This window comes from Cervus canadensis, chromosome 4 (genome assembly GCF_019320065.1).
Source record: "Cervus canadensis isolate Bull #8, Minnesota chromosome 4, ASM1932006v1, whole genome shotgun sequence".
Taxonomy (NCBI): Eukaryota; Metazoa; Chordata; class Mammalia; order Artiodactyla; family Cervidae; genus Cervus; species Cervus canadensis.
The window spans coordinates 10,923,741-11,212,098 of record NC_057389.1 but is presented as its reverse complement, the minus strand read 5'-3'; the positions used below and the strand labels follow the sequence as shown (position 1 = coordinate 11,212,098).

The window sequence follows — 288,358 nt, the reverse complement described above, 5'->3', positions numbered from 1 at the left end:
TTTTTCATGTGTTTTCTTTTTATAGTCTTGAGAAAAAGTATGTATAATCAAGTTCAATGATAATGCATTATGAAAAGAATATTTTGAGTCCATTTTTGGCTAATTATTTGTATTTAGTAGTTTCCACTATCAATAAGTGTTTTCTTAGTGGTAGTATAATAAATTTTCACTCCTACTAATATAAGGTAAAATATGTGTTTCCATTCCATAGAAGTACATAGCAGTGACAGGTTCTGGATATATACATTACTTTCAGAAGAAGAGTCTCCAGATAATTTACATAGCTTGACCCCACACTGAGATAACCATTATTACTTAAAAGTTCAACTACATGAACAATAATCCCTTTAAAAGAGTTGAAATGACTAGTTCCTGCAAGATGACTAGGCTTTAATCTATCTTTTTTAAAAGTACATTCTCTGAGAGTTTAATTTAACTGAAGAGTTTAATAAAATACCAAAGCATGCTAGCTCAATACCAGAAAAATGCACAACCCAATCAAAAAGTGGACCAAAGAACTAAAAATACATTTATCCAAAGAAGACACACAAATGGCTAACAAACACATGAAAAGATGCTCAACATCACTCATTATCAGAGAAATGCAAATCAAAACCACAATGAGGTATCGTCTCATATTGACCAGATTGGCTGCCATCAAAAGTCTACAAACAATAAATGCTGGAGAGGGTGTGGAGAAAATGGAACCCTCTTACACTGTTGGTGGGAATGCAAACTGGTACAGCCACTATGGAGAACAGTGTGGAGATTCCTTAAAAAACTGGAAATAAAAAAAAAAAAAAAACAACTGGAAATAGAACTGCCATATGACCCAGCAATGCCCCTGCTGGGCACACACACCGAGGAAACCAGAAATGAAAGAGACACGTGCACCCCAGTGTTCATCACAGCACTGTTTACAATAGCCAGGACATGGAAGCAACCTAGATGCCCATCAGCAGATGAATGGATAAGGAAATTGTGGTACATAAACAAAATGGGATACTACTGTTATAAAAAAGGAACACATTTGAGTCAGTTCTAATGAGGTGGATGAAACTGGAGCCCATTATACAGAGTGAAATCAGAAAGAAAATGCCAATACAGTGTACTAATGCATATATATGGAATTTAGAAAGATGGTAATAATGATCCTATATGCAAGACCGAAAAAGAGACACAGATGAAAAGAACAGACTTTCGGACTCTGTGGGAGAAGGCGAGGGTGGAATGGTTTGAGAGAATAGCATTGAAACATGTATATTACCATATGCAAAATAGACGACCAGTGCAAGTTCCATGCATGAAGCAAGGCACTCAAAGCCGGTGCTCTGGGACAACCTAGGGGGATGAGGTAGGGAAGGTGGTGGGAGGGAGGGTTCAGGATGAGGGGACACATGTCGACGTATGGCAAAAACCACCACACTATCGTAATTATCCTCCAATTAAAGTTAATTAATTATTTTTAAAAATAACAAAGCATGCTAACATGGTGAAATAAGAAAGTGACTGTGTCGCCTATTGCCCATTCCATGTTCCTCTTTGTCTCTAGTTTCCAAGCTGTGGATTGGGAATGACAGTATTTTACTGTTTGTATCTTTCTCATTAACTCACGGGATATAAACTGAAGCTTGCCAGCTAGTGGCCCACAGGTATGCCTTGTGAGTTCTACTCAGTATTAAAAAAATCAAGGAAGTTCACAGATAATATGTTTCCAAATTCAATAACAAAACTGACTGGAGTAGAATGATGGTATACCCTTTTAAGCAAAGAATTAGCTCTTCAATTTGCTATGGTCACCCATGCCTATTCCCCCTTCCCCATACTCTCCAATACCTGGCCATTTCCCTTATTTACATTACCATTACCTGCCAGTCTTATGGGACCATGCGAAACTGAGAGTTCTTATATAAGCCAAGGTTAGGCTATTAGGTTATAACTCAAAGTCTATTTACAAAGGGGGTCACAGAGTTTTCTATATTCATGATAGGTATTTTTTAAGAATAAGAGCTGTAATATTATGTTGTTTTAAGAAGGGGCTAACCGTAAAAGTAGGTGTTAGAACTTGGCACTATGCTTTATTTTTACAAAATATAACAGTGACAGCATTGAGCCTGAACAAAACTGAATGTACACTGCTTTGTGAAACCAACAATAGCAGGGAAGAAAAATTTCTGAGGCTTAGCATTTGTCAAGAAGTGGTTGGTATTATAGCATTTCTGTTATGCAATAGTTGGACAGTTTGTACATGTAATTAGGAAGGCATTAAAGTCTAAAATTTATGATATTTTAATATTAAAAGCTACAGAAAGTTTTCGGCAATTCTACCACAGATAGTTTTAATAGACTCTGAATTTTTTTAAGACTAAAAAAATGAATATTTACGGACTCTTCAAATGAGCCACAAGATATCTGAATAGACATGGCTACATATTATGTGTAAACTATGTCCCTGGATTTAAATATTATCTCTACTTTATTATAAAATTTTCAGTAAAAAAATTTCATCTCCCTTTTTCACCCTGTTTGTATGCTAGATATATATTGAATTAAAGAATATAAATCTTTCTGTATTTCTGTTTCCATATATCTTATCAATTGATGAAACTGAATTCTAATTTTAATATCTCTAATTAAATTAAATCAATTTTAAAAATCTTTTAAAATATTTTCAATTGTAGTAAAATGCTACCAAAATAATCCAAAGATACAGTTAGTTTGATTTCATTATATGATAACTGTGATTTCAAAAGAAGTTGTAAATTTACAGCAATGTCATAGAGCATTACAAGAGTGGAATTTATTTACGAATCAAAACCACTGCTAGTATATTTCATAATATATGGTTCTTCATCCAAATTATTTTAACCTCTAGTCATAGAAATCATTATTATTTCTGGAATTGACTAACTTTATGCATTTGTTACTGAACATTTTGGCTACAAAGTGAAATTACCTAGTCCATTTGCATTCTGCATGCAAAGGTATCTTATACCTTCACAACTAAAATGGTATATATTGTGATTAAAATAACAATGTCATCTTTAAAAAAATCTATTCTTTTAGACTCATTATTACATCTATTGTTTCTCATGATGTACTCTGAATATAAGTTAAATAAGCAGGGTGACAACATACAGCCTTGACGGACTCCTTTCCCAATTTGGAACCAGTCTGTTGTTCCATGTCCAGTTCTAATTGTTGCCTCCTGACCTTCATACAGATTTCTCAAGAGGCAGGTCAGGTGGTCTGGTATTCCCATCTCTTTAGAATTTTCCACAGTTTATTGTGATCCACACAGTCAAAGGCTTTGGCATAGTCGATAAAGCAAAAATAGATGCTTTCCTGAAACTCTCTTGCTTTTCTGATGACCCAACAGATATTGGCAATTTGATCTCTGGTTCCTCTGCTTTTTCTAAAACCAGCTTGAACATCTGGAAGTTCATGGTTCACGTACTGTTGAACCTGACTTGGAGAATTTTGAGCATTACTTTACTAGTGTGTGAGATGAGTGCAATTGTGCCATAGTTTGAGCACTCTTTGGCATTGCCTTTCTTTGGGATTGGAATGAAAACCGACCTTTTCCAGTCCTGTGGCCACTGCTGAGTTTTCCAAATTTGCTGGCATATTGATTGCAGCACTTTCACAGCATCATCTTTCAGGATTTGAAATAGCTCAACTGGAATTCCATCACCTCCACTAGCTTTGTTCATAGTGATGCTTCCTAAGGCCCACTCAACTTTGCATTCTAGGCTGTCTGGCTCTAGGTGAGAGATCACCTCATCGTGATTATCTGGGTCATGAAGATCTTTTTTGTATAGTTCTTCTGTATATTCTTGCCACCTCTTCTTAATATCTGCTGCTTCTGTTAGGTCCATACCATTTATGTCCTTTATTGTGCCCATCTTTGCGTGAAATGTTCCCTTAGTATCTCTAATTTTCTTAAAGAGATCTCTAGTCTTTGCCATTCTATTGTTTTCCCCTATTTCTTTGCACTGAGGAAGGCTTTCTTATCTCTCCTGGCTATTCTTTGGAACTCTGCATTCAAATGGGTATACCTTTCCTTTTCTCCTTTGATTTTCACTTCTCTTCATTTCACAGCTATTTGTAAGGCCTCCTCAGACACCCATTTTGCTTTTTTGCATTTCTTTTTCTTGGGGGTGGTCTTGATGCCTGTCTCCTGTACAATGTTACAAACCTCTGTCCGTAGTTCATCAGGCACTCTGTCTATCAGATCTAATCCATTGAATCTGTTTGTTACTTCCACTGTATAATCTCAAGGGATTTGATTTAGGTCATACCTGAATGGTCTAGTGGTTTTCTCTACTTTCTTCAATTTAAGTCTGAATTTGGCAATAAGGAGTTCATGATCTGAGCCACAGTCAGCTCCCAGTCTTGTTTTTGCTGATTGTATAGAGCTTCTCCATCTTTGGCTGCAAAGAATATAATCAATCTGATTCAGTATTGACCATCTGGTAATGTCCAAGTGTAGAGTCTTCTCTTGTGTTGTTGGAAGAGGGTGTTTGCTATGACCAGTGCATTCTCTTGGCAAAGCTCTGCTTTTGCCCTTTGCCCTGCTTCATTCCATACTCCAAGGCCACATTTGCCTGTTACTCCAGGTATTTCTTGAATTCCAAATTTTGCTTTCCAGTCCCCTATAATGAAAAGGACATTTTGGGGGGGTGTTAGTTCTGGAAGCTCTTGTAGGTCTTCATAGAACCGTTCAACTTCAGCTTCTTCAGCATTAACTGGTCGGGGCATAGACTTGGATTACTGTGATATTGAATGATTTGCTTGGAAATGAATAGAGATCATTCTGTCATTTTTGAGATTGCATCCAAGTACTACATTTCAGACTCTTGTTGACTATGACAGCTACTCCATTTCTTCTAAGGGAGTATTGCCCACAATAGTACATATAATGGTCATCTGAGTTAAATTCACCCATTCCAGTCCATTTTAGTTCACTGATCCCTTAAATGTCGACATTCACTTTTGCCATCTCCTGTTTGACCACTTCCAATTTGCCTTGATTAATGGACATAACATTCCAGGTTCCTATGCAATACAGCTTCGAACTTTGCTTCTATCACCAGTTACACACACAACTGGGTGTTATTTTTGCTTTGGCTCCGTCTTCATTCTTTCTGGAGTTATTTCTCCACTGATCTCCATTAGCCTATTGGGCACCTGCCGACCTGGGGAGTTCATCTTTCAGTGTCCTATCTTTTTGCCTTTTCATCCTGTTCATGGGGTTCTCAAGGCAAGAATACTGAAGTGGTCCCTTCTCCAGAGGACCACGTTTTGTCAGAACTCTCCACCATGACCCATCCGTCTTGGGTGGCCATACACAGCATGGCTCACAGTTTCATTGAGTTAGACAAGGCTGTAATCCATGTGATTAGATTGGTTAGTTTTCTGTGATTGTGGTTTTCAGTCTGTCTGCCCTCTGATGGAGAAGGATAAGAGGCTTAAGGAAGCTTCCAGATGGGAAAAAACTGAGTGGGAAACTGGGTCTTGCTCTGATGGACAGGGCCATGCTCAGTAAATCTTTAATTCAATTTTCTGCTAATGGGTGGAGATGTGCTCCCTTCCTGCTATTTACCTGGGGCCAAACTATGGTGGAGGCAGTGAAAATAATGGCGACCTCCTTCAAAAGATCTCATGCATGTACTGCTACACTCAACGACCCTAACCCTGCAGCAGGCCACCACCGACCCACATCTCTGCTAGAGACTCCTGAACACTCCTGGGCAAGTCTGGGTCAGCCTCTTGTGGGGTCACTGCTCCTGTCTCCTGGGTCCTGGTGCACACAAGTTTCCATTTGTGACCTCCAAGAGTCTATTTCCCAGTCCTGTGTAAGTTCTGGTGGCTCTATGGTGGGGATAATGGCTACCTCCTCCAAGAGGACTTATGCCACACCCAGGTCTGCTATACCTAGAGGCCTGCTCCTGCAGCAGTCCACTGCTGACCTGTAGCTCCACAGGAGATGGTCAGACACAGTTCTGTCTCAGTTTCTGTGGGGCCTCTGGTTCCTGCCATGTACAAGGTTTATTTGAGCCCTATGAACGTCTCTGGCAGGAAAGGTTGATTCTAAATGTGAATTCATCTATCCTACCATCTTGCTGGGGATTCTCTGACTTTGGGCATGGGGTATCTCCTCACGGCAGCTCCAGTGACACGCAGCCACCACTCCAGCATGACAAACGCTGGGCTGGAAGAAGCACAAGCTGGAATCAAGATTGCCAGGAGAAATATCAGTAACCTCAGATATGCAGATGACACCACCCTTATGGTAGAAAGCGAAGAACTAAAGAGCCTTGTGATGAAAGTGAAAGAAGAGAGTGAAAAAGTTGGCTTAAAGGCCAATATCCAGAAAACTAAGATCATTGCATCTGGTCCCATCACTTCATGGCAAATAGATGGGGAAACAGTGGAAAGAGTGACTGACTTGATATTTTTGGGCTCCAAAATCACTGAAGATGGTGACTGCAGCCATGAAATTAAAAGACGCTTGCCCCTTGGAAGAAAAGCCATGACCAACCTAGACAGCATATTAAAAAGCAGAGATATTACTTTGCCAACAAAGTTCTGTCTAGTCAAGGTTATGGTTTTACCAGTAGTCATATATGGATGTGAGAGTGGACTATATGTGGACTATAAAGAAAGCTGAGCACTGAAAAATTGATGCTTTCAAATTGTGGTGTTGGAGAAGACTCTTGAGAGTCCCTTGGACTGCAAGGAGATCCAACCAGTCCATGCTAAAGGAGATCAGTCCTGAATATTCATTGAAAGGACTGATGTTGAAGCTGAAACTCCAATACTTCGGCCTCCTGATGCAAAAAAACTGACTCATTTGAAAAGACTCTGTTGCTGGGAAAGGTTGAAGGCGGGAGGAGAAGGGGATGGTAGAGGATGAGATGGTTGGATGGCATCACCGACTCAATGGACATGAATTTGGGTTATATCCAGGAGTTGGTGATGGACAGGGAGGTCTGGCGTGCTGCAGTCCATGGGGTCTCAAAGAGTTGGAGACGACTGAGCGACTGAACTGAACTGAACTGATTATGTCTAACTCAGCATCAATTTAGTCAACAGTTCTTTTGGGAAGATTAAGGGAAATAATACATATTTAAATTTCTAATACGGCGACCAACATAGTTAAATGAAAGGAAAAAAAAGTATTTTCTGTGCTACTTTGTTTTCATCTTCTATATTATGCAAATAATTGTTTTCATTCATTTTGTCTACACAGATGCCATTATCCATCTTTTTTAGAGCTAATCAACTTCTCTTCTTTGAATAAATAATAAATTTTCATGATTAAAACTTTCATAAAGCAAAATGAAATGCTTCAGATTTGTGTCATAATTTTCATGTTTCTTAAAGTTGATAGAATGCAGTTTCTGCATCATATTAAGAGTAAGCATTCTAATGTCTGACTGCTTGCAATTCAAATGCCAGTTCTAAGACACTTTAGTCATGACCTTGAGCTTCATGTCCTATCAAACTCTCAAATTTTCCTCTATGTAAAATCATGAAAATGATGCTACCTTATTTATAGCTATTATCAGAAATAAATGTGATAATATGCATAAAATTTATCAGCACATTGCCTACAAAATGCATCCATTTAAAATACAGATCAGTTTCTATTTTCATTATATTTTGTGCCAGGGTTTGTACTGTTTTATTATCAAAGTAGAGTCTCTGCCCTCAAGGAACTTAGTTTGTAAGGCACACAGATAGCAATAAGCAAGTAGCTTATATTTTTTTTATGTTTTATGATTGGCACAAGTATAGGAACAATAAAAGACATGTAGCCTAGTTTTAACAGTTAAAAAGATAATATGTCTTGTTAAATATACGAAGGATGAAAAATAATTATCCTGGTCAAATGGAAAATCATCTATTTTTCTAATCAAGAGCTCCTTCTTTTCCTCACAACTTAAGTATTCCTCACCAAAATTAGCATTTATGTATAGAGCATTTGTGACTTGCATCACAATCTGTATGACTATGGTCCATGAGCTGTTCTTTTTTTCCTCTGCACTGTGACCTAAATACTACAGGCTGTGGCTATTCTAAAATAACGAAGACATCTTACCATTTGTTAACATATGCCCTTGAATTTTTGAAATTTTCATATTGCTCTTTCTACTGCCTATCCTAGCATTTTAACCTATGAATATACCTAGATTGGAACCCCTGCTTTACTGCATGTTAGCTCTATCATCCTGAGCAAGTTACCTGAACTACCTGCTTCATAATTTCTGTGCCCAGATATTTGAATAATAAAGTATGTGATGAACACCTGTGGTGGCACTCAGAATCTTTTCCTACCTATTTTCCCTCATTCCTTCCTACATGGAAAAAGCTAAAAACAACATTTTCTAGACTTCCTTGCAGCTGAACTTCTGGATGAAAAAATCAGTCACTACCAATTAAATATACTTCTCTGAGATTTGGAAAGCATAAATGGAACAAAGGCTATCTTCCAGCTGCTTTAGATGTTTTCTGCTGGTTAGCAAAATTGTGGAAATGTCTGTAGCTCTGAGGCTGTTGAATGCAGTTGTGGCAAAGTGGTGGCTACTTTTAGTGGTCAGGTTCAGTTATAGGCTTGGAGTCACTCCTGGAAACCATCACATCTTCAACACTTAAATTGTTCTGAAGACCCTGATTCCTTCAATTTTGATATAATCATGTCTGGTTTCTTTCTAAATGAAATCCTGACTGATTCCATTTTTTATTATTGTGAGTGTCAAAGTATACACCATGTAAAACATTCTTACAGCCTTCAGGATATACTTAGCTCAATAAGTATTAGATGCTATTATTTCTATTGACAATCCTCAGCTTTCAAAGATGTTCAAACAAGAAAATGATACTGTCACCGAGCTAATTCTGTGGTTCATTTATTCTTTTCTTCAACAATCCTCTGCTACAGGTTTGACAGTATTCTAGGTGCTTAAACGAAACAAGAAAATCAGAAAAGGCCAGATGGCTGTCTAAACTTTTTCATTAACTTATGGGGAAAAAAAAATTTCTCCAGGATCAACTCTTGATAATTTCATTTGTCTGATCTCCTCATGCTGACTATCCAGTATCTCCTTTTGGGGTTTCATAACTTGAAGTCAGTTGCTCTGCTAACACAAAAAGATATCTATGATCACTGCTAAATCTAGTGAACTTGCTTTGTGTGAAGTTAGTGTATGTTTCTTTAACGATCTTTATCAAATGGGTATTCCCAACTGCAATAAAAGCCAGGGATGGAAAAAGGAATATCTTCAAAGCCAGATGATCTCTCACTAAACTACTAAATCTCTTAAATGTTCAACTTGGCACCATTAAATTTACTCATGATGGTACTTCCCAATTAGAAAATGTGTTTACAGGTTGGTGAGAGACATATTTAGGATTTAATTGGAATTGATGATAGCACAGTAGTTGGTAAATTTAATGATGCCAACTGGTCATTTAGATGACTCTGTCATTAGTTACACAGGCTGATAAAATCCTTATTTAAAAGGAGTATATTGCATCATTAATTACAGAACAGAATTTGTCATTTTATGTGGGTAGATGTGAAACATATTGAAGAAATTCAGGAATTCGTTATACCAAATGGCAACTTTGGGTATACTGGTAGAGATGGCAATTCAAATGTGCCACACATGTATAAAAGCTACTGAAATAATAGTGTAGTTATTCTATATATTTTCAGGATGATTACCTGATCATTTTAGCGAGTGAAAAATAAATACACTGGAAAATAGAAACAGTAGAAATTTCTATTCATATTTGATTATTGCAGGACAAATTATAACTTCCCAATTATCAAGAATGTAACTTTTTATACTATTAATTAAAGTTAATAACTCTAATGGTAAGCATTTACTTAGCGCATGGAATAAATAATTAAATGTGTATAATGATGTACATTTCAGGAAGCACTTTCATGTGCTTCATCACATTTAATTTTTATAAAAGTTCTGAAATTATATTAATAAGGAAAATTTCTTTCAAACAGTTTTAGTGACTTGCCCAAATCCAAGATAATAGAGTACCAACTTTAAATATGAGCAGCATGAACTAATGTCTGATTTGGCGTCCAGAGCTCTGAGCTAATTTTTGTAACAGTGCTGTCACAGATGAATACTACTGTGTTAGTCAAAGTTGTGGCGGTGGATTTGGTGGTGGATTTGGTGGTGGTGATAGTGATTTTAGTAGCAGCAGCAGTAGTAAGCAACAAGAAGTAGCGGCAGTGTTTCAAATGCACAGCTTTCTCCCATATGTACTGTGAGAATAATCTGTAACAGAAGTGAAATTTAAAAACATTTGTGTGCATTAAATCTCCCAGTTGACATAAACACATGGCTATTTATACCTTCTAAATATATCAATATTATCATTTAGTCAATAATTTCTATAGATCCTTAGGTTTAATATTGTAAAATTTTATTTTCTTATAATTGATAGGTTACATGTATGATAGTGTTGAGCTAAAAATGACATAATATTAAAATTATACACCCAAAAGAGGATCCAATTTTGTTTTGAGAGAACAGCATCGAAACATGTATATTATCAAGGGTGAAACAGATCACCAGCCCAGGTTGAATGCATGAGACAAGTGCTCGGGGCTGGTGCACTGGGAAGACCCAGAGGGATGGGGTGGGGAGGGAGGCGGGAGGGGGGATCGGGATGGGGAACACATGTAAATCCATAGCTGATTCATGTCAATGTATGGCAAAAACCACTACAATATTGTAAAGTAATTAGCCTCCAACTAATAAAAATAAATGGTAAAAACTTGAAAAAAATAAAAATAAAGACAATAAAAAAAACAACAAAACAACAAAAAAAAATGGTTTCTTCAGTGTTTATGAATGACTTTATGTAGCAAAATGTGAAAAGGAAACTGGCAATCACAATGAACATGTATCAGAAGAGAGAAAAGTCAGTGGGCACATTAAATAAATTAACTCCTTATTAAAATTTTTAATCATTTGACATAAAAGCAATAGCACACTAATTTGGAAGCTTGATTTGAATACTAGCAAATTACTACCACATAGATGTCAATAATTTTGAACTCAGATCTTAGAACTTTCTCAAAATAAGAAAGTCAGCAATAATCAAATGTAACTTACTTTAACCAAAGGAAATTAAAATACTCTCAAAAGGTAGCTCACCTCTCTTTTTCTTTACAAACTTGATTCTTTCTTCTCCTTACACACAGGCACTTTCTACTTCTCCATACAGATAAAGTGTCAGATCCTGACTTTACTTTAGGTGACTTTAAGTAGTATGGTCAAATGAACTGGACTCACTTAATCCCAATTTCAAATTCCTAAGAGAACAACAATAGTCTAGATGAATTCTGGTGTCTGTTTCTAGTCCAACAAAAGGATCGCAAGTGTAAATCATATCTATTAAAGGTGAGGAAGCATTTCTCATAGAAATAGGCATATACTCCAAGAGGTGATTGGAGAAGGAAATGGCAACCCAGCCAAGTATTCTTGCCTGGAAAATGTTATAGACAGAGGAGCCTAGCAGGCTACAGTCCATGGAGTCACAAAGAGTTGGACATGATTGAGCATACACAAGAGATGATTAATATCAAGTAATTTTGAAAAGACTACTTAACCTATCCGAAACTCAAATTCTTCTAAAAATGTAAAATGATGATTACAATACATTGTCCAAAAGGGATATTTCAAGATACAGTGTCTGATGTATGAAGGGTGCTTTAAAAATGCAGCTGTTGTGGATGGACGTGATGTAATGTATTACTGGGAAGAACCGTAAGCTCATCTCTGTATTCCTCCCTAGGATTTACCACAGTGTCTTGTACATAGTTGGTTCTTAATAATTTTTCAGTAAACTGTTCAAATTATATGCTTTAGCAAGGACAAAAAACCAGGTAGCATCTTCTTGATATATGTATATAACAGTCAGCCTGTGATTCTGACTTCAAGAACCACAACCTTCATTGCAGACTTTTAACTCTGTAGGCAAATAAACCGTACTTGTGAATCAACTAACTTCATAGTTTAAATTCAAAAGCCTTATGATTCTGACAAAGGGCAACTTTCCCTATGTCTGACATATTTTTGATTTCATCAAAAAAGCAAGAGAGTTCCAGAAAAACATCTATTTCTGCTTTATTGACTATGCCAAAGCCTTCGACTGTGTGGATCACAATAAACTGTGGAAAATTCTGAAAGAGATGGGAATACCAGACCACCTGACCTGCCTCTTAAGAAACCTGTATGCAGGTCAGGAAGCAGCAGTTAGAACTGGACATGGAACAACAGACTGGTTCCAAATAGGAAAAGGAGTACATCAAGGCTGTATATTGTCATCCTGCTTATTTAACTTATATGCAGAGTACATCATGAGAAACGCTGGGCTGGAAGAAGCACAAGCTGGAATCAAGATTGCCAGGAGAAATAGCAATAACCTCAGATATGCAGATAACACCACCCTTATGGCAGAGAGTAAAGAGGAATTAAAAAGCCTCTTGATGAAAGTGAAAGAGGAGAGTGAAAAAGTTGGCTTAAAACTCAACATTCAGAAAACTAAGATCATGGCATCTGGTCCCATCACTTCATGGGAAATAGATGGAGAGACAGTGGAAACAGTGTCAGACTTTATTTTTGGGGGCTCCAAAATCACTGCAGATGGTGACTGCAGCCATGAAATTAAAAGACGCTTACTCCTTGGGAGGAAAGTTATGACCAACCTAGACACCATATTCAAAAGCAGAGACATTACTTTGCCAACAAAGGTCCGTCTGGTCAAGGCTATGGTTTTTTCAGTGGTCATGTATGGATGTGAAAGTTGGACTGTGAAGAAAGCTGAGCACCAAAAAATAGATGATTTTGAACTGTGGTGTTGGAGAAGACTCTTGAGAGTCCCTTGGACTGCAAGGAGATCCAACCAGTCCCTCCTAAAGGAGATCAGTTCTGGGTGTTCACTGGACGGACTGATGCTGAAGCTGAAACTCCAATACTTTGGCCACCTCATGCGAAGAGTTGATTCATTGGAAAAGACCCTGATGCTGGGAGGGATTGGGGGCAGGAGGAGAAGGGGACGACAGAGGATGAGATGGCTGGATGGCATCCCCGACTCGATGGGCATGAGTTTGAGTAAACTCCGGGAGTTGGTGATGGACAGGGAGGCCTGGCGTGCTGCGATTCATGGGGTCGCAAAGAGTCGGACACGACTGAGCGACTGAACTGAACTGAACTGAACTGATACATTTGTCCTAAGCAGGATACAAACAGAGCATCATGGAAAAGTGCTTTATTTTCAAAGACTGTAATAGGAATGAAATGCATTTTGAAAAATCAGATATATGTGTACTTGGCAGCAACAGTTATGCCTATAATCATAAATATATCAAATGCCTCATTTGTTCTTGCATGTTTTCAGAGATTACTTTTCAAATGCTCTCACAGAGTACTCTCTCAGCGTTGTCATGTGTTATATAAAAATAAATGTTATTTACATAAACAGCATTCTTCATGAGGTTTGGAAATTTTTGTTTTTGGTATTCTTGTTTCCCTTCTTTAAAAGCAGATAGTGGATTAGACAAAAGTAGTAGGCCATGACTCTCTATGTAATATAAATATATATATATTAGTATGTACATACATGTATTTTGAATGCATTAAGGAATAAAACTTTATATATTCATTCATTTGTTGTTTAGTCACAAAATTATGCCTGACTCTTTTGCAACTCCATGTTCTATAGCACACCAGGTACCTCTGTCCATGGGATTTCCCAGGTTAAAATATTGGAGTGGGTTGCCATTTTTTTCTCAAGGGGATCTTCCTGACCCAGGGACTGAACCTGCATCTCCTGAATTGCAGGCAGATTCTTTACCACTGAGTCAGCAGGGAAGACCATTCATTCATCAAGCATCCCCTTATTATAGGTCAAAGTTTTGGTTCCAGATATTCAGTAGTGAACAAGCAGATAAAAATCTCTACCGTCCTGGAGTTATATTCTTAATGAGAAGCCAGAAAATAAACATGATAAAAAGGCAAAGTATATCTTATTTTGCATGGTTCTAAGGAGGTGATGCATGATTCCAAGGAGAAAAAATTGAATCAAAGAAGGAGGAATATGTAAAGTGGGTGAATTTTAGAGAAGGTATCAGGGAAATCTCACTGAGTTTTACTACTTACATATATATAGACATTACTTTTTTTTAAAAAAAGGCTTTTTTTCTAATTTCAGAGACAATTTATGTTAAACATTTTAAAAAATTAAAAACCATCGACATGCAATATGAAAATTTCCTTTAATCAGCAGTATTTATGCATATAATATGAAAGTTTCCTTTAATTCACATTATATATGCATACACATTTATTGTCTCCCTCCACATAATATCACCCTGCATATATTGCTCAATAACTTTCTTTTACCTTCATCAATACTGTTTGTATAAATTCTCATCAATTTTATTTAACTGGCCAGGTGATTTTTAACAAAAATTGACAGCAGAGTTTGAAAATATTAAGCCATTTTCATAGCACTAAATAAAAAGCATTAGCCCACATATACATCTTTAAAATGTCACTTTGAGTTCATGACATTAACTTTAACTTTAGTATAAACATTTTCATTTATGAAGCATGATTTTAGCTTGTCTGTCTTCACAAACTTCCTAAATAATGTGGTTTATTTTGGATGATAGATTATGGGATGCTAGTTCATCTATCCAAAGCTTGACATTTTAAATCATATGTTTTCATTTTTTAGAAATCAAGTATGTTTGAAATCATTCCATGGTGTATAGTATAATTTCTTGTTTTTTTTTTAATAAGTGGTCTCCTCTTCATTTTTAATATGTTTAAGCCTAGGTTTTAAGAAGCATCATTGTTGATGAATCTTATATCTAAAAGTTTAACTAGGAACTAAAATTTTCAGAAAGAAATAATCAAAACTATGAATAAACATTTTGATTATGATTTTTGTGATCAACTCTAATGATTTGCTTGTTGAAATCAAATAAACATGCCTTCAATAGAATCATTTACATCAGTAAATGGTCACTTGTTTCAGTATATTGGGATTGTGTTCTTTGGCAGAAATTCAGAACATATTCAGATGTCCCCATTAAGGGTGAAGTAAACAAGGGACACTGTCTCATAATAGCTAACAAACTGTGCTTTATAATCAAGATAAGTGCTGTGGGACTATAATAATTACTTCCTTTCTTTGTGCCTTCTTGTTCTTAAAATTACTCTGTTCTTTTTTTCCCAAGTAATTGATTTAGTGATTCTATTTGATACCTTCTTATAATTGGAGAATTGAGGTCCATGAATCACATCCTTGGCTGAGCCCTGTCCTTCTTCAAATAGGTATCTCCTTAACAATAGCTGACAATGGACTCAATGCAAGTTGTTAGTCCATTTAGGACTATTGAAAAAAATTGTGGCAAGCTTTATAAAGATACTTTCCCTTTGTAGAGTAAATAACCCATTGGTAAGTACTGAGGCACTGAAAAATTTTCTTTGATGAAATGTTTCTTCGATGAAACATTAAAAAGCAACTAAAAAAAAAGGCTATTTTTATTCCCTGTTTACCCTTAGACATATTAAACAAAAATAGATTTTGACTCAAATAATATGAATTTAAACAGCTATTTGAGATTTTGGCAATGGATGTTTATTAAATTTTTGTCTAGAAAAATGTTTAATTGAACAAAATATGATTATTCATATTTATATAAATGGCATTTGTTTATATAAATGGCAAGGTTAGAAGAAAGTAATTTAAGTTTAGAGTTGTAAGGCTGTTATATTACTCTTTTTTTTTCCTTTTGGTCCATTTTTCTTCCATTTTGGTCTTACTATCATATCTGTAAACAGTGCAGCATTCTGTTGGTAGTGGACCATTATTTAAATAATGAAGAGGAAATATCTTCAGAAATTAAGTTACCTCAATAATTGTGGAATATTTTTTTACCATTTTGATAATATCTATTTCTTGCCTTTAAAATTTTGCAACTAAAAATAATTTGTGATGGAACAATGGTAAATCTCAATATGATAATTATAATAAAAGCAGCTAACCATTTTATAACTACAATATTGTGGAGTGGTTAGCCTCCAACTAATGGAAATAAATGAAAAAAAAATAAAATAAAAATAAATAAAAAGCAAGTGAATCATTTTGGTTTTAAGTAATTATCATAATCAATATTCAACGACATATCCACAATTTGCAGATCTAAAGGGCTTAAGTGACATTCTGGTTGGCAGTTGAAGGCTAAGGAATTTATCTAAAATCTACCACTGTCTAGTAACAACTATTTTTTACTAAGCTGATATATTTAATGGGGTGATTTTTGAAAGTAATTAACAGTGATAGAGTTGGACAAAGTCCCTCACTCCAGCTGCTTCTAACCATCATTTTTCAGAGCCTGAATGCTGCCGACTACTGAACAGCCTAGTGCCACCAAATACTGGTGGGTAGTTTGCTAGAAGCTGAGTGGACACAAAATAGACACAATGCTGCCCTGCAAATGCCACAACCATGTATGCTGACCGACTGTTGGATGACAGTAGGTATATAAGCAAATAATTCCATTAAGATGTGATAGGTGCTAAAGAAGAGGAGAGCTAAACTCAACCTAGAGATCCAGAGAAGCCCTTCTGAGTAAAAAGACGCTTTGACTGAATCCTAGAGAAGATTTGAAAGATATTCTAAGAAGAAGGAAAAATTCAGGCACGTGTAGAGGTATGATACAGCATGGCCTGTAATAACGTCAGGCTCCTGTGTCCATGGAATTCTCCAGGCAAGAATACTAGAGTGGGTTGCCATTCCCTTCTCCAAGGGATCTTTGCAACCCAGGGATTAAACTCAGGTCCCCCGCATTGCAAGCAGACTCTTTACCAACTGAGCCACTAAGGAAGTCCATATAAAAAAAAACAAGTTAATTCTAAAACCTTCATGTTACTGGATTGCAAAAGAGAGAGGAAAAAGGTCTAGGACTGTTGATGTAAGTAGGTACTGGCTCATATATGGCCTTATCGTGTCCAGCTAAGATAATAAATATACTCTGGGAAGCAGGATATTTTGGAAGCTTTAACCTGAAGTGTGATAGTCTGATTTCCCATTTCCAAGCATGACTATACTGGTGGATGGCATCTTCATATTCCATGCAAGTCTGTTGCATGAGGAGAGTTAAAAGAACTGTCAGGAATAAAGTTCCACTTGCAGAAATTTTCCTGGTAAAGTGATGATAAACATACCAGTATTGGTAGTATTGAGGAAAAGCTTGAGAGTGAAGCACAGCAGAAAACAAGGAACTGAATTATGCAGATTCAGTATGAGGCACCTGTGGGAACCAAGTGAACATGTATAGTGGGGAAGAAGTTTCAGACTCAGAAGTTTCATAATCAGCCTAGTGAGTTAACCTTGGGATTCATCAGTGAATATGTAGTAATAAAGATGTTGTGAGTTTGTGGAATCACACATGCAAATGTGAAGAGAAAGGAAAAGAGCAGACAAGAATAGACATTCATGGAATAAGCTCTCTTGTTTGGATTACAACTCAACACGGGGAAGCCTACAAAAGAGGATGAGAAGAAATGCAACAAAAATCTTGGTTGGCATGTAATTTTATCCTGATTTTTTGCAGGTGAAGACTCTGAGCCTTAGGAAGGGCAACTTGCTCAAAATATTATAGCTAGGAACTGTCTGAGTCAAGATTTCATCCCTAGAATTTTTGTCTCCAAAATGAGCCATTTCCCTGTATTGTGAAGCCATCATGCCAAACTATAATGTTAAGGATCAAACTTATGTCTTACACTTCCAAAATATCTCCATAATGTAAATATAAGATATACAACTTAAAGAAATACTTGATTTCATTCCACGAAAACCATAATGAATTAAGATAATTGTCCCTTCTTGTAATTGTAACCATATGTATCCCTTAGTTATGCTGCTTTAGTGCTAACTTTTTTAGTATTAGCATTTTGATACTGATAATGAAGTTTAAACTTGATGTCCTATACAAACACACATATATTTAATAATTAAATATATACTTTACCAGTGACTTTCATTCTTTTAAAACAAAAAAAATTATTACAAAATTATACAAAATTCTCAATTCCATTCAGGTGCTCAGTCATGTCTAACTCTTTGTGACCCCATGGACTGCAGCATGCCAGGCCTCCCTGTCCATCACCAAATCCTGGAACATGCTGGAACTCATGTCCATTGAGTCAGTGATGCCATCCAACCATCTCATTATCTGTCGTCTCCTTCACCTCCTGCTTTCAATCTTTCCAGGCATCAGAGTCTTTTCTAATGAGTTAGTTCTTCGCATCAGCTGGTGAAAATATTGGAGTTTCAGCTTCAGCATCAGTCCTTCCAATGAAAATTCAGAACTGATTTCCTCTAGGATTGACTGGTTTGATCTCCTTGCTGTCCAAGGGACACTCAAGAGTCTTTTGCAACACCACAGTTCAAAAGCATCAGTTCTTCAGCACTCAGCTTTCTTTATGGTCCAACTCTCACATCCATACACAACTACTGGGAAAACCATAGCTTTGACTAGATGGACCTTTGTCAGTAAATTAGTCTCTGCTTTTTATTATGCTATCTAGTTGGTCATAGCTTTTCTTCCAAGAAGCAAGTTTTTTTTAATTTCAGGGCTGCAGTCATCATCTGGAGTGATTTCGAAGCCTAAGAAAATAAAGTCTGTCACTGTTTCCATTGTTTCCCCATCTATTTGCCATGAAGTGATGGGACTTTAATTTTTTGGGCTCCAAAATCATTGCACATGGTCACTGCACCCATGAAATTAAAAGATGCTTGATACTTGGGAGAAAAGCTATTCCCAATCTAGACAGCATATTAAAAAGCAGAGACACTATTTTGCTGACAAGTTCTGTCTAGTGGAAGCTATGGTTTTTCCAGTAGTCATTATGGATGTGAGAGCTGGATCATAAAGAAAGCTGAGTGCCAAAGAATTGATACTTTTGAACTGTGGTGTTGGAGAAGACTCTTGAGAGTCCCTTGGACTGCAAGAAGATCAAACCAGTCGATCCTAAAGAAAATCAGTCCTGAATATTCATTGGAAGGACCGATGCTGAAGCTGATACTCCAATATTTTGGCCACCTGATGTGAAGAACAGCCTCACTGGAAAAGACCCTGATACTGGAGAAGATTGAAGGCAGAAAGAGAAGAGGAGAACAGAGGATGAGATGGTTGGATGGCATCACTAAATCGATGGACTTGAGTTTGAGCAAACTCCAGGTATGAGTGATGGAAAGGAAAGCCTGGCGTGCAGCAGTCCCTGGGGTCACAAAGAGTCAGAAACAACTGAGAGACTGACCTAAACTGTTGGGACCGGATGCCATGATCTTAGTTTTTTTAATGTTGAGTTTCAAACCAGCTTTTTCACTCTCCTCTTTCACTACCACCAAGAAGCCCTTTAGTTCTTCTTCGTTTTCTGCCATAAGGGTGGTGTCATCTGCATATCTGCAGTTATTGATATTTCTCCCGGCAATCTAGATTACAGCTTGTGCTTTATCCAGCCAGGCATTTCACATGATGTACTCTGCATATAAGCTAAACAAGCAGGGTGATATTATACAGCCTTGACATATTCCTTTTCCAACTTAGAACCAGTCCATTGTTCCATCCAGTTCTAATTATTGCTTCTTGATCTGCATACAGATTTCTCAGGAGGCAGGCAAGGTGGTAAGGTGGTCTGGTATTCCCATCTCTTTCAGAATTTTCCACAGTTTATTGTGATCCACACAGTCAGAGGCTTTAGCACAGTCAATGAAGGAGAAATAGATGTTTTTCTGGAACTCTCTTTTTCTGTGATCCAGGGGATGTTGGCAATTTGATCTCTGGTTTCTCTGCCTTTTCTAAATCCAGCTTGAACATCTGGAAGTTCTCGGTTCACACACTGTTGAAGCCTGGCTTGGAGAATTTTGAGCATTACTTTGCTAGCGTGTGAAATGAGTGCAATGGTGCAGTAGTTGCCATTTAACACATGTGTCCATTGTACTGGCATTGGGAGGTCAGTTTACAGGCAGAAAGTGATGTCATCTGACTGGTCTGTTTTGTCCAGCTGGGTATTTAGAGCCTATTCTGTGCTGAATGCTTTCTGATGAAGAGGAACACATGACACTGAGATCTTCTAACACTGTGCCCAATCTCACATGTCTGTTCATATGCCTCTACTCCAGCCCATCTTATTTTCAGTTTCCTAATATTTTAGCCCCCTCTCCTCAGTGCACAGTTATCTGAATAAATGGCTGGGCCTTTATAGCCGTATCTCAGTCACCAGAAAGGCTGCCCCTGGAAAAGGTGTGACTTCAGGCAAAGTGACTTCCTGCAGCTAAGGTACATCTCGAAGAAGCTCACAAATAGAAGCTGTGTGTTCATTACACACCCTGAAGCCTGACAGTAAGTCCTTCTTTGAAGAAGATGTGGGCAGTATGTCCATCTATCACAAATTTATTCAATAATATGCAACAGCTTACTTAGCAGAAAACATAGAGTAGGTGAGCGCTAAAAGGACAAGTTCCTCATGGATAGGCCATGACCAATTATTTGTCAGGAGTCATAGATTATCTAGATGCAGTAATGATAGATGTTTATATTTTGATTAAAATGCCTGCTTTTTCTTACTCTTTACTTATTCCAGGTTCAAAAGGGGATAATTCTAGTTATTTAGTTTTGTATGTAGAGGAGACAGTGGTCAGAGAGTTCATCAATGAAGGTAAAAAAGATTGAGCAGATATTTGTAAATCAAACAAAACAGCAGAAGCTAGGTGCATGTTTGGGGATGGGAAGAAGACATGGTGGGTGAGTTGCTAAAGCAGTGGGAAAGCATACATGCAAGGGCCTAAGAATGAATTATTTGGAAACTGCAAGCTGTTTGTTGTGGAAAAAACAGCAAATAAGTGGCAGGGAGTGGTAGGATACTTAGTTGGAGAAATAATTTGGAAACACATTTTAAACTTGAAAATTATGCTGTGGAATTTGAAATTTACTTTAGGGGTTGTAGAATCCATGAACATTTTTTAAGTTGAGTAGTGATATGCTCACATTTTATTTGTGCTTCAGAAAGGTCACTGAAACTGCAGTTTGAAAATAGATTCAAGAGCTTCTGTTGTTCTCAAATACTGACAACTTCATAGGCTCCCTCTCTAGTAAAAAGGCCTCCTGTATTTCCAAAAAGTAACTGTTCACTATCCAAAAGTCCAATTACCTGTGTTCTCAAATGTCCTATAATAGAAAATGACCTTGAAAAATTTTTGATGAAGCCTGCAAGCTGAGAAAGACTACCACTACAGCAAAAAGGTTTTATGGTAGATTCAGTTCATCTAGTTTAAAATCAGATTTGATGGCTAAAGTCAATTAAAAATTTTATCACATCTGTGATAAATGAAGAATCTGATGCAGTCTCAAGCAGTAAGTAGGAAGGAACCAGGTCAAATTCCACAGTTCTATACCTGATGATGGATTATGTGTGTGCATACTCCGTCGACTCTTTGCAACCCCACGGACTGTAGCCCACCAGGCTTCTCTGTCCATGGGGTTTTCCCAGGCAAGAATACTAGAGCAGGCTGTCATTTCCCATGCCAACGGGTCTTCCCAACCCAGGGATCAAACCCAAGTCTCCTGCATTGCAGGTGGATTCCATACAGCTGAGTCACCAGTGAAGTCAATAATGGAGAAAATTCCATAAGTAATTGTGCAAGTTGACTAAAAATAATGACCAAATTAGAAATATTATGGTGCTCAGGTAGATTAAAAATTTTAACACATAAAATAAAAATCTTAATATATAATGATTTTGATACAAAGAATAGAAATAAAGTTCTTGTTTTTTATTCCTACTGTGTATATTGTTGTTCTCAAAAGATAAGACTTATACTTTATGTGTGGATAAACTCCAATGCATGTTTCATTTTGCTTTGTTTTTCACTCTGGAAGCTCCTTTTATTATTCCAACACCCAAATACTCACATTAAATCATCTAAGCAAGGAATAAAAAACTTCAGTACAGCTAAAAACTATTTTGTAGCCCAGGAGGGAGGGCCTCAAGTTTACAGAGGTAGATTTGAAAGAGCATCGCATAAGGAGTCAGGCTACAAAATGTGAAATTTTAAAAATAAAGGTTAAGAAGACACAAGGTGAAATAAAGATCTGGATATATGAGTTTCAGGCAAGTGTAAGCAAAAGTAATAAACTCTGCTTGCATAATTATTACAGTTAGAAACAGATACTTTGCATGCATATAAACAGGAGTGCGCTCTACTTAGTCTATTTATAAAATAATAGCAGAGATAAGAAAGCGTGTAACATAGGAACACATACATAGGAAAAATGAAAAATTTACCCTGTCATACGTAGCAATCCATAATGGAAAAATATGACTAGTAATTGCTTGTGTATCTGAGACCACTTTGAGATATGGCCGCATTTTCTATTCCAAAATGAATTAACTTTTCCCATCCAATTAGAAATTTTCTTCTTCAGTCAATATTTAATTTTCTTTCTCTCATATTTTCCAAAGCATAGGGGTTTTCTCTCTCTTCTTCATTTAGGATTAAGAGTCTGCTATGCTTTTCCAGCTGAATAAGCAAAATGCATAAATCTAGACAGTTGCTAAACAAGAGTACAGGTCTCACTAAGGACTAATGAGCACACTCCCTCAGCTGTTTTATCAGTATTATCTTTTTATATGGGTCAGTGAAGAGAACAACATCATTTCTATAATTTTCCAAACAGCTAAAAATAGGGCCTTAGAAAATTACTTCATTTAGTTGTTGATCCCTGTGCTTGTTTAACATGACTCAGACCCCTTCATATCTGAAAAGAAATTTTGGGAACTCTGAGCAGTTTTCATTATATCACCGTCTCTCTGATTGCTTCTTCAAAGTATGTTATACCTTAAGAGTTAGTAGCTCAGTCATGTCCAACTCTTTGCAACCGCCTGGACTGTAGCCTGTCACGTTCCTCTGTCCATGGGATTCTCCAGACAAGAAAACTGGAGTGGGTTGAAATGCCCTCTTTCAGGGAATCTTCCAGACCCAGGGATTAAATCCATATCTCTTATAATTCCTGCATTGGCAGGTGAGTTCTTTATCAGTAGCACCACATGGGAAGCTAATTGCTATCAAAAAATATTAAGGCAATTTTCAGTGGGAATTAAATTAAGGTTTGGAATGATGATTTATACAAATCTACCCTCTTACCCTCTCCATTTTCCTCAGTATGGGTCCTCAAAATGGCCCATAAAAGAGTTTAAGATTAGTTTACCTCAGACATTAACCAAGCCAGACTGTCCAATTAATTTTAAAAACAAATAGAATTTACCTATGTGACCATTAATCATTTCTGTGAATTAAAATGCTTCTATTTAGTATGTCCAAGTTTTAATTTATATTTCATGAAGAGCTATTAATATCATGCCAAGAAAATCCAAGTTTAATATTTGTAAATTGTTTGTGTATGCATGTACAATTTCCCACATGAGGACCAAATAACTATAATAATGTTAAGCCATAGGCATTTTCCCCTTATTCCATAAAAATTATCAAACATCTTGAGCAGCACTCTCTGACAGAACTGCTATGAACATGGGCATGTTCTACATCTAAACCTCCCAATGTGGTTGCCATTAGCCACACATGGCTACTTTGCACCAGAAGTGTAGTGGATGCATCTAAGGGACTGAATTTTAATTTAACGCACATTAAACACTCTATATTTAAATCTATTAGTAAATAATAGCCAGATATGGCCACCATACTGGACAGAGCAGATCTGTGACAGTAAGAAACAGCTACTATATGCACATTGTTATTGGGAAAAAATAATTAAATTATTTAAATAAAAACAATTCTTTAAGTACATAGTGAAAGGTATAATATTAGACACAGAATGATTAATGGAACATAGAAAATCTCTAACTCAGATTAGAAGGTATGGGGGACTTCCCTGATGGTCCAGAGGCTAAGACTCTGCGCTCTGTTTGCAGGGAAACGGGGTTCCACTGTGGTTCATCCTGGCCAGGGAACGGGATCCCACATGCCTCAGCTGAGACCCGGCAGCCAGATAAGTAAACAAATAACTAAAAGAAAAAAAAAAAAGAATGATAAGACATCAAGGAACACTTTCTTAAGAAAATAAAAGTAGTTGTCTTGAAGGATAAGTAGGAGTTAGAACCAACTAAATCCTTTCTGCCCTTGCAAAGAAGACAAATGATAATAATTTTGGTCATACTAATTTTCAAAAATAGATTCTTCTATTGCGTCTGGTTGCCTGTGTTTCTTTCTTTCCAGTCTTACACTTCTGTAGGCAAGAAAACAATCAGAGTTCTCACAAGCAAACTTTAAAGAATATCCTCTAATGTATCAGATCAGTTCCTCTTGTATTCCAAAAAGTATAGGTGAAAAATCTGGACTTTGGTTATCTACTTTTTCCACATATTTGAAGAAATGTGCTACTTCCAGCAATATATAATTATCTACATTTAATGTCCAGAGGAAGAAAATCATTCGTTGTTTCTTTTGGCTCTGACCATGTTACTTTAAAAACAAGTCTAAACGTTCCCAGTGGGATTGGAAGGAAATATTCAGAAGGCGGTACCGCGTTCCTACTTATGACAATAAGCAATAGTTCCTTACTGTCCTCCCCTTGTTCTTACTTCCTGTTGTGTCCCACTTGAAAGTGAAAGTGAAGTCGCTCAGTCGTGCCCGACTCTTTGCGATCCCGTGGACTGTAGCCCACCAGGCTCCTCCATCCATGGGATTTTCCAGGCAAGAGTACTGGAGTGGGTTGTCATATCCTTCTCCAGGGGATCTTCCCCACCCAGGGATTGAACCTGGGTCTCCCGCATTGCAGGCAGACGCTTTACCGTCCGAGCCACCAGGGAAGCCCTGAATCCCACCTCAATGTGACCTCAAACCTATATTTTTAGCCTTACTATCCACCCAATGGATGTTTAAGTTGAATTCCTCTAATTTCAGCTCTCCATTCAGTGCTGAGGTTTTATTTGCTCTATTACCCCTTCTGCTCCTGACTCCTTGGGGTTAATGCCCTTGCCCTTCTCTTTCTGCACTCTAGAAGCAAGACCTCTGTGCCACTAGGATGACTGAATGACACACAGATTAATTAATCAGTCTTAAAGTGATTTTACAGTTTTCAGAGATATCTTTTAGTACCCACTCAAAGATACCATTTACAACACTATCTACATTTTCTGAGTTTTTGAAGGGATTTAATTTTAAATGAGGATCACACAAATGACAGTACGGGATATGGCCCGAGTATTCATCTTTCTGCCCCATGAGAACACCAGATACACAAATTAAAGAGAGTCATGAATCCCCTGATGCTCCTCCCATCAAACTGGGTAGGTTTTGTGACTGCTTTGTATGATGGAATATATTGGAAGTTTTGCTGTGCCAGTTTCTGCTCCAGGCCTGTAGAGACTGGTAGCTTCCACTTCACATTTCTTGGAAGACTCAGTCTTGGAAGTCAGCCACCATGCTGTGGGAAAGCCACAGCCACTTCCTGGAGAGGACTAACCTGGCTAAGCTCCCGGCCAGCAGTCAGAACCAACTTGCTCTTCCATTCGAGAAGGCTCCTCAACCCCTAAACCTGATTTACAATATGAAATCCTGGATCCTGTCTTGAACCTGATACCGTACTGGGATACAAAGCTTGGGTTTGTGGAGGTGAATGTATTTTGCATGTGGGCACAATGTAAACGATTTTTGGACAAAAGGCTAACTGACAGACTAAAGATGGTCATACATTCACTGCATTGCTCCTTCTACAACTAACAGCTATAGTCTGCACCCGCTTTTCTTGAGTCTTTGTGCTCCAGGACTACCTTGAGCACGACGGAAGTGACACGTTAAGAGACAGGACACCAATACTTCCTGTCTCTAGGAACACTCACTCCTAGATGCCGGCTATCATGCCTCGAGGAAGCTGAGCAAGCCCTTGGGGAGATCCGCATGAGGAAGAATTGAGGCCCCAAGCCAACAGCCCCAGCTAAGCTTCTAGGTATCAGCGAATACAAATCTATCAGACATGTGAATAGGTCTTCCAGCCCTACTGAGTCACCACAGGTGATAGCACGTAAAACAGAAGTGTGCACAGAGCCCATCCTGTATTCTTCATCCACAAAGTCATGAGCAAATTAAGCCATACTTCAAGCCACTAAGTTCTGGCATTGTTTATTTCATGAAAGTAGACAATTGTTTGCTGTTCAGTCATTCAGTCACGTCCGACTCTTTTTCTGACCCCCTTGACTGCAGCACACCAGGCTTCCCTGTCCTTCACTATCTGACGGAGTTTGCACAAACTCATGTCCATAGCATCGGTGATGCCATCCAATCATCTCGTCCTCTGTCATCCCCTTCCCCTCCTGCCTTCAATCTTTCCCAGCATCAGGGTCTTTTCCAATAAGCCAGTTGTTTGCATCAGGTGGCCAAAGTATTGGAGCTTCAGCTTCAGCATAAGTCCTTCCAATGAATATTTAGGACTTATTTCCTTTAGGATTGACTGGTTTGATCTCCTTGCAGTCCAAGGGACTCTCAAGAGTCTTCTCCAATACCACAGTTCAAAAGCATCAATTCTTCACTTTTCACCTGAAGAGAGCTCAGCTTTCTTAATGGTCCAACTCTCACAACCATACATGACTACTGGAATTCTTCCCCTTAGTGTCCTGTATGTCTTTACCAAACCCTTATTGAACGAATGTCAAAAGATTTCATCTTCATTCCCTTCTCCTTTTTTCCTACAAAGTCCCCTAAAATGTCAGTTAATAAGAAAGAAATATTGAAGATATAATAAAGCTTTCAGGATTTTAGGTGAGGTGGCAGACCAGAGTGTGGGTGAGCCTCCCAAAGACCCAGTGGAATGTGTGACATAGCACTCGCAGACTACTCAAGTGAATGCCCAGAAATGTTTAATTAGCACAAATTACCCATGGTTCAGTTAATACTAACTTTTTCTCCTAAAACAAGGATTTGTGTCTGTGTTTTTAGTAGCAGTTAACAGTAATAGTAGTTCCTCAAGAAAATGTCCACTAAAATTTGGCTTGCAAAAGGACTACTGTGTCAGGTCTTATATCCCTGATTGCAGAAATATAAAGAGGGAGGTCTCTTGGTAGTTGAACTATTAGAGCAATCATTACAAAACTGCTAAATCGTGAGAAAACATGACCCTGAAAATTAGATCATGAGAGGCAGGATACTCCTGTGAGTGCTTGCCATGCATTTTAAATGTGCCTGAGCACTGCTTTCCAAATGCATTAGTTTTGTGGTATCTGTTAAAACACTTATTTAAGACCATTTACAATTTGCTTGTTTGGATTTTCCTCTATTATCTGTGAGTTCATTTCTTTTCCTTTTAAAATGTCACAGGACCCACATTATTACCTACCAGGGCCCTTGAAAGAACCAAGGTAATCACACGAGTATTCCCCGGCTTCTGCTCTCAGACACTTCGGAATCCGGTCCTCCAAGCCATCATGGTGCTAATGCATTCTCAAGCACTGAAGACTAAGAGAAGCAGGATGCTTCAGTGTGTTTATAGAATACATTTCATGTAGACAAGCACGAAAGGAACAGTTTGCATAATCATCTGCCAAGGAGAATCCATCTGTCAGAAGAGTGAGAGCTGGTACTGAACAAGTTCACATTAAAAAACAAAATCTCAATTTCCATTCTATGCACTTCATTTCCTTGAGCCTAATTATCAGTGTGCATATAAATGTGGAAAATACTTCTTCCTGGTTACAGTTCAAAATTCTGGTCTTGGCAAGAGACAACAATAGCTGCTCACTTCACTGGGGGCTGTACCATGCAGCTGAGATCATCAGGGCTGGAAATGCCAGACCAAATTCTGTTGTTGTTGCCAATGTGAAGCTTTACTTTACTGCTCATGGCAAATATGGTATGTGTGAACAACAGAAATATTGTCTCATTTCCTTAGTGTTAACTAATCCTGGATAGGCTCCAAAGGGGGAAAAAAAAAAAAAAGCCCCATTTCCCTGAATAGCATTCATTTTTGTACATTTTTTTATCTGATAATCTTAAAGTTCTGCCTAGTTTACTATGGCAGAGACACCAGTCTTCAGAGAAAACAAAGGAAAAGTGCAGAGACACATTTTAAAGACTATAATATGATCCAAATATTAGGCAAAAAATATAAAAAGAAAATTCAATTATTTGCTTCATAAAATATTCTTTACTTAAACATTACTTATACATATTCTTTAAAAACTGTCTTCTTTCAACATTTAATGTGATCTTAATCACAAGCAGCTTAAAACAAGTAAGAAAGAGGTAAGTCTGAACTTTCTGATAAACTGAAAAATTATCAAGCTGAAAAATATTTTTAAAATATAGTATTTGAAAAATATTTAAGTGCTGCAACATAGGTTTCAATTAAATTATCAAAAACATCTTAAAATTGCAAGAGAAATTTATCACTTGCAGATTACAAAGTCTTCATTCATTTATTTACAGATATTATTGGGCACCTGTTTTGTGTCAGCCAGTAATCTAGGATTAGGAATTGCAGCAGTAAACAAAACTTAGAATTGGTGGAATGACTTCAATTTTTAATGGCTGTCTATCTATTCTTCTTCTGACTTCTTGTGTCTGGCTCAAACCTCAACCACCTCGGTAAAGGTCATGCCGCTTCTTACCCCTTGCCTCACTGTATTATCTTAAGAGCAGAATGGAGGGTGAGAACTGGAAGACAACAGTCTGTCCTGCCTTTTTCTTCATATTTCACTGAACACCAGACTCTATCTAGCAGCATTTTCACAAAAGTTAAATACGCTCGCTAGGAAGTAGAGTACAGATCACCTCTTCAGGGCACTCAGAGGCCAGCTCTTTTCCTTAGGTCCAGTGGACCGAGTTCACTGATGCTCCTGTGTGTTAGTTGCTCAGTCGTGTCCGACTCTTTGCAACCCCATGGGCTGTAGTCCACCAGGCTCCTCTGTCCATGGGATTCTCCAGGCAAGAATACTGGAGTGGGTTGCCATTTCTTTCTCCAGGAGATCTTCCCAACCCAGGGATTGAACCCAGGTCTCCTGTATGGCAGGCAGATTCTTTACCATCTGAGCTACAAAGAAGCCCTCTCTCCCACAAATGACCTCCTGAACATATACCGATTTACCCAGGGCAGGGCCTCAATGCATTGTCTCTTCAGACTCTCGAAAACAAATCATTGCATTTTTAGGAATATATGATAAAACCTGATGTTTCTCCTCTCTTCCAATACTAGGACTATGGGGATTCTAACAGAAGAGAGCTTTCATACTTTTTAGATAGTTTTAAAAATCCCATCTAAAGAGAACGATCCTAACTAAATTGTTTCACAATACCTCCTGACCACAGTTTAACATTTCTTTTGAACGCTGTATGTCTTTACTACTTTAAAACATGATGGCAGTAGTTCAGTGATGAAAATAAAAAAGATAGTGGTAAACTCTAAGTGCTAGGCATTCTTCTAAGCACTATATGCGTGTGTGCACGCTCAGTCATGTCTGACTCTTTGACATCCCATGGACTGCAACCCACCAGGCTCCTCTGGCTTTGGAATTTCCCAGGCAAGAATACTGGAGTTGGTTGCCATTTTCTACTCTAGGGGATCTTCCTGACCCAAGGATTGAACCTGCATCTCCTGCATTGGCAGGTGGATTCTTAACTACTGACTCGCCTGGAAATTAGTCACAAGCTTAAAAACTAGATAAAGAGCAGCAGCAAGTCATTTAATCATTCATCCTCCTAACTCTTATTTACACAAGAGGGAACTGAGGTTCAAAAAAGCTAAATAAACTTGCTGATGGTCAAATAATTAATAAAAGGAGGAAGTGAAAGTGAAATTTGCTCAGTCATGTCCAGCCCTTTGTAACCCCATGGCCTGTAGCTCACCAGGCTTCTCTGTCCATGGGATTTTCCAGGCCAGAATACTGGAGTGGGTTGCCATTTCCTTCTCCAGCAGATCTTCCTGACCCAGGAACTGAACATGGTTCTCTAGCATTGCAGGCATATTCTTTATTAGCTGAACTACCAGGGAAGCCCCTATAAAAAGGAAGACCTGGATTTAAATACAGATAATTGGGGCTTCCCTTGTGGCTCAGCTGGTAAAGAATCTGCTGGCAATGAGGGAGACCTGGGTTTGATCCATGGGTTGGGAAGGTGCCCTAGAGAAAGGAAAGGCTACCCACTCCAGTATTCTGGCCTGGAGAATTCCACGAACCACAGTCCATTCGGTCACAGTCTGACAAGACTTTCACTTTCACTTGTGTTCCAGAGCTCTTCCTTAGCTCCATTAAATCCGACTTCGGTCAGAAATCTGGGAACTTCAAGATTTGAGTTTTGGACTCCACAGCTCTAACTATATTCCTTTCATTGAGTCATATGGCCCTCACAAAACAGATTTCTTCTCTTTAACACGTTTCGTATATTTTCCTGAAATTGACTCAAATGTGTCTTATTTGTCACATTCTGTAAAACTTGATGTTTGAATCATTATTTTTCTTCATGGATGAATTTTACAGAAAGTCTAAAAAATAAAGAAAAAAATGAAATTTCAATACTACTCCCCAAGATTATTTAAAACAACAACAACAATTCTTTTAAAGGTAGAGGGATCCAAGTTTTCGTGCTGATACTTCACTTAACAAAATAAGGAAATAGGTCCCATAAGCTTTTGTTTACGTATTTTATCTTGGGCTGTGCTGGCTCTTTGCTGCTGCGCAGGTTTCTCTCCAGTTGTGCGCAGAGGCGACTCGCACCGCGGTGACTTCTCCTTACAGAGCACGGGTTCTAGGGCACGTGGGCTTCAGTAGTTGCGGCACGTGTGGCGCATGGGCTCCGAGGCCCTAGAACGGAGGCTCAGTAGTCGTGGTGCGCGGGCTTAGCAGCTCCGCAGCACGTGGGGTCTTCCCAAACCAGGAACTGAACCCGTGTCTCCTGCATCGGCAGGAGGAGTCTTTACCACTGAGCCACCAGGGAAGTCCTCAAGTGCCTTTGAAATAAAAAATGATTTGTACAAGACATGGAGCTAAATTTATGATAAAAAAAAATTCACAGGATCTTCAGTATTATCAAACTCAGTTGTTTCGTGGGTAGAAAATTTAGGGGTTCTTTTGTTTTTTTTTTTCATTTCATGTGCTTAACTAAGCATGCTAAAGTAAATCTATATTTTCCATTTTCTTTTATAACTCCCAAGAAATCCTGAATCGTCCTATCTGTGCATCAGGACTTTGTTGTTGTTGTTTAGTCACTAGGTCGTGTCCCAGCTCTTTTGTGACCCCATGGACTCTAGCCTGCTAGGCTCCTCTGTCCATGGGATTTCTCAGGCAAGAATACTGGGGTGGGGTGCCATTTCCTTCTCCAGGGGATCTTTCTGACCCAGAGAACAAACCCACATCTCCTGCGCTGTCAGGAGGATACTTTAGCACTGAACCGCATAGGAAACCCCCATCAGGACTTAGATAATCTAAAATCCTGTGTTCTTCCCATGGACTAGAATCTATGATACATGGGTCAGAAATTGGGCTCACATGGATCCACAGAAAAATTCATCTGCTGTTGTAGTTTCAGTAAAATAAAAGTGGCATGTATATTATTTCAACTGTATGGAAATGTTCTATACAGAATTGTAGGTAAAGCAAGGTTTTCCATAAAATTTGGTACATCTACTTGAATGTCATTCTATGTCAACAACCCGAGCATCAAATAAGTACCCAAATATCACTGTTCTATCTATCTCACATAGGATTTCCTTCCCTGGAGTATGCACCATGCACGACTCCTTCTGAATTCCATTTCTCTCTGTAAATGTTTGATCCTCTCTTATAAGAATTGACATAACATTAGTGCCCAGATATTATTTACAATTAATGGCTCAATTATCTTTTGAATTATATGGAATACAATTTCATTTTAGCAGTGATATAATGAAATAAGAGCTTTAATCTAAGAAATAAGGCTTGTAAACAAGCATATATAAATCCTTAATCAACAGTAGGTATTATAAACCTCACAGTAGATCTGTGCAGTCTGCAATTGCTTTTTTTAAAGGTATGGAGAAAACTAGACTTTACTAGTTGAGCTGAAAGAGTAAGTAAATACAATAAAGAGGGGAAAAGCGCAGAAAGAGATTTACTTTGCTCAAAAAAGGGTTAGAATCCTTTCAGAATAAGATTGTCACTGCTTTTTAATTTTTCTTTTTTTAAAAACCACTATATTGAGTTATTAGTGACATACAAAAATCTATACATATTTAATTGATCAAAATTATTTGACTATTTAATCCACTCCAGATGGACAGTTGCCAGTTTCATCTCTGATTGGGTTTTGCCATCCTCTAAGGAGCACAACAGCAAGCCAAGATAATTCTTTCCACTGCCATTGTTCTTGAAAAACTGCAGAAAAACAGTGAGAAATAAGAGCCAATTTTAGGTCTTTTCTAGCTCTTTTCTCACTTAAGTAGAATCCAGTAAAAATGAATAAAGTTAGGGCTTGCATTTGATATAATGGTATAACTTTAGATGGATAAATTAAAAGAAATGTGTGTGTCCAAACATGAAGTGTTATCACTTCCTTTTCAATGTGATCAATCTGACTATAAAAAAATGAGGTATCCAGTAAATTGGGAGCTTTATTCTTTTTTCATAACTTATATATTCCCCTCTAGAAGGCAGCAATTTTCATGCTTTAGTGATTTATATATAATCAAAAGATCTATTTTTTAAAGACTAATAAAGTTTACTATATCATGATGGTAGAAGAGCTGAAACTTAGATTATTCAAAAGTTTTTCTAGAATTAAATAAAACACACAAACTGGCTAATATGAGTAACAACTTCTCATATTCACATTGGTAAACCTTTAGGAAAAAAAAATATTCCAATTCCAAATCTGTTCCCTTAAAGCTACTTAGCACTGAGTCTAATTTATAAGAAACAAAATTAGCTATAGGAAAACAAGCAATTGAGGGCCCAGTGCTGATTTTACCACTCTTCTAATATGGTTATAAGCTGCTGCTGCTGCGAAGTCACTTCAGTCCTGTCCGACCCTGTTGCAACCCCATAGACGGCAGCCCACCAGGCTCCCCCATCCCTGGGATTCTCCAGGCAAGAGTACTGGAGTGGGTTGCCATTGCCTTCTCCAATGGTTATAAGAGATAACCTTATTTAGATAGTGGTTTCTTAATATGCTAATTGAGATTTGCATTCTCTCCCCTAATAACTGGAGAAGGAACCTGGAGAATTCCATGGACACAGGAGCCTGGCGGGCTACAGTCCGTGGGGTCGCAAAGGGTCGGATAAGGCTGAGCGACTAACACACTACACTGCCCCTAATAGCACTTGCTAGATTTAGCTCGGAGAAGGCAATGGCAACCCACTCCAGTACTCTCGCCTGGAAAATCCCATGGACAGAGGAGCCTGGTAGGCTGCAGTCCATGGGGTCGCTAAGAGTCGGACACGACTGAACGACTTCACTTTTACTTTTCCTTTCATGCACTGGAGAAGGAAATGGCAGCCCACTCCAGTGTTCTTGCCTGGAGAATCCCAGGGTCAGGGGAGCCTGGTGGGCTGCCGTCTATGGGGTCGCACAGAGTCAGACACGACTGAAGAGACTTAGCAGCAGCAGCAGAAGATTTAGCTCAGAATCTATTCTCTTTTTTCTGTGGTCATAAAGACCTCTAATATTAGATAGACATATGACTATCCAAATAAAACCACATGTGGCCGTCTCTCTTATAGCGTGATGTTACCATGTGATTAAGTTCTAGCCAATGAAATTTATTTGAAAGTGTACAACCTCTATACAGTCTCCTTAAATGGAAACAAGCTTCTTCCCTTTCTCTAACACCCTCCATCCTACTGGATTGAAGGTAAAAATGATGCATTAATCTAGATTGATTTTTGTAATTATAAAGGCAATAAAGCCTTTTTGTTTAGAAAAGTAGACTTAGCACTACCTGTAAGTAGAACCTATTTTTCCATTGCTCATTAAATACCTTTGTGACATATGCTTCATTTAAAACTAGGACTGAATAAAATGCTTTTAGATTTGTGATGTGCATTTCTTTGACACCTTTCTTATTGTGTATAGAAGTTTTTCCCTCATTTTTATTCTGTACTTTCTTATTCCTTCCTTGTACTGTGTCTGATAGTATTCTTAAAACTGTTTGAATTACACTCCCCTGTTCTTTCATTCACCACCTATTTTACTGGTCCAGAAAATACTGAATAGATTCTGTTTCTTCTCTTTTCTTACATGTGACTTTTCAACTCAACTATCTCTTTTGTTAATATGAATATCTTCCTTAATATTCCACTAGGATTTTCATTAACAGCTATTTCAGTGATGGTTCTTGTTGTTTCTTCCTTTCGCTTCTTTCTTGGTCAGCCACATAACTGCCTCTAATATAGCTATTTGTGTGGTAAGTCCATGCTTTTTAAATTGCTAAGAGCAGGCTCACATCGTGGGCCTTTTAAATGACTGCAGCTTTTGATGACTCTTTAACTTAAGATCTGAAATATTTGGTGTCAATTAGGTATGAGATGAGAATACTCATAGGAAAGACAAAGAAAAAAATGTTTACACAACAGACATCTTCACAGTGAGACTAGCATTGTTATTAGCTAACTGATAAGTTTAAAAATCATAAATTATTTCATTACTAAGAAATTTTGTAATGTGATTTTTTTTTAATGCACATGTAAAATCACCTACCACATTATTTCATCTTTCAGGTGTATTATTCCTGTTGAAGTAATCCAGTTTATACTTTATATAATTTACTTAATATTCCATTTATAAATAATAAAGATTATAAAATGTTTTAAAAAGCAGTATAAGGTTAATAGAAATCACAAAAGGTAGGAGACAGTATCTCTGAGTTTTTAAGAATCTGTACCAATGCATTGGTATGTAATATTTTAGGCCTTCAGTTTTCTTGACTGAGTAAAATTCTTTCATGATTCTCTGGGAAATTCCAATGTGAAAAACACTGAAGCACAAAAAGAAGTAAAAAATATATATGTATTTAATTAAAACCCCAAGGAAAATAACAAAGCCTTTATATAATTTTTCCAATATTCAAATTATTTTTGGATGTATTTTTTGTTATACTGAAAGTTGAATGAAACAAGTTCTACTTATCAAGATTCCATCTTGTAACAGCCTCTTCAGCAAGTGATATTGGAAAAGTTGGACAGCCACATGTAAATCAGTGAAGTTAGAACACAGCCTCTCACTGTATACAAAAACTCAAAATGGCTGAAAGAAATAAATATTAGACATGATACCATAAAACTCTTAGAAGAAAACATAAGCAAAACAGTCTCTGACATAAATCATACCAATATTTTCTTAGGTTAGTTACCTAAGGCAATAGAAATAAATGCAAAAATAAACAAATGGGACCTAATCAAGATTTAGAGCCTTTTCACAGCAAAGGAAACCATAAAAAAAAACAAAAAGACAACCTACAGACAAAGGGAAAATATCTGCAAATGAAAGAACCAACAAGGGCTTAATCTCCAAAGTATATAAACAGCTCATACAACTCAGTAACAAAAAGGCAAACAACCCAATCAAAAAATGGTCAGAAGACCTAAAAAGACATTTCTCCAAAGAAGACATACAGGTGGCTAAGAGACACATGAAAAACTGCTCAGTATCACTAATTATCAGAGAAATGAAAATCAAAAATACAATAAGATACCACCTCACATCAGTCTGAATTACTGTCATTAAATAATCTACACATAATGAGTGTTGGCAGAGAAGGCAATGGCACCCCACTCCAGTACTCTTGCCTGGAAAATCCCATGGACAGAGGAGCCTGGTAGCCTGCAGTCCATGGGGTTGATACCAGTCGGACACAACTGAGCGACTTCACTTTCACTTTCCACCTTCACACATTGGAGAAGGAAATGGCAACCCACTCCAGTGTTCTTGCCTGGAAAATCCCAGGGATAGGGGACCTGGTGGGCTGCCATCTATGGGGTCACACAGAGTCAGACATGACTGAAGCGACTTAGCAGCAGGAGCAGCAATGAATGTTGGAGAGAGTGTAAGGAAAAGGGAACCTCCTACACTGTTGGTGGGAATGAAAATTGGTGAAACCACTATAGAAAACAATATGAAGTTTCCTCAGAACACTAACAATGGAGTTGTTATAAAATCCTTCAGTCTCACTCCTGGGCCTATATCCAGAGAAAATTGTAATTTGAAAAGATACACGTGCACCAGCGAAGACATGGAAACAATCTAAATATCCATCAACAGATGAGTGGATAAAGGAAATGTGGACAATGGAATACTATTCAGCCATAAAGAAGAGAGAGATGTCATTTGCATCAACATGGCTGGACCTAGAGAATATCATACTAAGTGAGGTGAGTCAGAAAGAGAAGGACAAATACCGTATGAATTCACTTACATGTGGAATCTAAAATATGACACAAGTGAGGTTATCTATGAATCAGAAACATACTCACAGTTGTAGGAATCGGACTTGTGGTTGACACGAGGGAGAGGGGTGGAAGAGGCATGGAGTGGGTAAAACAGGGTTTACATGAACAGATGTAAACTATCATATGAACAAACTATCATATGAACAGGGTTAGCAGATGTAAACTATCATATGAACAAACAATGAGGTACTAGTGTATAGTACAGGGAACTATATTCAACATCCTGTGATAAACGACGACGGGAGAGAATATGAGAAAGAATGTGTGTGTGTGTGTGTGTGTGTGTGTGTGTGTGTGTAACTGAATCATCATTTTGCTGACAGTGGAAATTAACACAACATGGTAAATCAACTGTACTTCAATAAAATCCATTTAAAAAAATTCCATCTTGTAGTTTAGAGAACTGAGACTAATAGCTTAATGTTGAGTATTAGGCTACACAGTAATTCATTAATTATTGGTATGCTCCCCACCAAAATCTGTCACAGAGTCATTGTTGGGATTATTTACAGTTGTTGTTTTCACCAAAATGTACTTTGCTTATTATGAAGGCTTTTAAAAACAGAGCTTGCCACACTTTTCTACATGTAATTGTACATACTTAAATCAGAAAGATATGCTATGGGTTCTGAATTTAGCGTGCCATTATCCACAAAGGCACTGCCCCTCAAACATTCATGTGCATATGATCTTTGGGGGAGCTTAGTAAAAATGAAGATTCTGATTCAATAATTTTGGACTGTGTCAAGTATCTGCTTCTCTAACAAATTCCCAGGTAATGCTGAGAACGATAAATCCCACTTTAGGATACAAGGCTTTAAAGAACTCCTGATGAGTGTGGTCAAAAGACTAGTTCTGACTGTCATTCAAAATCCCCTTTCATGCACCCCACATGGACTTCTGCTTCCCAGTGTGTGCTGAGAACTCTCATCCATATTCTTTCAAGCTGTTTTAATTATCATTGATATAAAAAATCTCTTAGACTACATTATTAGATTTTGTGTCCAGATCACATCCCCTCACATCATTTTTTTTAAATTCATTCAAGTATTTATTAAAGTCGCTTATGTACTATGCACTGGTAGTGCAATAGTGAACAAGTCATCCGTTTCGTTTTTAAATTAATTTATTTTTATTATTTAAAACTTTTTATTTCGTATTGGAGTATAGCCAATTAACAATGTTGTGGTAGTTTCAGGTGAACAATGAAGTGACTCAGCCATACATATAGATGTATAAATTCTTGCACAACCTCTCCTCCCATCCAGGCTACCACATAACACTGAGCTGAGTTCCCTGTGCTATACAGAAGATTCCCCAATTTAAATACAGCTGAGTGAGAGGGTAACAGGCAGGAAGGCCAGGGCCCAAACGGAGGAAAGAGGCTGCAAGTGCCAGACGTTTTTATCTCTCTTAACCGGCAGGAGGAAACAAACCAGGGATATTTTTAATTCTCTATACAAATTTAAAAGGAGGTTTCTCTTAAAATGCTGTGTTGCCATGACACCTGGTCTCACCTAAAGCTAACTACTCTCAAACTTTGAGTTAACCAATACATTTCTTTTTCTTATGGAAATGTTGTCTTAAGCTATGTTAATGTACCCAGACTCTATCTTCAAGTAGGTTCTGCCAAACGGCCTAACTTACTTACTCAGGTATTGTTCCCTTAATCTATGTAAACGAAATTATTTTTGGTATTCTGCCCTTCTACAAGATTCAAGTCAATCGTTTTATGGCCAGGGATGAATTATCTGGTGCCATTCTAAATTTTATGACATTCCTTTCTTTTCATTAACAGACTGTGAGTGACTATATAACATACAGCTAAAGACTAGGAGAGGGGTACTCTTTTGCCCCCTTCTGATGCCTATGTCAGAAGCTTTCTCTATCTCCTTTATACTTTAATAAAACTTTATTACACAAAAGCTCTGAGCGATCCAGCCTCGTCTCTGGCCCCGGATTGAATTCGTCTCCTCCAGAAGCCAAGAATCCCGCGTCTTATCGTTCAGCAACACCCTTTCATGAGTGTACAGGTCCATCCCAAAGGAGCCTCATTTTAAATAGTAGAAAAGCAATACAAAGCTAAAATTTACCATCTTAACCATCTTACCATCTTAACGAAGCTAAAATCTACCATCTGCATACCATTTTAAGTATACAGTTCAGTCGTGTTAAGTATATTCATGTTATTGTGCACTGAACTTTACAACTTTACCATTTCTCAAAAGGAAACTCTACATCCATTAAGCAGCTACCTATCTGCCCTTGCCCCAGTCTCTGGCAACCTCCGTTCTACATTTTTTCCTATCATTTAACTACTCTAAAGACCTAACTAGAATCCTACAATATTTACCTTTTATGGCAGCTTATTTCACTTAACATAATCTTAAGTTTCATTCAGCTTGTGTCAATGTCCTTCCATTTTTTTTTTTTTTTTTAATTTCTTCAGTACGTCTTTATTTTTTAGACTCATTTTTTGAGAAACGAAGAACAAGAGATGCATGTACCCTAGCGTTCATTGCAGCACTTTTTATAATAGCTAGAACATCGAAACAACCTAGATATCCATCAACAGATGCAGGGATACAGAAATTGTGGTAAGTATGCACAATGGAATATTACTCAACTATAAAAAAAAAAATGCATTCAAGTCAGTACCACGTGTAAAATAGAAAGCAAGTGAGAATTTGCTGGGCAAAACAGGGAGCTCAACCTGGTGTTCTGTGACACCCCTAAAGGGGTGGGATAGGGAGAGAAACGAGAGGGGAGATCAGGGCAGAGGGGACATACGTATGCCCGTGGCTGACTCATGTTGATGCATGGCAGAGGCCAACACAGTATTATAATTTATTTATTTTTAATTGGAGGACAATTGCTTTACAATATTGTGTTGGTTTCTGCCACGCATCGACTTGAATCAACCATAGGTATCCATATGTCTCCTCCTTCTTGAACCTCCCTCCCACCTCCCACACTATCCCACTCCTCTAGGTTGTAACAGAGCATCAGGTTGTGATCCTTGAGTGAAAAACAAATTCCCACTGGGTGTCTATTTTACATGTGGCAATGTGCACATATTCATGCTACTCTCACCTTACCTCATCTTTATTCAAAGAAATTGATGTATATTCATCTCTATTTTTTTCCATGCTAATAAAATCACATAAAGCACTATATTTAGAGGTATAATTTGAAAATTTATATGTTTTACAGAAATGAGACCATAATATACCTACCTCATTGCATTTTACAGTTTTTACTTAGTAGATCAAGATGAAAAACTTTTCTGTATTATTTTGAATATCTTCATATTCTCCAGTTTGGATACGCCATATTTTACTCAACCATCTTCTTACAGATCAGCTTCTATAAATTTCACATTTTGCCACAATACATTTATAGTAAACATCCTTGTAACTGTATGAGTGACACTTTTGTTTCCATACGATACAGTCATAGGAGAAATGTTGTCTATGTATATTTTTATTTTAATGGATTTTTCCATAGAGATCTAAGTATTGTACAATTTATATTTCTGCTAGCAATTGATTATAACACTTTCTTTTGCTGTTAACAATCAGTGTTGCTAATGAGAAAAATATATGTTGCATATATCATATTTTGTAATATCAATAAAACACTTCAGTTCAGTTCAGTTGAGTCGATCAGTCATCTCTGATTCTTTGTGACCCCATGGACTGTAGCATGCCAGGCCTCCCTGTCCATCAACAACACTCAGAGTTTACTCAAACTCATGTCCGTTGAGTCGGTGATGCCATCTAACCATCTCATCCTCTGTCATCCCCTTTTCCTTCTACCTTCAGTCTTTTCCAGCATCAGGGACTTTTCACATGAGTCAGTTCTTCCCATCAGGTGACCAAAGTACTGGAGTTTCAGCTTCAATATCAGTCCTTTCAATGAACATTCAGGACTGATTTCCTTTAGGATGGACTGGTTGGATCTCTTTGCAGTCCAAGGGACTCTCAAGAGTCTTCTCCAACACCACAACTCAAAAAGCACTCAGCTTTCTTTATAGTCCAGCTCTCACATCCATACATGACTACTGGAAAAACCATAGCTTTGACTAGATGGACCTTTGTTGACCAAGTAATGTCTCTGCTTTTTAATATGCTGTCTAGGTTGGTCATAACTTTCCTTCCAAGGAACAAGCGTCTGTTAATTTCATGGCTGCAGTCACCATCTGCGTGATTTTGGAGCCCCCCAAAATAAAGTCTGTTACTGTTACCACTGTTTCCCCATCTATTTACCATGAAGTGATGGGACCAGATGCCATGATCTTAGTTTTCTGAATGTTGAGTTTTAAGCCAACTTTTTCACTCTCCTCTTCCACTTTCATCAAGGGGCTCTTTAGTTCTTCTTCGCTTTCTGCCATAAGCGGGGTGTCATCTGCATGTCTGAGGTTATTGATATTTCTCCCAGCAGTCTTGATTCCAGCTTGTGCTTCCTCCAGCCCAGCATTTCTCATGATGTTCTCTGCATATAAGTTAAATAAGCACAGTGACAATATACAGCCTGGATATACTCCTTTTCCTATTTGGAACTAGTCTGTTGTTCCATGTCCAGTTCTAACTGTTGCTTCCTGACCTGCATACAGATTTCTCAAGAGGCAGGTCAGGCGGTCTGGTATTCTCATCTCTTGAAGAATTTTCCACAGTTTATGGTGATCCACACAGACAAAGGCTTAATCATAGTCAATAAAGCAGAAATAGATGTTTTTTCTGGCTCTCTCTTCTTGCTTTTTCAATCATCCAGTAGAAGTTGGCAATTTGATCTCTGGTTCCTCTGCCTTTTCTAAATCCAGCTTGCACATCTGGAAATTCACAGTTCACCTACTGTTGAAGCCTTGCCTGGAGAATTTTGAGCATTACATTACTAGCATGTGAGTTGAGTGCAATTGTGCAGTAGTTTGAGCATTCTTTGGCATTGTCTTTCTTTGGCATTGGAATGAAAACTGACCACTTACTATGTATATTTTCCTATCTCCAGAATTGTGACCACACTGTACTACAGAGGTTAACTGAGTTGCAAATATTAATCCTAATCAATACTGGGTATATTAACTTTTTTATGGTGATGTAGCATATTTAAAAAAAAATAAATATAGTCAAATACATCTTTTTTCCATAGTGTCTTTTTCTGACATAGCTAAAATTCTTCCTAACCAAAAGGATGTTCTTTTAATCTCTTACATTTTATTATAAAATGTTTAATTTTTACATTTATGTTTTGGTTTATCTAAAATATATTTTTGAGTAGCAAACTGCTGCTTCTGCTAAGTCGCTTCAGTCGTGTCCAACTCTGTGCGACCTCACAGATGGCAGCCCACCAGGCTCCTCTGTCCCTGGGATTCTCCAGGCAAGAATACTGGAGTGGGTTGCCATTTCCTTCTCCAGTGTATGCATGCATGCTGAGTCACTCCAGTTGTGTCCGACTCTGTGTGACCCCATGGCCAGCAGCCCACCAGGCTCCTCTGTGCATGGGATTCTCTAGGCAGAGTACTGGAGTGGGTTGCCATTTCCTTCTCCCTGGAGTAGTAAGAGATAATCTTTATTTGCTCCTATTTAGATGACAGTTGGGTCAACAGGTTATTAAATCAGCCATTGTTTTCCCACAAATTTAAAATATACCACAGCCAAATGTAAAATTTCAATTATGTGTACAGTAGAATCTTTTAGTTTTCCACTTGGTTTCCCTATTGGACTTTCTATTCTTAAATCAAAAATTTTTTTAAAAATTCCAATTTTATATTGTTTCATTCTTTTATAAGGCCAATCTGCCATTTTTCTTTGTTGTAGTTGTCCTGGGTATTCATAAGGTTTTATTTTTCAAACAGAATTCAAGGTCATTTTACACAACTAAAAATTGATTGCTATGATCTCATTGGAAATTACATGAAATTTCTAATACGAATCAGAGAGAATTGACAACTTCATCACGTTACTCTTACTATCAAAAACATGATATTCTTCTGCTACTTCAAATTTATTTTACATTATTGAGATTGTGTATTTTTCTGTATATAGTATAATATTTAATACTTGGCATACTTGATATAAGCTCTACTTCCTTATTCAATGTTTGCTTTATTTGTCATTTCATTGTTACCAGTTTTCCACTTCTATGTTTTGCTGATTTATTCAAAAGCTATAAATGACTTTTTAAAATTTTTCCTTTGGGGACTTCTGCTTCTCACTGTGATGGATTAGATTGTATTAGACCAACTTGTCCCTTCCAGAAAAAGTATAAAACTTGTAATATATACCAAATACAGCTTTTGAAAGGTAATAGAGTACAATTAAGAAAGTCACAATTTTAGACAGCAAAGATCCTAGAGAGAAGACAGAAGTGCTGACAAGAGTTTGATATTTTCTGTCACTTTAATTTTGAGATATTTGTTGATGAATAACAGTAGGAAATGTAGTAAACAATATAAATAAACTCAGAACTTATGGTGGTCTCCTGGAACCAGGGGGATAAATCATTGTTATTCAGGGCTACAAAGTGGCCTAATGTCTGTAGGAGAAAGACCCTGTAGAAAAGAAACTGGTAGAAAAATGAGCTTAACATTCCATTGTGCTTTCCTCTTTGAAGCATTATTCATTTCTTCAAATCATGCGACGAGGCTAAGAGTATGTGGAGAAACACATATTTAGCATCTAAAGTAGGTATCAGTAATTTATGACATCCAGGTTAAATTTAGCCCACCATCCGTCTTTATAAATAACACTTTATTGGAACAAAGACATGCTCATTTGTTTGTTTCTCTGGTGAATGCTTTTGTAGCTCAGTGGTCTAACTGAGTAATCACGCCAGAGACTATATGACCTGGAAAACTCAAAGCACTTATTATCTTGCTCTTCACATAAAAGTCTGCTGATCATAAACAAACAATAAACAGAATGAAATGGGAGAAAACACTTGACAATGGAGCCACTTACGAGAGATTAATCTCCAAAACACACAAACAGCTCATGCAGCTCAATACCAACAAATAAACAGCCCAATTAAAAAAACGGGTAGGATATCTAAGCAGACATTTCTCCAAACAAGACATACAGATAGTCAAGAGGCACCTGAAAGATGCTCAATATCACTAACCACTGAAGAAACGCAAATCAAAACTATAATGAGGCATCACCTCACATCAGTCAGAATGGCCAGCATCAAAAAACCTACAAACAAGAAGTGCTGGAGCAAAGGGAACCCTTCTGCACTGTTGGTGGGAATGTAGACTGTTGTAGTCACTACAGAAAGTAGCATGTATGTGCGTGCATACATGCTGTCTTTCAGTCAGGTCCAACTCCTTGTGACCTCATGGACTGTAGCACTCCAGGCTCCTCTGTCCATGGGATTTTTCAAGCAAGAAAACTGGAGTGGATTGCCATTTCCTTCTCCACAGGCTCTTCTTAACCCAGGACTCGAACCCACATCTCTTACGTCTCCTGCATTGGTGCATGGTTTCCTTGCCACTGAGCCACGTTGGAGGTGATTCCTTAAAAAGTAAAAACAGAGTTGCCATATGACCCAGCAATCCCATTCCTGGTCATTTATCAAGAGAAAACCATAATTTGAAAAAAATACATGCACCCTAATGCTCATTGCAGCACTATCTACAACAGCCAAGACATGGAAGTAACATAAATGTCCATTGATAGAGGAATGGATAATGAAAATGTGATGTGTATATATATATATATATGCATGTATGTGTGTGTTGGGTTGGCCAAAAAGTTCATTCGGGTTTCCTGTAAGATGACCAAACCTTTTGGTCAACCCCATATACATGGGATAGTATGAAGTGTGATATGGAGGCTTCCCAGGTGGCACAATCATAAAGAATCCACTTGCTTTGCAGGAGATGCAGGAGGCACAGGTTCAACCCCTGGGTCAGGAAGATCACCTGGAGCAGGAAAAAGCAACCCACTCCAGGATTCTTGTCTGGAAAATCTTATGGCCAGGGGAGTCCGGCAGGCTGCAGTCCATGGAGTCACAAAGAGTGAGACACGACTTAGCGACTGAGCACATATGCAAATATATAACTGCTTCATTTTGCTGTACAGAAAAAAGGAATACAACATGGCAAATCAACTGCACTTCAACAAAAATGAATTTAAAAACTAAAAATTAAGCACAATTTTTTTAAAGAGGGGAAAATATAAAAATTTGTACCAGAAAATTGGGAATGTATAAAACTTGAAAATCAAGGAGATTCTAAACTTAAGAAATAACTGAAATTAATTTAAATTAATTTAAAATCGGGTGAAGGGCCTTCCCTGGCAGGCCAGTGGTTAAGACTTAGCACTTTCACTGCTGTGGCCCTGGAGGATTCAATCCTTGGTGAGGGAACTAAAATCCTGCAAGCCGTGGTATGGCCGAAAAAAGAAAAGAAAGAAAAATGTGGAGTTAACAGCAGAATAACAAACAGAAGAGAAGACTTGTGAAGTAGAAGACAGCATAAAAATAAATATCTGGGAAAAGACAGAAAAGAATCAAAGAGCTAATGGCCTGTCATTCATATAACTGGGTTTGCATCAGAGGAGGAGAGACATAACAGGACAGAACAATAACTGGAGAAACATGGTCTGTGAACTTTTCAGATCTGATCAAAACCAAAGGTTTAAAATTCTTTTTTAAATTGAAATTGTGTTTAAGTTAAATTGGAACTATTGCTTTTGCTTCAAATATCTTCCTTCTAAGAGCAGTCTTATTGGATTAAATTGCCTCTCTTTTTCTGTTCTATCTCTGGGCCTTCTTAGCAACTACAAACATTTTTCTCTTGTCTGCTGGTTAAGACTTGGTCCAACACTGGAGTAAGGTGATAGTGATATGGGGAGAGGTGCATTCTTGGTCTGAGAGAGGCAACAGTCAACTTTTCAGTTCCCTGCGGCTCTAATTTTCAGGAGTACAGAGAATCAACACACCAGGGTTGCTCCAGTGTAGAGGGACCAGCCCATCTTCTTTGAAGCACACCTGGAAGAAATATGCAGCTTCTTCCCTTGTAGGGACTGGGATTCATGGATATCTTCAGGTCGGCTTCTACCTTGAGGCCATCTGGTCCTTTAGATATTTAACCTAAACTTCCCTACTTTTCCCAAAGTGACAGCAAGTTCAGTGGGGGGAAACAGCGACATTCTCTTCTTTAGAACTCCAGTTAAGCCTGAGTCCCCTTGCTCCCAGCTGCTAAGCCTCAGTTTCACTTGCATGGGGCATGGGAGAGATAAAGTTGTTAGGTGGCAATTAGGATCAGGACCCCAGGGTAGTAAGCATTGAAGCAGCCACCTGTTCCTCTTTTCCAAATCTTTCCTCTTTCAAAATGTATTTAAATAATGCTATTTCTTCAAAAAGGCTTATTATTTCAGAAAATTCTTTTAAACAACTCTATCTTTGAAGGAAATGTCATGCAACTGAAATGAAAGCCCAAAATAGGCTCTTATTCTTAAATGGCAGTAAACCAAACAGATCATTAACGGAAACATTACTATAATAACTTTTCAAACACCAAATAGTCTTGTGCAGAACATAATTTTACTAATAGTATTTCCTTTTATAGGTACCCCATAAAATCTATTGTAAAATCCATTCCAAAATAATTATGTATTTATATACTCTAAATTCAATAGAAAGTTATAAAAATAGAATCATTTCTTCTGTTTAGGCATGCATATGTTGGTAGATTTTTCTTATTTTTTTTTTACAAAAATATGCACATGAGAAAATGAAACGTGATGGCTATGAATTTCTGAGCCAAATGACCAAGTCAGATAGGTATTACATTTAACACTGTATGGCAAATTTTACAGAGATATGCTCAATAGTCTCTAAATTAAAAATGCTGTTTTTACCCCAATGAGTATATCATAAATAGAAATGAATAAGTTGCTAAACCCTCAGAAGTCTAGAATTCTCCAAGTTTTAAACATATTGAATTACAAGGATGCAATTTCTTTTCTTGTTTTCTGGATTTTAAATGACAGTGCACTGGCAGAAAACAAAAGCTGAACCAAATTAACACTGGGAAATGAAGAAAAATGAAGTTGGCATCTTAGCCCAGGGGACCTTGGCGAAGGAAAGTAGTTCCTTTCCCATTCCTAAACTCATTCCATTTTTAGAGGCTGAAATGGATTTCTTATCCCACACACTAGTAAAAAGGAGATTGAATTCAGGAAATTCAAATGCTTGCGAGGAGAAATGCTAATTATAATCATCCATATTTACATAATAAATGTCATAAGTAGACCTCAGAGAGCTGTGATTAAAAACTGCTATTCCTTTAGTTTATCAATACAAAATTTATATGCAACGTGCGGGTAGTAGCAGTGTTAGTCACTCAGTCGTGTCCGACTCTTTGCTACCCCGCAGACTGTAGCTCGCCAGGCTCCTTCGTCCATGGGATTCTCCAGGCAAGAATATTGGAGTGGATTGCCATTTCCTTCTCTAGAGGATCTTCCCGACCCAGGGATCGAATCCCGCATGGCAGATTCTTTACAATTTGAGCTGCCTGGGAAGACCTAGTTACTTCTAGTTTTCAAAATGACCCAGAAGTGAATCACTGAAATTCTTGCCAGTCTGTACTGAAGGGGCTGTTTTTGCTAATAGGTCAGAAGGTATTTGAGAGCACTGCTAATTCTGTCAGTGACTGCACCGAGACTACTAACAAGTAAAGTTTGAAAACTGACCCCAAAGAAGATGGTCCCGGCTCCTGCTGTTTCCGAGGTTGTCTGGCGCTCACACCACCGATTTCTTGTCCTCTCTGGGCACTCTCCAGGAAGAGTAACTTCCTTTTTACTTTTTTTATTTATTTGCTTTCTTATTTTTACTAGTGTATGAACAGTAAATCCATGGATAATGAGACTGGAGAGCAATTTTACAGTTTATCCTTAAAATAACTTTCTAATATGTTGGAAACACAACCTCGAACCATACAGGCGGGCTTTTGCACTGTTTGTTCACATTTTCAGAGGCTAAATTTAAGGGAAAAGCAGACATAATGAAGCACAAATAAGAGGGATCAGAACCGAAGATGTGGATTTCGGAGAGAAGGGGGAAAAAAAAAAAAAAGATGTGGATTTTGAGCAGTGAAAAGCAGATGCCCTTTACAAAGAGTTTCATATGAAATGGGTGGATGATGTCTCAAGAAATGATGCCTGGAGACATTGGTGGCAGCAGCAGCTGCAGTGGGGCCCCTTGGGAAATTACCAGGGGGGATATGACACTGTAAAGGTCAAATGGTACCAAGAAGCCAAATCCCAGAAATAAAGGGGAAAAAACCTGAACAATGTGGAGGAGGAAATCTTCCCCAATTAGAGAAAATCTCTTCTTCCAACCACATAATTTTATCCCCAGCTACTAGTAATATTCTAAATCTCTAGAAAAAGTGGGTTTTGATAACATGAAGGGAATTCGGGTGTAGAATGCACAAACTGAACAGAGTGACAGCCAAGGCATTATGGAGAAAATATTTCGATGGTGAGAGAGACTGATGGAAAAAAGGTTGGTTTTTAAAACAACATGTCCAGGTAATTTTGCTTTACAAGCAATAGTTTTAAACATGACTGAAGAATTAATCATTTTAATGTATTCTGTTGAGAAAATATATATCTCAGTCTTTATTGTCAATACGCTAAGGCACAGTTCCAGAAGAAATGATATTCCGATAGGAATCGTGGTCAATGATAAGCATAAAGAATAAGGTGCGGCTGCTCTTAACTGTTCACAGTCAGCAGCTACCCTGTGTCATTCAGCTAAAAGCAGAAGGAAAAAAAAATCCTGCTTATTACAGCTTTCGGAAAAGTCTCTGATGACTCCTAATCCCATGCCATTATCAATTAAGGTAATACCATTATAAACTCTGGAGAAGGCAATGGCACCCCACACCAGTAATCTTGCCTGGAGAATCCCACAGACGGAGGAGCCTGGTAGCCTGCAGTCCATGGGGTTGCTAGGAGTCGGATACGACTGAAGTGACTTGGCAGCAACTGACTCTGTGCGACCCCATAGAAGGTGGCCCACCAGGCTCCCCCGTCCCTGGGATTCTCCAGGCAAGAACACTGGAGTGGGTTGCCATTTCCTTCTCCAATGAATGAAAGGGAAAAGTGAAAGTGAAGTCGCTCAATCCTGTCCAACTCCTAGCGACCCCATGGACTGCAGCCTATCAGGCTCCTCCACCCATGGGATTCTCCAGGTAAGACTACTGGAGTGGGATGCCATTGCCTTCTCCATTATAAGCTCTAGGAACTCCTAACTGTGAGACTGAGAAAGAGAAAAGCCTAGAAAATAAAGGAAAAGTTTAAATCTATAAGTTCAAATACCTGAATTGATAGAGAGTAAAAATTCTAATTCCAGAAAAGGAATTTCAGATTAATATCAAATTAGAATTATTTAAGAATTGTTATCAAAAATTCAAATCTCATGATTTTTATCAAATATATCTACAGCCTACCTACAAAAAGAACACTTCACTTTGTGGCATTATCTTTTTAAAATTCATACTCATATAAACACTGCTAAATTTTATACTTGCTTATTTACAAGGAGTTTTATGAGTTTGTGTTAGAGGATATGGGGCTTCCCTGGTGTCTCAGGTGGTAAAGAGTCTGCCTGCAATACAGGAGACCCGGGATTGATTCCTGGGTTGGGAAGATCCCCTGGAGAAGGGAATGGCAACCCAAGCCAGTATTCTTGCCTGGAGAATTTCAAAGAAAGGGGAGCCTTGCAGGCTACAGTTCACGGGGTCGCAAAGAGTCAGACACAGCTGAGCAGCTAACACTGCTACTAGGGTATGTAGTATCCAGTTTTCATTTTCTCTCTGTTCTTTCTTCCCATCCCCAAGGCCAGTCTTTCAGAGAAGAGAAAGGTTGATATAAACAGATACAAAGATTTCTCCTATATGTTTCTGAATCTGTCTTTAGTTCCTCAATATCTTTAGAACTCTTAGCACTGTAAACAACAACAACAAAAATAGTATCAGATTCAGAAGGACCTATTTTCATCCACATAGTATATGTGGAATCCCTATTGTGCTAGAGGTAGGCACTGTAACTACATACTATATTTTGCTTTTAATTTTGATGATTTACATTTATCTGTTATTTCCTTCTCTAATCAAGAAAGCTGACAGATTCCCATAATAATAATAATTAAATGTTACCCATGTTACTCAGAGGAAAATTTTCCCTAAATCCAATGAAGAAACTCAGATTTATTTTCTACCTTAAATGCTTAGCACCTTTTCCTTCATGAACCCTTGAGATCCCTATACCCAGATGCAGTAATTTAGCCTGCTGCTCAGCTCAAGAGCTGTGGCAAGGCTAGGATTTTTACCTTTCATTGCACCTTTGGTGTCGGTTCATTTCTCATCTCCCTACATGCCCCATAGAGCTGATCTGAGTGCAGAAAACCCTTTGAAGTCACTTGGAACTTCGTGCTCTGATGAGGCCTGAAGGACATGCAAAGTAAGAAACATGGTTGTGCTTGCAAAGGAGGGTGAAAATTCAATCAACTTTACTAATGTGCTTCTTACGCCTCAAGGCATTTCTATGTGTGTATGTGTGTACACCTGCAATAAAAACTGAGTCAAGTATAAATCTGTAAAAACAGAGCATTTAACATAGATATGCCTACTACACTTAGGCCAATTTATTTCACCTACGAAAAAACAGATTGAGTAAATTAGTGAAGGCTCATACAGAAAATTCATACTTGCACCGTAACATCTGTGCTAATATTTAAAATATGTATTACTTTTAAGATAGATTTTGAAGCAAAAACAGTTCATGGTTCTGATACTCTGATATCCTCAACTACGTAGGCCCAAATTTTAAAAGCACATCAAACATATAACCTCTATTTTTCAACATAAGCATTTTTCAGGGTGCCAGTAAATGATCAGTAAACAAGTTTGTAGTTCTGGGCTTAGGACTGCAAACCCCATTTCTGTTTTGCAAGCCCATACTAGCAGTTAGGCTCTGCCTGTAGGGGATCTAGAGTGAGACTGCAAGGCTGGATGCTGTTTGCTTCCTTTGAGCTTTCTGTCTACTTTCCGTGTCTGCCCAGGCCAGCATTGTTACATCTAGCAGACAGTTTGTCCTAGTGGTTCCAGTAATTGAATACACTTTGTTTTCTTCTCACCACTTGAAGAATCAGCCCAATCACAGGCCCTCAAGGACAATAGCAACTGCTCAATGCTGCCTCCTCAGATATCTGTTTTTTCAACTTCATGGGGACCCTTCCCCAAGCTACTGAATCGTAATAACTTTAATCTCTTCCCTTTGAATACCTAGCTCTAAGGAGTTGCAATTGCTAGCTCTATGACATCCTAATCAAAGCAATTTTATATTCAATTATCTCATGTTTAAATATCTAATTTAGTTTTGTTTTCTGATGACTCAGAATGGAACCCATATTTAGTTTAACCCATGGTTATTTAGGGATTTTCTAAAGGTGACCTTATATTTTGAGTCTTAAGAACACTTTTGAATGCAAAACAGCTGTCCCAGACAAACCAGGCATATGGTCATCCTATATATGTCCCTAAATATAATCCTAACTGAAATTCTGGGTAACAATGTTAACAGAACCAGATTTCTTCCTAGTATTGATCTCACATACCTGGAGGCTAAGAATCACTGCCTTTTTTATTTTCTCCCTATTGCTAGTCAGGCTGCAATCTTAGGAATTAAACTCTTATCAGGGTTATAAACAGAGGTACTAATGTTGCAAAAATTGTTGACACACCACTGACCTTTTTAAAGTGCACATCTGATTATCTCTCTCCTCTTCTTAAAACCATTCAATGGTTATTGTTCATTTGACTCCCCCTGTACCTCATATGCTGTCTTAATCTGTTCTCTACCCATCTTTTCCCTGCTCTATACATTAGGAAGTTAACACCTATGGATTGGTTCATATGGGCTTTCTGACCAGATGATTTATAGTTAGAGTTAGCCAATTACAGTCAATGAAAGAAGAAAGCAGAGAATTTGCAACAGTTCTTTCAAAATCTCTCCCTGTTTCAGACCTGTTTCTTCAGCTGAAGCTAACTTGTGCCATGAGTTTACTTCCCAGTAATTAGACCCTCACCCAAAACTAAGATCACGTCAACTGGTCCCCTCACTCCATGGCAAATAGAAGGGGGAAAAGCAGAAACAGTGACAGATTTTCTTTTCTTGGGCTCCAAAATCACTGAGGACGGTAGCTGCAGTCATGAAATTAAAAGACGCTTACTGCTTAGAAGGAAAGCTATGACAAACCTAGACAGGATATTAAAAAGCAGAAACATCACTTTGCTGACAAAGGTCTGAACATAGGGTTCCACATATCTTTTCAAATTAGTATTTTCCTTTTTTCATATAAATACCCAGGAGTGGAATTTCTGGGTCATATGGTAGTTCTATCTTTAACATTTGAGGAACTTTCATACTGATTTCCATAGTGATCACACCAATTTACATTCCTAGAAATATTGCACAAGGGCTCCCTTTTCTCCACATCCTCAAAAACACTTCCTATTTGTTGTCTTTTTGATAATAGCCTTTCTGATACATGTGAGGCGATGTCTCAGGGTGGTTTTAGTTTGAATTTCCCTAATGATTAATGAAGTTGAGCATTTTTTTTTTAATGTGCCTGTCACTCATCTATACCTCTTCTTTGAAAAAAAAAAAAATCTGTATTCAGATCCTCTGCCCATTTTTTAACTAGGTTGTTTGCTTTTGTTGATGTTGAATTGTATGAGTTCTTTGTATGTTTTGGATACTAACCGCTTATATGATATATAGTTTGCAAATATGGTCTCTCATGCAGTAATTGGCTTTTTGTTTTTTTGATAGTGTCTTTCATCTTGCAAAACCTTTTTAGTTTGATGTAGCCCCATCTGTTTATATTCGCCTTTTGTTTCCATGGCTGAAAAGGCATGTCCAAAAATATATTACTTAGGCTAATGTCAAAGAAACATTTTCTTCTAGTTTTATGGATTTAGGGTTTACATTTATGCTTAGGTTTTTAATCCATTTTGAATTTATTTTTGTGTGTGGTGTAAGAAAGTTGTCCAGTTTGATTCTTTTACATACAGTTATCCAGTTTTTCCACACCATTTATTGAAGAGGCTGTCTTTTCACAACTGTATTTTCTTGCTTCCTCTGTCACAGATTAACTGTGCATGTAAGCATGAGTTCATTTCTGCACTCTCTACTCTGTTTTGCTGATATATGTGTCTGTTTTTGTGCCAGAACCACACTGTTTTGATTCCTGTAAGCTTTGTGATATAGTTTGAAATCAAGGAATGTTATAGATCAAGCTTTGTTCTTCTTTCTCAAGTATTTTTGGCTATTCAGAGTCTTCTGCATTTCCATACAAAGTTTAGAATTGTTTCTTCTGGTTTTATGAAAAATGCATTAGTATTTTGATAGTGGTTGCATTGAAGGTAAAGATTTTCTTGGGTAGTATAGTCATTTTAACAATATTATTTCTTCCAATCCATGAGCACTCTATATTTTCCTATATGTTTGTATCATCTTCAATTTCTCTTATCAATATCTTACAATTGTCCAGCTACAGGTCTTTTACCTCCTTAGTTAGATTGATTCCTACTATTTTATTTTCTTTGATGTGATTATAATTGAAATTTACCCCCTCAATTTCTCTGATAGTTCATTGTTAGTGTATAGAAATGAAACAGACTTATGCATACTAATTTTATATCCTGCAACATTACTTCATTCATTGATGAGTTCTAGTAGTTTGGGGGTGACATCTTCAGGATTTTCTACGTATGAAAGTGAAGTTGCTCAGTCATGTCCAACTCTTTGCGATCCCATGGACCCTCCATCCATGGAATTTTCCAGGAAAGAATACTGGAGTGGGCTTCCATTTCCTTCTCCAGGGGACCTTCCAAACCCAGGGAATGAACCAGGGTCTCCAGCATTGCAAGCAGATGATTTTACCGTCTGAGTCACACTATTATGCTAACTGCAAACAGTGACAGTTTTACTTCTTCCTTTACAATTTGAATGCTTTTTATTGATTTTCTTGTCTTGCTGTAGCTAGGACTTTCAATATTATATTGATTAAAAGTGATGAGATAGGCCATTCTAGTCTTATTCCTAATATTAGAGGAAATGTTTCTAGCTTTTGACTGTTGAGTATGTTAACTGTGAGTCTGTCACATAGTGCCTTTATTTTGTTAAGGTATGATAACTTAATATCCACTTTGTTGAGAGTTTTTACCATAAATGGATGTTGAATTTTGTCAAGAGCTTTTTCTGCATCTATTGAGATGATCATATGATTTTAATTCTTCAACCTGTTAGTGCGATATGTCACATTAATTGATTTGCATATATTGAACCATCCTTAAATTTCTGGGATAAATCCCACTTGATCATGGTGTGTGGTTTTTTCAATATATTGCTAAATTTGGCTTACTAATGTTTTGTTAAGGATTTTTTCATTATGTTTATTGGGAATGTCGATCTGTAATTTTTTGAATGTGTGTGATATATTTGCCCATCAGGAAGCTTTCATAAGCCTCTATGCTTATCTGTCAGAAGGAAGACAGAATGAAAACCACAATCACGGAAGACTAATCAAACTGATCACATGGACCACAGCCTTGTCTAACTCAATGAAACTATGAGCCATGACGTGTAGGGCCACCCAAGATAGATGGGTCATGGTGGGGAGTTCTGACAAAGTGAGGTCCACTGAGGAAGGGCAAACCACTTCAGTATTGCTGACTTGAGAGCCCCATGAACAGTATGAAAAGGCAAAAAGCTAGGACACTGAAAGATGAACTCCCCAGGTCAGTAGGTGCCCAGTATGCTACTGGAGATCAGTGGAGAAATAACTCCAGAAAGAATGAAGAGACGGAGTCAAAGCAAAAACAACACCCATTTGTGGATGTGACTGATGATGGAAGTAAAGTATAAAGCTGTAAAGAGTAATATTGCATAGAAATCTGGAATGTTAGGTCCATGAATCAAGGTAAATTGGAAGTGGTCAAATAGGAGATGGCAAGACTGAACATTGACATTTTAGGAATCAGCAAACTAAGATGGACTGAAATGGGTGAATTTAATTCAGATGACCATTATATCTACTACTGTGGGCAGGAATCCTGTAGAAGAAACGGAGTAGCCCTAATAGTCAACAAAAGAGTCCAAAATGCAGTACTTGATGCAATCTCAAAAATGACAGAATGATCTCTGTTCCTATCCAAGGCAAATCATACAATGTCACGGTAATCCAAGTCTATGCACCAACTAATAGTGAGGGAGCTGAAGTTGAAGGTGATATGGTGATATGAAGACCTGAAAGATGTTCTAGAACTAACATCCCAACACCCCCAAGAATATGTCCTTTTCATTATAGGGGACTGGAATGAAAAATTAAGAAGACAAGAGATACCTGGAGTAACAGGCAAATTTGGCCTTAGAGTACAAAATCAAGCAGGGCAAAGGCTAACAGAGTTTTGCCAAGAGAATGCACTGGTCATATCAAACATCCACTTCCAACAACACGAGAGATGACTCTACACATTAACATCATTGGGTATTGGGTCAATACCCAATCAGGTTGATTATATTCTTTGCAAGCCAAAGATGGAGAAGATCTATACAGTCAGCAAATGCAAGATTGGGAGCTGACTGTGACTCGGATCATGAAATCCTTATTGCCAAATTCAGACTTAAATTGAAGAACCTAGGGAAAACCACTAGACCATTCAGGTAAGACCTAATCAAATCCCTTACAATTATACAGTGGAAGTGAGAAATAGATTCAAGAGATTAGATCTGATAGACAGAGTCCATGAAGATATCGACAGAGGTGTGTGACATTGTACAAAGTCAGTGATCGAGACAACCCCCAAGAAAAAAAATTCAAAAAGGCAAAATGGTTGTCTGAGTTCAGTTCAGTTCAGTTGCTCAGTCGTGTCCGACTCTTTGAGACCCCATGAACCGCAGCATGTCAAGTCTCCCTGTCCATCACCAACTCGCCCAGTTTACCCAAACTCATGTCCATTGAGTTGGTGATGCCATCCAACCATCTCATCCTCTGTCATCCCCTTCTCCTCCTGCCCTTAATCTTTCCCAGCATCAGGGTCTTTTAAAATGAGTCAGTTCTTTGCATCAGGTGACCAAAGCATTGGAGTTTCAGCTTCAACATCAGTCCTTCCAGTGAACACCCAGGACTGATTTCTTTTAGGATGGACTGGTTGGATCTCCTTGCAGGCCAAGAGACTCTCAAGAGTCTTTTTCAACACCATGGTTCAAAAGCATCAGTTCTTCAGTGCTCAGCTTTCTTCACAGTCCAACGCTCACATCCATACATGACCACTGGAAAAACCATAGCCTTGACTAGATGGACCTTTATTGCTTTTTAATATGCTATCTAGGTTGTTCATAACTTTCCTTCCAAGGAGTAAGTATCTTTTCATTTCAGGAGGCCTTACAAATAACTGAGAAAAGAAGAGAACCTAAAAGCAAAGGAGAAAATGAAAGATATTCCCATCTGAATGCAGAGTTCCAAAGAATAGCAAGGAGAGATAAGAAAGCCTTCCTCAGAGATAAATGCAAGGATATAGAGGAAAACAGTAGAACGGGAAAGGCTAAAGATCTCTTTCAAAAAATTTAGAGATACCAAGGGAACATTTCATGCAAAAATGGGCACAATAAAGGACAGAAATGGTATGGACCTAACAGAAGCAGAAGATATTAAGAGGTGGCAAGAATACACGGAAGAACTATACAAAAAATAACTTCATGACCCAGATAACTATGATGGTGTGATCACTCACCTAGAGCCAGACATCCTGGAATGCAAAGTCAACTGGGCCTTAGGAAGCACCACCACGAACAAAGCTAGTGGTGATGGATTCCAGTTGAGCTATTTCAAATCCTAAAAGATGATGCTGTGAAAGTGCTGCACTCAGTATGCCAGCAAATTTGGAAAACTCAGCAGTGGCCACAGGACTGGAAAAGGTCAGTTTTCATTCCAATCCCAAAGAAAGGCAGTGCCAAAGAATTTTCAAACTACCACACAATTGTACCACATGCAAGTAAAGTAATGTTCAAAATTCTCCAAGCTAGGCTTCAACAGCATGTGAACTGAGAACTTCCAGATGTTCAAGCTGGACTTAGAAAAGGCAGAGGAACCAAAGGTCAAATTGCCATCATCCGCTGGATCATTGAAAAAGCAAGAGAGTTCCAGGAAAACATCTACTTCTGCATCATTGACTACACCAAACCCTTTGACTGTGTGGATCACAACAAACTGTGGAAAATTCTGAAAGAGATGGGAATACCAGACCACCTGACCTGCCTCTTGAAATATCCATATGCAGGTCAGGAGGCAATAGTTAGCACTAGACATGGAACAACAGACTGGTTCCAAATAGGGAAAGGAGTACGTCAAATCTGTGTATTTGCACTATGCTTATTTAACTTTTTATGCAGAGTACATCATTTGAAATGCTAAGCTGGATGAAGCACAAGCTGGAGTCAAGATTGCCAGGAGAAATAGCAATAACTTCAGATATGCAGATGACACCACCCTTATAGCAGAAAGCGAAGAGGAACTAAAGAGCCTCTTGATGAAAGTGAAAGAGGGGAGTGAAAAAGCTGGCTTAAAACTCAAGATTTAAAAAACTAAATCATGGTATCTGGTCTCATAATTTCTTTTCAAATAGATGGGAAAACAATGGAAACACTAAGAAACTTCATTTTGGGGGCTCCAAAATAACTGCAGATGGTAACTGCAGCCATGAAATTGAAAAATGCTTACTCCTTGGAAGAAAGCCTATGATAAAATTAGACATCATATTAAAAAGCAGACATCGCTCTGCCAACAAAGGTCCAAATGTCAAAGCTATGGTTTTTCCAGTAGTCATGTATGGATGTGACAGTTGAACTATAAAGAAAGATGAGTGCTAAAGAATTGATGCTTTTGAACTGTGGTGTTGGATAAGACTCTTGTGAGTCCCTTGTACTGCATGGAGATCAAATTAGTCAATCCTAAAGGAAATCTATCCTGGATATTCATTGGCAGGACTGATGCTGAAGCTGAAATTCCATTACTTTTACCCCCTGTTGGGAGAACTGACTCATTGGAAATGACCCTGATACTGGGAAAGATTGAAGGCCGGGAGGAGAAAGGAACAACAGAGGCTAACATGGTTGGATGGCATCACCGACTCAATGGAAATGAGTTTGAACAAACTCTGAGAGTTGGGGATGGACAGGGAAGCCTTTCGAGCTGCAGTCCATGGGGTCACGAAAAATCGGACACAACTGAGCAACTGAACAGAACTGATATCTTTGTCTAGTTTTGGCATCAAGCTAATTCTCACCTTATGAAATAAGTTCAGAAGTGTTCCTTCCTTCATAACCTTTTACAATTTTTTGAAAAGGACGGAGAGTAACTCTTCTATAAATGTTTGGTAGAATTCACCTGTGAATTCATCTGGTTCTTTAATTTATTTTTATGGGGATGTTTTAAATTAGTAATTCTGTTTCATTACTGGTAATTATTCTGTTCATATTCTCTATTACTTACTGATTCAGTCTTGAAAGATTGTACATTCATGGGAACTTGTTCTTTTCTTCCATGATGCCCATTTTATCAGCAAATAATTGTTCATAGTAACGGCTTATGATTCTTTGTGTTTCTGTGGTGCTGGTTGTAACTTCTTTTTCATTTCTCATTTTATTGAATTGAGCCCTCTTTCTCTTTTTTTCCCTGATGAGTCTGATTAATGGCTTATCACTTTTCTTTTTCTTTTCAAAGAACCAGTTCTTACTTTAATTGAGCTTTTTTTTTTTTGGTTTGTTTCATTTATTTCTGCTCTTATTATTTCTTTCCTTCTAACTTTCAGTTTGTTTGTTTGTTTGTTTGTTTTCCTACTTCCTTTAGGTGGAAGGTTAGGTTGTTTATCTGAGATTTTGTTTGTTTGTTTCCTGCTGTAGGCTTGTATCACTATTAACTTTTCTTTTAGAATTATTTTTGCTGTGTCCCATTGATTTGGGATCTTTGTGTCTTCACTTTTTTTGTCTCTGAGTATTTTATTAATATATCCTTTGCTTTTTCTCAGTGGTTCATTGCTTGTTTAGTAGCATACTGTTTAGGTTTAGGTTTCAAGTTCTATGTAGAAGAATTGCAGATTGACATCACAAACTATTACAAATATGGCATGCTTTCTGTATCTATTGTTATTTCATTATATTTTCTTTTGTTCTGTTAAAAGATCAACTGAGGCATATTAAACACTTTAAGACTTTGTTTAAGCAAAAATAAACTCAAATCAGGCAGTGCCAAACCTGAAGCAGTAGGGAACTGATGGACGCTCAGAGGAGAAACTTGTGTAAAAGAGTTAAAAGCAAACCAAGGACGTTATTTTATAGGCTATGGCTTAAGCAAATGCAATATTTGGGAAAGCCTCCTTGACTGTTTGAAATTGGTTTCTTTAAGTTTTCATTTCTTAACCTTGAGGAATTAAAGGCTTGTGTTTTTATTTGCTTATGCACACTGCTAAGATATTAGAACTAGTCTAATGGTCTCTTTAATTAATTTAACAGTCCCAATTAATACTTTTAATTTGAATTCAATTTTACCTATTTTCATTATGATTCTTGCTTCTTCTCAGTTACAATTGCCTGAAATATCTTCTTCAACTCCTTTATTTATACTCTGTTACTAGGATTTAGACATTTCTAATAAAACCTCTGCCACTGAACTTTGTTTAATTAACACAATCATAAAGCCTGAATTGTTTAATAGGAAAATCAATACCTTTAAAAACATTATGTTGTTTTGCATCCTTCTCTATTATTGTGTACTTACCACTTAGGTTACTTTTTTACTGGTACTTCTTAATGCCTGTATCTATATATTTTTTGGATTATGTTTGATTTTTCTTCATTCACTTTCCTTTCTAAGCTCTTAATTTGAAAGTTCCACAATTTATTTGGTGTCAGTAGTGTTTATTTTCAAATTTAATCTGAATACCTTAGAAGAAACCATTTAAGGCAAAAGTTTATATGCTAATACCAATGGTGAGTGCAATCCCAGGAACATAAGACTAAGGGGAAAAAAAGGAATGAGGCAGGAAGGAACTTTCCTTCCTGGAGTGGTACTAAAACAAATTATTATAACTCCCATCTGAAGCCATCCTACTTCACCAGTTTCATATTTAAATTAATAATAACAGTGAATCCAACACAAAAATATTTAACTTACTCAATTCCTTCTCCCATGCTAACAGTCTTTAGAGTATTTATTTTTCCTTTCTTCTCACTATACTCCTCCTTAAACTCAAGAATTTTTAGAGGAGTGATGTCTCCCAATGTTTCTGTTGTTTACGTAATCCTATAGCATAATCCAAGCCACATAATTATACATTTATATGCTATTACACATTCCTAATATTGTGCTGTGTTTAGTCACTCAGTCATGTCCGACTCTTTGTGACCCCGTGGACTGCAGCCTACCAGGCTCCTCTGTCCATGGGGATTCTTCAGGCAAGAATACTGGAGTGGGTTGCCATGCCCTCCTCCAGGGGATCTTTCCGACCCAGGGATCAAACCCAAGTCTCCCATATTGCAGGTGGATTCTTTACCATCTGAGCCACCAGGGACACCCATTCCTAATATTAATGTACATAATCATAATAGTAACCTTAATAGCAATACTAATTTATAATTTTAATTTAATTAATGTCCTAATATTAATTTTAAAATTCTCTTCCTACTTCTGCATTTTCTATATTTTTCTGCTTCAGATTGCATTTGTTTGCAGCACATTCTCCAGTACTTTCCTCGAACCGGGTATATGAAGGCACACTGTTTGTGTTATTTCCTTTATACTCCCTACACCTCAGTGAGATTTTTTCAAATGAACAGTCCACTTGACTTTGATGGAACTGTTTTCCTTTACTATTTCTCTTCTTTCTTACTCTCTTTTTAGAGCTTCAGTTATTCACACATGACTCCTTTGGGTTTAGCTTCTGCATCAGAGCTCCCAAAATCTTTCCTTTCTTTTCTACAGCAAAACTGGCCAATGAAGTACTCTGCACATGGTAGCAACCTGGGCACATTGGCCACTAGAGGCCTTCACAGCTTGTGGGGAATCACCATCTCAGCACACATGTGCCCCATTGACTGCTCGATAATCTTAAAAGACCCAAGAAGTGAAAATTTCTGCTCTAGAGTTCTTGACACATGCTTTTCATATTTCTTTCACATTGGTGACATTTCCTCCTCAACAATGATCATAGTCTTATTTTTGTTCGTTTACAAGTTGTTGTTGTTTCACTCAGCTCAGTTCACTTACTCAGTTGTGTCCGACTCTTTGTGGCCCCGTGGACTGCAGCAGGACAGACCTCCCTGTCAATCACCAACTCCCGGACTTTACTGAAACTCTTGTCCACTGAGTTGGTGATGCCATCCAACCATCTCATCCTCTGTCATCCCCTTCTCCTCCCAACTTCAGTCTTTCCCAGCATCAGGGTCTTTTCCAATGAGTCAGCTCTTTGCATCAGGTGGCCAAAGTATTGGAGTTTCAGCTTCAAAATCAGTCCTTCCAATGAACACCCAGGACTGATCTCCTTTAGGATGGACTGGTTGGATATCCTTGCAGTCCAAGGGACTCTCAAGAGTCTCCTCCAACACCACAGTTCAAAAGCATCAATTCTTTGGCACTCAGCTATCTTTATAGTCCAACTCTCACATCCATACATGACTACTGGAAAAACCATAGCCTTAACTAGATGAACTTTGTTGGCAAAGTAATGTCTCTGCTTTTTAATATGCTGTCTAGGTTGGTCATAACTTTCCTTCCAAGGAGTAAGCATCTTTTAATTTCACGGCTGCAGTCACCATCTGCAGTGATTTTGGAGCCCAGAAAAATAAAATCTGCCACTGTTTCCCCATCTATTTGCCATGAAGTGATGGGACCAGATGCCATGATCTTAGTTTTCTGAATGTTGAGCTTTAAGCCAACTTTTTCACTCTCCTCTTTCACTTTCATCAAGAGGCTCTTTAGTTGCTCTTTACTTTCTGCCATAAGGGTAGTGTCATCTGCATAACTAAGGTTAGTGATATTTCTCCCGGCAATCTTGATTCCAGCTTGTGCTTCATCCAGCCCAGCGTTTCTCATGAAGTACTCTACATATAAGTTAAATAAGCAGGGTGACAATATACAGCCTTGACGTACTCCTTTTCCTATTTGGAACCAGTCTGTTGTTCCATGTCCAGTTATAACTGTTGCTTCCTGACCTGCATACAGATTTCTCGAGAGGCAGATCAGGTGGTCTGGTATTCCCATCTCTTTCAGAATTTTCCACAGTTTATTGTGATCCACACAGTCAAAGGCTTTGGCATAGTCAATAAAGCAAAAATAGATGTTTTTCTGGAACTCTCTTGCTTTTTCCATGATCCAGTAGATGTTGGCAATTTGATCTCTGGTTCTTCTGCCTTTTCTGAAACCAGTTTGAACATCTGAAAGTTCATAGTTCACCTATTGTTGAAGCCTGATTTGGAGAATTTTGAGCATTACTTTACTAACGTGTGAGATGAGTACAATTGTGCGGTAGTTTGAGCATTTTTTGGCATTGCCTTTCTTTGGGATTGGAATGAAAACTGACCTTTTCCAGTCCTGTGGCCACTGCTGAGTCTTCCAAATTTGTTGGCATATTGAGTGCAGACAGCACTTTCACAGCATCATCTTTTAGGATTTGAAATAGCTCAGCTGGAATTCCATCACCTCCACTAGCTTTGTTCATAGTGATGCTTCCTAGGGCCCACTTGACTTCACATTCCAGGATGTCTGGCTCTAGGTGAGTGATCACACCATAGTGATTTTCTGGGTGTGAAGACCTTTTTTGTACAGTTCTTCTGTGTATTCTTGCCACCTCTTCTTAATATCTTCTGCTTCTGTTAGGCCCATACCATTTCTGTCCTTTATCGAACCCATCTTTGCATGAAATTTTCCCTTGGTATCTCTGATTTTCTTGAAGAGATCTCTAGTCTTTCCCATTCTATTGTTTTCCTCTATTTCTTTGCAATGATCACTGAGAAAGGCTTTCTTATCTCTTCTTTTTCTTCTTCAGAACTCTGCATTCAAATGGGTGTATCTTTCTTTTTCTCCTTTGCTTTTTGCTTCTCTTCTTTTCACAGCTATTCGTAAAGCCTCCTCAGACAGCCATTTTGCTTTTTTTCATCTTTTTCTTGGGGATGGTCTTGATCCTTGTCTCTTGTAGAATGTCACTAACCTCTGTCCATAGTTCTTCAGGCACTCTGTCTATCAGATCTAGTCCCTTAAATCTACTTCTCACTTCCACTGTATAATTGTAAGTGATTTGCTTTAGGTCATACCTGAATGGTCTAATGTTGTCTAGTCACCGTCGCCAGAATCTTTGCAACCACATAGACTGTAGCCTTCTAGGCTCCTTTGTGCCATGGGAATATTCCTGGCAAGAATATCGGAGTGGGTTGCCATTTCCTTCTCCAGAGGATCTGCCTAACTTTAGGATCAAACCTGCGTCCCTTGCATCTCCTGCATTGGCAGGTGGATTCTTTAACACTGAGCCACATGGGAAGCCTATTTGTTCATATAGTGACTTCTTTTATTTTAGAAATCATACTTTCTGATTCATGAAGGATTGGGAGGAAGAGTTAATTATAAGCGACTTTCTGGGAACAGTATTAATAATTTTTCTGGAAGTTTTCCTCTTACTCATCATCACTTCTACCTCAGCAGATTCCACTTGTCTAGGTTTTTGGCTAGGTGTTTATCCCTTGAGTTACTTTGAGAACTATTGATACTTTTCTCTTGATTGTTCACAATTTAGCATTCCCACAGTATTCATTCCTGTCCGACTGTTGGATTCCCTCAGGCACTGGCAAACAGAAATGGAGCGATCCACACGCTTTTGTTCCAGTTGATTAGGCACGCTCCTGAGCCCTCTGCTGAAGCACCAGAAGGAAACCCTCGCCCATCTCCCAAGCCTTCCCTTTGCAATTAGCACACAGGCTGCCAGCTTCCAGTGACAAGAGCACTTCACTCTAGACTGTATTCCCACTGCATGGCTCCAAAGACCTGGAAAGTCAGGGAGGCCTTTCTTATGATCTTGTGAGGCAAGGTGCATGCAAACATCTGTAGCCCCTTGAAAAGAGCTTGAAGTACATTAATTTTTCACCTCAACGTTTACCTCTGTTGCCAGTCATCAGTTTAACTTTTTCCAATGAAACTTCTTATCCAGGGCTTTCCCATATTATATTCTTTTATTTCAATAAGTCTTGTCCAAAGTAACTGATAATTTCTCCCCCATATAAAGATGATGGACAGATACTTTCTTTTTTTTTTCCAGTTTATTATTTTTTTTTCATTTATTTTTATTAGTTGGAGGCTAATTACTTTACAATATTGTAGTGGTTTTTGTCATACATTGACATGAATCAGCCATGGATTTACATGTATTCCCCATCCTGATCGGGACAGATACTTTCTATAAGTTCAAGACTTCAAGAGGGGGGTCTACGTGTAAATTAATGATTAAATTAGAAATTAATTTAAATAAAATTAATTAATTTTAATTAGTTAACAACAAATTAATAAATTTAATAACTCAAATTAAATGAGAAATATATAATAGAAACCTGAATAAGAAACAGAAGAATAATTAATCTTTCTGAGGATGGGCCAGAGAAATATCTATTAATAAGATGGAATTTGAACAGGGTTTTGAAAAATATCTAGGATGTTTCAAAATACATTTAAATGATATCTATATTGTCATTAATTACTAATAATAACAATATCAGAAACCATCAAATGTAGTTACCATCTTTGTAACAAATAATGTGCAAACAATAATATCTGTCTTAGTTAAGGAATACTCTGTTTAATAATATACAATATTAGTATTATGTACTAATAATATGGGCTTAGAAAAATTCTTAGGAAAAAACCTACAAACTATCTGAACACCTGTTCTACAATGAGGATAAAAAGAACTGTATTAAGACAAGTAAGAGAGGCAGAGAAACTTTCTCTGTCCACCCCCAGCGTGACAGCATACAGTAGGGAGGAATCTCACCAGACAGGCACTTCTCCAGGAGGAGCAAGGAGCCGGCATCAACACTAGGTGCCTTAGCCTCTGGGGTCTATAGCAGAGATCCAGGTTCCCAAAACATCTGGGCTTCCCTGATAGCTCAGCTGGTAAAGAATCCGCCTGCAATCCAGGAGGCCCTGGTTTGATTCCTGGGTTGGGAAGATCCCCTGGAGAAGGGATAGGCTACCCACTCCAGTATTCTTGGGCTTCCCTTGTGGCTCAGCTGGTAAAGCATCTGCCTGTAATGAGGGGGACCTGGGTTCAATCCCAGGGTTGGGAAGACCCCCTGGAGAAGGGTAAAGGCCTGTAAAATTCCACAGAGTCCACGGGGTCGCAAAGAGTCGGATGTGACTCAACCACTTTTGCTTTCTTCACTAATAATATACTTTAAAAGTTACTGCTTTTCAATTCATTAACTAATACAGTATTCTATAGTAAGTAATAATAATTCTATAGTAATTAATTCTATAGTAAGTAATCAATCATCTTCCCAGGTGGCTCAGTGGTAAAGAATCTGCCTCTTAATGCAAGGGAGGTGGGTTCGATCCCTGGGTCAGAAAGATCCCCTGGAATAGGAAACAGCAAACCACTCCAGTATTCTTGCCTGGGAAATCACCCATGGACAGAGGACCCTGGTGGCCTACAGTCCATGGAGTCACAAAAGAGTCAGACACAACTTAGCAATCAAACAGCAACAATAAGAATGAATCATTATATAGCTGAATCAACTCATAATTATTCTCTCTCTCAGATATTTTATAGTAGGCAGAGATATTGCAAACTTCCTCTTTCATATTTCCTATAACTCCATACAGTGATAATTAAATAAATTATAATAATAAATGTACCACTAGGCATCCTTTCATATTTAAACCCTGACTGACAGTAAAGACTACAGGTTGCCTAATCTAGTATTTTTAGACAATTTTGATAGTTCCTTAAATATTTTAATATATCTTAATTGCTTGGCCTTGAGTTCATTAGCTGGACAAAATTCTTCTTACACTGAATAGATCAATATATATAGATTAAATTTACACAGCATATTTAATTGATATTCTTTCTTCCTATCATTCGATACTTTGCTCACTTAGGAAAGGTGGAAATATTTCTGTAAACTAAACAGCTGATCTTATTCCCTCTTTAGTACAAGTATGGTTCTGAATAAATGGAATAAACATAGCATATACAAATGGCAAATGACAATGGTGGCATAGGGTGACCTGATTTTGTATATGTTTACGGACCTATAAAGTCTGTGATGTAGTTTCTTGGTTATTTTCATTACTCCAGACTAGATAGGGGAGAAATTATCTTTAGTGTGTTGTTTCAGGGCATGAATCACACTTTACAAGTCATTCTTGTCAGACTATAATGTAAACTAATCTTCTAATAAGACACTGTGTCCTTCCATGTAGTTCAGGGAAGTGCAAAGTAGTTTCAGCATTAATAGAAAATGATTATCTTTTCCTGAGGTGACCTTTTAACCTAAATAGAAGTCCAAGTGCATCTGTATGTTTTACTGGTATGTCTCTTAATGTTGTTTTCAAAGAGTAGAGTGTTACACAAGCATTATTTTAAGCCAGATTTCCACTATAAAATAACAGTAAACAATCTTCACAGTCTAAGTTGTTTTTGACGAGGGGTGAGGTGGTATCTATCTCATCCAGAACACCTGTCGACACTGTATAAATACAGCAAATAACACTTTATCCTTCCCCTTTTTTAAAGGTGATCTTTTTCTATTTTCTAAAGGTGATCCTCTTGTGGTTCCTTGAAAATGATAACACTACCCCTTGGTAATGTGACAAGGAAAATAACTTACATATTTTAATTTTGTCCTCCATGTTTCCATATAATCCAATTTGCTATAGATCATAGAGCTTCTCTTATTTGCAGGAAATGTAGTTTGAGTCAATACACAGACACACACTAGCCTGACATTCAAACTCAGCTACATAGTAACAGGAAATTGGATATCTAAACAGCATTTTGGGGAACATAAAATTAATTCCTAAATAACATTGGAAATCAGTGTAAATGAGCTTTCTAAGGTACTTGATGTAGTTAATTCTCTTAAATTTTTCAACATGTTTAAGATTTTATGTGAATTATTACTGTTATTTAAAACCCACTTTATTAAGTATAGGAACTTGTGCCCAGAACCTTTCTGTTTCACTGTAGACTAATAACTAAGACTGCCTAAGTGATCCTCAATGAATACTTTTGGTCTGCTATATCACAATATGAATTAGATAACCTTATCTGCTGAAATTCTGATTTCCACTATCAGGGACAGAGAACAGCATGACAGGAAGAAAATGACAATAGCATGTTGTTAAATAACTACATTAAGCATTCATAAAAATAATGTATAGTGACCAACTAATTGTTTACAGCTCTTTTACTTAGAAGGTTTTCCTCCCATAAGTTCTTTTAAATTAAAAAGAAAAATTCTCTTATTGACCTCTGTCTACACGCCCCACAGTAATATACATCAGAGCTGAAACTGCTCAGTGCCTAGTAATGACAAACCTATTACAGATCCATTTAACTGGTGGAGGCTTTAGTTCAATATAAAAGTTACTTTATTTTACTAAAATAGTACAAACATTTTTATTTCAAAACTGATGTCTCACAGTTATAAAATAGTTTTAGCATGCTTTGATGATTCACTTTGTATACATCTGTTAATTTTAGGTAACATCATAGCCATTATGGCTGCTCATTGCTATAGTAGCTTGAGAAAACAACTATAGCATTATCATGCTTTAGTTATTTGAGTACATGGTAGAGTTGTGCTTATATCTTATCATGCTATAGTTGTTTGAGGAAAAAAAAAAAAAAAAAGATTCTCTCTACACAATCCATGCCAATGAAGCTTTCATAATCAGGCCAATCACCTAATTGCAAGTTTGTATTTCTATTCCCACAGAGATGTGACAATTAAAGGATACAACTTTAATTCCAAACAACATATTAATCATAATTACTGGATCTGTGCACTGCCTGTTTTGAATTTTTTTAACCCTGTGTGCATCTGTGTGTGTGCAGTAAATTACAAAGTATGTCTATAACTTTAACTATAGACCATGATTTCAAAGCTGAAGCTGGTTCCAAGTTTTCAAAACAAGTTTATATTGCTATTCAGGTAACTTGAATTATAAAAATAACAACCAGGAATCATCTGTCTTGAAAGAACCACTTAAATTGTCTCCTTCTCTCGTGTTAAAAAAAAATACATAAAATTCTGCTTCGATTCATGATTGCTATCATTCCCTGAAGTTAGTTAAGTCATTTGAAATACTAATGAGGTGACTCATGTCCATATTATTAACTACATTCATTTCAGCATATTGCAAATCAATTCCATCACTACAGAAACTACATATTTGTGGGTTTCAGTTTCAAGGTAGGAACTGATTGTCAAGTCAAAGTCTAATGGACAAGGAATCTATTATATTTCTGAGGTGGTAGTTAAAGAGGAATTCTGAGTTTTCAATTCTCCATTGATTTCATGGTTTGGTGACTTTCCCCTTTGACTTAGAGATCAGAAAATGACAATGTTGAAGAAGGAGAAAATGGTCAGTGAAAGGAGAGGTTAGCTTCCAAGCAAAGACATTAATGTCTCCTGGAGACCTAGAGTCAAAGTGTAGGAAGAGCTTGAATACGGGGCAGAGGAGAATAAAACCCCTAATCAAATGTAATAATGGCTCTAGGATGTGTGAGTGATGAAAATTGTAGAAATCAGAGCTGATATTCAGAGGCTAGTTTAAAAGAAATATGAAGAAGAAAAAAAAGAAGAAGAAAAACTGCATCTCTTCTTCTTCCAGCTATAAACTCCAAAAAACAGAATTTAAAATTTGAAGTAGTTACTTTCAAATGTGCTTAATATTCAGGAGGTAATTAAAGTTTACTCCTTTAAGACACCTGTTTCATTCTGAAGCATTTAACAATGTAATAGATATATTTGGGTATCATCTTATGAAATGTTTGAATCCAAGTTACAATTTAAAATAGAGCTAAACAAGAAGAAAAGGGAAACTAGAAATTGAATAAATTTAAACACTGATCTTTGAGTTAAACCAGAAAGCATGAATAATGCTTTGATAAGGAATACAACACAGGGAACTAGATTCAGAAAAGAAAAAGAAAAAAAAAATCTGCCTCTTAACACTACATTTTCTCCCTCTAACAAAGACATTTTGAAGAAACTTAAGTCCTTCTGTGTTGTATAGAAAAATATAGCACAGAGATACAATAACTGTTTATATCCCAATGCACAGAGCCTCGAGACCAGGCTTGCTACACTTACTCATGCTTACTTATTATTAAAGACTTGTCTTTAGACATCTCAGTACCAGGGCACTGTAGATAAAAGACTTGTAAAGGAAGTTCAGAGAAGTGTAATCATTCAGAGATGATTAAGGGAATATAGGTTTTGACTTATGAAAGAAGATTAAAGAATCGAAGTCTCTATAACCGTGCAAAAGATACTAAAAGGTAAGATGATAAGTGAAAGTGGCTCAGTCCTGTCGGACTCTTTGCGACCCCATGGACTGTACAGTCCATGGGATTCTCCAGGCCAGAATACTGGAGTGGGTAGCCCTTCCCTTCTCCAGGAGATCTTCCCAACCCAGGGACTGAACCCAGGTCTCCCACACTGCAGGCGGATTCTTTACCAGCTGAGCTATCAGGGAAGCCTACAAATATCAGAAAGCTATAAGAAGAGAAAGGACAGGAATTATTGTGCATTTCACTGAGATTATTAAGGTGTGAGATGAACAAATGGATTAAGTTAAAATGAGAAAACTTGAGCCTGATATCATTAGAAAGTAACTCTTCAAATGTGTAGAAACTTGAGACGCCAGAGAGAACGGTGGGTTTACTCCTGATAAAATGGTAGTCTGCTCACCTCTTCTCGGCTCTGCATACGCACACTGATATCAACACATGAGCTGTGCTCACTCGCTTCTATTGTGTCCGATTCTTTGCGACCCAATGGACCATAGCCCACCAGGCTCCTCTGTCCGTGGGATTCTCCAGGCAAGAATACTGGAGCGGGTTGCCATGCCCTCCTCCAGGGGATCTTCCTGACCCAGGGATGGAACCCACATCTCCTATGTCTCCTGCATTGGCAGGCGTGGTGTTCTTCACCACTAGTGCCACCTGGGAAAAGCCCCAATATCAACACATGCATAGGCCAACAAGAAGCACAGAAGAGAGTCTTACACATAATTTGAATAAAGCAGCACAAGATTACTTTTGAGGTTTCTTTTATCTTAAGGTTCACAGATGGTTATATTTACCTCGTAATATATAAGATTACAATTCAGTGCCAAACAAGTTCTGTGTTAGACTGCGATGAACAGTGGTACCAAGAAACACACAAAATCATAGAATTTCTGAGCTTAAAGGGAAGGAACATCTATTCTTTTTTTTCTTTTTTTATCTTTATTAGGAACATCTATTCTTAAAGAATTAACTTCCTGACAAATGACTTTCAAGCCTCTGCATAAACCATTTCCACGATCAGAAATTTTCAAGCCAGAGATTACTTGTGTCATATACAGATTTTTGTTACACAGGTCCTTCATTTTGTCAGCTGTTTCTGCTTCACTCTACTTTATAATCATGGATCCTAATTCCACTAATTCCACTGTTTAAGTTGTATAAAAATGTGTTCAAGGGCAGTTACCATAACACAGATAGACCCTCAGACAAAACTTATATCCTTCAATTATTTTTCATACTACATTATTTCAACATATCCTTCTATCTCATTGTTATCTCCTGACTGTGTTCTTCTTGTTGAGGTTTCTCCTTAAGTTTAGTACCTAGAATTAACCAAATAATTGTGAACCTACAGACAAAAAAAAAAAAAAAAAAATGAACGTCACTGTCAACTCATATAAATTATTTCTATTTACTTTACTAGGAGAATATGGCACTATAAGGCTCAGGCTGTCCCCTTCCAATGAGACAATTAGTATAAATTACAAATGGATGAAACAAATATGTGAGATGCTCTTTGACTTTAAATATTGTTATGTGACATGAGGATTTTGCATTTTTCGGCTTTATAAAATCTCTATAGATGATAGAGGATGCTCTCCTTACAAATTGAATACAATGCCCTCCCTTACAAGTCAAAGTTGTAATTGGGGATCATCTCTGGTCATTACCTTTGGAAGGCAAACAACTGATAAATGGATTTGTGGAAGACTAAAGAAATTTTCTCTGATCTAGACCTTTTTTCCTACATCACCTAAGATGGTGGGCAGGAGGCGGCAGACTCCTCTACTTGTGAGTGTATATATGAAACAGTTTAAAGAAATTGAGAGCTTAAAGCTGGTGAGATTGTGAATAACGCCTTATTAAGCAATTTATCTTAAATTGAAAAACGTCTTTACTGGTAGTTATCTCTCAATATTCTGCAACTTTAGTTTACTACTCTTTACTTAATTGAGGACTTGGCAAAAAGTCTTGAGCAATAATTCATTTAAATACTCCCATGTGTTAGTTGCTTAGTAGTCTCTGACTCTGCAATCCCATGGACTGTAGCCCGTCAGGCCCCTCTGTCCATGGGATACTCCAGGCAAGATCCTTCTTGCCTTGAGTGGTTTGCCATTTCCTTCTCCAGGGATTCTGCCTGATGCAGGGATTGAACTGGTTTTCCTGCATTGCAGGCAGATTCTTTACCATGAGCTAAATGCCCCATAGTGAAATAATTAATGACTGCCTAAAATATCTATATTTTACATAAATTATGGCACTAGTATGTATTCCTTTTTTGCAGTGCAAAGACAGAGTCTTATACTTACTTCTGTTAAATTTTATTTAATCAAATTCAGTTTATCCTTTAGCTATAAAATATTTCTAGATTCTGTCTCCAATACTAACAAAATATTATCATCTTGAGATATATTCTAGCAAAAGTTGTTACATAAGTTTTAGAAATCCTCATTCAAATTGTTCATAGTAAATAATGAGTAAGAGAGTCATGATGGATCATTACACAATTGGAGACATTTTTCCCAAGATAACATCTGTCAAGAAATTTCATATATCATTACCAATAACCAATTGTCATTAACCAATTACTAATCCACCTAGTTGTCTTGAGATCAGTTTTGTATAGGATCTCACGAGACAACTTATGAAATGAATAAAGGAAGTAGTCAAACAGTATTAGTCATTATTTGTGTAAATATTTTCCATATTAACACTAGTAACCTTATGTTGTGGATCGAAGAGATTTTTATCAGTCTATTTGTTATAAACAGAGATCCACAGTTTATAAAACATCTTTGTATTGGGTTGAAACAAACTTTCTGGCCAATGCAAAACACACGGAGGTCTACAGTTATAGTAAACATATATACAGATCCACAATTATAAACACGTTGTCTTCAACATGCTCACAAAAATGTAAATATCTAACCTGATATGTAAGTATTTCATTTAGAAGTATAAAATATGCAATTTTCTCATGATAAGATGTATTAAATAATTACTGCTGCATAATACATATTAAGAGCATAGAATTCAGATCAAGTGATTAGTATTCTTGTTCTGACTACCAAAATTGGTATTTTAGGCTGAGTCATTGTATATCTTTGGTCTCAGTTTATTCAATGAAACTGAGAAAATTTCATTAGATCATTTCTAAGTTCTCTTTCTTTTCAATATATTCTATAAGAGCTAAACTTAAACTACTTATATGTTGATTTATATTCATCTGAAAAAGACTATTTCAAAAAACATTATTATAGCATCATTGATACTCAGTATTTTAATATAAATACTGCCAGTTTAAAATGTTATTATTTGTTTTGCTCAAATGCATAACCATTTTAGTTTTTTATCATTTTTAAGTGAAATTTTAAGTGGTTTAATTTATTATCACTCCTTGAAACCTGAATAATGTATTTTTATTTTTATATTCACCATGGTTTTCTTATTTGTCTTTTTTTTCTACAATGGACTTTGTAATACTTAAACTTTAAATTTCTTTGGCTTGAGAAAATTATATTTATCAAGTATTGAATTGTGTTATTCCACCAATACTATCTCAATTGCAAAAATGTCATACCAACTTGGCATCCTAAATGAAATAAGATATATTTGCTTTTGCTGAAATCTATCTTCAGTAAATGACCTAGAAAAATGCATGAAAATGTGGAATGGTATATGCAATATAATCATGAATTTTCCTCGTCTAATAAGCTCTATAGGCTTTGGAGAAATGCAAACTGACACTGGCTGATTCTTACTAACCCCCATGAAGACTCTTTCCTGCCACAAGAACAATTTGATGCTATTCATCATTGTGCTTATTTTGTAGACAGCTTAGTTTTCAAGAAATACCATAATGTCTACTTGCTTACATTCTCCCTCTTCTCTACTTTAACAAGACAATCTTTAAACCATGTTATTAAACAGTACCAAGAAAGCGGGCACTACTGCAGCTATCTGTTACATTCTGAGTGACCATCATCTCCAACTAAAAGCTTGTATGTTGAGTTACATCAGAAAGGGGGCAGAATGGAAAGTCTCCCATTGGTATCCTCTCTCAGTAATGAATACCTGACAGCTTATCCACAGACAAAAGTGACTTTGTGGGAGCTTTGGGTTCCAGATAGGAGAAAGTGAAACCCAGTGGATCCTGAGACTGAGGGCCTTTTGAGAAGGCAGGCCCATGCCCGGGTAACAGGATCCCTGACTGTGGTTTCAGATACAGACCCAGAAACAGCTCCATCCTCCTGTAGAATCAGTTATAGCCCTGTTTGGCCTTGGTTATGCCACCAGCAGCAGCTGCTAGGAGCCCTCCGAGAGTCACACTCACCCATGCCACAGGTAACAAGCTCAAGGCCTCCAGCCTTGGTCCCAGTGGTAGACGGAGAAGTGGCCTGAGGTCTGACGCCACCACTCTTGGCCACCAGTCATACCCTCATACTCACCCAAGGCCTATTCAGCAGACATATCTTTCCAGCCGAGGCAGGCTTTCCGACCTTGGTCCACCTGGCAATTCTGAAGCAACCCTGCTTGCACCGACCAAAGACTGAGAATACTCCTGTACACCTAGGGATTTTCCAGGAGACACTGCCATCTGAACCCCAGAGGAAAGCTCCCCCAAAATATGTAGCTTTAAGTAGCCTTTAACCCAGCTCTAGACCCTCATAGCTGCAGTCAGACAGCAATCCTGTTTGCCCAGGGGCCCACTGGGAGTCATGCTGATCGGTACCCTTGGAGATCAGACCACTGAGGTCAGACCCACCGACCTCAGTCTTTATAATGGATGCTGAGGCAACCCTGTGAGAGTTCCAGCCCCTATTGACCATGGTCCAGGGCCAATCTGGTCCATCCAGGGACCCGCCCAGTGACTTCTCAGGAGCCATCCCAGAAATGTGTAAGGAGACATACCCACCCACCCACCCACCTGGTAACAGACCCAATATCTGCAGACCCTGGAGTGGACATTTGCCCTGGTGCCTGCCTTACTGGAAGGCTTGTCCACCAAAGTATCTGTGTCTACCCAACACCTTTGTAACAGGCCTTTCAAATGTAGACACTGATGTGGACCTAGCAGCAACCAAGAGACTGGTTCCAATCCTGCTCAAATGTAATCCTAGAGATAATACTATCAGCCAGGGATCTAACAGGAGATCTTCACCTGCTAAAACCAGTCTGTAAAGACTAGAAGAGGTGTTTGCTCTTTCAAATACACAGACACCAACATAAGGCTACATAGATCACAAAGAATAAAGCAAACATGAAACTAATAAAGGAAATTATAAGGCTTCAGTAAATGACCCCAATGAAATAGATATCTAAAAGTTACCTGACAAAATATTCGAAATAAGTATCTTAAAGAAGCTCAAAAAGATGCTATATAATCCAGACGTGCAAGTAAGCAAAATCAAGAAAACAATGAATGAAAATAAATGAAAACTTTAATAAAGAAATAGATCAATAAAAAAATAAAAAAACTCTGTAGCATAAGCATACAATAACAAGAGCTTAAAAAGCACACTCGGTTCTGTAGAAGGAATAATAGATGAACTCAATGACAAGAAATTAGAAATTAGCTAGTTAGAGGAACAAAACCAAACTAAAAGTGTGAAAAAAGTGAAGAAAGCATATGGGACCTATGAAATACTATCAAACGGTCAAGTTTATATCATGTGAGTCCAAGAACTAGAGGAGAAAGAGAAAATTATAGAAAGCATATTTAAAGAAACGGGCTGAAACTTCCCAAATCTTAGGAAGGATGTGCACATACAGATACATGAAGTTCAAAGACCAAGAAAGAGTGACCCAAAGAAGATCATGCCAAGACACATTATAATCAAATTGTTGAATATTTAAAAAGGAAAAAAAAAAAGAATTTTGAAAGCAATAAGAGAAAAGAGACTCATTACATACAAGGAATGATCCCTACTGACTCCAAGGAAATCAGCATATTTCTCAGAAGAAACCAGGCAAAACAGGAGGGAGTAAGATGATACATTTAAAGTGCTCACAGAAAACAAAAATGCTAACCAAGAAGATTATACCTGGTAAAGGCAAAGAACCCCTTTCAAAATATTCCCAGACAAACAAAGGTTGAGGGAGTTCATCACCACTAGACCAACTTACAAGAAATTCAAAATGAAATTCTACAACTAAAAAAAAGGACACTAAAGTAACAATATGAAAGCATATAAAAAAAAATATGAATTAAAAACTCTAAGTAAATACCTAGTCAAAGCTTGCATATTCTACTACTGTCATGGTGGTATATTAATCACTTTAACTTTATCATAAAAGTTAAAAAAGACAAAATTATTAAAAATAAACATTGCTATTTAATTTGCTAATGGGTATAAAACATAATCAAACTGACCACATGGACCACCACCTTGTCTAACTCAATGAAACTATGAGCCATGCCGTGTGGGGCCACACAAGACAGACAGGTCATGGTGGAGAGTTCTGACAAAACGAGGTCCACTGGAGAAGGGAATGGCAAACCACTGCAGTATTCTTGCCTTGAGAACCCCATGAACAGTATGAGAAGGCAAAAATATATGACCCTGAAAGATGAATTCCCCAGGTCGGTACATGCCCGATATGCTACTTGAGACCAGTGGAGAAATAACTCCAGAAAGAATGAAGAGACAGTCAAAGCAAAAACAACACCCAGTTGTGGATGTGACTGGTGATGGAAGCAAGGTCCGATCCTATCAAGAGCAATATTGCATAGGAACCTGGAATGTTACATCCATGAATCAAGGCAAATTGGAAATGTTCAAACAGGAGATGGCAAGAGTGAGCATTGGCATTTTAGGAATCAGAGAACTAAAATGGACTGGAATGGGCGAATTTAACTCAGATGACCATTATATCTACTAGTGTGGGCAAGAATCCCTTAGAAGAAATGGAGTAGCCTTCAGAGTCAACAAAAGGTCCAAAATGCTGTACTTGGGTATAATCTCATAAATGACCAAATGATCTCTGTTCGTTTCCAAAGCAAACCATTCACTATCACAATAATCCAAGTCTATGCCCCAACCAATAATGCTGAAGAAGCTGAAATTGAATGGTTCTCTGATGACCTACAAGACCTTCTGGAACTAACACCAAAAAAAGACACGCTTTTCATCACAGGGGACTGGAATACAAAAGGAGAAAGTCAGGAGGTACCTAGAGTAACAGACAAGTTTGGCTTTGGAGTACAGAATGAAGCAGAGCAAAGGCTAACACAGTTTTGCCAAGAGAACACAATGGTCATAGCAAACATACTCTTAAGACAAGAGACGACTCTACAAGCGAACATCACTAGATGGTCAATACCGAAAGGAGATCAATTATGTTCTTTGCAGCCAAAGATGGAGAAGCTCTATACAGTCAGCAAAAACAAGACTGAGAGCTAACTGTGGCTCAGATCATGAACTCCTTATGGCCGAATTCAGAATGAAGTTGAAGAAAGTAGGGAAAACCACCAGGCCATTCAGGTATGACCTAAATCTGTCACTTATGATTATACAGTGCAAATGAGAAATAGATTTAAGGGACTAGAATGATAGACAGAGTGCCTGATGAACTATGGATGGAGGTTTGTGACATTATACAGGGACAGGGAGCAAGACCATCCCCAAGAAAAAGAAATGCAAAAAAGAAAAATTTTTTGCTGTCTGAGGAGGCCTTAAATAGCTGTGAAAAGAAGAGAAGCAAAAAGCAAAGGAGAAAATGAAATATATAGCCATTTGAATGCAGAGTTCCAAAGAATAGCAAGGAGAGATAAGACATCAGTGCAAAGAAATAGAGGAAAACAAGAGAATGGGAAAAACTAGAGATCTCTTCAAGGAAATAGAGATACCAAGGGAACATTTCATGCAAAGGTAGGCTCAATAAAGGACAGAAATGGTATGGACCTAACAGAAGCAGAAGATATTAAAAGGTGGCAAGAATACAGATGAACTGTACAAAAAAGATCTTCACAACCCAGATAACCAGGATGGTATGATCACGCACCTAGAGCCAGACATACTGGAATGCAAAGTCAAGTGGACCATCACTATAAACAAAGATAGTGGAGGTGATGGAATTCCAGTTGAGCTATTTCAAATCCTAAAAGATGATGCTGTGAAAGTGCTGCACTCAATATGCCAACAAATTTGGAAAACTCAGTAGTGGCCACAAAACAGGAAAAGGTCAGTTTTCATTCCAATCCCAAAGAAAGGCAATCCCAAAGAATGCTCAAACTACTGCACAACTGCACTCATCTCACACGCTAGTAAAGTAATGCTCAAAATTCTCCAAGCCAGCCTTCAGCAATACGTGAACCGTGAATTCCAGATCTTCAAGGTGGATTTAGAAAAGGCAGAGGAGCCAGAGATCAAATTGCCAACATCCGTTGGATCATGAGAAAAGCAAGAGAGTTCCAGAAAAACATCTATTTCTGCTTTATTGACTATGCCAAAGCCTTTGACTATGTGGATCACCACAAACTGTGGAAAATTCTGAAAGAGATAGGAATACCAGACCACTTGACCTGCCTTTTGAGAAATCTGTATGCAGGTCAGGAAGCAACAGTTAGAACTGGACATGGAATAACAGACTGGTTCCAAATAGGAAAAGGAGTATGTCAAGGCTGTATATTGTTACCCTGCTTATTTAACTTATATGTAGAGTACATCATGAGAAACTCTGGGCTGGAAAAAGCACAAACTGGAATCAAGGTTGCCAGGAGAAATAGCAATAACCTCAGATGTGCAGATGACACCACCCTTATGGCAGAAAGGGAAGAAGAACTAAAGAGCCTCATGATGAAAGTGAAAGAGGAGAGTGAAAAAGTTGGCTTAAAGCTCAACATTCAGAAAACTAAGATCATGGCATCTGGTCCCATCACTTCATGGCAAATAGATGGGGAAACAGTGTTAGACTTTATTTTGGGGGGCTCCGAAATCACTGTAGATGGTGGCTGCAGCCATAAAATTAAAAGACGCTTACTTCTTGGAAGGAAAGTTATGACCAACCTAGACAGCATATTAAAAAGCAGAGACATTACTTTGCCAACAAAGTCCATCTAGTTAAGGCTATGGTTTTTCCAGTAGTCATGTATGCATGTGAGAGTGGGACTGTGAAGAAAGCTGAGCACCAAAGAATTGATGCTTTTGAACTGTGGTGTTGGAGAAGACTCTTGAGAGTCCCTTGGACTGCAAGGAGATCCAACCAGTCCATCCTAAAGGAAATCAGTCCCGAGTGTTCATTGGAAGGACTGATATTGAAGCTGAAACTCCAATACTGGTCACCTGATGCAAAGAGCTGACTCTTTGAAAAGATCCTGATTCTGGGAGAGATTGAAGGAGGGAGGGGAAGGGGACGACAGAGGATGAGATGGTTGGATGGCATATCCAACTCAATGGACATGAGTTTGAATAAACTCAGAGGGTTGGTGATGGACAGGGAGGCCTGGCATGCTGCAGCCCATGGGGTTGCAAAGAGTCAGACACTACTGAGTGACTGAACTGAACTGAACTGATACATATTTTAAGCCACCACACTGCACACATTTAAAAGAAAAATACCTTATTGTACAAACTAACAATAAAATTATACCTGCTGAGTAAAAATAAAAAATGAATCTGACATGTTACTCACATATTTCTAACATAGTCATTTCCTGCACTTTTCCTCTATTCACTCACGCTACCCTTCACCTTAGAATAACTCTGAAAGAGAACAGAAATCTGTTTTGCCTCTGCTACCCTGCTATATGGCATAAAACGACTTGATTTTGAACTTCCATTTCAAATAGGCATGTTAGTGTTGGAGAGAAAGTTTAAAAAAAGTCTTAAAGGAAAATAACTGGAAGTACTTATAATAATAACCCTAATAAAACCGTTGCCTTTTTCTTCCAAATATTTCCCTTGCAATTCCACTGGGCTTCTAACTAATTTACAGTACCATTGTAGCATTAATTTTAGTAGTATAGATACTTCTATGCCGAAATCACATCAAAATGATCTTTTACCATGTGATATTCATTTCACACAATATAAAATAAGCCTATATTTATCAAAAATGAAAATAAATAAAAGTTTTTTAAAAATAATTATGTAATACAAAAGGATAAAACTTGTTACTTATAATTGATATATTTGTATAAGCTAAAATGATCAAATATTCTTCTGTAAGGAACCTTAAAATATGAGCTCTTATTATTAAAATTTTCTTTTCCTATGGCCTACAAGTAGCAAAAACAGGTTCTAGTCCTTTGTTTCACTGGCTTCATCTTTGGACAAAAGAAAAACACATTTTTGATATGAAACATGAAGAACTTTGCATATACTTTAAACAGTTTCAGGTTAAATACATATTTAACTTGATTAGCCATTGTAAATTCACAGTACTTTATACACTAAAAATGAAAGTGATTATTTCCTACTATTTTGGAAAAAATAAGGTTATAACAATATACACCATGTCAGAGCTAAGAGCTGATCATAGGAAGCAATAATTTTCAAATTGTTTTGATTAAGTCTTTTATTCCCAAAGCTAGTTAAATAGGACTTTTACCTTGATCTGAAGTATATTGTATGTAAATATGTTGAGCCTGGAAAATGTGTAAAGCATGAAAATTATACGGCTCCACTTAATTACAAAACATAAAGCAGTTGCTTTATTTGGATAAGCTTAAGAAAAACAAGGACTTTTGAACATTTTGAATATTCTTTTAATGTGGATATGTGGATGTTAACTGATGAAGACATTTGCCGTTGTATTAGTTTCCTATTGATGTCTGATCAATTACCAAAACTCAGTGGTTTAGAACAACTCACTTCTATAATCTTATAATTTCTTTGTCCAGACGCAGCTTGACTGGATCCCCCGAGAGGGTCACTCGCAGCCTACACTCAGGGTGTCCACCTGGGCTTCATTTTCATCTGGAGACTTGACTGGGGCTGAATCAACTTCCAAACTGCTGGCCCAGGATCCTTGCTGGGTGTCAGCTAGAGACTTTTCTTAGCTCCTAGAAAGAGGTCACCCATACTCCCCTTACACCCATACACAGGGCCGTTTTTTTTCTCTTGGGCAATTTACACATCAAGGCCAGTGGTAGAGTGGAAGCAAGACTGCTAGCAAGACAGTCTTAAAAAATGTTGTGTAACCAAAGGGACGACATCCTTTTCCCCATAGTCTACATGCTAAAAGAGAGTCACAGGCAAGGGGGTTACCCAAAGCATGAATTCAAAAGTGGGAATCACTGGAGGCCACCTCAGGATCCATTTGTCCCTGCAGCTAGCAAAAGGACATGTATTTCCAGACTGAAAACAAGTAGATACCTTGGGAATTAGAAGGGAAGAGTTCAGAACATATAAGGTACTAGTTAAAGAGCTCACAGCCTACCATGCTGCTTTGGCCATACCACTTCTTTCAAATCACACACTTAGCTTCAGTGAAATGGCCAATCATGGGTCAGTGGCTGTGCCATTAAATGCAGGAGCTGAGTTTAGTCATTTATTCTACTGATTTGTAGATAAGTAAATAAACAGGTAGAAAGATAGACAGGCACATGCAGCCAGCCATACCCTCAGAGAATCACGCTATGGTAAACTGGTGTGATAATTGCCACTAATTTGTTCTTGTCTCACTGACTCTCTATATCTCTTCCCTTGCAAAATTCCTCTGCACTGACCTTGTACTTGGCCATGTGACTTACTCTGGCCAATGTGAGACAGTGGCACATGAGTCATAAGCAGAAGTTTGAATAGTAATTAAGCACTGGGGCTTGCTTTCTCTTCATTCTTGAAATTTGTCACCACCATGGAAATGAACCTGAACTAGCCACTCTATGATGAGAAACCTATAATCCCACTTGTTGTTGCTATCCCAGCCAATAGTCAATAAACCTTAAAAGCAGAGCCACCCACCAGACCATTCAGTCAGTTCATTCGCTCAGTGGTGTCTGACTCTGCAACCCCATGAATCACAGCACGCCAAGCCTCCCTGTCCATCACCAACTCCCAGAGTTTACTCAAACCCATGTCCATCGAGTCGGTGATGCCATCCAATCATCTCATCCTCTGTCATCCCCTTCTCCTCCTGCCCCCAATCCCTCCCAGCATCAGGGTCTTTTCCAATGAGTCAAATCTCCGCATCAGTTGGCCAAAGTACTGGAGTTTCAGCTTCAGCATCGGTCCTTCCAATGAACACCCAGGACTGATCTTTAGGATGGACTGGTTGGATCTCCTTGCAATCCAAGGGACTCTCAAGAGTCTTCTCCAACACCACAATTCAAAAGCATCAATTTTCTGGCGCTCAGCTTTCTTCACAGTCCAACTCTCACATCCATACATGACCACTGGAAAAACCATAGCCTTGACCAGATGGACCTTTGTTGGCAAAGTAATGTCTCTGCTTTTTAATGTGCTATCTAGGTTGGTATAACTTTCCTTCCAAGGAGTAAGCGTCTTTTAATTTCATGGCTGCAATCACCATCTCAGTGATTTTGGAGCCCAAAAAAATAAAGTCTGACACTGTTTCCACTGTCTCGCCATCTATTTGCCATGAAGTGATGGGACCAGATGCCATGATCTGAGTAGCTGGCTGCAAATGTATGAGAAGACTCAAGTTAAACCATCATGAGAACGTTCTTACTGAGTCCAACCCAAATCATGATACACAGAATTAAAAACTAAAAAAAAAAAAAGTTTAGATCTAATAGGTTTTATGGTCTTTGGTCAAGCAGCAAAATATAGCCTATAAATACAGGTATTGATTATATACAATAATTTTAGACACACATATATATGTATACACACAGAAAAAAAAGTGTGTATGTGTGTATAATCCTGAGCCCATAAATATTGCTTGATATGGTTGTATTTTAGGAGGAAGTTAAATTAGTGAATATCTTCTAATAGGTATTCCTTATACTAAACTATAATTTCTGGTTCTCTTTCTTTCTAGTCACATGACTGTTAGGACGGTGCACAGCAAAGATCATTACTAAACAATAAAACATTTTGAAATAGATCTTATGTCCTCTTTTCCTCAAGAAGGAATTGTTGTTGTCTGTTTGTAGTGAGCATATCTGTAATCAAATGAGTTCGAACAAGAATTACATTACATCTGTCATTTTTAGTAACCAGGACACTACATCTGCATTTATGGTTTGTAAGGAAAAAAAAAATTAATTGCTATATCGTGGAAGGGCACACAGATGGAGATATTTAAAAAGATGGATATATCAAAGAAAGGAAAGTTGCTTCTCTTTTTTTTTATATAAGAAATGCAGTTAAAATATATCTCTACTCTGACAGAAACGAATTATTACTTTATCTTTTTATATTGGTTAGCTAAAAGCAAAGATGCTGGTGGGTTTTTCAGAATTATGTTCTCAAAATAGTGAGGAGGATTTAGAAAGTTTTGCATATCATAAAAATATTGGCCTTTCCCTGGCAGTACAGTGGTTAGGACTCTGTGCTTCCACTTCAGGGGACACAGATTCAATCCCTGGCTTGGGGAGCTAAGATCTCACATGACAGATGGTGCAGCAAAAACAAAAAAAACCTAAAAAATGTTGTTCTGTGCAATTTAACAGACATTAGAATATAAATAAATCCTTGCTGATTAAATAAATTTTCTTTTTTATTGTTATTATTTGTAAAACAGATCACACTGTTATCTTAACTGCTTCCTTCTGTCTACTCATCAACCAATGTCTGGATGAAAGTGAAAGATTTAATTCACTAGGTGTTTAAACACCTAGGTGTTTAAACGGTGAGCATATAAATGTAATGTGTGTGCTAAGTTGCTTCAGTTGAGCCCGACTCTTTGTGATCCCGTGACCTGTAGCCCGCCAGGCTTCTCTGTCTATGGGATTCTCCAGGCAAGAACACTGGAGTGGGTTGCCATGCCCTTCTCCAGGGGATCTTCCCCACCCAGGGATCAAACCCAAGTCTCCTACATCTGCATTGGCAGGTGGTTGCTTTACCACAGGCTTCCCTGGCAGCTCAGCTGGTAAAGAATCTGCCTGCAATGTGGGAGACCTGGGTTCAATCCCTGGGTTGGGAAGATCCTCTGGAGAAGGAAATGGTAGCCCACTCCAGTATTCTTGCCTGGAGAATCCCATGGACAGAGGAGCCTGGTACAGGCTACAGCCCATGGGGTCACAAAAGAGTCAGACATGACTGAGCAACTTCACTTCACTTCATTTCACTAAACATATGCGTGATGTGGAATACAGTTTACATCATTGAATAACTACAACCTCATTGACATTAAGAATTTAAACTATTGATTAAATGAATAAATGTTCTTTGGTATGTCAATTTGAGAAAAGCTTCTGAGATTTCTCACACAGTGAATTATTGTCTAACAAAATTTTCTAAAGTAAGAGAAAATATAGCTCTTGGTCTTTAGAATCAGTGGTTTTCCAATGCTGAAGAAATTCTGATTTGCTTATGCTTGGAATATTACTCAGCCATTAAAAAGAATTCATTTGAATCAGTTCTAATGAGATGGATGAAACTGGAGCCCATTATACAGAGTGAAGTAAGCCAGAAAGATAAAGACCATTACAGTATACTAACACATATATATGGAATTTAGAAAGATGGTAATGATAACCCTATATGCAAAACAGAAAAAGAGACACAGATGTACAGAACAGACTTTTGGACTCTGTGGGAGAAGGCGAGGGTGGGATGTTTCGAGAGAACAGCATTGAAACATGTATATTATCTATGGTGAAACAGATCACCAGCCCAGGCTGGATGCATGAGACAAGTGCTCAGGGCTGGTGCACTGGGAAGACCCAGAGGGATGGGATGGGGAGGGGGGATCGGGATGGGGAATACATGTAAATCCATGGCTGATTCATGTCAATGTATGACAAAAACCACTACAATATTGTAAAGTAATTAGCCTCCAACTAATAAAAATAAATGAAAAAAATAAATAAAATAAAATAAACACAGTACCATTCTCATAGCAGGCAAGAATATTAGATATGCCTTAAAGAAAATCAATGGAGTATAATAAATCTCTTCCATTATTTTTTCTTTGTAGAAATAAACTTGAGAAAGAAACCTGAATGACTACATGAATATTTTAATCTACTCATACTTAGATACAAGTAAATATGGTTATAAAACATATGAATAAGTGACAAATTTTTAGAAATTTGGGCTAAGCAACTTTTATAAACAAAACTGACTTTTATTTCTGCTATGAATATAAATTATTTTTTGACAAAAATTCTTTGCATGTACTTTTCAGAAATTTATTTTCATTCTTCATTCTTTGCCATTGACAACTATAGTTTTGAAACAGCTAGTGTCTTTAAATATATCACATAAGACAACAAAATAGACCTTAAATAGTTAACTTTTCAACAGTGTATAAGCCATTTATAAGCAGTTCAAGGAAACTAATAATAATTGTGTATATCAACTCTACACAATTCCTTTAGTCATTATTCTAATTTCCCTGAACTTTCAAGTGAAAATTCTAATAAAAGTGAAAGTTTTAAATGTACTACATGTATTATACAATGATTCTGTAAATGAAATAAGAGAATGATTTTTGCCACATAAATGAAATCACATACCAAGCACTGCAATAAACACAGGCAGCAAAGTGAAAGTTTCTGATTGGCATATAATTTTTCAAATTGACAACATTAAGCGTTTTGGTGTCCTCTCTTTCTGAGAAAATCTCCCTACACTTGAATAATGTAAGCATTTTGGCAACTACTTTTTCCTTCCTTATTTGACCTGTCACATGTGTCAAAAGATTACTGACTATCATGACAGCAGTGAATGAATAAAATGCCACACCAGAAGTCTGTGGCAAACAATTCTTACCACATGAATATGACATTATTTGATTAATGCAAATAGATGATGCATCTTAGTTATTTACATATGTATACAGTTTTCATCAATTCATTCAGTATTCATGGTTTTAGTTTGTGGCTTTCAGTGTAATCAGTTCACTTCAGTTGTTCAGTCGTGTCCGACTCTTTGTGACCCCATGGACTGCAGCACTGCAGGCCTTCCTGTCCATCGCCAACTCCTGGAGGTTGCTCAAACTCATGTCCATCGAGTCAGTGATGCCATCCAACCATCTCATCCTCGGTCCTCCCCTTCTCCTCCTGCCTTCGATCTTTCCCAGCATCAGGGTCTTTTCCAATGAGTCAGTTCTTCACATCAGGTGGCCATTGGAGCTTTAGCTTCAGCATCAGTCCTTTCAAAGAATATTCAGGACTGATTTCCTTTAAGATTGACGTCTTTGATCTCCATGCAGTCCAAGGGACTCTCAGGAGTCTTCTCCAACACCACAGTTGAAAAGCATCAATTCTTCAGCACTCAGCTTTCTTTGCAGTCCAACTCTCACATTCACACATGACTGCTAGAAAAATCATAGCTTGAGTAGATGGACCTTTGTTGGCAAAGTAATATCTCTGTTTTTTAATATGTTGTCAGGTTGGTCATAGTTTTTCTTCCAAGGAGCAAGCATCTTTTAATTTCACGGTTGCAGTCACCATCTGCAGTGATTTTGGAGCCCAAGAAAATAAAGCCTCTCACTGTTTCCATTGTTTCCCCATGTATTTGCCATGAAGTGATGGACCGGATGCCATGATCTTATTTTTCTGAATGTTGAGTTTTAAGCCAGCTTTTTCAGTCTCCTCTTTCACTTTCATCAAAAGGCTGTTTAGTTCCTCTTCACTTTCTGCCATAAGGGTGGTGTCATCTATATATCTGAGGTTATTGATATTTCTTCTGGTAATCTTGATTCCAGCTTGTGCTTCATCCAGCCCTGCATTTCTCATGATGTACTCCGCATATAAGTTAAATAAGCATGCTGCTGCACCTAGCTGAGAAGTTGGCCCAGGTTGGGTTCATCTTCAACGTTTAGAATGTCTGGGCTTCTCGCAAGGTATCTTTGATCTTCAAGACAACTAGATCAGGCTGAGCTTCCTCACGTGTGATATGTACACTACAAGAGAGTACAAGGCCTGATGACTGGCTCAGAAGATGCACAGAACAGAAAGGTGCCATTTCTGACACATTCATTAATCAAAGCAAGACCCAAGGCCACATTCAAAGGGGTAGAGAAACAGAATCCATCTCCCAATGACAAGAGCATCAGTGGCATTCTGAACTAGGGATTTCAAACTAGGGCATAACTGTAATAATATTTGCCTTATAGCATGAATGTAGATGGACTCTCTGTATTTCAAACTGGATTTTTATGAGATACATTTTTCAATATATGCTACATAATTTCTCCTCTACGTATTTCTCTCAATCTTGAAATGCCTTCAAGACTTAAGCTTAGCTCTTTGTACTCTCCTTCTTTTTTGACTTTTTTGGTGACCTTTTCCATCCTAACTCTCCTTGGAAAACTATAACGATAGCCTACAAATACATTATACAATGTAGGCTAATGTCTCTACATCAAACCCTAAACATCTAAAATTAGATTTTCCTTAGAATTCCTAACCCACTGTCTGTGCTAACTCTCTTTTTCAGGTTCACTTTCTCAATTAATAACTGAGAATAGTAGTCTTAAGTGCTGTTAGCAAATGAACACTTCTCTTAAAATCTTACATATAATCTCAATAAGTAAAAATATAAACAGGGCTATTAATTATTATAGATTTATTCTTAAAATAATATATATAGCATTTATTATCATTTCAATCAGTAAGACAATTGAAGCTGTTTAGACTTAAAAAGTTGAACACAAAGATTATTAAATGATGGTTGCTACTGTACATTAGGGGCTTCCCAATTGGTGCTAGTGGTAAAGAACCCACCTGCCACTGCAGGAGATGTAAGAAATGCGTGTTCGATCCCTGGGTCAAGAAGGTCCCCTGGAGGAGGGCATGGCAACCCACTCCAGTATTCTCGCCTGGAGAATCCCATGGACAGAGGAGCCTGGCAGGCTACAGTCCATGGGGTCACAAAGAGTCAGACACAACTAAAGCAACTTAGCATGTATGCATGCACTGGACATTAGCCTATCATCTCATGTCTTTCTTTTTGCTTGTTTTGATTGCACAAATATAGATTAAAATCTTGATTCAAACAGATAAGCAGTTACAACTGCTAACTTAAAATTTCAAGATATTCTTTATCCTAAAATAATGTTTATACAAAGTCTAAGAAAAAGGCATGCTTCAAACTTGATCACTATCAATAATAAAATTGCTGGCACTCCTTATATAAATTTGAAAGGTAAACAATATCCCAAAGTTATAATAACATAGAAATATCAGGAAGACAATTTCAGATCTTGATTGGTTGAATCTGTGCAGATGTAGAGGACCCACTGCGTTCCATGTGTAACACCATCTTATAACATATAAGAGACAGGAACATCCTTGAATTTTAGTGGTGGGAGGCTCCTGGAAACAATCCCCTCTGGATCCCAACAGACAACTGTGTTTCCAGGGTACAACTTGTATTCATTTAGGGCTGATAATGATTATTCCCTAAATAGATGATCCTGAGTGTTGACTTGAAATCATCCCACTAACTTGCCTAGAGGCAATAATCTGAACAAGTAGCTGAGAAAACAGTCCTTTCTTCTCATATTGTGCTACCATAATATGAGTCAGAGTGTACACATGACCGATGTCTTTAATTGTGCAGTTCTTTCAGTGTAAACATGTGGGCACACACAGGTCTATATGCAGGCAGAGTAAATACCCTTTCTTAACCTGCAGTAATGGCAACAGGTTCCCACCTTCCCGGTATAACATTTTTCAGACTTCTCACACATAAACACTGGATAAATCAAGATACTTCCTGGAACCCTTTTGTAAAAACACAAACAGAAACCTCAACTAAATAGAGTCCAGAGACCAGAGGAGGAGATATCATATTCCAAAATGATAGCGGAGTCCGACAGGAGAAAGAAATACTCGTCTCCTTTCCTGGCAGAATTTAACCAATGAAAAACCTTGAACTCTTTGTTAACTGTAACCCTCCCAACTTCCGTTTCTTCTTCATAAAAGTGCTATCCTTTCCTTGCTGTGGGGAGACTTGCCTGTGGCTCAACACGGTTGCAGATCTCGAATTGTAATTCCCTGCTGATCCTGAATACATCCATGTTTTCTGGAGAAATACTTGGCTGTCTGTTTCAGGTAAACATTTCGACGGGCTGTAGAGGAACCAGAGAAGACCCCGAAAGCTCTGAGCCTAGGGAGCAAACCGGTGCAGTTCCCACAATCGATTCCATTGTCACTCGGCACTTTTCTCACTGACCCTGGAGCTTGAAGGTTTATATTTCTCCTGGATCCAAGCTCACTTCCTCTTTGGTTTCGCAACTCTTCAGGCTTTATTTGAGATCAACTTTAAGGTTTCATCTTTCGGGTTAAGGTCTTACTTTGTATGCAAGTCCCCGTTTGGCACGTCAGTCTGACCTTGGGATCACTGTTTCAACCAAAGCTGGCTGAGAAAGCACTGACCTATTCTATCCAGAACAGGGGCTGCTTTGCTGAAGCAATGAAGCATGTGGCAGTTCAGCTTTGCACCCATTCCTTTGGATTAGGAGCTGTTCTCTGTAAACTGGCTGGAAAAGCCTTTGTCTTGGCTAGTACCTTAGAATTGGTTAGTATTAGCTCGCAAGCTGCCTGAGTTGAACTATTTGAACTGCTTGGAAATTGCTCTTCACTCTAGAGAAAAACCTCTGAGAAGTGGGATCCCACTTATTTAAGTTTGTGAGGATACCCACAATACAACCTATTTTATGTTTAAAAACTGCTGTCCTTCTTCATGTGCATTTGCAACAAAATGGACCAAGCTGACCAAAACAAATTTAGAATATCAATGGCCATTATGGGAAACTTTTGAAATCCCCAAACTTAATTTCCTTAGAACGGAATCATAGTAAACAACTCAAAACTTTCCAGAATTGACTGGTATGCCTAATTTTGATTAGTACTTTGAGGCTGGCAAAAGTTATCAGGAGTCTAAAATCACCTCTTTGAAAACTAAGATTTTAAGATCAACTGAGAAAAACAAACTATTTAAAATTTAGGATAAAGTGGCCCTGGAAGACTCAGGTTCTTCTTCCTTGGCTTTTTAGTCTCAAGCTCCACCTATGGTGCCATCTTATCTCTCTCCTAAGGCTACTTGTGGTTAGACTTCATCTTTGGTGCCATCTTCATCTTTCCCTTTTTTAAAACTCCTATGTCTCCTCTGTACCAGCAGGCCACCGTACAAATTATCTTTTGTATGAAATTCCCCTTTTTGGTTAAAACTCTGCCCAATACCTTTTCCTCTAAATTTGCCAGAACCTGTCCCTTTAAAATAAACCTTCCGGGGATCCAGATGCTAAACCCTTAGTTTCTTATGTGTCCTGGGCCAAAGCTGAACTGTGAACCACAGTCAAAGGTTTTCCCCAAATAATCAAAGATCCTCACAGATTTGCTAAGGAATTTAATATAGTCATTGAAACGTATCAACCTGGTTTCTCTGACTCAAATCAGCTTGTTCATATGCTTATCAGTGAAGACCAGGCCCAGCACTGGGTGAAAAATGCTAATTAGGAAAATCCTGAAAGGTTTTTAGTACTAAAAATGGGAGGCAAGCCTACTAATTTATTATGTAATCAGACTCAGGCAATCCTAAGTGACATCTTTGAGTAATTCCTAGAGCTTTTCCAAAGACCATTGATTGGAACAAAATTTCGACCTGAGCACAAAAACCTGGTATCTGTTCAAGACTATTACAAGTAACGTCAGTTCAGTTAAGTTCAGTCGCTCAGTCGTGTCTGACTCTTTGCGACCTCATGGACTGCAGCACTGCAGGCCTCCCTGACCATCACCAACTCCCCTAGTTTACCCAGACTCATGTCCATTGAATCGGTGATGCCATCTAGCCATCTAACCCTCTGTTATCCCCTTCTCCTCTTGCCTTCAGTCTTTCCCAGCATCAGGGTCTTTTCAAATGAGTCAGTTCTTCACATTAAGAGGCCCAAGTATTGGCATTTCAGCTTCAACATCAGTCCTTCCAATGAATACCCAGGACTGATCTCCTTTAGGATGGACTGGTTGGATCTCCTTGCAGCCCAAGGGACTCTCAAGAGTCTCCTCCAACACCACAGGTCAAAAGCATCAATTCTTCTGCACTCAGCTTTCTTTATAGCCCAATTCTCACACCCATACATGACTAATGGAAAAACCATAGCCTTCACTAGATGAACCTTTGTTGGCAAAGTAATGTCTCTGCTTTTTAATATGCTGTCTAAGTTGGTCATAACTTTCCTTGCAAGGCGGAAGTGTCTTTTAATTTCATGGCTGCAGTCACCATTTGCAATGATTTTGGAGCCCCCCCCCCATAAAAGTCTGCCACTGTTTCCACTGTTTCCTCATCTAACAACTAACGTCAGATTATTTCTAAATTCTGGACTATTCCTCAGATGTTGATTCCACCCAGGTAGCTTTTAATTCTATGTATACTAATGGACTGAACCAGAACCTTTCCCTTCTAGTAAAAAGAACCGGGATGGAATGGAAATCTATGTCCCCTCCGGATGTAGCTCATTGGGCAAACCAGCTCTTTCCAACACTAGATGAGTCACCTAAAAAGAAGAATGCCAAAATTCTTCATCTTCGACTCCAACAAACGAATCCTCCTAAGTGAAAATAAAAACCCCTGACTTTATGTTACTAATGCAAAGAGCCAGGCTGTTGGAAAAGAGATTGTTACAAATTTAAGCATTTTAGGTGACTTCAGCCTTATAATCAGGCTTTCCAATGTTCTTCCAACTCTCAGTGTTGGGGGGGGGTCCTAGGAAGCAACAGAGCTCTTCCCAATTTTCCCTCTTAACCAACATTTCTTCAGATTGACGATGATTCTCTTCCGGTCCTATCATACACCAGAGTCACACTCTCAGTGCTCAAAGCCACTACCAAGAGGAGCCCCTGCTGATACATGTTAAAGCAGCTCAGATAGTGAGACTCTCCAAACAACTTCAAGTGGTTTCTTTGCATGGACAGATTCCTTTTTCTTTAGCCCCTCTGATAAATGCACACCCTTTTCTCCTTGGTTTCTCTGCTGTTATCCATTTATTAGGCTGAGACACCTTAGAGAAGTATCATGCTGGAATTTCTTCCTCCCAAAATGGGGAAATAAGTCTAGAGTTTGACATTAATCATCAAAGTAATGAATTTTGAATGAAATAAGTGAAACTTAGACTTTTTTTTTATAAACACTCATCATTTATCCCTATCAAATCCATTCTCATCTCCCTCATGAACAAAATCTCCAACTGATACTGTTGCTTTTTAGTTGCTGAGTCCTGTCCTACTCTTTCGCAACCCCATGGACTACAGCCCTCCAGGCTCCTCTGACCATGGGATTTCCCAGACAAGAAGACTGGAGTGGGCTGCCATTTCCGTCTCCAGGGGATCTTCCGTCCCAAGGATCGGTTTGGGTAAACACAGTGTATCTCCCATCAAGATTCATATGGATCCCACAAAGCTTCTTCCCAGAATTAATTGATACATTTTAACTAAAGGGCTTCCCTTCCCATTACTGTCTGATGGTTCAGACAGTAAAGAATCCTCCTGCGATGTGGGAGACCTGGGTTCGATCCCTAGGTTGGGAAGATACCCTGGAGGGGGGCATGGCAACCCACCCAGTATTCTCGGCTGTAGAATTCCCTGGACTTCTGTAGCCTGGTGGGCTACAGTCCATGGGGTCACAAAGAGTTGGAGACTACTGAGTGACTAAGCACATAAGTAAAGAAAAGGCTTAGCAGGTGGCTCAGTGGTAAAGAACCCGCCTGCCAATATAGGAGAAGCGGATTCAATCTCTGGGTTGGAAAGATCCCCTGGAGCAGAAAATGGTAACCCACTCCAGTGTTCTTGCCTGGAAAATCCCATGGACAGAGGAGCCTGGCGGGCTACAGTCCACGGGGTTGCAAAGAGTCAGACACGACTCAGCAACTGAGCAGGAACAGGAGCATAAGTAAAGAAGCCCTTTGAGGAATGAAGCCCATAATATAATAAGCCCGTAACAGAAGACGACAAAGTTCCCAGACTCGTCATCCCTAGTACAGCCCTTGTAACCCTCCCACTTTACCAGTGAGAACAAGTGGAAGTTTGTCCAGGACCTCTAGGCAATAAACAGCACTGTTATGTCTTGAAACTATTGTTTCTCACCTTCATATTTACTAAAATCCTTTCCCATGCCCATTGGTTGCAATTTGTTTACTGTAAATGATTTATGCAGTACATTCTTTAGAATTCCAGTTGATGAAGTTAACCAATATCTTTTTGCCTTCACTTGGGAAGAGAAACAGTTTTCCTGGACAGTAACACCTCAGGGTTTTACTAAGAGTCCTTTCTATTTCTCACAAATTCTGAAGGTTGAACGGAATGATAAAAAGTTCCCTAGGGGTCCTATTTTGTTGCAAGATGTGGATGATTTGCGACTTTGTTCTCCACCTCAAACCTCCTCACAGGAGCCAGCATCTCCTTGCTAAAACTTTTAGCCTTAAAAATAAAAAGCACAGTTTGCCCAAATCCAGATTTGATATTAGGGCATCTGATAGCAGAGCAAGAACTAATACCTAGATAGATCCAGACAGAGTTCATGATGTCTTCAGTTTCCCAAAATCTAAAAACTAAGCACCAACAGCAAGGTTTTCTTGAGCTAACTGCTAATTGCCAAAACTGAACTCCAAATTTATATCTTATGCCTAAACCTCTATACCTTTTACTAAACAATAACACCCAATCCAGTTTTATGAGAAAAATCAAACAACAAGGCTTTCAAGACCTTAAAGGAGAATTTGATAAGGAATCAGACATCAAATTGCCAACATAAGTTGGATCCTAGAAAAAGCAAGAGAATTCCAGAAAAACATCTACTTCTGCTTTATTGACTACGATAAAGCATTTAACTGTGTGGAACACAATAAACAGTGGAAAATTCTTAAAGAGATGGAAATGCTAGACCACTTCACTGGCCTGAGAAACCTGTGTGCAGTTCAAGAAGCAATGGTTAGAACCAGAAATGAAACAGTGAACTGGCTCAGAACTAGGAAAGGAGTACATTAAGGCTGTTGTCACTCTGCTTATTTCACTTATACGCAGAGTATATCACAAGAAGTGCCAAGCTGGGTGAATCACAAGCTGGACTCAAGATTGCCAGGAGAAATATCAACAACCTCAGATATGCAGATGATCCCATGCTAAATGGCAGAAAGCAAAGAGGATCTAAAGAGCTTCCTAATGAATGTGAAAGAAGAGGGCAAGAAAGCTGGCTAAAAACCCAACATTCAAAAACTAAAATCATGGTCAATTGATGCAAAGAACTGACTCATTGGAAAAGACCCTGATGATGGGAAAGACTGACGGCAAGAGGAGAAGGGGAGGACAGAGGATGAGATGGTTGGATGGTATCACTGACTCAATGGACATGAGTTTGAGTAAACTCTGGGAGATTGTGAAGGACAGGGAATCCTGGCATGCTGCGGTCCTTGGGGTTGCAAAGAGTTGGACAGGACTGAATGACTTAACAACCACTTGCCCTTGGGCATCCCAATTATCAGATTTGTTTTTCCTTTTTGTAATATGAAAAGGAAGGGAATAAACTTGTGGTACTCATTCAAAAGCACAGTGACCACTGTTGACCCACTGGATATTACAGCTCCTCCTTGGCTTAGACCCTTTAGTTCCTCTGCCCTTTTGGTTAACATCACCAAGAAAATCAACGGGTTACCAAGAGGCTTCCCTTGTAGCTCAGTAGGTAAAGAATCAGCCTGCAATGCAGGAGACCCAGGTTTGATCCCTGGGTCGGGAAGATTCCCTGGAGAAGGAAATGGCAGCCCACTCCAGTATTCTTGCCTGGAAAATTCCCATGGACAGAGAAGCCTGGTGGGCTACTGTGCCATGGGGTTGCAAGAGTTGGACACGACTTAGCTACTTACAAGACCAAGAAAATCATTATTGCATCTCCTTTAACCATTTTTGTACCCCATGCACTAGAAGCTCTCCTGAGTTCTTATCACACTCAACGTTTCTCAATCAGCGAACTTACCTTCTCTGAAGTCTTTGTTAACTGCCCGTCACATAACTCTTGTACACTGTAAGATTTTTAACCCCACTATTCTTCTCTCCTCCATCACCAGTGAAGTCCTTTGTGACTGACTAACAGTGATGGGCCACCTCCTGACTCCTTGTGACGATCTATGGGAAGTTCTTCGGGATAACTTTGACTTCTCATGGTTCAGTAATGGTTCTTATTTAAAAGGTGACAACCACAAATATTGTGCTGGCTATTTAACTGTAACTTCTTTTGATGTTGAGGCAGCATCTTTACCTATGGCTACTACCACCCAAGAGGATGAAATATATGCTTTTACATGGACTGGTACTTTGTGTGTGTGTTAGTTGCTTAGTCATGGCTGACTCTTTGCAACCCCATGGACTGTAGCTCACCAGGCCCCCCTGTCCACAGAATTCTCCAGGCAAGAACACTGGAGTGGGTTGTCATTTCCTTCTCCAAAAAGAACCTCAGAAAGAAAAAGAAACCTCAGAAACGAACCTCAGAAAGTGAAGTCACTCAGTCGTGTCCAACTCTTTGCAACCCCATGGACTGTAGCATACCAGGCTCCTCCATCCATGGAATTCTCCAGGCAAGAGTACTGGAGTGGGTTGCCATTTCCTTCTCTAGGCTGGTACTTTAGCCAAGGGCAAAAATGTCAATATTTATTCTAGTAGTAAATATGCTTTCAGAGTGGCTCATAATTTTGGAATGCTGTGGAAGCAAGGTGCTTCTGTTGCAGAGAAGAAGGCAATTCTGAGTCCGTGTTGGAACTGTTCCTTTGACTTCTTTTTGGTTGTTTGTGTTATTATGATCATATGAAATGACAAGTCAGAGACTCCTGCCCCTTTGCCTGACTGTTAAACTAAAGTGCCTTTGTTCAGAACCCTGTCCACCTGTAGACAGCAGGAAGTTAACACCTCTCCTGCCTGAGGCTTGCCATTCTACGAGATGTTCACAAGATTAATGACCTTTTCACTTTGCTTCCTCACCTCCCACCACCCCCACCACCCTCACCCCACCCCACCCTGCCCATCACTGATCTAGAAGAGAACCTGGCTTTCAGCCCCTAATTAGATGGTTATTGTGAGGCACTAGCCTGTCAGCTTCTCCGTCAGCCAGCGCCCTGCCTGGCTCTTCCTTGCCTCAACAGCTCGTCTCCAGGATGCACAGGTCTGTTCTGCCTCAAGCAGATTCAGCCTGGACTCTGTAACACTTCTGTATTTTCAGTGGAAAAAAAATTTAAATAGCCCCTATGTTTGGGAATTATTAGAAAATTTACTTTTACCTGGGGGTACTAAGATTCTGGAGCATTCTAAAGTTGATTTTCAGAAAGCTCAGGGAAATCACCTTGCCAATTCATAAGGAATGCTGCCATTAAAGGGGACAGCAGTAGCCAGACCTCTGTCATCATCCAAAGGAGTATTCTCCAAATGAAAATTTAGAAAAACTGGCTAGAGAAGCCTAAAAGTTGGCCCCCCAAAAAGGAAAAAGAGACTGGAAATTCAGTTAACTTTTGGTTTGATAAAAAGAGAAAGCTCTGGTTTGGATCAAGTGACAACCCAGTACTACTGGAGATTCTAAAATTCTCACTCCTCACCACTGCACATGCATTAAGCCACTGGTCTACTAACAAAAGGATAGCACTCATGAAGGAATATTTGTGGGGAAACATTAATCAGGCTGTAAAAATACCTTCCTCACTTATCCCATTCATCTAAAGTTCAACCCAGGGAAGCGTGTTTGTCCTGCTCCTGGACATTTTCAGCTGCATAATGGACCATTCAAAGTCTGGAAATGGTTTCCCATAGTGTCCTTTGTCTCATGAGTATACATATTCTTCAGTCATGGTCTATATGTTTCCACACTAGAGTGAAGGCTTCCCTTGAAGACAGGCTACTTGCCGCTGCTGTCGCTAAAGTCCTTTTGGAAAACACTCTCCCTTCCTGGTTCCTCTTGAACTTCCTGGCGGTCAAGGAGTCCATTTCACTATCCAGGTGCTTTGAGAAGTCTGTATTGTTTGGCTAGTTTTACAACACGTTCGCTGCACATACCACCCTCACTCCTCTGGTTTAGCCAAATGCACTAATGGCATTACCAAGATTCCATTGGCAAAATTTATAGAGTCCCCTACTTCCACAGATACCTCAACTGAAAGCATTGCTGTTGGTCTTTCTAAATCTCAGAATCACCTCTTTTGGAATTTATCAACTCTCACCCTTTGAGACAGTCACAGACACCTGAGGCACTTCGGTTCTGCTTCTCTTGACACACGTTTGCCATAAGGAGGGCTATTCCGATATTGCAAATACCTAATTGCTTTTATTTAAAATAACCATGTTTTGCAGAAAAAGAGACACAGATGTACAGAACAGACTTTTGGACTCTGTGGGAGAAGGCGAGGGTGGGATGTTTCAAGAGAACAGCATCGAAACATGTATATTATCAAGGGTGAAACAGATCACCAGCCCAGGCTGGATGCATGAGACAAGTGCTCAGGGCCTGGTGCACTGGGAAGACCCAGAGGGATCGGGTGGAGGGGGAGGTGGGAGGGGGGATCGGGATGGGGAATATATGTAAATCCATGGCTGATTCATGTCAGTGTATGGCAAAAACCACTACAATATTGTAATTAGCCTCCAACTAATAAAAATAAATGGAAAAAAAATAACCATGTTTTGGTAGATAAATCTTTTTCTAGTATATTATTGGAAGAGGAAGAATTTAAGCATCACATCTTGCAACCTGGAGCTTGTATCTATTGGAAAAGATACCTCTGGAAGAACTCTCCTCAACCTCATTGGAGAGGACCCTATTAGGGACAAGTGACCAAATCCTTGTGCTGCCAAACTCTGAGGAATAGACACTTGGTTCACATGACACACCTAAAGAAAGCACCAAACTCTAACTGGACCTGCACATCATCTGGGAATGCAAAAGCAAAGATTTTCTGAAATTGAAACAGACAACATCTGATGAGATACTTTTCCCAAGATCTCCAGATCTGTCCTGCTGGAAGTTTGCCGTCAATCTTTGATGATGGCACAACGCTTCAGATGATCTCTAATACGTTTGACCTTGATAACATATGGAATTTGGATAAACTGTACCTTATAATTTCCCCTACTTTAAAATTAATAAAGGAAATTAAAGGTGATCCACAGAAATGAAAAGATATCCCATGATCTGGAACTGAAAGAATTACTACTGTTAAAATGGCAACACTGCCTAAAACTGTATACAGATTTAATGTCCTGTTGTTGTTTAGGACGCTAAGTCACGTCCAACTCTTTTGCATCCCCATGGACCAGAGCCTGCCAGTCTCCTCTGTCTATGGGATTCTCCAGGCAAGAATACCAGAGTAGGTTGCCATTTCCTCCTCCAGGAGATCTTTCGACTCAGGGATTGTACCTGCATCTCCTGCATTGGCAGACAGATTCTTTACCACTGAGCTGCCAGTGAAGCGTGAGTCCTAAGTTGCTCAGTCATGTCTGACTCTTTGTGACCTCATGGACTGTAGCCTGCCAGGCTCCTCTGTCCATGAGATTCTTCAGGCAAGAATACTGGAGTGGGTTGCCATGCCCTCCTCCAGAGGATCTTCCTGACCCAGGCATTGAACCCTTGGATCGAACCCAGGGATCACATCTCTTATGTCTCCTGCATTGGCAGGCAGGTTCTTTACCACTAGTGCCACCTGGGAAACCCTAAGCTACCAGTGAAGCCATATATAATCCCTATCAAATTACCCATGATGTTTTTCACAGAACTAGAGCAAATTATCCTAAATTTTCTATGGAGCCATATGAGACCCAGAATTGCCTCGGCAATCATGAGGAAAAAGAATAAACCAGGAGGCATAGCCCTTCTATACTTCAGACAACACTACAAAGCCACAGTAATCAAGACAGTGTGGGACTGGCATAAAAACAGTCATGCGGATCAATGAAACAGAGTAGAGAGCCCAGAAATAAACCCACACACCTAGAGTCAACAAATTTTTGACAAAGAAGGCAAGAGTATAAAATTGGAGAAATACCATCTCTTGAGCAAGTGGTGCTACGGAAGTTGGACAGCCACTTTTAAATCAATAGTGTTAAGAGACACAATCTCACCATACAGAAAAACTCAAAATGACCTAGACTTAAACATAGGACAGACCTGTCCTGTTGAAAGTTTGCCATCAAACCTTTGATGATGACATGCACTTCACATGATCTCTAATGTCTATGACCTTGATTACATATGGAATTTAGACAAATTGTACCTTATAGTTTCCCCTTCTTTATAGACACTATAAAACTACTAGAAGAGATCATAGGCAAAACATTCTCTGACATAAATTGTACCAATGTTTGCTTAGGTCAGCCTCCCAAGTAATAAAAATAAAAGCAAAACTAAGCAAAATGGACTAATCAATTTTATAAGCTTTTGCACAGCAAAAGAAACCACAAACAAAATGAAAAGACGACCCTCAGGATGGGAAAAAATACTTGCAAATGATGGAACTAACAAGGGCTTAATTTTCAAAATATACAAACAGCCCCTACAACTCGACAACAAAAAAACCAACACTCCAATCAAAAAATGAGCAGAAGACCTAAAAAGATGTTTCTCTAAACATGAAATACAAATGGCCAATAGGCACATGAGAAGATGCTCAACACCTCTAATTATTAGAGAAATGCAAATTAAAAGTATAACAAGGTACCACCTTGCACAGATAAGAATGGCCATCATTAAAAACTCTACAAGTAACAGTTGCTGATCAGGATGTGGAGAAAAGGGAGCCCTCCTACAGTGTTGGTGGGAATCGAAGTTTGTACAGTCACTGTGGAAAGCAATATGAAGGTTCCTCAGAAAACTAAAAATAGAATTATTATATGATTCAGCAATCTCACTCCTGGACATATATCCAGTCAAAACTCTAATTCAAAAAGATACATGCACCCCTATAGTCACAGCAGAACTACTCACAATAGCCAAAACACGGAAGCAACCTAAACGTCCATCAACAGATGAACGGATAAAGAATATGTGGTACATATGTACAATGAAATATCACTCAGCCATGAAAACGAATGAAATAATGCTATTTGCAGCAACATGGATGCAAGTAGAGATTATCATACTAAGTGAAGTTCGGTCAAAAAGAGAAAGACAAATACCACATGATATCACTAATATGTGGAATCTAAAATGTGACAAAAATAAACCCATCAATCAAACAGAACAGACTCAGGAACATACAGAATTGATTTGTTGTTAAGGTGGAGACGGTTGGGAGAAGAATGGAGTGGAAGATTGGTGGGAGGTTAGGTTAGCAGATGTAAGCTATTATATAGAATGGGGAAACAATAATACCCTACTGGATAGCACAGAGAGCTACATTCAATATCCTATGAAAGTCAAAACAAAAAAGAATATTTTAAAAAATTTATATATATATATATATATATATATATATATATATGTATAACTGAATCACTTTGCTGCACAACAAAGCAATTCAGTTATACATATAGATAAATCTATATGTATATATGGGCTTCCCTGATAGCTCAGTTGGTAAAGAATTCACCTGCAATGTAGGAGATCTGGGTTCAATCCCTAGGTTGTGAAGATCCCTTGGAGAAGGAAAAGACTACCCCCTCCATTATTCTGGCCTAGACAATTCCATGGACTGTATAGTACCCACAAAGAGTTGGACAAGACTGAACAACTTTTCACTTTAGATACATATATGTATATATAGAAATTATAATGATGTTGTAAGTAAACTATACTTCAATAAAAATAAAGTACAATTAGATCAATAAAAATAGTGAATAAGAGAAAATAAAATAGATTTAATTATCAAAATTGAAATAAAGATTAAAATCAGTATAACAATTAATACCACATTGATATTTAGAATCTATACAGATTTTAATATACCGTAAAGAGCATTGTGTTTTGGACAAAAGGCATTCTCTGGCCTCTGGAAATTAAATTCTATATTTACTTGCCATACCAAGCAGAGTTCTTGCAGGTTTGGGTGTGATTTTCTCAGCTTGGGATTAAAAAAAAAAATGCCACTGGTTCATGAACTGAGAGGACTATGAAAAGTACATAAAAATAATGACTTTGTAGATTGAGAGCAAAAGGAGGAGGGGGCAGCAGAGGATGAGATGGTTAGATAGCATCATCAACTCAATGGATATGAATTTTAGCAAACTCCAGTAGACAGTGAAGGACAGGGGAGCCTGGCACGCTGCAGCTCATGGGGTCGCAGAGTCGTACACAACTTAGCAACTGAACGACAAAACCAGTCAGTAACTGCTGACCACAAAACTGTTTTAGCTTTTGGTGTTACTGAACTTCATCTCACTAAGCAAGACAAAACAGTCGAGTCAACAAGAATTATTACCTGTCTCTATAAAGCAGATGTTTAGAGTAAATAATGCAAATATAAGCCTACTTGCTTCTAAAGTAACAGCCTTTGGGGAGGAGGAAAAACATGCAACAGATTCGTGCATATGATGACAGAAAAGAAATGATAACAGAAAAGATGACTGAAAAGAAATGAAAAGAAAAAAATGAAGCTCTGGTAACAATCTGAATCTGCTGCAGTAAATAATCCATTTGGATGACTTCATAAAAACCAAAAACTAAAAACTTGGATTTTCCCTTCATCTACAGCAAGAGACCCAGATATCATGAACCAAAGATTCACTAAGATCACACAGATTCCAACAACTATACTTACGGAAAAAGCCTAGAGCACAACAAGCTACCACTGGGAACAAGAGCTGCAGATTATTGGGACAGATGGTTGATGAACCCAAATAAACAACCTCCCTTTTTAATGAGATGATGTCAGGTATTAACTCTATCAGGATTTTAGAGAGATGTGAAATACATTGACATATTTTTCTCTCACCCTTTGAGAACTCAGTTGTTCTCAAAGTATGATATATAGAACCAAAAAAAAGTCCATAAGACACTTTCAGGAGTCAATGAGGTCAAAATTTTTCCATAATAATACAAAGACATAATTTGCCTTTTTCCCTGGGTTGACAAGCACATTGGTGATACAAAAACAACGATGGCAAAAATGCTATCACCTCAACACAAATTAAAATAACAGGACCAAATTATCCCCATAGTGTAGTACTCATTATATTCTTTATTGCCAGGCACTCATAATTTTTCAAAAAAGAAAACATTGAATTTCACATGACAGTATTCTTAATGAAGCAGTAAAGTTTTAATTTAATTAAGCCAGACTTTTGCATTCATATCTTTTTATCACCTATATGACAAAATGGCAGATGTAGAGAAAACACTTCTACATTCTGAAGTATGATGGCATTCTCAAGTAAAAGCACTTGTGCAATTGTTTTAAATACAAGCTCAACTAGCTGTCTTTTTAGTGGAACACCATTTTTACTTGAAAACACAACTGATAAGACATGCTATAATTATTCAGACACATTTTGACAGACATTTTTTTCCAAAATTTAATGAAGTGGGCTTCACTTCAAGGAAAACAACTGACAATATTTACTGCAATGATAAATTTCAAGCTTTCAAGGAAAATTGGAATTTTGGAAATAGCAAGTGTGTCATTATGAACTAGACAGTTTCCCAATACCTAAATAATATTCTGATAAGAACATCCATGATGTTAATAAATGTGACACGAATTTGTCAACTTTTAGAAGATGTGCAATACTCAGTTGATGAATACTTTCTAAATAGTCAATGCTATTACAAGATTATTCATGGGTAAAGACTAATTAAGGGCTTCGATAGTGGCTCAGTGGTAAAGAATCTGCCTGCTAAGGCAGAGACATGGGTTCAGTCCCTGGGTCAGGAAGATCCCCTGGAGAAGAAAATGGCAACCCACTCCAGTATTCTTGCCTGGGAAATCCCATGGACAGAGGGTCCTGAGTTGGCTACAGTCATGGGAGTCTCAAAAGAGTCAGACACAACTTAGTGACTAAACAAAAACAACGTCAAAGAGGAGTTAAACTGCAAGACAGATCAAAGTATTTCATACCTACTGCTGCGAAATATTTGCCAGGTAGAGAGTCTATATTACAATCAATTTTTAAGAAACCATCTATTGCCAAGTTTTGGGTTTTGGTGTCGTTAACAAACAAACAAACAAACAAACAAAAAAACAACACCCCATAATTATCTTAAAAGAGTATTCTAATACACCTTCTTATTCTAACTGCATATCTGTGTAAAGTCAAAACTTCATTACACTTCAATCAAATTTATATAGCACAACAGTTTGAAAGCAGAGGCAGATATGAGAAGCCAGATAGTAAAGCAATTTGCAAAAAAAATTTAAACAAAGATTTTTTTTCTCTTTTTCATAATTTGGAAAGTAGTTTGATATAAAATATGTTTTTAAATAAAGTATAGTAACATTAAAATGAGATAAATATATTTTAATTTCTCAGTTTTAAACTCTATTTCAGTTAGTACTGATATCAAAAAGTCAAACAAAAAATGTATTTTGGAATTCTAAATAATTGTTAAGAATATAAAGGGTTCTACTCAAGAATAATTACTTTAAGTTTTTACTCATTTTTTATTTTACACCAATGTTCCTGTCATTGACAACTATGCCCCTTTATTTCTGTCCTTGGGCTTCAGTGACCCCTTTCACAAATTCTCTGACTTGTGATACAATATGACACGTGAGTTATATGATATAGCAAGAAGCAAGCACATGCGTGCTCAGTCGTGTCTGACTCTTTATGACACCATCAGGTTCCTTTGTCCATTGGATTATCCAGGCAAGAATACTGGAGCGATTTACCATTTCCTTCTCCAGGGAATCTTCCTGACCTAGGGCTCAAACCCATGTTTCCTGCATCTCCTGCAGTGAAAGGCAGATTATTTACCACTGAGCCGCCTAGGAAGCCCATATGATACAGGCACTCACAAAACAGACAAATGGATGTTTGGACCTGAGATATTCTCCAATAGCAGCAGTAGCAACATATACATACACATGTATATATTAGAATATATGTATTCTAATTAATTTGTCCTTCATTTTATTTAATCTTCATAATTCCTTGAGGTTGATTCTTATATTACTTGGAAAGTTTTCTCAACAAAAATCTGTTGGCATTGTAATGAGCTGTTACTATATATTTTTAAAAAATAAAAGGAAATGAGTTCAGGACTGACTCACCAGCTTAAAGATGTCACCTAGAACATTCTTTTGTTCTTTTGATCATTTATTTGACATTCTTCTGCTCTTTCATCCTCAGTGTGTTGGTTTCCTTCTTTAGACTTGTTTCCAATAGTCTCATTTCTGCTGCATCTCCAAGTATCACATCCTCATACAACAAGCTCCAATATACAGGCAATTTAGAGGGAAAGGGACTCTCTTAACATAGCATTCTTTCCCTCTTAGGAGGAAAATCTTTCACAGAACTACCATCAACTTGGCATCAACTTTAATCTCTTTGGCCATATTTAACCTATCTCTAAATTAACTATAAGGAAAGGAGTTTACGTAAGCTCTCGGGAGTCACCAAAACATGCCTTATCCTTGGGTTGGGCATATTGCTGTTGAATAAATTTTAGTTTCTTAGGAAACAAGACACATGGCTGTTTAAGTTATATATTTACATTTCATGCTTAATGGATACATAAGACCTCTGGATGGGAGAACAGATCTTCATTATGCACAGAGCATGAGTGCTCCAGCCTTCACTGGGCGACGTGGTAAGAGCCTGATATGACCTCATGCCTGCAGTGAGTTTGTACCACCGAGGAGGAACCGTGATTTGTGATACTCAGAAGTCATACAGGGCAGTTAAAACATCTGCCCCTCCTTCCCTTGAAGAGAGAGGAAGACCTTCAAGCTAGAATGTAAACAAATCTTTCCTGGGAGGGGAGTGGAAAGTCCTCAGCCTTCCAAAGCTGGAACAACAGCAAATGATCCTAGGGGAGGCAGGTCTAAATATCTTTGGAGCTGTTCACCATCTTAAGCTTTCAAGGCATGTTTGCTATTAATCATCTTTTAACAAAGTTTTTGAGTGAATTGTCTTCAGAAAACCCAGACCCTGCACAAATATGAAAAGAAATTGTGGAGAACTGTCTCCCCAAAATGGCACACCAATATTATCCCTGCTTTACAGAAAAGGTGAATAGAGTTCAGAGATGGCAAGGAATTTGCCAAAAATGAATTCTAGTTCAAACCCAGATGTTTTTTATTCCAAAACTGTTATTCTTTCATGGATATAACTTTTTGTTACTACTTTTTGTAACATGTGGGGAGGTGGAGGGGAAGAATACATAAATGAATTCTGGAATACTAAATTATAATTCCAATATATTTTACCATTGAAAATATAGTTTATCTTATTCTTTTATATCCTTAGTTCTTATTCAGACTCTTCTTGGAAACGTCATGATGTCTGATGTTAAATACCTAATCCCTTGAATCTATTTGTCAGAGATCAAACCAGTCAATACTAAAGGAAATCAGTCCTGAATATTCATTGGAAGGACTGATGCTGAAGCTGAAACTCCAATACTTTGGCCACCTGATGGGAAGAGCTGACTCATTTGAAAAGACCCTAATGCTGGGAAAGATTGAGGGCAGGAGGAGAAGGGGACAACAGAGGACAAGATGGTTGGATGGTATCACGATTCGATGGACAGGACTTTGAGCTAGCTCTGGGAGCTGGTGATGGACAGGAAAGCCTGGTGTTTCACACTCCATGGGGTTGCAAAGAATCAGACACAACTGAGCGACTGAACTGGACTGAACAGAATGTTAAATACATGTGAAAATATATTCCTGGTAGCAACAAACCAAACTATAAGTGAACTTTGAAAAACATCTGTTTTAAAGCTGTGACTGTTTATAGCTAAAAACCTTTGCTTCCTTAAATATGACCTAAGAGAATACTTTGGATTTTGAAGCAGAAACCTCCATTTATGAGATATAAGTACAAAGAAACATTTTGTTGAAAAAAATTGTCAGTATATATAAAATACACAAACTCAATATCATTTTTCAGCCTTTAAATATGTCTGCTACTGACCATCTAATACGGCAACTCCTACAGATAGTGGCAGTCGTGAAATGAAGGATTAATTTTTTTTTTTTTTTCAAAAGAAACCTTGGACAATTCAGAGTAATATAATACCAAATTGAATGCCACAAACAGATATTTCTTAATCCTTCATAGCTTCTGGGAAGGCATTTTGCTGTTTGTAATTCAGTCTGCACTCCACTATCATCGTTTCTATAAGTCAGAGAGGGTTGTTTGTGTTCAACTTAATGTCAAATGTTACTTGAAAGTATTTCTTAGAATTATTATGCTGAAAAGCCTTTAAGTAATAAATGTTATTTATGCTTTATATTTAACTTACAAGTATGACAAAGTATAAAATAATAAAACTACAAATTAAGAAGAAGCAAAAGAAGAAGCTAAATGAAATACCACAAAACTATACACAAGTTTTTTCACCTGTTTTTTAAAAATAGCCAGAAGGAATAAATGGACTTCATACACAGTTTGTTAAAATCAATTGTCTCGATAATTTATGTATCTTTTAGTAACCCTCTTTTAGCAGACTACTCTAATTTTAATCCTCAGTTTTGGAGACAAATTGGGGCTGCCAATAGATGAATCTTTTGGTTGTTTACATAAAAGAAAAACTCCCATTTATTATTTTTAAATAAAATTTGTCCATCAATTGTACCACACTGGAATGCAGAGTACATTTATTGTTACTTAAAAGTCTATGATATAAATCAGAGTAAATTTGTTCAGACTTAATGAGTTTAGTTTATCTGAAGAATTTTATGGCCAGAAAATTTCTGCCTAAATGCATATGGAAATGCTAAGGAATGTTGATAGTTTTCTTACTTGTTTTCCTAGGACTCATTGCCTTACTCAGAAAAATAACTGATTAAAACCTAATCAGTTCACAATAGACACACAGTCTCTAACATATTAAAATTAAAAGACAGCATAAAGAAAAATATTCAAAAGTTTAAAATCTTTAAGTATAGGGAAAAAGTTTAAAAATAAATATGAAAACACAAAGATAAAAAATTCAAATAATTGGAATTTTGAAGTAGAATTCTTTAGAATTCTTTAGGATGTTGTTGTGTGTTGTATGCGTATGTGATCAGGCGCTCAGTCATGTCCACCCCACAGATTGAAGCCCACCAGGCCCTTCTGTCCATGGAATTTTCCAGACAAGAATACTTGAATGGGGTGCCATTCCCTACTTCAGGGGACTTAAGAAGTTAAGTGATTGGAAAACAATTCAAATTGAAGATTAGAGATAGTGTAAGTCATGACTGAAAATTTGTCAGCATCTGGCTCTCTTTGGAATCACTTACTGGTTCACTTTGCAAATAGCCGCTGCCTCATACAAACACAAATACATTTGTTTTAGCCTCACATAATAGCACATTGGGCTTCCTTGGTGGCTCAGGCGGCAAAGAGTCTGCTTGTAGCGTGGGAGACCCAGGTTCAATTCCTGGGTCGGGAAGATCCTCTGGAGAAGGAAATAGCAACCCACTCCAGTATTCTTGCCTGGAAAACCGCCTGGGTGGAGAAGCCTGGCAGGCTATAGTCCATGGGGTTGCAAAGATTAGGACACGACTGAGTCACTTCACAATAGTGCATCACAGGATGGAAGCTTTTGCTTAATATTTCTGCTATCAGGGATTAAACTTAAATAAGCCAGAAACAGAGACACAAATGCATTCTCAGACAATTAACTGTAAAAATCAATTAGCCAATTAGATACAACTGTCAAACACGAAATTTTGAGAAAAAAAAAAGTGACATTTTTAAAGAAAAGTTCTTACCTATTTCCATGATTTTAAGGTGCCATACATTGTAAGATATACCATAAATTTAATGTTTTTTTTTAAGTACAGTGAAACACATCAAATACCTAAATTGAAAGACTCTGATTTCAAATATATTAATAAAAAAGTATCTTAGATTTAAGAATTTTTAGAATGAGTAGGTTTGCCTGATTAAGCAAATAAAAATATAGGATGCCTAGTAAAATCTAAATTTTAGATAAATGATGGACAACTTTTTAGTATAAATATGTCCTGAATACTATATGAGATAAACTTATATTAAAATAAAAATTATGTATCACTTATTTGAAGTTCAAATTTAACTGGACAATCTATTTTATTTGACAACCCCTAAGATAAGACAAAATAGCTTAAAAATTTATCCATGATTGCGCAACCTGAGTAGAATTGTTTCCTCACATTATCATAAAACCTTTATCCCACAGGCCTTCTGGGATGATTTATTCCTACTTCTGTAGTTCATTTGCCTTGCCTTTTGTACTTATTTCACTTTTTCTAGCTGCTTACTTTAATTGAGAACCTTCTCCAAGTATCAGTTTTGAGGGAAGTCCCTTTGACCATATCACACGTTTCTATATGACTTCCCTGGTGGCTCAGAAAGTAAAGCATCTGCCTACAATGTGGGAGGCCCAGGTTCAATCCCTGGGTCAGGAAGATCCCCTGGAGAAGGCAATGGCACCCCACTCCAGTACTCTTGCCTGGAAAATCCCATGGATGGAGGAGTGTTGTTGGCTACAGTCCATGGGGTCGCAAAGAGTCAGACACAACTGAGCAACTTCACTTTCATGTTTCTATAATGCAAATGATTCTGTATGCTATTAGTATAGATTAGTATAAAGTTAATGTGATGTGAAATTCACATTGAAGGACATATGATTTTTTTTCTAGCATATGAATATTCTGTAGTATCACTAATGGCATATAAAAAAATGCAAAACACAGACACATATCATATGAGTTTTCTATTTCTTCTTAATAAATTAGCACAAAGTTAGTGGCATTACAACAACACAAATTTCCTGTCTCACAGATCTATAATGGTAGTAGTAGTAGTCGTCATAGTAATAGTAAGCATGCTAACTGCTGCAGCAGTCTGGCAGGGATGCTGGATGTAGGTGTCTGCAGAGCTGTATTCCTTTCTGGAGACTCTAGAGGAGAATTGTGTCCTTCCTTACCTTTTCCAGTTTCTAAAGGGTGCACAACATGTCCTTTTTTGAATCTCCTTACTCCTCTTCAAAACCAGCAATGCTGTATCACTCTGATTTCTCTTCATATTCATATGTGCCTCTGACCACAGCCAGGAAAGCTTTTCTGCTTTTAAGAATCTGCGTCATTAGATTGTGTGTGCGTGTGTGCATGCTCAGTCATGTCTGACTCTGTGACCCCATGGATTGCAGTGTACCGGGCTCCCCTGTCCTTCCCTACCTCCCAGAGTTTGTCCACTTGCTTTGTCTGTATTACTAACTTGTCTCCATCTTTGTAATTTTTCTCTGTCTGTGTAACTCCACACTCCTGATATATCTTCCATCAGGTTGGTTTCCCTTTTTTGGTTTCTTTTAAAAATCTTATTTTTACAGTACAATTTATTAATTTATTAGGAATTTTCTTTTTTAAAAAATATATCAACATCTTTTAAAATGAGGACTATTTCTCTTTATGCTAGTGCTCTGTTTATGAAGTTGTAAAGAGTTTAACAGGTTTGACCCAGTCTTATCTTTCATGAAAACCTTATTTGTGGTATACACTTTCGCAGAATGTAAGGTTTTTCAGGAAAGCATACATGCCATTTTGAAATGTTTATATGCTGTTTCTTTCTTCATTCTTTTTGTGAAAAAGAACTAGAACATCTTTTCTTGGATTACCAGATACTAATCGGAGGATGATCAGTTTGAAACCTGTATTTCCTTCCTTACTATTTGTACAAATATTAATTTATAATTTTCAATGATATGCTTTGCCTCTCACTTTTTTCATTTTTATGACACTTTACTTGGTCTTACACTAATTATTATTTGTGTCAACTGTGCCCTTCTTACCTAGAATCAGTCACCAAATACCCTGGTAATCCTGTCTTTGAAATTTCATGATGAATTCTAGCCTCTAATACCTTGCTCCCCCAAAGTGTGGTCCATGTACCTTTGAGTGCTTGCATATTAAGTCGCTTCAGTCATGTCCAACTCTTTGTGATTCTATGGACCATGGCCTGCCAGGATCCTCTGTCCATGGGATCCTCCAGGCAAGAATACTGGAGTGGGTTGCCATGCCCTCCTCCAGGGGATCCTCCCAACCCAGGGATCAAACCTGCATCTCTTACATCTCCTGCAGTGGCAAGCAGGTTCTTTACCACTAGCACCACCTGGGGAACCCCCATATATCTCTGCTGATTCACAAAATTATTTCATGTTATTACAAAGAAACTATATAATTTATATATTTTTATTGTTGCCCTCTTTTGTGCTTAGTAATATTGGTGTATTTCTTTATGGTAGTGAAGAGAAGGAAAAGTTTTCTTCACCTTCCCTTAGGGTCTCTAAATGGGTTTGAAATTTAAATTGAGAAAGACATATTAATAGAAGGAAATAATACAGATTCATATACATTTTACATAGCATGGAAATCTACATAAGGAAATGAAGACCAAAAGAAACAGACCTGAGTATTTTTATGCTAGTTATCAAGAAGAGTGGGCAGTCATGTACAAATACTATAGGTCAGAAGGTATGCAGGAAGTGTAGAAACTAGGGGAAACGTTAACAAGGCCTGTTGGAATTCTTTTGGGGATCCTTTTGTCTTTGAACATAAAGACTGCTCCTTCCTTCTGATATAGCGAGGACACCTCTCACATGAGGCTTTTGCCAACTGTTTTAAGGGAGAGGGCAGAGGAAAGCTAAAGAGACGTTCCTGCTTCGGCTGTTCAGATGACTTCAGCTTAAAATACTCAATACTAAGGTGTCATATTTGGGGGTAGCATGTTGTGAACCCGTGATTTGTAATATGAAATCTACTTTTGAAATAAATTTGCCAGAGTTTTAAAAGCTACTTAATTTTAAAAATCGTACCAAATACTATAAGAAGTGGGCAAAATATATGTTGTTGAATATGCGAGAATAAGAACTGCTGCTGCTGCTGCTAAGTCCCTTCAGTCGTGTCCGACTCTGTGCGACCCCATAGACGGCAGCCCACCAGGCTCCCCAGTCCCCGGGATTCTCCAGGCAAGAACACTGGAGTGGGTTGCCATTTCCTTCTCCAATGCATGAAAGTGAAAAGTGAAAGTGAAGTCGCTCAGTTGTGTCTGACTCTTAGCGACCCCATGGACTGCAGCCCACCAGGCTCCTCCATCCATGGGATTTTCCAGGCAAGAGCACTGGAGTGGGGTGCCATTGCCTTCTCCGGAATAAGAACTAAAAAGCTACATAATACATGGGATTTAGCTCCTTTTCCCATTTTCACATTCTACTTCCTCTCAAGGACAATATGGAGGCACCAGAGAAACACAGGTAAGATGTGACAATAAATAGCAACACTTGGGTACAAAGAGTAAAAAAGATTGCAGATGGAGTTTGAATATGGCCAAAATTCTTCCTCTTTTGTTCTCTCTTAGAATCTTTTATCCTTTGTTCTCTCTTAGAATCTTTTAACCATTTCCGCTTTTGAGATCCTTTCTCCTCTTCAGTGGCTGAGATGATCACATTGACCGTGATAATGCCTCCATACTAGGAGTTGACGCTCCACTTGAAATGCAAAACGACTTAGAAAGATTCTGGGAGCAAAAGAGGAAGCAGGCAGAACCTGAGGCTGGCTCTAGCAATTGGCCATTGGGAAAGGGAGCCATTCTTTCCCCCCTTCTATTCCCTCCTTTTTCCCTTCTATTCCACTTTTATGCCTGGCTTCCCTGGTGGCTTAGACCGTAAACATCTGCCCACAGTGCGGGAGATCCAGGTTCGAACCCTGGGTTAGGAAGATCCCCTGGAGAAAGAAATGGCAACCCACTCCAGTACCCTTGCCTGGAAAATCCCATGGATGGAGGAGCCTGGTAGGCTACACCCCATGGGGTCACAAAGAGTCAGACACAACTGAGCCATTTCACTTTCACTTTTTCATTCCCTCCTTGGATCTATCTCAGCCAGAGTGGTAATACAAAGTGTGCTAATATCCCAAGGTTGCAAGCCTAGCTTAAAAGTGTTGTACAACAGTTTGTTCAGTACATTTCACTCCCTAGTTTAAGTGAGAAAAGAATATGTGCTTTCAAACCACATATGTTCCAACCCATTACACTACATTTGAAGGTGAGACAGACATTAGCAGTTAGGAGACAGTCCTACAGGAATAGTCTACATTCTTTGCAACATAGTAAAGGTGACAAAAGCATCGATATGTTAGGGATGGGGGATTCAGATTATATAAATATGCTGATTTCATGTCAGGAGTCACAATGCTCATTTTGCACTGCTTTAGTTTCATTTTCACGAATGTCATTGAGGTTCAAGTCCTTATTAATTCATTTACGATTTTCTTAAAAGCCTAAGTTACTAATTTTCTTCTTCCTCAGACAACTAATCTACATTTTTAAACTGGATTTCCTGTCAACACGTTTTCTTTTCCCTACAATGCTTGATTTCATTATACATGCAACTATAGGCTCTTTCTTAAAATTTTGACTTTGTCATTTAAATTTTCCATAATTCTTTTCTACCCTGAGGTAAAAATTGTATCTAATGTTATCAGATTGGCATCCAAGCAATTCCCCAATCAGGTTTTAATCTACCTATCCAACAGAATCACATCACCATCATCATCGACCACTCCATTTGCAATGTTTATTGCATGCCTATAATATGCACATTTTTAATGTGCCATGCACAATTGAGAACTGCAAAGAAATATGAAATACGGTTCATGGCTTATAACAGTTTAGTTAATCAGGTAGATATTTCATGTAACAAAAAGCATAAACTGGAGGATAAGGTAAAACAAGTACTAAGTGAAGGGTACAAACAGAAAATGCTATAAAGACTTGAAAGAAATAAAGATTAAAATGGAAGCCCTCATACATTTGAATATTTTAATCACTGTTCTTGCCAAAGAGAGAAACTTTACCTCTGGCCAGATTAGCCTCCTCACCTTTTGTGAATCATGAAATGTTCAAATAACTTTCAAAGCTGTGTCCATTTCACTTGGTAGAGCACTCTTAAGCTTCACTGTCTTACCAAATTTTAACATTTAATTTCAATATTTTATCTCAATATTTTATCTTAGATTTTCTAACCTATTAGTCAAAACTTATTTAAGTCTACATAGTTTTATTGGAAGAAATACTAGTATATACTGCCACTAGGAGAAATTAAAAATACTCTTCTGGGTTGAACAGCTTTTTTTTTTATGGTCATGTGACAGAAAAAAGCAGTATGAATTTTCTTTTGATTTATGCATTTTGCACAACATTAAAATATTTCATTAAGACAACTAAATTAAAATAGCAACTACTTCTGCTAAAAGTTTTTAAATAAAATGGGCAATGCATACAAATGTGTGATTATATATCATAATATGAAATATCATATATATCACATCATTTATATATCAGGTTAAATTGCTCTCAATTTTAAATTACAAAATCTGTAAGATAAGACTTTAGAACAACAAACAATAAAGAAATTCTCAGTGTTTGAGAAGGTACATTTTACCTTTATAAGTTTACAAATTATGCTTTGTTAAAAATGAGATTTTCACATAGAGTACAAAAATATGGAAAATTCATTCAACTATGAGAATAAAAAAAGTGAGAAACTCAGGTATTTTGTTTTGAAATTCCCATGTTTTAAAAGGTGTATGTGTTTAAGGAGGTCTTAAACTGTGTATTTGACTAAGGCTGAAATTTAAGCACTGCCAAGCATGACCTTCAAATTCCAGGTTCTCCTAAAACTAAAGAATATATTTTAAGTCTTCCATTTCTTTTTCCATCAGTCTCAATTTAATCATCTAATGGCCCTGTTACGACCACTATCTTCTTCCCAGACTCTGGACTTTTCTCTAAACAGAAATAAAATGAGGCTTCTACAAAGCAAGATAGTTGTTTGATATGCTTGCCAATATTCTTATGGAAGAGATAAACAGTAGGCTAATACATTCAAATTTAAATCTAGAAATAAGAAATTCTTGACATTTCATAAAACTGAAAGGTTTGATCATGGTTTCATAAAGCTCGCTGATTTTATTATGGTATTCTCAGCTTTTCCAAATCTCCTTACTAAGTTTAACTGCAATAGTTCCTTGTGGATTACTCAGTATAATAACCTATGTGAATATACTGTGATTGTAGTCTTTGCATCCTGCTTAAACTTTCCTAATTTTCTACTTTCTTTACCAAAGTTAGTCCTCAAGGTTGCTTTAAGTTAAAATCTTCAAAGCAATTTCATTTATAACATTTTTTCTTGAACTTTCTTACAAATCATCTTTACTAAATTATTACATGCAACACAGTTACCTTCATTGATTGAGAAGTATAACTTATTTTGAATGCAAGTGTCTAGAGATTTTTTCTTTTTTTAAATTTATTTATTTTTATAAATTTATTCATTTTAATTGGAGGCTAATTACTTTACAATATTGTAGTGGTTTTGCCATATATTGACATGAATCAGCCACAGGTGTACATGTGTTCCCCATCCTGAACCTTTTGAAAGTGGTACTTCGTTTTCCCCTGTTTGTTTTCAGACAACTTGGTGGGAGTTAAGGGAAGTATAGAAATATTACTAAATTTCTGTTTGCCAACCCTATAAGTGACTCTTGCACTAATTTGCTATGCCCTTGGGGCTACTGGTAAAAGGCCTGTGATAATGACCGCTAGAGGCAAATCAACCTAGCCCTTTAATGCTTGACTAGCTTCAATTTTCTGACATAGTTTCTACTAGGGTCTCACCTGAATTAGCAAGAACACATGGTCAGCATCTTTTAGCGCAGGTCAAGTGGGAACTGTTCCCTGGGAAAGGATGTGGGTAATTCGGCTGAGAAATGTGCTGGATTGTGTGGAATTGGGTAGGCTACTCAGCCCATTTTTTCCCCTTCTATGTTTTCCTTTTATAATACTAGCTGGAAGTCTAGGAACTGCATTTTCAAGAATTCTTGTCATTATAGCCCTAGTTAGATTTTGCCAATGAGAGGAACTGGTCTAAATCTGGAGGGAATACAAAAAAGCAAAAGTAATTATTATTCTTGTGGCTGTGGCTGGCAATTACTAAGGCTTCAGAAACAAGGTTTTTCTAGCAGCTTCCCAGTGTCCTACAAAGAATTACCTGTTATAGTACAGTGGGCAGTGAAATCAATGGCAGTGGTTTCCTATAATTTAAGCATTTCCTGATTTCCTAAATGGTAGAGCGGCTTCCCTAATCTTTCACATCCCAAGCCTTCTAATTCTTTTCAATACCCTTTATCAAGACATTTACTCTTTGAAATACCTGAAATTACTTCTGATTTCTTAACCGAACCCCAATTGACAGAGTCTCTGGAATAAAAGGTGTTATAACAGGCAGGTAGCTAGATATGAGCAGAGAAATAGGGGCAGGTGCCAGGTAGCAGAAAATCACACATCTTGTAAACAGCTGGGGCCCACAGGCAGACAAAGCAAAGCAGAACCTCCAGACTGACAGAAGACCACGCATTTTTGGTGATAAATGTTCTGAAAGCAGACAAGGAAAGGTGCATACTCAGCTACTAATTCAGGCCAGGCAGGGCCATGCTTCCCAACAACGTGGTTTTTGCTTAAATCTCCGGCCTCTGAATAGAACCTTTTGCTCATTATGCTCTCAATAGAATAAGATTAGCCTAACAGATAAGTACCCATCATGCACCAATGCCTTGACACTTCTGATCTAAGCTAAATAAGGACAAAAATCCCTCCTCCCCTTGGGAAGATGGACTAGGGATGAAAATCAGGGAAGATGACCACAGATTCCTCCCTCCCCAGTGAATATTCCACCCCTCCATTTGTATGCCCCTCATGACCAGCTTGCCAAAGAAAGCCAGGGCAGCAGCTCCTCACCTGTCTGCCTGCTCTCCCTCTGAGAGCTTATTTTTGCTTAAATAAATGCTCACTTTACTTTTTCAACCTCTGTGCTTCCTCTCTGAATTCTCTCACAACTGAGAAAGAATCTTAAAATTTACAGGAACAAAGGGATCTGGAATTTATTACCTTCTTTTTCAAGCCCTTTGATGGTCCTGATTGAAGCAAGCAACCAAGGAGCCCAGATAGGAACACGCCAAGAGGAAAGGAGAAAATGGGCTGATGTTCTGTGATCAACTGCAGGGTGGTCCATTTGGGGAGAGTTTATTTGGCAATATGTAACTAAGAATGAAAAAACATCTGCCCTTAAGTATTCAGACACAATGACCATTCTTCAGAAATAGTAGCTGAATATGCAAATGACCACTAAAACTTGTAGCTTTGAAAGCATGCAAAGTGAAAGTGAAAGTATCTCAGTCGTATCCAAATCTTTGCGACCTCATGGACTATACAGTCCATGGAATTCTCCAGGCCATAATACTGGCGTAGGTAGCCTTTCCCTTCTCCAGGGGATCTTCCTGATCCAGGGACTGAACCCAGGTCTCCCACATTGCGGGTGGATTCTTTACCAGCTGAGCCACGAGGGAAGCCCAAGAATACTGGAGTGGGTAGCCTATCCCTTCTCCAGTGGATCTTCTCGACCCAGGAATCAAACTGGGGTCTCCTGCATTGCATGTAAGGTACCGCTTTTGTTTGTACACATACTGGACTCACTAGAGCAACTGCAGCATTAAAAACTGATGCATCATACCGCATTTCCTGGCCTCACAAAAAGAGAAAAGTCATCCTCAGCCAAGATCCTCCAAATCTTCCAATAGATTCACTAGCAGACTTGCCTCTGTGACGTGTCCTTCGTTTATTGTTATAACAGAAGAACTCAGGAGGAACCAATTCAACACCAGCACCTCCTCCTGCTTTCTCAGTGATCTCTAGCTTTCAGATATCCTGTGTCCTTTTCTATCTTCAGCCTCTTTGCCAACAACAGGACGTTAGTAAGCATGCCAGTATGCTCTGAGAACTCACAAATACAGAAGGATCTCTTTTGAACAAAAATGTCACTTTACCAAGTCTTTTATTGGCCAAACTTTTCCAAAAAGTTATTTATTTATTTATATACTGCTTCTGGGTTTCTTTTGTTTTTTTTTTTTAACCCCCAAACTTCTGTCAACTATTTCAATATAGCTTCTCCACGTCTTCACTATTCCCTCAAAAATCTTCTCTGGCTATGATTATTCATTCATTCATACATGTCTTCATTTTACAAATATTTATAAAGCACTACATTAAAAGTTGGACATTAAAAAAAGTACAAGGGGAATTGTCCCTGCTTTAAGTGATGATGTTTAGGTTGCAAGTGCAATTAGCTTCTTTTTGAAAATTAATTTATACTTTGTAATAGAAAAAACAATAATACAAACTTACTGCAACAAGTTGAAAAATATGAGGATGGATAACTAAGACAAAATGTAATATTCTCTCCCCAACTAATTAGCTGATATTAGCAGTTTGCTGTGTATTCTTCCACATATTTCTCTAATACATATAATTTAGCTTATAACACATGAAACTGCTGATATTCTATTGTTTTTCACTTATAAAAACAGTATCAAAATATTGAATCTAATATATACTTGCTACAGATTTTTGTTTACTTTTAAATAGCTGCTGAGCAATGAGTGAATGTATTTACCTTTGTTGGGAAAATAAGATTTTTGTATTTACTTTGTTGAGGAAATAAGATTTTCAAAACATCTTCTGCCAAGCCAGAAAAATGGCTTCACAAAGGCAGAAGTGAGAGAAAATCATTTTATTTTTGAATGAGTATTAAGCCAGAACATGAAGAGTCTCACAGGTAACCCACTAAGAGAACTAAGAGATTCTAAAGGCTGAAAGAAATCTCCCCTTTCTGTATAGCCAAGCAGACATAACCCATTCCAAATGTGTTCCCAAGGTAAACAACTGTTATTCAAGTAAGAGGACTTGACAGCACCACTGTCACACGTAGTTCATTCTAAATTCATCTAATTGAGATGACCAATTATATTTGTTAATTGGGTTTACCCAAAGGCAAATTAAATTCTTACCTCTATGACAGGCTGTAGTTTTGCAATTTGATCATCATTGGGCTCTCACAGAAATTGGGAGATACAGGTGCTATCTTCCTTGATGATTGTGTTTCAGAGAGATGGTTCCTAGGTCCTACAGAAAGATATTACCGAATTGTAAAAGTGACAACGTACTTTTTGAAGTTTAAAACGATTTACATACATTTCAAAGAGACTGAGAAAGTATTTATAATGATAAGTTTTCTAAACCAAATATCTAAGAAAAGTGAGGGTAAGGTATCTCTTCCCTTATTTTTCACAGGGAGAACCAAACATTTTTGCTTTTAATTTGTTTTTGTCCTTACATCTTACATATCAAGATCCAAAATATTTACACAAAATTGGATGCCCTTTTTAAACCACAAAATGTTATCTCCCAATAACTGAATAATTGGGCTCACCAAGGTAGTTAACTATATAGAAGATAGAAAAGAGACAATGGAAATGAGGGATAAAGGTAAGAATTTATAGGATGAGGAAATCAGTAAGGAATGAAAATAATACATATAGATACAATTTTTAGACAACTGAGCAAGATTAGTTATCTACATACAAGCAAATTTTGCCAGTTTTTATTTTGGATAGGTAAGCAATCATGATCAAACACAATAAATTTCACAGATTATTTACGCTAGTTTAATAATAAGATCATGAATGTTACATTGAAAAATACACGAACTAAATCTGGTTGGAAATTAAGATGTTTCTCCTATTGTAGAAATTCAAGTATATGTTGAAAAACCACAACTATTAAAACATGAAAGTAGAAATGAAATAAATCACAGTTAAGCAAATAAGAAAATGCCATACACTTATCTCATCATTTTATATCTGGATAACTATCTAGTATGTTTCTCTTTTTCATTCAGGTTTTGTCATGAACATGATCAATCAGCATACTTACATCACTAAACTATACTTAATTTTGTATTTCTGATCCTTTCATATTTCCTGGCTCCATGTTGTTGTTTTAGTCGCTAAGTTATGTCCAACTCTGCAACGCCATGGACTGTATCCTGCTAGGATCCTCTGTCCATGGGATTTTCCAGGCAAGAATGATAGAATGGGTTGCCATTTCTTTCTCCAGGGGATCTTCAGACCCCGGGATCGAACTCACCGCTCCCTCACTGCAGGTGAATGCCTTTTCACTGAGGCCCCTGGGAAGTCCCCTGGCACAAAGACAATATCCAATAACTGTTTAACAGATTAAATTTTAGAATAACTTTATTCTAAACCCAAAGATTGGTTATTGGATTAAATATTAGAATAACTTTAGCTTAAAATTATCTAAGGATGAATCTTGTTCTCATCTTTTTTCTTTAGAGGAATACTAAGCTTTCAAACTAAGCCCCCAAATGGTTCCTTTAATTTGCTAAATTATTTTTACAATATCAAAAATAACTGCAATCATACAATTATACATTTGTATAATTAGAATTTGTATTGTATTTGTATTCATTGTCATCTCAATCACAGCTAATGGTTACTATTCACTGAGTGTTCACTATAGACCTGGTATACATTTTATGAATGATGTCAACTTACAAAATAGTCACAGCTGAAAAGTTGAGAGCTATGTTTCATTTGATGGAAATATTTAGGACTTCAAGCCCAGAAGACAACATTTCAAGTGACCTTGAAAAAACTGCTCCAAGGAGGCTAGGGGAGGAGCCAGATTATATAGAAATTTTACAACAAAGGGTAGGTAGTCTGAACATCGAAAGATTTTTGTTAATTAAAGGAAACCAGATATCTCAATTTAAGGAATTTAGCACTTTTCTATGCATGGGAAGATGCAAGAGTTTGGGCTCAGTGAAATTGTTCTTTACATATACAACATATACATATACAGCCAGTATGCTGCCTCCTGAGATCCTCAGGGCTCAATGTAGGGGGTGGTTGCTGTCTGATAGCTGCCAGATCACAGATTCTCTTCTCCTTCCTGAGTGCCTTTAGGCATTGGAGGACTGGACTCGCTGAAGACTGTGACATCCTTGTTTATTAATATGGCAGGAAATATTCCACTTCTTAGTCCTTCCCCATGGTCGGAAATTTCACCAATATTTGGGAGACATTTCATGACCTTTTTTTTTTTGGTCCCAAGGCACTGCTCATCCCAGATCAGGTAAAAGTTCTTGTTGATACGCCACTCCAGGTGTTAATTTTCAGGTTAGGCCCATTGTTAGATGGTTAAAAATTATCTGGATCCTCTACCTTCTAACATTTTAGGATCCAGGAGATATTTCCCTTATTGTTTTTTCCCATACTTGGAATCACAATATTACAATTGTTGATGGCATATAGAAGTATATTTCTGATCAATTGCTTTGAGTCACCTAGTCATCATTACATTTGTTGGAGGCCTACTGTTGCATACTGTAAAAGGCAACCCTCTTGTTAAATAGACAGATAGGGGTAATGTGCCTAGTACCATTGACAAAGTCATGATGCAGCAGAGAGACAAAAGCATAAACAATTTGGAAACAAAGAACCAATTAAAACAATGATTAGTATAACTAGTTTTAATCCAGTTACAATGACTGAGCAACCAAAGGAGTCATAAGTGATTTAATGAGCTATCTGTGGTTTCATTGTATAAGCTGTACACACTATGCATGGCTTAATCTTTGAGATGAACATATGCTACTGGCAGGATTGACCAGGTAGAGAGAAAAAGATGAGTGTTTCATCTGCATTTACAAAGGCATACTTTATCCATTTGTGGTAGGTCACAGCATAAGAGAGAAAGTTTTACTGGAAAATAGACTCAAGCTAGTATATTTTCCATCGTCAAAGTTATAGATCCCATTTATCAAATTATTCAGTCCCATTAATTGATTTCCATTGATCCACATGAAGTGATCAGGTTTTCCATTAGTGTTTGTCATTTGTTACCCAGTTTAGTACAAAGCTAGTGGAGGCAATAGAATTCCAGCTGATCTATTTCAAATCCTAAAAGATGATGCTGTGAAAGTGCTTCACTCAATATGTCAGCAAATCTGGAAAACTCAGCAGTGGCCACAGGACTGGAAAAGGTCAGTTTTCATTCCAATCCCAAAGAAAGGCAATGCCAAAGAATGCTCAAACTACTGCACAATTGCACTCATCTCACACACTAGTAAAGTAATGCTCAAAATTCTCCAAGCCAGGCTTCAACAGTATGTGAACTATGAAATTCCAGATGTTCAAGCTGGATTTAGAAAGTCAGAGGAACCAGAAATCAAATTGCCAACATCTGCTGGATCACTGAAAAAGCACAAGTTCCAGAAAAAAAGAACATCTACTTTTGCTTTATTGACCACACCAAAGCCTTTGACTGTGTGGATCACAACAAACTGTGGAAAATTCTTCAAGAGATGGGAATACCAGGCCACCTGACCTGCCTCCTGGGAAATCTTTATGCAGGTTAGGAAGCAACAGTTAGCACTGGGCTTGAAACAACAGACTGGGTCCAAATTGGGAAAGGAGTACATCAAGGCTGTATATGTCACCCTGCTTATTTAACCTATATGAAGAGTACATCATGAGAAATGCCAGGCTGGATGAAGCACAAGCTGGAATCAAGATTGCTGGGAGAAATAGCAATAACCTCAGATATGCAGATGACACCACCATTATGGCAGAAAGTGAACAAGAACTAAAGAGCCTCTTGATGAAAGTGAAAGAGGAGAGTGGAAAAGTTGGCTTAAAGCTCAACATTCAGAAAAAACTAAGATCATGGCATCCAGTCCCATCACTTCATGGCAAATAGATGGGGAAACAATGGAAACAGTGAGAGACTTTATTTTCTTGGACTCCAAAATCACTGCAGATGGTAACTACAGCCATGAAATTAAAAGACACTTTCTCCTTGCAAGAAAAGGTTATGACCAACCTAGACAGCATATTAAAAATCAGAGACATTACTTTGCCAACAAAGGTCCCTCTAGTGAAAGCTATGGTTGTTCCAGCGGTCGTGTATGGATGTGAGAGTTGGACTATAAAGAAAGCTGAGTGCTGAAGAATTGATGCTTTTGAACTGTGGTGTTGGAGAAGACTCTTGAGAGTCCCTTGGACATCAAGGAGATGCAACCAGTCCATCCTAAAGGAAATCAGTCCTGAATATTCATTAGAAGGGCTGATGTTGAAGCTGAAACTCCAATACCTTGGCCACCTGATGTAAAGAACCGACTCGTTGGAAAAGATCCTGATGCTGGGAAAGTTTGAAAGCGGGAGGGGAAGGGGATGACAGAGGATGAGATTGTTGGATGGCATCACCGACTTGATGGACATGAGTTTGGGTAACCTCCGGGAGTTGGTGATGGACAGGGAGGCCTGGCGTGCTGCAGTCCATGGGGTCGCAAAGATTTGGACACAACTGAGTGACTGCACTGAACTGAGTTTATAAAGTACAAAATTAAAAATAGCATAGTTAAAGATTTGAGTACAATGCAATTAGCAGGAAACGTGCATGTTTCTGCAACACATAACATTTTAGGATAACCAATAGAAATGACTGATAATATTATATCAAGACATCTCAGATATTAGTGAGTCCATATAAATTTTGCAATATCCATATTAATGTCATTTATCCATACATTACAACCTAAAGTTCACATTCAATCACTGGACAGTGTTTTTGAAATAAAAGTACCAAATAAACTTAGCTTAACATTTCTCTGTGAGATGTCTGAGAGATGTTTCTTTGAAGCACCCCAGAGTCAATTGGAGTCTAAAAGAGCTTCAGTTATATTATGATATTTGGGAAGTTTGTTAGAAATATTAAAAAGATTTTAAAACACAACAGGATCATAGGTCACTGAAACAATGCTCATTCATTTAACCAAAGTCACAAAAACAGTTAAAAGAAAATAAATACAGATTACTTAAGAGCACAGAAACTCTTACAATTTGTTTTCAGAAAGGAGCACTTTTAATAGAAAGAGAAGTCAAATTCCAGTCCTGCATTAGCTTACTTAACAAAATCCATTTACTCAGTTAACTTCAATCTAAAGTTTATTAATCCTGAATATGCATAAAATTTTTTCCTCCTCAGGGTTTCTTTCACTTTCTGTTTCCAGCCTGTTTCTCATTTTCCACCTAAAGCAATCAAACAGCTCACTTTTTCAACTCAATAAAAATGTGATTCCATTTCTCGTAACTTCCTTACTGAAAACAGACATTCTACTGCTTATGGTCTACTGAAACGTTAAGCTATTCTGCTTTAATTACATGTCTAAATTATAAGCCTCAACTCTTAAAACATTCATTTTTAGTAAAAGCTAAGAAGTAAGCAATTATGAGTGATCTTTTACATAGGCATTCTATAGGTTGGTGAGCATAAACATAAGTGATATTTTCTAAAAACATTTGAACATCTGAGGCCATCTCAGGGTGACACCGAATATTTTCATTAATAGTGCCAAATAACTTTAGGACTCTATTTAGACAATGATGTCTCAGGACCTTCTAACTATTTAATAAACTTTCATCATTTAACTTAAATAAGCATAGTTCTAGAACTTCAAGTTACCAAATATCCAGAAAGGTTATTTTAAGTAGACATTTCTAAAATAAAGGGTTTACCCAAAAGCTCTTATCTCAATTACTCTAAAGCTTCATCGTATTGAGTTATTTTCCTTGCAACAGATACAATGAGGTGTTATTTATTAAACTGAAGTAAAGTATTATATTTAATTTTGATGATTCAATGACATGTCTATATTACTTAGATAAATTTAAACATTAATACCAGCTATCAACTTAATATTGAATATTTCCCAGTTCATGTGAACCTGAAAGTAACCTTGGCCAGTTTCTTTAAATGTTAGCACTTTCTTTTCAAATTAAATAGAGCTCATTATAAATTTACTATTGACAACAGTTTCCAAAAGTAGAGATATCTCATATGTATAAAATGTACACCAACATAAACAGGCAAACTAGCAGTCTGACAGCTTAACTTAAAAGCTTAGTTATAAACCAGGTATTATTAATGCAATATAAACTTACCAGCTTACAAACAGTTGGGGTACATGAAGGTTGCTTGCTCAGTTGACTAAGATTATAAGGTTATATCTATAATCTTATATATACATAAATATATGTTATATATATAAGGTATATGTTAGGTAGTTAGAATAGGAAAAAGGAGTCCAGAATGGCAGTGGCTAAAAGACAAAGAAGAGGAAAGCCCCAAAGATAGAACAAAGGAAGGTCCGAGGACCAGAGTGAGAACCTCAGGTGAAGCAAACAGCCCTCCTGGCTAGCCCAATTTACATAGGGCAGGCTCAGGAGATGGAGGGGAAAAAAACACACATAAAAGGAGGAGCCAAAATTGAGCCTCTGATTTCTCTTCTCGTCTCTTCTTTTGGGTCAGCCCACCTTCATGCCTCCAGGATGTATTTTCCTTTGCTTGCCAAATAAAACTGAGCTGTAAGACAGATCCATCCTTCACTTCAAAATTTTGCTACAGCAAGACAGATCTGAGGAAATTACAAATCCCCCCAACACACACACACACACACACACACTCTCTCTCTCTCTCTCTCTCTCTCTCTCTCTGTCTCTGTCTCTCTCTCTCTCTCTCTCTCTATATATATATATATATATATATACATATATATATATAATATTTATAAATATATGTATTATATATGTATTTAATATAGATATAAGACTATGTCTTTAAGATTTGCCTGAGGGAGCATTCCCAAGTGTTTGAATTTTAAAACTGCCACCTTTTCCCCTTGGTGTCAGGTCTTGTCTGGTGGAGCTGATTAGGGTCAGTCTCAGTTCCTTGTGATCTGTATTTGGGGTTTCCTAGTGATGCTAGTGGTAAAGAACCCACCTGCCAATGCAGGTAGAAGTAAGAGATTTGGGTTTAATCCCTGGGCTGGGAAGATCCCTTGGAGGAGGGCATGGCAACCCAATCCAGTATTCTGGCCTTGAGCGTCCCATGGATGGAGGAACCTGTTGGGCTACTGTCCATAAGGTTGCAAATTACATTTGGGTTTATAGAGATTTGCAAGAGAAAGCCAGTTGCTTTTAGTTCCCCAAAGAACAGTTCTATCACCTAAAGATAGGGAAATCAGTGACAAGATTTTTAGCTAAACTGAAATTTATTTTATGAGTTCCATAGTCTATAACTTTAGAGTTTAACTTATCATGCCTCCAAAGGTTTTATAAGGCATTTAGCAAAGACCTTTCTCAGTTCACAAATTGAACCCAAAACAAAATCACAATTTCTATTTCATTTTCATTTTTAACCCTTGCCTTTAGTTCCCAGTATTGCTTATTTGTGTGGCCCAGATAACCCTATTGGTCAGTACATTTAGTTAATATTTCCTTAGTTGCAGTATATATCTTATATCTTATAGAACTATTCCCCAGTGAAATATATGTATCCCACAATATATCAAGATGTAACCATCTAAATAAAGTCCACTTAAATATAGCAATTTTATATACCTTTATCTCAATCTCAATTTTATATACTTTTATCTCAAGTCTCAGTATTGAGACTTTTAACTTTGATTTCATTAGGATTCAATCAACAAGCTTGGTCTTAGAGGAATTTTAGAAGGTTTTGTTTTGTTTTCTTTTGTTTCCTGTCCATTTTACCTACTTTTGTACAAAAAACTCTGGAATCCTCAGAGTGAGGCTAAGCCAAGAAGATCAGGCACTTTGGCTTGACCTTGTCCCAAATAATTGCTGGTCAGATACCTCAGTGTAAATTTTTGTATTCCTTTACATATAATTTTAAAACCAGGGCAAATAGAACAGACTTGTTTGGTTTTGGGGGGGACCAGTAGAGGTCCCTTTTGGCCCATTTAACTTTAGGTAGTGCAGTAATATCAAATCTTGTTTGAATCACATAAATGTCCAATTTACTTATCCCATTTTAAATAACCATCTAAAGATTTCTTTATTCGTTTGAGATAATTCCTCTTGAAATTTTTTTACCTTCTTGAAAATAGTGGCTAGATTTTCCTTACAAGTTTTTCTGTTGACATTATTTCAGTGCCGTTATTAGCATCTGAAAGACCCACTGAGGGGAAGCAAAGACCACATATGAATCTTCCCAAACCAGTTTTCCTCACTTGTTTTAAACAACAGAAGTTCTTAGGTTAAACACTGTTGTTCTTCAGTAGCTGTCCTATCTGACTCTTTGCATCCCATGGACTGTGGCACACCAGACTTCCCTGTCCTTCACTACCTCCTGGAGTTAGCTCAGACTCATCTCCATTGAGTCAATGATGCCATCAACCAACTCATCCTCTGTCGTCCCCTTCTCCTCCTGCCTTCAATCCTTCCCAGCATTGGGGCCTTTTCCAGTGAGTAGGCTCTTTGTATCAGGTGGCCAAAGTATTGGAGTTTCAGCTTCAGGTTAAATATTAGATGTACTTTTTCACCTTTAATCTGATTTTTCTTTTATAGGTACCAATAAAACAGCTGTTTATAATGAGAGTGCTCTAGATTCATCAATTTGTTAGTTTCTCCAATTTTAAAAGTATCTATCATTTGGCCACTAATAAAATAAACATATTCAGTTCAGTTCAGTCCCTCAGTCGTGTCTGACTCTTTGTGACCCCATGGACTGCAGCACACCAGGCCGCCCTCTCCATCACCAACTCCCTGAGTTTACTCAAACCCATGTCCATCGAGTCAGTGATGCCATCCAACCATCTCATGCCCTGTCATCCCCTTCTCCTGCCCTCAATCTTTCCAAGCATCAAGGTCTTTTCCAATGAGTCAGCTCTTTGCATCAGGTGGCCAGAGTATTAGAGCTTCAGCTTCAGCATCAGTCCCTCCAATGAACACCCAGGACTGAGCTTTAGGATGGACTTGTTTGATCTCCTTGCAGTCTAAGGGACTCTCAAGAGTCTTTTCCAACACCACAGTTCAAAAGCATCAATTCTTCAGCACTCAGGTTTCTTTATAGTCCAACTCTCACATCCATACATGACTATTGGAAAAAGCACAGCCTTGATTAGATGGACCTTTGTTGGCAAAGTAATGTCTCTACTTTTTAATATGCAGTCTAGATTGGTCATAATTTTCCTTCCAAGGAATAAGTCTTTTAATTTCATGGCTGCAGTCACCATTTGCAGTGATTTTGGAGACCAAAAAAAATAAAGTCTGTCACTGTTTTCCACTGTTTCCCCATCTATTTGCCATGAAGTGATGGGACCAGATGCCATGATCTTATCTTTCTCAATGTTGAGTTTTAAGCCAACTTTTCTACTCTCCTCTTTCACTTTCATCAAGAGGATCTTTAGTTCTTGTTCGCTTTCTGCCATAAGGGTGGTGTCATCTGCATATCTGAGGCTATTGATATTTCTCCTGGAAATCTTAATTCCAGCTTATGCTTCTTCCAGCCCAGTGTTTCTTATGATGTATTCTGCATATAAGTTAAAAAAGCAGGGTGACAATATAAGCCTTGATGTACTCCTTTTCCTATTTGGAACCAGTGTGTTATTCCATGTCCAGTTCTAACTGTTGCTTCCTGACCTGCATACAGGTTTCTCAAGAGGCAGGTCAGGTGGTCTGGTATTCCCATCTCTTTCAGAATTTTCCACAGTTTATTGTGATCCACACGGTCAAAGGCTTTGGCATAGTCAATAAAGCAGAAATAGATGTTTTTCTGGAACTCTCGTGCTTTTTCGATGATCCAGCATGTGTTGGTAATTTGATCTCTGGTTCCTCTGCCTTTTCTAAAGCCAGTTTGAACATTTGGAAGTTCATGGTTCATGTACTGTTGAAGCCTGGCTTGGAAAATTTTTAGCATTACTTTACTAGCATGTGAGATGAGTGCAATTCTGCAGTAGTTTGAGCCTTTCTTTGGGATTGGAATGAAAACTGACCTTTTCCAGTCCTGTGGTCACTGCTGAGTTTTCCAGATTTGCTGACATGTTGAGTGTAGCACTAAGATCGTGGCATCTGGTCCCATCACTGCATGGGAAATAGATGGAGAGATAGTCGAAACAGTTTCAGACTTTACTTTTTTTGGCTCCAAAATCACTGCAGATGGTGATTTCAGCCATGAAATTAAAAGACGCTTACTCCTTGGAAGGAAAGTTATGACCAACCTAGACAGCATACTGAAAAGCAGAGACATTACTTTGCCAACAAAGGTCTGTCTGGTCAAGGCTGTGGTTTTTCCAGTGGTCATGTATGGATGTGAGAGTTGGACTGCGAAGAAAGCTGAGTGCCAGAAAATTGATGCTTTTGAACTGTGGTGTTGGAGAAGACTCTTGAGAGTCCCTTGGACTTCACGGAGATCCAACCAGTCCATCCTAAAGGGGATCAGTCCTGGGTGTTCATTGGAAGGACTGATGCTGAAGCTGAAACTCCAATAACTTTGGCCACCTCATGTGAAGAGTTGACTCATTGGAAAAGACCCTGATGCTGGGAGGGACTGGGGACAGGAGGAGAAGGGGACGACAGAGGAGGAGATGGCTGGATGGCATCACCAACTCAATGGACATGAGTTTGAGTAAACTCTGGGAGTTGGTGATGGACAGGGAGGCCTGGCGTGCTGCGATTCATGGGGTCGCAAAGAGTCGGACACGACTGAGCGACTGAACCAAACTAAACTGAACTGAGTGCAGCACTTTCACAGCATCATCTTTTAGAATTTGAAAATAAATATATTAATAGTGATTAAATCACTAAGAACTTCCCTGGTAGCTCAGACGGTAAAATGTCTGCTTACCAATGCAGGAGACCTTCGTTCAATCCCTGGGTCAGGAAGATCCCCTGGAGAAGGAAATGGCAACCCACTCCAGTACTCTTGCCTGGAAAATCCCATGGAAGGAGGGGCATTGTAGGGTATAGTCCATGGGGTCACAAAGAGTCGGACGCAACTGAGCGACATCACTTCACTCACTGCTTCTAAATCACTAAGATGCAAGAGGCCTTCACATAAGAGAGTGGGAGAGGATGTAACCTAAACCTGTACTCTCAAACACAGTATAGCAATGGCCAAGTTTTCAAAACATGTAAACAAACACAGAACTCATGCTAGGAAGATCAGGTAGCACATTTACATCTCAGAGATACAGACAAATGCCAAGTTTCCCCCTAGAAGGCCTTTGTTTAAAGTCTGAAAATAAATTTTTACTAAGCCAGCTTATAACCTGGCTCCCTATGCAAGGTTGAGCTCCCTAAATTTTGCAATGAAAGAGCTCCCTAAATTTTTAAGGTGAGATTTCTTTTAATTTCTAATTAAGTAAGTTTTGTATGTACAGTTACCCGGCTGGGGTATGGGCTAGAGGCTGAAAATATGTCATTCCTTTTATTTTGAATTCTTTATTTCCCATTTTTAAGTTCATTTGTTGAGATAGAATCACTAGGAGTGATCATGTGGTGGGCCAGTGTGTGCTGCTTGGAAGCTTAACTTCTCTGGTTTTTGCCCCAGAGTTGTTTCAGCCCCTTCTTTGTGTCTGGAGTGTCCCATGGAGTGTAAGACTTCCATGGGTGCTCAGATTGTGGAATGGTCAATTCCTATGTTGGTCCCCAGTTGAGTAGTTTGTTAATTATGCAAGTGGATTTCCCTATAGGGACAGCTTTGTCGTGGGAGGTCTTGCCTCCACCACTCCTCCAAGTTTCTCAATTGCCTCAGAAAGCCATTGCCAGCCAGGAGGAGAAAGTCCCTTCTTTGGAGCTCGGAAGTTCTCATAAGATTGTTTTATTTTGACAAACTCTATTAAGGTAGCCAATTCAAGGAAAAAACAACAGGTCAGACTTTCCCCTAACAACTCATCCCATCTTACTCACATTTAACTCAGCAAAGACTTCCCAGTCTCTAAACTGAGGATAATCAACCACTCAGTATCCAAACCAAATATTCCCAGTGCCTTTTACACTGAGGATAACCCGCTAAGTGTCTAAACTGAACAACCCAGGGACCTCTTCTTGAACCAAGTTTCAAGGATAAGATCTTCCCCCACCAAACAAAATGTAGGAATGTCAATCAATAACAGAACATCCTAGAACCAGGAGAGACACACTCAAATTCCTCTGGACTCCCCAAGGAGTCAGAAGGGTATAAGAGGCCTCTGCTGGTACCAAGGCTCTGGATCCTCATGGAATTCAGGTAGAGGAGAGGAATCTGCTATGGTCTCTTCTTCAGTCACCATAATTATCAACTTAAAATTTAGTCACAACCTAAAAGTTGAGAGCTGTTATATTTGGTGGGATTATTTAGGGCTTCAAGCCCAGGAGCAGTTCTCTCAGGGTTACTTAAATGCTCTCTCTCAGGCTTGAAATCCAAAAAATTCCCACCAAATAAAACATAACTCTCAACTTTTGGCTTGTGACTATTTTTTACATCAACGATGCTTTCATTCTTAAGTTGCACAATTTTGTAAGTTGTGTTTGCTAGTGTTACCTCATAATTGTTGCAACTTAAAGATAGTAAGTAACTTGATTAAGGTGATACAGCTAATAAATGGTAGGTCCAAGCTTAAACCTATGTTAGTCTGACTACACTGGTCCCTATTCCAAGGTTTCTGATTTTTTGCCAAAATGTAGCTCTGCCTTTCTAACTAGGTCATGTGGGCCCAGGCCATATAGCAAACAGTCTACACAGTACCAACCAAAAGAATTCCTGCTTTTAGAAACCACTGTTAACAGTCAAGACAGCTAAATAGTCAAGGTTAGCAAATGAATCACAGTGATCACGGTGATAAATACTTTAAGTCAGTCAATAATGTGGTTTTGGTTGACCAGCTCATTTATAAGAGAATAAAGGAAGTGGGTGTTATAGATCTGACTCATGAGGGAAACTCTGTGAGCAGTTGACATATAGGAAATGGAGTTCAGAACTTGTGGAGAGCCTTCAGAAGGTATGCAAACAAATATCCACACAAATCTACTGTGGTTCAGGAGAATCTCCCCCGCATTACCAGTAAGGCCTGGAACGATAAATAGAAACTACAACCAAAAAGAGAAAATGTGAAGCTTAACTATATTTTACTGAATCCTATGCAGCACTGTTAATTCAAAAAACTTTATAACCTCTTTGCTTCTGAAGATGAACATGGTGCTACATCCGGCTGGGCTAATGTGTAGAAGAGCAGACGTGTAGAGTCCATGTGCGGGAATGGTCTCAAGGGAAATCTAAGGAAGGCAGGATAGTCGGGGTGGGGGTCGGGGGGTGGGGAGGAGCAACGGAAGTGGCGGAGGGAGGCGGGGAGAAGAGCCTTTAGAGGCTTCCTATGTTTGCAGACTTATCGGTTTGGCTGCTAGCGCAAGTTCATGAGGCCAGGCAAGGAGACGGGTGGCTCATGCCCTCATCCCGCACAAACCGCTCCACAAGGGTTTCAGCTGAGCATTTTTAAAAGCCAGATCAAGGGAAGGCGGTCACGTGGTTTGTGATCAGATCGTGCACAGTTCTCTGATTGGCCGATGGTGAAGTAAGAGGGCGGTGTTACGGGGGTTAACATTATCGGTCCCGGGGCCCAGGAGGCCTGGGGCTCTGTGCTCACTCTCAAGATCATGCAGCAGTTAACATCTTCCATCTGGCGAGGGCTTTTCACATCTGTAAAACAACTCAGGAAACGTGCGTCAAATAATGTTACCTAGCTAAAGCAGGATGTGGGGGAAGAGCCTGTCCCGGGATGACCCCACCGGGTCCTGTTTGGTTGTGTGTCTGCGGAGGTAGCTCTGCTTACCTCATTCAGGCTGAAGAAACAGGGAGGGCATGACCGCAGGGACTGTCCCACAGAGGTTTTAAACAAATCCTCTCAATGATTTACGATACGCTTTGCTTTTGCTTATTGCTCTGAACCTCAAGTTCTACGGGAAATTACTTGTGATAATATGAGCTGTCTTGTTAGATCTTATTTTCTTTATTGCTTTTCACAATTACTTAAAGCTTGTATTGTCATTTAGCTATTTATTGGTTCATATCATTTCTTCTCAATGGTAAACCGCTTGAGGGCAGGAATGTGTCCCAGAGAACGGTTCTCTTGGTATAAGGCAGAGCATTTGCCAGTTTGAGAGAAAGGATAATGAAAATCAGTAGAGAATTCAGGCATACTGATTTTCGTTCCAACAACAGCCCACAGGAGACATGGCGTTGCAGCAAAGAGGCTCCTCTTTATTCAGGGATTATTTTCACAGCAAGTGAAAGAAATGCACCTTAATTCACCTCAATTAATTAGAAATACTTTGTTTCATGGGCTCAAATTATAATAAAAGTTAGAGTGAAACCTGTCTTGTGCATTGAGAACAAATGGATTAATTATTATCACAACTCTTCCTGTGTGATAGGAGACAAAACTACAGAAAGCTTTAATTTCCACATTTCCAAAACAGCAGAGCCACACAGGAAAAGAGTGCCTCTCTCCTACCAGTATTTTAGAAATCCCAGGGAAGTATGCACAAGTCCACTAATATCTGTGAAGAAAGAGGCAAGATCCCAATAGTTCCCTTTTATCACATGGTTAGAATGTGGGGAGAAGGTGCAATTTCTCAAAGAGTAGGAAAGCCAATGGGTAAATAGTTGTGATCTTGAAAGTCATTATATTTTATATCTAATGTAGAATGTGAGAAAAGGAGAGAAATAGTCTATTTCAATATATGTTGAGCACCTACTATATATCCTATAAACTTTATATACATTATTATCTCATCCAAATATCCATAAAGGATAATAAATATGAAAATAGGATGGGACAATACTAGGCAGTACTTTTGCCCTGTAAGTTCTAAGCCAGTGAAACATTTATTATTAAGAAAAAGAAATAGATATTTTTAAACTGTTAACACTATGGTTTAACCTCTCTGTTGATTTTAGGATTACTTCTCTGTCCAAACAAAACTAGATAATTTAAAAATTCCATCTTCAAAGAGAGTATTTGCACAGTACCACATGCGAGCATTTACATGGCTTATATAATTTAACCTTCATAAAAATACTTTCTTTGGTGGCTCAGTGGTAAAATATTTGCCTGCAATGCAGGAGACCTGGGTTCAACCCCTGGGTCAGGAAGATCCCCTGGAGAAGGAAATAGTAAGCCACTGTAGTATTCTTGCCTGGGAAATCACATGGACAGAGGAGCCTGGTGGGCTACAGTGCACAGGGTCACAAAGAGCTGGACACCACTTAGTGACTAAACAACAGCATAAAAATACTAGAAATGTAGGTGTGTTTATTTGTTAGGATATAGACTAAGTTACTTTAGCAAAGAGATCCAAATATACATTGACTTTTAAAAAAAAGATACAAGTTAGTTTATTTTTTAAACAATATTTAGACATATAGGGTGATCCAGAATGGGTTATCCCAAGAAGGCTCTGCCAGCTTCAAGGTAGAGCTTCCATTTCTTGAGTCCAGCATGGTGCCATTTCCCAAGCTCAACTATTGCGCTGGTATTGTTTTTTCCAGCCAGTGGGAACAGAAAAAAAAGAAAAAGAGGGTGGGGTTATAAGTGGGCTATTTTAAGGACAGAACCTGAAAGTTGCATGTGTTGTTTGTGTTCTCCTGTGAGCCGATGATCTCACTCAAGTATAAAGCAAGTTAAGAAATGTCATCCCTAGCTGGAAGAGCAGAAGGCCTGCTAAAACGTGTGTATGTGGCAGAACCAGTCAAGGTAGACTTACTGTGAAGTTAATGTGATGTAACTTTTAGAGCCCCTCACATGTGCATCTTCCAAGACCCTAAGAGAGAGGAAATTAACAACACATTCATTTATTGTATATTCTTGTATCCTTAACACTTGCAAAAGATAGACCTGTCCCTGACAGGTAGAGTTTATCTATAAACTAATACAATAAAGGGAGAATAAATCCTGGAGGGAAATTCATTGTCTCTATTTCCAAATACCAGTGGATGCTTTTGGACTGTGGTGTTGGAGAAGACTCTTGAGAGTCCTTTGGACTGCAAGGAAATCAAACCAGTCAATCCTAAAGGAAATCAGTCCTGAATATTCATCGGAAGGACTGATGCTGAAGCTGAAGCTCCAGTACTTTGGCCACCCGATGTAAAGAAATGACTCACTGGAAAAGACCTTGATGCTGGGAAATATTGAAGTCAGGAGGAGAAGGGGATGACAGAGGATGAGATGGTTGGATGACATCACCAACTCGATGGACATGAGTTTGAGCAGGCTCTGGGAGATGGTGAAGGACAGGGAGGACTGGTGTTCTGCAGTCCATGGGGTCACAAAGAGTCGGACAGAACTGAGTGGTGACTGAACAACAATAGCAATGAGGCCCAGAGAAATTAAGTAACTTACAAAAAAGTCACAAAGATTTAGAACTGAAATCAGAACCTGGATCTCTATGGCACAAGGACTTTTGACTCATTTTTAGTGCATCAGTTTCTCATATATTTTAGAATTTTATTTCTTCCTGACATTACATTAGGAGAAAATTTAGACAATCTAGAAATCACAAAGTAATTGGCTTTGTTCCTATCTTCAGACGATCTTCGGAGACAAAGTGAATGTGAAAGAAAACATGCGAAGCCCAACTGCCAAGCTGACATGACAGCCAGTTAGGCGGGCCGATGCCACTGTCAGATCAACCCAAAGGTTAATAGCACAGATGCAGTCAAAGATCTGATGGATAGAGGCTGTGAACTCCATATCAATAGCTTACAGAAAATGCCTGGGGGTGGCAGATGAAGAAGCCCGTCATCAATTAAGCATGGCAGTCCACTTTCATAAAATTGTCGGAAGGGATTATTAAAGTCCACATCTTAGTTTGCTTGAGGAGAAAATAAAATAACACTAAAGGTTGCATTTTACAAACAACGTTTAGTGTAAACTCTTGCCTCTGGCCTCATGTCAAACTGTCAAAGAGGTGCTACGTAATTTGATCCATGCTTCTCATTTTTTCCATTTCTGAGCCAAGGTAATTTTTCATACTTATTCTTAACCTCACATGTTTTAAAACACAACAGCTTTTGGTTTCAGATTTTCATCAGCTGGGGAAATATTTAATTATCAAGAAAAAAATCTCAAAATTTGAATATGACTGCATGTTGAATATTTATTCAGCATAGCAACTTGGAGTATACATTCCTCAAAGTTAGGTACTGTATCAAAACGTAGCCACGTGCTTCAGAAAAGCATCTTGCACTAAGTCACACAGGACTTAAAACAGTCTGTCTCTAGATATGCTTTTTTAAATTTTATGACTGGATAATTTGAGTTGAATTTATTTAGACCAGCTCCATCATCCAGCCTTCATCTGAATTATTTAGTAGCACACTGGCAAAGTTTAAAAGACCCAATACAACATTTTAAAAAGGTAATTATAATTATAAGACAACCACTACTTTAAAAAGTGAAAGAAAGAAAGTGAAGTCACTCAGTTGTGTCCAACTCTTTGCAACCCCATGGACTGTAGCCTACCAGGCTCCTCCATCCATGGGATTTTCCAGGCGAGAGTGCTGGAGTGGGTTGCCATTTCCTTCTCCAGGGGATCTTCCCGACCCAGGGATCCAACCCAGGTCTCCTGCATTGCAGACAGACGCTTTACCCTCTGCGCCACCAGGGAAGTCCACAATCACTACTAAAGTATAACAAATTGTCATAGTATCTAGAAAACCATTATTCAATTATCTTACTATGTGCATTTTCACACTTAGCATTGTGCCGCTGTTCCAGTAATTGTTTACTATCTTAATATGACAGGCCTACACCCACCCTCTTAAGGAAATTACTTTTCTTTAATACTATCCCACGTTACCTTTTACTCATAGCAAGAGGTACCCAATTCTATACCACCATCCATTCAACCTAATGATCTATTTGACTGACATCACTAGAAAGCTTGCAAAGTTGACTTGACAAAATGAAATGATATGCAACATCAGCTTGTGTTGCTGCAATGAAAGGAGCTCATAGTACACTGAAAAGCTGAGGAAAATTGCTGAGAATTACTATTCTATAGATTGATACAAATAAAGGAGAGATCATAAAGTCCTAGAATTATAAGGTAGAGGAGTTATTTAAGCCAACACTCTAAAACAATCCATGGATCAAAAATTAGATTTGATAAAAGCTATAAAATGAATTGGAAGCCAAACTGTTTTAAACCTAGTGCTGTGAACATTATAAGCCTACTGTCTTGCCTAAAATTATATAGTGTCCCAGAATGATTTGAATATAATAACAAGTAGTTACTGAAATCAAGCTAATTATGGATCACCATTTTATCCCCAGATGAAAATATCTCAGCCATCAAGTGATTCTTTGCCCTCCCATATAGCAGCCTAGACAGAGGATTGAATCACGTGCTTGCAGTGCTAAGGAAGTTTGCACTTTCTTTTCAGTTCCAAAATGTTCTACTTTGTAACAACTGAGTGTAAATTAATTGGTTGACTGACTGGCTGACTGGCTGATCGACTTATAGACTAGCTGGTTGACTGACAGACTAGGGCTTCCCAGAAAGGGTCAAGGTTACCTTTCTCTACAGGCTTTTCAAGTAAACTTCCAATGTCAAATATAATTGATGATTCAAGTACAAACCTGATACCTGGAGTACCAAAGTTACTGAAAAACTTTCAGGGAAAATGTTTCTAAATGTAACTGAAATCTCTTCAAATTTTTCTTAACCTCCTCATAATTTTTTTTTTCTTCTTCACATAAAAATACTAATTGGAAAGTTAAATTATATTCAGTGTCTAAAAATGAAATTATATAGTGAGTAATTCAAGATCAAGACCTGATACTATGTGATAGACCCATGTACATAATATTGTGACATTATGATACTTAACAAAAGTAGGATAACAATTATATTTCAAGATTCGGACATAATGCAATGGCTTTCAAAAGGCAACTTCTCAATACAAATTTTGAAATTAATAATACCAACTTTTTCTATCTAAAATTTACTGTAGCAAGTTGATACACTTTATTCCGGCATTCATGATTTAGAAAAAGGTTTTCTGCAAACTTCACAGAAAAACATTTGGACAAATTAGAAATCATTGCAGCAATTTACATAGATCTCATATTCCTTTGATTTCCCCCTACTTTTCTGATTTCTACATATTTTATATTGTGAGAAAACATAATGAAAGAAAAGACAATAAATTACTATGAAAGGCAACATTGGTTCTTCGAGAGAAAGGATAATGAAAATTGACTTTTTCTCATGACCGAAAATCCCTTCATGTGATATCTTTATTAATGTGAACTGAACCTAAAAATGTCAATTTCCAGGTATATATATGGCTTAATTCCAGTTTCACCTGAAGTAAACTATCTTGGGGGAAACTTTCTTTCTTAAGGAATAATTTTATATGTTAATTCCTTTTCACATTTCTCACTAAACTTCAAATCATCTTGGAGTAAACAGTATAGTAAGGCATTATATAAATATGAAAAACTTCTTAAACATCAAGAACTTTAAAGGTATACCATGCTTGATCCTTCATATTATCTTTAGAATATCAAAATTTATATACAAATATGAATGCTAAGGCTGAAATGCCTAAGCTTTGTTCTGTTATTTTATGGAAGTACTTATAGTATCAGATTCTAACTTAATCAAAACTGAACTAAAATGAAAAGCATCATTGTAATCAGCCATATGGCTGCTTCATTCTAAACTAGTTATTTTTAAAGAGTCAGCCTCCAACATTCCTCCCTAAAGGGAGAATAAAAATAGTATTGCTACTGTGCATGAAAACTACATTGCTCAACCAGTCATTGTGTTGAGGCACTAAATTGCTGAACCGCATAGCATTGCAACAGGTCATCCAGATGACTGTGAGTGGAAGGTCTTCATGTGTCAGGGATTAATCTGGTGGATATAATCTTTGTAGAGATAGCTACAAAATACAGCATGAATTCTGAAGAAGAAGGGATGGGAAGAATCATCTTATTAAATGACCAATGAATCTTTTTTTTTTTTTTTTAAACTTTACCACTGCTGCACACAGATCCTAAAAATGCAAGAGAAATATTCCATTTCATTGTATTGAGAATCACCCTCTTGGAAAAGCACTCTAGTCTGAAAGTACCCTCAGAAAGGATTCTGCTTCTTGAAAAGAATTGTGGATCAATTTCAAATGAAGATACAGCAGCCTTTTAAAAACTCTTTTAGGGCATTTTTAAATGCTCTGTAGCGAACTGAAGAGTGTGTGTGAAGAGAGTGGATGTAATCTGATAAAATGCTATTACTGAAGAACATTGGGCTAACCATGAACTTTGAGTTCTGTATTCAGTTCTATGGCAAATTGGGCTTCCCAGGTGGCACAGTGGAAAAGACTCCACCTGCCAATGCAGAAGACACAGAGAGACACCGGTTCAACCCCTGGACTGGGAAGATCCTCTAGAGAAGGAAATGCCAACCCACTCTGGTATTCTTACCTGGAGATTCCATGGACAGAGGAAACTGGTGGGTTACAGTCCATGTGGTTGCCAAGAGTCAGACATGGCTGAATGACTGAACACACACACTATGGAAAATGGTACCAGCTTATCTTATAGGTTACGTGCATTATAGATTTGGAAGTAATAAAACACAGGTTCATGGGTTACAGTCTTTCCTCTTGGGTTCCAAATTTTCTCAGTTCTTCCCTACCACACATTCACATTTTCTCCCAGACTGTTGGACTACCTGACCTTTTGAGATCTGAAGCCTGGTACAAGATCCACAGACAACAGCACTGTATAGACTTCTGCACCAGTCACAACTGTGTAAGGTGAAAATCTCTACAACAAATCTCTACTCTACGTCACTCATAATTATTCTATTTCTCAGGCCAAATCCTGACAGGTTAAATAGTAAGTCAGAGACATGAAGAAATTAATCAAAGGGATTAACTGTCAAACACTCTCAAAGGGAATTAGTAGAAGAACCTAGAAGTATATTTTTTACCTTCTTTGATTTAATTCCATATCCCTAAATGCATACCTCTATAGTTCTTACTTTATTTTGGAGATTACTTTATACAATAACACTGTTTCTACTCCTAAGGTAGAAAGAATATGGCTCCTAGTAGCTATCTAGTCCTTCAAATAGTCACTCTCAAGCCAACAAAACTCTTCAGCCTGAAGTGTCTTTGTTTCATTTTTCCCTGCCTAGTTGAGGACTACTTGGAGAGTTTGTCCCTCAGGCTGCGTTAGCAGTCCTTAAAAAACTTACCGCAGATTTTTCGCTTTGTGTATTGAGAGTGAAGTCTTTATACTTCAGCAGTTCACTGCAGACTTGTCAAGAAAGTGACACCGTCTCAACACCGTCTCACGTCTCCTTTCCTTTCTGTAAGAGTCAGCCTAGCTCTGATACGTCTAGCAAAAGCTGAGTAGAGCAATGATGGCCCTGTGTAGCAGAGTGCTAAATCAGCCCTGATGTGAAAGGGAGCCACAGATATCAGCCCTCTGAGTAGCAGCTACCACAAAGTCATTTCTTTATATTCCAGCAGAATTGGTTTCTGGCAACCTGGGCACTTCATTTTTCCTTCTCTGACAGCTATTTCTGAATCACACACTCACCATGCATGGCCTTTCTTTTCTGTAAGAATGTCATCAAATACTCAAGATTACAAGTGTTTACTGAGCACTTTCCATGTACCAGGCACTGAACCTGGCCGAGGTCTACACTGCTTGGTGGTGGTTTAGTCAGTCGTGTCTGACTCTATGAGACCCCATGGACTGTAGCCCGCAAACTGACGTTGCTATGCGATACGTTAGATCTCCTGTTTGAGTTTCCTAAGACAGACAGCAAATTCCCATTGGATATCTCCCTGAAATCTTGATTAGGTTTCATACAGTTTGGAATTTCAAATGATGTACACTGCATATTAGTTAAATAAGCAGGGTGACAATAAATAGCCTTGATGTACTCTTTCTCAATATGGAACCAGTCTGTTCCATGTGCGGTTCTAACTGTTGCTTTTTGACCTGCATACAGATTCTTGAGAAGGCAAATAAGGTGGTCTGGTATTTCCGTTTAATTCTGTTTAAGAATTTGCCACAGTTTATTGTGATCCACACAGTTAAGGGCTTTGGCATGGTCAATGAGAAGAAATAGAGGTTTTTTTCCTGAAATTCTCTTGCTTTTTCTCCAATCCAAAGGATGTTGGCAATTTGATCTCTGGTTACCCTGCCTTTTCTAAATCCAGCTTTTATATCTGGAAGTTCCTGGTTCATGTACTATTGAAGCCTAGTTTGGAGATTTTGAGCATTACTTTGCTAGTGTGTGTGATGAGTACAATTGTGAGGTAGTCTGAACATCCTTTGGCATTGTCTTTCTTTGGGATTGGAATGAAAACTGACCTTTTCCAGTCCTGTGGCCACTGCTGAGTTTTCCAAATTTGCTGACATATTGACTGCAGCACTTTGACAGTATCATCTTTTAGGATTTGAAATAGCTTAACTGGAATTTCATCACCTCCACTAGCTTTGTTCATAGTGATGCTTCCTAAGGCCCACTTGACTTCACACTCCAGAATGTCTGGCTCTAGATGAGTGATCATACCTTCATGGTTAGCTGGGTCATTAAGATCTTTTTTGTATAGTTCTCCTGTGTATCTTGCCACCTCTTAATATCTTCTGCTTCCTTTAGGTCCATACCTTTTCTGTCCTTTGTTGTGCCCATCTTTGCATAAAAATTTCCCTTGGTAGCTCTAATTTTCTTTTTAAAAAATACATATGCTTATATTTTATGCTGCTTTAAAATTTTTATCTAACCTGTCACTGCTGAAGTTTTTTGTAATGGGAATAGGATTCCCATTCTTTTCTCTAAGCTAAGCCTCAGTGTTTCCATTACAGCACAATTAATATGTGACTGGGAAGAAATGGTTTACAAGTTATCTTTAGGGTTTGCTTATTAGATATGCTATGCTTTAGGCTTGGGCTTTGTCTTACCCACTAAATATATGTTCAGATGATTGTTCTGTAGATTGCATTGTAGACTGGGGAGTCCTACTCAGAACATAAGAAGAAAAATCAATTTCCTTTTTAACTTTTTTTCCATTCATCAGTAAATCCCACCACAATACAATAAAACAGTAGCTGGCAACCCATATTTGACCAACAGCAACAAAGAAGCAGTATGTACTGTTAACTTTTTACAAATCCAAGTATAAAACCAAAGGAAGCAAAACAGAGACTATATGAGCAACTGTAATTTTACTAAAAGACAAAGCTTAGTTACACATACATACAAACGCACAAAATAGTACACTTGTGTGCACTAAAATATATCCCAAAGCACAAACTTGTAATTATGTTTATATGAAGAAAACAGAATAGACACGTTCTGAAAAGTATTCAATTTTGTTGGATCTTCTGAACAAGCTACCAAAAAAAATAAATCTACCAAAAGCAATGATGTCTAAAACATATTTTTACAACTTAAGGGGGATACAACAGCTTCCCTACTTTACCATTCAGGTTAAAATACTTTGGATTCATTTTTCAATGTTGGCCACTTTAGTTCTTTTTATTTTATGAAGGATACATTAGTAGCTTTTAAATTTTAACAATAATATTTACAACAAAACCTACAAAATGTTATTAAAGAAGCATCTCTGAAAGCACTTTAAAACTGTGGACTGTGAAAACTATATAAAATAAACAAAAAGATTTATATGCTGCCTCAGTCACTATTATTATTTATTTACTCATCTATATTTGTACACTCAGTATTCTTGGAAATGATTTAGGACAACTTATAAAAATACATAGTACAACAAAATACACATCAAGAAGAAGTGAGGAATTTGTAGCAAAGGTAAATAAGGGTAGAGACAATAGAGCAAATTTAAGAATTACACAAAATGTATGCCCTGGAGTCCAATAGCTAGTGCAGAGTATGTAAGTTAGCAGTGCACCATCAGTAACAGTAAAGCCGGAGGAAAGACATCCAGTTCTCTGAGCCATCGCTTCCAAAATAGGAAGAAAGGCCAGTTTCTCAAAGAATCACATTTATTGCTTATACAGATGCCAAAGATAAATATCTTCACTAGACAAAGTGGTATGATATGTTTCTGGCGTTGTTTTTAAAATATAACTGAAAATTTAACACTCAGTTTAGGGATAATTAATTATATGCAATCGTCCTGGAATACTAAAGTCCAGGTATACAGAATGTAGCCTTCTGGTCTTTTTGCACTAACTAATCCAATTATAGCTTTGAAAATATCAACAGGGATGATTCTTAGCTAATTCTTTGTTATAGACCACTCAGAACACCTGGTGAAAATAACAGACACACATTAAAATTCATATACATAAGGGTTATGTGCAATTATAAGGTGCTCTTAAAAGCCTCCTTATCCAAGTTTAAGAATCTCTGAGCAAGAAAAATGGATGGGCTACTTAACTTTTCAGGACATCTTTTGTAGATATGATTTCCACAAGGATTCTGAAATCCTGAGCGGTAGTGAGTTTGATGTCATTCTCCCTGACAAGCCTCTGTGCATGCTTAGTCACCCGAGTCGTGTCCGACTCTCTGCGACCCCATGGACCATCGCCTGCCAGGCTCCTCTGTCTAAGGGATTCTCCAGGCAAGAGTATTGGAGTGGGTTGCCATTTCCTTCTCCAGTGAAAAAGTATGAACTGAGTGAAGTCACTCAGTCATGTCCGACTATTTGTGACCCCATGGACTGTAGCCTACAAGGCTCCTCCGACCATGGGATTTCCAGACAAGAGTACTGGAGTGGGTTGCCATTTCCTTCTCCAGACAAGCCTCTAGTGTATATGTTATGCTTTGTGGCTTAAACCAAAGCTAAGCAGGAGCTAACAGTTTAGGCAAGGGGGATAAAGGACAGCCTTTTATGAAAGAAAGAAAGAAATTTAAAATAATATACACACGATGTCTAATTGAATAGAAGGTCTTTCTTCCTCTACACAGAGATAGGGCATAGAAAAACTCCTGAAAGAAGACGCTAGGGTCTCCACAGTGATTTCCACAGAAGTCATACCATCAAAGGAATGCACAGATCAGTTCAGTCAGTCAGTCGCTCAGTCGTGTCCGACTCTTTGCGACCCCATGGACAGCAGCACGCCAGCCCTCCCTGTCCATCACCAACTCCCAGAGTCCACCCAAATCCATTCCATTGAGTCGGCGATGCCATCCAGCCATCTCATCCCTGTTGTCCCCTTTTCCTCCTGCCCTCAATCTTTCCCAGCATCAGGGTCTTTTCAAATGTGTCAACTCCTCTCATCAGATGGCCAAAGTACTGGAGTTTCAGCTTCAACATCAGTCCTTCCAATGAACACTCAGGACTGATCTCCTTTAGGATGGACTGGTGGGATCTCCTTGCAGTCCAAGGGACTCTCAAGAGTCTTCTCCAACACCACAGTTCAAAACCATCAATTCTTCTGTGTTCAGCTTTCTTCACAGTCCAACTCTCACATCCATACATGACTACTGGAAAAACCATAGCCTTGACTAGACAGACCTTTCTTGGCAAAGTAATGTCTCTGCTTTTTCATATGCTGTCTAGGCTGGTCATAACTTTCCTTCCAAAGAGTAAGCGTCTTTTAATTTCATGGCTGCAATCACCATCTGCAGTGATTTGGGAACCCAGAAAAATAAAGTCAGCGACTGTTCCACTGTTTCCCCATCTATTTGCCATGAAGTGATGGGACCAGATGCCATGATCTTAGTTTTCTGAATGTTGAGTTTTAAACCAACTTTTTCACTCTCTTCTTTCACTTTCATCAAGAGGCTTTTTAGTTCTTCTTCACTTTCTGCCATAAGGGTGGTGTCATCTGCATATCTAACCTAAGGTTATTGATATTTCTCCCAGCAATCTTGATTCCAGCTTGTGCTTCCTCCAGCCCAGCGTTTCTCATGATGTACTCTGCATATAAGTTAAATAAGCAGAGTGACAATATATAGCCTTGACATACTCCTTTTCCTATTTGGAACCAGTCTGTTGTTCCATGTCCAGTTCTAACTGTTGCTTCCTGACCTGCATACAGGTTTCTCAAGACGTAGGTCAGGTGGTCTGGTATTCCCATCTCTTTCAGAATTTTCCACAGTTTATTGTGAGCCACATAGTCAAAGGCTTTGGCGTAGTCAATAAAACAGAAATAGATGTTTTTCCGGGAAGTCTTTTGCTTTCTCAAGGACCCAGTGGATGTTGGCAATTTGATCTTTGGTACCTCTGCCTTTTCTAAATCCAACTTAAACACCTGGAAGTTCATGGTTCACGTATTGCTGAAGCCTGGCTTGGAGAATTTTAAGCATTACTTAACAGCATGTGAAATGAGTGCAATTGTGTGGTAGTTTGAGCATTCTTTGACATTGCCTTTCTTTGGGATTGGAATGAAAACTGACCTTTTCCAGTCCAGTGGCCACTGCTCAGTTTTCCAAATGCAAAGATAGTGAAAGTTGAAAAGGTCTATAGCTAAAATTATGACAACAAGAATGTTAGCCTGGAAAACATGGGCAGCTCATTTTAGTAATAACTTCTGATTTTTAAAAAAGGATGTGTCCATGTACATGTAAGTAAGTAAGGTACCCTCAAATATTTAATAGTATAAGGCAAAGTAAGTGTTCCAATATACATGCCAACTGCTGGATACAACCCTAAACCTAACCCTCTTCCAGCAATACAAGAGAAGACTCTACACAAGGACATCACCAGACGGTAAATACTGAAATCAGATTGATTATATTCTTTGCAGCCAAAGATGGAGAAGCTCTATACAGTCAGCAAGAACAAGACTGGGAGCTGACTGTGGCTCAGATCATGAACACTTTATTGCCAAATTCAGACTGAAATTGAAGAAAGTAGGGAAAACCACTAGACCATTCAGGTATGACCGTAATCAAATCCCTTATGATTATACAGTGGAAGTGAGAAGTAGATTCAAGGGATTAGATCTGATAGACAGAGTGCCAGATGAACTATGGATGGAGATTCATAACATTGTACAGGAGGCAGGTATCAAGACCATCCCCAAGAAAGAGAAATGCAAAAAGGCAAAATGGGTGTCTGAGGAGGCTTTACAAGTAGCTGTGAAAAGAAGATAAGCTAAAGGCAAAGGAGAAAAGGAAAGATATACCCATTTGAATGCAGAGTTCCAAAGAATGGCAAGGGGACATAAGAAAGCGTTCCTCAGTGCAAAGAAATGGAGGAAAACAATAGAATGGGAAAGACCAGAGATCTCATCAAGAAAATTAGAGATACCAAGGGAACATTTCATGTGAAGATGGGCTCAATAAATGACAGAAATGGTATGGACCTAACAGAAGCAGAAGATAATAAGAAGAGGTGGCAAGAATACACAGAAGAACTATAGAAAAAAGATCTTTATGACCGAGATAATCACAATGGTGTGATCACTCACCTAGAGCCAGGCATCCTGGAATGTGAAGTCAAGTGGGTCTTAGGAAGCATCGCTACAAACAAAACTAGTGGAGGTGATGGAATTCCAGTTGAGCTATTCCAAATCCTAAAAGATGCTGCTATAAAAGTGCTGCACTCAATATGCCAACAAATTTGAAAACTCAGCAGTGGCCACAGGACTGGAAAAGGTTAGTTTTCATTTCAATCCCAAAGAAAGGCAATGCCAAAGAATGCTCAAACTACTGCACAATTGCATTCATCTCACACTCTAGCAAACTATTGCTCAAAATTCTCCAAGCCAGGCTTCAACAGTATGCAAACTGTGAACTTCCAGATGTTCAAGCTGGATTTAGAAAATGCAGGGAAACCAGAGATCAAATTGCCAATGTCTGTTGGATCATGGAAAAAGTGAGGGAGTTCCAGAAAACATCTGCTTCTGCTTTATTGACTATGTCAAAGCCTTTGACAGTGGGGATCACAACAAACTATAGAAAATTCTGAAAGAGATGGGAATATTAGACCACCTTACCTGCTTCCTGAGAAACCTATATGCAGGTCAGGAAGCAACAGTTAGAACTGGACATAGAACAACAGACTGGTTCCAAATTGGAAAAGGAGTATGTCAAGGCTGTATATTGTCACCCTGCTTATTTAACTTAAATGCAGAGTATATCATGAGAAACGCTGGGTTGGATGAAGCACAAGCTGGAATCAAGATTGCTGGGAGAAATATCAATAACCTCAGATATACAGATGACTACACTTATGACAGAAAGCAAAGAACTAAAGAGCCTCTTGATGAAAGTGAAAGAGGAGAGTGAAAAACTGGCTTAAAACTCAACATTCAGAAAACTAAGATCATGGCATCAGGTCCCATCACTTCATGGCAAATAGATGGGGAAACAGTGAGAAACTATTCTTTTGGTTTCCAAAATCACTGCAGATGGTGACTGCAGTCATGGAATTAAAAGATGCTTACTCCTTGGAAGCAAAGTTTAAAAAGTAGAGACATTACTTTGCCAACAAAGGTCCACCTAGTCAAAGCTATGGCTTTTCCAGTAGTAATGTATGCATGTAAGAGTTGGACTATGAAGAAAGCTGAGCTCCCAAGAATTTATGATTTTGGATTATGGTGTTGGAGAAGACTCTTGAGAACCCTTTGGCAGCAAGGCGATCCAAGCAGTCCATCCTAAAGGAAATCAGTCCTGAATATTCATTGGAAGGATTGATGCTGAGGCTGAAACTCCAATACTTTGGCCACCTGATGCGAAGAACTGACTCGTTGGGAAAGACCCTGATGCTGGGAAAGATTAAAGGCAGGAGGAGAAGGGCATGACAGAGGATGAGATGGCTGGATGCCATCACTGACTCAATGGACATGAGTTTGAACAAGCTCCGGGAGTTGGTGATGGACAGGGAAGCCCGGCGTGCTGCAGTGCATGGGGTCACAAAGAGTCAGACATAACTGAGACACTGAACTGAACTGAACTGAAATCAGTAAATTGTTGGAAGTTCTTCCCTCCTAGCTCATTCGGTAAAGAATCTGCCTGCAATGCAGGAGACCCAGGTTAGACTCCTGGTTCAGGAAGATCTCCCAGAGAAGGAAATGGCAATCCACTCCAGTATTCTTTCCTTGAGAATCCCATGGACAGAGGATCCTGGCAGGCTACTGTCTATGGGGTTGCAAGAGTTGGACATGACCTAGCAACTAATCCACCAGGTACCAAAAATAAAAAATGCCTTTGGTTTTGGAATAGCTGCTGTAAAGTCATTCTTTCTCACCTTTGATTATATAATAAAGGGCTCAAAACTTAACAATATACATTTTTGTCAACTTCAGAGAAGAGAATGTGTATCTTTCTTTCTTTCTTTTTTTTTTAAAGAGGAACACATTTCCAGTTCAAGTGAAAGTAACAGCAAGTCAAGATTTTTCCTACAAAACTTGAAGCTTTAAAAAAGAATTAAAATATGACTACTATATAAAAATCAATAAAGAGGTGCCTGCTTTGATTCCAAATAGTTCTCATCTCAGGTATTGTATAAGTGTGAGATAAATTTAAAGAGTATTCCAATAACATTTTAAGTACCGAGATTCATCCACTAAAGAATTATATCTAAAAACAGACTTTTGACTTACATGGACCAATAAATCCTTTTATATGTAACATAATTTGAGTTTTGGTCACTTTTAACTGAATACTAAAGGCATATGCAGCCAAAATTGAGTACAAATCACTGAAATAAAGACCAGATAAGATCAGCAAATGTTCCATAATGAATAATATCCTTAACAAATATTTCCACAAAGTAATCAAGATTGCTAGGAATAGTATCAATAATCTCAGAAATGTAGATAACACCACTGTTATGGCAGAAAGTGAAGAGGAACTAAAGAACCTTTTGATGAAGGTGAAAGAGGGGAGTGAAAAAGCTGCCTTAAAACTCAACATTCAAAAACCTAAGATTGTGGCATCTAGTCCCATCACTTCATGGCAAACAAATGTGGAGAAAATGAAAACAGTGATAGACTTTACTTTCTTGGGCTCCAAAATCATTGCAGATGGTGAATGCAGCTATGTAATTAAAAGACACTTGCTCCTTGTAAGAAAAGCTATGACCAGCCTAGACAAGGAATTAAAAAGCAGAGACATCACTTTGCCAACAAAGGTCCATCTAGCCAAACCTATGATTTTTCCAGTAGTCATGTATGATGTGAGAGTTGGGCCATAAAGGTTGAGCATTGAAGAATTGATGATTTCAAACTGTGGTGCTGCAGAAGACTGTTGAGAGTCCCTTGGACAGCAAGGAGATCAAAGGTGTCAATCCTAAAGGAAATCAGCCAGAATATTCTTTGAAAGGACTGATTCTGAAGCTGAAGCTAGTATACTTTGGCCTCCTGATCTGAAAAGCCAACTTATCATAAAAGACCTTGATTCTGGGAAAGACTGAGGTCAGGAGGAGAAGGGTGACAGAGGATGAGATTGTTAGATGGCATCACTGACTGAATGCACCTGAGTTTGAGTGAACTCTGGGAGCTAGTGAAGGACAGGGAAACCTGGAGTGCTGGGGTCTGTGGGATCGCAAAGAGCTGGACTCTACTGAGCGACCGAACAGCAATAACAACAATCGATAATGTGGAGCTTGATAGTGAAACCATAATACCTTAAGTTAGCCTGCTCTTCAAAATAGTAAAGCTGATATAAGAATACCAGATTGTGTTGCTGTTGTTTAGTCACTAACTTGTGTCTGACTCTTTGTAACCAATGGACTATAGCCCACCAGGCTCCTCCGTCCATGAGATATCCCAGGCAAGAATATTGCAGTGGGTGCCATTTCCCTCTCCAGGGGATCCTCCTGACCCAGGGATCAGACTCTCATGTTCTGCACTGCAGGCCGATTCTTCGCCACTGGGCCACTGGGGAGGCCCATGGATACTAGATTACTAACTGTCAAGAATAGAGTTTACAAAACATTTTAGGTGGCTTACCGACCTATTTGCTTTTCTTGCTCTCTTACATTTTTCTAAGTAGTTCTCTACTAAATTCTTTCTGTTGAATTCCCTGGTATTATTTCATATTTCCTGACTGTACACTAATGATACATTGTTTTAATGTCCTCACATCTCTGAAATTGGAATGGATCTTGTCATTCTTTATGAGATAGTAAAATTGACTTATTTACAGTTGCCTGTATGTGTGGGTCAAATTTTGCAGAATGAGTGTCAATAACTTATAGGGAGATAATAGACAACTTATAAGAAACACTGTATAATCTTACTGTTGAAGTTGCAACAGATATTATGGGGTAAAATATGTACACTGACCACTCTGAGACAAAAAAATATAAAATTTCATTTAAAACATTTTAGGAGTATCTTGATCTGTTTGTTTATATTTTTTTCTGCATATACAAACGTGATAAGTGGTTAAAGTATTTGCTAAGTGTCTAAAATCCCTTTCAATACATAAAAATAAAAATATGTCATAAGCAAGGCTTTTATCATAGTTTCAACTAGTATGTTAAACTAGTATACCATAAGCTAATATATCATAGTTTTAACTAGCATAGCATAGTTTTGACATAGTATATTTTTATCTTTTTTAATGTATCATAACATAAAGAAGCATCCTACAATTGATGGTACCTTAGATTGGATGGAATATAACATATGTACAGACCAAACACTAGGAAGATTATTTCCAAGTTTAATATAGAGATTTATATGACTTTTTAGTTCCTTTATAACTTTGCTTCCTTAATACTTTCTGATTGAATCATTATAATGTTAAAATATTGTTAAATTTTTACAATAAGAAAAATCTATTTTTTAAAAAAAGAATGTACAGTAATTCAAAATGTGTACTAGTGGTATATTCTGGACTTTTTGTTTACACGACAGAGTCCACATTCAAATCTAGTTTGCTAATATTTCTTCTCTATCACCCTTGGGTTAATTGACACTGTAGATCTTAAGTCAATTAGTGCTTCCTTTTTCATAAAAGGACTGACAGCTATTGACATTTCCTCTTTGTGGTTAAAATGCTTTGAAGCGATCTTAGTTAAGAGGCAGGCTATATTTAAATTGGAATGTTTTCCACTAAATTGATCCTGATTGAAGGATAGGCCCAAAATCTTGAGTTTAATTCAGATTTAATATTAAATATTAAATGCAATATTTTAAGGAAGAATATCATGATAAGAATTCAGGAGAACAATGCTGGGCCAATACAATCTGGATTAGAAATAAGGATCACAGTGACAGGTTGACAGGTTGAGATCCCTATTTGTCAGGATGAAGAGAATGAGATAACACAGGAAGGAGCACATGTATAGAAATTATAAAAATTCAGAGACCATTCGAATTTCTTTTAATAAAAAAATTATTTTTTGAATTTTTATATATATTTACTCATTTTATCTCTTCAGCAATCCAGTAGATTACTGCAAGAAGCAAGAATTACTTGAACAGTGAATGATAATAAATATGAATAACTGTAGATTGTAAAAACCTTTACAATTTTTTTATATAAATTGTCCCTAACTTTAGTGCCTGCCATGTGTGCCAAATACCATGCGCTAAATAAGATGACTAAAATTCTGAAAACAAGAATAGAACCTTTTTATTTCTGTTAAATCTCCTGGATCATGGTTACTCAAAGGGTATGGCTACACTCAGTGACATTCATAAAGTAAAAGAATTTCTGACATCACTTTTTTTTTAAATCGCTTCATAAATGGAAAGGTTTATCCCAGTGTAGATGGAAACAGCCTACATTATCTATTGCTGCATAACAAATTACTGCAAAATTTAGTGGCTTAAGGTGAAAAACGTATAGTTTCTGAGGGTCAGGAATCCTTAGCCCTGTGCTTTTGGCTCAGGGTCTCTGGAGTTTGCAGTCAAGCTGTTGGCTGGGCTGCATCTCGACAGTTTCACTGGGCCTGGAGAATCTGTTTCCAAGCTCACTGCTATGGCTGTTAGTAAGAGATTTCAGTGTCTCACCATGAGGACCTCTCTATGAGGCTACTCCAATTCCAGTGAAGAGAGACAGAAAAGGGGAGGGAAACAGAGATGGAAGGGAGGGAGGGAAATAGAGGAAGAGAAACCTAGTTGGAAGCTGTGCCTGATAAACTTAAGCTCAGAAGTGACATCCCATTCCTTTTGCCATATCTGATTCATCAAATAACCCATCCCTAGTCAATTGACAGAATGGATTTGGATATTAGGAGACATTAGGGGAGATCTTTAAGGCTGGTTATCACAGAGTCGGTGACTTTGAATGCAAAGATTTGAATTAATAAAGTCATTTGGGTGTAGAGGAAGATGAAAACCCACTCTTTTTTTCATTTATTTTTATTAGTTGGAGGCTAATTACTTTACAATATTGTAGTGGTTTTTGTCATACATTGAAATGAATTAGCCATAGATTTACATCTATTCCCCATCCGGATCCCCCCTCCCACCTCCCTCTCTACCTGATCCCTCTGGGTCTTCCCAGTGCATCAGGCCCGAGCACTTGTCTCATGCATCCAACCTGGGCTGGTGATCTGGAAAACCCACTCTTTCTTTACCCTTCCCAAAAGCTCCATGATTATAAAGGATGACCTTTGCCTTTTGATTTCAGAGGTACTGAATATCCTCCTGATTTTGTCTCATCCAAGGATGAGTCATCATTGGGAGACAGTAAGCAACAGTGTATTTTAGCTGTGAAGTGATGCACTGAGTTATCCCCTAAAATCCTGAATTTCCCTACCTACTTTGGTGTGTTCTCCAGTTAAAGCAATGGATTTATTAGAAAAGCCTACTGTTAACCAGAAGCTGAGACAGTTTTCTTAACAGGAGAAGCTGAACAGGATAATATCAGAGCACCTGTACCTACACCTGTACCTACACATTCTCCATTCTTGTTGAAAGTTTCCACTTATCCTCCTATGATTCATGAAATAGTTAAGCTCTTCAAGGACTTACGAATTCCTCTTTGATGTTTTCTTAAGACGTTTTCTATATGCTTCGAGACAGAACATTGAAATAAGTTAGCCTCAAGGCCAACCTGTACACTATTCACATGCTGTTCTTTATTCAATCTGATTAAACTAGTAGGAGTCATGTCTAGAATGACAATCAGGTGTGTGGCTTATTATTGCACAGACAGGGTTTTGCATAGTGTAGACCCTACTTTAAGTTTGCTTCTATAAATATGACTTTTTAATAAGACACACATTTTTTCAATGTATTACCCGGTACAATCACTGTATACCATTTTACAATAGGCTCACAATCAGGGAGAATTCAAACTAGCAAGAAGTATTTTTGTGCTAAACTTCACTGCTCCAAGTGACTATTTACATGGAACAAATGTAGTTCAAACACCAGCCAGTTTCTTCTTCATTTAAGAGATAGGCTCTTTTTTTTCTTTTTAATCTTATTGATTTTTCCCTGCTCATTATGGACCACTTCATCTTCTTTTGATTTGTTTCTCTCACCGACTTGGTGCTTTGTGTAGGTGTTTGACTTCTCACTAATGGTGATAGCTGGCTATTGACCAAATATGACATGACTATTGAATCAAAATTTTTTACATCATTGCAGCTCAATACTGGTAAATGCAGTTTTATACCCTCCCAGTTAGCTCTGCCTATAGCATTAAAAAAACATAAGGACCAGCAAGGACAAAATCATAATAAAAATGTCCAATAATATAATCACAGTTTATATCTCTGCTTATACTATACACACAAGAATTTTGCTTATCTAGAATTAAATGGAGCTTCTGGAAACATCACTGTACTTAATGAATATCTATGTTTATTCACTGGGATTTTTATTCTACTTAGAACTGTAAAAATAAAATTAATCCTATATTGTAACTACTGACCATTGAATAAACAAACCAAAGAAAACACTGATTTTGTCTGTTTTCTTTCCTTTTTAGATGCTATGTTTGACAAGTCCAGTGTTCTTGAGGACAGTAATTGTTATTTAGCCCACTCTGTCAGTATTGAGCAGCAGAAAACAGATGATGATTGTGTATTACATCCACTGTCCTCTAACCTGTTTCTGTGACTTACAGGAGTTACTGACTCCTTTTGTCCCCAAAGGTCACATTTGAATTATAACATATTCTAAAGAATGTGTGCTTGTAGCAGAAAATAAAAATAAAACCTCTGTGAAATGTGCATGCCTTTGAAACATAGGTGGATACAGGATGGGTGAGGCATAAAGAATGATAAGAGAGAATAAGCTTAAGTAAATGTAAAGCTCCAAGAGTATTCTAAGGTTTCTGTCACATTTATGAGAGCCTCAGAAAGATGTATACACCTGATAACCTGAGCCCTTGACTATCACTTTTCCCTTGGCTTTCGAATATGGTCAGTCCTTTTCACTAAGAAAATAGAGGAAATATTTAATGTATTTCAGTTTCCATTCTATCCCCTCTTCTGACAGACTCTCAAGAGCAATCATCCTCTTTTTTCATGCTTATGCCTTTCACTGCCTAGAATCCATTGTACTATTATTTTTCTCTTCTAGCACTCCAGAGAAACTATCTAAAATTGACCTCTGAATGATCAAATAGACTTTATTTTTCTGACTGCTGCTATTTCTTTGTGATATCTGTCTTTTTGGACATTCTCTCTTCTTCAGCTTAATTGGCAGCACTATTTTGATTTTCCTTCTTATCACTATTATTTATCTGACTGGTTTAGCAATAGTGTTTCATCTGTTCTCTTGTGCAGAGATAAGCAATATCTTTGTTCCTGTTATGGTTTTGCTACAGGCTCTTTCATGATATCAAAAATGCAAAATTATTTCTCCAATGTTGAACTTTCTCCTAAGCACAAAGCTCATTTAATTCACTAACCAAATTCTGAACATCTATATAGTTCACCAACAGAAATTTCAAGTATGTTATTGACAAAAGTAGTAACTACAATAACAACAATATTGCGTTTGCCAAAGAGTTCCTTTGGTTTTAACGTAAAAATAAAAGACACATTTTTTTCATTTTCACCAGGACCTTTAATGAGCAACATATTTATCATTTTGTTCTGCTCACTTCTGACATTTTTCAGGCAAATTCATAATTCCATCTTCTCCAAACTTTTTATCTTTTTGAAAAGAATTGTTCCAGGTGACTTTTATAGTCTTCCAGGGAATTGAATTTTTTCCCATTAAGAGAATTTTGTAAAGACCAAAATAAATGGACATTTGAAGGTGAAATATCTGGTGAATAGACAGATGAATCAGAACTTCCCAGCCAAGCTTGAACAGTTTTTGCCTGGTCATCAAAGAAACATGTGGTCTTGCATTATCCTGAGGGATGATTATGCATTTTCTGTTGACTAATTCTAGATGTTTTTTGTCAAAGCTGCCTTCAGTTGGTCTAACTGAGAGCAGTACATGTTGGAAGTAATCATTTGGTTTTCCAGAGTTCAGTTCACTTCAGTCACTCAGTCGTGTCCGACTCTTTGCAACCCCATGAATTGCAGCACACCAGGCCTCCCTGTCCATCACAAACTCCCGGAGTTTACTCAAACTCATGCCCATCAAGTCAGTGATGTCATCCAGTCATCTCATCCTCTGTCGTCCACTTCTCCTCCTGCCCCCAATCACTCCCAGCATCAGGGTTTTTTCCAATGAGTCAGCTCTTCGCATGAGGTGACCAAAGTATTGGAGTTTCAGCTTCAGCATCAGTCATTCCAATGAACACCCAGGGCTGATCTCCTTTAGGATGGACTGGTTGGATCTCCTTGCAGTCCAAGGGACTCACAAGAGTCTTCTCCAACACCACAGTTCAAAAGCATCAATTTTTTGGCACTCAGCTTTCCTCATAGTCCAACTCTCACATCCATACTTGACCACTGGAAAAACCATAGCCTTGACTAGATGGACCTTTGTTGGCAAAGTAATGTCTCTGCTTTTTAATATGCTGTCTAGGTTGGTCATAACTTTCCTTCCAAGGAGTAAGCGTCTTTTAATTTCATGGCTGCAATCACCATCTGCAGTGATTTTGGAGACCAAAAAAATAAAGTCTGACACTGTTTCCACTGTCTCCCCATCTATTTGCCATGAAGTGATGGGGCCAGATGCCATGATCTTAGTTTTCTGAATGTTGAGCTTTAAGCCAACTTTTTCTCTCTCCTCTTTCACTTTCATCGAGAGGCTTCTTAGTTCCTCTTCATTTTCTGCCATAAGGGTGGTGTCATCTGCATATCTGAGGTTATTGCTATTTCTCCTGGCAATCTTGATTCCAGCTTGTGCTTCTTCCAGACCAGCGTTTCTCATTATGTACTCTGCATACAAGTTAAATAAGCAGGGTGACAATATACAGCCTTGAGGTACTCCTTTTCCTATTTGGAATCAGTCTGCTGTTCCACGTCAAGTTCTAACTGCTGCTTCCTGATCTGCATACAGGTTTCTCAAGAGGCAGGTCAGGTGGTCTGGTATTCCCATCTCTTTCAGAATTTTCCACAGTTTATTGTGATCCACACAGTAAAAGGCTTTGGTGTAGTCAATAAAGCAGAAATAGATATTTTTCTGGAACTCTCTTGCTTTTTTGATGATCCAGCGGATGTTGGCAATTTGATCTCTGGTTCCTCTGCCTTTTCTAAAACCAACTTGAACATCTGGAAATTCTCGGTTCATGTATTGCTGAAGCCTTGCTTGGAGAATTTTGAGCATTACTTTGCTGGAGTGTGAGATGAGTGCAATTGTGCGGTAGTTTGAACACTCTTTGGGATTGCTTTTCTTAGGGATTGGAACGAAAACTGACCTTTTCCAGTCCTGTGGCCACTGCTGAGTTTTCCAAATTTGCTGGCACATTGACTGCACCCCTTCTCAGTATCATCTTTCAGGATTTGAAATAGCTCAACTGGAATTCCATCACCTGCACTAGCTTTGTTCATAGTGATGCTTTCTAAGGCCCACCTGACTTCACATTCCAGGATGTCTGGCTCTAGGTGAGTGATCACACCATTGTGATTATCTGGGCTGTGAAGATCTTTTTTGTACAGTTCTTCTGTGTATTCTTGCCACCTCTTCTTAATATCTTCTCCTTCTGTTAGATCCATACCATTTCTGTCCTTTATCGAACCCATCTTTGTGTGAAATGTTCCCTTGGTATCTCTAATTTTCTTGAAGACATCTCTAGTCTTTCCCATTCTGTTGTTTTCCTCTGTTACTTTGCACTGATCGCTGAGGAAGGCTTTCTTATCTCTCCTTGCTATTCTTTGGAACTCTGCATTCAAACGGGACTGTCTTTCCTTTTCTCCTTTGCTTTTTGCTTCTCCTCTTTTCACAGCTATTTGAAAGGCCTCCTCAGACAGCCATTTTGCCTTTTTGCATTTCTTTTCCATGGGAATGGTCTTGATCCCTGTCTCCTGTACAATGTCATGAACCTCCGTCCATAGTTCATCAGGCACTCTGTCTATCAGATCTAGTCCCTTAAATCTATTTCTCACTTCCACTGGATAGTCATAAGGGATTTGTGCTTTGCTGGGGCAGCCATGAAGAGATACCCCACATCCAAGGTAAGAGAAACCCAAGTAAGATGGTAGGTGTTGCGAGAAGGCATCAGAGGGCAGACACACGAAAACCATAATCACAGAAAACTAGCCAATCTGATCACAGGACCACAGCCTTGTTTAACTCAGTGAAACTAAGCCAGGCCGTGTGGGGCCACCCAAGACGGTCGGGTCATGGTGGAGAGGTCTGACAGAATGTGGTCCACTGGAGAAGGGAATGGCAAACCACTTCAGAATTCTTGGCTTGAGAACCCCATGAACAGTTGGAAAAGGCAAATTGATAGGATACTGAAAGAGGAACTCCCCAGGTTAGTAGGTGCCCAATATGCTAATGGAGATCAGTGGAGAAATAACTCCAGAAAGAATGAAGGGATGGAGCCAAAGCAAAAACAATACCCAGTTGTGGATGGGACTGGTGATAGAAGCAAGGTCCGATGCTGTAAAGAGCAATATTGCATAGGAACGTGAAATGTTAGGTCCATGAATCAAGGCAAATTGGAAGTGGTCAAACAGGAGATGGCAAAGGTGAATGTTGACATTCTAGGAATTAGCGAACTAAAATGGACTGGAATGGGTGAATTTAACTCAGATGACCATTATATCTACTACTGTGGGCAGGAATCTCTTAGAAGAAATGGAGTAGCCATCATGGTCAACAAGAGGCCGAAATGCAGTACTTGGATGCAATCTCAAAAACGACAGAATGATCTCTGTTCGTTTCCAAGGCAAACCATTCAATATCACGGTAATCCAAGACTATGCCCCAACCAGTAATGCTGAAGAAGCTGAAGTTGAAAGATTCTATGAAGACCTACAAGACCTTTTAGAACTAACACCCAAAAAAGCTGTCCTTCTCATTATAGGGGACTGGAATGCAAAAGTAGGAAGTCAAGAAACTCCTGGAGTAACAGGCAAATTTGGCCATGGAGTACGAAATGAAGCAGGGCAAAGGCTAATAGAGTTTTGCCAAGAGAACGCACTGGTCATAGCAAACACCCTCCTCCAATAACACAAGAGAAGACTCTACACATGGACATCACCAGATGGTCGACACCAAAATCAGATTGATTATATTCTTTGCAGCCAAAGACGGAGAAGCTCTATACAGTCAGCAAAAACAAGACCAGGAGCTGACTGTGGCTCAGATCATGAACTCCTTTATTGCCAAATTCAGACTTAAACTGAAGAAAGTAGGGAAAACCACTAGACCATTCAGGTATGACCTAAATCAAATTCCTTATGACTATGCAGTGGTTTTCCAGAAGGAGATCATAATTGAGGACTCACTTCCAACCCCACCATATGCACAGTGTCACCTTCTTTGGATAAAGACTCGCTTTTGGTGTGGCTAGTGGTGGTTCCTTTCACTTGCTCCACAATCTCTTCCATTCCACATTACATACAGTATCCACTTTTCATTTTCATTGCCCATCACAATTTGTTTTATAAACGGAATATTTGTTGTGTTTCAGTAGAGGATCTCAATCGGAAATACGGTCAAGAAGGTTTTTGATTTTGTTTTCCCTTAAACATCAAAGTGATGAACATAACCAAGGGGGTGCAAATGATTTTCAACATTTGATTTGGATATTTTGAGTATGTCAGCTATCTCTGATGCGGTGTAACATTGATTGTTCTCAATTAATGTCTTGATTTGATCACTATAACTTCAACTGATCTACCCAACCATGGAGTATATTCCAGCAAGATATTTCCAGTGCGAAAGTTCCCAAACCATTTTTGACACATTCAGTCAGTCACAGGACCTTCTCCAAGCACTGCACAAATCTTTTTTACATTTCAGTTGCATTTTTACCTTTTTTAAAATAATAAAGCATTATATGATGAAAATGTTGCTTCTTTTCTTTCTTCTTCAATGTTAAAATGGCTACACAAAAATTCAATTTTGATTCTTTTAATGTATGCTGCTAGGACAGCTGTCATAATACAATCTAAAAAAAATTGTTTCAAATGAATTTAAAGACAGTTAGCCATCTTAGAGAAAAAAACAAATGAACCTTTTGGCCAATCCAGTAAAAATCTTATGATAAAATGAGCAATCCATTTCATACATTAACTGTTTTTTATTTTTTCTTTTTTTAATCTCCACAAAAATTCTTCAGAATTAATCTTCATGTTTTACCCTGAACACAACTAATAATGAGAATGATTAAGTAGCATGCATAATGTAAAAAAAAAAAAAAAGTAAAGGTAAGTACAGTGATTTTAATTCAAGCCTATCTAACTGTAATATTCCACTGCTTTCCCAAACAAATTTTATGTACAATGGAATGTGCTTTTCCACCTTGCTTAAAGCTTAATGACTTCAGCATCCACCAGTCACTCATACTTGAAATCTAAGAGACAGCTCTGACCATGCCATCTCTAATAATTGTTGTTGTTGTTTACTTTCTAAGCCGTGTCCTAGTCTTTTGTGTACCCATGAACCATAGCCCACAAGGCTCCTCTGTCCATGGGATTTCCCAGACAAGAACACTGGAGTGGGTTGCCATTTCCTTCTCCAGAGGATCATCCTGACCCAGAGATCAAACCTGCATCCCCTGCTTTGCAGGCAGATTCTTTACCACTTGAGCCACCTGGGAATCCCTATCTCTAACAATACCTGCACTCCAGATAAAAAGCTACCCAAAATGAATAAATTCCCTGCTTCCATTTCCTTTTCTGTTACCACTTGCTCATTACTTCTAATCTCAGCTTTCCCTAAATCATCTTTCACTACCTGAGTTATCATTTATAAATGTAAACTTTTTCATAGTTTTCCTTGAGCAAAATATTTCAATTATTTTAATTGCCAACAGGATAAAATCCATTCCCCAAATCCTCTCATTCACGTATCTATTAGTATCTCTAGCTGTATCCCTTGCTGCTGAGTTCCGCGCCTTTTGGCTTTGCATTCACGCCATCGTCACTGGGCATGTGCACACGCCAGTCACTCTAACACCGCCCCTGATTCTTTGGCTCATGCTCTTTCCTCTGTCCTCATTCTCGTTCCTGACGAGAAACCCCGTTCGTCACTGTCCATCACTGATAAGTTTGGATTTGAATAGTTGGGCTACATGTCTATCTCCAAAAATAAACTGACAGGTTTTCAGGGCACCACAAGTAAAAGTGTTCATTTTCACAGCTTTCCTCTTTCCCCCCTGGAGACCTCGTCATCTAGAACTTCTTGCACATAAGGGCTCGGGCTGAAATCATTGCTTCACAGTTACAGTGGGATAACAAGAGAAAATTTCAACATTCAAAATATTCAAAATATATGAACTTTTGAGATCCTGAGAGGTTTATAAAATTGAAAATAATCAGAGTAACTACTTTTTAAATAATTACATGTGGCAATGGCATACAAAAACTCCCAGCATTGAACTATAAAATAACATTCAGAACATGTATAAAAAATGAAATTGATCTTTAAAAAAAATTAGATATAGAAAAGCATAAAGCATTAAGCTTTACCCACTGAGCCACCAAGGAAGTCCCACAGAAAAGCAGATTATATACAAACAATGGGAGATCAGGAAAGCATCACATGTCTCAAAATCTGTAGCTATTTATGTTTCTTAAAAATTAGGGACACCGTGAAAGTAAAGTCGCTTAGTCATGTCCAACTCTTTGCGACTCCACGGATTGTAGTCCATGGAATTCTCCAGGCCAGAATACTGGAGTGGGTAGTCTTTCCCTTCTCTAGGGGATCCTCCCAACCCAGGGGTCGAACCCAGGTCTCCTGCATTGCAGGCAGATTCTTTACCAGCTGAGCTATCAGGGAGGGACACCAGAAGGCGAACAGAAATTTGACACAAAAACACTCAAATCATGAAAGGTGAAAATGAAAAGAAGTTTCATTTTAGCAAAATCAATAAAAGGCAAGAAAAGAACTCTTAAGAAAGCCTAATAAACACAAAATGTAAAATCAGCTAGGCTAAATAAGACAAGTCAAAGGCTATTATAATAAGCATAAATTAAGATTTTTAAAATTTAATGTACAATTAACAAAAAAAGAGGAAAGGAAATCTAGCTACATGTAATTTATGCTAGAAAAACAAAAAAATGAGCAAGTATATAATAGGCAAAAGTATAACAAAGGCAAACAAAAAATATTGTAAGATGGCAGTTTTGTATTAGATGACACAGTACTCAAGAAAAAAAGTCTTATTTTGTTTTAATGAAACAAATGTGAATAGGTCAGAGTGTTGAAAAGCTATAATACTATGAGCACTTATAAACATACATTCTTTATTAATAGAGCAGCAAAATATACAAAGTGAAAATACTAGAAACAAAGACTGTGTCACCCTTCCTTCCTCCCTCCACAAAGAATTCATGTTAGGAGACAATAACCACTTTAACTCAGAATTCAGTAGGCTGAGGAGACAAACTAATGATACAAAAGATTCAAGTATCACCCTTAATATTCCTAGAACTTTATACTATATCCTGAATACATATTCTTTTAAAATTGACAAACATTATTTATAAAATCAGTTGTCTCTTTTGCCACAAAAAACTCAACGCAATTTCCAAATAGTAACTGTAATGTCAGTCAGTTTAGTCAGTTCAGTCCCTCAGTCGTGTCCGACTCTTTGCGACCCCATGGACTGCAACATACCAGGCCTCCCTGTCCATCGCCAACTCCCGGAGTTTACTCAAACTCATGTCCATTGAGTGGGTGATGCCATCCAGCCATCTCATCCTCTGTCATCCCCTTCTCCTCCTGCCTTCAGTCTTTCCCAGCATGAGGGTCTTTTCCAATGTCAGCTTTTCGCATCAGGTGGCCAAAGTATTGAAGTTTCAGCTTCAGCATCAGTCCTTCCAGTGAACACCCAGGACTGATCTCCTTTAGGATGGACTGGTTGGATCTCCTTGCAGTCCAAGGGGCTCTCAAGAGTCTTCTCCAACACCACAGTTCAAAAGCATCAATTATTCTGTGCTCAACTTTCTTTATAGTCCAACTCTCACATCCATACATGACCACTGGAAAAACCATAGCCTTGACTAGATGGACCTTTGTTGGCAAAGTAATGTCTCTGCTTTTTAATATGCTGTCTAGGTTGGGCATAGCTTTTTCATGGCTGCAATCACCATCTGCAGTGATTTTGGAGCCCAAAAAAATAAAGTCTGACACTGCTTCCCCATCTATTTGCCATGAAGCAACGTCAATATTGCCAATATTTGCTACGACTGTAACATCAATATTGTCTTATTTCAATGTAGTAAAATGTATTTGTTAAATTAATATAAACCAGAATTTTTAAAAAGCCAATCCTCTAAATAAATTTTCATAAAGAAAAAAGAAATTCAGCCAAATACAACAGTGGAGATTAATCTCGGAACTATAGCTAAAGCATCCAGGCTAACAATAGTCTAACAATCTAATAAATAGATCCACACTCAAGGACAGCAATAAGTTGATTAGACAAAATGCGTACCATCTAATCCCAATCACATGAAATTCAGCAACAGGCAGAATGAATCTATGGTGAGAGAAGCCAGAAATGTGTTTACCACGGGTTGGCAACAGAGGCTGAATTTGAACCCTGGGGGACGTCTGAGAATCTCCAGATGCATTCTGGGTTGTCACTACAGAGGGAGGGGTTGCTACTGCCACTGAGGAGTAAAGGGCAGATATAAAAACAATGCCTTCTAGACACTGTCTTTCATTTTCTTTTTTTTTTTTCTTCATTATATTGAACAGATGCATAAGAAGCAACAGTGAATAATTAATTTAATTAAAGCCATTAGCGAAGACAAAGCAAATATCAAAGTTGGAATTGGAAGGAAAGATGGAAGGGAGGAAGAAACGTAATTTCTAAATAAGGTAGAACTGAAAATATGATCCATTATATATATAACATTCCAGAGAAATATTGGCAGTGATGGCAAAGAACAGAATGAGGCAAGAGGTTTTGTTTTTGTTGTTTTTTAGTATTCAGTATTTCCTCTTCATTCTTCTTTATACTTTCTTGTTCCTCTTTCATGCTACCAACATTCTGTTTTCTGAGGGTATTTATTATGTTTATTTTCAATTACTGAACTAGCACCTCTATTAATTCTGAGTTGTCTAGGTCATAGTGCATTCTTTCTTTTACAGCTGTGTTAACTTTCTGGTGTTTTTTGTTTTTGCTTGTTCGTTTGTTTTTTCTTCAGTAAATTCTGGGAGGTGGAGAAAAATGTAGGAATGTGCTACCTTTGGGCACTATATGTGATTTGAAGGATGTAGAGTGCCCAAGGCAGAGGGTATCTATGACATCTCTGTATTCAACTACCTTCACTTGCTATCCCCTCAAAAGGTGGCATTGATATTTAGGAAATAACTTTATAACTCTCACAGGGCACTAGTAATATAAGAACTTAATACAAAATGTGGTGCTGTTTGTTTAAACGCTAAGTCGTGTTCAGCTCTTTGTGACCCCATGGACTGCAGCATGTCCGGATTCCCTGTCCATTATCTCTTGGGGTTTGCTCAAACTCATGTCCATTGAGTTTGTGATGTCATCCAACCACCTTATCCTCAGTCACCCCCTTCAGTCTTTCCCAGCATCAGGGTCTTTTACAATGAGTCAGCTGTGATACATATACACCATGGAATATTACTCAACCATTAAAAAGAATTCATTTGAATCAGTTCTAATGAGATGGATGAAACTGGAGCCCATTATACAGAGTGAAGTAAGCCAGAAAGATAAACACCAATACAGTATACTAACGCATATATATGGAATTTAGAAAGATAGTAACAATAACCCTATATGTAAAACAGAAAAAGAGACACAGATGTACAGAACAGAATTTTGGACTCTGTGGGAGAAGGCGAGGATGGGATATTACGATAGAATAGCATCAAAACATGTATATTATCTAGGGTGAAACAGATCACCAGCCCAGGCTGGATGCATGAGACAAGTGCTCGGTGCTGGTACACTGGGAAGACCCAGAGGAATTGGGTGGAGAGGGAGGTGGGAGGGGGGATCGGGATGGGGAATACATGTAAATCCATGGCTGATTCATGTCAATGTATGACAAAACCCACTAGAATATTGTAAAGTAATTAGCCTCCAACTAATAAAAATAAATGAAAAAAAAAAAAAATTGAGTCAGCTCTTTGCATCAACTGGCCAAAGTATTGGAGCTTCAGCTTCAGCATGTCTTTCCAATGAATATTCAGGGTTGATTTCCTTTAGAATTGACTCCTTTGATTTCCTTGCTGTCCAAGGGACTCTCAAGAGTCTTCTCCAACACCACAGTTCAAAAGGATCAGTTCTTCAGTGTTCAGTCTCTCACATCTGTTCATGACTACTACACAAACCATAGCTTTGACTAGACAGCCTTCTGTTGGCAAAGTGATATCTCTGCTTTTTAATATGCTATGTTTATCTTAGCTTTTCTTTCAAGGAGCAAGCGTCTTTTAATTTCATGACTGCAGTCACTACAGTGATTTTGGAGCCCAAGAAAATTAGGTCTGTAACTGTTTACATTTTTTCCCTTTCTATTTTCGATGAAGTGAGGGACTGGATGCCATGATCTTATTTTCTTGAATGTTGAATTTTAAGTCAGATTTTAGAGGTTCCCAAACATGACTGCACATTATAATAACCTGGGGCGCTTTACACAATATGCCTGATCCAGTCCTTAGAGAATCTCAGTTACTTGTGTTGTGGCCCTGGCATCAGTATTTCTAAAAGTTCCCCAATTGTCATGTGTAGCCAAGATTAAAACTAGTTTTACAACTGGAAGATTCAACTTACAAAAAACAACCAATCATTCATCAGTTTTAATCTTTTCCTAGTAGCAATACCCTATTGTACTGGTTCTTAAAACATAGTGTGTTTCCAGATCACAGAGTGGGCTTGGAAAATCTCTGGTTCCTGGATCCAACCTAAAGTTTCTGATTCAACAGCTTGGACTGGTACATGAGAATTTTTACTTCTCTTAATAACACCCCTCCAGGTTATGCGTATGCCATGAACCTCATTCTCAAAGAGAATGACTGCCCTACTGTTGATATTTATACATAAGCCTAATTTATTTATAGAAGAACATAAATATATTTTTGTAATGGCTTTGTCATTTTTAAATAAAATTATTTAAGCAGTAAGTAGAGCATGAACACTCAGTAATTTTTTTTAATTTAATTTAAATGAATTAAAGTCTCCCCAGGTGGCTCAGTGATAAAGAATTTGCCTGCCAAGCAGAAGAAATGGGTTTGATTCCTGGGTTGAGAAGATCCCTTAGAGAAAGAAATGGCAACCCACTTTTGTATTTTTGCCTGGACAATCTCATGGACAGAGGGGCCTGGTGGGCTTCAGTCCATGGAGTTACAAAGAGTCAGACATGACTTAGCAACTAAAGAGTAGAGAGCAAATGAAATAAAACTGATCTTTTAAAAAAGAAAACTGCTTGAAACTTTGAGACATCCAAATTAAGTAGAAAAATCAGAATGTTGCCAAGATCATATTGGAAGTTACTGCTCTTAGGTGTACACTCGGAAATTATGAATAAAATTAGTAATCACCATATTTATCGGTCATATAGTTATCTATCATATAGTTATCATCTCATATAGTTATCTATAAGTGTCTCCTGCAGAGGTACGGGTCAGCAGCGGCCTGGGTGCAGCAGACCTGGGTATGCACAAATCCTCTTGGAGGAGGTCGCCATTAACCCACCATAGAGTCACCAGAACTTAAGACAGGACTGGGGAACAGACTCTAGGAGGTCACAGACAGAACATTGTGTGCACCAGGACCCAGGAGAAAGGAGCAGTGGCCCCAAAAGAGACTGACCCAGACATGGCCATGAGTGTCCAGGAGTCTCCAACAGAGGCATGGGTTGGTGGTGGCCTGCTGAAGGGCCGGGGGCACGGAGTGCAGCAGTGCATGCATGGGACCTTTTGAAGGAGGTCGCCATTCTCTTCATTACCTCCACCATAGTTCGGCCTCAGGTCAAACAACAGGGAGGGAACACAGCCCTGCCCATTAACAGATAACTGAATTAAAGATTTACTGAGCAAGGCCCTGCCCATCAGAACAAGACCCAGTTTCCCCCTCAGTCAGTCTCTCCCATCAAGAAGCTTCCATAACCTTCTTATCCTTATCCATCAGAGGGCCAACAGGATGAAAACCACAATAAGAGAAAATTAATCACATGTAATCAAACTGATCACATGGACCACAGCCTTGTCTAACTCAATGAAACTATACTGTGCCACACCATGTAGGACCACCCAATACAGACAGGTCATGATGGAGAATTCTGACAAAATGCAGTCGACTGGAGAAGGGAATGGCAAATCACTTCAGTATTCTTGCATTGAGAACCCCATTAACAGTACGAAAGGGCAAAAAGTTAGGACACTGAAATATGAACTCCCCAGGTTGGTAGGTGCCCAATATGCTACTGATCAGTGGAGAAATAACTTCAGAAAGAAAGAAGGGAAGGAGCCAAAGCAAAAACAACACCCAGTTGTGGATGTGACTGGTGATAGAAGTTAAGCCTGATTCCATAAAGAACAATTTTGCATAGGAACCTGCAATGTTAGGTCCATGAATCAGGGTAAATTGGAAGTGATCAAACAGGAGTTGGCAGGAGTGAACATTGACATTTTAAGAATCAGTGAACTAAAATGGACTGGAATAGGCAAACTGAATTCAGATGATCACTGTATCTACTACTGTGGGCAAGAATCCCTTGAAGAAATGGAGTAGCCATCATAGTCAACAAAAGAGTTTGAAATGAAGTACTTGGATGCAGTCTCAAAAATGACAAAATGATCTCTGTTCCAAGGCAAACCATTCAATATCACAGTAATCCAAATCTATGCCCCGACCAGTAATGCTGAAGAAGCTGAAGTTGAATGGTTCTAAGACCTACAAGACCTTCTAGAACTAACATCCAAAAAAGATATACTTTTAATTATAGGGGACTGGAATGCAAAAGCAGGAAGTCAAGGAATACCTAGAATAACAGCAAATCTGGCTTTGGAGTACAAAATGAAGCAGGGAAAAGGCTAACAGAGCTTTGTCAAGAGAATGCATTGGTCATAGCAAACACCCACTTCTAACAACACAAGAGAAGACTCTACATGTGGACATCACCATATGGTCAATACCAAAATCAGACTGATTATATTCTTTGCAGCGAAAGATGGAGGAGCTCTATACAGTCAGCAAAAACAAGACCGGGAGCTGACTGTGGCTCAGACCATGGACTCCTCATTGCCAAATTCAGACTTAAACTGAAGAAAGTAGGGAAAGCCACTAGACCATTCAGGTATGACCTAGAACAAGTCCTTTATGACTATACAGTGGAAGTGAGAAATATATTCACGTGATTAGATTTGATAGCATGCCTGAAGAACTATGGACAGAGGTTCGTGACATTGTACAGGAGGCAGTGATCAAGACCAACCCCAAGAATAAGAAATGCAAAAAGGCAAAATGGTTTTCTGATGCAGCCTTATAAATAGCTGAGGAAAGAAGAGAAGCTAAAGGTAAAGGAGAAAAGGAAAGATATACCCATTTGAATGCAGAGTTCCAAAGAAGAACAAGAAGAGATAAGAAAGCCTTCCTCAGTGATCAGTGCAAGAAACAGAGGAAAACAATAGAATGGGAAAGACTAGAGATCTCTTCAAGAAAATTAGAGATATCAAAGGAACATTTCATGCAAAGATGGACATGATTAAGGACAGAAATGATGTGGACCTAACAGAAGCAGAAGATATTAAGACGAGGAGGCAAGAATACAAAGAAGAACTATACAAAAAAGATCTTCATGACCCAGATAATCACGATGATGTGATCACTCACCTAGAGCCAGACACCATGGAATGCACAGTCAAGTGGGCCTTAGGAAGTACCACTACAACTAAAGCCAGCGGAGGTGATGGAATTCCAGTTGAGCTATTTCAAATCCTAAAAGATGATGTTGTGAAAGTGCTGCACTCAATAAGCCAGCAAATTTGGAAAACTCAGCAGTTGGCCACAAGACTGGAAAAGGTCAGTTTTCATTCCAATCCCAAAGAAAGGCAATGCCAAAGCATGCTCAAACTACTTCACAGTTGCACTCATCTCACACACCAGCAGAAAAAGCAATGGCAACCCACTCCAGTACTCTTGCCTGGAATATCCCATGGATGGAGGAGTCTGGTAGGCTGCAGTCCATGGGATCGCTAAGAGTCAGAAAGGATGGAACGACTTCACTTTCACTTTTCACTTTCATGCACTGGAGAAGGAAATGGCAACCCACTCCAGTATTCTTGTCTGGAGAATTCCAGGGATGGGAGAGCCTGGTGGGCTGCCATCTATGGGGTCGCACAGAGTCGGACATGACTGAAGCGACTTAGTAGCAGCAGCAGCACACATCAGCAAAGTAATGCTCAAAATTCTCCAAGCCAGGCTTCAAGAGTACTTGAACTGTGAACGCCCAGATATTCAAGCTGAATTTAGAAAAGGCAGAGGAACCAGAGATCAAATTGCTAACACCTGTTAGAGCATCAAAAAAGCACGAGTTTCAGAAAAGCATCTACTTCTGCTTCATTGACTATGCCAAAACCTTTGACTGTGTGGATCACAACAAACTGTGAAAAATTCTTCAAGTGATGGGAATACCAGACCACCTGATCTGCCTCCTGAGAAATCTGTATGCAGGTCAAGAAGCAACAGTTAGAACTGGACATGGAACAACAGACTGGTTCCAAATTGAGAAATGAGTATGTCAAGGCTGTATATTGTCACCCTGCTTATTTAACTTATAAGCAGAGTACATCATGCAAAATGCCAGGCTGGATGAGGCACAGCTGGAATCAAGACTGCTGGGAGAAATATCAATAACCTCAGATATGCAGATGACAGAAAGTGAAGAAGTTCTGCCTTATGGCAGAAAGTGAAGAAGAACTAAAGAGCCTCATGATGAAAAGTGAGAGAGAAGACGAAAAAGTTGGCTTAAAGCTCAACATTCAGAAAACTAAGATCATGGCTTATGGTCCCATCACTTCATGGCAAATAGATGGTGAAATAGTTGAAACAGTGGCTGACTTTATTTTGGGGGACTCCAAAATCACTGCAGATGGTGATTGCAGCCATGAAATTAAAAGACGCTTGGAAGGAAAGTTATGACCAACCTAGACAGCATATTAAAAAGCAGAGACATTATTTTGCCAACAAAGGTCCGTCTAGTCAAGGCTATGGTTTTTCCAGTGGTCATGTATGGATGTGAGAGTTGGACTATAAAGAAAGCTGAGTGCCAAAGAATTGATGCTTTTGAACTGTGGTGTTGGAGAAGACTCTTGAGAGTCCCTTGGACTGCAAGGAGATCCAAGCAGTCCATCCCAAAGGAGATCAGTCCTGGGTGTTCATTGGAGGGACTGATGCTGAAGCTGAAACTCCAATACTTTGGCCATCTCATGTGAAGAGTTGACTCATTGGAAAAGACCCTGAATGTGGGAGGGATTAGGGGCAGGAGGAAAAGGGGACTACAGAGGATAAGATGGTTGGATGGCATCACCAACTCTATGGACATGGGTTTGGATGGACTCCAGGAGTTGGTGATGGACAGGGAGGCCTGGAGTGCTGTGGTCCATGGGGTCGCAAAGAGTTGGACACGACTGAGTGACTGAACTAGTCCTCTCTCAAGTCTGTCTTTTACTACCTTTTTATTTAAGGACATCTTTGAATCCACAGTCGGACAGGAGCAATAGTGTGCTCTAAATAAACCTGAAGAAGTGTCTCATCTTCATTTGTCCTCAGCTCTCCCTAGAATACACAGTACTTAAGCCTCCTTGCCCTCACTTTTGGTTCCAATTCTGATGTGAAAACGTGGAAATTATGAATAAAATTAGTAACCTATTCCCAGTTACAAGTAAGACCAATCATCACCCTGGAATATTGGTTTTTGAAAAGCAATCACACTAACCTCACATTGTAAAATTCTTAATGCAATTATTGTTTCTTTTAACTGAGTAATCTCTCCTTTAAAGTCAATTAAATATTTTTCTGAAATAAATGTTTAAAGTTCAAGGAAAGTTGCTCTTAAATATATGAATCAATTTTTTTGCACAGTTTAAAATTATTTAGAAAACTAGCTCATTTGGCTGTTTGAGTTTCCCCCACTTTCTCCTGTCCCTATCAGAGCAAAGTGAAAGTGAAGTTGCTCAGTCGTGTCGGACTCTTTGGGACCCCATAGGCTGTAGCCTACCAGGCTCCTCCATCCATGGGATTCTCCAGGCAAGAGTACTGGAGTGGGTTGCCATATCCTTCTCCAGGGTATCTTCCCAAACCAGGGATCGAACACGGGTCTCCTGCATTGGTAAGTAAAGGTCTACCTGCATTGCATGGTAAAGGCAGACACTTTACCATCTGAGCCACCAGGGAAGTCCATCAACATAAAGAGTTTATCTATGTTCTCTATTCTGAAATCAAAAACAAACAAAAACACGAAAAAAAGAATTTTATTTATTGTTAATGAATGCTTGCAACAAATCTATAGTTTTCTGTAGAGCCATCTGGATGATAGAGACTTTAAACGTCACATAATGAATTTTCAGAATTGTGGGAAACTTAAGTATATTACATATGACACAGATCGTGTATGTTTATATTTATAAATTTGCAGTCAAATGATAAAACTTGAGCCAGAGACATAAGTCGCCTAAAGACTAATGAGTGAAGATATGCTAGAGGAAAAATGTCTTAGATTCGAAGGGAGGAAGAGGCTCAAGGAAGAATTTAAACCTGGTGTGCCCTCTCTGTAGAAGAACCGAAGAGAAGACTACATCCGGATTAACAGAATGAATACTGAGGTGAGAGGAGGATCCAGACATAAAACCTCAGATTCTTTCAGATGGGCAGCTAACAATTTAACTTCCTAGTCCTCCCTCTCCACTGCCAATAGCACTACCTCTAAAATCAAAGTATTTCTTTTCCTGAACATGGTGAGAGAGAGAGAGAAGAATGGGAGTTTCCTGAATATGACAAACTCACAGACACAGATGGGGAAGTGGGGGTGACTTGGGGCTCACTGGCTGTTCCCAAGTGTCCAAGCCCCAAAAGACTGTTGTCCCAATGTCAGCTTTAGACTGTCTCTCTGTATTTATTACAAAAAATTATCTTTTGGCTTGTCAAGGAAATAGAAAACCAGCACAAACTGTGTACATTTCTTAAACTAATATATCATCTTTGTACTTCAATAAATCAGTTTTACAAGTGAACATTTAAAAATTGAAATCATTTGATAAATATATATTTTTCAAATATATATTTTTCACTATTTCTTGTATCCTTTCTGATGAACAGTTCTCTCCATTGGCATTTTTATTACTGAGTGAACTAAATTCTAATTCTAAAATTATCCTAATATATTCCCTAGACATATACTTTTGCCTTTAACGGAAGATCTCTCTCTAGTGACCTCAGATGAATTTTTAACACTTAGCTTTAATTTTAATATGCCAAGAATCTGAAGTTTGCAGACACTTAAGATCTGTCACTCCAAAGTATAATTCTGCAAGATTCTTTTCCAGAATGAGATCAAATTTCCCAGACTGAACTATGTCCTCCTTCATATCACTTTTCACTAATATAGTATTTCTGGGAAAGACTTTTCATCACTATGTTTTACAAAGAACTTTAAACTCATTGTGCTTTACAAAAAATAAAATTCTTAATGGTTATCTCAGATATTAAATATTTGAAAATTCAAATATTCAAAATATTTGAAAACCTGGCTTAACTAGAAGCTGCATTTACTCTCATAGGCATTCTTGTTTGCATCTCATTTAAAAAATTTATCTTTCAATTTAAAACTCTCAAGAACAGAGAATTTTAGAAATACAAAAATCTGACTCATATGATATTATCCTGCTTTGTTAAAAGTATTCTGTGAAGGCAGTATTTTTGTGTAAAATTACCTAACAGTCGGATCTGTCAATATATAACACAGAAGCATTTCACACAATTAAGCATTCTTGTTTTAATCTCTTTGGGGAAATTGTTCTAAGGAGAAATCTATACTAGGCATGTGGAATTTAGATATAAGAAAATAAAATTAAGATCCTGTATTCATGCAGTAACCTAGTTTATTGGTTTTCTTTTTGTTATAGCATTGGTGATTTTGTAACATGCACATGTAACAAGGGATACATGTAACAAGGGATACATGTAACAAGGGACACATGTAACAAGGGATACATACCCTTGTTGTATGTAACCGCCATGTGTGTTCTCAGTTGCTCAGTCATGTCTGACTCTTTGTGATCCATGTACATTATTATTATTACTTACTGTTTTTCTTTATAGAGTCTGGCAGAGAAGTTAAGCATGCAAATTCAAGTGAAATAAAATCCAGCAACGCAGTTGAAGTTAACTAATGCAGATTACATTACATGAAATAGTTTTATTACTTATTTAATCACATGGGTGAAGAGATCAAAAATTCATTTTATTTAAACCATCTGTAAATTTTTAACCCAATGTTGTACAACAGCATGGTTATCATTTATTTTCATACAGTGATTCCTTTATTTTAAAAAGGTATTACAATTTTAGCTTTACTGAGTCTATCTTATTATATTAGTTCCTTCATTTCACTGTGAGGGCCTAAAAGTTGGGATTATATCTTGGTTATAATATCAGCGTGTTAACACAGTAGCTCATCCATGGAGCTAACATTATTTGGGATTGTTTGAAGACCAAGGACAGCATATCAGTATAAGAAAACAACTAAGGGAAAATATAAGGGCACAGTATCAGAAAACACAATGGTATGAAAATATCTTGGAAAAATTCCACAACTGGAAACTAAAATGCAGTTTGTTATTTAAAAGAAAAACAAAAAAACAAAATGAACAAAAACAAACAAACCTGGAAAAGCAAAAAACAAAACAAAACTTACTGACACTATTCACTCCTCGTCTTTGTCTCCACCATATTTTTTTTTCAATATTTATATCGGCTTCAGCTACACCCTAGATAACATGGGAGGAAACCTGACTGAGTTTTTATAGTTTAACTGTTCAAAAAACATTCCCAGGTATGAGTGCAATCCTAGTGCTAGTTCCCAATTCATTGTAATGAATTCTGAACAGCTTACCTCGGGTCAGGTGCCCACCTTGAGCTTGCCAGCAGTGGATGAAAAGTGGGGTCAGCCTGCCCGATGACCACGGGAGTGTGAATGTGAATCTCTCTCAAAGAGGGGATATTGAAGGTGTTCATTTAGTGCTCATGCAGGTTTGATCAATTCAAAGGACGAATGAAGGAACGCATGAATGAATCACACTAAGGCATAAAATCCACTTTAAAAGTTCTCTTCCATAAGCTCTGATTGATACATCCATGAATATAAAGCATTTTTCCCCCTGGTGATAAGATAATAATTAAATCAGTATCTTGAGATTGACATCATTCTTGGATACTTGTTTTCCTTCCTTTTTCCTCTGCTGTATTTGCTTTAACTGTAAAATGCAGAACTGGCTTTTCATCACCGTTTCTTCTGCTGTGAGAGAATATGAAGTTTTCACATGACAGGATGTTCAGTGTATGTTTTTAGAACTGTTCTATTTATTAGCATCCTCCAGTAATTCAAGCTGAACAAAGTCATTTGTTCTAAAAAAAGATAGGAACTGTGCAGATACTAAATAATGGAATTCCCAGTTTGTACTTCCTATAACTATCTTCATTTAATTTAGTGATGTTTTCTCACACAGACCCAGTAAGATACATGAAAATTTTAATTAACCAGTTCAGTTACTCAGTCGTGTATGACTCTTTGAGACCTCATGGACTGCACCACGCCAGGCCTCCTTGTCCATCACCAACTCCAGAGGCTTGCTCAAACTTATGTCCATCAAATTGGTGATGTTGTCCAACCATCTCATCCTCTGTTGTCCCCTTCTCCTCCTGTCTTCAATCTATCCCAGCATCAATGTCTTTTCCAATGAATCAGCTCTTCACATCAGGTGGCCAAAGTACTAGAGGTTCAGCTTCAGCATCAGCCCTTCCAATGAATATTCAGGACTGATTTCCTTTAGGATGGACTGGTTTGATCTCCTTTCAGTCCAAGGGACTCTCAAGAGTCTTCTCCAACACCACAGTTCAAAAGCATCAATTCTTCAGCATTCAGCTTTCTTTGTAGTCTAACTCTCACATCCATACCTGACTACTGGAAAAACCATAGCTTTGACTAGAGGGACCTATGTCGGCAAAGTAATGACTCTGCTTTTTAATATGCTGTCTAGGTTGGTCACAGCTTTTCTTTCAAGGAGCAAGCATCTTTTAATTTCATGGCTGTGGTCACCACCTGCAGTGATTTTGGAGCCAAGAAAATAAAGTCTCTCACTGTGTTTCCATTTTTTTCCCCATCAACTTGACACAAAGTGACAGGACCGGATGCCATGATCTTAGTTTCCTGAATGTTGAGTTTTAAGCCAGCTTTTTCACTCTCCTCTTTCACTTTCATCAAGAGGCTCTTTAGTTCTTCTTTGCTTTCTGCCATAAGGGTGGTATCATCTGCATATCTGAGGTTATTGATATTTCTCCTAGCAATTTTGATTCCAGCTTGTGCTTCATCCAGGCTTTTGTATGATGTACTCTTCATATAAGTTAAATAAGCAGGGTGACAATATACAGCCTTGACGTACTCCTTTCCTGATTTGGAACCAGTCTGCTATTCCATGTCTGGTTCTAACTGATGCTTTTTAACCTGCATACAGATTTCTCAGGAGGCAGGTCAGGTGGTCTGGTATTCCCATCTCTTGAAGAACTTTCCACAGTTTGTTGTGATCCACACAGTCAAAGGCTTTGGTGTAGTCAATGAAGCAGATGTTTTTCTGGAACTCTCCTGCTTTTCCTGTGACCCAGTGGATGTTGAATAGTCCTGTACATATCCTGTAAGTTTTCAAAGGTCTTTCTTGATGCTGCAGTGCAGTAAGCCAAGTGTAAGGTAAATGTCTTCCATAGAAACATAAGTAAAACCAAGCCCAGAATTAAATAAATAAGCAGACCAAATACATAAACAGGAGAGTGATGCTGGATAAATATTTCAACTGCATCATGAGCTTGTGGTTTGTGATCATTTATTTGATATGAAAAGCTGTGTGGATGTACCACCTGGCTCCATTTAGAAGTTTTAGGCTAATTTCCTCTCCCTCCACCTTTAGGGGGCTTCCCTGGTGGCTCAGTCCATAAAGAATCACCTGTAATGTGGGAGACCTGGGTTTGATCCCTGGGTTGGGAAGACCCCCTGGAGAAGGGAAGGGCTACCCACTCCAGTAATCTTGCCTGGGGAATTCCATGGACAGAGGAGCCGGGCAGGCTACAGTCCATGGGGTCACAAAGAGTTTGACATGACTTTCACTTTCACTTTCCACCTTTAGGACCTGCTCAGCAGATTTATACACATTCTGGGGGCATTCCTGAGGATACAGGTAGGTTGCCATCAGTTTATTGTACTGTACCCTTTCTACAAAATCAAAATTAGGAAGCTGCAACAGTGTTTATGGGAAAGAAATACTTCCTTGATGATCTACTCAGACTTCCTTTCTCGGTATGCATATGCTGATTGCTGATGGTGATCATGAGTATGGATAACCTTACCAGATATCTAAGATTAATTAATAATTAATTAATAATCAATTAATTACTAGCATATCCTTATTAGTATAATAGGGAATCCTTATTAGCACTGTAGCAAAACATATAACAAATATATTTGATGATAATTTTTAAAGGAAAATTCTTATTTTCTGTACAGCAAATTTAGATATTTACTCAATGTTTCTTATCATCCTTTGACACCTTGTCATCTCTTGAGATGAATATTATGGAAATGCTACAATATTTTCAACTTTAAAGATGAGTTTATTTGATATAACAGGAAGAATCATTCCTTGCTGTGAATATTAACTACGGCAAAAATGGTCTTCAGACCAGTTACAACTTTCATTATGGCTTAAAGGATTTTTAATGGTATCATACTCATAAAATCAAACTTTGTTGTGTGCATCCAATAGTTAGAGTAATTCCATTTACAATAAGGGAAAGAGATTAATTTAATTTAAACAAATTTTCCTAACAGAAGTTTTAATTTTTAAAAATCTGAACCCCTTATAGATGTAGGAAGTAAACCCTTATTATGCAAATGTTTGCTGAGGGACAGCACTAGTGACAAACTAGAAAACACTATGTAGTACAAAAAGGCCCAATTTTAAAAATCAAGAGATTTGAATTTCAGTCTGCCTTTGGTAATATTGCCCACTAAAAAAATTATACAACCTCTATAGACATTCCTTTTCTCTTCAACAAAATATAGGGCATTACACTTAATTCTTTGTAAGTATGTAAGAATTCTAAGGCTCTATAGATACATGAAAGTCTACTTAGTGTTAATTTTTTTCCTTCAAATAATGGAGTTTGATCAACTAGAAGAATTTGCACTACATCTTTCCATCTTTATTCCTCAGCAAGCTGTGATATATGAATAAAAGAAACATTACTACTATTCAAAATAAGAAGTCTTACTTTTTAAATTCATTCTGTATATTCACCTACGTTTACTGAACACCAACCACATGCAGGCACACTTGTTAAATCCCAAGGCAGATACAAATTCCTGTCCTCAAACAGTTTACACAAAAGTTTTATACTGCCTACCAATGAGTCCTATAGGTTACATATATATTTGATTTGGTATGCAGTGCTGGCTGAATACTGTTTGTTATTTTGATATTTTTATTTATTTTATTCACTAATGCAAAAGTTATTAAATATATGAATTTCTGGTTTACTTTGAGAAAAGAAATCAATTTATGCCTTCTAATCTTATATAATGAAAACTGACTAAAAGTAAGTAAAAACATCTGCTTTTAGACAGCATCAACCATCATTCTCTGGTTGATTACATAAGCATCTACCTACCCATCCACAGACTCATTTAGTTTTAATCCCTGGCCTACAAATGTAAAAGTAATTAGGAAAATATCTCACTGAGAGAAGCCATACTGAGTTAAATACGCTATGAGAGCTTCATGTTACTGTTAAGATAGTCAATATATATCCCTAACCAATGAATCTGTCAAGAGACAGGTATAAAGGAGGAGATAAAAAAAAAAAAGACACAAACAGTTCATAAACTTGTGGGAGTCAAGGATATAAGACAATTTGATAATTTAGTTTATAAGACATTCCACAGCATATGAATTAATTTTTGTGTTAGGCTATTTATAAATTCAGTCCAGGGAAATTCTATGCAGGCTCATTTCAAATATTAACAATATTGGGGTAAATTCTGGCGATTTCTTCATTTTTTAACTCTAAGAATGTGTTTAAATATAAATAAATGCCTTTAGTACAAACTTAAAGAACTAATAGGAAAGGAGGAAGAACTATAAAGAGAATAGTAATATTTAGCTGAATGAAAGGAGGAGACAAAGAGAAGGGGACGGTGTACATAGAGTTGTTGTTATTGTTTAGTCACTAACTCATGTCCAACTCTTTGCAACCCTATGGACTGTAACCCGCCAGACTCCTCTGTCCATGGGCTTTCCCAGGCAAGAATACTGGAGTGGGTTGCCATTTCTTTCTCCAACGGATCTTCCCTACCCAGGTATCAAACCTACATCTTCTGCACTGACAGGCGGATTCTTTACCTCTGAGCCACCAGAGAAGCCCACATAGAGAGAAAACAAATATAAAAATCATGCGAGGGACAATAAATGATACTGTAGGTGCTGTGGTAGTAAACAATCCGCCTGCCAGTGCAGGAGATGCAAGAGAAGCAGAAGACGCGGTTCGATCCCGGGGTCAGGAAGACCCCCTGGAGAAGGGAATGGCGACCCACTCCAGCATTCTTGCCTGGAGAATCCCACAGACAGTGGAGCCTCCCGGCAGGGCTGCAAAGCAGGTGGACAGGCCTGAGCACGCACACGTCATACTAGCACTAGGTGGTAATTGGTTTTGCTACCAGCTAAAAATATTCAGGAAAATAAAATAATTTTAGTTTAGAAGGTAGTATTATTCTAAATAGGTATGTAAATACTCCTTGTGTTTGGATGCATCTTTTTTTTTCCTGCAGTTTTTAAACTCCATTTTCTATTAAAAAAAATCGAAAACTTATGAAACAACCTAACGATCCATCAATGAAGACTTGATCAAAATAATGTGCTTATTATGGAAAATGTCCACGGGTTCTTTGCTAGCGCAGACAGTAAAGAATCTGCGTGCAATGCAGGAGACCCAGATTTGATCCCCGGGTCAGGAAGATCCCCCTGGAGAAGGGAATGGCTACCCATTCCAGCATTCTTGCCTGGAGAAATTCATAGACAGAGGAGCCTGGCGGGCTACAGTCTACGGGGTCGTACAGAGTCGGACACGACTGAGCAACTTTCACTTCACTTCACTTCACTATGGAAAACCTTGCAGTAATAAAACCAGCGCTGACCTGTCTTTCAATTTGTGAGCCTAGGGCTCACAGTACACTTAGGAACCCATGAAAATATGTTAATTTAAATTTCAAGAAATAATAGTAATAAATCATAATCATTCCAGCCTTGATTATATTCATCTTTATACCAACACATAGTTGGTACCAACACGAAGTCATAAAACAGAACTTTATTATTATTGCTATTATTACTATTACCATTATTCATGAAGAAAGGGACCAAAGAAGGCAAAAAAAGCCTAGGGCTCACAAAAAATTCACAGTTCAGAAGTGAATAAAACATTATGACAAATCTCATGGTATACTGATATGGAATCACTAAGGTATTTTAAAAAATAATACCAACAAAAAAGCAAAGTACCAGACCGTATGTAAAGAACACTACCGTCTCGTTTATGTTAAAAATGACACTTTTATATAACTTATATACATATGTTTATCTCTGGAAGCTGCATGAAAAACTGAAGATATTTTTAGGCTTTGAAAGAGGAGCTGTTTATCTGGTGAGTAGGGATGGAAGACAGTTTTTCAGTAAATATCTTTTTACATATTTTGAATTTTGAACCATATAAATTTACTATGCTCAAATAAATATTTTAAAATATTCAAAAATTTTAACCATTTTTAATGTATAAATAGTTTAAGCCATTTACATAAAAATGTTTATTAATAAATTTTCATCATATGGAAGCAATGGATCATTAGGAAGCATTTTTCTCTCGTGAATGGCATTAAGTATATCTTTTCAAATTAAAGAGCCACTTTAAAATACAACGATGGCTATCCATATATCATATACTGTTTCTGGAATGAAACACACAAGTATAGTGTCTCCAGCAAATTCCAAATTGGGTTCCAGCTCTATCAAATAATGGCAAGATCTGTTCACAATTGTTTACATATTTAACGGCCTTGGTGAATCTGGTTTCTTTTTTGAGGTGCCCATCATGTTTCTCACCTTTAAGACATAAACTGCATTCCCTTCTCTGACCTGCTAATATCAACCACCAAAGACTATATTGCACTGAAGAGGCCCTAGGGAAGATAGTTGCGGACGTATCACTTCCAGATTACAAACCTCATGACCCTTTGATCCCAATGACCGTTCAAGCCTCAGTAAATTCCCACTGCCCCATAAGCGCAGTTTTTTGCCCACTTGGTGACACTCATGCTAAGGAGGATTCTGCTGTGCAGTGCACATATAAAACCAGTCAAGACTGCTTTATTTCACACAATAATCTCATTCCTTTCCCCCCCTCAAAACTGACACTGTTACTTTTAGGTTCACTGCCAATACACTATCCCTCACCTCAGGAATTCTAAATTGCTTTATAGGATGAAATGTGAACGAGTATAACCCTCCTCTCTGAGGCCTAACCATCTCACAAGTGATGATGCAAAGAATGGGAAACAAAGGTATTATAGCCTTACTTCACAGTAAGGCTCTGGTCTCAAACATCGCCCTCCAGTGTTCTTACCTGTATTTAGACCACAGTATTGGGTTTACTTTCCACAGCTATTAATATTATTCGTTGGGTTGGGTGCTCAGCTACAGTCAGGGAAACCATTCACCATTTTGTACTGCCTCAGCTCTATCCACTTCGGCTTTTTAAACAAGTGACACAACAAAATATTTTTTTTAATCTTCAAGGCAGAGAGAGTCTGTATACCTAATGCCCTAAAATGGAAGCATCAACACACATTCCCTTAAGAAATAATTCATGGGCAAAGATGCAGAAAATATTTAATCAGAATAACACCTCAGTGGTATTTTTAATAAATACAGATACGCAGATGATACCACTCTAATGGCAGAAAGTGAAGAGGAACTAAAGAGCCTCTTGATGAGGGTCAAAGAGAAAAGTGAAAAAGCTCGTTTGAAACAACATTAAAAAATGAAGATCATGGCATCTGGTCCCATCACTTCATGGCAAATAGAAGGGGAAAAAGTTGAAGGAGTGACAGATTTTACTTTCTTGGGCTCCAAAATCACTGCATATGGTGACTGCAGCCATGAAATACAAAGAAGTTTGTTCCTTGGAAGGAAAACTGTAAGAAATCTTGACAGTGCATTAAAAAGCAGAGACGTCACTTTGCCGACAAAGGTCTGTATAGTCAAAGCTATGGTTTTTCCAGGAGTCATGGATGGATGTGATATTTGGACCATAAAGAAGGCTGAGCACCAAAGAACTAATGCTTTTGAATTGTGCTGGAGAAGACTCTTGAGAGTCCCTTGAACTGCAAGGAGATCAAACCAGTCAATCCTAAAGGAAATCAATCAGTCCTGAATATTCATTGGAAGGACTGATGTTGAAGTTCCAATACTTTGGTCATCTGACACGAAGAGCCGACTCACTGGAAAAGACACTGCTGGTGAGAAAAATTGAGGGCAGGAGGAGAAGGAGGCAGCAGAGGATGAGATGGTTAGAAAGCATCACTAACTCAAGAGAAAAATCTGGAAGATAGTGAAGGACAGGAGCGCCTGGCATGCTGCAGTCCATGGGGTCATCTCACAAAGAGTCGGACACAACAAATGTTATTACAACATTTGTAATAACAGTGTTCCAGCTACAGGGAAACTGTCCAGTATAGTAAATACATAAAAGAAATCATTAAAATTCATGTTTACAGATACCTTTGTGACAAATAAAATAACATTTATGATATAAATATAAAAATAGAATATAAATTATATATAGTTTGTTGTTCTGATTGGGCTTCCAAGGTGGCTCAGTAGTAAGTAATCCAGCTGCCAATACAGGAGACAGGTTTGATCCCTGGGTTAGGAAGATCCCCTGGAGTAGGAAATGGCAACATGCTCTAGTATTCTTGCCTGGAAAACTCCATGAACAGAGAAGCCTGGCAGGCTACAGTCCATAGGGTAGAAAAGGGTCTGACATGACTGAGCAACTGAGCATGCAAGCATTGTTCTAAACATATAAGCGAAGATTGAAGGCAGGAGAAGGGGATGACAGAGGATGAGATGGTTGGATGGCATCACCGACTCGATGGACATGACTTTGAGCAAGCTCCAGGAGTTGGTGATGAATAGGGAAGCCTGGCGTGCTGCAGTCCATGGGGTTACAAAGAGTTGGACACAACTGAGACACTGAACTGAACTGAATACATATATACACACACAGGCACATATACAATACTGGAATATTGAAATGACACTCTTAGGGTGGTAGAATTATTTTGTCTTTCTAAGTTTCTAAACCTCAGTGGTATCAATGTATCACATTTGTTATTTTTAAAAAATGCCATTTTCATGATCTACTGTAAGAAATAAATGACAAAGATAAATTTTTATTTGGTGCTATTTATATTATCTTTTATAGATATAACTTCTATTCATTATTTTTTGCTGGCTGCTCTAAGAATATTTCTCTGTATTACTATTGTTACAATGCCTAGTTAGCAACAATATTGGGTCACTTCAATTTTCACTCGTACCCTTAGTAGTTCCTACTTTATAAACTCCATTTCACACCTAACATTTCCCACCTCATACTTTCACAAATGTAATAGCCTTAGGAGAGCATGATTCTGTTTATAAACATCCCACTTCTAACCTGGGAGCTTCCTACTTCATGAGTCCCTTTTCACACCTGATATTTCGAACTTCACATGTCCCGTATCAAATTTTACAAACGGGAAAGGGTATATTTCCATTCACTTCACCTCCCTTGTCCTTTACCTTTACGTTCTATTGCCATGTTTTTATATGTACACACATCATAAACATGGCCTTATGCAAAGCACTGCATTCTTTTTAAGAAACTTCAGGAGAAGTAAAAATAGGTTTTTGTATTTACACAGTGATTTTCTACTTCTGCTTGTCATTCTCTACTTTCTGTAAATCAAAATTTCTGTCTTGTATCACTTCCCTTCAGCCTGAAAAACATCCTAAGGTTTAGTCTGTTGGAAATGAGTTTCCTCAACTTTCACTTCCCTGAAAACATCTTTGTTTTGACTCTTTTCTTTTTTTTTAGAAGATAACTGGATATAGAATTCAAGGCTGATAACTTTTTCTTTTTTAGCACCTGAATGATGTTACTGCTTCTGGTGTCCATTGTTTCAGATGCGAACTATACCTTCACATGTGTTATTTTTCTTTGGTGTGTAATGCATCTTTTTCTATGGCTCTTTTCTAGATGTTCTAATTTGGACTCTGATATCTGTGACTCTGTATGACTCTGATATGCTTATATGTGCTGTTCTTGGTATCTTGCTTACTACTTTCTGATCTTCTCATAACTGTAAATCAAAGTTTTTCAATCATTTACCGAAATATTTCATTGCCTCATTATATTGCTTTTTCTTTTCGAGCTCCAGTGCATATATATTAAACTGTATAATACTGCTGTGTAAGTTCAAAGTGTTTTGTTCTTTTCTTGAATCTTTCTATATCTCCTTTTTTGAGACTGTATAATTTCTGTTTATCTATTTGCAAGTCCCTGTAAACTATGTCCCATGTGCTCAGTCATGTTCGACTCTGTGACCCTATGGACTTCAGCCTGCCAGGCTCCTCTGTTCATGGAATTTTCCAGGCAAAAATACTGGAATGGATTGCCATTTCCTACTCTAGACGATCTTCCCAACCCAGGAATCAAACCCGCGTCTCTTGTGTCTGCTGCATTAGCAGGCAGATTCTTTACCACTAGCGCTACTGGGAAGCTCCTCAGTAAACAGGTGAGATCCAATCTCAAACTCTTTCTCCTCTAAGAATCTTGTTAGGGCTTGGTTTCCAAGCTTTGTTAAAGTGGGTATAAAGAGGGCCTTTCTCCAGGTGTGGTCTTTATCATAAAGCAGTGATTCCATTTGATTTCTACTTTGTTAGGAGGTGTTAAAGAGATCTGTTCAGTATGTCTGGGCCCTAATTCTAAAGTCCCCAGCACTGTTGAATATCTAATGTCTCTGTCCTGCTCTCACCTCTGTAACAGCAAGTTTCTTATTAACTTTGTGTGGCCAAGTCTGGTAGTTCTGTCCAGCTCTCAGCCAAGGATGTGTGGGGAACCTCCATATGAACTTCATGACCTCCACAGACTCTTTTTCTTAATGCCTTGGCCCACAGAAGCCAACCATTAAAAGCCCAGAACTCTGATCTCTGCCTCTTCAGATAAGAGAGACTCCCGTATTCTGACTGAACTCCAGGTTCATGCACTATAGCTGGGAAATTTTCCACAGGCAGAGCTCCAGAGATACTCACCTTGTTTCCTTCCTCTCAGGAACCACAGCCCATTTATATAGTCGGTGTTTGTTTGTTTGTTTGTGTGTTTTAGACTTTTAACCTCAACATTTATTCAGATTCCTACTCAGTTATGCAGTGCCTACCCGACAACACTATTCCTTCTTATTCTTGAAATGTTGTTCTTTAGCTGTCCTCTGAAATTCCAACTCTTCCTTCACCTTCAAGATTTTTAGTACATTCTCTTCACTTCCTGGTTTTGTGATCAGTTCATATTCCCTTTTCCTGACTATTGAACTTTTTCCTTTTGGACCTCAGGGTATACACAATCCACCTGATGTGGCAGTATCCTGCCATTTAAAAGTATGAGAGACTCCTTCCATCAGATGTCACTATGAATGACCATTACAGTTGAGACAACCTCCTACATTCTCTCTTCCTTAATGGACAAGCAAGGAAATTTTGCCACCAGAGAACACTTACTTGAGCCTTGTTCTCTACTACACTGAGCTAAAATTGACATGCCTATCAATATAAATGACTCAGACAGTAAAGAATCTGCCTGCAACGTAGGAGACCTGGGTTCAATCCCTGGGTTGGGAAGATCCCCTGGAGAAGGGAACGGCAACCAATTCCAGTATTCTTGCCTGGAGAATTCCATGGACAGAGAAATCTGGCAGATTGCAGACTGAGCAACTTTCATACACACACATTAATATAAATGAAATCCCTATCAGTATGAATTGTCTTCTTTTTCCTTACATAAATTTCTATAGGGAGTAGAATATGCCCATTTTAATACCAAAATTCTCAGATTACCAGAAGCTAGAAGCATCCATGTGACATCTCTCTCTCCAATGAGATATGTGTCAAGGCCATCAGGTAGGAGTTTGGGTAACCAGTCACTGTTTAAAAAGAAAAAGACATACATGCCTGCTCATTTCTCTTTATGCCTATTCCCCACCCCCTTTCTACTTATCCATAAGGCCAACTTAAGTTTGTAATTCTCACCTTGACCAAAAACATGTGAAAAATAAATGCCTGTTTGCTGTATGCCACTGAGATATTTTTGGATAGTAGTTATGCAGCATTATTCTAACAATAGCTGATTGAGACAAAAGCTAGACTCAAATCATGGAAGCCTAAATTAGGAGAAGACAAAATGTAGTAGGCAATATTGACCTCTGAGGCTACAGTGCCTGAGTTTATTGCCCAGCTCTATTGCTTTTACTCATGCTGATTTTCACCAACTTGATTATCCTTTATCATGGTTTCTTAATTGTAAATTAGGAACAATAATGGCTTAGTGTTTGTTTTTTTTTCTTTCTGGTAAGGACTAAACAAAGAGAATTGTTTAGCATTTCATAACATGAGATCTGGTACACAACAGATACTTAATTAGTATGCATTATTATTATTCAATACGGGACCAGGGAGGGAGGATTAGATTTTACTTAATAGGCCAGTGGTATTTTACACATTTCCATGGAAGACTGCTATTCTGTCAGCTGGGGTGTTAATCAGAATAATAGGGGTCTTTTCCTAGTATGCAGGTTAATTTAAGTAAGTATAACTTTTCTTCTCTTTTATGCTTTTAAATCTCTCCTGATTGATAAACTTGTTTGTAAGACAAAAACATGTAAATGAACAAGTAGCATTATTACTAATAGAAAAAATTCAGAAACACCAATTAGTTGGCCATTCTGTCTTTTAAATAGGCATGTGTGCCCCAAACTGCCCCAAGAATGAACGGGACTATTGTGTTATTTCCATTTGACCCTAAGGGCAAGGATGATATCTCTTCTACTATTCAATACTCAAATACAGTTCTGAAGGAGTAGAAAGTCTAAAAAATTTGTTGAATAAGTTTTTAAAAGAACAGATACTAACTTCAATTTCTGGTCTGTTGTTTTTGTTTATATCTGCTCACCCCAAAGTTCCACATTACTGATGTCAAAGTTAAACAGGCAGAGGCTTATTCAAGACGATCACAACAGAAAAGAGGGGCCAGGATTCTGTCTGAACTCAACAGAAAGCTTAAGATATTTTAAGAGTAGGAAAACTCTTAGGCCAGTTCTGTTTACCCAAAAGGAAATTCCGACTCTTTGTGACCCCATGTACTGTAGCCCGACAGGCTCCTCTGTCCATGTTATTTTCCTGGCAAGGATACTTGAGCGGGTTGCCATTTCCTTCTTCAACGGATTTTCCCTCGGCAGGGTTGAATCCGGGTCTCCTGCACTGCAGGCAGATGCTTTACCATCTGAGCTACTAGGGAGGCCCTCACAAAGAAAAAGTAACTTTTCTCTAAGCTGCGAGACGGGAGGCAGTTTTACAACTTGAAACAAAGCGCCTGCCTAACTTAGGCTTCTACGCTCCCAAGGAGACTGGGAGCTATGGGTGATGTCTCCTTTCCTGACATTTTAAAAGGATGACTCCTAGTTCCTGAAGAAAGACAGCCCTGGGTTGTAACACGGGAAAGAACTTTTAAAAAGATTTACATTCCCAAAATGAAGAGAATCAATTACCAGTTACTAATACCTGTACCAATTAGTGGTACAGTTACCAGTTCTCTAACGCAATGCTCTAAGGAAAGGGAGGTCAAGGACTTAGAGGCAGGAGAAAATACCTAATAAAATGTGTACCTGAGCTGAGGGAAACGTCAAGGCGGTCTTTAATAAATGATTAGCTGTGTTTATGCAGTTTTGTACCAACAAACTCAAAGTATGAGGTTCCCATCTTTCCCGGTTTCTTCCTGCAAAGAGTTGCTGCATATTTGACACCAACTCTCTGTTTCCTTTCTTTCTAGTGAGCCGACCGACCTGTCTAGTAAAATGTGTACCTGAGCTGAGGGAAACGTCAAGGCGGTCTTAAATAAATGATTGGCTGTGTTTCTTCAGTTTTGCACCAACAAACTCAAATTACGAGCTTCCACTCTTTCCCGGATTCTTCCTGCGCACTTGCTGCATGCGTTGCCGCACACTTAACACAACTCTCTTCCGGTTTGCTTTCCTTCTAGGGAGCCAACCGCAGGCTCTCTCCCCTCGCCTTCCGGAAGTGCGCGCGGCGCAGACTGCCTCGCATACCTGACGTCACGGAACGCGCCAGCCCCGGAAGGTTAGCAACCACGAGCGTCCCTAGTAGCAGGGGGCCGCTGAGATGTACGAACTTCCGGTTGTCGCCGGCAGCTGCCGCGGCTGCCGCCTCCGCCACCTGCGGCGGGCCAGGTCTTCGCCCCGGGTCCAGTCAGCGTTTTTCCTCCGTCTCTTCAGTTAACACGCCCATGGTCCCGCCTGGAGCCAGGGCGGCGGGCCCCGGAGCTCGCGCGCGGTGAGGGAGCCGCCGGCGGACCATGCAGCCGACGCTCTGCAGCTGCTGCCTCAGCCGCGCCCTGGCCTCGGCGCTCCTGCTGTCGCTGCTGCTGCCCGAGTTGAGCGGGCCCTCAGCGGGACGGCCGCCAGCAGCGCGGGCCGCGCCCGACCCCCGGCCCGCGGCGCGCGGCCCGCGCACCCGGCCCCCTCCGCCGCCCGAGCCCTCCGCCGCCCGTCCCGCGGGCCGCGCCCCGGCCTTCGAAGCCGCGGGCGCGCGGAGCGCCGAGGGCGGCAATGGCAGCACGCCCGGGGCGGGGCCGGCCGCCGACGACCCCGGCGGGAAGGCGGGGGCCGGGGGCCCGGCGGGCGGCGTCTTGGCCGTGAGCCCTGACCCCGGCGACAAGCCCATGACCCAGCGGGCCCTGACCGTGCTGATGGTGGTGAGCGGCGCGGTGCTGGTGTACTTCGTCGTCAGGACGGTCAGGTGAGGCAAAGCCTCCCCGGCAGGCCTGAGGCGCGCTTATCTGCTGACCTCCCACCCCCAAGTCCCGGTGCCTGCTGAGTGAGATTGTGACGAGGACGGTCTTGAAAGCCTGTGGTACCTTTAGGAGTGTTTAGACCACCAAGTCCCTGCTGCCTCCCTTTCATGTTAAATTATAAATTAGCACCGAACCTCTGTAGCAATATGTAAGTTAATTGTAATGCAAAATGATCTTAAGGGTGATTTATTTTATAAAAGGTAAAAAGAAGAGTTCTTTTAACAGCACTTTTTTGCTGTTGACTTTTAACTTGCCACCGTCGGTTGTACCTTATGAAGTTTCCATCTCTTTTGAACCGGGAAAACTGACAACTTCGTATGGTTCAGTCGTTGTTAGAGTCCCCATTAGAAATGTCTAGCATTCATTTTGCATGACACTAAATAAACGATGCGAAATGTTACCGATTTCTTGATAAGATGGAAAACTGATACCTGTGCAGCAAAGGAAAAAAAATATGTAATAAATATGATCCCGTTATAATGCTGGAGAGTATGTTTAATATCTTAACTATATATGATTTTAACTTTACAAAAATTTGTATTAATAAATAGATTTGCTGTTTTACAAAAAAAACTTTTCTAAAATGAATTCATCTGTAAATAATTCTAAGTCATTCAGAGGTTTAAAGTTACACCTGAATAGTTTTTTGAACCTATTCTTACTATAGAATGTTATTAGAGAATTACTTAAATTTCAGATTTGATACAAATACGGACACTTAAATGACATTTTTCACTTTACATATGATAAAACTGACCTAGGAGAATAAAGTGGTGTCCCACGATATCTAATGATCATGGTTGATTATACTGTCCATCATTTGCTTTGTTTGAATTTTTTTCTCTAATAACATATCTGTCCAAATCTGTGATCAAACTTTTGATTAAGTAAACCAGGAGCTTACATTGTACCAGGTTATGAATAACTATCACTTATTTTTCTACTCCCTTTAATGCCTTATCAAATAGACAAGGAATTACATAGTTCAATTAGTGGTATTTTATATTGTTGTAAGTAACTCCCACTTGATACATTCCATTGTTATAGAAGTAAAGTTATTTAATGGCATCAGTCATGGTATTTATTATAACATTCCAACTGTGTAATGAGACCGATTTGGAAAAATCATAATAAAGGCTCTTTAACTGAGTTGGGGACCACCTCTCTGAAGAGCTGGCATGCAGAGCCGAGAACTCACTGTTAGAAGCAGCCAGCCAGGAGAAGAGCTAAGGAAGCACTTGGTAGATTCCTTCTATTTAATGCAGTAGAGGTAGGTGTGTAGGAATGCACTGGTTCTCCAAATTATTTCACTTTTTTTTTTCCTATAACTGCCTACGCTCAACTATTTAATGTATTTCTTTAAAACATTCCTTGGCTTAAATAACTAACTGAAAAAATACAGCCTAAGCCAGTGGTTCTAGAGATGTCATCCAGGGAACCCTGGAGGGTGGGAGGGTTCTCTAAGACTTGTTCAGGTATCTGCAAGATTGAGACTATTTTCAAAATAATACATTCCCTTATAAGTGTATAGGACACAAGAAGTTCATTGATATAGTTTCAAATTCCACAGTGCAGCTAACTCTTAATAAGAGTCATAACTACCTCTCGTTGAGTTTTGGTGTTCTATCAAAAAAACATAAACACCAGTATCGGAAAAGCTATTAAAATGTACCTCCATTTTCCAAGCTCATATCTACTGTACCTGGATTTTCTTCTTAGCCTTCAACCAGACAACACATAGCAAATGATTGAAGGCTGAAGCAGATACGAAAATCTAGCAGTTTTCTATTTTTCTAATTTCTCTCTTTTCATTTTCTATCTAGTTCTTCCCATTTAAGCCAGACATTAACAGGATTTGAAAAAGAATCTAAATCTGTGCCATTTTTCACCTTTGTTGATTTTCTTTTTGACAATGTATTTTTCACAAAGAGCTATTTAATCTGTAGTGGATTTATTATAATTTTAAAAAGCAAATGGTATTTAAAATTTTCTTAGGTTTAATTAATGTATTAAGAATTGATATTTATAATTCACATAATCATAAGCTATTCAGGGTCCTAAGTAATTTTTAAGAATGTAAAGCAATTTTAAGTTCAAAATGTTTGAAAATCACTGGTGGAAACACTATTTGAGTTGCATAGTATTGGTTCACAAAACCCAGCAAATCCAGGCCCACTTTTTATTAAAGAGAAAGCTGGAAAATGTTCATGAGGTGTTACAGACATATAACCACCAAACTGAAACTTTCTTCTTGATATGAAAAAAAAAATTAGAAAAAAATTGAGCAGTAATTATTTTTCTCACCATGTAATTGTTATTTAATGCTGTATATTTTCCATATAGAATGGGAGTACCCTAAGTATTGTTTCATACACAAAATAAATGATGAGTCTGATGATAACTTTTGGGAGATGATCTTTTTTCATTTTGCTTTTACCTTATCTGTAATCTTAAAATATAAATATTTCTTGCCATGGATTTTCCATCTTCATTTCTGTAAAGCTTATAAGGGTACAGTCTTTTCAGTCTGATTTTATTGAATGACTCATTAACATTTTCTGTTAACAGAAAAATTCTGAATCTATGGCTAAGAAAAATTGGACTCTAACCAGCATCTAGTACATTCATTCAAGCCAACTTCTAAATATAGTTGGCCACCTGATGTCCAACTTGATTGATGCTAACTATTTCTGGGCACTGTTCAGAACAGAACTCATTCTTTTTGCTTCCAGATTATGCAAATCATTTATTTTGGTGAATATCCATTTTGACTCTCCACTTCCAAAATAGGTGTGGCAACATAGCAGCATTATTTATTTGTGCCGACAGGGAAGAATGGGCCAAAAATCATCCTTTCGTTAACTGATATGAGAAAACACAGAATATTTTACTTGTAAAGTACTTGAACTCCATAAAACTTCTGTATTGTTTTTAATCTAGTTTAGATATTATGAATGTGTAACTAGAAGTAACTTCCCCTCTGAGTCTAAAAATATTCCAAAGAAAAATTAGAATCTCTCTGTAGAAATTGAAATATATATATATAGAAGGAATAGAGTAGGCTTCCTAAGATTGGTATATAGTCATTATGAAAAGAGACTCGTTGTATGTCTTATTCTCTATTATATCCCCAGTGCTGAACATTATGTACAAAATATGGTAGGTACTGGGTAAGCAGTTGCCAAATATATAAGCATTCTTAGTTCTTAATCAGGGATCAGTGTGGGCCTAGGGAAGACTCAAAAACCTCAGAACAAAGGCTATTTACAAATCATTGTTTAGCTAAGGCTAAGTACAGTGTTTGCAGTCAGACATTAACTAAATGAACTGGGTTTGATTAGACTGAGAAATGTTCAGTTAGGGAAAACAGTTATTTTATTAGATTTTTCAAAGTAAATAACATTTTCCATCTCCTCTGTATTTTTCCTTGAACGCTTCCTTCCAATATTAAAGGAATATTAGATTACTACTTCTATTAGTTACTATTTTAATTAAACACATAGAAGGACCCAGGTGAACTTAAACTAAAGGGGATTTCCTGGAAGAATATTGAGATCTCAGAAAGTCAGGATGCAACAGATAGAACCGGACATGAAACAACAGACTGGTTCAAAATTGGGAAAGGAATACGTCAAGGCTGTATATTGTCACCCTGCTTATTTAATTTATATGCAGAGTACATTAGGCAAAGTGCTGGGCTGGATGAATCACAAGCCGGAATCAAGATTGCTGAGAGAAATGTCAGTAACCTCAGATATGCCGATGACACACCCTTATGGCAGAAAGAAAAGGAACTAAAGAGCCTCCTGATGAAGGTGAAAGAGGAGAGTGAAAAAGCTGGTTTAAAACTCAACATTCCAAAAACTAAGATCATGGTATCCAGTTCCATCACTCCATGGCAAATAGATGGGGAAACAGTGAGAGACTTTTATTTTCTTGGGCTCCATAATCACTGCAGATGGTGACTGCAGCCATGAAATTATAAGACATTTGCTCCTTAGAAGAAAAGCTATGACAAACCTAGACAGCATATTAAAAAGCAGAGACATCTGACAAAGGTCTATCTAGTCAAAGCTATGGTTTTTCCGGTAGTTATATGTGAATGTGACAGTTGGACCATAAAGAAGGCTGAGCACTGAAGAATTGAGGCTTTTGAACTGTGGTGTTGGAGAAAACTCTTGAGAGTCCCTTGGACTTCAAGGCGATCAACCTGTCAATCCTAAAGGAAATCATTCCTAAATATTCATTGGAGGGACTGATGCTGAAGCTGAACCTCCGATAATTTGGCCACCCAATGGGAAGAGCTGACTCATCAGAAAAGACCCTGATGCTGGGAAAGATTGAAGGCAGGAGGAGAAGGGGACAACAGAGGATGAGGTGGTTGGATGGCATCACTGACACAATGGACATGAGTTTGAGCAAACTCTGAGAGATAGTGAAGGACAGGGAAGCCTGGAGTGCTTCAGTCCATGGGGTCACAAAGAGACACAGAACTGAGCAACTGAACAACAACAGAAAGTCAAAAAGCAACTGGAGATTCACAAGTAGAAACTAAGTTTAGGAGAGAAGAGACTAAAGTATCACAGAGGTTTCTCGGCAGGAATCATCCTCTGTGAAGGCATGCAGTAGTTTTCAGTCTCTTTGTCCCTTAGTTTAGGAGTCAAATTCCACAGAAGGAAAGGTGAATTAAGTCCTGGGAAAGAAGGGCCTGGTGTGGCAACAGTCCATGTGGTTGCAAAGAGTTGGACAAGACTAAGCAACAGAAACAGGGCTGGGATCAGTTGCTGTCTAAGCAAAATCATGGTTCTGTTAAGGCAGAAGTTTCCTTTAGGATAAATAAAAAGCCAATAACTGTTGCAGTGCAACTGCAACAAAACTAAGAAGTGGCCTAACCAGAAGAACATAAATGCACTTGTTATTGCTAGTAGCTACCAGGTTCTTACTTTTTACCAGGAAAGGATGAACCAGAAAATGCAATTCACTTAATATATCCAGTCTGTATAATGTAAGATCATTTGTGTTAGGGATCAGAAGACTGGTAGCTAACTTTGGACCTTGGTTAAAATTACTTTGAATCATATAGGAAGACAATAAATACAGCCTCATGTTTAAGAACTCAGACTTGGGAATAAAATTGCCTGATTATTTGATCTACTATTTACGGTCCCAAATTTAATTTTTTCTAAGGTCTGACTTCCTATGTTTAGAATAAGGATACTTAAAGGCTTGTGGTGAGGATTACCTCAGGTAGTGCTTGTAAGCTGCTTACTTCAATTGCCTGACTTATATGCACACCCAGGAAATAATAATTATTTTTAGTGAGTTATTTTTGTATCTATGATTTCGATTGTAATATTTTGGTGGGGATGTTCATGATATTTTCTAAAACCTCCCCCATACCATACTCTTATAATATATGAACTCTGAAACTATAATCTGCAAGAGGTTAGGTCTGACAAGGCTAGAGATGGGGTGGGGGCAAGGAGGAAAAAGAATGGGAGATGATAGATGAGAGAAATTTCAGATAAAATAATTTTTGCTATATGTTGTATACTGTGTTGTCATAAACAACTGAAATTGTGGCTCAGCAAATTTTGTTTAGCTATGTCTCAGAAACAAAATGAGTTCCAAAAATCATTCTTGGTCACTTTGCCCCAAAATACTCAAGGCAAATTTTGTATCATTAGTTGTACCTTTGTTAAGATTGACTCAGCTTTATCATTGTACCTGATCACATAGGAGAATGTATGTATATAGAATATCCATTAAATACTATATTCCTCAGTCTAGTTTTGAATGTTAAATAGAAGAAATTACTTAATAATGTCCTACAGGCATTCAGTTAAAACAGAAAAATCAGATCAGCGCAGAAGGTTGTAGCAGGTTACATTGATTGCCTGTCTCCCTTTCACAGAGTAGTAAAACGAAATGGAGTTTTATTCTGTTGTGTTTATTTTATGTGGCATCATACATTTTTACATAAAACTTTATCAACCTTACTTTAGTACTTTAACTTTATTTTTCTACTGTAGCGTTTACATGTTATTTAGACAGAAATGATTCTTACCAACCTGAGTATAATGAAACATTGAGGAATCTGCATTCAGTTGAGACAACTATTTGAATAATAACTTGAATATCTAGAAGGTATCTGATCAAGATCATTTACCTGTGATCGCCGTGCGATAAAGGAATATAATTCAATAGTATAAACCATACTGCTACTTTCTTTTGCTTTCTTAGTCTTACATATTTTCCTCTCTAACATTTAAAGTTCCATTTTTTAAGACCCAACAAAATTTGTTTTCAAACTGCAATTATGCATTTACTCTGGTAAAATAATGTACATATATATAATGCTATGTATGTAATTATTAACATACATAGACAAGTTTGGGCATTGTGAGCTTAATGAAAATAATCATTTGTGTAGAGAACCACAGCTGTTAAAATTGCATGAATTTTAAATCCTTTACTCTTTTGTTCAAAAATAATGTACATTGCATATTAGCCTTTTACTTAAGATTTCAATACATTTTTATATGTATATTGCACTTAGTGTTTATTAATATTTTAAGCAGATGGTCCCTTGAATCAGCCCGATATTAAGGCTTTATAAATGTTTCTGGCTTTCCCTGAGGACAAAAAAAAAAAAAAAATCACTGCATATGGATGTATTGTATCTGATGTTTTTATGGCTATAAAGCTGCCATGACCATGTAGCCATTATTGCATATATCTTTGGACTTAGGAAAGATATTCTTAGGGGAGTCTCATTTTAAATTTAAATTCTATTTTATGATATGTAGTTGTTGTTTTTTTAATTTGACTTATTCTTAGGTGAATTAGTAACATTTCCTAAAACACAAAATTTATTTTAATTGAACTGCATTCCGCAATTTATTTGGTGCCAAAGAGTGCACTCTCTTTGCATATGAAATAGGTTCTTATCAAATAGCTTGGATTCACGTTCAGAAGGTAGCATTTATATATGTTAAAAGACAGTAGAAGCTAGAATAAATAATAAAGTGTTCATAGCAACGCAGTCAAATGTTTACACTTTACACAGAAAGAGAAAAATAGCATTATTGGGCAGATTAGGTTATCCACTCATTGAAAGTTTGGGAAATCATTCAAGGAATGATGATGACCTTGGAAATGGAGAAGATGCTAGCTGAGATAATTATCAAAAGTCCTTAAGATCAATGTTCATATCGTTTCCTTTTTAAAGACTTGCTAAGGTATCCTATGACTGATGATGGCCTGGTTATTAACATATTGACAATTTAATGACCTGGAAGAAATCTAGTTTATTTCCGAAAATAATTTCACATGGCTAAAACTGCAAGAATGTTTGGAAAGCCATATGTTTTAGAAGCAACAGACTGGCAAAACAGAAGAGAAGAATTTAAAACCCTGAGTATTCTTAACTCATTCTTAAGTTTTCAGTTTTTAAAATCAAAGCAATGCATGCAAATGTTATTGAATCCCGTGGTTCCAAAGGACCTATGAGTGTGCTCTGTCACTCAGTTATGTCTGACTCTTTGCAACCCCACGGACTGTAGCCCACGAGGCTCCTCTGTCCATAGGATTATCCAGGCAAGAATACTGGAGTGGGTTGCCATTTCCTACTCTGGGGGATCTTCCAGACTCAGGGATCTAATCTGTGTCTCTTGTATCTCCTGCATTGGCAGGCGGATTCTTTACCACTGTTACCGATGGTGATTTATAACTCCCCTATACCTTTCTATTCCTACAAAAGTGTCAGTACTTTTGTCATTTCTGCTCTTTAGTTTTTCTGTGAATTACTTTCATGAGTCTAAATTAGAGATGAGATTGGTAAACTGACCCATAAGCTAAGTCCAGTCTGCTGACCTGTTTTTTTTTTAAGCCCATGAGCCTAGGATATGTCTTACAACTTTAAAGGGTTGTAAAAAATCAAAGTAACAACAGAAGAAATTAAGATGAATAACAACTAAAGAAACTAATATGAATGTGTGACAGAGACCATATGCGATCTACAGTATCTAATGTACTGTCTAATCCTTTACAGAAGTTTAGATTTCTGGTCTGCATGAGGGGTGTGTGTGTGTGAGTGTGACATAGATAAATTCACACCTATATATGCTTGTAAATTTAACAACATAACCCATGTAATTTCTCACTATACAAAAAAGACTCACTTAGACTTCAAACAATCACCAGGATGGTGATGAATCAACCTCATTCTTGCTAGTTATATTAGTATTAATTCTTACATTGGTCATATTTGTAGCTTAAATACCGTACTTAAACCTCTGTTTCCTCTTCTACCATCTTTGGGTGGGCAGATAGATTTATAAGCAGTGATTAGTGGAAATTATCTTAATTTTTCCTAGAGTTTAAGTAATATTTTCTAAATTTTGATCACTAGGCCAAATACTTTATATCCAGAAACTAGCGCAATACCCTCTACTTAGTGAAACTCAAATATGTCTTGTCTTAAGCAAGACATTTATCTCCCAGGGCCCCCCATTGTCATTTATATAGAGGCTTGTATTGCTATATACTTGCTGCTCTAGTTGTAGTATTTCTTATCCCGCTTATTACCTCGTACAAAGTGAATCAGAATTTAAGTAAACGTATTTGTTATCACTTGCTGAGATATCTTTTGTTTTGTTTTTAAATTCCTACAGATACTTGTGTGAAGCATATTTTTCTGTGTGTGGAGTTAAGGTTGTTAGATTGGAGGTGACTTAGGCATTGATATCAAGGTCAGATTTGGATCACTGAGCTAGAATATGATGTCACTCAGACCTTCAACAGATATTTAAGGAGAATTAATCAGACCCTGTGCTACAAGGTCATAATGCAGTGGTGAACCAGATAGGCATGGTTTCTCCCTCATGGAACTCAGTGAGAGACAGGCAAATAAACACTCAAATGTATATAATTAGCACATATAAATGCAAATGGAGGTAAATAATTTGAAGGAAAAGGAAAGTTATCTGAGAAAGGAGAGAGTAGGATTCTAAAACATGACACCTCTTCATATATATACAGATAATAATGTTTAGTACTCTAAAATAGTTTCCTTCCTCTAGGGCAGTCGTTCTCAAACTTAGTTTGCATCAAACTCACAAGAGACGTTTGTTGAAACATGGGTTTCTGGGCCCAAAATTCAGAGTTTCTTACTCATTAGGTCTAGATACACATGAGGATTTGTTTTTCTAATAAGCCCTTAGATGACTGACCACGCTTAAGAACCAGTGATCTAGGATATTGGCTTTCATTACTCTAGAATCACTTGTAGAACATTAATAAACTATTGATGCCTAGTTTCTGCCCCGAAAATATGTAATTCAATTGTGTGGGGATATGGATACTTTGGCCACCTGATGCGAAGAGCTGACTCATTTGAAAAGACCCTGATGGTGGGAAAGATTGAAGGCAGGAGGAAAAGGGGGCGACAGAGGATGAAATGGTTGGATGGCATCACTGACTTAATGGACGTAAGTCTGAGTAAACTCCGGGAGTTGATGATGGACAGGGAGGTCTGGCATGCTGCAGTCCATGGGATTGCAGAGTCAGACACGACTGAATGACTGAACTGATGGATCAAGTAAAGAGCTTTTAAAAACACCCTAGGTGATTCTGATCGATGCAGCCGAGATTGTAAGCTTCCCCAGCCTAGAATTTGAATGCATATATAAATACAGTTTCTTAGAGGGGCAGAAAGTAAGAAGAAGGCTCAGAGGAGATGGGAGAAAGGCTGGAATAGAAGGCCTTAGTAAAACTATTGGACAAGAACAACGACTTAAGAGATTGTAAACATTATCAGCTGACAGAGAAGAAAGTGTGTCAGGCAGAAGAGATGGTGACGGCACACAGACATACAGGAGTAGGTTTTGTTTAAAAAATAAGTAAATAATCTTAGATGGTTAATTGATTACATTCCCAAGACGTAGCCATTCTGATACTGAATGCCTTCAGTGTCAGAAACTGGAGTAATTTATTTTTAATTTACAAATAAGTATAAAATAAAAATCATACCACACTTAAATAATTTTTATTCATTAATATGCTCTATTTAATAGGATGAGAAGAAGAAACCGAAAGACTAGGAGATATGGGGTTTTGGACACTAACATAGAAAACATGGAGCTGACACCTTTAGAGCAAGATGATGAGGAGGATGACAACACATTGTTTGATGCCAATCATCCTCGGAGGTAAGTGTTGAACAGTTTAAAGTTGAATTTCTTTCAACAGTTTTTATCCTAAATGATGAGTTTTTGGTTCTGTTTAATGAAGTTCTTTGTGCTACCCAGGCAGTAGCTCGCATTCGCTTTGCTTTGCTAAAATAGTTGTAGACAACAGAATACCATCCCCCAGGGAAACTGTCACTGTGGATCTCCTTGCGGAGCTTCCTTCTTTTTGCTGCTGCAAGAAGATAATCCCCTGTGTGTGCGTGTGCATGTGGTGGGGCGGGGGGTGGTTCTGGGAGGTTACGGGAGATGAGGAAGCTTGATTAGTAAACGTCATTGTGTAGAGGGAGATGAGTAAACTTGATTTTCTTTTTGCATTCTGAAAATATTTTGGTTTTAGTCTCTGTTACTCTATTTATAAACCGTGTTTTTGGCAAAGTTGTGGGGCTAATGGTCAGCAGCCTGATACTACGACTATTATGTCTGTTCTCATATCTCTTCTCACTGAGTTAAGACCTTTCCTAAAAGGTCTGGATAAACAAAGTTACATGGATATAGACTAGTTTCAGTGCAGATGGCATGTGGAAGGGAAGCAATAAAGTTTCCACTCAATAGGGAAGGACATGTTGGAATAGAGGAGGAATAATTTGAGTGAAGGAAAACCAGCATCCAGAGGCAGCTACATATATAGAAAGAGTGTAGCAATCTGGGGGTTAAAAAAAGACTCAACAAAAATTGGATTGTTAACTCAGATATATATGAGCCTTTAGGTGCTGGTAATTAATTCACTTAATAAAAATATATTCATAAAATGCCATAGTAGTAGTAGAGTCTAGATGTAAAAGTGTGACCCAAACAACTGTATTTGCTCATTAGCAATTCTGTATCTTAGTGAAAATACAACACGAATAAAATACATTAAAATGTATTTATTTAGAACATTCTCAGGTTTATTTAGAACATTCAAATATACCCCCTGAAAAGCCCTTAAATTGGCTATAAAGTACTGTACAGTTCCCATTAAGTCTAATATCGCCAGTTATTGACTGTTTGCTTAGGTCAGATGAAGTTGCTCACATGGGTTTAGGAGCCACTGTGTGTAACAGATCCTTACCTTTACATACTAGAGTGACTAGTAAGAGTCATTTGGAAACACTGTTGGGAAACTGAGACTGAGCAAACAGCTCATCATTTCTCTCCTCTTGGGCTCACCCTACAGAAGGTGCTCATTGAGTAGGATTGGGGGGCAGAGTCTAACTTTTTTGTATAATTATTTTCTTTTAATCTTCTGCAAAGTTTTTAATGTATTTTAGAAGTGTAGCATTTGTCATGTTTTAAAAAGCTCAGTGCACATGAGGTCCCTCTTCTGCACAAACACAGATAGGGAACACAGAAAAGGAAGTTGACTTAGGAAGTCAGGGTTGTTTTCAAAGAGGAACTGAACCTGAAGCCTAGCTTGTCTATTTCAAGTGTGCTTGACTCAAGACAAAGGTTGTTACAATCAGCAAACAACTACCCAGAGTTTGTAGTTGTGACAGATGATAGTTTATTCAGAAAGTGAGCAGCAGAAAATGTCTAGAATGCAGACTGTTGTGTGTGTGTGTATATTTATGCGTGCAGCGTGTTACATGTAGGGATCAGCTGTGACAAGTCCTGGGGACGTGCCAGTAGTTTCTGTTTTTTTTGTTTTTTAAGGAGTTTGTTGTTATCCTGCTATTGTTCCTGATGGTATTTGGCCAGAGTGTATATAATCAAATAATCAGATGTGTGTTGAAGAATGAGACCTCTTGTCGTAGTGGGAAAAGTGGCCTAGGAGAGATCAAGAGGGGCAGAAGCAGGGAAGGTGGGAGGGATATAAGAAGGCGAGAGTTTCCATGAGATGTCATCACCCACAGCCATCTCTTACTCTGCGTCTCACCTCATCACAGGCCTCTCTCTCCTATTTATCTTTCACATACCCCTCTTTTCATGAAGCTTGCATTCCGTCAGGGAGCTAAACATTAGTCAGAGTTACAGAAACAGAGAAAGAGGAAGACTAGGATGATGTGGGAACATATAGTGGGCTCACAGAAATGAATGATCCAGAAAAACCTCTTGGAAGTGACAGGTAAATTGAGACTTGAAACATGAATAAAAATTAGCTAAATGAAGGGTGACTAGAGGGGCTGAGAGTTGGAGAGAGCACTGCAGTCACAGAGAATCAGAAGCAAAAGAGTAAAATATATTCAGGGAACTGAAAGAAGTGAATACTATATTAGTATGTATGAAAGAAATGAATGGGTGAAGGAATTATTTTTGAGCTTTGAGTGCAAAAGGCAGAACAGTAAATTAGAAGGCAGATTGTGATCCATGTTAAATCAGTTACAAATTATTCTACAGGTTGCAAAAAGTCACTTGGAAAATTTTAAGACAGGGAAAACATAATGAAAGCTATATTTGGAAGATAACTGTGCATAAATTGTAAGAAGATTATGATAAACAGCAAGGGGACCAGAAAAAAGATCAGTTAGATGATACACGTACATTGGAGGAGTAGAGACTTCTTGGAGAAGTAAGGGAACGAGGAAAAAGATCAGTTAGATGGTATACGTACACTGGAGAAGTAGGGACTTCTTGGAGAAGTAAGGGAACCGGGAAAAAGATCAGTTAGATGGTATACATACATTGGAGGAGTAGAGACTTCTTGGAGAAGTAAGGGAACTGGGAAAAAGATCAGTTAGATGGTATACATACATTGGAGGAGTAGGGACTTTGCTGATGTTCCAGCAGTTAAGACTTCACCCTCCCAAAACAGGGGGGACTATGTTCAATCTCTGGTCAGGGAACTAGACCCCACATGCCACAATAAAGACCTGGAGTAGCCAAATAAATAGAAAAGAGAATAAATTTTAAATAAATTTTTTCGAATAAATTTTAGAAAAGAGAATTAGAGTGGAGTGAATTATTCAAGAGGCTTTGAAAGATATTGTCGACAGGATTTAAGTATTCTGTTTAGAAGGTGAAGGATAGAGAAATGGAAGTAACTGGATCAACCAAGACGTTCATTCAGGCCGAACAAACAACCCAGTAATAATGGAGATGCAAGTTTCGGGAATAATGATAATTATCAATGATGATCGATAATGAAATAAGCTTGAATTTCTTAGTGTTATGATACCATTTACTTAGAAGACTTGGGAAAAACATATGTCTGGATTAAGTAAGGAGGACAGCACATCATGAAGTGTGCTTGTGTGCTGTGCTTAGTCGCTCAGTCGTGTCTGACTCTTTGCCACCCTGTGGACTGTAGTCCACCAGGTTCCTCTGTCCGTGGGGTTCTCCAGGCAAGTATACTGGAGTGGGTTGCCATGCCCTCCTCCAGGGGATCTTTCCAACCCAGGGATCAAACCCAGGTCTTCCACATTGCAGGCGAATTCTTTATCGTCTAAGCCTTATCCATCCAATAAATCAATGATATAACAGCTAGTTCATACAGCAATTTTTTATTGCTTGGCACTAGCCTAGGGGCTTGGAACACATTAAAGCAACAAAACAGAAAAGAAAAATTTTAAATATCCTGACTTCGTAAAGCATACCTTCCAGTGGAGAATAGGTGAGATTTGAGGACTGACATTTCATTTTCATTTTTTACTTTTCCTTTTGTATACTTCTATGTTGTTGGATTTTTTTTCTTCAAAGAGCCTATGTGCATGCATTACTTAATCCCCCCCCGCCTTGGGAATAGTTTCAATTCTATAGAAAAATTATAAGAGTAAAAATAGTACCAAAAATACCCTAAACTTTTAATCTAGAGTCACCTATCTTTGACACATTACTTCATTTGTTTTCTTATATTCTCTCTTTCCCAGTCATAATGATACAGAAGAATGCATCCCTCTCATTTTATATATGTGATTTTCTGATATTTCCTTCTTATTAGATTCAGAGTGTGCATTCTTGGTGGAAATACTCCATAGATCTTCCTACATCCTTTTCAGGACATCCTTATCTGCAGACACATAGAGTTCATCTGTCCTTCAGTAGCAGTGGTAATTGTGATGTTCCTCTTCAAAATTTTGTCTAATTTTCCAATATGTACTTTTCTTCCCCTTTACAGCTACTAAAAAGGCATTTTAAAATCATACAGTATTCTGCTTTTCATCAAAATTTCCCCCGAGATTTAGTACCCATTTGTCGTCATTCTTGCCTGATTTAATATTCACCATGATAGTTGCAAAATCATGATTTTCCAACTTCAGCATTTCCTCCATATTTACCAGTCGGCACTGACGTGTACTGTTAGCAAGAGCTTATCCTTGTTTCTTCTTTATCTATCTATATATCTGTCTGTCTGTCTATCTTATTGGCAGTAAGGATTCATAATAATTCATTGTTGTGCTTGCCAGTGGGAGCCTATTCAAGCTGACTTCTCTGCCCCTGTGACTTGCTCCCATTTTTTTTTAAGTATTTCCGTACATTCCGGCCTAACAAGGTGTTCCAGGCTCATTTTGTATCTACACTGCTCCAACCATGGAATCAGCCATTTCTCGAAGGAGCCCTGGTTCCTTTGGGTACTAGCTGAGCCCTTTGCTACCAGACGTCCTTCAGCAGACAGTTCTGTGAATTTATGTATAAGCACATATGCAAAACATAATGCGCCCTTATACAGGCATGAGTGTATCTGTGTGTACACGCATAGCCATGTCCGACTCTGTGACCTCATGGACTGTGGCCCGCCAGGCTCTTCTGTCCATGAAATTTTCCAGGCAAGAACACTGGAGTGGGTTGCATTTTTTGCTCCAATATGCATGCATATTTACATATATATGCATACTTTATATACTATTACTTCATACCTCCCATTCTGCCATTCCAGTCTATCCCCACTGGGTTCTTTCTTGCTTTCTTCCTTTTCCATAATGGCATTTTTCTTGTTCATTGTGTTAAGAATGACTTCCAGCAACATCCTGGCTCCCAACATCAACACATTTACTCATTGCTCAGTCTTATAATAAAACTAATATTGTGTGAGAATCACTTTGCATGTACAGTAGACAAACGTACTACTAAGACTTGAGGATTTGTTTGCAGTTTTCTCCTTACCACCTCATCCTGCCCCAGACTGAGGGTAGTCAGGTACTATAAGTGATTTGGCTTAGTTCTTTTCCTCTCCCTTTTCAATTGTGTTTATAGTAGTCATTTAAAATACAATTTTAAGTCACTTGTTTACTTCTGTCCTAGATTTTTTTCTGCCTTTCCCATTTGTATTGTCTTTATTTTTTATTTGAAAAAAACTAACATGCCTCCAAAAATAAAAACTATACCAGAAAATTTTAAGAACATATACCCACTCACTCTCGGATATACTCAGGGAAGTATTGCTCTCTTGACCCCTTCCACACCATTCTTCCCTCCTCACCCATTGTGGATAATCAGTTTCATTATTTTCCAGTTGGTCCTCCTGTGATTATCTTGATAGAAGTTAATTGGAATATATATTTCTTATATTTCTGTTTCTTACACAAGAGGTAGCATATAGTTTATATACTCTTATATTATATTTTTAATAGTACTCCTGTGAGTCATGCTATGTAAGTTCATAGAGATTTTATTTTTCACAGCTATGTAGTACTCCATGTTGTATATGTATCATGGTTTATTGAATCAGTTGCCTATACTTTCATGTTTAGGTAGTTTTCATTCAATTATTTTGCAGGTACAAGTTATACTGAAGTGAAGAACACTGCACATACATATTTTTGTATTGTTGGAGGTGTATGTTCAGGGTAAATTTATAGGAGTGGGATTTTTGTCAAAAGAGTGTGAAGTCATTTTTAACCATGAGTATTGGAGGTGCCTGTGATATCCTAGAGGACATAATAAATTGGATGCATTCATCTCTTCATTAAAAACAATGATAAACTGTCTGCCATGTATCCCGAAGCACTCCACTGAGCTCTGGGGATAGTGGTGAACAAAAACGGATAAAATACCCAGCCTCATGCAGTTAACAATAGCTACACATCCATAGGCCAGGAATAAAGAACAGAGAAGTCTGAACTAGAGTTGGAATTCCTGATTATCATTCTTTAGCCTTGCTAAAACCAGAGGAAAGGCTCTTCTCTGGGCCCAACCTACTTCTGTGCCTTTTGAAGTGAGCAGTAAGATGGATGGATACTTCAGGGTGCCAAGAGGCAAAGGCTAGTTTTTCTTTTCTCCTTTTATTCTCTTCTTCAAACAATATTAAATAATACCTACACTGATTTTAGATATCTTCTGTGATTTTTTTTTCCCCCAAAGTCTATGCACACATGGATCTCTTTTTCTGTCTCTCACTTTGAGAGGAAGGTAGACTCATTTCTTTTCTCCTTCTGGGCAGAAGTTTCAAAGACAAGTAGGTAGAGGTGTATTTGTATTCCTATTACCTTCTATAACATAGAGATTATTTTCTGATGAGATATACAGTACAAACTCTGTTACTTCATTTGAAATAGATTCAATAGGCGGGCCCTCCTCTGATTTTCATATGTTGGTGCGTGCATGCCCAGTTGCTTCAGTCACGTCCAACTCTGTATGATGCTGTGGGTCTGTAGCCCGCCAGGCTCCCCTGTAATCCACCAGAATCCGTGGGATTCTCCAGGCAAGAATCCCTGGAGTAGGGTGCCATGCCCGCCTCCAGGGGATCTTCCCGACCCAGGAATCGGACCCACATCTCCTGTGTCTCCTGCATTGCAGGCAGATTCTTTACCCACTGAGTCACCTCGGAAGCCCTCCAGTGTTGGTGTCAGATGCTAAACATGCATTATGCCATCAATTTGTTCAACATTGCCAATTTATCTCATGGAGAAGATGAACAGATCTCCTTCAACTTACTTTGGAGTTATGTCTGGACAAGCCATCATAAGTTGACAATATCATAAGATGATGATGCATTTAATACACCTAACCTGAACGTCAGTATTTAGCATAGCCTACCTTAAACATGCTTAGAGCGCTTACATTAGCCAGAGCACTGGTATTAGCCTATAGTTAGGCAAATCATCTAACGTGAAGCCTATTTTATAGCAGTGTTGAATGTCGCATGTAATTTGTTGAATATTACACTTAAAGTTTGGTTGTATGAGTACAGAATGGTTTTAAGTGTATCTTTCGTTTTACCCTCATGAACTCATGGCTGACTGGGAACCGTGGTTCCCTGCCATTTCCCAGCATCACAAAGGAGATCGTGCTAGCCTGAGAAAAGATCTTGTTGGATCATCTTCAATTCAAAATTGGGAGTATGGTTTCAGCTGAATCCATATTGTTTTCACATCATCATAAAATCAAAGACTTGTTTAGTCAAACTGTCCTAAGTTGGGGATTGTTCTGTATAGATCCCATTGTGACTCACTTTGGTAACAGCTGATAATCATGGTTAATGCCGCTCATTGCTCTCAGTTAAAGGGAAAAATCAACACTTATATGGAGAGTGTATCACAAGGTCCTTGTAGACCCTCAAAGATGATTTTTACCAAGGGCTTCCCAGAGCAGTCATATAAATGGTAGAAAATCCAAGGGAATGAATGATAGTGGTAGAGAGAATGCCCTCCGAGGGATAAGATCAGGCACGGGCCCTGTCACTGAGCCAGGAGGAAAACTGGAGAGAGTAGGGTAGCAGAACTATAACAGGTATAATATAATAATCTCTTAATAGTAAATGCTTACCTTAGTGCAGGATGTCCCAGACTCTGTACTAAGCTCCTTACGTATATGATGAATTCATCGAGACTGTCTTGCAAAGTAGTTTCTATTGCTTTCGCTTTAAAGATAGGAAAACTGAGGCTCGAAGAGTTTAAATAATCTAGGCTTCTCTTCCTACTGCAGTCCTCATTTCATTTTTTAAATATTTATATGATTTATACCCATAAAGAAAATAATTCTAAAGTCTGTTCATTCTGTCTTCTATACTAGCACACAGTATTATTGTTCATTTTTAACATGGGTACCCCTATACTTTATCTTAGTGAAAAGGCTGAGGAGCAATCAAATGAAGACTTCTAAAATGAGGAATATAAATATTATCTGCCTGCTTTGTCAGTTGCAATGCAGAATCATATTAGTCTGCAATAAAACTGCTGGTGATTCTTGTTGGATCATCTGTTACTGATGCTTCCTTCATTGTTCAAGTGCTTTCTAAAATTACTTCATCTTCATTTTCCAAACTCTGTCTACAAAATAACAAGAAACAAGTCATTTTCAGAGAGGTAGATTAATTTCTCTACTACGATTTAATCACAGTATGAAACTAGCCTTTTGTAGTCAACTCTTCCTGAGTGACTACAGAAGGATGTGGCTTTTAATATATCAAAATTTTAATAATGATTATTGTTGGTGGTTAAAATTTGGAGTAATAATTTTACTGTTTCTTTGCACTAAATTGAACCATATGGAACTGCTACTATATGATTTAATCTAAATTTCCTGAGAGAAGTTTATTTTTTCTGTAATACTCCAGCTTCTGTTCCCCCCAATCCTCTTAATTCTGACTCTCTTCATGTGTGAGCTTCATTTTTAGACCAGTAATAGGATGGTGCCAGCAATTCCTATAATCATGCCCTGAACAGTAATTTTCAGTGAAAGTTGGGGACCAGCTATCTTGTGTCTCTTTCTTAGGAATGAGAAAAGTTTCCCCAGAAACTCTGTTTAACAGAGTTTTATTTTTGTTTTTCATATCATTGGTTATGTGATCATTGCTAAATTGAACCCTGGCAGGAAAAATGAAAATACCATAATTAGTTCAGAATCATCATCTGGGATTGAATGGATATTGGGGATTTAACCATCATTACCACTAGGTCTAGTCATTTAAGCATTGAGGTTTATTGGGAAAATTTGTATGTATGTGGGAAAAAATAGCTCAGGCTGTTTAGTTAATATAATTTCTCTTGAATTTGCTGTTGTTATCCTATTGTTATTCTATTGTTAGCCTATTACATCTATTTGTATATTAGACATAATTTCTTTTGGTTAGTGAAACATTTTACACAAAGGAATTATAAAACTGTAAACCACATACCAATGTTTTAACAATTGTGTAGGACATATTAGCTCTCTCTGATAGAAATGTGATGAGAAATCAGAGACAACTATGTATTAACCAAAACTTACCTTTCATTTTCTTACCACCATGTTGGAAATAAATACTCATAACCAGTCTCAAAAATGTAGTTTTAAACATTACTTCGTAACACAAAACAAGTGGAAATAATACCTTGTTATTCTGTTTGATGTCTACTGAAGAGTAAAGTTATTATTATTTTATAATGGTGTACACTAAAGGACATTTTGACAATCTTGGTTGGCACTTTTTAAAAGCCAGTACTTCTATCACTTCAAGGCTATTCTAGTAATTTCTGCCATGTATGTAATTTTAAAAACTCTAAATTTGCTTCTTAGCTCCTCTCTTCTGCGTCATTAAATTTAATACTGTATTATATGTGTTCGTGACATTTGTGCTCAGTGTTACTTGGCCACAGAATATTTTCTGGTTATTAGCAACAGCATATCGGAGTCAGGGAACAGATTTGATATAAATGTGTTAACCAGAAACTCTCATTTAAGAAGATCTTATTCAAATAGTTATCAATTTGAAAATAATTCTAATTTCTAAATCACTACTTTCAATGTAGAGCATAACATTTTATCAGAATAAACACTTAAGGTTATTCAAAGTAAATAGAATATATATAGGAATCGGTCAAAGTACTAATGCTAGATAGAAATTGGTATTTGAGGATGTCCAGTGTGTGTTACTAGTAGGATAGTCTGTACCTTATCCACTTTTGGGAACTATGCTGTCCTTGTTGTTATTTAAACAGGTAGCTAAAGAGGATGTTTGTGTAGGGTTTAGGGGTTTTTCTGTATGTTTTCCTTTTCTGTGGACATTGAGCCTTAGAAGGAAATTTTGCCTTGCTCCAGTTATCATCGCAATGTCTTTATTGGTTAAGAGCATGAAAAATTTGTATATTATTAAATGATAATATAACATTAAACACTATTTGGTAATGCTGTTTTCTCATCTCTCTACATGGTCTAGAAATGCTGTGTCTAATTTGGTAGCCACACTAGCCTTCTGTGACTTTTCAGAAGTTTGAAATTTGACTAGTGTGACCCAGAAACTGAATTTTTAATTTTCAGTTCGGTTCAGTTGCTCAGTCATGTCCAACTCATTGCAGCCGCATGAACCGTAGCAGGCCAGGCCTCCCTGTCCATCACCAACTCCTGGAGTTTACCCAAACTCATGTCCATTTTTTATTTTATTGGGTTTTAACTAATTGAAATTTTAACTTTAATTGCCAGATTGCTGTTGTTTTAGACAGTACAGAGCTAGAACAAGTGTTAGACTGCTCTAAAGTAATCCTGTCAAATGGAAACTCTTAATGACAAGCTGAATCACAAGTTTCTGTTCATACAACAGTTGATCTGTTTAATAAAATGTTTACTTACGGCTTTAGTTTAGGACTTGTGTTCTGCTGTGATAGTCTGGATCACAAACTCTCTAAGGTATATGCTGGTCTGGATGGACAATGCAGGCAGAGCTTGCCACCCATAAGGCTGACTCATGTGAGTGGGGTCGCAGGACAGTAAAGGGACAAGGATCTCAAGTTTAGAACAAAAGAGTTCTAAACACAGTTATTAAGGCATTAACCTTCCCGAGCATTCTCAGATAGTGTTCATTCTTTAAAATCCGAAGACATTATATCTTCTTTAAAAAGGACCAGGGAGGGAAAAAACCAGGAATCTAATATTTGCAAATATATTTAAATGAAGAAGGAATAACAATATTCTTGACTACACTAAGACAGTTTTTCCTTTCCAACTTGATTTGGTTTAATAGCTGTTTTGATAGTTTAAGATTTTCTGAGTTAGCTCTTAGGTTGTCCTTGAAAAATGTCTTTTTTTTATATGGTATCATTGCATAATGTTTAGAGACAGAACATTCTTGAAGCTTGAAAAATATCCAAACTGAGATTTCCATAAAATGTACTATTACTACACATTTGCTTTACCTCATAGAAAAGCATGTGTAAGAATGCTTAAAATGCTTAAAATGAGATCTGCTCTCTAAAATGTTTAGGCACAGATTACAGTATTGTTAACCTTAGGTTCAATGTTACATAGCAAGAACATCTCTGGAACATATTCATCTTGCATAATTGAAACTCCATACCCTTTGAATAGCAATTCCTCGTTTCCCTCTTCCCTCAGTCCCTGCTAACCACCATTCTGTTCTCTACTTCTGTTAGTTTGACTATTTTTTAATACAAGTAGTGGAGAATCTAGAATTACAGAGGTTCAAAAGTTTTTCTTGTATCATGAGAAGCCTGCAGAAGTTGGCTGCTGGCTTCTGTTCAATGGCAGTTTGATGACAGAATCTACATCTATGTGGTGTTCCTAAAGCTTTTCTGATGCTAGTTTTATCCTGGTTATATGGCTCATGCAGTTTCAGCCATCACATCTGCATACCAGGAAAGAAGACAGTGAGAGGCAAGAACCCAAGCCACATCTGTCCTTTTATCAGGAAATCAAAATTTCCCAGAACCGACCCTTCCTTCTAGCATATTGTCACCCTACTTTGCTCACAAAAATAAATCAGTATTTTTATTAGCAAAGAGGAGATAATAGATGTTGAGCAGATAATTAAAATATGTCATTCTGACTATTCAAAGTATTTTCTGAAAGTTAAACTTGGCAACTGGTAAGAGAGAATTGGCTTTGCAGGGGACCCTGAATGAATGCATGAATTCTGAGCAATTATTGTTCATGAGTAACAGGTTTTTTATTAACCTTCAATATGTGTTTTTTTAAAAAACTTAAATTTACCCTCAAAATATATTAGAATTCCCTTAGCTTGTAATAACCTAATCATTTAGAGATCTATTGTAGATTGCTTACTAAGATTCAGATAAACAGCAAGTTGGAAAAGAGTATTACTCATTCTCATAGGTATCTCCAATGAAGTTCTATATGTTGATGATGATTATAAAGGAGAACTTATTAAGTTAGTAAAATCTGCATACCTTTGCTTTTGGTTGGATTAAATGTTTTCGGTTGTAATGGCTCTTTTTAGTAGAAGTTCCTTAGCATCTGTGGTTTAGATTAAGTAGCAGTAAAGCCTGATGTATAATTAGAATTAAGGTATATAAAAATAGTGATGAAAATATATCCTCATCTTACCATAAACTAGTCAATAAGGTAAGAAATTAGGCACATTTATCACATCATATAATTTATAGAAAACCTTATCTTTTGTATGGAAAATTTTTATAACTATTATAAATATTTATATAAAATTATAAAAATATATAAATATAAAATATTTATATTTATAAATATAAGTATTATAAACATTAAAAGCTTTTTTTTAGTTTCATTGAATATACTTCCACGCCTTGCAGCTTCAATTAATGCTACTTTCTGAAGTTTTAGAAATAGAATCTGTTAAGAATTGTGTTTACAGAAACTATAAATAAATAATTACATTGTATACTTGTCAAAGTTGTTCATGGTACCCACATTAGTTATGTATAAAATTCCTTTGAAAAAGTTAGAAGTGTAATTTAAAGAATAGTATCGGATATAATTAGTGTAGACAAAGTAACTATGTGTTTTATTAGTGCCCTTCGTTATAATTTCCTTATATTAAATACTTTCATTATCTTCTGGTACTCCAAGTCTTTGGGGATGTTTTAAAGTGTGTACAAATTTGTTCCAGGATAAGCATTTATAGTATTTTTTTTTCTTGCAGATAAGAATGTGCCTTTTGATGAGAAAACTTCATCTTCTACAATGAAGAGCAGAATGTCTGTGTTTAAGGAATAAAAAGCCACTTTATCAATGGGGGGGGTATTTAAGTTACATATATTATGATAACCTTCAATTTGTTGTTGCAATAAATATGTATCATTTGTTAGTTTTTCTCTGTATAGAAGTGCTCTTAATGGGCTCAGAGTTGTTGGGAGTAAATTGTATTATAATAGAGATCTGAAAATTACTTTAAAGCAGTGTGTTTTCTGATCAGTTTTTGTTTCTTGCTTACCTTATTATTGTAAGCTGTTTATGTACTAATCAGTTAATTTTATTTATATATGTATATATATATATAAATTTCATTTTTTGGCTGGTTAAGTTTGTTTTTTTTTCCTGGAACTATAAATCCCAACAACCAACTGGTGTGTAACTTTACCAAGATGTATTTCCCGTTTTTGTGGGGAAAAGAAGCCAAATTTATTATCTTGAGTTTGGGTTTTTTAAATAATAAAAATGTCTGTGTTGTGTGTAAAACAATAAATACGATTTAAAATTCTTTGAATGTGGTATAAACAAAGTGTGTTTATACAGTAAACCGAAAGCTATAGTTACGTATTAGCGTATGTATTTTATATGATTTCTTTAAAAATCTGTCAAAAAGTTACTGTATTTTAACAACTTCCTTGTTAAAGTATGATACCACATTGATTAGATATTTCAGAAACCAGTGAATTTCAAAGCCATTTAATTTGTTTACAGTATTGTGAGAGAAGTACCAGTGAAAACGTTCCCATCACGTTATGACGTAGAAGAGGAAGGAATTAAAGTATGTACGTAGACTTTGGAGTCAGACCTAGATACAGAGACTGACCTCGTTATCTTCTGAACATGTAATTAACCCTACTGAACTTCAGTTTTTCACATTCTAAAAATTAGAGGAGAACTTACAGGAAAAGTATGGGTCATGGACTCCTTTGCCTAGAGGGGTGGTGAAGGTAATTTAAATGTGTATGTCAGGACAGGCTAGTTGATACTGAGTAACAGATGGTCCCCAGATCACAGTGGGTGACAACAGAGATTTATCTCTCACTCACACTGCCCGTTTGCTATGGACTGTGATTCTGCTCTTCATAGTGTTTTCTCCAGGGCCGAGCTGATGAAGAAACCTCAGCCTGGAATATTGTCTTGTAGCTAAATGTCCAGATGTGGTGAACTGCATGCTGGTTCATAAGTGTCTGCCCTAAAGTGGTATATTTCATTTCCATCTACATTTTATTGGCCAAAATAAACCCTGAAGCCTCTCTAGAGTTCAGCAAGGCAAGGACAGGTAATCCTCTAACAATGAGGTAACTTGGAGTATAAAATGCCAAGTTAGTTTCTCCTGTATGCTAACTGGCGTACCACAGTGAGCAAAGTCCCCCTGATGTCAGTATATTTCTGTATATTATGTAAACAGAGACTAAAGAGAAAATATATTTCCTCTTCTAAAGGAATCAGCCTTTGTTCAGCTCCCACTAATAGTTATTATGAGGAACTATTTACACAGTGTTGATAAATACTTTAGTTTTAATTTCCGAAAGAAACTGAGCCTCCAGATTTCTTATATGAAGCTTCATCATTTAAAAATGTTATTAAAACCAGATCATACCTAACATTTTGTGATATTTGAAAATCATTTACTATAGTGTCTTAGAAATAGTGTTAATTCATTTAATAATTGTTGTATTTATAAACTGATTTTTGCATTAAAACTAAATGGAAGAATCAAATCTGTCAGAAAATAAGAAAACTAGCTATTAAGATAAAGCAATGATAATCTTCGTACATGATCTGTAAGTTGGCATTAAAGGGGATGTTACCAAATGTTTTAATATGTGGCAGCAACTTTATTAGAAATACACAGTTTCTCTAGGTTACTACTTTAAAAAGGATATCTTTTATCTGAGTATGAAATTCTGACATGTTTGTTAAAAATGCTTGCATTTCATTACTTTCATATAGTCATTCTTGTATTGCAAATCTACTATTTTAATCATCATTAGTTACTTTGATTAAAGTGCCAGATAGTACACCAGATTTTATTTAGCACACAATGTACATAAATTTTTATTAGATGCGTAGCAAGCATGGTGAGAATATGGTTAGGATTTTCACCTACAAAACTAAATGCACATTGTAAAGTAGCTGGTGTTTGAAAACATGTTAGCTATTCTCCTTTCCTTTTTGCACTTCCTTTGGCTATTTTATTAGAAAGAGCCTGACCTAAGAATTAGAGATCAGTGGAAACTGGTGTAATTGCATTCATAGCTCAGGAGGGGAGTAAGTGGAGAGAAAGAACAGGTTTGGAGTAACTTACAGATGTTCTACCCTTGATCTGGAAGCCTGACCAGCCGCTGCATATGGCTGGAAAATCGCATCATTTCTTTTTGCCTGATTTCCCATAATTATTAGGTAAGTAAACACTACTATGAAATCAAATCCTTGGCTTGAATACTCATCCTACACCTTGTCAGCTTCTCTCTAGTTCTGGAGTTTAGTTGTTTACCAAGGATATCATCTACTATCTTTTATTATCTATTCTCCTTTTCTTTCTTTTTTGCTGTTTTAGTTGTAGTTCTGTTCATTTTTGCTTATTCAACTTAGATTTACCTAATTTACTTTTTAAAATAAAACAGTAAAGGAAAAATAGTTTGTTTCTCTCATGTTGGAAGGTAAAAGAACTTGTAAGAAAAACTATTGAAGGGATGAATATAGTAAAACAATCCATTTCATAAAAGTGTGATAGGAATTTTTTTTTTTCCCCCGATACTCCTTAAGCTTTCCCAGCATTTTCAAGGATGGCATTCATAAACAGCTTTATCTTCAGTGACTTATAAGAATCCAGCAAAAATGATTCTCAGTACAGATGCTATGCTTGAGAGACGCTTACTAAGATAGATGTTTGATAATTCCTTTAATTTCGCATCAGTCCCTACATCAGAAGTTGAATGTTTTATAAATCTACAGTTTCCAATATATTTTGCCTGCCCATATTAATAGCATGATACAAGGCAAAAGGTAAAGGTAGAAGGGAAGAAGATGGAAGAGGGCTCTTTCCCCAAACCTTTATACCTGGCTGTTTGAAAAACCGTGGATGCTGCATATTTCATTACAGGATCCTATTATAAAGACACAGTATAGGGTCTCTAGCCAGGTTTCCGGCTCTATTTTTCATCTAACTCTAAATATATGTGTTTTTACTTGGATTTTTCTCCATTCTAATTACACAGGTTCCTTCAGTACTCATGACATGTCATCAGGGATAAGTCAAAATTTCTCAGTTTTTCTCAAATAGGCATTTGAAGCAAAGTCAGCAAACATCTTTGACAGTTACTCCTCTTAATCCGCCAGGGTCCTTTTAGGGCAACCTGGCCCCACACTTATTTTAATTACTCCAAGAGGATTAGGAACTTATTTTATCCTGTAACTCTGCTCACCCCCTGGCTTAAGAAGATTCTTTAGCATAATTAGACTGTTTTGGTGGTGGTGGTGGTGGTTTCATTTTGTTCTTAATCCTTTTAACTCCAAATGTGAAAGATGGCAGTCTTTCAGCTTCAGACTTTAGCTCTTATCCCCTTGTCTTGTGTATTTTTCTCACTAATGCTATTGTTACTGTTCATCTGTGCAGTGCCTGATCTCCCTCCCTAAAATTCCACTTTTATTTTACCCAGTAGGTTTCTCATGGGCTAATAGCTTCTTGTGGATAATTGACCTAAATTTTAGGTGGAACACCAGTGTAGTCAGGGAGGTCCAAGAAGCCTGCAGATTTACTTACTTCTAAGCAAAACACATGTGACCTTTAATTATTTACCCTTGGTTTGTCAAATTTGCATTACACCATGCCTGGATTGAATAAATCCTAAAATCTAAGGTAAAATTAATAGGTGTAGTCTTTCAGAGAAGACAAACTCTGTCATTTCTGCTGATAATTCTTTTTGGAATATGGTAAGCTGGTCTACAAAAAAGTAGCAATTCCAATTCTCTGGCTCATTTGTAATGAATTTCAGTGTTCTATTTTAAAGATACAGATAAGTGAATTTAATTTCACAAATTGCCATAGTTTTGAGGTGTTTTTTCCTTTTTCTTTCTCAACTCTATGGTAAAATAGACTTTGACAAAGATAGATTTATAAGCTTATTTCTAACATCCACAAGGGTCCAATGTTTATTGCTCCTGAACTAGTTGCCTATCAAGGTACTTAACATTATTCCCAGGGGAAAAAAAACCCACAGTTGTATTTACTTTTAACTCGTTTATGATGTGCATGATATAAAAATCAAATATATCTGGGGACCAGAAAGTAACTCTTCATGCTGCTGCTGCTGCTGCTAAGTCGCTTCAGTTGTGTCCGACTCTGTGCGACCCCATAGACGGCAGCCCACCAGGCTCCCCCGTCCCTGGGATTCTCCAGGCAAGAACACTGGAGTGGGTTGCCATTTCCTTCTCCAATGCATGAAAGTGAAAGTGAAGCCATGCAGTTGTGTCCAACTCCTAACGACCCCATGGACTGCAGCCCACCAGGCTCCTCCATCCATAGCATTTTCCAGGCAAGAGTACTGGAGTGGGGTGCCATTGCCTTCTCTGGGAACTCTTTATAGAAGTGTTCAAAAGCAAGATTTCTTTCCTGCAGAAAGTGTGACAGTTCCTAGGCTATGGAAATTTTTAATAAATATATGTGATGTGTTGATCCCACCCTCAAGAATTCGTGTTATATGGATATACAGAGTGGCCTAAATATCTGTACAGTGAGAAGCTCCGCAAATGATTCTGTTGTAACCTCAGATTGAGATCCTCTGAAGATTAGCCACATCATGATTAGCTTCAGAGACGAACAGATTTGTACTGGACTTTGGCTCCATCATTTTCCTCAGCTTAGTTATCTTCCATATTTATTTTTCCACAGTTTCTTATTCTCCACATATAACTAATAGTTCAGACTAACTGAATGCTAATGTGCTAAATGCTTTAGATTTGTTAATTCATTCAGTCTTCATAATAACTTTCAGATTATTGTCTTCATTTTGCAGATGAGTATACTGAGGCTTAGAAAAATTGAAGAATTTGCTCCAAGTCAAACAGCCATAAAATAGCAGAATGGCCTACTGAATATGAGTTCAGGAAATTTATTTTTACTAATGTAAATCTCAGTTTGTTTCCAAAGAAAAGTAGTTTATAAATGTATATACAATAAAAAGATTTGGGGAGTTGAGGAAACAGGCTGAGGGAAACAAAAGGTAGGAAAACAAGGTCATCCTGTGATTTAATGGCTTCACATCTGTGCTCTGAAATTCCGTACTTTTGCTACAAAGGTGCCATAAATGTCACTCAGTGTCACTGTTGCTAGGCCAAAGAACAGAGGGAAAATCAACCTTAGCGTTTCCGTCACCTCCTATATCCAAATCAACATTGAGAGACTGAACAACAATAATACTCTATGGGCCTGATCATTAATACATCAGTTTGCCGTTTTTATTGTGAAATGAACAGAAAGGTTCTAAGAGAAAACTCTTATTCTGTTACTGCGTTACTCCCTCAGCCCATCTCCAGATTTAATCAGCCTTCCATCCAGGTACATATCCTAATTAGTCTCTTCCATTTCCATAAGAAAATGTTCACTCCATCTCCGTATCAGCATTTGTGTCTATCTTTAGTTATATTCAGTACTTACACTGCTGGATTTTATCAGATTGGCTTATCAACAGCTTACTATCAAAGTTTTTATAAAGACTGTTGGTAGAAATCCCTAACAGATGCTTTATATTCTGAGTTTTATTCTTGGATTAATTCAGACTGCTAACAACTATAAAACTGGACTTAAATTGCTTTTCATTTTGTAGAACTGCTTTGGACTGTCTGGCATTGTGTGACAGATGTTATAAAAATATATAGCTGTAAAAGAGAAGATCATATTTAACCTGTTAACAATAAGTAAGTTGTATACTGCCTAACACCATTTTTTTTTTTTTTTAAACAAGGATCTATGAGAGATCTTTACTTGAACTCTGTATCAGAAATGTTTGGGCTTCCATTGAACAGCTAGTTTGATTTTTTTGTTTTACATACTGTGGCAATTTTCTAATTATATGACTGATCCTTTTTCTTAACCTGCAAAACTCAGAGCTGAACTACTAGCCCCAGTTTAGTGAAGGACAACACTTTATGGTATCATTTTGTATGTTCATCTCATGCCTGGAGTGTCAGTTTGTTTATATGATTGTGTGTGGCTAAACACCAAGATAGGAGAGTCTTTTTCCTAGTATTTTAAAGTCAGGAAGTTCATGGTTGCCAGCACTTCATTTATAGATCAAGGAATTCAGGGCCAAGGTCTCTAAAAATGTTTCAGTATTTCCTTCATGGGTTTAAGATGATTGTTCCAGCTGCAGGCGTCATGCCTTTGTTTGCAAAAGGAAGGAGGAAAAGACCAGAAGAAACATGGTCGGTCCTGATAACAGATGTTCCTGCCATCTATTATTTCACATCAAACCTCCTCCAAACTGAGCAGCTTGAAACAATTTATTATCATCACATATGCTTCTGAATATTGCCTAGGCTCAACTGACTATCCTTACTTGGGATCTCCCGAGTGATTGCAGTCAGACGGGCTGGTGCTGGGGACAACCGAAGGCTTCCCTGGGCTCAGAGTCCAAGGTGACTCACTCATGTGGCCGAGTTGATGCTGCCGGTGGCCTGGGAACTCAGCTGAAATGCCTACACTTCCTCCTAGCCTGGCAGCTGGGTTCTGAGAGGGACCATCCCAAGAGTAATTGATGAAAATGACCGAAGCAAAGACTTTTAATAACCTGGTCTCAGATGTTTTCGAATATTACTTCTGACACATAGTCTAGTGGTCAAGAAAAGAACTAAGGTGTACTCAGATTCAAGGGAAGGAAATTACAGCATTTGCGGACATGGAGACAAGGGATCCGTGGTGAACATTTCTGAAGACTGCCTACTGCATTTCTGGCTATCAATATTCATGTTTGTCCTGCATGCAGAATAGACTGATTCCTCTTCAGTATGCCCCAAATTGTATTTCATTATGACACCGGTTTACAGCGTAGGAGTCATCCTTTAAAGGATGTGCGTGGGACAACGAGTCCGATTCTCAAATGCAATTTCTAGAGCATGATTTCTCTCTAATGGAAGATCTTTGAACTAAAGAGATATCTGCTCAGTAAACTCAGTAAGTTATCTGTTCAACACACTCACATTACACTGTTGTTAACAAAGGTATGAAATGTGCAAAGCAAACCAGCAACTCCAGTTTTCAGAGGGTGGAGTCTCAGCGGAGGCACACCGCAGTCACTCACCCTCAAGAAGTCTGAAATCTGCCTGTTCCTTGATTGGGCTGAGTCCTGCTTCCCGAGGTAGAGTCTCTGTGTCACTTGGGCCTGCCTTCCCGGTTTTGACTCTGCTCTCTGACGCTTCCTTTTTCATTTAGAACTGGCCTGTGTTTGCCGCTGAGTAGCCTTCTCAGCCTACTTTCTGCCTTTAGGTTTGAGTCCCCAAAGGCTCTCTTTTAGTTTGAACCACTTCTATCCCTTTTGGCCCAGTTTTATGGGGGGTTCACTCCATTAGACAAAAGCCATCCCCACAATTTTTTTCTTTTATTTTAGGCTGAAAGACTTGATGCTATGGAATTACATCCTTAATACTATTAGGAATCCTATTTTCTAGTTAGCAAAGTCTATAAGACACTTTGATATTTGATATCAGGACTCTTTCTGTCTTGGTTGAGGCCCTACCAGAAATGTTTCCGAAGTATCAGTTAAAGGGAGTTCTAAAGACACCATTGAACCGAACTTTATCCTCCTGCTATGTGTTATTGGAAATATTTTGGATTTGAGTTCTGCCCTGAGGACATTTCTTATTTTGAGAAGCCTCTTGCTGCTTGCAAAGACTGGAGATGATAAACAGTTCTATTTTTGAGCCCAGTAAATCCTACCTCTCTTCCCTCTAAATTCTTCTATAAAACACTGCATATTTTCTTTTTTAGCTCATTATTTCTCTATCTTTATCTTATACTATGCATCTAACAAAAACCAATCAACATGTTCAACATTCTGTCTGGAAATCTCATTTGCCTGATCTATCAATTCATTAGGACCATTTTCTATTTTCTACATTACTGTAGCATATCATCACTAAACTTTGTCCAACTAAAAGGTTTCATATGACCTAACTTCAAAAATTCCTGACCATCACTCCTGCTATATCCTATCAGTCAAATCATCACTAAGGCAATCCCAGATTCATGAAAAAGGAATTAGACTTCACCCCTTGATATATGAAGGAACATGCATGTAAAAAAAGGAAGGAATTTATGGTGGCCATCTGTAGAGAGATTATCTATGTCATCAGAAAAATAAAAATTCCCAGAAGCCTTTAACACACTTTAATTTTACTCATTGGTCAAAATTGTTTCAGTGTTCAGTATGGGAATAGTGCAGACACTAGAAAATGTGTTTGGGTTTTTTTTTTTTGCCTTTTTCTTTTTTTCAGAATTCATTGCAAACTCAAACAGGAGATACAATAAGGAAGAAGGGCTTCCCTGATGGCTCAGATGGTAAAGAATCTGCCTGCAATGCAGGAGTGCCAGGTTTGATCCCTGGGTCAGGAAGATCCCATGGAGAAGTGAATGGCAATCTACTCCAGTATTCTTGCCTGGAGAGTTCCATGGACAGAGGAGCCCAGCCGGCTACAGTCCATGGGGTCGCAAAGAGTCAGACACGAATGAGCAACTAACACTTAATCTTGAATAGAACCACCTCTAATCCAATGGAGACATCCCAAATTCTCTTCTAGTTGCCGCATCCAGCTCAAAGTTCAAGACGTGTAATCTTGATGACAGGTAATTTCGCCATTAGAACCCCTGCAATTCCTCCTTGTCTGGTAATTATTACGCTAAAAGGTAAATTGTCCCCAAAATATGCACAATGTTGGAGAAAATATAGATGAACTGTAGTGAAATCTTCCATTTGCAAAGAGAGGATTAAGAAAATACAAATTAGTAATACCCATAATAAGTCTCAAACCTAGCTGATAAGAACAGCAAGGACTCTGAACTAGCGGCAGAATAGAAGCTCTGGATCAGCCGGTCTTGGTCTGAGTCTCTTTTTATCGTCCCTGGCTCTGCTATCTGAGACGCTGCTTAGATCTGGTACTTCAGGCTATTGTACTTTTCAAAAGCAATTGCCTATTACCGTGTGTTTGTGGAGACTGGAAATTGTTTCATACCCTTTTCAGTGGCGCAATGACAGTCACAAGACTTTACAATCCAGACTGGGTGTTTGATCACTTACTGTGTTGTCAGAATGTTAGCAGATTACCTGTGTCAGTCAGTATCCTTCAGATATAACTGTAACCACACATATTACCTTGGGCTTCCCTGGTGGCTTGGCTGGCAAAGAATCTGCCTGCAGTGCAGGAGACCTGGGTTCAATTCCTGGGTCTGGAGGATCCCCTGGAGAAGGAAATGGCAATCCACTCCAGTACTCTGGCCTGGAGAATCCCATGGACTGGTCGCAAAGAATTGGACATGACTGAGTAACTTTCACTTTCACTTTCAAGGATATTACCTAGGCCAAGTTTTTAACCTTGAATTTTCTTTTTACTGAGTAGCCTTTTAACTTTGAGTAGTCTCTTTCCTGACCAGCCTTTACATTCTGCTCGCTCTTCCTCCCCTAACTTAATGGCCATTCCCTTGAGGTCATTTAATATATTTGACATATGATAGTCACTCAGTTGTGACCAACTCTTTATGACCCCATGTACTGTAGCCTGCCAGACTCCTCTGTCCATGACATTCTCCAGGCCAGAATACTAGAGTGGGTAGCCCTTCTCTTACCAGCTGAGCTATCAGGGAAGCCCAGGGATACTGGAGTGGATAGCCTATCCCTTCTCCAGCAGACCTTCCCAACCCAGGAATTTAACCAGTGTCTCCTGCACTGCCGGCGGATTCTTTACCAGCTGAGCTCCCTGGCTGGGGCGAGGCCAAATCCTGATCTCATTTTTGCCTTCGTGCAGTTCCGTTTTCCTGGCTCCCTACCAGTTTTACTGCTGCTTTGCTGCCTTTGTGATGGCTTCTGTTTAGGGTGTAAAATATGTTTGTTTGTTTAGCCTTCCAAGGTGCCAAATTGGAGGATTCTCTGGCAATTTAGATGTTTCACTGTAGGGAGAGAGTGTTCCTCTTACTAAAGTGGCCTTGCCTTTCCCCCTATCTGTGCTCCCAAACTATCTACTTCTCATCTGGGTTCATCCGGCTCTTGCAGACTTTTCCTGAAGGTGGCTATAGAGTCAGCACTAGCCAACATTCTGATCAGTCCCCACTGCTCCCAGCCTTCAGCCTCAGTCAGAGAATAGTTTGCCTCAAAAAAATTCATCAGATAATGAATTGACCAAGTATTTTCCATTGTATATAAAGTGTGACCAGTTTTCCAGTGTCAAGCATCTAAGACTTGACTTTTCCTCTTTCCACTTTCTCCATTAAGTCAAGTCCATATCCAAGTTCCTGTTTGTGATCCGGTAACAATTACTGAATCAAATGCAGTGCTTACGTGTAGAACAATGCATTTTAAATAATTTAATTAGCAACAGTTAGTTCATAAAAAACCCAGAAGAGCCAGGGAAAAAATAGTTCACAGGGAAACATTACTGCTCCCATGGCTTGTCACCTAACACTTGTAACACCAGGCACTTGAAAACAGAAACTGCTACAGCTGCCCCAGAATAACAGCTCTCTCTGGTTATACGTACCAGAAGATCAGATCTCCCTACACAGAGGCTGACTCATTTTGCTTCATTCTATTGCCAGACTTCCGCTGGGTGTTGCAAAGCAGTCTGGGGATTGTAGTCTTTAGCTTTACAGCCTCAATTTACAGAAAAGCAAGCAAAAAGGGATGCAAGTGGATGTATAGAGTCAGCCACACTTGTTTTTTTATTGTATTCTTCTTCCTATAAAAGCAACATAGCATAGTGACAAATCTAACACGTCAGGTTCAGCGCTCAGGCCTCAGTGTCTTCCATACGCCACTAGCTGTGTAGTCTTGGGGATGACTTTTTATAAACCTTAGTATTCCTATTTTGAAACACTGGAAGAACAACACCACATTATAAGCATAGTGTGACAACGATTTATTAATAGGAGAGTGCAAGTAGTTATTAACATAGTATCTACATGAAGCCAATTCTAATAATTACAGTTCTCAATAATAGTAACAGTCATTGCTATTATATACTATTTCTACTTTGAAGCAATCTCCTAACTTAGTTTTTATTCAGTTTAAAAGTTTTACTATATTTATTTTGAAAAGGTGCCTCAGGGTTTAGAAGTTTCTTTTTGAAATGAGACATGACTTAAATATAAGTAATTCTGAGTATTAAAATATTTTTAAGGTTGCATGAAAGCCTAAGACTTACACATTAGAAAGTATCTCAGGATTTTTCTGGGAGAGCTCTAAAGGTCTTCCGTAAAATGTTTATCACCTCGTGTTTCTCTTTAGGCCATGAATAACGTTATTGAGTCTTTATGTTTAGTCACTAATTCCACAAAATTTTGTTAAGAACTTACTATGTGCTAGTCACTCTGCCTAAAGGTGAAAAGACAGATAGGATCTTCACTCGCATAGAGTTCATACTCCAATGAGGGAGACAGGCTCAGACAGTAAAGGGTAAAGAATCCGCCTACAATGCAGGAAACCTGGGTTTGGTCCCTGGGTTGGGAAGGTCCCCTGGAGGAGGCCATGGCTCCCCACTCCAGTATTCATGCCTGGAGAATCCCCATGGACAGAGGAGCCTGGAGGGCTACAGCCCATGGGGTCGCAAAGAGTCAGACTCCACTGAGTGACTGAGCCCTGCACATCCAGGGAGACAGACAATAGACCAGTACGCAAGCAAGGGTGAAATGATTACCGACGGTCTGAATCCTAAGAAAGAAGCTGCATTAGAAAAGTATTGGGAGGGGCAGGGCAAGCTACTTAGCATGGAATTGAAGAAATGCATCCCAAAGAGGGTACATTTAAAAAGGGACCTAGAGGAATGAAAAGAGACAGATGTGAGAAAAACCAGTGGGAAAGCATTCCAGAGAATGGCAATCTCAAGTTCCCTAAATGGAAACTCATTTGAACCATTATAGAAACAGAGAACGCCAGGCTGCCTGGGGTTTAGTGAGTTAGAAGAGACTAGTGCAAAGTTAGAAAGCCAACATGGGCCAGATTATGCAGAGCTGTAAAGGCCTGGCAAGAAGTTTGGGTTTTATTATAACTGAAATGCAAATGGGAAGCTATGGAAAGGTTTTTAAAGTAGAGATGTTGTCTAATCTAATTTGTGTTTAAAAAGATCCCTTTGGCTTTTAGACAGAAACTAGACTGGAGCGAATTAAAAGGAAATCAGAGAAACTAGTTAGGAGGCTTTTGAAATAAGTAGGTAGTTATGGGTCTAACGTGGTTAAGAGACGAAATGGATTAGGTAAAGGATATCTGATACAATTTAGACATTCAGACCAACTGGACCTATTGCTAGATTAGATGGGGGAGATAAAGAAAAAGATGAAGTCAAAATTACCCCCAGGATCTTTACCTTAGTGATTGGGTCAGTTGTAGTATTCTGAGATAGGGGAAATTAACAAGAGGTGAAGCTTGAAATTAAAAGACGCTTACTCTTTGGAAGGAAAGTTATGACCAACCTAGACAGCATATTAAAAAGCAGAGACATTACTTTGCCAACAAAGTCTGTCTAGTCAAGGCTATGGTTTTTCCAGTAGTCATGTATGGATGTGAGAGTCAGACTATAAAGAAAGCTGAGCGCTGAAGAATTGATGCTTTTGAACTGTGGTGTTGGAGAAGACTCTTGAGAGTCCCTTGGACTGCAAAGAGATCCGACGAGTCCATCCGAAAGGAGATAAGTCCTGGGTGTTCACTGGAAGGCCTGATGCTGAAGCTGAAACTCCAATACTTTGGCCACCTGATGCGAAGAGCTGACTCATTGGAAAAGACCCTGATGCTGGGAAAGATTGAGGGCAGGGGGAGAAGGGAATGACAGAGGATGAGATGGTTGGATGGCATCACCGACTCGATGGACATGAGTCTGAGTAAACTCCAGGAGTTGGTGATGGACAGGGAGGCCTGGCCTGCTGTGGTCCATGGGGTTGCAAAGAGTTGGACATGACTGAGTGACTGAACTGAACTGAACTGAGGCCTGAAGTAACTATTTTGGGGGGATGACCAATAAATCAATATTTTCATTTTTCTCAGTTAACTTTAAGATTTCAATGAGATGGGTAAGTAAGGATCTCAAATAGGCAGTTGGGTCTGGGTCAGGAACATGGAGGCAGTAAAATATTCATTTGAGTATTGCTAAAATGAAGGGCTTCCATGGTGGCTCAGATGGTAAAGAATTTGCCTGCAATGCGGGAGACCCAGGTTCAATCCTTGGGTCAGAAAGATGCCCCGGAGAAGGGAATGGCAACCCACTCCAATATTCTTGTCAGGAAAATGCCATGGACAGAGGAACCTGGTGGGCCACAGGCCATGGGGTTGGAAAAAGTCAGACACGACTGAGCACATTTCAGTCGTGTGTGAGCACGACTAACACATTTCAGAAATGCAATGATATCTAAATCCATGACTCTTGGATGGAGACAAAAATGTTGTGCATTAAATAGTGTACAGCATTTAATGTGCATAAAGACATTTATCATGGGGTGAAAAATGAAATTACCTAGGGAGATTTTATAGATTTAGAGAAGAAAAGTCATAAGATCACTGCCTGAGGAAATTGTGTACAAACTTTGTGAAGAATTCTTTTATATGTGCTCTTGAGCTATTAGATTACAGACTGCATAAAACATGTAAGTATGTTTCTGTGCAAGTAATATTTGATTTGGGGAAAAAAAAAGCTCTGGAGTTGGATGGGGTCACCAATCACCTAGGGAGTGTGTACAGATGGAGCAGAGTAGAGAGAGTCAGACTGAGCTCAAAGAAACTTCAACAGTTTGGTGGATAGAGATACACAAAAGAATTTTTCAAAAGAAAATAAAGGAGAAAAACCGTGAGTTAGTGACACCATGGCTGAGAAAGGAAAATGGACAATATTTTAGGAAAGACGGAGTGGAGTAGTTAACTGAATCAGATCCTGCTGAAGGTTTTAATAACATGACATAAAAACATATGTTGAGTTTAGAAACATGAAATTTATCAGTGGCCTTACTAGATTAAGTCTCATTTGAATGATGGAGATGAAAGCCAGAAAATGTAAGTTTAAGCCTGAATTTGAGATCAAGTAGTTACAACAGAGAAAACCCAGTGAAGACATGGAACCCAGAGAAGGAATCAAATCTTTAGAAAGCAAACATGATGCAGATCTTGAATTCAAGGGGAAGACTTGATACTTTATGGGAGCACAATGTTTTCTTTAGACTTAACAAGAGGGAAGGAGAAGTTAGATGTAAACACTGATGGGATCGAAAAATTATTAAGAAAAAATGAGAGATTTCACGTTTGATATTGAGAAAAATGATCAGTAAGGATGGAGCTAAGAAAATGATAAGGATATCTTTGAAAAAGGGGAGGTAAGATGGTATAAAATAGCAATTTGAACCAGTAGAACAACAAAATTTCTAGGAAGGATATGAGATTGCTCAGCTCTCAGTAGCTTATAAGGTCTATTCAAAGTTACTGATCACAATTTGAAAGGGAATCCAGGTATGTGGTTACTTAACAGTATCTCCAGATTCTCAAGATCTGTTTGACTACAAACAAGACAAAATTCCAAAAAAGGTAAGGAAGATTTACTTTCTCAGTAAAAAGTCCCAACATTGCATTGTCACAGTGTTGATTAAGTCAGTGGTTTATGGTAACAAAAGTTCATTCAGCTTCCTCTGTCCAGTTTCAACATGTTGGCATTTTCTGTGACTAGCTTCCCTCATGGTTGGAAAATGCCTGCCACAGTTCTAGAGCCATATGCAGACAATCTAGGCAAAAAAAACGACGGACCATAGCACCACTACTGCTTTTAAAGAGTAAAGGAACTGTTTCTGGAAACCACTTAGAAAACGTTCTTTCATTGGGCAAAATTCTATCTTATTTTCAACCACTGCCCAGCAAGAGGAATGGGGAAACACGGTGGCTTAGTCTAATCAGAACCTACATCTGGGGGCTGAGTCAGCCTTTCCTAAATTACTTGCTCATGAATAGTATGGTGATAATAATGATAACAGTAATAATAAATAGACTTCTGTCTGAAAGGCAATGGGGAATGACCATTAACTAGGCATTATGCTGTTTAAGTTATACTTGGATATAACTAGATTTAGGTTTTGCCAAGTGCATGCAAGAGGGAAAATGGAAGACAAGGCAATTGGGAGTATTTGCAAGTGAGGATGAAAATGATTGACAATGGGATCTAAGCTGGACAGTAAGAGAGATGAAAACCACAGCATTGATGGACTGTGAGAAAGTGAAGAGGTCGATGGGTCAGTCATCTTGAAGAAATTAAAATGTTGTGGAAGTGATGGGAATATTATTAAAAATAGCTTTTCAGATGGAAAATGGCTCGAGGTTGTGAGATATTTGAAACTGTCATTGTGAGGACAGTAGACTCTCTGGTTTTAATTCTGATTAATTTATCTTCTGATGGGATGTGGTCTTAAAAAAGTGGGTCGTGGGACCTACAATGTTATTTTTTCTGTAGATTACAAAACTTGGGCTTAAAGACAGATTTCAACTATCAAAAAAGTAGAGATCACTACCGCAATGCAGTCCTTCAGATTTTTGAGGTATCTCAGTTAATAATAGCGGGGAAGAACTAGATAGTTCACAGGAGAATGCTAAAAATAAAAGGATATAAAGTTTAAAATATATAGGCTGTGTGAAAAATGTCTATCTTTTGCAGACACTAACAAATACGGTGTAAAAAGAAATCACCTTGGACTTAACTGAGCTATTCAGTAGTTCTCACCAGTGATTTACCTTAAAAAAAAAAAACAAAAAACACTCTCCAAAATTTTGAGTTAATTCAAGAAAATTCAGAAACAGTGAGGGATGATATTTTGTACAATGGATATCAGGAAGGGACCTTCAGCAAGCCGCATTCCTTACTGGAGACCTAGATTTTGGTTTCTATTTTTCCCTATTGTCTGTGTACCCTAGCAGCATGCTTTTTTTGTGCGTGGTACTCTCCCTTGCAGAGTGGATACATATGTACACGAGCTGCAGTAACATGAAAACCTGCCAAGGTTGTTGTTGGACTCAGACTCAACATTACAGCTGTCATCTCACCATCGAAGTTGGCGGACTGACACGATTTAGGTTTATGCGTCCACGGTTAGCAGGCCTTGTTTTCTACAAAAAGGTCTACTGGCTGAGCTTCGGGGTTTATAAACATAGCTGCCCCCTACTTGGAGGCTTGCTTTCTTTCTTTCTTCTCTTCATCCGAAAAGCTTAAAGCTATCATTGCCTTCCAGGCTTAGGAAAAAGTCAGCCTCATTGGGTAGACCAGCTCATGTTTGCATCAGTTAAATTCTATGTGAAGATGCGTTAATTATTTATAAACTTTGAGTTTTAAAATGCTTCACTTAGAAAAAAATGCTCATTTCATACCCATTTCTGCTCCTACTGTTCTTAGATCTTAAAAGGGAAGGTGTAAGTAAATGGCACAGGAAGAAATTAAAAGCAAGGATAAATCTCCTGAAACCCAAGAATTTGTAAAGGATGATGTAGAAAAAGCAAAGGACACATTATTTCTATCAGATAAAGAATAGGTTTTCTGAATTCAGCCTTGGCATTTTTCACGTGTATATAAAGCATATCACCTTTTACTTTTGGAAATTTCAGTCAATTCTATTCAATTCGTCAATGACGTAATGCTCACTTATTACATGGAGGGCACTGGGCTGATACATTGGAAAATAAAAATGATAACTATTTGCCCTCAAGGAGCAAATATTAGTCCTCAAGGAGCTCATATATAATGCTTTAAAAGAAATTGAATCTACTGTTTTTCTTTTAGTTGCATGAGCCCTCTAGATTTTGTTTTAAATATATGTTTTTAAGACATAGTTCACAACAAAAACTTTTATATTATTTGTTTTTTCTAAACATATGCACAATCAAAAGGCAGCTTCAGAGATTCAAATTCATTCTTTCTTGATACTTCCCTCCACTGCTCCATTTACCTCATTCTTTCCCATAGACCTTTGTAGAGAATGAGCGTTGGCAATTCTTCTTCTCTACTGGTTCTTTGCTCCATGTGTTTCTTCCCTTTATATTGATTGAATTTTTCATACCATCGTTAACTTAGTGCACTTTACCAATTACATTGCCGTGCTGATCTATCAAGTCATTAATGGAACCACAGGGAAGTTAAATAATTTACTGCTTTGCTTGAAAGAGCCTATGTTTTCTGGCCCTTGGGGCATAATGGAAGATCCGTCTGTTTGTCAAACACAAGCCAGATGAAGCAGCAGGCTCAAAATCCCAGATTCAGTCCTGTTTGCAGATAGACTGTTGTAAATAAGCATAGGTATTGTTTTTTGTGCCAGAAACCATAGAATGAACAGATCAGAAGCTGAATGATGTCTTATTATAAGCGTTTATGTAAATGTCAGTTAACACCAACTCTATTTTCATTGTATGCACGCCCAGTCACTCAGTCGTGTCCAGCTCTTTGTGACCCTATGGACTGTAGACTACCAGGCTCCCTTGTGCATGGAATTTCCCAGGCAAGAATACTGGAATGGGTTGCCATTTCCTCCTCCAAGGGATCTTTATAACCCGGGGATCAAACTCATGTCTCCTGCATTAACAGGCAGATTCTTTACCACTGAGCCACGTGGGAAGCCCCCTATTTTCACTACAAAAGACCAATATTACCTTTAAAAGTTTAGCTTTTTATCTTGTCTTCTGAGGTTAAAAAATACTCATCATAAAAAATTTTAGAAAATGCAAATTCAGAGCCTACATATTTAAAATAACTTGATGTCCTATCACTGAAATATATTGTATATGCACAAACTTACACTCAAACCTACAAATGCATAAATATATATATGATCAGTTATTATATTGATCAGCTATTATATATATATATCAACAGCTATTTTTAAATTTAAAAATTAATCTATGTTCAGTTTAGTCAATAGTTTTAACATCATTTCTATGGACTGTACATATTCTATTTTGTGGAATAGTGCAATTTGTTTAATCAAACCCTATAAACATTTATTTAGTTTCTGAGTTTTTGTTAAGAATCCTAAAATAAACATCTTTATATATATATATTTGTACATGGATTTCACTGTTAAGGACAAGTTATAGAAGTCATGATGTTAGATAAAGTACACAAGATAACCGCTCTCAACTTCTATGAATACACAGAAATGGTTTATAAAATTAAAACTGTATCACAGTGCTGAAAAAAATACATGAACAAAGAATATTTTGGAAATCACAACAGGAAATGAAGTGCCACGGTCCAAGAGATCCTAGGCTCAGAAACAGGAACTGAGTCTAGAATTTCCACCCTTGCATATGAACAGAAGGCCTCATAGCTCATGCATGAGTCATAGAATGTAGTTGATAAGGTTTGGTCCACTTGTAGGAGAAACAAACTGTTTCTATGTGGTGGAGGGAGTAAAAAGAGGTTGAAGTACCACTTGGATCCTGGCCAAGCCATTTGCTGGATTCTAAGATAGAGACGCTATTGTCCAGAGTTCCAAACACGTTTGGATGGTCTTTTCCTGAGCTTTGGATCCCTGGGGCTGGGCTGAGATGACCACAGAAAATACTGCACAAAGAGGGCTGATCTAGTAGAAAACAGAAATATTCCAATGCAAGACCAATTTTCAAATTAAGATTTGCTGACTTAAAGGACAGGACATTTAGTTCTTTCTCACATAACAGTACAGGATGGGAATTTGAATGTGGCACTGACTTTGACACATGTAATTGTTCAGTGACCTGGACTTATATGTGTTGCCCATCTTAGTATCTGGCTTCAGAAATTGCTCTTATCACCATCTTGAAGAACACAGGAAGTTGTAAAGAGCATGGGGAAGCATGGAGGCAGGTGTTTGAGCCCCGTGTTGAAGTGGCAATGATGCTTTTATGCAACATCTGCTAGTGGGTATCTTGGAGTCTCACACTCAAATGAATTATGGAATAAAAGCATGTAGTCATCAGTCAATAACAGGAGAATCTAAAAGTTAATTAAAATATTGGAATTGAAATAGTTGATATAGTAAATTTAATAGAAAAACTCTACAGTAAACTAAGCGCATCAAAACATATTATTAGAAATGTAAAACAGAAAATCACTCAGAGTTCCAGAACAGAGAGAGAAAACAAGTGTATTATTGAATTTATAAGGATAGCTCAGAGAGGCAAGTGCGGGGAGATGCAATTCAAAATTATAATGGCTAAAACTTTCGGGAATTGAAGAAAACTGTGCGTACTAAATTAACAAATAATAAAACACACAGAACAAAAACTAAAAGATACACTTCATATAGCCTTAACAACTTTATAGCTGCATATTATCAGCCTGCTTATTTAACTTTTTTGCAATGTGCATCATGTGAAATGCTGGGCTGAATGAATCAAAAGCTAGAATCAAGATTTCCAGGAGAAATATTAACAACTTCAGATATGTAGATGATACCACTTTAAAGGCAGAAAGTGAAGAGGAGCTAAAGAACCTCTTGCTGAAGGTGAAAGAGGAGAGTAAAAAAGCTAGCTTAAAATGCAACCTTCAAAAGATGAAGATCATGGCATCTGGTCCCATCACTTCATGGAAAATAGATGGGGAAACAATGGAAACAGTGACAGATTTTATTTTCTTGGGCTCCAAAATTACTGCGGATGGTTACTGAAGACATGAAATTAATCTGCTTTCCTTGAAAGGGAGGCTATGAGAGACCTAGACAGGGCATTCAAAAGCAGAGACATCACTTTGCTGACAAAGGTACATATAGTCAAAGCTATGGTTTTTCCAGTAGTCATGTACAGATGTCAGAGCTGGACCATAATGAAGGCTGAGCACCAAGAAATTGATACTTTTGAATTGCTGGAGAAGACTCTTGAGCATCCCTTGGATGTGAAGAACTGACTCATTGGAAGAGACCCTGATGCTGAGAAAAACTGCAGGGGGTGACAGAGAATAAGATGGTGGATGGCATCACCAACTTAATGGACATGAGTTTGAGCAAGCTCCACGAGTTGGTGAAGGACAGGGAAGCCTGGCCTGGTGTGCTGCGGTTCATGGGGCTGCAAAGAGTCAGGCATGACTTAGCAACTGAACAACACCACTATTTTATACATTCTAATAAAGCTACTGAATACAAAGGACAAATAGAAAAATCTCAGACTCACCAAAGAAAAGAGAAAGGTTACAAATAATTTTTTTTAAAATACTGACCATAGTACACCTTATCTATAATAAAAATATCTGAAGACAATATAATTGTATATTTTAAATGGAAAGGTAACTTCATTATAAACCTAGAATTCTCTATCTACCTAATATTTTACTCAAAAGTGAAAACAAAATAAATACTTGTTTAAGCAAAACATGACTAGGAGCTTAGCAGTTGTGGGAAGTCTAGGAGAAAGGCTATTAAAAGATATATTTCAGCAAAGAATAAAATGAACACAGAAAAAAAGAGTGGGAAGTGAGAAGAAACGGTAAAAAACTAATGGGCAAACCAAGTTGCTAAATGCAAAGAGAATAAATTTATAAGAAGGAAAAGATGGGAAAAGGAGAAGCATGGGGACGAGGTAAAATATATTTATGTGCTGACTTTGACCTTCATCAGAAGACATATAATGTTAGTAAGTTTGTTCAATAGTTAGGCTAGCCAATGAAGTTAGAGTTTATCACTTAATAATGAATAGTGAGGGAGAAAAGGAAGTTATGATTTAAAAAAGGGTAAAAGGAAAACAATGCAAAAGTAGCATGGCATATATACAAGATTGCAAAGTGAGATGAAATGCACACTACTATTAATATCAGCAGTGAAGACAGATGGAATAAGCATATTGTTTATAGAACAAAAGAGTCAAATTATATAAATATAACTGCTTATTAAAAGAGGAACTTCCATATTTTAAAAATACAAAGAGGATGAAATTAAAGGGTGGAAAAGGATTCAGTAGACAACAACTAACAAAAGAAAAGCAGCATTATATGAAAAACAGAACTTAGAGCAAGTTAAATAGAACATAAACTGAAGAATTAATGCTTTTGAACTGTGGTGTTGGAGAAGACTTTTGAGAGTCCCTTGTACTGCAAGGAGATCCAACCAGTCCATCCTAAAGGAGATCAGTCCTGGGTGTTCATTGGAAGGACTGATGCTGAAGCTGAAACTCCAATACTTTGACCACCTGATGTGAAGAGCTGACTCCTTGGAAAAGACCCTGATGCTGGGAAAGATTGAAGGCAGGAGGAGACAGGGAAGACAGAGGATGAGATGGTTGGATGGCATCACCGACTCAATGGACATGAGTTTGAGTAAACTCTGGGAGTTGGTGATGGAAAGGTACGCCAGGCGTGCTACAGTCCATGGGGCTGCAAAGAGTCAGACTGAACTGAACTGAACTGAACTGAACTGAATTGAACTGAAAAATGGTTACTTAATGTTAAGAGGAAGATCGTCAATCATAATTTTGTATGTACCTAAAGCATAGCCTCTGCCTTTTCTAAAACGAGCTTGAACATCTGGAAGTTCACGGTTCATATATTGCTGAAGCCTGATTTGGAGAATTTTGAACATTACTTTACTAGCATGTGAGATGAGTGCAATTGTGTGGTAGTTTGAGAATTCTTTAGCATTGCCTTTCTTTGGGATTGGAATGAAAACAGAACTTTTCCAGTCCTGTGGCCACTGCTGAGTTTTCCAAATTTGCTGGCATATTGAGTGCAGCACTTTCACAGCATCATCTTTCAGGATTTGAAATAGTTCAACTGGAATTCCATCACCTCCACTAGCTTTGTTCGTAGTGATGCTTCCTAAGGCCCACTTGACTTCACATTCCGGGATGTCTGGCTCTAGGTGAGTGGTCACACCATCGTGATTCTCTGGGTCATGAAGATCTAAGAATTGATGCTTTTGAACTGTGGTGTTGGAGAAGACTCTTGAGGACCCCTTGGACTGCAAGGAGATCCAACCAGTCCATCCTAAAGGAGATCAATCTTGGGTGTTCATTGGAAGAACTGATGTTGAAGCTGAAACTCCCGTACTTTGGCCACTTCATGCGAAGAGTTGACTCATTGGTAAAGACCCTGATGCTGAGAGGGATTGGGGGCAGGAGGAGAAGGGGATCGCAAAGGATGAGATGGCTGGATGGCATCACCGACTCAATGGACATGAGTTTGAGTAAACTCCGGGAGTTGGTGATGGACAGGGAGGCCTGGCGTGCTGCAATTCATGGGGTCACAAAGAGTCGGACGTGACTGAAGTGACTTAGCATATGCATATGGATAGAAATGCTTTGGGCTGAGAAGAATAATCTTCTACTAAGAAAATCTGAGTTTGAATTTAGACTTTATTTTAACAGGCCTTGGGCAAGCTATTTAAGTAGTCACTAAGGAGTTCATTACTGGTTCTTCACACATGTAGTGAAGTCCAGCTATGATTTAGGACCAACTTAAATGTCACTGTCCCAAAGAGGTCTCCCATTTTTACTTGTAATTCAGTCCAGTTATTCCTTATTATCATGCTTGTTTATTGCATTTGCTTAATCCCACTCAACATTCAAAAAACTAAGATCATGGCATCCAGTCCCATCACTTCATGGCAAATAGATGGGGAAACAGTGACAGACTTTATTTTGGGGGGCTCCAAAATCATTGCAGATGGAGACTACAGCCATGAAATTAAAAGACGCTGCTCCTTGGAGGAAAAGTTATGACCAACCTAGACAGCATATTAAAAAGCAGAGACATTACTTTGCCAACAAAGGTCCATCTAGTCAAAACTATGGTTTTTCCAGTAGTCATGAATGGGTGTGAGAGTTGGACTATAAAGAAAGCTGAGTGTCGAAGAGATGATGCTTTTGAACTATGGTGTTGGAGAAGACTCTTGAGAGTCCCTTGGACTGTAAGGAGATCCAACCAGTCCATCCTAAAGGAAATCAGTCCTGAATATTCATTGGAAAGACTGATGCTGAAGCTGAAGCTCCAATACTTTGGCCACCTTATGCGAAGAACTGACTCACTGGCAAAGAGCCTGATGCTGGGAAAGCTTGAAGGCGGGAGGAGAAGGGCAGGACAGAGAATGAGATGGTTGGATGATATCACTGACTCGATGGACATGAGTTAGAGTAAACTCCGGGAGTTGGTGATAGACAGGGAGGCCTGGCGTGCTGCAGCCCATGGGGCCTCAAAGAGTGGGACACGACTGAGCAACTGAACTGAACTGAACTGAATCCCACTCTAAAATTAGCTTATGTTTATTTATTTAATTGATGTTTCCTTCCCTCTCACCACCAACACAGAAATGAATACTGCATGTGGGCGAGTTTTTGCCTAGTTCGTTTGTATTCAACTCCAGGCATGATGTCTAACACACAGAATAGGGTTAATAAATAACCATGAAATAAATGAACACATTTCCAGGAATAAGAAACACTGAAGTGAAAACTTGTTTCCTAAAGGACACTCCACCGGCTAAGCAAATTAGATTCTTAGAGAGAATTAAATATTTAATATGTTGCTTAAAAGTGTTCCTCAATTTTCTGAAGGAAAACAGTTTTATATTTTTAGAAGTGCATTTCTTGTGAATTATTTGTGTAAACAGTATCCTTTGTAATCATATCTACTTGTACTCATAGGTCCAGGCATTTTAAAACATCAGGCAAAATCTTGCCTATTATCCACACAGAAGAAACAACAATTCCAGGGGGATTACCGGAGGAAGAATTCTCCCTCCCTCAAAACACAAGTGCGTGTATATGTGTGAGTGTGCACACACACACACACACACACACCATGGTCTTCCTTTTGCATTCTGAAACATGCCATCAATGGATAGGTTAAGATTACTTTGCTACTTAAGATGGAATTCCACATCCCTTTAGAATTAAAAATGTTATTATGTGTCCCATCATGTCCAAATTCCTAAGTTCTTTGAATTATCTCTGTCAACTGGCACCTTTTGCTACATATATTCAGAACTACCAATAATTTGCTTTCATTTAACATATAGCTATAATAAGGGCTCTCTTTCTGTGTTTGCTTCTGTTTATGCTTACCAATCTCTGTAAATATAACGCAAAGAAACAGTAATCACTTTTGAATAATGGAAGTTAGTGAAATTACAGATGTAAATATGTGCATTTTATTTTTATAAGAATTTATAGATGCAGGGATTTTATAAGCTATCATAATCAGAAATCACTAAGTTATTTTTGAAAAAGACAATTCTCACAGGAAGTCAAAACATTCTCATGGAGAAAGCATGCAGTTTCTTAGCAAAGATCGTGAATGTCGTATTTGCAGCTTCCTAAGTGACCACCCAGTCACATAAGTTATTTCAAGACCACCATCCTGACTTTTACAGCCAAATAAACTCTGAGCACTGATGCTCTCTTTCATGTCAGTGCCATCCGTTTATGATTTCTTCATCCCAGAGTAGAAGAGCTTTCTAATTTGCCCATGAATTTAAGCATCTTTTATTTAACCATCTTTTAATACTGTTTATTAGAAGTAAACAAAGTTAGCAAGAATGAAGAATCTTTGCTTCCTTCTGCAATCTGCTTCAAACAGATGTATGGTACTTTCATTTCTTAAAAGAGTATCAATGGTATTTTCTTATTTTTACTTTAAATTATGTGTTAATGTGATTATAATTATTTTAAATATGACATTATTAAAGAGTTTATAACTTCCACTGAAAATATTTCACAAACTAAATATGTATTTAATTCATCTTCCTTTATAGATATGAGTTTTTATTAACTAGCATTTGTACCAGTAGGAAACATATAAATAAATTTGAATTTCTCCTGTGAGTACCTGTGAAACATTGTAAAATTTAGGTAGCAAAGTTTATGTTTCTATTTTTAGCAAAGTAAAAGTTACCAGTAGAATCTCTCATATTTATCAGAAAACTGATTTGTGTACTTTAGAAATCATTTCTTTCTTGAATATAGCCAACATGATGATTTCACATTTAATATTTAAATAGTGATATAACTATTTTTGACATATATTATATAAATATAAATTTTTCTTATATTTCTTCTTTTGTAGTATCACAAAAAATTCATAGAGTTATTTATTCATTGTTTTACCTTCAAATGCAGTCACTTGTTACGTGTTAATCGGCCAGTGAAACCCTTTCAAGCTGATTTTATGTCCTTTTGACAATTTTCCCATTTGGTGAAGTGAAGTCGCTCAGTCGTGTCCGACTCTTTGCGACCCCATGGACTGTAGCCTACCAGGATCCTCAGTCCATGGGATTTTCCAGGCAAGAATACTGGAGTGGGTTGCCATTTCACTTTCCCACTAGGTTTTCTTCTTTTCTTGCACAACAAAAGTCCTAGGCTCACATTTTGTTTTCTCACGTTTGATCTTGAAATGTGTCCAGGAGCCCCGGTTTCTTTAAGCAGGGCATATGGAAACCAAGACCCGAGTTTCTGAGTTTTAGAGGTACTTATCGCTACTATAGTGTCTTGATCTTTCAGTGACCTAAGAATCATACGTTCATGTTTGCAAGTTTAAAATTTAACATGGCTGAATTCTTAATTTTGTTGTTTCTATAATTTTGCTTCTTTTCTCTTGCATGTAAAATCTCAGTCACTAACATTAGTAACATTGCATTTGCTCAAGCCTTTCAATTTGAATGTAATTATTTCAAAATTATAATACCAATACATATTTTTTTAACTAACCAATATTTTTACCGACAATACATCAGGTAAGAGAAGTTTAAGATTTCTTTGCAAATTTTAACCTAAAAGAATATTTAAATGGTCTGAGTTTTGCTCAGAAACTACATTATCCCCCCTGTGGCAGTAATATGATACACAGCTGAGTTTCACTAAACTCACTCCAACTTCTCTCTCCCTACTTCCCACATCAGTGTTTCTTCTTCAGTTCCACATTGTCAGTATCTAGCCTGGGTAATTTTTTTTTTTTTTTTTTAAGAATCTAGGGTTTTTATTGATTTACTTTTGGCTGTGCTTGGTCTTTACTGCTGTGAGGGCTTATCTCTGGCTGAGGCGAGCAAGGGTTACTCTCTAGTTGGGTGGGCTTCTCACTGCAGTGACTTCGCTTGCTCCACACCAGTCTCTGGAGTACAAGATCAGCAGTTGCTGTGCATCGGTTTAGTTGCTCCGTGGAATGTAGGGATCTTCGCAGATCAGGGATCGAACCCATGCCTCCTGCACCGACAGGCAGATTTTTTCCCCTGAGCCACCAAGGAAGCCCTAGCTTGGGTATCTTGATTATCTGTTTTTTCCTCTCCTCATATGACACAGGTGAGGGTTGTTGAGGGGATAATGTAACCATCCATGTTAATTTCAATGTATGCTTTTGTTTGACCTGAATTGAACCCTTACTCACTTTTTCTAATTATTTATATTCATCTATGGCTATCATGATTTCTAATATTTCCTCCTAAAACTCTCCCGCTTTATGGCTTCAGTGAACTTCGTATCTACAAGAATCACCTTGTTTTGTTTTATCCAGATAAAGCCAACAGTGTGATTAATATTTAGAATCTCTACCTTCAAGAATCTGAAATTCTTCTTTGTGAGATAATCATCCTTCTTAAATGTTTAGATTTAAATGGGATCTCTCAGCTTAAAGTCAAAGCTACACGGCTAGTTGGAATTTCCTATATCAGCCAACAAGTCAGTTGATAAATGAGCTGAATCAATATGTGCATTGCCTCCAAAACCCTGAAGAAAACCATCAAACACTGATGTCCTTTCTTAGTAACCGGAAGGACACCCTGTAATGATTTGCTTTATACTTTAGAAGGTATACAGTGGTATTCCCCAGGCCACTGACTAAAATTTTAAACAATAGCAAGTTCCTGAATTTTTATATTTCTATGTGTCTTTCTAAGGCATGAAGGATATTTATTACTTTTTGCTTCTCATTTCTGATTAATATGAGGTGATTAATATAGAGGGCTATAGGTTACATTCTGTGCAACAGCCAGATAATTGAGCTTCCTTCGGACTGTACTGTGGGCTTCCCAGGTGCCGCTAGTGGTAAAGAATCCAGCTGCCATTGCAGGAGACACAAGAGATGTGGTTTGACCCCTGGGTCAAGAAGATCCCCTGGAGTAGGAAATGGCAACCCACTCCAGTATTCTTGCCTGGAAAAAAATCCATGGACAGAGGGAGCCTGGCAGGCTACAGTATTACTTTAGCAAGATAGTAAAACTAAGTATCTTAGAGTGGTTTTTCCTTGAAACTGATTCTAAGATAGAGATTGGAGTTTATTTGGGAATTTCAGAAACCGTTGGTAGGGATTGAGGATGCAGTTCAAAGAAGTAAAAGCAGCTAAGATCCGTGTTAAAGTCAGGCTATTTGAGCTTAGTCTCACAGGAAAACTGAGGAATAAACCGAAACAGAGGAGTGGTTTCCACAAGAATTCTCATTTACTCATCAGTTTCCCAGTCACACTCAGGTGCATCCTGAGTGTGAGAAAGGATGTGCTACAACATTCATCAGGACACCTCAATGTTCTTACTTAACGTTATCTAAGAAGAAAAGCGGCTTCACACTGCAATTTCTTTACCATACCAGTAAGCTATTTACCAGTGCATACTTTTGAATAGATAAATAAGACAAAACTTCTTTCCATAGAATTGTTTATTTGTTTTATGGCAAAAGTCATGATAAATTTACTTTCAGAATGTTTTATATTGTGTTGACAAAATATGATTTTTGATTAAATCCATGCGACATGGATTTAATCTTTGATTTTCATTTACAGATACTTTATATTTGTATACTCTGTGTGGGTTTGTAGTCACTTAATATCTGTGTTAAAAGTCATAAAATATGTGTGTCTGTGTATTATGTGTACTTTTAAAATATAAGGTCCCTTACTTTGTAATATATCCTTTCTTTTAAGATAATTCTCTCACTATTCATAAAACATGGCAGGTCACCCAAATTGGATTACGTGGGATAAAAGGCTCAATGCATAACACTGAGCAGATTTGCAGCAATTTTACCACATTTGGCAGTACAGTTTAATGAAAGAGCTTTTTAAGCCACTCACATATTGTTTTAAATCCCAGTGACATTACTCCAACTCTGCACCTTCGTTTATTAAGCTGCAAAATTGAAAAGCTTTTGTCTACACATCTAGGTTGTTGTAGGATGGAATGAGATTATGTATACTTTTATATTTAAATAAATCTTTACTTACCTTCATCTCCTTTTAGCACGCACTCTTGAAGCTATTCCTTTTTTCTTTTCCTTCACTGAGTGAGCAAATTCTGAATGAATGAACACAAGAACTTCAAAGGATTTAGCAGGAGAAGTCCCAGAAGTAGTCTCTCTAAAATTAAAAAAAGAAAAATTCAGGATACTATGAGGGATAATAACATGAAAATATAAACCATATCTTAAATATAAATCTTGACCAGTGTGTTATAGAGGGCTCTCCAAGGAAGTGACTTTTCTCTAGAACCAAACAGATATAAACATTTGGCATAAGAAGGTAGATTTGATTTTGGAAGGAAAGTAGTGAGCAGTCCTGAAGAGAGATCTTAGTCCCCTACCCAGGAACTAAACCTGGGCAACCTGGATGGAAACCAAGAGTCCTGGACACTAGACCACCAGGGCCGAGAGGCTAGAAGCAGAGTGGCCCCGACGCTTGTCCCTGTTTGAAAGCAAGGATGTTTCACGGAGGCAAAAACTGTAAAAACAGGTAGAAAGTTTATTATTAGAGACACAGTACCATGTATGGGAGTGCACACAGGAAAAGAGTGTGTTTATCAAAATCAGAAGCAGGGTAGAAATACACACCCAGAGAAAAAGGGTGTGGGCATCCTCTCTAATGAAGAGGCATGAAGTCAGTCAGAAGCAAGGTAGAGATACACATCTGGAGAGGAGTGTGGTTGTCCCGAATGAGGAGGAGCACAGTATGTCAGAAACTAGGCATGGTGGGCCGAAGATCTAAACAGATATTCTTCCGAAGAAGTCATGCAGATGGCTAATAAATACATGAAAAGATGCTGAGCACTGCTTATTATTAGAGAAATGTGAATCAAAGCTGCAATGAAATATCATCTCACACCAGTCAGAATGGACGTCATCCAAAAATCTACAAACAATAAGTGCTGGATAGAGTGTGGAGGAAAGGGAATGCTTTTACACTGTTGGTGGGAATGCACACTGATATAGCCACTATGGAGGACATAGTGTGGAGATTACTTAAAAAAAACTAGAAATAAAAGTACCATATGACCCAGCAATCCCACTACTGAGCATGTAGCCTGAGGAAATCGTAACTGATAAAGGCACGTGTACCCCAACATTGACTGCAAGCAGCACCCCACTCCAGTACTCTTGCCTGGAAAATCCCATGGATGGAGGAGCCTGGTGGGCTGCAGTCCATGTGGTCGCAAAGAGTTGAACACAAATGAGCAACTTCCCTTTCACTTTTCACTTCCACACATTGGAGAAGGAAATGGCAGCCCACTCCAGTGTTCCTGCCTGGAGAATCCCAGGGACGTCGGAGCCTGGTGGGCTGCCGTCTATGGGGTCGCACAGAGTCGGACATGACTGAAGTGACTTAGCAGCAGCAGGAGGCGGAAGCAACCTAGATGTCCATCGACAGATGAATGGATAAGGAAGTTGTGGTCCATACACACAGTGGAATATTAGTCAGACATAAAAATGAATGCATTTGAGTCCGTTCTAATGAGGTGGATGAACCTAGAGCCTATCATACAGAGCAAAGTCAGGCGGAAGACATATATCGTATATTAACACACATTTCTGGAATCTAGAAAAACAGTACTGACAGTCTTACACACGGGGCAGCAAAGGAGACGTTGGACATAAAGAACAGACGTTTGGACACAGTGGGGGAAGGAGAGGGTGGGATGATTTTAGAGAACAGCTTTGAAATATACACTCACCATATGTAAAATAGATAGCCAGTGGGAGTTTGCTGAATGATGCAGCAAAATCAAAGCCAGGGTTCTCTGACAACCTAGAGGGGTGGAAGTGGAAGGGAGGTGGGGGGGGGGTGGTATAAGATGGAGGGAACATATGTATACCTATGGCTGTTTCACATTGATGTATGACAAAACCCATCACACTATGGTAAAGTAATCATCCTAAAATTAAAAATAAAATATAAAAAATAATAATGAAGTTAAAAAAAAAAATAGAAACTAGGCGGAGACACACACCTTGAGAGGAGTGCTGGCATCCAGAACAAGAAGGAACACAGTAAGGAGGCGATATAAACCACTTATGTAGGTGATGTGAATCACCTCTGGGACTTTTTTCGCCTTTAACCAATTATCTTGTTTCTTTCTTCACACCTGACTGCTCCATGGACCCTCCCCAGGATGTGCACACAACATTTTTCTAAGGTGCATCCCACCATACAGGCCTTTGGGTGCATGTCCACACTTATTATAGAGTGGGGGTCCCCTCCGTCTTCAACCCCCAAGAAGCCTTCCTGCGTATGTGCAGACAGAGAAGTCTTCCTTGATGTCAGGAGGGGGCATCTTATCTCTTTGCTTTAGCAGAGCTCAGCTTTTACCACTAGCTTTGTCCTTGGAGTGTATGGGTGAGAACAAAGCTTGGATTTTATTCCACTTGACAAATGCCAGGTGTCCAGCCAGGGGTCTAACTATTTCCTAACTCATTTTAAAGAGAACTCCAGGAAGATTTAGTTATATGAGCAATACTCTAAGATGTATCAGTTCAGTTCAGTTCAGTAGCTCAGTCGTGTCCAACTCTTTGCGACCCCATGGGCCACAGCATGCCAGGCCTCCCTGTCCATCACCAACTATGAGAGTTTACCCAGACTCATGTCCACTGAGTCGGTGATGCCATCCAACCATCTCATACTCTGTCATCCCCTTCTCCTCCCACCTTCAATCTTTCCCAGCATCAGGGTCTTTTCAAAATGAGTCAGTTTTTCGCATCAGGTGGCCAAAGGATTGGAGTTTCAGCTTCAGCATCAGTCCTTCCAGTGAACACTCATGATTGATCTCCTTTAGAATGGACTGGTTGGATCTCCTTGCAGTCCAAGGGACTCTCAAGAGTCTTCTCCAACACCACAGTTCAAAAGCATCAATTCCTCGGTGCTCAGCTTTCTTTATAAGTCCAACTCTACATCCATACAAGACTACTGGAAAAGCCACATCTCAGTAAAGTTGTTTTAAAAATAAATAGTAGTTTATTATGGATTAGTATAAAAGACAAGGAAAAGGACATTTTAAAGAATAAAGCCCTGATCTCTGACCAGAAGAACCTGAAGGAATTCAAATGCTGTCAAATAAGATGCAAAGAAGCATATGTTTTGTGGGGAGAGATCATATAGTCTTCAATGTTAAAAGGAAAAGGAGAGTGAGAAATGAGTGGAAAGCAAATGCTTCTGATAAAGCAAAACCTAAGAACAAAAAAAGTGTTCATTAGATATGCCAATGCTGAGATGAGCTGAGCAGGAACAGTTTTAGTATAAAGATAAGGAAAGACAGTTTTATAGTGAATAACAGATCAGTAGGCAAAGCCAGTACTGTTTGAGGACTTCATTTTGAGTGTCAGGATTGTCTATGTTACTGGCAAAATAACCACAGATTTCCCCATCAAACCCTTCTAGAGTGGGCCTAGTGCATGGACATCAGGCATAGCCATCAGGCTTGCTTTGTGCAATGAGATGTGAGCGGAAGGGAAGCACCCTATTTTCAGGCAGAACAATTAGGAGGCATGTGACGGTTCATCCATGGCTCCTCTGCCCTCCCTCCACATGCATAGACTAAGGCTGTTCCGTCAGCCTGGGTCCCTGAGGGAAAGAGGAACAGCCCGAGATGAACATATGACATGGGACTTCAGGATAACCTAGGGAAGGATAATCTAAAAGAACACTCTTGGTTTCCTATCTTAATTTAAATCTGATGCTGTGTAATTAGAGCGAAGCCATGTACTAAAGGGAAAAATCAATGTGAAACAGGAGACAAAAATGAAATCTGTGAAATATGTAGCGTGGTATTTCAAATGTATAACAGGCTTAAATGAGGTTCTAGTATGAATATGTTAAATAGGATTCTATAAGATACATATAGTATGTGTACATATATAATTATAATAGATAATAATTATATGAATTTGATAATACATAATGATGCAACATAATTTATTTTTAAATGGCTCTGTGAAAAGCATACCATGAATAGATTCACCTGTTTTTTCTAACATGCTCTGACTATCTCATTTTTCTATTACTGTTTTTAGTCCCCAGGAATTAACAATGAGGCTGTTAACAATCAACAATGACAGATGCAACTCAATAGACAAACGAAAATTCGTTTAGAGTGTGCACGTTGGAGAACATCTCAAGTAAAAGGGAGGGAGAAGGGCACTCTTAGCTTGAATTGAGTAGGGTCTGCCAGAGTTCACTTACTTTCCACTTAAGATCGGATGAGTGGTGGAGGTGGAAACTGCTCTTGTGGGAGATGGTCTCCTTGCCTCTTGCCTAATGAACTATTCTTATTGGCGTGGGGCGGGGCTGCTCTGTAGATCGCAGAATTACCTCGAGGACCAGACCATCTCTGCTTTCTCTCCCTCTCTCTTTTTTTTTCTAAATCACCATTTGCCCTCTAACCAAGTTCTCATCCCTGGAGAAACCAGTCCCTGGTGACACACCCCAGCAGTAAAGCACACGATTTTCATTTTCAATTTGAATTCTTCCGTGTCAAAACAAAAAGATTGATGAGGCTGTTAACAATTAACAATGAGACTCAATGTGAAAGCGTCAGTCACTCCCGACTCTTTGTGACCCCATGGACTGTAGCCTGCCAGGTTCCTCTGTCCTTGGGATTCTCCAGACAAGAATACTGGAGTGGGTTGCCATTTCCAACTCCAGGGGATCTTCCCAACCCAGGGATTAAACCTATGTCTCCTGCATTGCAGGCAGATACTACCATCTAAGCCACCAGGGACTCAGAAAAGACTTAGAACATTGTCAAATTTTGCATATTACATAACTTGATTATATGTAAATTCAAGGATGAATAACTTCTGTTTGTTTCCAACAGAATGATCTCTGTTCCTTTCCAAGACAGCTATTCAATATCACAATAATCCAAGTCTATGCCTCAACCACTAATGCTGAAGAAGCTGAAGTTGGATGGTTCTATGAAGATCTACAAGACCTTATAGAACTAACACCCAAAAAAGATGTCCTTTTCATTATAGGATACTGGAATGCAAAAGTAGGAAGTCATGAGATACCTGAAGTTACAGGCAACAAATTTGACCTTGGAGTACAGAATGAAGCAGGGCAAAGGCTAATAGAGTTTTGCCAAGAGAACGTACTGGTCATAGCAAACACCCTCTTGCAACAACAAAAGAGACAACTCTACATATGGACATCACCACATGGGCAACGCCGAAATCAGATTGATTATATTCTTTGCAGCTGAAGATGGAGAAGCTCTACACAGTCAGCAAAAACAAGACCAGGAGCTGACTGTGGCTCAGATCATGAACTCCTTACTGCCAAATTCATACTTAAATTGAAGAAAGTAGGGAAAACCACTAGTCCACTCAGGTATGACCTAAATCAAATCAAATGACTTACAATTATACAGTGAAAGTGACAAATAGATTCAAGGGATTCTCTATCAGAGAATTCTTGATCTCTATCAGATCAAGACCTGATAGGCAGAGTGCCTGAAGAACTATGGATGGAAGTTCGTGACATTGTACAGGAGATGGTGATCAAGACAATCACCAAGGAAAAGAAATGCAAAAAGCAAAATGGCTGTTGAAAGGAGGCCTTACAAATAGCTGAGAAAAGAAGAGAAGCAAAAGGCACAGGAGAAAAGGAAAGATCCATTTGAATGCAGAGTTCCAAAGAATAGCAAGGAGAGATAAGAAAGCCTCCGTCAGTGATCAGTGCAAAGAGATAGAGGAAACCAATAGAATGGGAAAGACTAGAGATCTCTTCAAGAGAAATAGTGATACCAAGGGAACATTTCATGCAAAGATGGGCACAATAAAGCACAGAAATTGTATGAACCTAACAGAAGCAGAAGATATCAAGAGGTGGAAGAAGACAAGAAGAACTGTACAAAAAAGATCTTAATGAACTGCATTACCATGATGGTGTGATCACTGACCTAGAGTGATCCAGGACATCCTGGAGTATGAAGTCAAGGGGGCCTGAGGAAGCATCACTACAAACAATGCTAGTGGAGGTGATGGAATTCCAGTTGAGCTATTTCAAATCCTAAAATATGATGCTGTGAAACTGTTGCACTCAATATGCCAGCAAATTTGGAAAACTCAGGAGTGGCCACAAGGCTGGAAAAGGTCAGTTTTCATTCCAATCCCAAAGAAAGGTAATGCCAAAGAATGTTTACACTACCACACAATTGAACTCATCTCATGCTAGCAAACTAATGTTCAGAATTCTCCAAGCCAGACTTCAACAGTACATGACCTGAGAACTTCCAGATGTTCAAGCTGGATTTAGAAAAGGCAGAGGAACCAGAGATCAAATTGCCAACATCTGCTGGATCATCAAAAGCAAGAGCATTCCAGAAAAACATCTGCTTCTCCTTTATTGACTACGCCAAAGCCTTTGACTGTTTGGATCACAACAAACTGTGGAAAATTCTGAAAGAGATGGGAATACTAGACCACCTTAACTGCCTCCTGAAAAATCTGTATGCAGGTCAAGAAACAACAGTTAGAACTGGGCATGGAATAACAGACTGGTTCCAAATCGGGAAAGGAGTATGTCAAGGCTGAATATTGTCACCCTGCTTATTTAACTTATATGCAGAGTACATCCTGAGAAACACTGGGCTGGATGAAGCACAAGCTGGAATCAAGATTGCTGGGAGAAATATCAATAACCTCGGAAATGCAGATGGCACCCCCTTATGGCAGAAAGTGAAGAGGAACTAAAGAACCTCTTGTTGAAAGTGAAAAAGGCGAGTGAAAAAGTCGGTTTAAAACTCAGCGTTCGGAAAAATAAGATCATGGCATCTGGTCCCATCACTTCATGGCAAATAGATGGGGAAACAATAGAAACACTGAGAGACTTAATTTTGGGGGGGCTCCAAAATCACTGCAGATGGTGACTTCAGCCATGATAGTAAAAGATGCTTGCTCCTTGGAAGAAAAGCTATAAACAACCTTGGCAGCATATTAAAAAGCAGAGACATTACTTTGCCAACAGAGGTCCATCTAGTCAAAGCTATGGCTTTCCCAGTGGTCATGTATGGGTGTTACAGTTGGACTATAAAGTAAAGCTGAGTGCCGAAGAACTGATGCTTTTGAACTGTGGTGTTGGAGAAGACTCTTGAGAGTCCTTTGGACTGCAAGGAGATCCAACCAGTCCATCCTAAAGGAGGTCAGTCCTGGGTGTTCATTGGAAGGGCTGATGCTGAAGTCGAAGCTCCAGTACTTTGGCCACCTGATGAGAAGAGCTGACTCATTTGAAAAGACCCTGATGCTGGGAAAGATTGAAGGCGGGAGGAGAAGGGGACGACAGAGGATGAGATTATTGGGTGGCATCTCACCCTCACTGGCTCAGTGGACATGAGTTTGGGTAAGTGCCGGGAGCTGGTGATGAACAGGGAGGCCTGGCCTTCTGCAGTCCATGGGGTCACAAAGAGACACGACTGAGTGACTGAACTGAATTGAAGTGAAACTCAAGGATGTGTGAATTAGTCTAAACAGCAGCTTATTTTTAAGATAAGCATGTGTTTTCTCATATCTGTACTTCCCAAGCCCATATGATATATCATTGCTTAGCTCTGAAGCATTATTGCAATTGAAGCCTACTTGCATTTTACAGAAGAAAATTGACTATGGAGATTTATACTTCTTGATAACTTGTTTCTTGTTTAAAAATATGAACTACTTTCCACCAGAAGCATTTTAAGGAAAACACTACATTTTATTCAAAAGTATGGTAATAGTAACTTACTAAAAACAATTCAATGTAACCTGCTTTCTTAGATTTAATGTACAATATTTCCAAAAATGTGACTCTATAATGCTGACACCTCTTACTGTTCCAGTTTTCTTCCCCATCAGTGACTTTCCTATCATACTCACTCAGTTACCAAGTTCTTTTTATTTTTTCAATAATGTAGTCAGTAGTGCAAGCCTAACCACTTATTAGAAAATCAAGCTATGCTCTTTCCACTTCATACATCATCACCAGCAATAAAAATCCTGAGATCAGGATATTTCTGGCAGCAATTTGACACTGCATTAGGTGGAAAAAATCCAAAACTTGCTTTTTAGGAGTTCACAGTTCAGCATTGATGATAATAGTGCAGTTTTTAATTTTTTTTTCTTCTTTGAAACGAGTAGACCTGATTTTTATGTCTTACCTGGCTGAATGTGTGTGCAGTGTAAAAGAGCTGTTTGAAGTCTGACAGGAAACTTTTGTAAGTAAAGTTCTACTTTTCAAGTAATATGCTTTATTCAAGATGATAGAACTTGCAATGTTGCTGCGGATCATGGAGAATTTTGGTTTATGAAAATTGACTAGTTTAACCATGCTACATGTAAGAATTCCATTTAAGTTTTTTCATTTCATTTGATTGTTTTTATTCAGTCACTCAGTCTTGTTCCACTCTTTGCAACCCCATGGACTGCAGCACGCCAGGCTTCTATGTTTTCACCATCTCCCAGAATTGGCTCAAATTCAGGTCTATTGAGGTGTTGATGCCAACTAACCATCTCATCCTCTACCACCCCCATCTCCTTTTGCCTTCAATCTGTCCCAGAATCAGGGTCTTTTCCAATGAGTCAGCTCTTCGCATCAGATGGCCAAAGTATTGGAGTTTCAGCTTCAACATCAATCTTTCCAGTGAATATATATAGGGTTGATTTTCTTTAAGATTGACTGGTTTGATCTCCTTGCTGTCCAAAGGACTCTAAAGAGTCTTTAGTACTACAATTTGAAAGCATCAGTTCTTTGGGGCTCTCACATCCATCCATATATGACTACTGGAAAAACCGTAACTTTGACTATATGAAATTTTGTCGGCAAAATGATACTTCTGCTTTTTAATACACATTTAGGTTTGTAATAGCTTTCCTTCCAAGGAGCAAGCATCTTTCAAGTTCATAGCTGCAGTCACTGTCCACAGAGACTTTGGAGCCCAAGAAAATAAAATCTGTCACTGCTTCCACTTTTACCCCATCTCTTTGCAATGAAATGATGGGACCAGATGCCATTATCTTAGTTTTTTTGAATGTTGAGTTTCAAGCCAGCTTTTTTGTTTTCTTTTTTCACTCTCATCAAGAGGCTCTTTAGTTCCTCTTCACTTTCTGCCATAAGGATGTTATCATCTGCATATCTGAGATTGTTGATATTTCTCCCAGCAATCTTGATTCCAGCTTTAGATTCTTCCAACCCAGCATTTTACATGAAGTACTCTTCATAGAAATTAAATAAGCAGGGTTACAATATACAGTCTTATTGTATTCTTTTTCCAATTTTGAACCAGTCTGTTGTTCCATGTTTGATTCTAGCCGTTGCTTCTTGACCCACATACAGATTTCTCAGGAGGCGGGTCAGGTCGTCTGGTGTTCCATCTCTTTAAGAATTTTCCACAGTTTGTTTTGATCTACACAGTCAAAGGCGTTAGTGTAGTCAGTGAAGCAGAAGTAGATGCTTTTCTGGAATTCCCTTGCTTTTCTATGAACCAACAGATGTTGACAACTTGATCTCTGGTTCTTCTGCTCTTTGAAACCATACTTGTGCATCTGGAGTTTCTCAATTCACATATTACTCATTCCTAGCTTGAAGGATTTTGAACATTACTTTGCTAGCGTGAAATGCGTACAATTTTATAGTAGTTTGGACACTCTTTGGCATTGCCTTTCCTTGGGATTGGAATGAAAACAACTTTTCCAGTTCTGTGGCCACTGCTGAGTTTTCAAAATTTGCTGATATATTGAGTGAAGCTCAGCTGGAATTCCATCACCTCCACTAGTTTTGTTTGTAGCCATGCTTCCTAAGGCCCAGTTGACTTCACACTCCAGGATGTCTGGCTCTAGGTAAGTAACCACACCATGGTGGTTATCTGGGTCATAAAGATCTTTTTTGTATGGTTCTTCTGTGTATTCTTGCCACCTCTTCTTAATCTCTTCTGTTTCTGGTAGGTCGTTACCATTTCTGTCTTTTATTGTGACCATCCTTGGTGTAATGTTCCCTTGGTATCTCAAATTTTCTTGAAGAGATCTCTAGTCTTTCCCTTTCTATTGGTTTCCTCTATTTTTTTTTTTTTTTTTTGCAGGCCTTCTTCTGTCTCCTTGCTATCCTCTGAAACTCTGCATTCAGATGGATATGTCTTTCCCTTTCTCCCTTTCTCGCCTTTCACTTCTCTTCTTTTCTCAGTTATTTGTAAAGCCTCCTCAGATAACCACTTTGCCTTCTTGACTTTCTTTTTGTTTGGGTTGGTTTGATCACTGCCTCTTGTACAATGTTCCAAACCTCTATCCATAGTTCTTCCGGAAGGCCTTCTTCTGTCTCCTTGCTATCCTCTGAAACTCTGCATTCAGATGGATATGTCTTTCCCTTTCTCCCTTTCTCGCCTTTCACTTCTCTTCTTTTCTCAGTTATTTGTAAAGCCTCCTCAGATAACCACTTTGCCTTCTTGACTTTCTTTTTGTTTGGGTTGGTTTGATCACTGCCTCTTGTACAATGTTCCAAACCTCTATCCATAGTTCTTCTGGCACTCTGTCTATATGATCTAATCCCTGAATCTATCATCACCTCCACTGTGTAATCATAAGAGATTTGATTTGGATCTTACCTGAATGGCCTAGTGGTTTCCCCTACTTTCTTCAATTTAAGCCTCAAATTTACAATAAGGAGTTCATAATCTGAGGCACAATTAGCTCTAGGTCTTGTTTTTGCTGACTGTATAGAACTTTTCCAACTTTGGCTGCAAAAACATAATCTGATTTCAGTTTTGACAGTCTGGTGATGTCCATGTATATATATATATATGTGTGTGTGTGTGTGTGTATGTATATATATGTATATGCATATATATATATGTGTGTGTGTGTGTGTGTGTGTATTCTTAGGGGCTTCCCAGATTGTAAATGCATGAAGAAGAAGAACTAGAGAATCTTCATGCATTTACAGTCTGAGATGGTTCCTTTGACACAGATACACAGACATTTAGGAACAGGGTAAAATGGAAATATATACTCATGCCTCAAAAATTAATTTAGAAATTGAATCAAAATATAGGTCACAATAATATATGTGGATCACTAGAAATCTCTGGATACCTCCAAATATCTTTGTGGAAGATAATTATGACCTCAAAGAAGAAAAGGATATACATAATTTCTTTTAGCAAGCTAAGAAAGCTTAACCATTATCAGAATTTTTTGAGAAATAAATGTTATATATATATATATATATATATATATATACACACACACACACACAATGACTACTGGAACACCTCTTACAATGACAGCGTGTTTAAAGAGGAACTATTTTTATTATTTCTTTATAAAACAAGACATCCAGAGTGTTGAGCTTTTTATTATTCATTTGTTTTTATTATTCATTCAATCTTTCCTTGTGGCTCAGTAGCTAAAGAGTCTGCCTGCAATGGAGGAGATCTGGGTTCGATTCCTGGGTCGGGAAGCTCCCCTGGAGAAGGAAATGGCAGCGCACTCCAGTACTCTTGCCTGGAGAACCCCATGGACAGAGGAGCCTGGTGGGCTACAGTCTATGGGGTCACAGAGAGTCGGGCACGACTGAGCGACTTCACTTTCACTTTCAGTGCATTTTGATTCTATGAATGGTGTGTGATGATCTACACATATTTATATGTGAATAGATTAGGATAAATATGACTGAGTTGGTGAATAATGTTTCCCTGGTAATATTCTATGGAGTCCATAAAAAGCGGCCATCCATGGTTCTATAGGTTATATACAATGCAAAGATATCCATCTGAGGATACTGAGAAAAGGCTGAAATCTAACATCTGTGTTGTGGTATAAGCTGAGTTTTCTCAGAGTAGTGTGTTTACAAAGTATTCATTAATGTCCTTAAAGGTAATCTTTATGACAATATATATATTTTTTAATATCATTATCTGAACTTTGCAAGGTAAGGCAAAATCTTTTCCTAGCATGAATCAAAATCAGGAGAAACCTAGACTTATATTAGTATGGATAACATTTTAAATATGAAACTTTAGATGGTTATCTTGCACTTTGTTTTTTCCAGAATACTAAGACCCATAGTGAAATATGTTTGCTTTTCCACCTATTTGAGATGAGAGAGACAAAAAAAAAATAAGCAAGTGGTTTTAATTTGTTACGTGAAGACATTTGATAATATTTTAGGATGCTATAAATGTCTTAATGCTATAAAGGTCAGTTATTTTTCTTACCTATTTAAATAAATTTTATTTATTTATTAGGCAGCCACTGGGTCTTAATTGTGGTATGTGGGATCTTTAGTTGTGACATGTGGCCTGTGGGAGCCCAGAGATCAAACTCAGATTCCCTGCATTGGAAGAGCAGAGTCTCAGCCACTGGATCACCAGGGAGGTCCCCTCTCACCTACCTCTTTTCAAAGAAACTCTTAAAGGGCAATAACTGTGTATAGAAAATAATGCTAATGTCATTATAGACATGAAGCAAAGTCTTCCAGGTTACAATTATCCTGTACTTGTGTGTGAAGGGCTGTTTCTCACCCTTGCATACATATCCTCTCCCGGTAACAGTTCTGGGCCTATTGTGAGTCCTCATGGCGAAAGGAGCAGCGCTTCCTGCTTACTGTATACTGACGTGTCAGTTTCCTCCGCTTTCCCTTACTGAATTTTACTTCTTGGATCAAATCAATTGCATTTCAAACACTGTAATCTCACACACGTATACATCTTAGTCTCCGCTGGCCCGTTGTTACTTCCTTCTTGTACTCAGCTTCTTTTTGCTGAATATGGAAAATCTTTTCTCAACAAAAATCATTGATAATGTACTCAGCTTCCTCTAAGTGAATAAGCTTTTTCCAACAAAATCCTTGAAGTGTCATTAAAGTTTAGTTGTTGTTAAGCAGTTTAGCTTAATTATTACTCTTAAAACAGTGTTGTTTTCCATAATGAGCTAAGCAGGTTTTTATAACTTGTAAACATTTTTTTTTAATTCACATATGTGCTGAAAACTTCTTGGAGACATGTTAGATTCAGAGAGTTTTGACATGTTAGATTTCAGAGATTAAAAAAAAAAATTCTAAGTGAAACTCCTAAATATTATGAAGTATCTTCTATTTTAATGTGAAAAAGTAATTTAAAAAATCTGAAATTAAACTATCAATTAACCACACTACTCTTCCTACTGTATATATTTTGTAATTTGGATGTGGCAAAGGCTAAAATATTAAAGCCCCGAGGGTAGAGAGATACTTTAGTAAGAGTCAGAAATCATATGGGTCAAAATTTAAGGGAGCCTCACTATAGTAAAGTAAACTTTACTTTAGTAAAGTATAGTATAGTAAACTTCAACATCTTTGTGGTTTCACATTTCAATAGTTAATCATTTTATATGTCACTTTGCTGGGCCAGGGCTGCCCAGATTGAACATTATTTCTGGGTATACCTGTGAGGATGTTTCCAGGTGAAATTAGCATTTAATCAGATGCTGAAGCTGAAGCTCCAATACTTTGGCCATCTGATGTGAGAAGCCGACTCACTGGAAAAACCCTGATGCTGGGAAAGATTGAAGGCAGGAGGAGAAGAGGGCAGCAGAGGATGAGATGGTTAGACAGCATCATTGATTCAGTGGGCATGAACTTGGGTGAACTCCAGGAGATGGTGAGGGATGGGGAGGCCTGGCGTGTTACAATCCAAGGGGTCGCAAAGAGTTGGACATGGCTTAGTGACTAAACAACAACAGTAGGCATAGTAAAGTAGATTGCCCCAGCGTGAATAAGTATCATGTAATTTGTTGTGGGGCTGAATAGAACAAAAATATGATAAAGAGGGGATTCATCCCTTTTGCTTCCTGCCTGCATGCTTGAGCTGGGGCATCAATTTTCTCCTGCCCTTGAACTAGAATTTACACCACCAGCTTCTGTGGTTCTCTGGCTTTCAGACCTAACCTGGAATTATACCACTGACTTCCTTGTATTTACAGCTTGCAGACAACATATTGTGGGACTTCTCAGCCTCCATAATCACATGAGCTAGTTCGTATATTTATATTCATATATACTGTCGACTGTTGTACAGTCCAGGTTTGAATTGTGCAGGTCCACTTATAAGTGAATTTTCTTCAACAGTAAATACGATAGCACTGCGCCATCTGTGTTTGACTGAGGATGCAGAATCATGGAGACAGAGGGCCAACTGTAAAGTTAATGTGGGTATTCAATTGTGTGGGTTTGTGGCATCCCTCCCTGCCATTTTTCAAAATCCAACTGTAGATATATCTTATTGACTCTGTTTCTCCTGAGACCCACGATAATGTGACATCTTAATTCCTTTCTCACTTTGATCTCCCTAAAGAAAGATCTTAAAAGTTAAAGATATGTTATGTTAACCAGGTCTAGTCCATTAGACAACTATTTTTAAACTTTGCATTCTGAAGGATGATTCAAAAAACAAGCTTCTAACAGCCTTGCCGAGGCCATTTTAGAGATAAGCATATTCAGGTGTGGCTTCAGTTATCCACTGCTGATGCCACTAGCAGCAGCATCCTGAGAAAATTCTTACCGTAGTAAGATTTTGTTTGTTCTCATCTCTTGCAGCTTCTGTCTGAGTCTCTGTGAGTTTCCCAAAGATCTTCCCCAAGCCTCCAAAGCTCTCCAAGTGCATTCCAATAAATGAGTTTATAATAAATTTCTTCGCTGCTAAAATTATTCTTTTTTCCCCCATTATTACAGTTAAAACTTGGAACAGTCATTTCTCAAAACATTCTAAAGTGGATGGATATTGCTAAAGGACTCCATTTTAAGGATGGCAGTTGAAGTCTCAGACTTGCCATTGAAATTTTTGGTCTTGATCTCAAAATCTGATAATAGCCACCTTCCCATTTCAAGAAGAGGCAGTGTAATTTTGAAATAATAGCAGTATCATGGATTATAATGTAGTTTTTGTAAGGCCATAGAGAAACAGATGTTATTGGGTAATCTTCCATTCAGTCTACTTCAAACAACTTTTCATAAACACTATCTCAATTTCAGTATTGAGCTTAAGTAATGAATCAAGAGTTGTATACTTTCCCCCTCAAAGCTTAGAGTCAATAAAGACATACCATAATACAACACAGTGTAAAAAGACTTGTTATTGAGGTATTCTATAGCTATTGTTCAGAATGCCAAATTAGGGATAATGTAAAATAAAGAACAGAAATGGCTTCTTCTGTCCACATGATAGGCAGTGAAGGAGGCTGAAAGAGGTTAATGACAGCCTTAACACAGACAGTCTAAAAGGCAGAAGTAGTGAGATGGCTGAGCAGAAAGAAAAAGATGAAAATTTGAGTCTGCATTTATACTTTTGTAGCTTCTGTCTGTTATGATACAACTAGCTTGTTCAGTATCTATTAGAAGCTACATATAAAGTCAACTCAGATGCCTGCAGACACTAGATAGGATTGAGTATGCAAGCAAGCAGCGGGCATAAAAGACAGACAAAAAAAAAAAGGCCACAAATGCCACATTGCACAGTTTCTCAATAGTGTTGCAGCTTTAGCGATCTTTTGTATTTTGATTTTTTTGCTTTCCATGAGCATCATTTCTTTAGGCTACACTCTTGATTATGACAGCCTTGCTCTTAGCTAGCACACAGAGAAGCCACTGGTTGAAGCTTAGGGGTGACGACCAGGCTTCCTGCTTTTCCAAAGGGCTGAAGAGAACATTTTCTATTTGTCTGCCTGTTGGTTTTCTTGTTTACTAGAGACAGTGTTGAATACATTTCAGAGATAAAAGTTGAAGCAGGAAGATGTCAGATCATGAATCTACAAAAGTGATTGTCACCTTTCTTAAAGCTGTGATCACACTCATCATCTCGATTGAGAGCTTATTCACCTCTTCCTTCACGTTCAATAATGTTTGCTCTTTCGATAGTTTCTCTGCATTTGAAAATATTAGGCAACATTTGTGAAGTTCTTTGAAGCCACAGGAAAGAGTATTTACAGAAGTGTTATTATTTTTCTATTTTTGTAATGGTGTAATGAAACTACCTGCTTGAGTCATCACTATCAGGAATTTTCAGTGGACTGGCCTAATGTTTTCTAGGTCAATCTGATTTCATTTTAACAGGCAGCAAAAGCTCATGAATATTACTAAAGAATGAATTCTTAAAGGACATTTTCAATGAACTATTAATATTTGAAATTTTCTAGAAACATCTAATTACATAAAGACAATACATTTAATGAAGGTCACTTTTTTTTTTTTTAGGTCTTGTTGGTTTTTATTTTCATTACTATAGGAGATGGGTCAAAAAGATCTTTATTGTTTATGGCTTCCCCGATAGCTCCGTTGGTAAAGAATCTGCCTGCAATGCAGGAGACCCCAGTTTGATTCCTGGGTCAGGAAGAGCCGCTGGAGAAGGGATAGGCTACCCACTCCAGTATTCTTGGGCTTCCCTTGTGGTTTATGATTACATATTTATTAAAATCCTAGGTTTATAGATTCCTACAAGGCACAAGCTTTGTTAGCTTGGTTTGAATTATGGCATATGCTCCAGATGAGTAAATTTGTACTTATTTTAAATGAGCATAGATTTCATTTTTTTTCTAACAGTTATTGATAATCTCCTTCTAGTTGGCAAATGTTAGTGATTTTTCATTGTAACTTCTGTGTTTATTTATTTTATTTTCTACTCCTTAAATATTTCCTAGAACATATTTTGGTTATTTATGAACCTCAGACATCTGACTGCTACTGTTGTCTCAATTTGCGGAAGAGGCAAGCAAAACTTTTTTCAGCTGTAAGTGTTAACCAAACTATCAGGGCGCATCTGACGTCTAAAATTTTCCAGTGACTATTATCAATTTTACTAAATGTGAAACGGAAAGAACAACTTAATTTTTAGAGTGAAAATTGAAATTCAATACTGTCAAAGGAAAAAATAAAAATCTTGTTTTGATAAAAATCTGGTACAGTGAGCACATTTGCTATGTAAGACACAGATGGAAAGAATATAAGAAATAACAGAATGTCATCTTGAGAAGTCCTTTTTTGACCAAGACCACATGGGAAAGCTCTTTAGAGCATAACTGTGAATTTTTTAATATCATTAATTCTTGGCAGGAAAGAAATTGAAATTTAATTATCCTCACATGCTTCTTTTCTTGTGTTGGATTTGTTTCATTTTATATGAAAGTGATTCTGATTCAAAAGAAACCTAGAGCTGAAATTCCTTTCTAGGGTATGCCAATCACATGGGTACTAGCTCTGGCCTCCAACTAAATCACAGATGAGAAATCACTGCAACATGAGTGTGCCTTGGATGTTTCCTTATTTTCTACATCAAAGCACTTTAACATCCTTAAGTTGTAAAGTGTTGACTTATGAAGTAGTCTGTATAAAATGTCTATGCTCCTCTAAAAATTACCATATATTTAATGACTTAAAATTATCTTCTAGTTCTAGAGGTCAGAGGTCCAAAATGGATTTTACAGGGCTAACATAAGGGATCAGAAAAGTTTCGTTCCTTCTGGAGGCTCTAGAGGAGAATCTGCTTCTTGCCTTCTCCGGGTTCCTAGAGGCTGTCTGCACTCCTTGGCCCCTTTCTCCATCTCCAAAGCCAGCAGTGAAGCAGCTTCAGATCTCCTGGTCTCTCTCCCCTTCCTCTGAAGAGTCAGCACGTCTCCTGTAACCCTGACTCCTCTGTCTTCCTCTCCATGGGCCCCTGGGATTACAGTCAGGCTGCACAGATAATCCAGGATAATTTTCCCACCTCAAAACCCTCAGTTTAATCTTACCTGCAAAGTCCTTTTGCCACACAAGACAACGCAGTCACAGGTCCTGAAGATTACAACGTGGTCATCTTTTGAAGGTAGAAGTGTCCTTCTCTCTACCACAATGTATTGATAGTAAGGACAGAGTAAATGGATTTGCATTCAGGTGTGACCTGGTGACACAATGTAGAAGTTAATTCAAACTTTTTTAGAATATACCAACCATCACAGTGGAGGGCTCTCCTTTAAAGACACAGGGACAGAGTATAAACTGAAGTGCGTGGGCTTGGCTTACATTTGTACACACTTTCCCTAAATTCCCTAATAATAATTATTATTTTTGTTCATTTAGTTCATTCAGTTTACTTATCCAGTTGAGTTTAGTCTAGTTTACTTATCCAGTAAACTGTTTAGGTTACTTATACAGTATCTGACTCTCTCTCTGCGTGTGTGTCTGTGTATGGTAAGAACACTCAAGATAAGATCTACTTTAAAGCATATTTTTATGTGTACAATACAGGCCTCTTAACCAGAGTCCCAGGCTGTACAGCAGATTTCTAGAAATCGTTCATCTTGCATAACTGAAATCTTATCTGCCCTGAACATAACTCTCCGTTCCCCTGCACACCCAGCCCCTGGTTACCACCATTCTCCTCCTTGTCTACACACTTGATTTTTATACGCACTCCAAAACTCAAGCGAAAAGATGGTTGGGTAAAATTTGTTTTTGTAATGAGTTTTAGAAATTTGACCTATGTTAAAAAGTTCTTTGAGATGTCTTTGACTAGCCAGATTGTACTTATTCAAATGCCATCACAATATAATCCTGTTAGGTGACCTTTATAGCTATGATAAGATTTAAATCATGACTTAAAACCATTGTTGTATAGTACCATTCAATAACTAAATCATATTGCAAAAAACATCAATATGCTTATTACATTTTAATTGAGGCTATGAAAATTATCAGTATTCATCTACCACCCATCTATCATCCATCAATCATCTATCTATATCTATTTATCCATCTAGTTATTTGCCTTCATACTGTGTCTTATTTTCCTCCTAATATTCTTGCTAAGACTGTTTCTGAGCAGTATAGAAATCACCTCTACTGCAGCAAACTTTTCTGACCCAGGGGCTCAGAAGAAAGTCCTAGAATTAAAGCAAATCCTTTTCCTGACTTGGGATACTGAGCAGGCTAAACTGTACTTTTCACGCAGGCCTATAATTCAAGTTCCTAAAGGACCGTGGCTGCCGCATTGTCAATACATGTTGTCTTTGAACAAAATTGGCTTTGAAAGCTCTGGAACCATTTCAAAGCCCCTATCTCCACTTTCCTGATCACTTGACTGTATGGCAATTATAAATAATGAAAATTAATTAATTGATTAATAAGCACCTTTTCCTTTTAGGAAGGGATCTTCATTCTATTATAATCTCCAGGTGTTGGGGAGGACCATAATAAGAGGATCTCTGAAAATCAGGCCCTTCACAGCTCTGGAAGACCAGGTATGGAAAACTAAGATTGTGTGGAAGCTGACACACTCTCTACAGTCTTACCATAAGGAGGTTCACTTTATATTTAATTTTTAACATTCTACAATTTTGGGGAAGTTACCAAAACAGGAAAGATGATATTTTTCATATATATGCATATTTTAATTTACAACATTATACTGTTGGTTTATCATTTTTACTTAGCTTTTGATACTTGAAAATGTGTTTCAAATTTTGAAAAATTTGTCAAAATACTGTCCTTTCAAATGACATAATATTCCATTAAACTGAAGACAGAAAAAAAGATTAAGTTCTGTATTACAGATGAGTAATGGAGAATCCCATGGACAGAGGAGCCTAGCAGACTATGGCCCAAGATGAAGCAAAGAGTCAGACACGACTGAAGTGACAGAGCAGCCATAGATAGCACTGAGAGGTTAATTGTTTGATTCAAGTTCACACAGCTAATCAATATTCACTCAGAAAATAAAGCCAGTATTCCAGTTCTCCAGTGTTGAGCCTTCTGTAATCCCATAAAAAGCTTTTACATATTTTTGCTCTTTTGGGAAAATGAGAAATTACTGCCTTATAGCTTTCTAGATGACTTTTGAGCCCCTATTAACTTTTATTATTTTCTAAGCATACATCTGTCTACTTTTTGTACACTTGAACATTTTGTGTACTAAGCATAAAAAAATATTTTTATAGGTTGGATTATAGAGGAAATTGTTGAAAATGTTTATGCTGTATCATGGGACTTCAATATTGTGGTTGGAAATTTAATCTGAGAATTCCAAGCTTATAGAATAAACATATATGCAAATAAGTAGATAAGAATAGATTTTTTAAATGTTTCATCTGACTCATAGGAGCTAAGTGAACCATGAAATGTGAAAACCTGAAGCAAATGAAACTGGGGAGGAAATTTAAACATGCCCAGGGCCACAAATAAGGTTTTATGTTTTTCATTTGTTGTGTTTATTTGTTTATTTTTCACTCTGGCTGTCTAGAGTGTATCTTCAGTAATGGATAATGTGACAAATAACCCTCACTGTTCTCAACAGTATGAATTTGAATAAATTAGATATGCAGATACTTACGGAAATTTCACATGGTCTGGTACTGCCCAGCTTCTCTAACCATTTTCTCTGCTTTTTTCTTTTTTTTTCTCTGCTATTTTCATCTGGCGATGTTCAAATCCCTCTTGACCATTAGATGTTAAAATTTTGAAGTTACGTACTGTGTCCTCATCTATCATTTCATTTGCAGGTTCTAACACACGATTTGGCTCAAAATAAACAGTCAGCAAATCATTGAAAGAACAAATGACTTGGGAAAAAATTATACAAAGACTTGAATGTTAATGTCTTTTAGAAAAATTATTCAACTTCAGATCTTTTCCTAAGAATCTTCCCCATCTATTCTGCTGTTCCTTTTCTCACCTTAATGGAATAGAAGTTAAAGGAGGAGAGGATATATATTTTGGCTTTTAAATTAAAGGGAAAAAATATAAAGCTATCTTTATGAAATATTGTATTTTGAAAGGTAGCTTAAAAAATGAATAGGATTTTGGAAATAAAGACTAGAGAGCTTAGATTGAAAGGAAAAACCCAAACAAAACTTAATGGCATAAGATAATGTATGAAGCAATAGCAGTGGATAGATTTAATTGGAGCCTAGAGTAGGTACATGGGAAGACCTGTGCAAATTAGGGCACCAGTCTTGAATGCCAGGCAGATGAATTTACCTTAATTCATTAGAGACAAATCAAGTAAACTGTTAAGGTTTCCTTTGTATATATACTAGTTTCTTTTTATTTGACTTAATGGGATGTTCAGCTTGTATGTAAATATAATTCTGAATACAGGTGATCATTTTCTCAATTACTGTTGAACTAGCAGCACATGAGCTTAAGATTCCAGTTTGGGCAGACCATCCTGCCTTTAGAATCTCCTTTAAAAAACAAAAACAAAAAACGATACTTGAATGTATTTTGAATGAATGTATTTTTTAAAGGAGAAATCATTATATGTACTCCTATTGGTTTCTGATTCAACATTTGCATACTGTCTCTCTGGGTGAATGAATGTACCTTTGTTTAACTGCCTGACTCTTTAAAAGTTAGATTTGTTTTTATATTTCAAGCCTTCACATTTAATGAAATATAGGTAATACTAAATTAAATGGTTTTCTTTTTACCTGTTGGTAAATTTCACCTCAAAATATTAGTTTCATTTTGATTCCATTATACAGATTTGAGGACTCAGTATACTGAAACATGGAATGGTTCAAGTATTAATAGTTCTATAGACTTTTAGAATACTTTTTGCTATGTTATTTTTAATTCTGTAGGCTCAGGGAAAACAAGATCCGCACTTTAGACTTTGGAATAGTCCCTTTGGTCATATTTTTCAACATAATCTCTCTTAACCTCTCCTCAAGACCATTATAGGAGGAATAAAATTATTGGGTCAATTCCAAGCCACCCTAAAATGGCATTGAATTGAGTTCTATTTCTCAAACAAAGGTGAGCTAGAACAAGGTCATTCTTGAAACATCTGAATGGGTACCATTCAGTTCAGTTCAGTTCAGTCGTTCAGTCGTGTCTGACTCTTTGCAACCCCATGAATTGCAGCATGCCAGGCCTCACTGTCCATCACCAACTCCAAGAGTCTACCCAAACCCATGTCCATCAAGTCCATGATACCATCCAGCCATCTCATCCTCTGTCGTCCCCTTCTCCTCCTGCCTCCAATCCCTCCCAGCATCAGGGTCTTTTCCAATGAGTCAACTCTTCGCGTCAGGTGGCCAAAGTATTGGAGTTTCAGCTTCAACATCAGTCCTTCCAATGAACACCCAGGACTGGTCTCCTTTAGGATGGACTGGTTGGATCTCCTTGCAGTCCAAGGGACTCTCAAGAGTCTTCTCCCACACCACAGTTCAAAAGCATCAATTCTTCTGGGCTCAGCTTTCTTCATCGTCCAACTCTCACGCCATTACTCAGCATTATTTTACAGGCCATCTTTTTAAAACACTGATTGTTGTTCAGTCACTGAATCATGTCCGACACTTTGCAACCCCATGAGCTGCAGCACACCAGGCCTCCCTTGTCCATCACTATTTCCCTGAGTTTGCTCAAATTCATGTTCATTTAGTCAGTGATGCCATCCAACCATCTCATCCTCTGTCGTCTCCTTCTCCCTTCCTTAATCTTTCCAAGCATCAGAGTCTTTTCCAATGAGTCAGTTCTTTGCATCAGGTGGCCAAAGTACTGGGGCTTCAGCTTCAGCATCAGTCCTTCCAATGAATATTCAGGGTTGATTTTCCCTAAGGATTGACTGGTTAGATCTCCTTGCTGTCTGAGGGACTCTCAAGAGTCTTCTCCAGCACCAACCTTCAAAAGTGTCAATTTTTCAGCCCTCAGCCTTCTTTAAGGTCCAACTCTCACATCCACACATGATCACTGGAAAAGTCATAGCCTTAACTAGATGGACCTTTGTTGGCAAAGTGATGTTTCTGCTTTTTAATACACTGTCTAGGTTTGTCATAGTTATTCTTCCAAGGAGCAAGCACCTTTTAATTCCATGGCTGCAGTCACCATCCACAGTGATTTTGGAGCCAAAGAAAATGAAATCTGACACTCTTTCCACATTTTCCCCATTTATTTTGCATGAAGTGATAGGACTGAATGCCATGATGTTAGATGTTTGAATGTTGAGTTTTAAGCCAGCTTTTTCACTCTCCTCTTTCACTTTCATCAAGAGGTTCTATAGTTTCTCTTCACTTTCTTCCATCAGAGTAATATAATCTGCATAACTGAGGTTGTTGATATTTCTCCTGGCAATCGTGATTCTCGCTTGTGACTCATCCAGCCTGGCATTTCACATGATGCACTTTGCATATGAGATAAATAAGCAGGGTGATAAGATACAGCCTTGATGTACTCCTTTCCCAATTTGGAAGCAGGCCATTGTTCTATGTCCAGTTAAAGCTGTAGCTTCTTGACCTGCATACAGGTTTCTCAGAAGGCAGGTAAGGTGGGCTGGTATTCCCATCTCTTTAAGAATTTTCCACAGTTTGTTGTAATCCACACAGTCAAAGATTTTAGCATAGTTAATGAAGCAGAAGTAGATGTTTTTCTGGAATTCTCTTGTTTTTTCTATGATCCATCGGATGTTGGCAATTTGATTTCAGATTCTTCTGCTTTTTTCTAAATCCAGCTGGAACATCTGGAACTTCTTGGTTCACATACCTTTGAAGCCTGACTTGAAGGATTTTGAGCATAATCTTGCTTGCATGTGAAAGTGCAATTGTTTGAACATTATTTGGCATTGCCTTTCTTTGGGATTGGAATGAAAACTGACATTTCCCAGTCCTGTGGCCACTGCTGAGTTTCCCAAATTGTGGCATATTGAGTGCAGCACCTTCACAGCATCATCTTTTAGGATTTGAAATAGCTCAGCTGGTATTCCATCACCTCCACTAGCTTTGTTCATGGTTATGGCCCACTAAGTCCCACTAAGGCCCACTGGACTTCACAGGCCAGAATGTTCAGCTCTAAGTGAGTGACCACATCATCATGGTTAAGTGGGACTGATAGGGAGTTAAAATTTAAAAGGTAGTTTTCCAGTTTCATGGTCATATTGCTCTCAACTCTTGAGTCTTGGTACCAGAAATCAAAGTTCTTAGAGAATGAAGTATATGCAAACAATCTAACATAATGACTCAACTATAGAAAGACTATTTAAAATTTACCCTGTTGGAATTTTAAGCATCCCACTTTTTCCCCTCCTTTGTCCTGGTCTGAATATTGTCCGCACTTGACTGCTTGAAGCAGACCCAAGAGGTCAGCTGCAAATCCAGCAACTGTGAGCCATCATCCCCACACTTCAGCCATCAGCCCCTGCTCTCCTCTGACACTTGAGCCTTCATTTATCCTGAAGCCAGCATTCACGAAAGCCAGAGCCATCAAAAAGTGACTTTCCCCTTTAGACGTGACAGGCAGAACAGCTTCCACTTACAGTGAGTGCACTCTGGCTCCTGAGAGCAGAGCACGCAGAATTCAAGTGAGGGGAAACCCTTTGTGCACTTTGCTGCTGACTTAGACGTCTGTTCATCCTGCATCTTCATAGCTGTTGCTTTTTTTTTCAAATAAATAGGCAAAAGAAAAATGGTGTGAACTAGATCCCGAAAGTTAAAATATTTTTCCTCGTTGTATTCTCTGTTTTCTTTTTTCCTGTCTATCAAGTTTAAAACAAATTTACAATGAAATAAAGTGGACCTCTGACAAGACTCTGAAGTTTGAACTTTTTATTATTGTTCTATTTTCTTCTCCATTAGGGCTGGCTCCTATGTAACTATGTCTGCAAGGAAGAAGATACTGCTCAAGCAGGCACAGCTATTCATTTGGGGTTATAATATATCCCTTTTATGGGTTCTTTTTGCATTTCTTTCCTGGAGATAATAGCAATATAACTTTGAAATATTCTTTAGCAGAAGCTCCTATTTATTATATATGGTGGGAAGAAGTGTTCTGTTGGTACTGGTCACTCTATTTACTGTATTGGTGGTTATATTCATTCAGCAACTGTTTATTGGAAGGTTGGCTTAGTTGGATGATATTTCCCCTTAACGATCTCAATGAGAATAATGGAAAGCATTAACTATGGAAGGAAAGGTGGTCTGGGATTACCCAGAGGAGTGTGAAATTTTATTGCATTTCTGTCTGATATTTCTTTAGGTGCCACAGCACAAGAGGAAGTGTAACAGACTGGAATGTGCTGTAGGCCTGAGAATCAGGGGACAATTTTGACTTTCAATTCTCCATTACCCCACCCAAGAGTAAGACATTTCATTTCTTCCCACTTCAAACTCTTTGTCTTTACCATAAATGAAGGGTTTGTGTATCTCCAAAGCCTTTCTCAGAAAGAAACTTTTGCCTTCAGTGTCAAATATTTAGGCTGTGACAGATCCCTGCTCAGGAATATAAATGGATATATGGGAATATATTGCTCAGGACTAGAAATGTATGGTATGCATTAAATAACTGGAGCTATGAGTTTCCTCTATTTCCTGTATTTCCTTTACCTCTAAAATACAGAATCCTCTCTGGAAAAATAAATAAGATGCACCTGACCAAAATAACCAGAATCATAGCTCCTGCCATCAGTACTATTTTTACATGAGATAGTTGAATTGAGTTGCCACCACCCAAAGGAGTCAGTCACCTGCCATATAAAGTTCAGTTGTGAGAGTGATATGTTGTGTCCCCAGTGAAAATAAAGGGGGTGCTTGAAACGTAGACATTTGAAAAACAAACTGCACTTAGGGAGGAGAGATGGCTTTAAGCATCAACTTGGCTGGGCCACAAAGTGCCCAAATGTTTGAACAGACATTATTCTAGAGCTTCTGTGAAGGTTCTTTTGGATGAGGTTAGCATTTAGTAGACTGAGTCATGTAGATCACCCTCCTCAATGTGTGTGGGCCACATCTGATCGATTACTTGGAGGGAACAAAGGGGCCTTCCTTGAAGGCTCAGATGATAAAAGTCTTCCCTGGTGGCTCAGATGGTAAAGAATCTGCCTGCAATGCTGGAGACCTGGGTTCAATCCCTGGGATCAGGAAGATCCCCTGGAGAAGGAAATGGCAACCCACTCTGGTATTCTTGCCTGGAAAATTCCAGGTATGGAGGAGCCTGGCGGGCTGCAGTCTGCGGGGTCACAAAGAGTCGTACATGACTGAGTAACTAGCTTAACTTCCCTGAATAGGAGAGACATCTTCCTTTCTGACCGCCTTCACACTGGGACACCAGGTTTGTCCTGCTCTCAGACTCAGCCTGAAATACTGTCTCTTTCAAGATCTCGAGCCAGCTCTTCAGTCTGGAACTACATCAACCCTCAAAGGTCTCATGTCTTTGGACTCAAGACTAGAAATAACAGCCCTGGCTCCACTGACTGCATCTCGCTGACTCACCCTGCAGCTGTTGGGCCCTGACAGTCCCCATAAACATGTGAGGCATCCCTATAGCGAAACTCTTTTTTTTTTCTTCCCCTATTTTAAACATTTATTTATTTTTAATTGGAGGATAGTTGCTTTAGAGTAATGCATTGGCTTCTGTCAAATATCAACATGAATCAGTCATAGGTTGACCCGTGTCCCCTCCCACCTGAACGTCCCTCCCACCTCCCTTCTAATCCCAGCCCTCTAGGTTGTTATCGAGCCCTGGTTTGAGTTCCCCGAGTCATACGGCAGATTCCCATTGGATATTTATTACATATCATCTTACATATTCCATATTTTAGAATATGCAAATTATTCATATTACATATAATCATGCATATTATATGCATAATATATTATGCATATTATATACGTGATCACAAGTGTATTTGTTCATATAGAGTGTATCTATCTATCTACCTATATCTCCTATTGGTTCTCTGGAGAATTCCAATATAATGGTAGAGGATAATGTAGGCCGAGAAAAAAGAGAAGACATTCATATATTTTTAAACTCCTCTAGGGTTCACACATTGATACGAAGCACAAAAAGAGCAGAGAGCTGGTACAATTGACTTGATTCTTTATGAGAAATTTTAAGTTTGCCTTACTTCATAACTCAGGAAATGACACCTAAGAGAGGGAGTAAATTAGTCCCTCCCACAGGCAATGCTGAGGCATCATGGGTCACTTTTCAACTTAGCTCTGGTATTCTGACAGAAGGACAATACAGAATGATCACATCATTGTCCTTCATTCTGTGCCTCCAGGTCAAAGGCCAATTTGGCATGGCTATTAGGCTTGTCTTTAGAGTTTAAAATGTGTTACGTAGCATTACTGGGAAACACAACTGTACCTGTGAATGAATGTGAGTCAGAGGATATGTGTGGGAATATGTTTATCACTTCACTTTTAGAAATCCTGGAAAGCATTCTAAACATATTAACTGCTCGCTGCCTTTTTCTGAAAGATATGGATAAACCGAGGTAAAAGGATTAAGGGATAAAGAAGGAGTAGTTGAGGGAAAATAGATATTTTTTCCTACATCTTGCTACAAAAAATGATGGTGTACATTTTCAGTTGTTGAATAAGAAATAACATCATACTATTCTCCATTGCTCCAAGGCAGATTGCTGATAGGATTACAGGGTGAAAGGAAATATTGTGTTATATACTCATTTCCTACTCATTGATAGCAAAGTTGTTCAAAACTGCTATTAATGAAACCCCAAAAGTTTCTGAAGAAGAAAAAGCCATATTTTCTCATGTTACATGGGTCACTTGAGAGTATTAGCCTAATCAGTACATCAAACCAATTAGAGGCTGTCTGCTTCATGTGAAGAATGAAATGCTGAATATCTGTAATGTTTTGCTGGCCTAACACTGACACAGAACAGTAGGAAATAAGCTCTTGACTTAAAATATTGTCCAGAAATAATTAGTTTGGAATACTGAACTTTTGGAAAGGGCTCCGGAACCAGTGATAGATGGAGATAAGAATCAACCCTTGAGAAACAAAAGGAGACGTGTATCTGTGTATCTATTCTAATTTCAGAACCGTTATGCACCAAGAACTAAGATCAGGGATGGCAGGAGCTACATGGGCAGCAGAATGAGAAAGTTCGGTGAAAAGCCATGGGTCCCTGGCGCAGTTGTGGTTCCCTTGCTGAGAAGCAGCAACATCTAAGATAGCTGTCACCACCTGGTAGAGAGAGAGTGATGAGCTGTCCCCTGAGAACCCACGTCCAAGATGGTCAAACTTCTTCTAATTAGTATCAATCAATCAATCATCAATCAATCATTTCTTCAGTGGGGGGACTGTCAAGCCAGGCAAGTGGGATGTGATGCCTCAAGAAGGCAAGGCAAAGGTGACCTCAGCTGTCACGACAGCCCTTGGGCAGCTGGTACCCTTCGGGAACATGCTGAGACACTGTCGCCAGGAATAGTGTAAGCAGAAGTATTTCCTGGAAGCTGTGGATGCACACAATTAAGTGGCAGGAAGCAGACTCAGCCCGAGAACAATGCACAAACCTGGAGCTAGTGATTTATTTAGGCTAAAACATAGGACATAATGCCAGTGGTAGACAGATCACAGGGTACACCTCCTCAGCCATGGCAGATGCTGGCACAGGGACCTCTCACTCAGTCAGTAAACCCCAATGCTGCAAGACAGGAATCCCCTGGCTCTGTTCATTTTATTAAAGGACACCATATAAGGCCCCACTTTGTAATCTGTATTTCTTAGAATAATTCTCTCCTGTCTAGCTTACTTAATGAGTAATCAAGCATTTGCCAAGAACTTGTGAGCACAATATTCAGTGCAAGGATATTCACGTGGTTTCAAGGTATACCACACAGATCATTTATCAGTCACAAAGGGGAAAACTCCAATAACACTCAGCAGGCAACAGTGATCCCATTTTATGTCGTCTCACAAACAAGGAGACAAATAGGCAAACTGACTTTAGGTTTGCAGGGATGTGGTGCCATGGAAAATTCCTATCATCATCTAGTTAGTATTCTCAAAAAAGTTAAAATAGAATTTAAACATGAGGAGAGAGGAGGATAGATGATTGATTTCCAGAATCTTATGGCCACTGTTTTGTATCGACAATGGGAAGTAATTAAGGGTTTTAATCAGGATCATAAGTGAAGTGAAAGTGAAGGCTTTCAGTCGTGTCTGACTCTTTGTGACCCCATGGACTGCAGCCTACCAGTCTCCTCTGTCCATGGGGTTCTCCAGGCAAGAATACTGGAGTCGGTTACCATTTCCTTCTCCAGGGGATCTTCCTGACCCAGGGATCGAACCAGGGTCTCCCGCATTGCAGGCAGATGCTTCACTGTTTAAACACAAGAGAACAATCAAATACAGATTGTTAAACATTCTACCACACAACTGTCCTAAACAATCAAAGAGATCTAGATTGTGGGCTAGCTTAGGATGCAATTGGCCTAAACCTTTCAAAAATATCCATGCCATGAAAGAAATAAGAGCGGGAGAACTCCTATAGATTAAAGAGGAATAAAAAGGCATGACAATCAGGTAAACTGCATCCTCTTGTTTACCTGAATGAAAAGTTAAAGAAACTATACAGAGAGCTGGGGGATGATCAGATACACTTGACTATGGAAATTAGAAAATGTTCTTGGACACTTTTAAATGTAGAGTGTGTGAAATCAGGTGATACTAAGAAAGACCCTGCAGTGAAGGAATACCACTGCAGGAGTTGGTGGTCACACTCTGACCACAGACACGTTAGGGGAAACATTTACTTAGAATGGGAAGCATAATTTTTAAAATGACAAATGAAAACATGAAACATATCACTGCCTGAAATGAAATTATCTTGAAATGATTGTGTAGGAAAGTTGTGAAGTGTATTCTAAGGAGGAGCCGCTGTGAGGTCAGGGGGCGGGGGACGGTAGGATCAGTAAGAGAAGGAAAGTCTGAAAGGTTCTGCGTTCACAACAGGGACCCCAGCAACCGCGACGTGGAGCTCTGGCGCTGGACTTACCCTCCCAGGCGAGGGCCTGGGAGACGGGTACCCAACTGGCCAGATGGTTTGGGATGTGGGCTGCCCTCAGAAGCGGGCATGATCTTGGGGAGGGCAGCTCCCTTCAGGCAGGGCAGTTCCTGGAAAGGAACTATGAGCTGACGGCAACCACTGCTCCCAGGAGCTGGAAAAGGAGGGCGCCTCTTCCAAAAGAGGCATCTGAGACTTGTGCCTTACAACCCAAAACAGCACAAAATGGGGGGGAGATCAACACACCTTCATTAATTAACTCACACCTTTATGAGACAATGTTTTCCTTTACTTATTTGGATGCACAGGTTTTGAATATCTGTTTATTTGCCAACAGTTTATAATATTATTTTCCTTAGAGACAAGAGATGGATAATTTAGTTTTTTTATCTTTAGAAGGGTTGACATATAGATTCACTATATATATGTGTTCATACATTTATATATATATATATTTATATACATATGTATATTTTTTAATTTAAAAAGTATTCTAAACTTTGGAGAAATCTCTACTAAGTTCCTTTCATATAAGAACTCTAAAATTTTAGGTATCTCAAGGTGTCTTGCGTAGTGACTAAGATTAAATGTGGTTTGTCATGATGAAGCTTATTCTTCAATTAGTATTCAGACATCACCGGTAGAGAAGGTTATGAATTTTACATTGGGCTCTGCCCTTTCAGGACACAAAGGAATTGGCACAGTGGTTGTAGATTCTGGAAGTCATTCTGACACTGGGATGAGCAGTCACTTAACTATAAACGGAAATGACTGCAAACCAGAGATATATACATCTCACTAAACCCAAATTAAATAGATTGTAACTGCATCTCCATAACGTCTGCAGTCCGTCAGAGGCAGCTGACGCGGGCGCTGGTGCACGCTAGGGTTCCTATCTGAAGCTTCAGTAGCTCCCATCCCTGGGCTCATGACCTCCTGACGATTCTGTTAACTTCCTTGTTCACCTACCCCATGGTGCTTCCTGCCGCTCTTCACACACAGTCAGTCTACACAGCGAGCAGACTCATGCGATACAACAGAATCCTGGGTTACAAACAGTGGTAGCAAGCGAAATTATACAGGGATGTAAAACGTCTCAGGTCAGTTGACTGGAGCTAAAGCGTCACTCCGTTTCACCCAGGTGTCCCCAGGTATCCCCATGGTCATTTCCCCAGCTCTTCCCCCAAACCCTAGTTTCTGTCCTGCGCCTTTTGAGTTAGGTCACGATGCAGAACCGTTACTGCTTCTTTGGATTCAGTTGCTATCTGGGGAAACACGGCGTTTTCTGCCTGGGCTCTTTGTTCCTTCTTAAGTGCCTGTGCCTTTCACGACAAAATTGTTTTCTCAGAGTGACCGAGACTCTCACTCCACAGCATCTCTGGGCCCTTCTCAGAGTTCTCAGGACCGGCTGTTGTACCTTTTGGGAACACCACATCTCCCGTTCACCTCCCTTGAGTGTTATCTGCATACACAAATAATCTTTCTCTTTAATCAGTTTTTCTAAAAGTTCCAAACCATTTTAGAACTCAGACCTCTAATGCCCATTAAGTATAACTAAAATAAAACCTATTAAAAAAAAATCCATCACCAGAATTCCAAGGGTGAATCTAGAAGTTACTGCAAGCAAAGATGTCTAACCGTGAGATAAATCCCTTTTAGAATTATGCTTAGAGTCAGATGGCTGTAAGAAATTTAATAAACATCTCCAAGTTTTAACAGAAGAGAATAAAAAAAAGTGATTATATCTTATTCAAGACCTATCAAATTTGAATTCTGTATCAGCCACTCAGAATAATGCCTCTTTGAGGGTAATATTTACGAGGGTGCAGGTGTTCTACACGCTTCCTTTGGTTGCTACAGCGAGATCTTACATGACAGCTTTTTAAACATTTCTTCCTTTTTGAGTCAATGAATGTGGTAAGTGCAAAATTATTAATGTGCAAGATTATTAATTGACTCATTCCTTCTTCCTCTTCCATTCTTTTAGTTTCTTGATTTTTTTTTTTTTTACCCAATTCAATTTCACATCCATTGCACATCCCTCGCACATCCCTCAAATGTAAGCATCAGAGAACTGGATGTAGGCTGTTTTCAATGAAGGGCCTTTAGGTCTGAAATTTCTTACCTGCTATGACATTGTGAGTTTCCATTTTGCCCCTCTTTCTTAAGGGTACACGCAATGACAATAGATTCCATTTGGCCACCAGGGACAGAAAACAACTGAAAGAGGACAGATTTTTAAACCCTATTTAATGCTGCTTTAATTAAAACTATGATTTTTCTGAGTTATTTTAATTTTAATACTCTTAACATGAGGCAACTTGTGGGGAAAAATGAAAATTTAGGATAAAAATATACATTATCTGGTCTTGTGATTTTGAATTCTCCCATTGCCCGTCAGCATCACTCACAAAAGATGTTCCTCTAGTTAAAAAAAAGTTCTTCCTATGATGAGGATGGGGACTACTTTAGCAAATCTAATACTATGTTCACAAGACCAAGAATATGAGAATTGTAGTTACTGCAATGATAAGCCCTATGGCAAGTTTAAAAGTCCTTCAAAAATAGCGTAATTATTAAGTTGTAGACTTAACAATCAATTAAAAATGAACTGAGTCAATTAACTGCTTTCTCTTCTCATCTCTTATCTTACCCTAAATCCCCATATGGCGCCAATTAAAATCCCAAGGACAAGCCAAAGAGGCAGGGAAACTGCTGAGTTACCCCGTGTTCGCCTGGAAGAGGGCACGGGAGAGAAAAAAGGAAGCTGTCACTTTCTCTCTTCTCCTCCATGCCCCTCACTGATTAGGATTCCACAAGTACAAGAACGTTGAGTGGACCCCAGTGTTTAACTGGCCTGTCGCCTTCTCGGAATTCAGTCTCTTCAGAGTCTCTCCGCAGTCACTTGGCTTTAGAGGTAAAGTAAGAAATGCTTCCTTTTGAGGACATAGCAGCTAGAGGGTAAACTTGCCTTGAGGCTCCTGGGTAGGAGATTTTGGTTTCAAAAGCAGGACACCTGTTGTCTGTCTTCCTCAACAAGTTTAACACTGGTCATTTCTCCTTAGGACCAGAGTTTACCTGTGTTTGGCCAAGAGCGAAGAGAGAGTGTTAGTGGTTCAGTCGTGTCTGACTCTTTGTGACCCCATGTACTGTAGCCCGCCAGGCTCCTCTGTCCATGGGATTCTCCAGGCAAGAATCCTGGAGTGGGTTGCCATTCCCTTATGCCAGGGGAGCTTCCTGACCCAGGGATCGAACACAGGTCTCCCGCTTTGCAGGCGGATTCTTTACCGTTTGAGCCAGGTAAATTTGTAACAACTGGGCTTCCCCTAGCATAATTCCTCTCTCTCCATCCAAATGCCCTAATTAGTAGTTGTTCACTGATTTCCCTTGTGTCAATGCGCCCACGATGGCTGATTTTAAGCTCTAACACACGATGCTACTGAACCCAGTTTTGGAAAGATGTAGGCACACTCAGTGCTCCTCTGCCAGTATGTGTCAACTCCAGCACATCATGTGTTTTGGCCCTTGAGGAGAAAGAAGCATGAAGCCCCTTAGGTGTTCCAATAACCTAACCCTGTGAAGCCAAGTGAGTCTCTTATTATATGCGTGTGTGCATGCTAAGTCACTTCAGTCATGTCCGACTCTGTGCGACCCTATGGACTGTAGCTCATAAAGCTTCTCTGTCCATGGGATTCTCCAGGCAAGAATACTGGAGTGGGTTGCCATGCCCTTCTCCAGGGGATCTTCCCGGCCCAGGGATCCAACCCAGGTCTCCTGCATGGCAGGCAGATTCTTTAACATCTAAGCGACCAGGAAAGCCCCTCTTACTACACAGATGTCTTATTAGAAATTGACATCCCTGCAAACCAAAAGAAAATTCATCTTCTGATTAGTAACAGAACCAGAAGTTTCAGTAAAGAAGTTCATAAAAACTGTTCACTTGGCTGTCCTTTTAAGTTCTCCTTGCGGTTCTATAGAAAGAATGGATAGTTAAAATGGAAATCATATTTGGTATGATTGAAAGGAAGATCTGCTGAGAAGCAAGAAGATATGTTCTGAAAGTAGGTATTTCTTTTCTTTTTTCTTCACAACTTCTTTAAATGTTTCACATTAAATACCTTAGTTAATTATGGTTGTCATGCTTGAAAATTTATGTCAGAGACCTTAGCCCTGGAAGACGTTTTAGATGATGAGGCAATGCTGAAGAAAACTTAGAAAACTCTGCCACAGTTACAGTTGTACAACTATTCTGTTTAAATCTTCATCATTTGAGCTGCTGAATTTAACAGAGGTGTTAAATGATTTTCCCCAAATCACACAATCACTAAAAGGTTAGGTCTAGAACGCAGGTACGTGAACTTTCAGTCTAGGTTGCCTGCACTACTCTTCAAACCCTTTTTTAAATATCGGAATGAAATTTTAATATTAATATTCTGTTTATTTGAGTAAATGCTCTTAAACTAAAGGTCTCTCATTTATTCTGTGTCTCAATTCACTATTGGGATTTTGAGCTTGTTTTTGCCACCTCTAGTGTGCCATTTTCTCTTTAGACACCTTACCTTACTTAATTTTGGATTGGGATATAATAATCCTAGATGATTATAAGGCACATCAAGGAAAATGGCAGACATAATTTGTTTCAATTAAGAAGAAAATTAAAATCACCAATTTTTTTTTTGCTTACTAAAACTAGTAGACATCAGTCATGAATACATGGTCAATTCCTTTCTTTCCAGATTTTAATCAAATTGCCTTCATGTTTAGCAATTCACACTGATTATTAAGGTGGCCAAAATCAACAGATTAGCTGTATTGGGTTTACCTTTATCTTGAACATATTATATGGATAGATAATTGCAAATTAAAAATTACTCAATAGCTTCTAATAATGTCTGTGGAACGATTATAGTTATTTCCCTGGCAACTAATTTTAGGGTTCCTGTTTCACAATTCTTTAGATCAATTTATGACAGGAAAACAGAGAAGGCAATGGCACCCCACTCCAATACTCTTGCCTGGAAAATCCCGTGGACGGAGGAGACTGGTGGGCTACAGTCGGTGGGGTTGCCAAGGGTCGGATCTGACTGAGCGACTTCACTTTCACTTTTCACTTTTATGCATTGGAGAAAGAAATGGCAACCCACTCCAGTGTTCTTGCCTGGAGAATCCCAGGGATGGGGTCGCACAGAGTCGGACACAACTGAAGTGACTTAGCAGTAGCAGTAGCATGACAGGAAAAAGTATAAAAAATTCTAGATGATTTTGTTCATAAAGTAATGTTTAAATTTTGCAAAGTAAAATTTACTAATTAGGTCATGATATCACATGATACAATATTTGATCCCCCAAAATATATTTAGGTATTTTTGCAAAATTTGTTTCTCTTTTTCCCTCCGTCTCACTCTCTTATAAAAGAGAATTTGAAGGATACTGAAATCTTTCATGTAATTCTCTTTTATGTTATTAAATAATAAATATCTGAACAATTATTAAAGATATAAGAAGCTATTATAGATCCTCTTCTACTTCCCATTTCTTTTTTTAGTTGCTAAAACAGTCCTCCACAGACATTAGTTTTATGATAAATGTAACTAATGCATCACCCACTCTGAATTGCTACCATCAAAATGCAGCTGAAGTGAATCCTTTTTTTTTTCTTGCTTGAGAGTTGGGCATCATGGTCCTTCTCTTCAGAAAAGTGTTATCTGATATTTAATACTTTATAATACATATACATTTTCTAATGAGTTTCATATACAGTATTATACTAAGCCAACAAAGAAGCAAGTTATGGTAAAATAAATGTTTTTTTGTGAATATTTTATAAAGATACTGAATAAGAGAAATTAATGCTGAAATACAGAAAACTGAAAGGAATCCAGAAATATTTAGGTAAAATATCAGTTCAGTTCAGTGCAGTTGCTCAGTCGTGTCTGGCTGTGACTCCATGGACTGCAGGACACCAGGCCTCCCTCTCCATCTCCCAGAGTTTACTCAAACTCATGTCCATTGAGTTGGTGATGCCATCCAAACATCTCATCCTCTGTCGTCCTCTTCTCCTGCCCTCAACTTTCCTAGCATGAGGATCTTTTCCAATGAGTCAGTTCTTTGCACCAGGTATCCAAAGTATTGGCGTTTCAGCTTCAGCATCAGTCCTTCCAATAAATATTCAGCACTGATTTCCTTTAGGATGGACTGGCTGGATCTCCTCGCAGTCCAAGGGACTCTCAAGAGTCTTCTCCAACACCACAGTTCAAAAGCATCAATTTTTTGGTGCTCAGCTTTCTTTATAGTCCAACTCTCACATCCACATATGACTACTGGAAAAACCATAGCTTTGACTAGACGGACTTCTATTGGCAAAGTAATGTCTCTGCTTTTTAATGTGCTGCCTAGGTTGGTCATAACTTTTCTTCCAAAGAGTAAGTCTTTTAATTTCATGGCTGTGGTCACCACCTGCAGTGATTTTGGAGCCCAAGGAAATAAAGTATTCCACTGTTACCATTGTTTACCCATTTATTTGCCATGAAGTGATGGGACCGGGTGCAGTGATCTAACTAAATGCATGAGTACTTTCTAGAGTATATATGGCATTTAGAACTTTTAAATCACTACTCTATTGATTTCTGTAGATACAACCAACATTTATAAAACTGATTTTTAATTGCATTGAAGGAAATATGTCTGTGAAAATGGTAGTGTAAGAAACTCTGAAAATTGTCTCTTTCATAAAATTAGTGAGAAAACTGGTGAAAATTGTTAGAATCAATTTTTTCAAAATTATGAAAATTAACTTAAAGCTTATTTTTGGATTCCATTCTGTTTCCTTGAACTATCTATCCATTCCTGAGCTGGGAGCCTCCCACTTAACCACGGTGGCTCTAGAGTACATTTTGGTACCTAGCATGGCATATCTTGAACTTCCCTAGTGGCTCAGAGGTAAAGAATCTGCATGCAGTAGTGGAGCCACACAAGACACGGTTCGACCCCTGGGTCAGCAAAATCGCCTGGAGAAGGGCACAGCAACCCACTCCAGTATTCTTGCCTGGAAAATCCCGTGGACAGAGAAGCCCGGTGGTCTACAGGCCATAGGGTCGCAAATAATCGGACACCACTGAAGCAACTTAGCACACACACATGGCGTATCTCACCTTATTATTCTTTTCCAAATCTTCTTGAATTTTTATTAGATTACATTAAGTTCACAGTTTATTTTGATGAGAATTAATGCATTTGTGATCTTAGATTTTAATCACTCAGAAGTAATGTATGATTTCACATTTATTTTGGTTTTATACCCTTCTGCAATGATTTATAGTTTTCATCATATAGGTTTGCACAGTTCTTGTTAAATTTATTCTTTTATTTTATATATTGTATTATGGAAAAGGAGATTTATTATTTTATTATAAGTTTCCTATTGCTAATATATGGAAAACTCTAATTTGTTTATTAACTTATATACCTACTATTTATATATTTTATCTTTTTTCCTTGATTTTCTATTTATGGAAACATGTTGTCTGACAATATTTATTTTGATTTTTTTCCTGTCTGATAGTCATATTTCTCATTTCTTTTATTGTGTACATTCTTTTATTGTGTTTTATTGTGTTTATATGCTAGATAAAGCCTCAAGACTGATGTTTGATATTTAGTCAGGCTTCCCAGGTGATATAGCAGTAAAGAATCCACCTCCCAACAAAGGAGACCTAGAGACCCAGCTTGATCCCTGGGTCAGGAAGATCCCCTGAAGGAGGAAATGGCAACCTAGTCTAGTATTTTTGCCTGGAGAATCCTATAAACAAAGAGGTGTGGTGGACTACAGTCCATGGGGTTGCAAAGAGTCAGACGTGTCTCAGTGATGGAGCATGCATGCGTGCAAGAACAGAGAACTAAAAATGTGACTGACTTAAATACATAGTTCATTAGTGACAGAACTTCTACTGTAACCTCCCTTTGACAGGCTTTCAAGCTCTTTGTTATTATAGCCTGTTTTTCTTTATGAGACACCCAGTGAGTCCACTGCATAGACTCAGTTTGCTCTGTTAAAATATCGTTATTTAATTTTCACTGCGCCCGATGCACATATTCACAAAGCAGAAGCCTCACTCTCCACCACCAAAGGAGGTGTTCCTCAGGGATAAAAAAAAGAATAAATCTATAATAGAACATTTTTCAGTCTGGCCTGGTAGTCAGACACTTTATTTATTACATGTATAAGACTATATAACTTGTTTTTGGTTCATAGTTATTCATATAATCTAAAAGCATAAGACTAAATATTTTTCTCTAGCTGATTTTCAGTTTGAAACTTAAATTTGTATTAACTTGATGCCATTAGTATAGTTTTTCTGGGAACCTGGATTGGCCAATATGACATCACCCTTATTTTCAAGAAAGCAGGTGATTTGACTATAAGTCCTTTTTTTGAAGATGTGTCCAGTGATTTGTGAAGCTCCAAAGACAATATTTTGCCTGTACCTGTATGAATGTTTTGTCAGAATCAATTATGAAATATGCAATTATATGGATCTTACTAATTAATGTAAAACCCAGTGGAACTGCCAGAGAGTTGAGCAAGTTCTCTCTAGTGCAGGTAGACAATTGCTCTGATGCGTCAGGTTTCATTAAACTAATGATGTTGGTCACATGAAGGATCTTAGGTAAATTTGGGTGATATTGTCACATCACGGACCGTGATTCAAACACTGTTCCTTGTCACCAGACACATTTCATTGTGTCAGAGACCATGTGCTCCAAGATACTCAGCAGTTTCTTTCAGTACTATTGTGCATTCTAATGAGTTTCTGCAGTCAAGATAGCTACATTGCATTCAATTAGGCATCTTTATGGAAAGGTTTTACTTTAGTGATCATGATTCACCAGTGTGAACAAAATCTAAGAAAAATAACTGTAGTCTACCTGTTCCCCATATCAAAGACCATGCTGTTACCCATTAGGATAGAGTTGAGAATCACAAACAAAAGAGTGATGAACATAAATCTTTCCGTTTCTCTTCATGTGTACCATTTTCTAATCAATTAAGACCCGAAGAATTGTGATACCGTCCCACTAGACTCTAAGACTCTAAGTTCCTTGGGAGTAGAGATATTTTTTTAAGTATGCTCTTCTTCACTCTGTCACCATGACTCAACCTATAGTCTGTTTAATAAGAAGCAGGCCCTCATATGACACAACCAGCAGAAAAACCAGCAGACAATAAATAAAGCCAGAGTGTTAAGCTAGGATAGAATCCCCAGACCATGTCTTTATAGAAACTATAGTATAGTGATACTATTAAGTAGGAAAGAAATACTTCTTTCTCAGCACTTTCCACTATTCGTGTACATAATCAAAATGACATTTATGTAGCTTTCTACATAACCTAAACCTGGATAAACTGTTAAGAATAGGTTCTCATTATAATACCATAGTGATAAACAGATGCTCTTTTATGAGTGGTATATTTAATGAGTAAGTATTATTTGGTACCACTTTATGAATTTTTACTTCCAGGCTATATACTTTTTTCAAAATATATATCATTAAAATTTATGATTGCAACAGCCAGCTACAACTAGGCTAATTTTTGTTACAATGCCATAAAATTTGGTAAAGTTTTGCTGCCTATAACAAATATAGTGAACGATCAAAATGAAAAGCTTCTTTTCAATTTGTTAGGCACTATGACAAAACACTGATTTCTTAGCATATATATTTTATTTATATTTTAGCATTACGTTGAGTAAAATAAGGAGAGTCATTTGTTTATCCCACACCCTCAGGAACCCACCAGGAGGCAGATCATGGATTAGCTTTCTCCCTTAAGCACCTCATAGTGGTACAATTCCTTCTCCACGCCTGCTCTCCCCAGGCAGAAACATGTAGTATTTGAAGCTGTCACCAATCTGAAATCATCACTAATTACTCATCTATTTACTTTTATAGATAGCATTTTTCAAGGTAAAGAAGGTTAATTTTAGTTTTCAGAATCTAGGTCTGTTTTTGTTCATTATTTTTTCCCTCTTATCCAGCACAGTACAGGCATACAGAGGACCCTCAATTAATATTTGTGGAATGAATAAGGTAATGAATAGAGGCATGTTGGATAAAGACTCTGTAAAATAGCACAATTTCCTGGCTCTTCAGCTCAAAGTTTGAGCAGGACTGTAAGTGGTACAAAAGCATTGCTGCCAGCACTGAATATTAGAATTTCTCTCAGCCGCTGTGTCTTTCTTAGCATTATTACCTGATAACCCTAATGATTTTCTCTGGGAGGACATCTTTCAGCATCATTGGATCATACTCTGTAAAGTCCAAAGATTGTCATCGATTAGTCTAATTATTATCTATTAAAAGCATTATGTCAGCTAGACCTGTGAAGGGAAGTCCTGCCCTGCTTTTATTCACACCAGGTTAATAATCATGGTACATTATTCAATACTAAGTGGACTTTTTTAGGTTCCTCCAAAATTATTACCCACTGAAGACTTATTGATAACTATTCAGCACACATCAGCTATCAGAATAAATATTGACTGATGCAAGTTTAAATATTATAGAAGGATTTCAAGGGCTTTTATTACAACTGTACAATAGATCTCTCTTAAATGTTCTGAGTGGTGGGGGGATAAACTGGGAGCTTCAGAGCAACATATATATATATCCTGCTGTATCAAAAACAGATACATGAGAGAAAGTCAGTCAGTCGTGTCTGACTGTGACCCCATGGACTATACAGTCCATGGACTTCTCCAGGCCAGAATACTGGAGTGAGTAGCCTTTCCTTTCTCCAGGAGATCTTCCCAACCCAGGGATCAAACCCGGGTCTCCCGCGTTGCAGGTGGATTCTTTGTCAGCTGAGCCACAAGAGAAGCCTAAGAATACTGGAGTGGGTAGCCTATATCTTCTCCAGGGGATCTTCCTGACCCAGGAATTGAACCAGGGTCTGCTACAGGGTAGGCAGATTCTTTACCAACTGAGCTATCAGCGGAGCCCTTACACTAATAAGGACCTACTTAGAGCACAAGGAACTCAATACTCTGCAGTGGCCGGTATGGGAAAAGAATCTAAGAAAGAGTGGATGTACGTATACGACAACTGATTCACTTTACTGTATGCCTGAAACTAACATGACATTGTGAATCAGCTATTCTCCAATATTTTTTTTTTTTAAACTCATGTCATTTGTTTCTTGGGTCTGAGGGAGAATTCACTTTTGTTGCCTAATTCCAGTATCCCAAACATCATTATTTCACGAATATTGTCTGGTTTTCGCTACTGTTAAAAAACAGAAGAATCAATTTTCAATTCATCTTTGTTAGAGAAATATTTCCAAAGAGTCAATCTAGAACTGTAGAGCACAACTAAGAGAAACCATCATCTCTTTATTTCTTGGCTCATACTAATTTATTTTTATTTTTAAAATCTTCATGTCCAAATCTTTGGAATCTAGCTAAAGAAAGAATGAATATGTGAGAATGAACAACTCACGGCTTTATAGCAAAGAAGATAGAAAAACTGAATTTGACATATCACTGAGTGACTATGTTAGACATACTAATCATCACCACCATGATCTGAGATAGCAACAAAAGTTTAAATTATACCCAATATCCTCTGTTTATAAAATTGGAAATGTGAGATTATAAAATCTCCCTTTAAAGATTTTTATAGTCAAGTGACTAGATAAAGGCTTGTTTAGTTTTATTTTTTATCATGAGAGTGTATTTGAAGCATTTTTCTACACAGACCAACAGTCTGTGGTGATGTAGGGTGAATAGACAGAGTTAAGCCTGGTTTTTGAGGCAGAAGCTACCTCTCTATCTGCATTTTGTGAATCAGGTATTTCCCTTTGGTCTGTCACTAACATACACAGGAAGACTTCAGGAGTTTATATGTTACTTATCATTCTGGGATCTTAGTATTTAACCAGGGCTTTTATTTTTATTTTTTTAACCAGGGCTTTTAAACACAGAGACCCAGGGTGCGCTGTACAATGTATTCCTTCAGAAAATAAATAAGTAAACTTGTCCAAAATAAATGTGGTGCTGTGATTACTTACACCTCAATCAGTACACACCAGAATCTCTTTTCTAATGTCCAATAATTGAATAGTTAAATTACTTTCTCTGGAGCCACACATTCATTTTGGGGAATATTACAGTTACCTCTCAGATTGTTCAAAGACTATAATAATAAAAAGTGAAAACAATTTGTAGTCCTCATTAAAAAGAAAAAAAAGAGCACTCTAGAAACAACCTGGGAGGTACAGGTACAAACAACATAAATAATCGTACTTCTCTGTTTTTCATCCTAATTTGACAGTCAAAAGTTTTTCAGTCTTTTCCATCACTGCAGTTCAGAACAGGGTATGAGGAACAAAAGTTCACTTAAAGTGTTTTACCAGCCCAACAGAAGTAGGCTTTTGTTCTGTGAGGTTAAGTTGAGATTAAAAGATTAGTCATCTGAGTCTAACTTAGATCAAATAGAAAATTGAGCAACATTATCCTACCCAAGAGATTCTTCTGTGACTGCCATGAAATCACCCTGAAATGGATGTGTACTAATTTACTTCACTATTAGAAGGGAACATGAAATATGCAAAGGGTGTCACTGCAATGTCACTTTTCACCCAGTTTTAGTTGCTGAAATAAGTATACCTGCTTCATCAGAATTTTAAGATATTGTTTAATCTTCATAAGAATCACCTTATATAGTGAAATTATTTTAAGTAATGAGACAACCTGTCACTTAATCCAGGGGTGTCATAGAAGAAAAACAACAACAGTAAACAACTCTTCCTAGAGTGGAAGGGAGATTCATTAATTAGAAAAGAAAATTAATGAGATTATCTAGCTAAGGCCCTAGTGAGATTTCCAGAGGGTAGATTCAATGCTTAAATATACTGTCTTGTTCCAGAAGAATTGTAGGCAAATTAGGTACCAAAAGAAATAATTCAAATGTAATATTAAACAATACACTTTTTTATGAATCTGAGAATATACACACCCAGAACTGTTAACTATAATAGTGATAGTTGTTTGAATCTGGAATTAAATTATGCCAGTTGCTAACATTTCTCATCTCTCAAAAGATTTGTGGCAACACATATTGGGGCCATTTTTTTCTCCCTTTGAAATTGCTTTTATGCTCAGCCAGAGGATAAATGAGGCTGAAAATGAATTCACATGGCATTTTAACCAATAGTCAGTAATTTCTGTCCTGCAAGCAAGAAGCAGCCCAATGCACTTAGGAATGATTTCCCCCAAAGCCACTCTGTTAGCTGCCCCTCGGAATGGAATCAATCCATTGCCTTTTCAGACCTTTTCATCAAATGAAATTCCTATTTTTATTAAGGTACCAGTATCTAAGCTGTATTTTATTCATCATAGAGGCTACTTGCCTTTCATTTTGGCAGATATGCATCTGAAGCCCTTCTACTATTTGGGTATCTCTCCACTTTGTGCATTTCACTAATTAGCAAAGCTCCCAGTTAACGTGATATGGTTTTTGTCACCGCCTTTTACTGAATGTGGGCGTCCCAGGTGGTGCTAGTGGTAAAGAATCCACCTGCCAATGCAGGAGACTCAAGAGACATGGGCTGGATTCCCGGGTCGGGAAGGTCCCCTGGAGTAGGAAATGGCACCCCACTCCAGTATTCTTTCTGGAAAACTCCAAGGGCAGAGGAGTCTGACAGACTACAATCCAGAGGGCCTCAAAGAGTCAGACACAACTGAGCACTTTATAGAATGCCCTCACTCCAAACTGGTTCTCTAATTAAGGATAACAGTATCTTCTACAAATAACCTTCTTGTCTCCTTCCAGACCAGTCTTGTGAAAAGGACTTGACCTTTACGAGCAGACAAACCCAGGTTCTGACCTCATCTTGCCAAGTTCTCTAAGTTACATTGTTAGACTCTAATCAACCCTAGGCTAAGTTTTCTCCTTGTAAAGCTGGGGGAAAAAAAGTCAAAGTGAAAGTCACTCAGTTGTGTCCTACTCTTTGTGACCCCACGGGCTATACAGTCCATGGAATTCCCCAGGCCAGAATACTGGAGTGGGTAGCCCTTTCCTTCTCCAGGGGATCTTCCCAACCCAGGGATCAAAACCAGGTCTCCCGTATCCCAGGCAGATTCTTTACCAGCTGAGCCTCCAGGATTGGTATGCAAATCAGATGAGTTAACATTTGTAAAACAGCTAGCCTATGTCAGGATAATTTATTAGTATATTACTTGCTATTTTGTTTTTATTGCAATTAAAGAATTAAATTTCTATTTTTATTTTTCTAAATTAAACTTTGGATTTTTCCCCTCTCTACTTCTGTGATATTAGCCTGGTCTTTGTGTTTTCTTATCTCAGAGGATTAATTCAGGCTAAGTTATCTGGAATCAACTATTCTTCAATTTAAAAATTAATTAGTTATTTTAAAAAAGAAACTACCTGAAAATATTACTGGTATTGTAAAAATGTGAAACAACAAGGTCCTATAAAATTGTTTACAGTTGTTATTAGAGTATTAATTATTGTAATACACAGTTTTTTTCTAGTCCCAGTTAACAGGCAGATCACATATAGATGTCATATAATTAAAGCAAACTTCATTAGCAATCATATTTCCACATATATATTTTTATACATACATTCTATATATATGTATAACATCTCTAAGGAACTCAAAGGACATTTTAGACCTTGGAATTAATTCTCACAACATAGTCCTTTGAATTGATGCCATGATGATTTTTATCTTTACTGTTCCTCTAACTAAATGAGAGGACTGGTCAGGTGTATTCTTGGAAATGGAAAGAAAATATGCTTTCCTCCTTCCCCTTTTCAGAGAACTCTTGATCCATATTTTTCTTGAAGAACATGGAGTTGGAGAAGGCCCTTGCTTCTTTCGGCCTATAATTCACCTGTGAACTGGGGCTTCCCTGGTGGTTCAGATGGTAAAGAATCTGCCTGAAATACAAGCAACCTGGGATCAATCCCTGGGTCAGGAAAATCCCTTTCAGAAGGGATTGGCTATCCACTCCAGTATTCTTGCTGGGAGAATGCCATGGACAGAGGAGCCTGGTGGGCTTACAATTCATGGGATTGCAAAGAGTTGGGTACGACTGAATGCCTAACATGTTCACTTTCACCGGTGAACTGACAAGGACCAACTTGGACAAACCTCTTCCAAATTTATTCTCATTAAAACCTGTTGGTCCAGTCACTAAACTCACTTTTTTTTTTGCTTTCTTTTTTCACCTGGCACTTCAGTCAAAAATTGCCAAAGGAGACTAAGGAATTCAAGATTTTACCTTACTGAAAATTGAAGTGAAGTGAAAATGGCTCAGTCATGTTCAACTCTTTGTGACCCCATGGACTGTATAGTTCATGGAATTCTCCAGGCCAGAATTCTGGAGTGGGTAGTCTTTCCCTTCTCCAGGAGATCTTCCCAACCCAGGGATCAAACCCAAGTCTCCTGCATTGAGGGCAGATTCTTTACCAGCTGAGCCACAAGGGAAGCCAGAGAATGCTGGAGTGGGTAGCCTTCCCTTCTCCAGGGCATCTTCCCAACCCAGGAATTAAACCTGGGTCTCCTGCGTTGCAGGCAGATTCTTTACCAACTGAGCTATGAGGGAAGCCTTCATCATAATTCGTCCCTATACCCTTGTACACTGCTTAGAATCAGTGGTCTATATTCTAAGCAACAGCTCTTGAGGTCTTTACAGCATGATTCTTCTCTTTAACTCCCGTGACATGATCTTTTAAATTTTTCATGTCTTTCTGTAATGCCTTCTATCTATGGCTAAGTCACCATCTCTTTGTGGATAAAGCTTACCTTGTTCTACTCTCTTACAAGGAAGAAACTTCTGTAATTATCGCCGCCCCCCATCTACAGTTTAAATTTTCTTCTTAACAGCTTTTCCTTATTTTCATCTAAATTTTGACCCTCAGATCCTCCTCTCCTTTATCTTCTCTTGATGTTTCCTTGGGATGGTTGGCCTAATATTTCACAGTTTTTCACGCTCACTGACTAACACCTTATGTGCTAGGTAAGGCTCGGCCTCTCCCTAAACATGCTATCACTTTGGTTTTGAATCTTTACACCTTTGCTCAAACGTTTCCCCAATGAGTATGTCTTCTGCCTCTCTTTGTGCCAACCCAATCATGATTTACTTTCTCTTTGTTTTTCTCTGTTTCCTTTTTTTAAAAATTCTGTTTGAAATGCACTTCCATCAGTGTGGTCTTTGAGATCTTTCCTGCTAGAGTCAGGAGGGATCATCTCATCTCATGAGATTTTATATTTACTGAGCACATACTGCATATCAATTATTTTGGTAGACACGTTACACATATCATCACATTTAACTTTCATTAAAACCCGAAATTAGTGGATCTCAGTCCTTTCAAATCCAATGCCCTGTTTCACAAGTGTTATATAATGATCTCTTTACTGTCCCAATACAGAATTCAGAATAAAAAGCCATATGCTTATGCACCTAATTGTAAAATTTTAATATAAAATATAATTTTATCTTGCTAAAAGATAAATAAAAAATAAATGCAATTATGTATATTTTAATATGTAAGTTTTTAGGCACAATCACAATAGATGGCTTAATGAAGTAGTTGGATTCTTTCACCTATTTATAATCAAGAAAGATTTGATTTTAGAGAAACAAAAATCAGAAACCTTTTGTACATAAATTATTGGAAAATCAAAACAGAGATATTATTAGATGCTAACACAAAAGTAAGTATTAGGATATATGTTCACAGACAGAAAATTAGTTAAGATATGTTAGAAAACAGAAAGATGAGAAATAATTTTAACTGAATAAGGGATAAACAGCAAGACAAATTACAAGCTGATCTGGAGAAAATTAGAAAATATCACTCAGTCTTGCCAAATTTCATTGAAAATTTGCCATTTAATTTTGGTATTTTTTTATTTTTTACTTCATTCAGAAAATAAAAATCTTGACATAAGAGTCATATTTTTATTTATGGGCAGTACTAATAAAACAAAATTTGGAGTATTCTAACAATTGTTGAATTTTTCATGCTACTTAACACTTTCAAACAAGGATACAAATGTATATATCCTATACTATCTCTCTCCTACGGATTCAAAAGGCATGAATACGAAAATACGTGGTTTTGGCAGCTCAAATACTAATTTGCCTTTGGGAATGTTATTTCTGAAGTGATGAACCATTCCTGGTAAAGTTAAGATAAACTACAGCCCTTCCTTGATTTGCATATTAAAAATGGAAAATTTAACATAAACCAAATTCATGCAAAAAATCTTGGTGTATAGTTATAAAAGAAGCCCGGATTCATATAATTATAAATGACCTTTAAACTATATTTCCATTTGGACACTCAAAAATCTGTAGAGATGCAGAATTTTCTCAGCATTGAAGTCATTGGTGTCACTGTCCCTCCTCTCAAATGCTAGCAGTGTCTCCAACCACTGAAGCAATCATTGCTAATATTTGCAGTGTCCAGGTTTTGTTTTCCAACTAGAATATAAATTTAGAGCCATGCTAGTTTGCAATTATCTTTATATGCCCTAAGAGCATCTACCATAATATCTTGCATATAAAGGGGACATAAATAATACTTTTTCAATTAATTAATTTAGAACTCAGTTGATCTCTTCACTAAATAGCTTTGTACACATTGGAAAAGAAAATATAAGTCAAACAGTATACTTAATGATATAATCCTATTTCAGATGTTAGACCCCTAGACCTATCTAAATGTATCAGCCAACAGATCTTGCTAACTCTCAGCAAATAGTACAAAGTGTGAGACCTCAAGGATATTTCAAAAAAAGATTATCTTTTCTCCAGAGAGTTTGATAAAATGGAAATGTGTTCAAATACATCTTACCAATCCCAAGAAAGCATCATATCTGCCAAGCATTCCAGTCAACTGGGACCTTTCTTGATCTAATGGTGTGTATTTTTCTGTTGCTCACAAATGTTTGAGAGTTCCCCTCCCATTTTGCTCCTGGGTTAGAAATCCAGTGAAATGAATTCTTAGATGATTTTATTTTCTGTAATTCAAGACTACAGATATTAAAGAAGATCTATACAGATGCCCTGTCTGTTTTACTAGAAGTTACTCCAAGAGCTTTCTAGGCTGGCAGTGGGGCATCACGTAAGAATAGTACAAACAGAACTGGGAGAGAACTACTCCACGGCTAATGAATGGAGGCAGGAACTCTTCTTGTTCTTGCAGACAGAAATGAGTGATCTTCGATCTACTAGACTCTGGTGTTGCTCAGACATTGGCAACAACACCATCACAGATTTTCCCCTGAGGCTCTTGCGGTAAGTGTAGCTTAGTTTAGTGTCCAGTGTGGGTTGGAACATGTTAAACAGACTCATGTACATTTTTTTTTTTGTTTCAGAATTTGACCAAATAAATATCACTTGACTGTTCCCCCTTCCCACTAAATACTCTAGCATTAAGTCACCGACCTATAATTGTGTGCACGATGACTAACATTTTCTTTCTACGCTTTTTCCCAAAGTTCCCATCACAGACTCCACAAAGCATATCCTGTCAAAACCAGTGGTTAAGCATTTGTGGTGGTTTTCATTTGAAATGTACAGAAGATTTATAGGTTTTCATTAATGCTAATGGTTCATCTGAGTGGAAAGTGTTTTCAATCAAGTGCCTTTGAATGGGTTTTCCAGATCTCGCTCAAATACAGCTGGTTTCAAGGCAGAGTAACTCAAAGGCTATTTCTGCCAAAAGTATATATGTTTCACACAACTTAAGGTGAGGCTCTTGAAGTACTGACGCATTTTACGAAAACCAGATCTATTATTTATTTTGCTTTTGTACATGTGGTAATTGGCAGACTAAAAATGATGGAGAATTACTCAATCATCTTTCTCCCTTCTGCCTTGGCACTCACTACAGTAGCTAATGAATGGGATGGTGAGAGTTTATCTGTTATCTTGCAGCTACTGGGGCTTCTTGGCATTAGTTTCATAGATACCTAATTGCTGTTGCTATTTTGCCTCCAGGGCCAAATAGGTTCTCAGCAGTTCATCCAGAAACAGTGTTAATCCAATGGAGCACATTTATGGCAGTTGGATCAGTTCTGCTTGGTAAGTTATAAATTCATTTTTATTTCTGGATATGATGTCAGATACTAATGTACGTGATGCTAAAGGTTAGAAAGCATGATCATAAGAATACCTAATATATTTTTAGTTTTCATCAGAATATCATATGCCCTGTTTGTAGCTGATGTAAGCTGAGCTTTTAAATTTGCAAGTTCAAAAATACATACTCAAGCTATATTAAGCACAGAGAAAACATACTGGCTTACATAAAATAAACATTCAAAAGTAGAACTGACTTTATGCATGGATGAATCTAGAGGCTTGAATGACATCACTAGTGCAAGTTTTTCACTTCTTGGCTTTGCCTTGCTCTGTCTTACGTCTACTATTAAGGAAGCTCCTTTTTGGGTAGTGGTATGTACGCCAGCAGTTTAGGCTTATGTCTCTACAGTTCAAATCCAGAAACAAAATAGCAATAACATAAAGAAAGAAAGAGAAGGAAGGAAAGAAAGAGAGAGGGGCGAAGGGAGGGATGGTAGGAGGAAAATGTTCCCCTTGAGTAATCTTAGAAAAGATTCAAATACTGTGTGTTCCTGGCTCTTAGTAGCTCATCTATTCTTCCCTGACCCAATCACTGTTACCAGAGGCATGGATTCTCTGATTGGTCACCTACAAATCCCACGTCCACTACTAGATTAAGGATGGTGTTGATACTATCAAAACTACTAGGTCTAAGATTGGTGCAGGTTAGTCCTTAAGGAAAATCAAGGTGATTTACCTGCAAGGATGAATGAATGAATATTGCCACTCTTACCCCAAGCACCTATCTCATCAGAGGAACCAAGAGGCTTTCAACATATAGTTTTGAAACTTCTCATGGTGTCTGAGAGAGTCAGCCTGAAGCAATATATTGGGCCTACTTTTTTTCTACATCAAAAATCTTACACGTTAACTTATATTAATTGATCAAGGGTTTATGATTCTCATAGAAAATGAAAATTTATTCTCTAAAAAATGTAGGCAACCAATAGCATTTCCCTGGCAATAGTAATTCAGAGATAGGAGAGGATATTTTAAATCCAAATGGTTTGAATCTAACAATTATAGATTATTTTTTCCTTCATTAAAAATTCATAACTTTTCCTCTCATCCTAGGGGTTTTATTTTGGACACCATATTGCTTCAGACTATATATGCCATCTGAGCTCAAGATGGACAGTATTTTCAACTCTGCTGGAAGTCACAGTTGTCAAGAAAAGATTTCAAACTGGCAGGTCAATTAAAAGCACGGAACCCCTGCTTCTAGGCAAATTTCCATACTGACCCAGAACAGTGTATCAATGGTCTTTTCTCCTGGCAAGACAGATGAACTTATTAAGTTTACATTTTATTTTCAGAAAAAAAAGAGTATCAAAGAATTTTACAGTTAATTTTCAGAATGTAATTGTGTCTTCATAGATCATGGAAGTATGAAGATTTTTAAACTGGATTCAATCCTTAAATTTAATAATGATTATTCAGAAGTGTCAATAGTTATTTACACGTAAAGGAATTTTTAAAATCATTTGTAAATGAGAAATCGAGCTCATACTTATTCAATAACAAGTGGGTAAGAAGATCAGCAACCCTGTTTAACACGTTGAGAATAGTCATTTCAACTTTCTCTGACTCAACCAGGGAGTCAATCAGCGTGTATTTAAGTAGGAGTCACATATCCCCAGCCTACATGTATCTTTAGCCCAGGGCTTTGCTGTGCTCTCTAGTTCACATTAGCAAAATCCAATATATTTGGGGAAGAAAGTGGTACAGTTTCCTTCTTCACAATTCTGGTAGGCAATCTAAAAGAATACATTCTAAAAATATGTATTATGGTCCATCTCTTTCTAAGCAATTACTTATGGACATGTCAAGTAAATTTTTAAGTTAAATTTTAAAGCAACAGGAATGCAAAAAAATTTTTTTTTCCAAAGGACCCCATAGTGAACTGTTAGGTTAAACAAAGAGTCTTTTCATAATATATCTTTCAGTTTGCTTATTTTATTTATATGGAACAGAAACTCGTATGAAATACCACTTGTAAGGGGTGGGTGGCCATGAAAGAACATACAGAGAGCAACAAC

General features: G+C 38.1%; 1 protein-coding gene and 2 long non-coding RNA genes across 5 annotated transcripts; 2 read left to right on the top strand and 1 right to left on the bottom strand.

The window, feature by feature from the left end:
- Window positions 1–86,044: 86,044 nt before the first annotated feature.
- On the bottom strand, window positions 86,045–185,181 carry LOC122439498. 2 transcript variants are annotated; one of them, XR_006268878.1, is made up of 4 exons: window positions 185,014–185,181; window positions 182,994–183,079; window positions 117,241–117,355; window positions 86,045–86,154 (listed from the first exon to the last, which is right to left on the bottom strand). It is a non-coding gene; the product is annotated as an uncharacterized LOC122439498 (long non-coding RNA). The 2 variants fall into 2 exon arrangements; XR_006268879.1 differs by lacking the exons at window positions 86,045–86,154; window positions 117,241–117,355 and adding an exon at window positions 173,323–173,459.
- A 164-nt stretch (window positions 185,182–185,345) lies between these two features.
- FAM174A (family with sequence similarity 174 member A) lies at window positions 185,346–209,534 on the top strand. 2 transcript variants are annotated; one of them, XM_043464574.1, is made up of 3 exons: window positions 185,359–185,966; window positions 196,098–196,232; window positions 208,975–209,534. In XM_043464574.1, exons 1-3 carry the CDS (start codon window positions 185,524–185,526, stop codon window positions 208,976–208,978), a joined length of 582 nt encoding a protein of 193 aa, XP_043320509.1. In that variant the 5' UTR covers window positions 185,359–185,523; the 3' UTR covers window positions 208,979–209,534. The 2 variants fall into 2 exon arrangements, with proteins under 2 accessions (XP_043320510.1, XP_043320509.1); XM_043464575.1 differs by lacking the exon at window positions 208,975–209,534 and having other exon boundaries at window positions 185,346–185,966; window positions 196,098–196,236.
- Window positions 209,535–256,555: 47,021 nt separating this feature from the next.
- On the top strand, window positions 256,556–287,508 carry LOC122441032. Its single transcript, XR_006269178.1, has 3 exons — window positions 256,556–256,645; window positions 286,197–286,280; window positions 287,394–287,508. It is a non-coding gene; the product is annotated as an uncharacterized LOC122441032 (long non-coding RNA).
- The last annotated feature ends 850 nt before the right edge of the window (window positions 287,509–288,358 follow it).

What these genes read in the sequence shown, in the direction of transcription:
- FAM174A (XM_043464574.1), top strand. Translation starts at nt 185,524, where the DNA reads ATGCAGCCGACGCTCTGCAGCTGCTGCCTCAGCCGCGCCCTGGCCTCG. An exon ending in TTCGTCGTCAGGACGGTCAG is followed by an intron (nt 185,967 to 196,097) that starts GTGAGGCAAAGC and finishes TCTATTTAATAG; the next exon opens with GATGAGAAGAAGAAACCGAA.